At 45.3% G+C, this 288358-nt stretch overlaps 3 protein-coding genes across 7 annotated transcripts; 2 read left to right on the top strand and 1 right to left on the bottom strand.

Moving 5' to 3' along the window:
- Window positions 1–5154: 5154 nt before the first annotated feature.
- Window positions 5155–44966, top strand: LOC142022327 (DEP domain-containing mTOR-interacting protein-like). Of its 4 annotated transcripts, XM_075012067.1 has the most exons (10): window positions 5158–5681; window positions 16024–16188; window positions 19221–19399; window positions 28096–28219; window positions 32409–32587; window positions 34814–34999; window positions 37239–37379; window positions 39224–39294; window positions 42053–42157; window positions 44133–44966. In XM_075012067.1, exons 3-10 carry the CDS (start codon window positions 19363–19365, stop codon window positions 44256–44258), a joined length of 969 nt encoding a protein of 322 aa, XP_074868168.1. In that variant the 5' UTR covers window positions 5158–5681; window positions 16024–16188; window positions 19221–19362; the 3' UTR covers window positions 44259–44966. The 4 variants fall into 4 exon arrangements, with proteins under 4 accessions (XP_074868167.1, XP_074868166.1, XP_074868168.1 ...); XM_075012065.1 differs by lacking the exon at window positions 16024–16188 and having other exon boundaries at window positions 5157–5681; XM_075012068.1 differs by lacking the exon at window positions 16024–16188 and having other exon boundaries at window positions 5158–5655.
- A 6197-nt stretch (window positions 44967–51163) lies between these two features.
- Window positions 51164–178993, top strand: COL20A1 (collagen type XX alpha 1 chain). Of its 2 annotated transcripts, XM_075011846.1 has the most exons (40): window positions 51164–51277; window positions 59706–59793; window positions 68253–68363; window positions 75967–76110; window positions 77326–77478; window positions 78762–78959; window positions 81862–82017; window positions 83697–83816; window positions 86069–86233; window positions 89629–89793; window positions 91364–91536; window positions 92874–93003; window positions 95361–95503; window positions 99875–99998; window positions 101147–101286; window positions 102297–102426; window positions 109427–109569; window positions 112655–112787; window positions 120807–120949; window positions 122349–122478; window positions 123634–123690; window positions 125459–125497; window positions 133966–134104; window positions 137356–137498; window positions 137862–137971; window positions 144540–144698; window positions 147009–147086; window positions 148423–148509; window positions 152248–152301; window positions 153649–153744; window positions 154321–154374; window positions 155804–155857; window positions 157090–157143; window positions 158885–158956; window positions 160688–160723; window positions 163098–163164; window positions 164794–164982; window positions 169640–169717; window positions 171958–172113; window positions 173996–178993. In XM_075011846.1, the coding sequence occupies exons 2-40, from the start codon at window positions 59718–59720 to the stop codon at window positions 174007–174009; spliced, it is 4413 nt and encodes a 1470-aa protein (XP_074867947.1). In that variant the 5' UTR covers window positions 51164–51277; window positions 59706–59717; the 3' UTR covers window positions 174010–178993. The 2 variants fall into 2 exon arrangements, with proteins under 2 accessions (XP_074867947.1, XP_074867948.1); XM_075011847.1 differs by lacking the exon at window positions 173996–178993 and having other exon boundaries at window positions 169640–169722; window positions 171958–172107.
- Window positions 178994–187455: 8462 nt separating this feature from the next.
- On the bottom strand, window positions 187456–228119 carry CHRNA4 (cholinergic receptor nicotinic alpha 4 subunit). Its single transcript, XM_075011413.1, has 6 exons — window positions 228059–228119; window positions 226113–226264; window positions 218786–218830; window positions 218572–218681; window positions 201357–202737; window positions 187456–187598 (listed from the first exon to the last, which is right to left on the bottom strand). The coding sequence occupies exons 1-6, from the start codon at window positions 228117–228119 to the stop codon at window positions 187473–187475; spliced, it is 1875 nt and encodes a 624-aa protein (XP_074867514.1). The 3' UTR covers window positions 187456–187472.
- Window positions 228120–288358: the final 60239 nt, after the last annotated feature.

The raw sequence follows: 288358 nt of genomic DNA, 5'->3' as shown, positions 1-288358 counted from the left end.
AGTATTTTAATATTTAGTTTAGATGCACACGGCACTTTACACAAGACTAGTTAGAGAAGCAATAAACCTTTAAACGGGTTTTCTGGCAAGTGTTTTCTGCACCTTAAACTGTTACCATAACAGCAAAGCATTTTCTCTCTCTCTGTCTCCTTTGCTGCCTGAGAGCTTTTCCCTTAATATTTTCCACCTTTAATTTGTTTGTTTTGGAAGAAGTTCAAAATCAGATGGGTAAAATGTCACCACTACCCCAATGCTATGAATTCTGGAGGGAAGAACAATGCACTTAAGAAGAAAAGCAAATGGGACTTGAGGGCCATTCTACATTACCACAATAAAAGGGCATGGTTTCACTATGGGTCACAGCTTAGCGGCCTTGAAAATGGGAGTGAACTAGGTCAGGTTTGTAACGTGGTTACAGGGTGATGGGGATCATAACTTCAAACAAGAACATGGAGAGGAGAAGAGGAGTAGGTACCCTGGATTGATTCTCATTGTGACAGTTTGCACAGAGCCTTAGGCCATGCTTGTGAGTGACTGGATCAGAATCCTAAAGCAAAACTGTGGTTTCCACTGGCTGCAGCAGTGCAGGGGCCACTTTGGCTGAGGGGAGGATGGGGTGTCAATTAACTGTCAGTAATTGTTTGGCAAAATAAAAACAAAAGCCGCCATGTAGGGCCAATGATCTGGCACATGGTAATGGAGCCAGAGCAGGTGCTTGTCAAGTGGAAGTCACTGGAAAATGAGAGCTGGCCCTCTTGAAGAGCTTTTTATTTAGGCTGAACACAAGGGAGGGTGAATTCCTACTCTGCTCTCTGTGGCTTGGTTATAGAAGGGGAAAAATATTACTCACTGATCAGAGGTATGGTGTAGAAGGGCCATAGGTTGCCTTATGGAGGCTGCCTTGGTTCAGGGGTTATGTTGGGAAAAGAGAAGGTACCCTATATTGTATATAGTTCTGGGGACTCTCTGCTCTTGTGAGCACAGAGCAGCCCAGAGCCGGTTGGTGAATTGGGGTAGAAAAGCATGCAAATTAAAGCAGTTCTGCTTTATGCCAAGAGACCCACTGGGATTAGCCCAGAATAGGGAGGACCAAGAGTTGGAATATAGCCACCTTGTAGACTGTATGTACTGTGGCTGAGAGTACGGCACCACATGGGGGTACAGCCCAGAATTGCAGCCCAGGTTTTCATCCTGCTGGCCTTCACAATGAAGGCTGAGGTGGGAGGAGACATAAAGGGTGTCATGAATGTAGAACTCTTCACATAAATAAATTAAACCTGAGCCTGATCGCATTTACACTTGCTTAGCCTGGCCTGAATTTTTGCAGTGAAGAACTGAACTGAAGTTAGCCTTAAGGTCACAATCTATCTTGATCAGTAATGGGACAAAGCCGAAGCTAGCAAGAGTGGCTCCTTTGGTGGGATTTCCTCCCTTCATCCTGGTTTTCTTCTGCTAGGAATAGAGCATAATCATGCTCCAGCGATCTGGATCTCCCTGGCACGTGCGGGGTGGATCAGATGTTCTAGTCTCAGAACTATCATGCAGGTGGGATGGGCCTGAGCTGTAAACTTTGGTCAGGGTAAGGGGTGAGGTTGAGTTTAATGACCTCGTTCAGATAGATGTCTGTGTTCTCCATCAAAGAACACCACTCAATCATTCGTGTCACAGAGCTCGTGCTCTGGTGGGGATATTAGCTGTCCAGTTCCTGTATGGTGAACTGCTGCCTAAGCTGATCTAATTAAAGCTGGCATCTGGTTTATTACTGCCACAGCTTTATTAGGCATCTCATTGAAGCACAAAGTCTCCCTAGCTGATGTGGCTCACTCCCTGTCCTATCTTCCCTGGCCCCCCTGCATTTTCTCTTTCAAGATTAGTTTTTTCCCTCTCTACAACAGTTTCTTGTTTTTGTTTTCTCTTCCAGCCAATATTTTTCATTCTTGATTGAGAAGAAAGGAATATAATTGCATGTATGTTCAATGTCAACAACTTTAACGACTTCCTGGTAGTGCTGCTGCTGGCCTTTGCAGACTGAATAGCTTTGCTTCTGAGTCTGCCCCTACCTTGGGAAAAGATGTTGGTAATGATGAGAGAGGCCAGCAGTAAGTGAGGTGATATCCTGCCCTAGGAGTAAATGTATATAGGAGTAATGGGCAAAAGCAGATGGCTCAGCCTAAGCAAATATCAAAGCATGGACAGTGAGAGACCTATGAGTGCTTTCTCTTCTTGCCAATTAGATCCCAATCTTACACATGCTTAACTTATGTCTCGTGCACAAAATTAGGCATGAGTGTTAAATTGTTGCAAGATCAGTGCCTTAGTTACTCATTATTGAGATCTGCAAAACAGAGATCATGCTGCTTAGTGCTAGAGTGGGCAAAGTGCTAAAAATGCAAGTGCTGCCTGTTTGTATGAGGAAATACTTTATGAACATTGATTTTTGGATTTAAGGCACTTGAGTCCAGGCTAGTGTCTTCAATTTTAGGCTCCTGAGCTGCATTCAGATGTACTCAGTTCTACCTAAGGTAGGAGGAGGGTTGCATTTGCTAAAATCCATATAGGACCAAGTCAAAGGGGGACATACCTGGTTATCTCAAGGCTAACTTTACCTACCCCCAACCCTTAGACTACACTCCAAGCTCCCATATGGATTTACTAGCAGGCACTGAAATAGAAATGACTGCAGTCTATTAATTTTTTCCATCATTTTTACTTGTAATGGAATCAGTTCCACAGCCTGGTATCTTACATGTTGAATTATAACTCAAAAGCTCCATATCGATTTCAGAGATGTTTCAGAACCAGGTGAGGAACAGCAGTGGACTTTTGGATACAATGTGTACACTTCGATCTTCTATTACTATCTCTGTGTAACTATGTGCTGACACGTGGTTAGGTGATTTCTGGCTACACTCCTGTACACCTTCCAATAAAAATACAAATTACTGAATCGAAAATGAAACCACATGCCACGGCACAGGAGCTTACTCAGCGGTCTATGAAATGTCTGTTGCTCTATCACATCAGTGGTTCAGAGTTCAGGATGCTCACTTCTAGTCTGGCTGGCACTGGAGGTAAGACCAGATGTCCAGTGACCAGCTCAAAAGAGCATCTTGGGTTTAGCACCTGGGGGAACGGCATTGACAATTTTCAGGGGAAGTATCTCATTCAAAGAAGTGGAGAAGTTGGAGTAGAGGTTGCTTGCTGAACGTATTTGTTTCTCTGCTCGAGTCACACTCCATGTATGAAAAAAACCCTGCTATGGGAGGTGGCAGACGTACATTAGAGCCCAAGACCTCAGTGGACACCATTACAAAAATGCCTCCTCAGGCTGCCGCTGACTACAGCAGCGACCCAACATGCTGACTTCTAAGCTATACTCAAATTACCTCAGAAATCACTGAGACAATCTAAACAGCTCCATCTCTCCTGGATGAAGCGCTAGAGGGTTAGTGAAATCTTGGGCCTTTAATGGTGTACTTACATAGAAACATTCATGCCAAAGTGCTTCATAAATTGTACGTGCAGCACAGAAATGCAGCAGCCTTTTGTGCACTGCATGCCAATGAGGGAGCTAGGGGGAGGAAATGCTGGCCAACGACACAAGAATAAATCATGGGATCTTCCATGTCCCCAGAGTACAAACTGGACCTACTCCAGAGCAGACGGTTCTCATCCTCTTCATGAGAAAGAATTCAGACAAAAATGTGGGGACTGAGCATTTCAGAACATGTTCCTGCAGTGCTGCTTGGGCTTGGAGAACGTTTGGCTTGGCATAGTTGGAAACTGCTAGAGACCTTTACAAAACCTCTGTCAGGCCTGAGAGGGAAGGAGCCAAGCATGGACATGGAGTGCCCTCTGAGGGTTGTCTAGGTTGAAATCACAGGCAGACATTCCAACTTGAGGCTCACCTGAAGTAGTTGGAATCTAGCTAATTTGGTTTCCAGAATGATGTTTCAGCATGGTTAGCTCACGTTGACTTGCATGTGGCCATAGCTTCATTGGTTAAAGTGGCTTGGGAGGTTTTCTAGAACTGCACGTGCAGGATACAATGAGTGTCTTCTGCCTAGTCTTCTCTATGGAAAAAATGGGGCATGCTTACCTCTTGTTCACTCATGTGAGGTAAAATCTCAGGCCTAGGCTGTTCTAGGTTTAACAAGAGTGAACCAGTTGTGGTAAACCTAAGACCGCCCTGGGATTCTTCACCTCTATCTTGAAGTACTTCTTGCCTTCTCTTCACTAGCAATGGACTTTGTGTTAGTTACCAAGTATGAGCTACTGCAAGCTAAGAACACATTTTATTGTCTAAGGGCGTCCTTTCAGGCAGATCTTTCCCTGTCTTGTTTGTGTGGCTTGCCTGTGCGTGTTAGTACTCAGCTCTTGGCTCTGCCCCACTAAGCTTTTGGAAAGCAGCTTCAGAGTCAACTGAGTTCATCTCCTGCTGTGGGCAGAAACACAAAGGCTCTGTTGGCATCTGGAGTCAGAGTTTGTGTTCCTTTATAAGTCTCAGGCAGGGGCCTATTGTTGACAAGGTGCATATCTGGGCACAAAATAATCACTGCACAGTGCCAAGTCTCTGGAACCTTAGGACTTGTTCTGGCAGAGGAGGCTTGTTGTGTCAGTAGCCTGTATATGTATTCCATGGCACTTTCTCATCTGAATGCCCCTGGGGAATGCACATCCCTGTGGCTTTCAGGAACTTCTCTTGGAAGCCTGCAGGCAGAAAATGCTCTAGCAGTGGCGAGGATTCTCCCTGGGCACCAGCCCTTATGGGACAGAGAAGACCAGGTCAAAGCAGACCCCTATCTCTTGCAAGGGGGTTAGTTGATGTCAGCACTAACCCCAAACTGCTTAATCTAGTGAATTACCTTGGTGCAGGGCCCCACTCTGATTTTGCTCCATTTGTTGCAGCTTCTTAATGAGCAGTTTCCCTTTAATTTCAGGGTGAAAGGGAGACTCCACAACTTACTGGAAACCACACCTTCTTCCTTACCCTTAGAGTTATTTATTAAAGCAGCTGCAGGCCAAGGGCAGTGATGGGATTCTTGGAGCAGCCAGCTGCCCCCCCCTCCCCCCGCCGCCCCACACACACCAGGTAGAACACTGGTTGTTTTATCCCAAGGCATTTTGCAGGGAGAAAGGGAGGAACCCAAAGCAGGAATCAGATTGCAGCAGGCTCGTCCTCCAAATGACATGCTGGAGGAAAAAACCCTCAGGTACCCACCGCCTACCTGCTACAAAGGACTCAGTCTAACCTAGGGATGGGGAGTGGGGCAAGGAATAATCCTTTAAAAGCAGCCCCCTGAGTGCTCCTGAATTTCACGTCTCCCTAGTCTCCCAGAAAGGCTGCACACAGCCTCTACCAGGTGCCCTAGCTCTGCTAAGGAGGAGTGAAGCTGGGCAGTGCTGATCAGCTGACTCCGGCAGTCACATATGCAGTAAACAGAAAGGCAGGAAAGTGAATGGGAAGTCAGCTGCAGCTGTGAGAGCTCTCTCCAATGGTCCTCTGGAGCTGGGAGGCAGCTGTTCACACACACAGACACACACACACACTCACTCGCCACACACCGCTAAGCTCTGAAGCTTCCCTGAGCCAGGATGGAGAGTATTAGCAGCAGCCTGAAGAAGAAAGCAACTGAGAGACATCACCGGGCTGAGGTGATGATTGCGGGAGAGCAGCTGAGGTATGGGGAGCTCAGACTGGAGGGGTGCAGGAGGGGGGGCTCATGCTGTCACCTCTGCAACTCTGGCCTGATGTGGGTGTGTGAATGAGTGGCTGTACTTATTCATCAGGCAGTGAATTTAGTTTGGGAGCTGAGGGGGTCAGGGGGGACCAGGATAAAAGAAGCTAAAGTAAGAGGCTAAACGAGGTATTGGCATGTGGCTACAAACTGTCTAGCCTGCCCCCCCCCCAAGTTTTGGTGGGTTCAAAGCACTATTTCTGGACTGAGCTTTTCTTCTGTTTTAGGGTTTCGAGTGACCAGAATCTGTCTCTTTTAAGGTATTTCCTGACACCCCACCCTTTCCTCACTCATCTTTTGTAAAAATCAGTTTCTTTTCCGTAAACACCCCCTGGATTTTTAGCAGGAGCTGCTACTGTCCTCTGTCCTGAATTAAGGGAAAAACTTCTCCCATTAAATAAAATGATCTGTGCCTGCGACATGGGCACCTGAAGCAGAGTTCAGCTTCTTCTTCATTGTTTAGCCCTTGTTTTGCTCAGTTCTCCTTGAAGAGAAGGACCACCTCATCAACTTCAGTGTCTGAGTTGTGACATTGAGCTGCTAACACAAGGTCTTTTCTGGTCTTCTGTACGTGCTTCTAGCTGATCATTTGAGTTGCTGTGTCTCGGGTCAGGGCTGGGCCAGTTCTTGTGAAGCAGACTTTGAGAAAGGCATTATGGAAAGTTTTACTTGAAGTCCCATTTTCAACACCAATTTAAGTGGCTATGTGCTCAAGTCGCTCCTGAAAACAGGGCGTAGGTGTCACCCTGCAAACAGTAACTGGGCTGATGAGAGGCAGACTGAGACCTTCTACTTGTGGGCTGGCTACTGGTATTAGAGCGCTCAGACATAGCTGCAAAGTACAAAGTCCTTCAAGGTCACAGGCCAGGGTGACTCGGCCCCTTCCGTGTCTGTGTGGTCCCCAAAACCAGGGTAAGCTACTTGGTCGCTTTCCTCCTTATATCCAAGTGTCTCTTTTCTGACACCACATTCAGACACAAGCAGGGTTATTTATTTTTCTACCTTAAATGTATCTGATCGAACTTTTGAGGCTTTCCTTCCCTGCTTACAAAAACAGGGGATAATCGCTATACAGGCTCCTGTTTATTTTTTTGATGGAAAAATTCTCGTTCATCTCCCTCCTCCGTGAGCACAGGCTGTTCATTAAACACCATAATTTTTATTTGGGCAGAGAGTAGAGAACTTATCTTACAGCCATGTGAAATGTCCTGAACCCAAGTGCTAGCTAATTTTAGGATCTGTTAGTTGGTTCTCTAAGGAAGATGGGGCAGGCAGCATACCCAGTGGGCCCCCTGAGTGTCAGCCTCATCCTTGTTATTTAATTTGTTTTATGCTCAGAGTCTTAAAAGCCCAGTGTTGCATCAGGGCTGGTTGTGCCAGCAGGGTTCCCTCTAATTTTTTTCCATCCATGGGCAGAATAAATGTTATGTGCCCCAAGACATGCAGAGGTGCACCCCCTTTAGAAACACATGCTGCCCACTGTGGGCGCTTTGCTAATCAGCCGGGCAGCACCTGAATGCTCCTTGGTGGCTGCCCAAGCACTCAGCTTACAGGCAACACTGGTGCCAGGCACTAGGCTCTCAGTAACAAGAAGAAGACAACGCATGATCCAAAGAGTTTGCAGTCGAAGTGCAGGAAGAAAGGCAATGCGAGTCAGGCACTTTTCTTGGTTGTTGTACATCCCACACATCTCACCTTTCCTGGTAGATAGCTGCCACCATTCCTAGCCCCAAAAAGTTGCCAAGGACTCTTTATATCTGGAAGAATTGCTGATTGACTCTTCCTTCCCTCCCTAAGCCAAAGCTTGCTGCCTTTGCAATATGTTGAGTACAAGCTGTGAGTAACCAAGTCTTGGAAACTGAACCCAAGTTTGCTCACAGGGAAAGCAAAACAGCAGTTGGAGTTTTGACTTAATTTACATAATTTCAAATACTCAACACATGAAATGGGAAATTTAATGAATGGTCCACCCCCTCGGGAGTGCAGGATTGTTCTCTACAGCATATTTTCTAATACTTTGCCCAGCCTGGGTGTAAACCTTACAAGTAATGAGATGTATAAAATAAGCACCATGCCGTGTGCCACTTGAGGGTCAAAGGTTGGGCTCAAATATTCAGGCAGGGACTAACACTATCATGTTGGGCCTTAAACCTGCAATCATATCAGTGCCAGTAGGAAGGTGCACCTTCGTGGATCTGCTTGCAGAATGGGCATCTACTTCACCCTGGGAATTCAGTCTAGCGACATCTGGGTCCTCTGCAGGAATGTTGGTGATATGGGCCCATGGATTTACTGCAGCTTGTAACTAACCTCCCATAACCAGAACTCCGACTCTAATATATCAACGCTACATCTACATTAGGCTAAGTAAGTCGACTGCAGATATGCAGTTCTACCTATGGTAATTGCATAGCTAGAACCAGCGTATCTCACTTGGCTTATTTCGTTGTCCTTACTGAAGTAGTCGATGGGTGAGTTTCTCTCATTGACCTTCCTTACTTCTTGTGTCTTGCGAGGAGTATGGGGTTGACTGCAACCCGAGAGGGCAATTTCGCACATTCCTACCTGAGTATGGAATCAAATCCCAGAAGGTCAGCTCTGAGTGGGTTGATCTTCTGAGCTAGTGCAGACATAGCCTAAATGATCCATCATATTTTCCTAGCCTTAGAAGCAAGGAAGAGAACTTGGATCAAATGTGTGACAATTGGTGCCATGAGACAGCCCACCTTGTACTGCTCTTTGCCCAGCGAGCTCGCTCTCCATTGCTAGACTGAATGTGCTCAGGGAATGAGCCTTTAGAACTGAAAAGATGCCAAGAAGTCTAGAGCTTCGCTGGTGTGAGTGGGTCCCCTGGAGCTCTTCAGGATGTGTTCCCTGCAGCAGGAATGAATGCCTCCTGGACAGGACTTGTACATTGACTGGGTGTGTAGGAGGTGGGTGAGTGACTGGTCGCACTTTCTGTGAGGGGAAGATTGTGAGAGGGGACCTGGCCTGGAGACTGTTTGGAATGGAAGGTTTACCAAACAAAAGTTACCAGGTGCTGGTATAAGAACAAAAGGGAATGAGGCTGGTTGGCTGCTCTTCTGCCTGGTGCAAGGTGGCAGCAAAGAATGGGGGAGGACAGTGTGTTGGCATTCATGACTGGTGAGTGGAGTGGTGAGTGAAGTGTGGTGAGTGAAGAGGAGGGAGAGACTGCTGTGAATCGGCTGCCTACCTTCCCTTGTTCTCCTCATTCCCACCACCCTGCCAGTGGCTAGTCTGTAATTGTCCAGTGGAAACCAGAGGAGAGCAAAACCAAAGCACCCAATGCTGAGGTACAGGTTGAACCTCTCTCATCTGACACCCTCATTTCCTGACAAGTGCCGGACAAGAGAATTGGCTGGAGAACTGGAGGACAATATTTTCTAGCACATTACCAACACTTCCATGGCTTACTGGGTACCTAGAAGACATTTAGGGGTAAATTACAGCTAAAAAAATAGTGCAGAAGACTGACAGCTGGAAACAAACTTTATGGGACCACGGGAAACTTGGCCACATCCATGAGAAGTGGTTGTCTGGCTCACTAAAATCATGCCGGAGTATGGAGTTTGCTGGAGGAGAGAGTTGTGGATTAGAGAGGTTCAATCTGTGTGTGAATCTGACTTAGCATTTTGCACACTTGGCATGTGTGGCACACTCTCGTTACAAGAAATAACTTATCCTTCTAACACACTGTCAGACACATGACTAGAAATGGGGAAACTGAGGCAGGGAGCTGGCGTGACTTATCTGAGGGCATAACAGGGAACTGGACAGAACTTTATTGTGCTCTCACGCTGAATCCTACCTACTCCTCTTTAATAGGGGGACTTGCTACTGTAGTTCTAAGAATGATCTGGGTTCTGAGAAACTGAGGGTTTTTTGCCTGTGGACCTTGATCACTAAATAAGTTTCACCAGTTCTATTCTATTTTTATATCCTCTCCACCTCTAGTCCTTGCCCAAACTCTGGGTTTGGCTGTGCAAATCTTTGCTCTGCCTTCATGGTTGTTTGGATTCTGACACAAGCTCGTAATTGTTCAATTTGTATTGGCTCTAGAAATGAGCCTGTTTGGTTTCAAAACATCTTTCCCAGCGAGAAAAAGCTGCTGGAGAGATATGTCAACAAACATGACCAGGGCTCCTGCATTTCTCTGGACACCTAACCTCCCCTGTGCTGTGGACCAAGGCATAAAAAGAGAAGTGGCTCTTAGGCCTGCAGGAGGCAGTCAGGGTCTTGTGGTCCCTGGGTCCATGTAGTATCTTCCCATAGGAAGGAAGAGGCCAGAGAGCACCTGATCCATGTGGCTGGTGATCCTGCTGGATGATGAAAGAATTGGGCTTGTTTAGCTTGGAAAAAAGAAGATTGAGGGGGGACGTGATAGCGGTTTTCAGATATCTTAAAGGGTGTCATAAGGAGGAGGGAGAAAACTTGTTCTTCTTGGCCTCTGAGGAGAGAACAAGAGGCAATGGACTTAAGCTGCAGCAAGGGAAGTTTAGGTTGGACATTAGGAAAAAGTTCCGAACTGTCAGGGTGGTCAAGTACTGGAATAAGTTGCCAAGGGAGGTTGTGGAATCTCCCTCGCTGGAGATATTTAAGAACAGATTAGATAGATGTCTGTCAGGGATGGTGTAGATAATGGTCGGTCCTGACGTCGGGGCAGGGGACTGGACTCGATGGCCTCTCGAGGCCCCTTCCGGTCCTAGCGTTCTATGATTCTATGAAGCAGGAGTTAGTGCTGTTGGTGGTACTAGACTAGTTCCTTCTCTGGGCTGTTGCCTCTGTGCAGAGGGAATGGGTGAGGTACACCTATGCAGGGAGGGATGGCAGCACAGCTTGTGGGGAAGCCAGGATAACACTGCAGCAGAGTGTGTCTGTTTGGCTCGCCAGGTGGATGCCCTGTTTTTGAGAGGGATGGAGTTTTCACGTTCATGGATTCCCTTAAGCTCTGAAAGTTTTTAAAGCCTCATCCCCTGCCTCCCTTCCCCCTACCCTCATTGCCATAACTCATGATGGAAACTGAAAGGTTCATCTGGTAGTTTTCCCAGTCCTCATGTTGCCTTCTTCCATAGATCTTGGTATAGGAGGCCACAGCACAGTGCTTCGGTCTCTGCCAACCCCATTCTCAGTGCTTCCATCTTAACATCTCCACAAGCTTTACCCTCATTTTAGCCTTCACTTCACACTTTTTGTTTATGAGTAACATGGGCACAGCAGAGTTTTCTCTTATTTAAGCATAGGTCAAGTTCATTGTGTGCTGATCCTACCACCTAGCTGCTGCAGGGCTTGATGTTTTAAATGTTCACTGTGTGGTGTAATACTTCTGTGAATCAATGGACTCCTTTCATTTAAAATACCCGCACACACTGCAAACTTCAGAGTCCTTTAAGCCTTTGACATTTTGGTCATGGAATGGCCCAGGTGTTTACAACACAGGGGTGTGGGATAAACACACTGGTGTTTGTAGTACACAGTGGCTTAGTTGCAGAGATGTGGTCGGGTGCTTTTCCTCTTGCCGTCTCAGATAACCTTAGATTTTCCTCTTCCTATGTCTCCCTTTCCTTCCTCCTGACTCCCACCTGGACCTTCAAGAAGAATGGGTGAACTTGGTCTGTGCACAAACTTTCCTTTTTAAGTGGCTGCTGCGATTTTAATGCATTCCTGACACTTGGGAGTACTTAGTGATCCCCCTTTGAATAAGTGAAGTCCTTTCTCTGATTAGTAACTCAAGAGCGGGTTTTACAAAGCTGGCTTGGTTTTACATCCCTTGATGCTCTTCTCGTTGTTCCTTTGTTGATGTATATGGAAATTCCATTGATGTATCAGGCAGTGTATGTATATTGGAGACCAAAAATCTGCTTTCTGCATGCTCTTTAGAAGAAGACCATTAGCCATGTCTATTCTACCACTTTTGTCAGCAAAACTCATGTGGTTAAGAGTGTGACAAAAACATCTTCCTGACTAATGTAAGTTTTGCCAGCATTCGTGGTAGTGTGTGCAGTGCTGTGTCATGGGAGAAGCTTCTCTGGCTGAATAGCTGCCACCACTGTTTTCATTTTGGCATTTTTATTATGTTGGTTGGGAAAGCACTCTCCTGTGGGCATAGAGCAGCTATAGGAGTAATATTACAGCGGTGCGGCTGCATCAGTACAGCTGTACTGCTGTATGCTCACAAGTACAGAGGCACCTGTACTCATTACTAACTGTATGGAACAAATAGCTTGTCATCATCCTGTCACAGCTATTGTATGTTAAGTTCACAGCTTGCCTTAAGCCAAATTAACCTTCCAGTGTAGAGAAGCCCTTCGCTACTTAGAAGCTGTGGATATTTCTCATGGTCACATGAACCAGCTCAGTTCTGTGCCTGTTATACACTTGAGTTGAACAAAGCACTTGTGAACTAAAAAGATGTTTGTGGATTTCCTTTTTGGTAAACAAAGAGGGCATGAAGTGAGGAGTCACTTCCATGAAGAACGGAAAGCTGCACAGACTGGATAGCATTTTCAGAAGGGAATAAGGGTTTATTTGGGTGCCGAACTTGACACTTTAAACCAAGTGCTGGGCACTTGCAAAAGTAAGACTCATTTAAGTTGTCTATTTGGGCATGCGTGCATGGAGGCACCAAAAATTGCTAGTCTCTATTGATGATCTCAGCCCTTCGATCGGTGTGATGGATTCTCCCTAACTCTAAAGCCGCTTGGATGTGTTTTTCTAGAAGATACACTTATGGAGTTGTTTTTGCAGGAGTCACTGAATGGAATTCTTTGGCCTGTTTTATGCAGGAGGTAAGACCAGAAGATCAGGATGGTCTCTTCTGGACTTTACAAGCAGAGTAATGAGCTTTCCTGACTACAGAGAATTTATAGAATCATGGGAGACCTCAGGAGGTCATAGAGTCCAACCTCCTTCTGAAAGCAGGGTCAATTGTTACTAAATCATCCCAACCAAGGCTTTGTCAAGCTGGGACTTAAAGACCTCTAGAGAAGGAGATTTACCACCTCCCTAAGCAACCCATTCCAGAGTTGTGACTGGAAAGCAGACCTGATCTTGCCTGGATTTCTTTCAAAACTCAGCCCTTTGTCTCCTGTGCCTAAATTAAAAGTTGTGTGTGCTGTGGGAGTGTGGGGCCAGGTGGGGTGGGGGGAGAACTAGGTGTCACCTGAGCAGAGCTAATCTGGCTTGTCCATTTAGGTAACTCTCTCCCCTCAGGAATGTACGAGACTCCTGCAAATTGGAAGAACAGCAAAATTTTTTTGTTGATTCCTGTTTACAAGTATCATTCAGCTTTATGATTCAAAATTGCATCTCTAGAAGCCAGTTTACCTGGGATTGCCCCCATCCCCAAATTCTACTGAGCATTTGGGGGCATATGACTTGAAGGGCTGGAGTAGAAAAGAAAGCTCGCTTTGTAAAAGAATATTGTCCTTATTTTTTCCAGGCCACTCTTCTGCATTTCATTTATTTGGGAGTGTGAACTACAGCTAACTCTCATGAGGGACCCACTGTGGAGTTTTACCAAGCATTCCAAATTCCAATCTGGAGGTTACCAAATGCAAGAACCTCTTGGTGCAGCATGTAAAATATAGGGTTAAAGAGTAAAAGTGGAAGGAGAAAAACTATCATGTTCATAACATTTTTGGAGTTATTTAGGGAATCTGTACATACTTCAGTTTCATTAGAGTTGCACAGTAATTTATTCTGAATAAGTTGAGAAGTCTTAGCTGATTCCTGATGGACAGTCTCCCCAGAAATCACAGCGATAAAGGTTATAGTTGTTTAGTAGTTATCAGCAGTTTGAGTTGATGACCAGTGTCTTCAAATGCAAGTAGAACATCATATTTTTGAGGACTCTATCTGGAAACACACACAGGGGCCTGACTTTCACGTGTAGGGGTCTGGCTTTCTGCAAATGAGGACCTTTTGAGCTGGGCACTCAAATGCTGGGCTTTCTTCAAATTCCTAGTCAGTCTTGACAAATTTGAGCTTATATGGACGTGAAGAAATACTACACTATGCAAGTCTGCTCCATGCATTCTGTGAATAGAGCTCGTTACAATTTATGTTTCACAAACTTTATTTTCTTATGTTTATTTCAGTTGAAAACATTCACGGAGCATGTCCTTGTTCATTTCCATACATTCTATGAAAAACTAAAAACCTTCAAATCTTTTTTTAAAACAACAACACACCTGCAATTTCCCATGTGAATCTTAAGCAAAAGAATTGAGAAATCTTCAGATTAGAGAAAGTGTTTTCTGAGCCTCTCTCGCTCTGAGGGACACTAGCAGTAGAGTGTGGAGAAGCCAGAACTGCTGTTGCCTGTACTGGGTCTGCAGATGGAGGACTTCTCTCGAGGCCTCTGATCCTGCAATCTGCTCTACAGGTGTGGATGCTTGTGCCTGCCTGGAGTTTCCAAACTTATTGTATTATTGGAGTTATGTTCTGTCAGCGTGAAACCTTTGAGCACTAAATTTGTTAAAAGGGGTGAAAAAATTAAGAGCAAGGAAAGAAAACCAGACTCAGAGGAAAGCTGTATTCAAGTGTAGATACCACTCTTATCAGGAGAGGACAACTAAGAACTGTTGGAGCCATAAACCAATGACAGCGGGTTATCTCTTCTGTGTTTAAACAATTACCACAGCTTTATGAGTTCTCGTTTGTTAAACAAAACAAAAATGCCAATAAATAAACCGCAGAACACTTGAGGTCCCTTGTGCCCTCTAAAGAGGTGTAGATTTGCTTTGAACAAGGTCCCATAAAGCATGAATAATGGTGTCCTTCTAGTGACCTTGACAGAGAGAGAACCAACCCATCCAAAACAAATGCACAGGTGGTAATGGCCAAAGAAGGAAAGTATTTCATAACTGTTGATGCCTATGTTCTAGCAGCTAGTTTCTGTTTGTGTTATTCTGGGGCTTTTGATTGGTCTTTTTTTTTTTTCTTTCTTTTTGGCAGAACTCTTGTGATTTTTGGCATGTAGATAGAAAAAATCTGAATGTCATATTACACACCCATCCTCAGCACCCTTTATCTGTAACCATGATGACTGCACCTCAGTCTGAGTTTGTGAGATTTGTCTTTCTTAAAATAGTGTACTTATTCTTTATGTACATATGAAATGACTTGTTCAACGGTACGTTGGTATGCGCGCAGTGTTACCTCTATCCAAAAAAAGAGCAAAATATGTGCAACATCTCCTTTGAGACTAAGGAAAATAATAAAAAAGAGAACAAAAGTAATGTGTACATGAGAGCATGTTGTGTGTCTTCTGTTACACACTGCAGTAATTCTGAGAGCAGTATGGTGGACTTTTTAAAAATTTAAAGGTACAGCACACTGAAAATATAGGTCATCATGTTTCATAACTACAGAATACACCATAGTCTGATAATTATACATGGGAGATGAGTGTGAAACTCAACATTCAAACTCTGTGTTGAATTCTCACAAAGTTTGGCGTGTTCAGATCTTAGGTTTAAAAATTGTGACACTTAACTCTTCAATTGATCTAAATTTAACATTTATTATCTAAATTATTGTTCATGTGTTTTATTTATTGGAAACTGGAGGGATGATTTCAAACAATATTTGTATGCCACTTTTTGGAGACCTCTAAAACGTGAAAAATGAATACTGCAAAACCAGAAACAACTTCTGACTTGTATTTTTTTCAACAGGTTTCAGCTGGGGCTCATCCGTGTGTGCCTTTGGGTTGTACATGTTTTCATACCAAAGACAACATATTAGTGTTTTATAGAATTCTTCAGTGGCATGATAACAGTAGGGTATCCTTGGCTTAACTCTTATCTATAAGAAACAGTCCTAGCAAGTATTAGTCATCTTATTGTGTGCTAGGGAGATAGGATGTTGGGTGGTATCCGTTTGCATCATTATGGAGAGGGTGCGCTGAGCAAGGAGCCTTTAAAATTGGCATTCAGTGAAGCCCACCGCTGATAGCGTTTTGACAGGATGCTTCCCCTCCCCCACCAACCCTTCAAAACCTAAAATAAAAGGCAGTTCTCAAATTCGTGTGATGCTGACACCCCCTAGACATCTGTGGGTGGACTCAAACCTGGGACCTCAGTGTATGGGCCTCTACAATGTGAGCTAAAAGCCATGGGCCTGTTAGCTAAGTCTGTAGAACTGACTAAGGGCAGGTCTGCACTAGGGGAGAAAGGCAACCTAAGATATGCAACTCCAGCTAGAAGAATAGCATAGCTGGAGTTAACGTACCTTAGCCTGACTTTCTGTGCTATCCCCACAGCAAGAGGTTGATGGGAGAAACTCTCTGGTCGACTTCCCTTGCTACTCGTGACTGTGAGGAACGTGGTGATTGACAGGGATGCCTTCCGCATTCAATTTGGCACCTCCACACGAGATGCGCTAAATCAAATCCCAGAAGATTGCTCTCCACAGCCTTGGCGCTGCGGTAAGTGTGGACGTGCCCTCACTATTCTCTCCAGAAGTGGTCTCAGTGCCATGAGAAGGGACAGTATATCATACCCGGGAGGTGTGTGGGTTGCAGCTACATGGCAGATTATTCTCTTGAGAGGAAATTTGGGACTCCTTATGTTTGCTCTCTTGTCCCTGGGGCAGAATTTTCAAGTGACAACCGGGTAAAAAGCTGAACAAGGGCATAATGCTTTGGTCTTTTCTGGCAGGTCATTTGACAGCAGGGTATTTCACCCCATAAAATGCAGGCATGAACTCTACTTTACTCTGCCTACTCTTTGATTGGGAAATCCTTTGGGGTGCTAGACTGCTTTCTTTGACTCTTTGTGCTGTGCTAGTTAGCACTGTGCATGCTTGCAGGATTTTTTTTTTTTTTAAATCAGGATTTAGGGACCAAAACTCTGCTTATGCCCTCATGTACATGCCATGAAGTCTGCGAGTGTTTCTGTTATAAGGCTGAACAAACTGGTTTGGAAAAAGTACCGCCTCAAACTTTTTTTCCTGTTCCTCAAGCGGAATACATACCCTCATAGCATGGCAAGACTCCCTTCTTGCAATGCCTCCTTGTCTGCCCTTACTGATCCAGTGGTGGGTCTTAGACAGCAGTACGTCCCAACTGCTACTGAAGTCAAGGTGTGAGCCTTACACGGACTTGTTTTCACGTCGAATTTGGTGGCCTCTGGTCAGAGCTTCTGGGATTCAGACTGAGGCTCTATTGTGCAAGAGGATGAATTTAGGTGAGTTATTGGTTGCGGAATTGGAAATTCTCTAAAGTGCTAACCAGCGGCCATTGAACTCAATGTTGAGGGATCTTTAATGAAGTGGAGGAAGCTGGAGAGGCCAACAGGAAAGTCCAAAGGCAGAGAGTAGTAGCTAAAACAGGGGAGTGACTTTGAAAAGGTCTTGAGCCTCAGAGCTTCACTTCGCCAAAATTTTCTGGTTGTTTTTTTGAATCCGAACCCCAGTTATTGGTGAGCAACACATGCAGCTGCTGGAAACGGCACAGCTGCGGAACTAGACATTTTACTGTACCTTCCCTCGGATAACCATGGGCCAGATTACTGAGCACAGGGACCTAAAGGGCAGCACAACTTCTGTGCATTTGTACTGGTTACATTCACACATCCCACTCTGGGGCCAGCCCAGGGTCTGACACGCCAGATGGCTTTTTTCGCTGACTAGACACAAGTCCCTTAATGTGCCAACTGCCAAGAGGGTAGACAGATCTCCATTCTCATTCTTGATTGGTGTCTGACCTGCAGCAATCAATTATTAAGCTCTCCTTTGTGTGAGAATTCACAACCTGCAGACTTCTGAGGTTCTATAGTTCTCTTCCTTAATCCTTTGACATAAATTCTGTGTGGATCAGAAGGTTTCAGAGCATAATATGTGGTGTTGTGGGATTTTTTTACATGCTTCTTACAATTTGTTAGGCAAAGCATTGTTTTAGTATAGGAAATGATACATGGGACACCAAATGGAATTTAATTAAACTCCTGTTGTGGGCAAGGGAAAAAATCCACCTGGAGGCATTAAACAAATTAATGTTTTGTGATTAATGTCCTTGCAGAATATCCTGGCCTTGGGCAAGCACATCTTATAATGAATGTTTTGAAACTCTAAACATCTTGGCATGAAACAAATGATATGATCAAACTTCTCCTGTTTGGGTCAGATACCTGCCCTGTGCTTTTTCCAGTGTTAGCATTCTGGAAGCAGTAATGACTAAGTGAGAACATTTGCCAAGTGTGATATCTTTGATTATGTCCTTGCCACTTGGTCTTGGCTTGAATACAAGATCTGTTTGAGTTGTGACCCTGTAGAGCTGTGAAGGTTCTTGCAAAATTCAAAGCCTTTATCCTGAGAGTAGCCCTGACTCATGAAAATATTTCCACTGAAGTACAAACAGAGCATGATATTAAGGTTTTGCAAGAATGGGCTCCAGGAGTTGTATATGTCCCATTTGTATTTGTCCCTCTGCACCTGACTATCTAAACCAGATTACATTGGACAATGTCAGTTCTAAAAGGTATTATTTTCTTTTTATTTTTTTAGACCAGATTCTTTATTGATGGCTGTATCTCATGCAGAATATAACTTTATAGTATTGGTATCCCATGCATTCATTCCAGCCCGGATACACTGGTGATGGTGAAGGTGTGCTGTTAAGTTTCTTGAGTAGGGCTTCATAATGACATAAAGCCATACGCCTTGTATGAGTCCTTATCATGTACAAACAGTAAACCCAGGTGTGGCTTATTGACTTTTCCTCCCTGACCCAAAGTGACCTACTATTATGCTGAATAGTAGAGCTGACCTCTTGGACTTGATTTCGTGGTGATGATGGCAAGAGCTATTTACCGGCTTGGGTATGCATGAACGATAGTTTTCTTCTTGCTTTTCTTCACAAACCTCAGTCACCAGCTATGCATTTTCTAACTAATGCTAAAATACCTCCTGAATGCTGTTCAGGACTAACCCTAGGCTACATATTGGTAATGGTTAACAGTGCAGTAAGTATGGTTGGGGGTGAATAAACATTCTCTAAGTTTTGGAGAAGTTTTCATTGGTCACCAGAGAAATAACTAACTGCTGTATTTTAAGACGGGAAAAAGTGTCTGACAATGTTCCCTTACATTGCATACCTGTGAGCATGTTTGTTTACCGTGCAGTATTAGGGAAAGATCAGCTGATTTTAGGTACAATAAGAACTAGTTCAAGCCAAAACCAGGATGGATGGATTTTTGAGATTCACAATTTTCACTTTACTTTGCCCTGTGTTTTATGGTCAGGACTAGCTATTTCAGATGTCAGCCAACTCACAAGGTAGGTAGGTACCTTATGAAAATGAACACAGTCTCACAATTACAAGAGGTGGGGTTCAGCATCCAGACTCTTGCCTAAACTACTGTAATCCCCAAGCCTATGGTGTCACACCCATCGCTGGCATATGACCTCGGGTGTTTCTGAAATGATACCTAGGCACTTCATGGTGTTCTCTCACCCTAGGCTTCGCCTCCATGATGGAAAGCTCATTAAGGATAGGCGCCACCACCTTCGAACGTACCCCAACTGCTTTGTGGCAAAGGAGCTTACAGACTGGCTGATTGCACACAAGGAAGCCCCTGACCGAGAGACGGGTATCCGCCTAATGCAGAAGCTAATGGACCATTACATCATCCATCACGGTTTGTAAACTCTAGCTCCCCTTTAACGTGCCCAAGTGTGCAAATGTACAGTATCTAGATGAGGCAGTTCCCAGTCTGTTCCTACTTTATCAGACTCATCACCGAGGTTCCATTTCTCCAACCCTTTCTCATGCAAGCAGTTCTGCTGCAACCAACTGCAGAACTGGGCTCTGCTTCTTGGGTTGCACGACATGCCTTCTCCTGCACGGCAGCCCCTCCAGAAGGGAGGCTGTGGCTGTGCATGAATGAAATAACTCTCCGAGGCATGTCTCATGGGGAAAGGTGAAACAACACTGCACTGGGTATGGCTCAGTCACCCTGACCTGAAACATCACCGCACTGCTGTTCAGAAGTGAGCCATTTACTGTGGTGTAGATTTTTATGGAACTGAATCCTTACAACATGGTTGTATTGGGAAAACGTTCAAATGGCTGAAACTGTACAATAGAAGACATTTAAAAATGTGGCACAATTCATCTTTTCTGTACCTACCTAGTGTTCCTTGACTTTCCAGCTCCTGTTTAGGGCAGTGACAGTGGGAGTGCAGCCTGCAGGCTCTACATGGTGGTAGAATCATGGTCTACCAAGGGCCAAGGCAAACATGCAAGAAAGACTCCTTTGGAAATGAAAAACGTACAGTGCCCTTTTCAAGGCCTGTCTTTGGAGCCATTCCAGAGTAAAGACTCACTTGGCGCTGAGCTCCAAAGAGGTCCTGACCAATGGCTCCTACTATTTTTAAAAAAAACTTTCAACAGCTCTACTTTATTTTTATACAAACATTAGGCTGGATGGTCACGTTGTGAGCTACCTGGGAAAGGCATGATCAAGAGAACTGAATATTGGTCTGAGAGGAATTCCTGAGGTTTCATTCTGTCTCTGTTCCTTACTCTCTCTACACCTTCCTTGGTTATGTCTCTGCCTCCAAATCTTCATCTGAAAAAGAGGCATAATAATATTTTAATTCTTGAAGGAAGATGTTGAGATTGAGGCCCCAGTCGTGCAGGTGTAGAAGTGCTTGGAGCTGGGGAGGGGGTAATTTCTTAGGCTATGTTAGGCTGTGCATTTTTTCAACTTAATTTACATAATTTTTGTAATGCAGCTCCAAGCTGCCTCCAGGCTTAACTCCCCTCTTCAGCCCCAAGCTGGCCCCAGACTTAACACACACTCCTGTAGCCAGGCACCCTACATCCCACTCTGGTGACTCACTACAGCTGCGCTACTGGAGCCCTGACAGCTTCACTGAGCCCTGAGAGCTTCACCACACTGTGCCCAGCCTCAAGAGCAGCTCAGCCACCTTTCTAAAACGGCACCGCTGCAGGCCAGATTAAAAGGCTCCACAGGCCGGGTTCTGGCCCATGGGCCATGTGTTGGACACCCTGGTATATACTTACCGGAAGATTGACTTGATTGCAGTTGATCTTCCAGGGTTCAATTTAGGGGGCAGCCAGAAAAATCTATCTACACTACATTGACTCCAGCTCCTCAATTGTCATCGCTGCAGTTGCTTATCTTAAATTGACTTTTGGACAAAGTGTAGAGCTGTCCAAAGCATAGAAAATCTACCAAATCTGTTGGTCCTAAACCAAGCCCTAGTTAAGCACACCTTGGAACTGGGTGTGGGATATACCCCCACATTTTGCAGATATTTCCTGTTTTTTCATCGTGGGCCAAACCAAAACCTCCTAATTGAATCAGACCCAGGCTTTGGGGCATCTGAGGTCCTCATGTTTCACACTAGACCCATCTTTACATAGGAAAATAGTTCATTAGGTGAGCTTTTGTGGGACAGACCCACTTCTTCAGACCATAGCCAGACCAGAACAGACTCAATATTTAAATACTTAAATACTTTAAATATTGAGTCTGTTCTGGTCTGGCTATGGTCTGAAGAAGTGGGTCTGTCCCACGGAAGCTCACCTAATAAACTATTTTGCTAGTCTTTAAAGTGCTACTTGACTGCTTTTTGTTTTGATAGTGTATAAACTAGCACGGCTTCCTCTCTGTTACGATCTTCACATAGGCTCACGCTATTCTGTATGCGTTTATTTAAACTAGTAGTCCTCTCTCCTTCAATGCACGTGGAATGTAGGTTTTGCTGCCAGGTGTCATTGAAGTCTTTCTGCGTTGTGGGGTGGAACAGCTGTTTGTGATGTGTCCCATGCATGGGCTCAAGCCGTGTAACCATAGGGCACTTGAAGGAATGGAATCAGCCTGTGTGTTTGACCCTCTGAGAGAGCTCGAGTGATGGCCATGCTCTGTGATACGCTTAACAGAGACAAAATCTGCAACTGAGAGCCTACGGGCGGGGGAGGAGCAAGGGTGACTTATTCTGAATGAGCCTGAATGTTCAGCTTTTAGCTGCCTGCCTGGCAGAACACATCTCCGGCCTGTTTCCCTGGCAGGAGCTACACAAGGCCAGCTTGTGTGTGTCACGCAGAGCCTGATGCTGGCTGAAACCAAAGTAAACACAGACGCCTCAGGTGCCTTCTGCCTGCAGTCTGGGGCAGGGTGGGGCGCAGTGCACAAACTAGGTCTTGGGTTGTGGTGAGGGGAACTCCAGGAGTTAGTAGGGCTTTGTCTGGGGGGAAAGCAGAGGGTACTTGAGGCAACGGGTTATCTGATGCCTTCACTGAGCATTGGGCCTCTCTAGCCTGGTTACAGGCCACGAGGAGGGAAGGAATCTAAGAAGATGTTTTTTTTTTTTTTTAAAAAAGCTGCATCCAGTGTCCTCCAAAGAATTCAGTGTGTTCTCGTCTTGCTGGGGGGATGACAGCTAGTTTGGCTTGAGTGCACTTCCAGCCCCTCCTCATCACATCTTCACTTCACCCTCAGTCTTTTCTGAGAATTGTGGTGATGCTCTTCTGCTTGGCTGTGGCCACGCTATGGTAATGTGGCACTTCAGAATATGCTAATGAGGTGCTTCTATGAATATGCAACACCTCATTAGCATAATAATGACCATCTGGTTTTGGGACGAAGGGACTTTTGAAATCAGGGAGGGTTGTTTCAAAGGCCCCTGGCTACATGGGTGGCGTGTATTTCGAAACTGGCAGTTTCGAAGTGCATGCAGCTGCTGTTATGCTAATAAGGTGCTGCATATTCATAGTAGCACCTCATTAGCATATTAAGAAGTGCCACATTACCATGGGCCTTCTGAAAGGGGGGCGGGCGGCTACTGTGGCCACAGCCCTTGTGTTTGCTTGCCTCTCTCCATTCTTGTCAGAAGCACCAGGCTGCAAATTTCTCTATATAGGAGTTTGCTTGTGGCTTGTTTCTGGGCTGATTAGCAGCAGGAAGCACTGGATGGTATGCAGGTGCTTATTTGTGGGACTCAATTTGTTCCTGCTGCACACCCCTCCCAGAAATGAACATCCATTTTCTGAACAAAGGGACACCGCTGTCTCACAGACCTGCAGGATTTTAACCTCTAGTTTTGGGGAGAGGGTTGTAAAAGAACAGTACAAATATCCTGTTGCTTGAAAAAATTACAAAAGCCCATCTCCAAGTTGAGGGTTACTCTGGAACATTTTTCCACACACAGACCGTTTTCGATAAAATGCCAAAAAACCCAAAAATACACCCAATTGTTTTCCTCAAAATTTTACATATTCAGTTAAAAATAAAAAAAAAAACAAAAAACAACTTCTGCGGAAAGCAAACACTTTTTGCGGAGAAACTTGTTGCCCAAAACACCCAATCTTCCTTCCAACTGTGTCCGCAGGATAAGAGGCAGTTCTGTATGGCCCAGGTGTAGCTTGAGGTAGAACATTTTTGCTGTGGTTGGCACTGCAGTCTACTAGATGCAGGTGTAGGTAGAGCAGGTGCAGTGAATGTCTGTGGGGAAAAGGTCCCCATCCTGTGTTCTTGTCCACCATGGCCCCAGAAGTAGCTTCATGTTAGTGGTGTTGTGACTGTAAGGCCGTAGGGGCCCTTCAAGATGGAAGACCCTGTGGAAATGTAAGACTATTTACAGAAATGACAATTAAAAGGGAATATAAACGGCTGTTGCTTGTAACAACCAGGCACCTGGTGTGAAGTGGCAAGCCCATTGTTTAAGAAGCTGGACAGACCAATGACGAGATCAGGCCCCCCTATTAACTTTGTCTTTCAGAATTTATAAGAGGAGTTTCTCATCCTGTGGCAAGTGGAGTGAGTAGGCAGATTCAAATGAGGGAGAGGATAAAATGAGGACTGAAAATGTTGATTTTAGCGGCTAGATATTCCAGAAGAGTGTTTCCTTCATTGCCCTCGATATTAGTGGAAAAAGGAGATGGGATAATGTGTCATTGTTCTCAGCGGGTGCTGCTGAGCTCTAATGAAGAGTCGGCACACTTCACTGCCGTGCCTAAACAGGAGCTGAGTTCTCTTGTCAACCTGCTTCTAAACCCTTAAAAATCCAAGACATGGGGACCTTGGAGTTTGCATTTATGCGCTTCCTGTTGGCGCTGAGGAGGTGGAAGGCAGGTGCAGCTTTCACTGACTTCAGCCTCTCTTTTGTAGTGGAGTTTAGAAAAAATGCCCTTGACCACTGCAATGCAAACAGTTTGCCTGTTGTCCTCTGCTGCCTGGGGAGAGATTAATGCATTGCATGTTAAGCCGCCATGAATAAATATACCTTCTGGTGCTGGGCTTTATCACAACACCATCAAGTAGCAGCAATTAGTTCAGGGTTAACCATTAACATTAAATCTGATTATTTTCCATATTTCCAGCTTTTTTTCTATCACAGGTTGACCATATCAAAGAAACCCATTATACGATTAAAGCCTTTGGAACACTGGGCTGGGGTGAAACTTTTGGTCTTCAAAGACGTCATCCTCCCATATTTCCATTAAATCACCTGTTTAATGCATGTTGAATAGTGACAAAGAGATAGCTGTGCTAGTTTATACACTATCAAAAAAAAAGCAGTCCAGTAGCATTTCAAAGACTAACAAAATAATTTATTAGGTGATGAACTTTCATGGGACAGACCTACTTCTTCAGACCATAGCCATACCAGAACAGACTCAATATTTAAGGCACAGAGAACCAAAAATAGTAATCAAGGTTGACAAATCAGAAAAGTATTACCAAGGTGAGCAAACCAGAGAGCAGAGAAGGGTGGGGAGAGCCCAAGAATTAGATAAAGCCAAGTGTGCATGCGCATAAGAGCCCCTATAATGAGCTAGAAAATTCCCATCCCAGTTCAAACCACGTGTTGTTGTGTCGAATTTGAAAAAAAAGAGAGTTCAGCAGCCTCTCTTTCCAAACGGCTGTGGAAAATTCCTCTTCAGTAAAACGCAAACTTTCAGGTCATTGACAGAACGGCCCACTCCATTAAAGTGCTGGCTGACAGGTTTGTGAATCAGGAGTGTTTTTATGTCTCTTTTATGCCCGTTAATTCTTTGTCTTAGATTTGTCCTGATTCACAAACCTGTCAGCCAGCACTTTAATGGAGTGGGCCGTTCTGTCAATGACCTGAAAGTTTGCGTTTTACTGAAGAGGAATTTTCCACAGCCGTTTGGAAAGAGAGGCTGCTGAACTCTCTTTTATATTCAAATTCGACACATTAACACATGGTTTGAACCCAGATGAGAATTTTCCAGCTCATTATAGGGGCTCTTATGCACACTTGGCTTTACCTAATTCTTGACTCTCCCCACCCTTCTGCCCCTCTGTTCTCTGATTTGGTCACCTTGACAATAGTTTTTCTGATTTGTCAACCTTGATTACAATTTTGGTTCTCTGTGCCTTAATATTGAGTCTGTTTTGGTATGGCTGTGGTCTGAAGAAGTGGGTCTGTCCCATGGAAGGTCATCACCTAATAAACTATTTTGTTTGTCTTTTAAAGGGCTACTAGACTGCTTTTTTGTTTAATGCATGAGTCTATTCCTTATTTCCTGATTTCTTTTTCTTAAGGGACACTTTGCCCACTACCATGTGGAGAGAATGGCCAGAAATGGGGCTAATTAAAATTCAGCCCCCACTCTCATCTCTCCAAGTCCCAACAATTTCCAGTAGGGGAAAGGATAATACTGTGAAATGCATTGTCTGGGTTTTTGCTTAGTTGTGAGTTATGATCTAAACAAGTACTATAGCGTTCACTGGATGCAAGGTTGGAAACTGGACTTTGTCAATCAGGCCTGCAAGCTGCAAGTGTGTCTTCTTCCCATGGCCTCACACCTGTATGGTGCTGCATATTAATACCCGTCAATCCTCCTCTCTGTCCCATCAAACTGATCAGAATGGAAACCATTAACAATGCTACTAAAATAAAAAAAATAAAATTAAACCCCCTTAATTTCTAAGACAGCCGTGTGTTGGACAGACCTCCTCCAATTTGACCCATCTTGTGTTGTGGCATTTCAGTTTGTCACCAGGGAGTCAATTCAAAGAGCATGGGTTTTTTTTAACCCGCCACAATATTTAACACTAGAACCAGCCAGCCAAAGTCAAGTGTAGTTTTACAAAACATTCCTGAAGAAATGAACATTCTTTTAGTCCAGTCTTTCTCTGAAATGTTTTATATGAAACTTTGAAAGGCAACTTTGGATCTCTAATTAATTCTTCCTTCCTGCCGCACCAAAATTCGACAGGGAAAAAAAAATCTTCTTCCTCTGTGCAGTGGGTGGTCTGGATTTTTGTGTGCATGTGTGTATTTGTTGGGGGTTTTATTTACTAGGTTGTTTCATCCTACTAAAACAAAACTTTTTACAAGAGGAAAAATGTTTTTGAAACATACCCCCAAACAAACAAACAAAGAAAATCCCAAACTTTTGACCTGCTCTACCTATCACCTACTGCAAGCTCACTAGGGATCTCAAAGCATTTTCTCTAAATGGGTATTACCCTTATCTTCTACACAGGAAACTGAGGAAGAGAGGCCTTGTGATAAGTTCAAACAGTAAATCAGTGGAAGAGCTGAGCTCAGTTCTTCTGTGTCCTGGAACGGTTGTCTGGTTATGTGGCCACATTGTCTCCCCATTGTATCTTGCATAATGATCCATTACTATTTGCACATACATACAAACAGGTGCGTACAAATGCAGAACATGAGAATACCCAAGGTATGCATGCAAATGTAGAGCGACCATATCTCCCTGTCCCAAATACGTGACAGGGAGGCCTGGGAGGAGGGGTGGCTCCTCCAAGCCCCAGGGAGCCGGGAAGGAGGCAGCAGCCCCCAGTGCTCCTGGGAGCCCCAAGGAAGCAGCAAGGACAGGGCAGCTGCTGTGCTTCCCCCTCTTCCCTGAACCCCGAGGAAGCTGCAGGGATAGGGCAACCGTGGCACTTCCCTGCCATTTCCTGACCCTCAGCGGGAGGGATGGGACAGCCACGGCTGCCAGTGGAAAATAGGGGACAATTGGTCCCTTTTCTTAAGTAAGTCAGAACACCTTTTTGGCACTCCAAATACAGGACCCTCCCGCCAAAAACAGGACGGATGGTCACCCCGTGCAAATGAGCTGTGGTCCCTTAAATCGGGGGGCTGTCGTAGATTCATGCACCTAACTTTAAAGATCTGGTGTCAGACCTGATGGATCCCAAAATGGATCAGGAAGAGTGAATGTGAATGGATTGTGTGTAAAAGTCTCTTTTATGCTTGCATTTAGATAGCCAAACATCTGCAACAGAGGAAGAGCCATGTAAATATTCTGAGGGCAATTGAACAGGTTTTTGGCTGCTACATCTCTCCCCACCCCCACCCTATCCAAGCTTGCCTACCTGTGGCAGTGGCTTTTTAAGCCACCAAACTATGAGCAGGTTACATTTCTTTCTTTAAGCCCATAGGTGAACTACAACATTTAGACATAAAAAGGGGGGGAAAAAATGAAACAAAAAGAAAATCCTTCCGAATTCTATTTAGTTATCAAACGAGAATTCTAAATGGGGCTATCAAGATTCAGGACTGACTCCAGGTCTTTGAGCAAAGTTCTGTGCATGTGACTGAGTGCCACAAACATGGGTGTGCTGCTGTTGTTCATGGACCCCTGTGTGGTGTTTGAGTGCCTACCTGCCCTAGCGCATACAGGAATGGTTTCCTAACAGCTCTCTAGTAATCAGAAAATGGGAGGTCTGGAAACCAGGCCCCAGTGCATTGTCTGTACTTCTTCAATGACTAAAGCAACAAGAAGTCCTGTAGCACCTTATGGACTAACCGATATTTTGGAGCATAAGCTTTCATGGGCAAAGACCCGCTTCGTCAGGTGCATGAGTTGCGGGGGAGTGGGGGTGTTCAGGGGAGGATTTAAAGAGGGGGTCTCAGTAAAGGGGAGGGCTGGAGCTGACAAGGTCTATTCAGTCAGGGTGGATGTGGCCCATTATCAGCAGTTAATTGACAACTCCGCATTAACTGCCTGATAATGGGCCACATCCACCCTGACTGAATAGACCTTGTCAGCTCCGGCCCTCCCCTTTACTGAGACCCCCTCTTTAAATCCTCCCCTGAACGCCCCCCCCCCCCGCATCATGCATCTGATGAAGTGAGTCTGTGCCCATGAAAGCTTATGCTCCAGAATATGTCAGTTTATAAGGTGCCACAGGAATTTCTGATGTTTTTGAACATACAGACTAACTCGGCTACCCCTCTGGTTCTTCAATGACTGAAAACTGTCTCTGAGCTCAGGCAGGAACTCTGAGCTCAGCTCTAGCCTATGAGTTATGGGGTAGTACGTAAGCCTGCATTCCTGATGGTCTCTGCTTGATTTTCTTCTCAGTTTGTGATGAACACTCGGACTACAAGGACGCCAAGTTACTGTACCGTTTTCGCAAGGATGATGGGACCTTCCCTCTCAACAAGGATGTAAAGGTGTTCATGAGGGGGCAGAGCCTTTATGAGAAGTACGTGAGTTCTTCCTTGAAAGCTCTATCATGACAGCACACCACCTGCTGGCTGTCTTCCCTGCTCTGACTCCTTGCTGCCGTCCTCACTGCAGCAAAGCAGCAGGACTGTCTGGAATTCAAAGATGCCTGTGAACCAGAATGTAGGATCAGGACCCTTTGGGACATTCAGCTCCAGATCTCAACATCTTGACTTGGAGCCATTGCTAGTGAATACAGGATTCTAGTCTATGGCTAAAGTGCTGTCCTGGAATCTGGGAGGTCTGGGTTAGAAGTCCTGCTTTGCCACAGACTTCCTGCGTGAGCTTGGGGAAATCACTTAGACTCTTTGCATCATTCTCCTCTCCCCCCACCCCCCACGTACAAGGGGATAACAGCATTGCTCAGCCTCACAGGTGTGTTGTGAGGAAAAAATGCTTTAAAGATTGTGAGATGCTAAGGTACTAAGCTGATGGGTGGCCCAGATATGTACCTTAGATTCCATGCAAGGCTTCCTTTCCCAAGGGTGAAACATAGGAGAGAGATACATGCACACAGCTGGTGCTTTGGGTCTGACCAGGGAAATTAGCTGGAGACTCTGGATCTCTGCATGCAGAAAGCCTCTTAATAGGTCTGGATAGCAGAGTACAAGTAGCCCATCAGTGTTGCTGCTCTTTTGTGAGTGTGGGAAAGCAAAACAATGGGAAGGTGGGAATGACTAAAAGGGGACCGGTGTTTGTGGGTTGTTAGACCCAGGTGGCCCGGCCAATCCCCCAACAGGGGGACCACACAGGGTGTCTACGGCAAAGCTCGAAACCAAATCCAAATCTCCTGAGTCCCCATCACCTCTCTTCACCACTGCCCTCCCCCTGTTCTCCATTATTGGGGATTATTCAGTATGTTCCAGGGGTTTTGGTTCTGTGCTTGGACCTGGCATTCCAGAGACATGGAGCCTACTGCTCACTCACTCTGAGGTTCAGCAAACCACTTAATCGCTGTGTTCTTTATTTTTCTCCCATCTCTTAAATGGGTATGGAAAACACCTTCCTTGCAGGGATGTCTTATATGACTAATCGTTTTACAGCGCTTCACATCGCGTAAAAAGGTTCTATGCAGGCTAACTAGTCTGCCTGAAATGAAACGCTGCACGGACTTGGCTGTGGAACTGAGGTAGTAAGTTCCAGAAGATATACGCAACCTTCTCATGCTAGTTATTCACTTCTAAGCAAACGCTTGACTTACACCTGCAGGGGTCCTCTCTGTCCTTCCTGCTCTGGATTTGGATGCTGTTGCTGGCATTGCCTGTCAGGTGAAGCTTTCCTTGGTTTCTTGGTAGAGCCAACTTGGAGGGCACCTGCTGCCTGCCCCCCAGCATGCCTTTCGTACCCTGGAAACACCAGCTCCCCATACGTCTGACACCTCTCTCTGCCTCCCAGCACTTTTGGAGGGGATGTGACTCACTCCATCCCTGCTCCTTCCCCTCCCTCCCAAAGTGGGAATGCAGTGATCAGCAGATTCTGACTGTTGTGGTCCCCACTCTGACCCTCCTTCACCTATCATGTGGCCCACCCACTAATTGTGGTTGTCCATCCCTGGTCTATACTGAAGTGCTAGCATGGAGCAGCTGTTCTGCTGTAGCATTTTAAGTGTAGAGAAGCCCTAAGAAATGAAAAGAAGAGTGAGGGGTGATTTAATAGCAGCCTTCAACTTCCTGAAGGAGGGCTCTAAAGAGGATGGAGGGAGGCTGTTCTCAGTGGTGTCAGATAGCAGAACAAGGAGCAATGGTCTGAAGTTACCATTGAGGGGAGCTACCAGAGAGGGAGGTGTAGGTTGGATATTAGGAAAAACTATTTCACCGGGAGGGTGGTGAAGCACTGGAATGTGTTACCGAGAGATGATGAGGCCACATCTGGAGTACTGTGTCCAGTTCTGGGCCCCCATTTATAGGAAGGATGTGGATACACTGGAAAGGGTCCAGTGGAGGGCAACGAAAATAATTAGGGGGCTGGAGCATATGACTTATGAAGAAAGGTTGAGGGAACTGGGACTGTTTAGTCTGCAGAAGAGAAGACTGACGGGGGACTTGATCACAGCCTTCAACTTACTGAAGGGAGGCTGCAAAGAGGCTGTTCACAGTGGTCATGGATGGCAGAACACAGAACAATGGTCTCAAGTTGCGGTTGGGAAGGTCCAGGTTGAACATTAGGAAAAACTTATTCACTGGGAGGGTGGTGAAGCACTGGGATGCTCTACTCAGGGGAGTAGTGGAGTCTCCATCCCCGGAGGTGTTTAAGTCTGGCCTCGACAAAGGCCTGTCTGGGCTGATCTGATGGGTTTTGTCCTGCTTAGAGCAGGGGGCTGGACTTGATGGCTTTTTTAGGTCTCTTTCAGCTCTATTGTTCTATGATTCTAAAGTCCCAGCTTGACAAAGTCTGGGTGGGATGATTTAGTTGGGGTTGATCCTGCTTTAGGCAGGGGGCTGGACGCGATGACTTCCAGAGGTCCCTTCCAGCCCTAGGAGCCTATGATTCTATGAAATGCCTTCCAAAAGTATCTCGTTGTTTGCATGGATGGGGTTAGTGCACCCTCTTGTGGACCTGTCGGTTTCAAACTTCTGGAACGCAGGAAGCTGAAGGTTTAACTGCATTTATGATGTGTCCTCTCTAGATTTTCAGGCGGTCATCACAGGAACAGTGTGTTGCTTTTTGGCTCACATGCTCTTTCCTGTTTTGCATTGGCCTTGAATTTGCTATGCTGAAACCCTCCTCTTTTGCCTGGATTTGATTCAAGTCCATGTGAAAGGAGCATGTTTGCTTAGATTCACCTGAAACAAGCAAAATCACCTGCTGCTTTCTACCTTGGCTTTGGGTTCTGTTACAACTATGTACACAGTTCATTACAGCTAATCTTTCCAATATTAACTGATTGTGCATTAAACTATTGAGTGTCTCTCCTGTCTCCTCAGTTGTGTTTTGAACGAGACCTAGAATGTGGCTCTGGTCATGTGGGTTAAACATCTAATATTTAAAGATGCATTTTTTCACCATACCATTGTAAGGCAATGGGACTTTTGCTGTTTGGTAGGGAGTCCACCGGCTGTATGTATGAGAAAGCAACGGTAGTTTTAAATATAAAGGAGCAGTGTTAAACTGATTGAGTTAAAGCAGCACAGTAGGCTTAAACTGATTCCTGGAGTATATACATAAGCATTTGCATTGGCTTTACTTGCTTTAAAATTGCCCCTTAGTTAAAATCAGTGCTTCTTTCTTGTGGAAACAAAACACAACATTTAGTTGCTCACCCTAGTGTTCGGCCTATAAGGTTCCTTTTCTAAATATTGTCCATCTACATTTAGCAGTACCACCCTACTCAGTTCTCCTTTTACAGTGGTCAAAATACTTAGGTGATTATTTCCCCGCCCCCACTGTGCAGCCAAGGTATGCTTTGTTCTTTGGCCTTTCCTTATATGGCAGCACTTCCAGCCTTGTAAGCCATATCTCAGCGAGGAGTGAGTATTTATTTGTGGGGGAGCTGTAAGTAGAAACTTGCCAGACTCCTGTGTTTACCTCTCGTATCTTTGGGCTGGGCAAGACTCCTGTTCTTGAGGACTTCTCTTTTTCTTGCCCATTCTGCATACCCACCTGGTTTACAACCCAATCAAAGCCAATAAACATCCTAGACAGTCTTCATGGTTCTTAATGGCTTTGATCATGTTACTATGAGTCTGATCTTCTGGGTGCTCAATAGACAACATTCTGCTTGGGAGCAACGCCATTCCAGAAATGCCCTGGGCAAACGGGTCAAGGGGGAAAAGTCTGATACAGAGCATATTGTGATGTATCAACATGTGTTGGGTCCCCTCACAGGTTATTTTCTCTCTACTCATGACCGGTGGAACCACTCATGCTTCAGTTGGCATTAGCTCCCACCAAGCTGCTTGTGTAGGGCTAAAGAACAGATCCCTTTTCTCCATCCACTCCACTCCTTAATCAGGGTTCCTTCTATTTTTTTTTCCCATCCATCGTTAGAATAAATTTTGTTTATGTGCACCAAGGCATATGGGGATGTGCACCACCAGTAGAAACATGCTGGCTCTGGGTGCTTTGCTAATGAGCTGGGCAGCCCCTGAATCTCGCCTGGGCAGCTGCCCAAGCACTCAGCATGCAGGGAACGTGATCCATATCCCTTGGCATTCTCCTCTCTGTGCCAGGTTGATCAGCGTCGAAGACTCCATACTGAAGGCAAGAGAGGAGAATTCTGTGAAGTACCAGAGGACATTCCTTGGCTGTGAAATGATCAACTGGCTCATCCAGGAAGGGGAGACAGCAAACAGAAAAGAAGCTGTGGAGCTGGGCCGAGCGCTGCTGGAACATGGGATCATCCAACATGGTAAGCCAAAATTTCTGGGGATGGGTACGGAAGGTGAAGGATGAGACAAGGTGCCATTGCTGTGCTCAAAACCAACCTCCATTTATACCAAGGAACAAATGCAGGTTGTGGGCCAGCCGCCCTTTTCTCCTCAGACAGAGCAATGGGGCTGCCCAGTTCTATTTTGGGAAAGGGGATTTGGGCAATCTGGCGTCCCCCTGGAATGGTTGAGAACGAACGAGTTGATTTTTGGCCTTTCTGCAAAGTGCCACTCCCAAGGCCCAGAACTGGGGTTCACAGTTGTGTTGGGAGACACTCAGAGCCTGCTCGGGTACAGCTCTGTGTTTCTGACTCTCTCACACACACAGATCAGATCTGAGGTTCTTCGCTAACGTTATATGTGAGGAAATGAGGCAGTTGAAGTGGAGGGGCTCATTCAGGAAGTGTCCCATTTTTATGGCTGTATGTTTCACAGGGTGAGTTTACAGGAGGAGTTACTGCTAGGGTTACCATATTTGAACTTTCAAAAAATGGGACACCCCTGAAAGGGAGTATATCTGTATCAGTATCTACCAACTCCCATGTTAACATACTATAGAGACTATAACACCGTAATACAGCATGAGTTGGTAGATCATCATACAGATGACACCCTTGAGAGGGAGTGTCTCTTTTTTGAAAGTTCAAGTATGGTAACCCTAGTTACTGCATAGCAATCCAGGGTATAAATCTACAGCAGATCAGCTTGCACAGACCAGCACTAAATTTGCTTGCATAGAAAGGCTATAGCTCTATGAGAGTTCTATCTCCTTTCTTCCAGGCAAGGGGGTTAAACCAATGTTGCCTCTCATTTTTTTGCATCCATGGGTGGAATAAAATTTGTTACGTGCACCAAGGCATTTGTGGATGTGCACCACCAGTAGAAACTCATGCTGCTGGCTGTGAGCAGCTGTGGGTGCTCTGCCAACCCACTGGGCAGTACCTGAATCTCTCCTGGGCTGATGCCCCAGGGCTCAGCTTGCACTGGGGAACACTGGTGGCAACTCTTTCACTGCTGATCAGTGCAGCAAAAACTTCTAGCTGCTCTGGGGCATGGGTAGCACAAAACCACTTCTCTCCCATCTCCTCCGGCTCAAACCACCACCAAGAACAACAACAAAAAAGTCTGACTCCTGCCAATGAGCACAGGCCTTATTGGTAGCAAACTTAACATCAACAGATATTCGTGTACCGCAAATAAACCTACCTCTAGCATGTAATAACCCCAGCCTTACTGGACAGAGGGTTTTCACTGGGATGTTTTTTTACTTCACGTTATCAACATTACTTTGGTGTTCTCCTGCCATACAGGTTCAATCTCTCTAGTCCAGTGCTGTCTGGTCTGGCAACGTCCATGGTCCAGCATGATTTTAATTAGCTAGATGTCCACTTATGGGCATGGCCAAGTTTTCTGTGGTCCCATAAAGTTTGTTTACAGCCGCTGGTTCTGGCTCTCAGAGTTCTGTGGTAGTTTTAGCTCTAATTTACCCCAAATGTCTCCTAAGAGCCCAGCGAGCAGTGGGAGTGTTGGTAATGCTGCTAGACAATATTGACCTCCTGTGGTTTGGCAAGTTGTGTGTTTCTGCACTGGTCAGGTCTCAAGAGTGCTGGACTAGAGAGGGTCAGCCTGTACATGGCATTGTGGGAGATGTAGCTCTACACGCTGCTCAGTTTGATTGTTAGAGGAGCAGGGAGGATGACTCTTTACCCATGGCTGGCCTGGCTCTTCCCCGCCCTCACCGGACTCTTGTGAGACTGAGAAGAGGAATATGAATACACCCTGTCTTGAAAATCCTAAGTATTAAAAAAAAAAAAAAAAAAAAAAAAAAAAGAATCCTGAAGCATGGTCCCCAAAAGCCCAGGGCTTTAAAAATAATGATCGCTGGGCGCCTCCTATTTGCCTCTTGCTTTTTGAGTGTTAGGTTTGGTTTGCCTTTTACAGGGTTCTGTTTTCAATCTTTTCTCTGCACCCAGGCGGGTTACAATCAACTTTCTCCCATGAAAGCTGAGTCTCCCCTCATCACAGGATTCCAGGAGCTGGAGGTTTAAGAAAAGAACAGCCCCCTCTCCATTGCGACACTCGCTAGAACCAGCAAGGGTTCAGTGGGAACCCTGCCACAAGGGTGGTCCTCCCCGACTGCTGCTGATGGGTGAGGATGTAGCTCCCCTTGGCCATGACTGACTGACCCTTTCCTGATCTCTTCCCAGTCTCCAGCAAGCACCACTTCTTTGACAGTAACTTGCTCTACCAGTTCCGGATCAACTTCCGTCGCAGGCGACGGCTCACAGAGCTGCTCAATGAGAACTCGCCCCGGGCTTTGCCAGAGAGCCCTGACAGCCCCTTCTGCCTCCGCAAGCTGAACCCGGAGCAAGGCAACTCCAGCTTCCTCTCAGGTAATCAGGGAGGTGGGGAGGGAGGGGGTTCTGCTTCGGCTTCTTTATGCTGAGTTTGTGTAAGGGGCAGGGAGCACTGGTTCTGGTTCTGAATGCCGCTTGAAAGGAACTGGTGCCAGGCCATCCCCTGGGACAGTGTCAGCTGGCAGCTCCTTGCTCTGCTTCCCACATTCTCCCATCATACCCCAGGAAAACAGCTCAACCCCCTCGGTTTCTCCCTTCTCAGGGGGACAACTAAGGCCTCTCTGTGAGGTCAGGGTGACCACTTCACAATATACAAGCCGACCTGTGGCACCTTAAAGACTAACCAATTTATTTATTTGTTAATGAGCTTTCCTGGGTAAGACCCACTTCTTCAGATTCAACTTCAGATGCAGATTCAGGGTCTTACCCAGGAAAGCTCATTACCTCATAAATAAATGTCAGCCTTTAAGGTGCTACAGGACTGCTTGCTTTTGGTGAGTATATAGATTAACATGGGGACTTGTAACCACTTGACTCCCAGATCATCTAGCCCCTCTCCTGAGTAGCGCGGGCCCCTGAACATCTCCTGAAGAGGGCTGCAGATATTGCACACCTGACCCAGCAGTCCCCTATGCATGTCCCCTTGATTCACAGCTCCTGACAGGCAGCGTTCTCTCGAATTTTCTCCATTCATGTTTGGAATAAATTTTGTTGTGTGCACCAAGACATGAGCAGGGGTGCACCGCCATTGACACACATGCTGTGGGCTGCAGGCGCTCCACTAATCAGCTTGGTGGCACCTGAATCTCTCCTGGGTGGCCGCTTACAGGGAACACAGCTGACAGGTCTCCAGACTGTAGCATAGGCCAAGCCCCACGCTGCCTCCAGTTCAGCATCTCAATACAAAGAATTCTGGCTACTCGGGCTTGGAGTTGATGTAGCTCTGCTGAGATGCAGCAGCCATGTGAGAAGCAGGAAACAAGCAGAGCAACATGAGAAGCTGCAAAAAGGATCTTCGTTCTGGGGCTGAGACCTGGCTGGTACACAAGCTCCTGCTTCTACCTCTGCCTGCATCCTGCAGGGATGGGTTCTGGACCCTATGCTAGTTAAAAGTGAGCTCAAAGGAGACAAAACCATCGCTGATGCAGTTTGCAGATGACCCACCAAGTGGCAGAGCTCTAAACTATGATGAGGACAGATGAGGGATTCAGAGATATTTGGATCGCTTGTTAACCTGGGCAAAAGTAAACTGCATACGCTTTAATATGGCTAAAAAGATACATCTAGGACCAAAGAACCCAGGCTGAACTTGCAGGAGGGCGGAGTCTAGTCTGGGAAGCAAGGACCTTAAAAATTTGTAGGGTTCATGGTGGTGGATAATCAGCTGAACACAAGCCCCCAGTGTGATACTGGGTCCAAACCAGCTAATGCGCTCCTGGGGAATCTCAAGTACAAGTAGAGACACTCTTGGTCTTCACCTCAGATTGGCACTGGTGTGACCACTGCTGAAACATTGTGTCCTCTTCTGGTGCTCACATCTCAAGCAGACTGTTGATAAATTGTATTGTGCTCTGAACAGAGCTACCCAAATGAGTAAAGGACTGGAAAGCAGGCCCAGAGGGGTAAACTCATGGAGCTCAATCTGTTTCATTTGAAGTGAAGGTTAGGCGTGATGCTCACAGTCCATCAGTATCAACAAGGGAAACAAATATTTCACAATCTCCAATATAGCAGAGGGAGGACTGACAGATCCAATGTCTGGAAGCTGGTTCCAGACAAATTGGACTGCAAATGAGACGTATGTATATAATGGTGGGAGTAATTAACCATTGGAACAAATGATCCAGTATTGTGGTGGATTCCTCATCACTCATAATTTTAAAATGGATGTTGGATGTCTGAAATATCTGCCCGAGGGACTACCTGGGGAAAGTTCTCTGGCCTGTATTATCCACGTGGTCAGGCTATCAGGTCTTGGAATCTATGAGCCCTCACTCCCACAGCTGTTGCCAAGTAAAGACTGGGGAAAGGAGAATATCTGAAGGATCGGTATTTCCTAAATCATTCAAACCTCATGAATCTGCAAACGTGGGCTGGATATTTTGCAAGGACTGAGTTTCTTGGCTGACAGCATGTGGGAGTATGTGCATTGCGGGGGAAGGAGAACTGCTTACCTGACTGCCAAACCTCAGTCGAAAAAGCAAGCCACAGTCCAGCCAAACCAGTCTGCTCACCGCAGCAAAGATCTGGGACAAATTGTTTGTGTCTCTTTTAGTCCAGCCCAACAAGGAGATCAAAATAGTCTCGGCCGTTCGGAGGAGCAGTGTCACCTCTCTTGCCGGAAGTTCCAATTCTTATTTCATGGCTACACCCAGTCTGGGATTCCTGCCAGCAACTGAATGCAACCCCAAATCAGGTGAGCTCTCAGATTTCAGGGACACTCACCTAACTCTCAGAAGGGCTGAAGAGATTGCAGTGGACTTGAGAACAGGAATAAGGAGGCTAATTTCAACAGGCCTAAAAGGAAGGGACAGAAATACACGAAAGATGCTAGTAGATTTGACCTTGCATGAGGTAGCTTAGCTTTTGTTCTAATCCAGGGGACAGATGACAGTCTGATCCTGGCTTGGCAAAAGGATTGGCACCAGAAAAGCCTTAGCTGGGCCCCACCGTCATTAAGGTTGAAGCTGCTTACTGCTGTAAGTTACATTTTTATACATCACACCTCATTGCAGTGAAGCTATTTTTTCCCCCCTGAACTGTTGTATGCCTCCTCTTCTGGTTTTAAAAATAAATGCTAGTCTACCCTGCAGAGTTATTCTGGAATAGCTTATTCCGGAGTTATTTCAAAATATGCTATTCTGGAATGATGTGTCTACATTACAGGGAAGCTCCAAAATAAACAAACCTTTTTCCAAAATATTGTGTCCATGAACAGTGGCTATGTCTATGCTACAACATCTTTCAGAAAACCAGGCGCTTTTTCAGAAGATTAGGCGGAGCGTCCACACACAAAATGCACTCTTTCGATCTGAAATCGAAAGAATGTAACTCTTCTTCCGGAAGCCCTCTTCTGCCCCCAGATCAGGAAAAACACCTCGTTTCGAAAGCTTCTTTAGAGAAAAAGCCTATATAGGTGCTCCGCAACACTTTTTTCGAAAGAGCAGTCCTCACGGCACCAGATTTTTTGATCCTGGGCCCCTTTCTTTCCAAAGAGCGAAGGCTGTGTGGGTGCTCTCTATTGAAAGAGCAAAGCAATCTTTTGATCCACTTTTTTGTGTGTGGACGTGCTCTTTCAAAAGAAGATATTCCAGAAGAGCATCTTTCAAAAGTTTGCTGTAGTGTGGATGTGGCCAATAGAGCCTGTTTCGGATTAGAGCCCCTGGAAGCAGTCTGCACAGCAGCTTTATTTTGAAATAAACTATTCTGGAATAGCTTATTTCAAAACAGATAGTATCCCCTGTCTACACAGCCCCCATTCTGTTTTGGAATAGGCACTATTTCTCAAAGAATGACGCTTACCAAATTTAACATGGGCCATATGTTAGTTTGAAATTATTTTGAAATAGCGGTTATGTTGTATAGATGCTTACAAAGTTATTTCAAAATAATGGCCATTATTCTAAAATAACTTTGTGTATATACACCTTCTGAAAGGTGTGTTCCTGTTTGGCTTGTGAGCATTTTTACTTGTATGGCACTTTGGAGAAAAGTTCTTGGAAGCATGGTGTCTTCTTGAAGGAGTTCATTACATCTTCCAACGGCATGCCTAAATTTGTGGTGGTGTTTTGATCAGCCTGAGGAAAAGGGCCTTTTCATGCTGGGATCTGTATATACATGTGTGTATTAGGCCACACTGCAGCATGCTTCATTTGCACAACACATTTTTTGAAGAGGCAAAAAAGTTGTTTGAGGTTTATCAAAATATTTCAGGTTCTCTTTGGAAAGTAAAATATTAATTTCCATTTTCAAAAAATGAAAAAAAATTGTGTTTTAACCCCCCTTTTGTTGTAAGATGGAGGGGGACGTTTCCAGTGGAAACTTTCCCTGCCAGTTGTAATACTTGTATAGCAGAGACACAGATAAAGAATTTGTCTCAGACCTGCTCTATTCTGGCTGAGAGCTTTTGCTCAGAAAAGCTTTGGATGGTCTGTCCAACCTTTCTCCAGGCTGGCACTTCCCAGTCTGCCTTGTTATGCGTTATATTGTGTTTAACCTTTGCACACATGATTATAATCAGGTCTGACTCTTTGGCTCTAGTGCTCAAGAGACCTGTCACCAATGAGGAGCTCCTGTCCCCTGGGGCACCATATGTTAAGAAAACACTAACCGTAAGTGACCACTCAGAATGCTGTGCTATTCGCAGTAATGCTAAACCCTTCCTGGCTGTTCTGTTAGCTTTCGATGTGTTGTAGTTTTGTGTGTGTTTAAATTGTGACTGAATCTCACATCATCAGGACTTTTTTCTTTGTTCGACTCAGGTAAGGCTCATGAGCTGGTGCCTTGACATACTCCTGTTTTAAATGGGCATTGACTTTCTCCAGGTTTCTGTTGTTTGCTGAGGTTTTGTGTATGTATGTGGGGCTGGAGAAAGAAGAAAACTCCCTTGCATTTCATGTAGGCTTGTACAGCTGCAGCCTCACTCCACAAAGACATTCGTTTCCCTTGCCTGTCACAGGTTGATTTTTTTTTTCATCCCACTCAGTGCACACCTGGTTCCTCTGATTCACTTACAGAGAGCTGAAGGCATCTCTAAGTTTATTATGATACTCTCTGGTTTCAAAAGGGACTAGGAAATTATGCTGAACACGAGGACCATTCAAAGGTTAATCTCCTGGTTCAGACACCAGGATGGCTTAGGAAAATGTAGTTGTTGGGTTTCTTTTTTATTATTATTTGTATTACTTTGGAATCTAGAGGTTTTGGCAGATCAAGGTCCCATTGGGCTAGGCAACTGTGTGCACATATAGTGGGAGACAATCCCTGCCCTGAAGATGTCTGTTCTCTTTTCCCTGTAAATGATAATTTGCATACATCTCCCATGCTCCCTTCTTGGCTCCCTGCACAGGAATTGAATGGAACACCTCTCCAATCCATAAGCCAGATTCTTCCCTACAGCTCCAAGACACTGAGAGACATTTTATACAGGGGGAGTCTCCAGGTAGCCAGTTAAAATGTTTTATGGCTCACTTGCCCCACCAGGAAACAAGCAGGCTGTAGAAGGGCAGTGGATCTGGCCCAGGGTGATCTTGGCTCCAGGGCAGCAGACATACTTGCTGGGTCTTTGGGCAAGATGGGGGGCAGCTCCATGCTCCTGGAAAGGCAGAAGGGGCAGGGCTGAGCGCAACCTGTCCTCAGCACTGCCTGGAGCACACCACACTGCAGGCCCTCCCATGGCAGCCCTCAGAGATACACAAAGTGCAGCATTCCAGCAGCAATTTTAAGGGCCCAGGGCTCCTACCTCTGTCAGCATAACAATAGTGGTAGCTGTGAGCTGTTTTGAATCACCAGGCCCCAGGGCAGTTGCCCCTTCCTCCTCTCCCAGCCCCATCTGTGAGCCTGTTTGGCTGTAAAATTAGTGGATGCAAAAAAAAAAAAACCCCAAACCCATTAACTTCCTGTTTGCCCCCTTTTTGAGCGGTGTGTTTAAGGACACGCTGTCCATTCTCATCACCAGCCTTGCCCTGGCTTTCAACTCTGTCAAGTGCCACCTTTCAGCTGCTGCTTTGGTCCTTTTCCATGGCTCACATCTGCTTCTTAGCTCTGCGGCTGCTGCTGCTACTGTTTTAATGCTTTGTAAGGTTTGATGCCCGTTGAGAGTTCCTTTGTTTGAGTTGGCCAAATGCACAGAGCTTCAGCTTTCAGCATTGCAGCATGCCCCTCAGACAAGCTGGGATTGGGATGGCAAAAGTTGGGGAAAGAGGATGTTTTTGTTCAACATGTGATTTGCCCTTGCCAGCAAAAGTGCAAATCTAATACAAAGTGTAGGAGTGTCTCTTGGTATGTCCTTTGCATGTGACTTCGTTCAAATCTTGTACGGTCTGTGCATGATCCTTGATAGTGTGCAATACTAGTTAGAAAGTAACATTGGAGACATCTCAGTTAAACCTGGTGGTTTTGAGTCTCACTGGTTGCATGGCCCAGAAATATATTGTTGTCCCTGTGATGAGTGGTAGCAGATGTCAGGGATCCTAGCAGATTAGTTTCACAGAGCCTGGATATAGTCTTAGCACAACTTATTTACTTTGTACGGTACACCCCTGTGCTTGAGCAGAAGTAACAACAAATGGCATACAGGCTATAGTAAGCCACATGGAACTTGGAGGGAGGAACACAGATTGCAGAAAGAAAGAGTCTGGAGGAAACACGAGGAAGTTAGTCTGAGCGCACATGGTTGGAATGATACCTGCAGCATCCCTGTAAATAGTTCTTGTTACAAAGAGCCAGCATAGTTTTAGAACCTGGAGTGCACTCTAGCACACTGCACTCCAATCACTAGTGGAGAACTCTTTCAGACAGAAGAGAGAGAATGACTCTAGTCCAATGATTAAGGTACTCACCTGGGAGGTAGCAGATAGGGATTTAAATCCCTATGTGGAATCAGGCAGAGAAAATATTTAAATCCTCACCTACCCACCAGTGAGTTCCTTCACCACCAGGTTCATGAGTTCTTCTGTCTGTCTTTAGCTCAATAAAGTATTTATGCTCGGAGGAGCCACTTCCAGAGAAGAGACTGAGACCAACTCACCAGAGAACAACTTGTGGCCTGGGGCTTAGAATGTTCCCTTGGGACAGAGAATACTGAGTTCAAGATGTGCTGCAGAATGGGGATTCAAACCTGGGACCCCTACAACCCAGCCAAGTGCCCAAAACACTGAGATAAAGATTATAAAAGGAGATGTGTGCACACATGCTTCCAGGCTGGCTCACAATTTTACTGTAAAACATGAGGGAGATTCACTAGTTAGAATAATAGGCCAAGGCTAAATACTGACCACTTCAGCTCAGCTGAGCTCCTATGCGTGGTCACCTCCATGAAGACAAGAATGTTCTTGTGAAGTCCTTACAGTCCCTCTGTTCCACTTGTAGATTGTGGGGGATGCTGTGGGCTGGGGGTTTGTGGTCCGTGGAGGGAGACCCTGCCATATCCAGGCTGTGGACCCAGGAGGACCTGCTGCTGCAGCAGGCATGAAGGTACTGTGTCCGGCTCTTCCTGTTGTAACCTGCATTATCACTTGCATCCTGATCAAATGTGTTGGGCCAAATGGCTCCTTGGCATTAATCCACTGACTGCAGTGGCGGTGAATCCAGTAATTGGTCACGGGGGTGTTTCAAAGCTGTAGTAGTCCCTGTGGTGCTTGGGGTGAGGATTTCAAAGCATGTGCCACCTCACCACCCATAGGAACTTGGTGTTTTGAAGAGGCTAGTGCTTGACTCTTTTCAAGGGCTTATAAAGTCCCAGCAGAGGCTGTTGCTAGTCTGATCTAAACCTCGGAGTGGGAGAGAGCCAATGTGAAGGGAAACATTGCATAGTCCATTGCCTTGCGTTGCCTCCACAGACAGATGTCAACAAACACCTCTGTCACGTACTATGCTATGGGAGCTTGAAATGGAATGTGGGCACAGAGATCACCCGAGGAGTTTATTTCTGAGAAGAATTTTGAACACAATAGCAATTGTGCTGTGTTCAGGGGATGACACAGCTATGTGAGGTTAGCACGGTTCCTGGCCTTGATGGATCTGACTCTAGTTAATGTCATCACCTTCAGATTCATCAGCATTCTATTTGTAACGATTCCGCTCATACGGGGCTTGTTAATGGCTGAAACCCTGGCCCTTCAGTACTGCAGCACGGAGGTATACTTCACTACCTGGTAGCAGTAATAGGCTGCTAGCCTCCAGCAGACCAGATGCTAAGGGAGATATGCTATGCAGTCTGTCAGAGTGTCATGCAATTCGCTAGAAAACTATTTGTTCTTTCCCTCCTGTAATTGCAATTTCAGCATCTATCTTTGTCCTTGATCCGGATGAAAAGTCAAAAAATTGACACTGTCCATGGGATGGAAAGTTCAGAAAAAATTCTATGTGCAAATATTGCTGGGATGGTTTGGGTTTACATGGACCTACACCTACCTGAGTAGGTGCAATGTTTCATGAATTTTGTAGTTCAGATGCCTCAAGATGTCGTTCTTTCCAATGGACCAGCTCCCCAGCAGGACTACAAATCCCATGATGCAGCATGGCAGCTCAATTGGTGGTGGTTGGGAAATTGTGGTACATCATGGAGGTGTTGGTCCAACCTCAACCCCATCTCTTAGACATTATTTTTAGTAGTAGTATTTCTTTAGTGCAAGGAAAAGGCAATGTGCTGTTCTGAAACACTCACTTTTAAAGCTCCCAGGGTATTGTGTTCTGTCCGACTAAAAAAAAAAAAAAGTTGTGTATTTTCCTTGTATGCGAAAGCTGTAGTATGACTCTGCAGTGACAAATCATTTCCTCTGAGAACAGAGAGAAGAGTTTGCCTTCAGTCGTCATGCAGTCACTCTGCTGATTCTAGGTCATATGCAATGAACTGACCTTCTGAAAACCATTTGACATGAACAAACCGAAAGGAATTGGCTTTGTGCTGTGGTTGAAGATCTGTTTCTAGGGGTAAAAGAAAGAGGAGACTCACAGAACCCCCAGCATCTGAGGAGTATATGTTGTACAAATCTTGTTTATCTTTCAAGTGACTTGCTGGGATATTTGAAGTAATAAGATTCTTCAGAGACAGAAACAGTTAAATTTGCTCATATATGTCAGGCAGGATTGGAAGGGAACAGGTGCCGGTAAATTTGTACCATTTGCTCAAAAGCACATTTCCAGCGACCCTTTCCTTTAATCTCATCATTTAAAAAATAGCAAATATTAATATCACTGTCAACGTTTATATATGCACGGCCTACTCAGACAGGTAGCTTTGCATTTGCTATTTGCTCCCAATAGAAATCCCTTTGATTACCATTAAGAATCCAGTCACTATTAGTGCAATTTATAAAGTGTATAAAGTCTTTTTTGGTAAGAGATGTAAGAGATACCTGCATCATGAAGTCTAACTCTTCCGAGCAGGTGCAGCTGTAACTGAGGAGCAGTCACATCACTGTAAAACATTCCTCCCTCTCCTTTGCAGGTGTGTCAGTTTGTTTTCTCTGTGAATGGAATGTACGTCCTGCATTTGGACTATCCGACCATCAGCAACCTCATCATGACGGGACCACGAACGCTTGTTCTGGAGGTTATGGAAGCCATTGAATGAGTGAAGAATCCTCTCCCCATCACTGTCCCAAGCGGCAGGATATTTCAGCTACTAAAGGACACAGATTAGTTACATGATTCCGCTAAAATCAGGGGAAGGACCGTGCCTGATCTCTCGTTCTAAGAGACTAGGCCTGAAATGTAGCCTGGCATTTTCACACATCTTGAATAATTGGAATCTGATGAGGGCAGGTCTCTGGAGCTCTCACAGGACTGAAATAGTTGTGGCCCAGTGTCTAATCCTTAGAGATGCTGAGCATCTCCAAATCCTGTTAGAGTCAATACGGGTGCTCAGCCTCACTCAGAATTAGGTCCATAGTGTGCATAGTCCTTTCCTCTATCAGGACCTGAAGTCAAATTGCAAGTCAATGATTTGTGTTTGTTTGATTTCCTAGAACTACCAAGTGATGAGAAATTTACTGCCTGGCACAAAGTGTTATCTAAAATCACTGATCTGAAAGCTGTACATGTTCTAGATGATGCAGTAGCACATGATGCTGATGTCCACATCACAAAATAAAGGAAAGAGTGCCACAACTGAAGAGGCACCTTTTCCAGATGGACAATGACTTACTCAAGAAGCTTATTTTTGAAGCATTTAAGAGATTTCCAACATTGAATTTTTTTAAAAAAAAGTCTTTTTGACTACATTTTTCAAAATACTGTTGCTGAAAGTGTCTTTTTAAAATAAAGTCTGTCTAGATGCTGATTTGTCAGTGTTTTAATATTTAATTAGATAGTTTCTCTTCCATCACTTTCTTCAATGTGAAACACTCCACCTTCTGTGGTGTAATGTCTGGTAAAACTGGGCTTGTCCCAGACCTGATCTCTTTGACGTTAAAGGCAAAATTCTGGTTGAGTCCCATAGGAACAAGATTGTGCACTAGCTCACTTGCTATGAAGTACCAATGCAGACACATTTCAGTGATTTAATGAGTGCCAGAGGTCATATGGGGCTCCTGCAGTTGATGACTCCTGCATGAATATGCAGAAGATCCACAATGCTTGATATGTAGATTCCTTTAACCATTTCCAATCACTCGAGGTTACAGTGAGCTAAATTTTCATCAATCGGTGCTCTTGGAAAGGTACTAAAAAGTATCATTGATTAAACCTGTATTATCAGTAGGAGTTTGGCTGGTGATAGTGGGCTTTGTTCATGTGCTGATGATGTAGTTACAGAGCAGTTGCACCAAGGATGGTTGAAAAGAACCTATTCAAATAGCCATTTCGTTACAGACTTGTATGGCGCTTAGCACAACCGGGCCCTGATCTTTGACATCACTAAATGCTATCGTCATATAAATAATTTAAAAATGTAATAAACCAAAGAAATATTGACCGATGGCTATTGTGCCACGTGAGCGCAGGCTTGTTTTCCACCAGGTTCCAGAGATTTAAAATCCTGCAGGAGGCAGAGTTCGAAGGTGACTTCTGGTGGTCATCTTTTAGAGTGAAACTGGTGAAGCTGAGCAGGAGCATTCAACTATTAGGTTTGGTTTGGTTTTGCCTTGACTTGGCTGTTAAGGCCAAGGTGTAACAAGACTCCGCATTAGGGCTGGGAGCAAAATAGAATTTCCATCTGATGGCCTATTGCAATATGGTCCAATATTGCAATATTCCCTTTTCCTACTGAATTGGGATGGAGAGTCAAAATGGCTGTTTTTTGGCTCAGAATGAGAAGTTCTGGATAATGGCAATTGGGAGCTAGAGAAATGCTTTGATGTTAACTTCTACATGTGTCTGAGATGATGCAGTGCCTCATGGCCCCCTTATCCCTCCCATGGGGGGGTCTTTCTCCCTTACTACCTCTCCCACCATACATCATGGTTTCTCCCCAAGGCTGAGTTGCCATGGTCCTGATGGGCTTCATTCCTGTGGAAACTTTCTGATTGGATAGTCTCATTTTACAGTGGGAAAACTTCTAATTTTGGAATTTTGTCTTCAGGTGGAGGAGGGTGGATGGAGTTAATAGTAGGTAGGGGTTAGGATTTGCTTATAAGTAGAACCTTTAGAATGTTCTTAATGGCCCAATCACCTTAAAAATCACACTACTCATTGAACATTTTACAGAACATTACTTGACTTGAAGTATGTTAAGAGTGATTGCAGGAGATCTGATTCAGTGTTTATAATGATCAGGGTTGGCAACCCACAAAGATTGTCCTGGAATCTTCAGAAATTAAAGATGAACCTTCATTTAAAGATTGTGTCAGGTAGTTGGACTTCCAGAATACATCCAACCAAAAATGGCCACCTTAAGAGCCGTTCCTTCTGGTCTATCTATGCAATTTTCTTTATTTCTGTTTGCTTTGGGTACTTGAAACCATTTTGTATGTAACAAGTTGGGGTCTGGCCCAAAGCCTCTTGAAGCCAGTGAGGGGTCTTTTTCATTTATTTTGGTGGGCTCTGATTCAGATTCTTAGCTGTATGGCCTATCTTACAGCACCAACAAAAGAAGGTTAGAGCAGCTCAACTTCTCCTTTGCAGAAGCCATGTTGATTTATCTTTTCCAGAGGTGGCTGCATTACAGCATGTACAAATGTGGCTTACATTACTCTATATTTTGATGACAGTTTTAAAATTGCCTAATAACCTAATTGCCAGAAAATACCTACCAAATACATTTTTCTTTCTTTCTTAAGACTTCACGTTGTAAATAGAGTGTGGATCTCTATTTTGTGTGATCTTAACTACTTCTGTGCATTTGTGTTCTTTTGAGTAATGATATTCCTGGAAGGGTCTTCTGGAAGGACTGGAAACTTTGGTGTATGGACCTAAAAGCATGAATTTGAGCTAATGGATCACAAGTGAAATCCAGGCTCTGTTGGGACCAGTGGGAGTTTTGCTGTTGATTCTTATGGGGCAACACTTTCACTAGATCAACAGGAGTAACAAATTCAAACCTCTCTACGTATGCTAGCCATTAAAAGGGTCATGGCCACAGCGTTACCAATAAAAACAACAGGGAGTTCTGTGGCACCTTAAAGACTAACAGATTTATTTGGACATAAGCTTTCATGGATCAAAAACACTTAAATCAGATGCATGTGGAGATTCCACAGTGTGCTGAATATTGTGTGTGTGTGTGTGTGTGTAGTGAATTAAATACACAACATTATTAATCACCACAGGAAACTGGCTGTTAGTTGACTGTCCGATGTCTGACAATTTGTCCCTAAAGTTATAGGATTGCTTGAAATTAAGAGAAATTAGTTATGTGCTAAACCTTCTGCTTTCCTCTGTTCTGGGATAGTGTGTCCATCAGGGCCAGGACATTTTTAACAAATATGTATTAAAGCAAAATGCTCAAGAGTAGTCATCCTCTGCTTGTAAGTGGAGGCATATCAAGACGATCTCACAATCCATGATACGATACAGCTTTAATCTCCCTTAGTTACATAAATTTATTTATAATGTTTGTTTTCTTATACATCAGTCTCTCATTTCACTCTTAATTCTTCTCCTCTGCCATTACAGATTTAGTTGAGTTCAAACTGGTCTTTTCCAGCCTCTAAGTTCCTTTATCTTTTCTCATACTCTCCACATGATTACTCTGGAGTTTCTTACACACATGCTTTTCAATTTATGCTTACACTGCGAAATATTATCAGCTCCAACTCTTAAAATCCACAGCAGGCTTTTGACAGGACCAAATATGCCTTTGCTCCTAAAGGTGGTGAGTTAATTCATTTCCAGAATTGGCTGGGAAATAGCATTTCTGTCCTGGGGAGTCGGGGAAGGAATATTTCGTGGAATCTTTTCACCCTAGTAAGAGACAAAAAGGCAAAAGCTGAAATTTTTTCCATACATGAAATTCCATAATAGTTTATTTTGCAAACACAGAAAGATTCCTGCTGCATCTCCAATGTGACATATGCTTGGTTACCTGTTCAGACAACCAGAGAGTCCCAAAAGTCTTTTTTTATCGGTTAGATAAGCAGTCCAGTAACCTAGAGCACCATCTACCCAAATCATCCTGGGTTCCCATTAAATATGGGGCCTACATTGGAGCTGACCTTCTGAAAATCTGAGGCTGAATGTGGATGCTGTGAAAATCTGTCCCCGTCTGTCATAAATGGACACGATTGTAGAAATGACTGCTCTATTGATCTGCTGCTGCCCCTAGCATTGCCTGTGCTGTTGATGAAAGATAACTATTCATTCCGCTACTGTTGGTGCAGCTGTCATGGGGATTTGTTGTGATACTGTTCACCAAATCACTAGACTGTTGGACAGCAAGGTATTGTAGCAGAGGATACACAGAGGTCCTTGCAGGCACTAGAGAGAAACAGGGCAATCTCTCAATCCATGTATCAAGATGTTGGCAAATTCCCATTTCCAGCCTGGTGAAATAAGCCACGTGCAAAGAAAGTTGATCAGTATCCAGCAGATCTTAAAAGACAAACTAGTTTACTAGTTACTAAAGTACACGAGTTACAACACTAGTTACTACACCAGTGTAAACTGCAGTATGTTGGCTTGTTCTCAAGAAGTTGAATGCACAAGTCGTGTGTTAACTCTAGGATCTTCTCCAAATGGTAGAGTCCTCTCTAATAAGCGCAGAAATAGCCAGTAAGGATCCATACCATGCAGTGATCTGCAGGCAAGTGGAGGGGATATCAACTTTCATTTGGATCCAGAGCTGAGCAAAGAGGCTCAAACTCCATCATGAAACTTGGTTCTGGTTCAGGATTGCTTTTGGCCAGTGTTCAGGCGGGGGTGGGGCAGTGTTCCCTCTATTTTTTTCCATCCATGGGCAGAGTCTATTTTATGTGCATCGAACCACGCGGCAATGAGCACCAATAGTAGAAACACATGCTGGCCACTGGGTGGGGTTGTGGGCACTCTGCTAATCAGGTAGGTGGCACCTGACTCTCTCCTGGTTGGCTGCCCCAAGTGCTCAGCTTAGAGGGAACGCTGTGGTGGAGCACTGGGTTCCATGTCATGCACACATGTAGGTTTAGGATAAACCCTAGCAACTATAGGCAGCTGGTAAAGTTAATGGGAGTTCCAAGAAAAGGCAATTGCTTTGTTTCAAGGGAGAAGCGTGTGGATGACAGTGAAGAGCTATGAAACACACATTGTTGCCTTTTGATAGAGCTGAAGGTTTGTTTCACTTTCTGCAACAGTTGTGCTATACTAATTTTCTCAATATGAAATAAAACACTTTAAAGTAATTTTAATATTTCTGAAATGAAACTTTCCCTGGAATTCATTTTATCAGAAATGTTTGCCTTTTCATTCTGATTCAGGCAGAAAGGACATTTCCCATGCATTAGAAAACCTTTTTTCACCAGTTCTAAGCGTGACCCCCATAGGATACTGCCACTGTTAATCACTGGTGATCCATTTTAAAACCTGTTCTAAAATTATAACACTGTAAGGATATTACTGACATCTGATGTACTCTGGGCAGTGGGGCCCGACTCTGGACCTTTCAGTGACCCTTGGTAGTGCTTCTGGTGTGAGAAGAGGGTGCTTTCAGAATAATCTCCATTTGCAAACTTGACTCTATAGCTATATAGACTATATATACAAATTGAATCTCTGTCGTCCAGCACCCTGAGGACCTAAGTGGTGCCAGATGAGAGAAATTTGCTGAACCATGGGAGGTCAATGTTGTCTAGCAGCATTACCAACACTTGCACAGCTTACTGGGCTCTTAGAAGACATTTAGGGGTAAATTACAGCTAACTAACAGCACAGAACACTCAGAGCCGGGACTGGTGTCTGTGAACAAACTTTATGGGACTGTGGGAAACTTGGCCACACCCATGGTAAGTGGCTGTCCTGCAAACTAAAATCATGCCAGATTATGGACGTTGCTGGATGAGACAACGCTGGATTAGAGAGGTTCACCCTATATAAACTATGTGTAGACTGTATGGGTCAGATAGAAAAGCTGACAGCATCTTACTATCACAACTATTTTCACAGGATTTAGGCTCAGAACAGTGGAAACCTTGAGACTGCTGCTAATGGTGTGAAACTTCGTCGCCTCGGGGCCAAAATTACACTCAGAAGTTAATCGGACTTCAGCAGCGTCAAACTGTCTTCCCATAACTGAGATCCCAGTCTTGCAAAACTTGCAGGCGTGCTCATAGGCATGGGAAGCAGTGGTATGGGCACGGCGCTACAGCAACCTTAGATTTCCTTCTAGCTGCCCTGCACCCAGAAACCAGCCCCAACACTGGCTCCAGGAGTCCCAGCCTGTGGGGTTCTGCCAGTTTCCCCCCTGCCCCGAGGTCCTGCCACCCCCCATTCCCATAGGATCTGCACTGTCCCTCAGGATCCTGCTTCTGGATTGTGGCTTCACAGCCACCTCTAGCTGTGACTAGGCTGCCAGCTCTCCTGGACTGGATGGACCAGACACCATTTGCTGTCCAGTCCAGGAAAGATGGTGACCTCGGCATGACCTCAGCTTGGGATGGTGAGGGCTGCAAACAGGTGTAGTATGGGGAACAGCTCGGCACCCCCACTCCAAAATTAATTCCAGCACCACTGGCTGTGCTTAACTTTGCACAAGAACCTGGAGGATTAGGGCCTCTGAACCATTCAGATCAACACAATCAGATGTGATCACAGCCAGCTTGAGCCACCTCTAATTCTGAGTGAGTAAATTGCAAGGATATTCCACCTTTCCTTCTTTGCTGCACTCCCAAGAAATTCACAGATCTGCTCCTGGCTGCACAGTCTGTATCTGAGCCCTCTGAGTAGGATTAATAAAATCAAACATGGTTTGCAGAAAATAATCTATTTTATAACTCTCATTTGCTTGGCCACATGTAGCTTCTCAAATCAGAAGTGTCATTCTGTACTTGGTGGGTAAAGAGGGTGGAGAGAAAGCATTAGTGCATGCTCTCTCTCTCTCTCTCTCTCTCTCTCTCTCTCTCTGCCAGCTGTCAAGAAATCTTTCAAACTTTCTGAGGCGGGCAAAGCACTGGCTTCCTTTGTCAGAGATCAAGAATGTAGCCAGATTCTTCACAACGTCAGGGAAACTAAAATCAGAAAGCAAAGGTTTGTGACAGATCCTTGTGGTTTCAAAGCTGTTTTGATTTCTCTGTGCTAGGCTACAGCGGCTGTACTGTATTGTTGTGTGTGCTTTTTTTGCCTCTACTCTTTCCATTATTGTGACAGAATGAAGAACTTTTAGAGACCTGCAACCTTTTGTGAAACTCTCAGGTAGTGCATTAACTTAGCCAAAGCTCGATGGTTTTGTACAGTTCTCAATTACATAGTGACAGCAGGTTCTGAAGGCTTAGAACTTTGATATCTTTAAGGTGAAGTAACTTTAAGATTTGCATTAGCTTGTGAGAAGATGTAAATTGTCCCGTAACTGAGAGAATGTCTTTCTTAGAGTTGCTTGAGTCTTTGTAGGGAGTGAACAATTGTGGACATAAGAAAAGGAGCCCAGTTTTGGTCTTTAGTAACTTTTTTGTGGCATGCAAGCTGAGGGAATTTGTTATAAGGAGTGAGATAGTTAGAAAGGTTTGTTAGCTCACAGCTGAGAGTTTGATGATCCTTGTTGTCTGGATTGTTTTTTTCCTTAGCTGTTGTGGTATTAATTGACTTGCATCAAACAGATACTAAGTCAATCTATGGTTTAGGGAATTTCCAGGCTGTAAGGGAACCTCATATATTATTTCTCCCTAGAGGCTTTTCTCTCCTAGGCTACAGTTACACTACAGTGATCTGTCAACAGAAGTTACTGTCGGAAGAGATTTCCCAACAAAATTTCTGTCGACAGAGTGTGGCCACACACAAAAGCCAATTGGAATAGTGATCTGCTCTGTTGACAGAGTGGCCAGACTGCCTGGCTGCTCTCTCAACAAAACAGGCATCTAGAAGCACAGCAGACAGGGCTGCCCATTGTCCCGGATGCCCTGTCTGTCAAGAGAAGGCCACCCAGAGCATCCACACAGCTTTTTTGTCGACATTACCTGTTGACAAAAGGTGCTGTTCCTCATCTGGGAGAGGCAGAGGGTTGTCGGTGGAAGCGCCAACTTTGATTGACATACTGTCAACAAAACACATTTTTTGTGGGGACATTCCACCAGTTTCATCGACAAAACGGGACTTTGTTGGCAAAACTCATTAGAGTAACTGTAGACCGAATCTTTCTGCAGTTTCTAAGTCCCTGTAGAATGCCATTAGCAGCATCTTTAAATTCTTCTCCTCTGTCAGTTGAACATGATGAAATTAAATGTAAATGTAAATAGAGGGAGTGTGAGAAAATACTGGCTTAGTGGAGTCCTTACCCTTGGCTTGTGCTACACACCATAACATGCGGTTCCAACCATGTAGTCAGAGGGATGGCAAGTGAAGAAAAAAGTCCTGCAAAATCTTTTGATGTCAATGACTAAGCATTTTTCATCAAAAGAACACTTTCACCCGCCCCTCCCAACCCACTCCAAAAACAAAAAATCTTAACCCTCTCTTTCATGGGTGTCTGATTGTCGAAAATTTTCCAGTCTTGAGGCAAAATGTCTCAGAGGGGTCACTGTGTTAGTCTGTAACTTCAAAAGCAACAAGCAGGTACCCACAAAAGCTCATGACCTTCTAAATTTGTTAGTGTCTAAGATGCCACGGTCTTAAGATTATGCGTCAGTGTACTTCATGACCCCACAAAATAGTATCTCTTCCTGGGATCTGGAGCAGGTGACTGTCTCTGGAAGGTGTTTGGGAATCTTAGAACCAACTGAGTTTACCAACTCCAGGTGTGACAATCTCTGAAGAGAAATTCCACTCTGCTGGTGATGCTGGCTTCACTTGTCTTCTTCTCCCAGGCGTATCTTTGTGATTTTTCCAATGCAGCCTCTTCGGAAAGGAAACTTCTCTCTGAATTAGGTCATAGCAGTGCACCTTCAGCAGAGCTGCTTGAAAAGGAGGCCACTTTTGTAGAAAACCAAATTTTTTTGCGGGGAGGGCAAGTGGCAAAAATAATTTTTTTGAAAAAAATCTGTTGCAAACTTGGGAAATATGAACTGCTGCTACTCTTCAAATCCCTCCTCAAAATGTACTTGATGCTGATGAGAAATTGACAATGGCTAGGGGAGAAAGTTGCTAATCTACATGATGAATTTAATATGTTTAACGATCAGGAACCAGCCAATGTAAACTCATGCTCTTGTTGCTGGAGCCTTCTTGCTGCTAGCTTCAGCCTTTCCTGTTGTTTGTTCTTGTGTTGCATCTTGCTTGAATTTGTGAGAGGGTCATTTTCCTGAGCTGTTTGTGCAGTACACAGTACTCTGAGCCTAAATGGAGCCTTGACGTGCTACTCCTACATTACAACAATAATATTATTATTAGATTCATCTTGAAGGGTGGCACTTTCTGTTCCTCCACCCCAGGAAATCCTGGTGACTGCGAAACAGGTATTGTGTGCTCCACGTACAGTCCATGAATTCCTTCCCTGAGTAAGCAATGCAAAAAGGAAATCCACATGCTGGTGGCTGTGTGCTGTCAGAAGGGATGATGTCGTAGTGGTTCTGTCAGTATCTTTCACCTCACCTCTGCATGGCTGAATGATTATGCCATTTGCTGTGCAGCAGTTAACTCTTAGGCCCTGAAATCTCACTGACCTGCTGTTGTCAGGGAGGGATATTACTGCCTTGCTTTCAGCCGCATGTTCCAGCAGTGGCTCGCGAAGTTTACCCAGACATGCAATATTGGTGTCCTCAGTTTACAGATGGGGAAACTGAGGCACAGAGAAGCTGTATTCTATCCATGGTAACAACGCAGGTCTGTGGCAAAACCTAGATCTCCTTAGTCCTAGTTCAGTGCTCTATCACTAAGAAACAAGGATACAAGTGTACTTGTTATCTGGGTAATCTTCTGAGTCAACATTTAGGGTACCTCCACATTACCCAGTAAAGATTGATCTTCCCGGGTTTGATTTTGTGTGCCTAGTGGGGACACCCAAAATTGAACTATCGGGGTCAACAGTCAATACCTGTACTCCTCATTCTCAAGAGGAATAAGGGAGGCTGGCAAGATAAGTCAATCGTGATGCCTAGATTTTAGCTGTGCAATTGCCGTAGCTGAATTGTGAATCTACAATCGACTTTAAGGTCTAGTTTAGAGCTGGTCTTAGTAAATACTATAACTATATTCCTCTCTGCAGTGCAGCTCAAAAGGTACAAACTTCTGGGTCAGAATGTTGCAGTGGGCTTGATCCAAGACCCATCAGTGAAAATCGGATTTTTTCTATATTGAAAAGTGGCATATCACAGCCCAGGGTTATTTAATTAATTAGTAGACTTTGGATTTGGTTTAATCTTTGCTGAAGTGGAGAAACCCATGTACAATTCAATATTATTCCTCCAGGTGGCATTCTCTTTGCCTCTGATCTTCCTAGCAAAGCTGGCATTATAAATAAGGAGCACTTTAAAAAATTAGTATTCCTGATTTTAATTCAGGGCCTCTGGGGCAAATCCTGAATTGTTTGCTTTTCATCAGGCATTCATAAAAAAGGTGGACTTGGCATTGTTTTTTAATAAGAAGGTTGATTTTTACCTGAACACAATTTCAAAACGGAGATATTTTTCCCCGAAAAACATCCATATGAAATGGAAATGAGAAGCAAGATGCTGAAGCATTCAGATTTGCAAAGGCAATTTGCAATTGTTTCACACATCCTCAACCAATGAACACAGACAGAGCACTGCAGGGGTGAAAGTTAATTACCATATGTTGTGACAATCACGTCTTTCCACTGCAGCATTTTATAGCTCCTGGATAAACAGTATAAGAAATTCTGGCTGACCTAACATTTCTTCCCTTTTAACGAATGTGGAGCTGACAAAATTAGTGGGAAACAGAAATTTGCCAGAGGCCACATTGTAACTGTCCATCTTGTACTAAATCAAAGTTTTGCTCTACAGTGAATGGTAGGACTAGCATATACAAGCTGTCTAAGCCAAACGTAATGACTGAACTATGCAGCTGTAGAAGTGGCAGGTGTTGATAATTCACTGGACTAGGTACACAAGGCCAACGCTGGGCATGATGATCCACTACTTGAAGTGGTTTTGCTCTGGTATAAATCCACTGGCTTCAATGGAGTTGGGCCTGATTGACAACTCACTGAAGTTGAGGGGAGTGTTCCCATTAACTCCAGTAGGGAGGGGTTCCTTTATCCTGATTTACACCAGTGCGAGAGAGGAGAATCAGACTCTGGGCTCACAAGTAGGGCACTCAGTTGCACTGCTGTAGACATGTCTGATAGGGCCACACAGCGCCAGCTGGAATTTCTGCCTTGGTCTATAGTTGGAGCACTTTGTCCAGGAATACCTCAGGCTCTTGCCAATCTCTTCATGGTGTGTGATAGAGCAATGAACCAAAGTCTCTGTCTCATGACCATGGCAATGGAAGAGGGATTGGTCACTACCTGATGAGAGGGGTGGAAATGGACTAGGAAAATAAGCAATGAAAACCATCCAAATGTTTCCATGAGAAAAATCCCTGTTTTTGTCATGAAAATGAATTCCTCTTATGTTAGAGAAGGGCCTAAATTAGGAAGGCCAGATCCAGATTTTGAACCTTTGTGCGAATTCCAGGGCTGTCTGGCTCCAAGGTATTGGCATTACAAGGAGGGGACCAGTCAGAAAATTCACACCTGGATTCACGTTACACATCTGCTTTGGATCCGTGAGTGTGTGTTGACTCAGACTTTTGACTTCAGATGGGCCAGTCTTAGGGTTCAAACTCAAGAGAGTTCACCCAGCACATGAGACCATTATCAAAGTGAATTAAGGACTCACTCTTAAGCTTGTCAGGCCCAAAGCTGGCATCCTTCCATCTCTTCTAAATAAAACAAACAACACTCCCTCTCTCATATTTTCGCCAATTGTAGCTCCTCCTGTTCACTAGCCCAGTGTAAGGTAAAGCCTTGTGACTTCTCACACAGCTTTGGGAGACTAGGTCTGCGGCTCCTTTGTGTGTCAGTGTGTGTTCACCTCAGACCAGACCTCCCTCACACAAACCACCAGGAACAGGCTTTGTTCTGTAAAGAAACTAGAATGGGATTATAGTTCAGCCACCTCCTCTCTGTTTGCAGCCTTCCTGCTCCCAGCTCAGTCACTGCTGAGACCCTGCTGCGGGGCAGTGGATACATCCTGGCAGAAACCAGGTTCTTTCAACATGCCAGTTGGTACTTTGTCATTTGTAGTACCCAGATTTCCTTCAGTGGGAAATTGACTGACTGGTGTGGATGGCCAGTGTTCCGCTCTCCCTTGCTGTTTTGGCTGGTGATTAAAACAAAAGTGTTTTGTTTTTCATGAAACATTGAGAAGGAAAAAGGGAAAAAATATTTTTTACTTAGATATCTTGTGGGTTTTCAAAAACTGGAAGAAAAAAAAGTTTGTCTAAAGACCTGCAAAGTATTGAGGGAAATTGGAAATTTTGTCAAAAGGCTTTTGCATGTTGGTGGTTTTAATTTTCTTTGGCAAAACAAATTTCGGTACAAAGTTTACCAGCTTCTCCCGGCTAGCTCAGTGCTGAAGAAGGGCTGCCCGAGGTACTACACAGGGCCCTGCACCAGTTCCACAGGGTATGGCTACACTGCAGCTGGGAGCTGGCTCAAAGGCCAGCTCCAAAGGCTTAGTTCAGGCCTCACTTGGACCACAAATCTGGATTTATGCTGATCTAGTGGCCTGTGCTCCTGGAGGAACTGCAGTGGCTTTTCCAGCCTTTCTAGTAGCAGTGTCACTGGGGAAGCCCAAGGATCAATGTTTGTTTTTGTATAAGACCTACATAAAGGATCATCAGTTTAACTTTAGTAATTCTCAGGAACCAAACAGTAGGCTTAAAGTGTTTAAAAATGGTTAATTAAAGACGAGAGCTTAATATTATCCCCCCAGAGGCCTGTACCATTTTGAAGGCCCTGTCTTACAATGTGCCCTTAACTCTCGTTGAACAAAGAATTTTTATCCTTAGAGGTTTTTAAGTCCTGGCTTAACAAAGTCCTGGTTGGGATGATTTAATTAGGTTTGATTGTGGTGGACATAATGACCTCCTGAGGTCCCTTCCAGCCCTAGGATTCTATGACTCTAAGGGACCAAAAATGAACATAATCTGAGTGCAAAGGTGTGGCCTCACACACGGGTAGTTATGATCATCCTTGGATTGCACTTTTCCCTTCCTTTGTGTTGCCCAGAGAACCAGACAAGCCCATGATCTCGTGCTGTGTTCATCATTCAAACCTAACAAGAACTTTGGAGGGAAAAAGAGGAAATAAATTGCTTTGAAAACCCACCAAACACCTCCTAGGGGGTGGGAGGGATGAGAGAATGAGGTGAGAGAGATCAAAAGGACATCCTCGCTGGCACCAAGGCAGAAAGCAGCACATAAGGAGACCTTTGCTGCCAGGCATTGATAGTTCAGAAAGCTGAAGGAGCCTGGGAGAGGTTGCCTGGAGGTGAAGGAGACAGCGGGAGGCAGGCAAATGGCTCACGAAGTGAGTGCTGCAGTGACAGGATTGACACTGATAGCATCCCTGGGGAAGAGATGCTTTGCTCTGCCTCTGTAAGCCATCTTGTGAAGCAGAAGGCATTGCTAAGACAGGGTTCACTGCAGTGGATAGGGACTGGCTATATGCTAGTACAGGGATGGGCAATAATTTTTGGTGGGGGGCACTCCCTGATATTGGAAAGTGGCCAAGGGCTGCACTTTTCTATGGAGTGGGTAGAGAGTCTGGGTTGGGAGTTAGGTACAGAAGAGAGCTCAGGGTAGGAGAATGGGGTGCAGCAGAGGGTATGAGGTCTCAGAGGCAGTTTGGGTGAAATGCGATTTTACATCCCTAATTTGGGAAAAACTCCCATAGCGTTCAGCAGGACTTGTGACATGGGGCAGGGGATTGCAGTGCAGGGCTGGAGTGGGGTCTGGATGCAGGAGAGGATTCTGCCCTGAGGGAGGGCCATAAGAGGGGGGTACAGGATCTGGGAGGGAATTGTGAATTAGGGGAAGAGGATGTAGAGGGTTTGAGTGGTGACTTGGTGCAGGAGGGGCTGGGGTGTCAGAGGCAGGCTCTGGCCAGGAGGCACTTACCTAGGTGTCTCCTGGCCAGTAGCCTTGCAGGTTCTTCAAGCAGACTCTCTGCCTAGTGCAGCATCAGAGATCAGAGTGGCTGTCTGTTTCAAGTGCCTCTCTGCGCTGTGCAAGAGAGGGAAAAGCTTTACACACTGCCCCTGCCCCCAGCACAATCTCTCTGCTCCCATTGGTCAGTTCCTATTGTTTGCCCCCACCCCCATCACAGTCTCTGAGCTCCCATTGGCCAGGTTTCAGTGGTTGTCCCTGAACCACCCCCATTTAATCAGTTAACCAGTTAAACTTAATGTTTAACCAGTTAACCAATTAAATGCGATTTTATATCCCTAATTAGGGAAAAGCTCCCATAGAGTTCAGTGGGCTGTGCACAGGAGCTTGCAGTCCAGGTCTGTTCATCTGTCTTAATCATTAATGGCGTAGGACTGAAGTCATGGGTCCAAGCAGACCTGGGTGTGGATTTGAATTTTGCTGCTATGGAAGTTTGATCTTGCTCTGTACAAGATTCTCAAATCCATTCCTGGAGTTTTGCTGTGAGTTTGTTTGAATGCATGTTGAAACCAGACAACACCATCCACTTTGGGACAAAAAGGCCTTCTCTGTGCAGCCCTGCTCAGCAGACAAGTCAGAACAAAAACTCCTCAACTGCATTCTTGGTGTAACACCAGAGGAGCTCTGCCAAGAGTGAACTTGACTCTTGTCTCTGGACTGCTGCTGTGACAAGCTTGGTCAGGTGTGTGATTTATTCAGCTGCGTCCCATCTGCTCCTTCATGACATCAGCACAACAACCACACAGGCACACAATCTGTGCTTTGAAGAGTGTTCATTGAACAATGCTTCTCTTATGGGCATAAAGTGTGGACTTGTATCAATTCTTTCCCATGCCTTATATTGCATCTCAGAGACGGAGGGAGGTGCGGGGTTATTCTGATGTAGCTGCATTTTCACTTTTGCTGGGAAAAAATCGAATGCTTTTTATTTTAAAAACACCCCAGGCAATTCTGGAATTTGGGTGTAAATGGCAATTTGCAGATGATAATTAAACTGTGGCGGACTTGCGTGTGGCTTGCTTTTCCATACCTGGACTGACTGTGCAGTGACAAGAAGGGATAAAATACTGGTTACTTAAACCAAGCAGATATAGAAAAAAGTCTGCTCTGTTTAGCTGTGTTGAAACTAATGGTGGCTGGAGGCTAAATAGGCTCACATAGACAGCATCAGAGCAAACTACATTACATTGTTTATCAGTGAGCCCTTGAGTCTGAGAGGGCTCACCACTAAGTGGGAGAGGGGAGCAGGCACCCTTCTACCTATTTAGCAACAAGGGAACCGAATTAGTCCATGCAGTAAGTGCTGCTTTGTTTATGTGGTTAAACATAAAGTACCTTCTTCTCCATTTAGGGCCAGGGCATCATGCTGATTCACAGTTCCTTCTGGTTCACCTGCACGGCCTTGGCGAGTCACATCTTGGGATATGTGCATGGTCAAGGTAAGCAGGGGCACTCGGATTATGTTTAAAACAGGCATTGGATACGACAACTTAGGGAGTGGCTGTCATTTGAGCTAGACTCGCAGATCTCAGTGACTTAAGGCCCCATAGTCACCTTCATCACTTTTCTGGCTTTGTCTGTAGCCAGGTAACTTTTGAGCATTGTATCTGTGTGTGTTTAGTCTCGGATTCCATTCTGACCCCCTATACAGAGAGACACAAATGTTGGAATTTGGAACTGGGCTGAAATCCAATTCAGTGTATTCTTGTTTTGGATACATGGAAGCACTGACCCAGAATCCCAAAATGTAATCCCAGAGAGTCTTAGTTTGAATTGGAGGCCCCAGATCTGAAAGGCAGACTCGGGGGCGGGGAGGGCTGAAAGGGAATGCTCTTCCTTGGTCTGCACTGAAGGAGGTAACCCTGTCTTGATCCCCTGATGGACTCTGGCTTTGTTTTAGGAATGAGACTAACACTACTAGTAGCCAAAAATGCTGACTTCCTCCAAATTATGTTGGCAGTTTGCCAGGTTTTGTCATCAATGTGGAATCCTGTTATCTTAGGGCCAGCAAAATTGCTCCTTTTTCTAACATCCAGAACAGAGCATCTGATTAGCAGAGTTCTCACAGGTTTCCTGCAAAGGTCAGCGTAAAATAAAGGTAAGATGGTTTGCTTGATGGCATCTCACATCTCTCTAGTTCAATAAGTTCCCTATGTACACCCTTAACAAAGGATCCCACAGACAGACTTATTATGATTTTACCTCTTAGATCTTGCATCCTCTCTGGCTGTGCAATCACAGAGCCTCTTCCCTTCCAGGGATAAGCACTCACTGGCTAATAGTCTGCACTGTCTGAAGACACCCCAGTGCTAGATGGATTCAGGTGACATACTCAGGTGTCCCACATTAGAGCTGCCAAGATGCAGCCATTAATAAGGGATCTCTGCAACTCTACCTATTTTCAAAACTATTGGGTTGCTTAGGCCTGTGCTGTCAAAGAGCCACAAGAAAGGTTAGCAGAATTACTCTGATCACAACTGGGATAACTACACATGCAGCACATGTATTCCTTATACGGCTCGCCACGCTTTCTTAATTCTCTGAGATGACATTGCTGCGTTGGGTAGAGGATCGTGGAGGTAACTGGAGGAGGGTGGCTCATTGGGTTAGGGGAAGCTTTCAAACGCAGCTATGGTCAGAAAAGTGGCTTTAAAATGTTAGGGCTCCATGTCCTTTGCTGTTGGAAATAATCACTTTGGCTGGTCGTACTGCAAAGCCAACCCAGCTACAGGAGGGAGAGCTGGGGCTGATTCTGGTCTGTTGAATTGCTTGCAAAACTCCTGCGGCAGAGTGATTAATTGTGATGGAGGGATGCACGTGGAAAAGTTTCCAGTGAATTCTAGCAGCTGAAATGGGTTTGCAGGGCTGATGGTTACAAAAATCCTTGTTTACTTTGACTTGCAAAGTGCACCATTTGGAAGAAGAAAACAGAGTTGAAACCAAATTTCCTCCAAACAGTAGGTCAGGGCAAACTGAGCTTAAATGTACATCATAGAAAACAGGCCAGGATATCAAACACAGCAGGAGATTTAAGTTGAGGAGAGGGATAATAGCTGTACAGGGGATCAAATGGTAGCATGGGAGACAGACCTATCTAAAGTGTTAGAAGAGAAGTAATGGGTTAGCTCCACTGTCATCATCCTTGTTTGTCCCTGTTTTCCCTTACTGACTCTGTTAATATTTAGATGGTTCTCCTGGCCATAAGCAATAGAGATTTAGGGAGGCTGACATTCCAAGCAATGAGACTGATATACTGGGAACTCTTATCAATGAATGGATGTGTCTACACTAGCCAAAAACTTCGAAATGGCCATGCAAATGGCCATTTCGAAGTTTACTAATGAAGCGCTGAAATACATATGCAGCACCTCAGTAGCATGGGGGTGGCCGCGACACTTCAAAATTGACGCGGCTCGCTGCCACGCGGCTCGTCCAGATGGGGCTCCTTTTTGAAAGGACCCTGCCTACTTCGAAGTCCCCTTATTCCCATCTGCTCTTAGGAATAAGGGGACTTCGAAGTAGCTGGGGTCCTTTTGAAAAGAAGCCCCGTCTGGACGAGCTGCGTCAATTTCGAAGTGCCACGGCCACCCGCATGCTAATGAGGCGCTGAATGTGTATTTCAGCGCTTCAAAGTTTTTGGCTAGTGTAGACATAGCCAATATGAGACATAAACACAACTATTAGAAAGACTCTCTAAGATTATAGTGTCCTGCACTGATATTCGTTGCTGGTTTTCTTTGTGTTAGACCAATAGCAGGGCAGCATTAGCCAGATCACTCCTACCATGGGTCAGGTCACCTCTACCCGTTTCAAGTGAAAGTTCCATAACAGCTGGTGGAAAGAAGTTGTATGTAGGACAATGACACTGACTAGGTCAACACTGCAGCTGGGTCCCTTCCAGCTCATGTAGACAGATCTATGTCATAGGGCTCAAGTTAGCATGTGAAAAAGAGCAGCTTTGGACCAGTGATGTTGTGGCAACAAACACATGAAGTTTGTTGTTCCAGCAGCAAGGTGGGCACTAAGGGGTGGAGAGATGCCTCAGATTTGAACTGGGTTTCAGCTAGAATGACATCGGAGATAGAAACCAGAAGTGCCAGGGAAAGGCATTGGTGGCACTCATTTTCACAGGCAGAGTGATTCCCCATTGCTGGCATTTGCTTATCACAGGAGCATGGGGATGCGTAAATGCTGTGCCGCCAAATGAGAAGTGAAGGGAGTCTACTCCTAACTGCCGTACGCATGTGAATGTAGGTCAGGCTCTCGTGCTCAAGGGGTCGGACGGGCTTGTGATTGGGAGCTGCAGCTTAAGTCATGGTATCTGCAGCACCATTTTTAACAAGCTAGGACAAGTCCTATTAGCATGAGTCTGATCACCCGGGTGGGGAGACTCACACAATGTAAACATATTCACTATGGCCAACGTTACCCCACTGGGGGCCCTAAGCAGGAATACTCCCTCCCCAAGACTAATAGTTAATGGGGAACATTCTTGAGTGGCCCAAAGCAATTGCTTAAACTGCTTACACCTAGGGCCAGCTCTGACACCCGCACTGCTCTGTTACGATGTCACCTTCTAGGGATTTAGAGGGCAGTGGGGTTAGACCAGCAGATCTGAGTAGCTGAAGAGTCACTTGCCACCCTTGGGCCTGTCCTCCAGTCCCTGGTCCACAAGCCTGTTGGAGATGGCTGTGAACTGTGCTCTGTGACATGCAAGGAGCATGGAGGTCTCCTGTATCTCTCTTTAATCCCTTACCCCTTTCAGCGGGAGGCTCATGCTGGTTCTCTGTGTCCAGAACCTTCTGGGTAAATGGTTTGTTCTTGGGTTTCTTGCAAGGGGACAGCCTGTCTGGATTTGGAGGGACATAGATCCATGATCTTTACCCTTTAGACCTGAGATCCTCCATGTAGACCCTGACCATCACTCCAAGCCTACTGGAGAGCAAGGGGACAATATCAAAGTGTGCAGCCGCAGGCCAGGGCAGGCAGACAGTGGGGCTTTCAGGGAACTTCAACTCATTTACATTCAGAATATAACAGCTCTTTAGAGAGCCGTGTCCTTCTCATGGTCATCTATGGGTTTTCTGGCCTTTTTAGTGTTTGCGATCCTAGAAACAGGACTGGAGAGCACGTGTCTGGCAGAAGACAGTGCCCTGTTTCATCATGTTATGAATCTGTCATTGTTCCACTCTCACTCCCAGTTCCTTGGACTTGACTCTGGGTTTGGTCCTCCCAACACACTGCTCAGAAAAAAGGACAGGGTTGAAGGGTGAGGGGAGAGGAAGAAAGACTCATTTCCTCTGCTTTGTTTTGCCTGGGTGCCATGTGAATCCAAGCGTTGTTCTCCCGAAATAGCTGTCTGCTTGCCGAGATGTTTTCAGGAAGTGTCTGGACCAAAAGGTTAAGGTTCAGATGTTGGGCAGCAGCAGGCAGGCCCTCATGGATGAAGCCATTGCTAGCTCCTGCTTTGTGACCTGGGCATCACTCCATGCCTATTAGAGAGCAAGAGGACAATATCAAAGGGTGTAGCCACAGGCCAGGGCAGGCAGACAGGTGGGCACTCAGGATAGCGCCATGCAACAGGAGGCTTTTCCTAGCAAACAATTCTCTGCACAGAATCCCCTCTTTGTTTCTAAGTCTGCTATCATTGAACACAAAGTAAGGGAAGGCAAAGGGATTCCTAAATGGCTGTCTAAGGAACAGCCAAACGCCTCCTCCAGGCTGCATTTTGCTTCTTAAGAACGTTGTTCATTGTTCCCTATGAGGGCCTACAATTTTTAAGGGAGTCTCCTTAGCTGCATTTGTGAAATGCACAAAGGTATTGTGGCAAGGTCCCTGCATCTTGCCAGGGTCCTCCACCTCTGCTTTTCAGCTGGTCGGGTTTAGGCAGCACCCACCTCTATCTGTCTGGGCCAGATGGTCAGTCTCTTCCGCCTTAGCCATGGTCAGGGCTTTCGACTCACAAGGGGAGAGGAGCCCGGGCATTCGCCCCCACCCCTGCACTTCTGCAAACACTCCAGATCTGCTTATCTGTCTTGTCTCTCCTTATCTATCCCCCATTGCCTCCCTACCTCCTCTCTTACTCTCCCCACCTGTCCCTGACTGGGATGGCTTTTTAAAAATCCTGCCAGCATGTGCGGTGAGCTCAGGTGGCCCTAACTGATTAATTGCAGTCCCTCCCTGCTGCTACCATCAGGGGGCTTAACCAGCTCTTTCCCTTCTTTCCCTGGCTGGGGCTGTGTCCTGAGCTGCTTTTCCCCCTTCCTACTATGGTCTGCTGGCCTGGCCCTGTTACAGCATTTATATGGATTTGCAAAACAGTTAATGGCCAAAGCAACTGCTAGTTCCCTGCACAATTCCCTATTTGTGCATCCGCAGGCCCTTTTTCACATGTGCAAATGCTGCTTTTTAAACTGTGCACATATAGCTGCATTCGTAGGTTTTTGCATTCAGTTACGGCAATTGCCTGCGCAATGACAACTTGCCATGTGTGTTCTTAATAACCGGCTTGCAAGTGTGTTTTTGCATGTTCTTGAAAATGCTTTTGGAGGACAAATACTCTTATTGAATGTCGTGGGTGGAGCTGGTGAAACCTACTGAAAAAGTTACTTGTCTGTATCTGATAGTCAGATGGAAGGACCCTCTATCTGCCTGGTTTACACTCTACAGCCAATCTAGTAGTAGGGTGACTATCTCTCCCAAATTGGACAGGACGGTCTTGTATTTGGGACGCCAAAAAGGCTCCCCAACTTATTTTTGGAATGGGATGAATTGTCCTGTATTTGGGCTCTCCCCACGCTGGCCTCTGCTGGCAGAAGTCACTTCCCTGAGCCTAGTGAAGTGGGGGGAGCATGGGCAGCTGCCACACCCTGCCGCTCCCCCAGGGCTCCAGGGGAGAGCCGGCGGCTGCCTTCTCCTTCCCATCTCCCTGGGGCTTGATGGAGCTCGGAGGAGCCGCCCCTTCCCGCCGTATCTCCCTGTGCCTGTATTTGGAACAGGGGGATATGGTCATCCTATCAAGTAGAGGTACTTTGTAGCTCTGTTTCAGCTAAGCATCACCATCATTTACAAGCATTATAGGAGGTTAGGGATCTAGCTGGAAGAAAGGGGACCTCTTTGAACAGGAGATTCAAGGGCAGGTGGTACCCAGGAATGAGAACCTGCATCAGAGCCAACAGGCGACCTGCTGGGCTCTGCTGCCTGATTGCTGGGCTCCTAAAGCCAGCCGCAGCAAGCAGCATCGTGCGCAGAGCTGTGCTCCGGGAGCTGCTCGGCTCATGCACGCCGCCGCTTGGTGGGAGAAGCACTTGGCAGCGGTGGTGGCAGCTCTGGGATGGCAGCAGCAGTGGCGGCAGCTCTGGTGAGTCGCAGGCGTCAAGTTAGAGCTGGGAGGGCTGGGGGTGCCTGGCTGTGGAGGAGGGGAGGGGGATTGGGTATGAACAGGGCGCTGGGGGTGCCTGGCTGTGGAGGAGGGGAGGGGGATTGGGTATGAACAGGGCGCTGGGGGTTCCTGGCTGTAGGGGAGGGCATCGGATTAGAGTGGGGGAGGGAGTGGAGTGGGAACCAGGCTCACTCCTGGAGGGGTAGGAATCTAGTCTACGGTTACAGCAGCGGGGCTGGGAGCCAGGATCCCTGAGATCAAACCCGGCACCAAGAGGGGAGTGGGGTCTAGTGGTTAGAGTGGGGCCTAGCTCTGGAGGACAGGGAGTGGATTGGGTTATATATGTTGGATGTGAAGTGAAATTATAGTGAGTACTGAAGTGTGCCAGGAGGTGACAGGTTGCTGAGCACTGGTCTAGCAGCTACTCAAAGCCTTTGTCTGTGGCTGCACTCTTTCCTGTGCTGTCTTGTTCCTGGGTGGGTCCCTGCACTGGCCTCATCCCAGATAACCTGGTTCCAACCCTCCCCTTTGATTCCTAGCTTTTGACTTCAGTGGTGACCAGTAGCTCTGGCTGACCCTGGCCTGTGATGACTGAGTCCCTTTCTAACCACAAGGCACGACTCCTCCTCTGACCACTAGGCATGACTGCCCACACCCTGGTCCCAAGACTCTGGGCATGTGCTTCCGCCTGCTGTTCTCTTTTTTCTGCATTTGCGGATTGTTTGTTGCCTCCCTGCAGCAGCAGGAGGTTCAGGACTGGTACAAGCTGGAGCCTGCTGCTGCCTTTGGAGTTACAAACCCTGTCGGGGCTGTTATTTACCCTTGATCAGGCTTGTGATTTTTAACATCTGGCCTCAGAATTGCCCGGCAAACTCTCTGCAGAACTGAGGAACACAGAATCTTTGGGACTATTTTAGCCCTTGGCAGCTCACATCTGAATGGGGCATCATTGGCTACCTTTTGCCTTGTTCATGTTGTCCCGTCGAGGACTGTCTGATTTTGATATGTTTGAGGTATAATTTGCAACTCAGGGAGATGCACCCCTGGCAGCACTGTTCGAGTTAGCTGCTTCAAGTAGAAGCCTATCCGAGATGCTCGGTGTACCCATGCAGCGGTTAGCCCCACCCGCCTGTAGCCAGACAGAACCCCCCCTTTTGCTCTACTCCATCTTGCCTTCCCTAGGTGCTTCAGAGCATGAAGGGGTTAAAAGGAATAGCCCAGCCCTGGAATGCCCGAGAGCGCAGATGGGCTTATTTTAGCCAGCTAAGCTAAGAACAATGGGCTAATTAACAGCTGGGCCTTGGACTGCCCTTGGCTAATTACCATCAGTTGATTCACCAGGACACTTGGTCCCAGACAAGGAGGAAAAATCTCTGGCCCATTAAGAAACAAATGCCCCTAATTGTCTCTACCTCACAGGTGTGAACTATGTCCTTGAACTGCCTGTAAGAACCAGCATCAGACAGTTTAATTCAATTTAACCAAGGAAGAAGCCTACGTGACCCAATGGGTATAAAGAGGGGTCCGGCAGACCCCCTATTTGAGCTCCAGTCATCTTTCCTGCCAGACAGGAGTGTGGGGGGTCTCCCCGGGTCCCCAGGAACACCCGACTCCTGGAAAAAAGGGACAAAGGACTTCTTCCCAAGGGATTGAGAGGAAAACTGGCCAAGCCACATTGGTAACGCAGGGGTGAGGATAAGACCTGCTAGTTATTTACTTTTTATTTCTTTTGCGCGCATTTAACAAGTATAGATCTATGAATTAGAGTGTATGCTAGCTATTTGTAATCAAAGTATAAACCTTGTAACAATTGTAACCACAAGAGCTTAACTCGCTAGGTAAACAAATAAAGCAACATTGTAACAGTAAGAGATTAACTTGTTAGCTAAATAAACAAAATAATTGATTAAGTGGTAACCTGACTCCTCCTGTTACTGTGCAAACTAAACACAAAACAAAGAACCCAGCTGCTTTTCAGCGGCTCTCAGCCTGGTCACTAGTGAGCTCTGCCCTGGCAGTTGAAATCTCATATTAATACAAGGGCATAGTGGCGTCTCACCTGACCATCGGCTAACAGCCGCTGCAGTTAAGCTGTTTCTCGTGCATTCGTGTGATCAGAGCTAGCACGGGTACGTCTCCGCGAGCTGGGGCTGACACTCCTTGCTCAACGTGGAGCGGTTCTGCTATGGCGTTGCAGACCAGCAAGTATAAAAGTGCTTGGGACTTGGAACTGTTCTGGTCTTTGACAGTGTTGAATTGATTTTATGTTTTCCATTCATGGGTGGAATAATTTTGTTATGCGTAGAGAAGCACAAGCAGATGTGCACCATCCATTGAAACAGGCTGCCAGCAGTGGGGGGTGGTCATCAGCTGGGCAGCACCTAAATTTCCCCTGAAAATCATGGACTATACAGTCCGTGAGAATAGCAGGCAGGTGCTGGGTAGCTTTGCACTGTGTACTGCTTGACAGGTGTGCCTCTGGACTTAACGCAAGTGATGTTTCTGCTTGTCCTCCAGGGCCAAGCCGGTTGAAACTGACGGTCCTTTCGGAAGACAGGCTACAGATGAAATGGAGGGAAATGGAAGGGAACACCAGCGGGTACAAGGTTCAAGTGAAGCCCATGGCAGGTACATTTTGCTGGGATCTGGATAGGACTCTGCAAGGTAGCGGGAACAGCTGTGCCAGCTTGCTGCTCCTGTAGGGACTGGGGAATATGGGCTTGATTGTCAGAAAGCTCCATGTTATAGCTGCCATCCTGGGATACGGAGGGGGGCCACGGCTGCTTTCTGTGATGGTCTGAATAACCTTCACCTGTTACTGGTAATAGAACCTCCTTGCACCCTTCACAGTCTCCGCCTGGGGCCAGGGCTGGATTAGCTTTTCTGGAGGTTTGGGGCTCTAGTAGATTTTGTGGGGCTCCCTAGGCTCTGGAGTAGGGCCAAAAACGAAGGGACTACTTGGGATTGGGGTGGTTGTACAGGGTCTGGCAGGGGAGGGGGCTGGAGTGGTGGGTCTGGGTGGGAGGTAGGGTACAGCAGCAGGATGGGGTGGGGATATGGGGTCTGGGCAGGAAGTAGGGTGCAGGATTAGGTTGGGGTGGTGGTGATGGTGGTATGGGAGGGGGCAGGGAATTGGGGCACTTAACTGATGCAGCTCCCGGAGGGAAACAGATGGCTCTTTGTTGCCCTGCCCTTGTAGATGCTGCCCTCTCCCTGCCATTCTCATTGGCCATGATTCCTGGCCAATGGGAGTATTGGGGGTGGAGCCTGCAGGTGAGCCCCTCCAGTGGTGACACATGCGGTTCCAGACATAGGAGGAGGTGGGGAAAGGGCAGCACACAGACCCGCTTCCCTCCCACCCCCACCAGGCAGAGCTGCAGCACAGAGGGGTCTTTAGGATAGAGCCCCTCAAGCTTTCATAATCCAACCCGGCCCAAACTGCTGTGACAGCAGCATCTCTGCCTGGGATTTTCAAAGCCACCTAAAGGAGCTTGGCAACCAACTTCACTCAAAGCCCAGGAGCGTTAAGGTCCTAATTCCCTTAGGCATCCCTGGGAATGTTGTACTTTTCAGTGTACGGCTTCTTCAGTCTTTGAAGCTCTGTGGAACATCTTTTTTATGTTGTACTTCCAAGGCTGGGGGGAGGCACGTCTGACCTACTTTCTGTCCACATGTACAGCTTGTGCCTTTTGCCAGGGGATAGCTTAGAGCATTGTTTGCACAAAGCCCCTTGGCTCGTCCACGCGGTTGGATTTCCCTGGACCGTCGTGCGTGTCTAGATAGTCAGGTCAAAGTGGTGGGAGAGCAATTCTTTATCAGCCCCTATTTCCTGGTCCTGAGGTCCTGACTCAGCTTCTGCATGTCAGTACAGTCCCTGGGCGTCTTGCAAGATTTTGTGTCTTGTGCCAGAAGATCCCCCTAACCTCTTGAGATGACAGCATGAAGATTGCTCACATACTGATTTGGTCTTCCTCGCCCCTGAGAGGTGCCCCCTTGACACCATCTTGTACTCTGACAATGCCACGATGATGCCTCACTGTTCGTATCGTGATTTGCAGGGCTCCTCTCTTTGCAGCTCTGCAGGTTGTGCAGGAGTTAAATCCACTAAATAACAGTAAAATCGCAAAAAACAGAACAAATCAAAAACCTCCAAGACTACCCACTCTTCACATTCAGACTTTTGACTATCTCCTCCAGCAGGAAAAAAAAAAATCAGTCCAAGTCTTCTGCCTCTTTTGGTCAGGGACTGGAGAGCAGGGTGGATTTTGTAGAAGGCCCAGGCTCTAGAACTCAGTACCCCAGACTTCTCCCACGTACCCCTAAGGATACGCATACCACCAGTTGAGAAATAGGGTCCTAAGGTAACCTGAGGTCTTGAAACAAGCACCATTCGACCTTTCCAGATTCCTGTACCCACTGCAGGAGTCAGATTTGTTTTGCATACCACCAAGTTACACCTCACTTAAAAACTACTTGCTGACAAAAACATGCACACACATCACAGAAGACAACTACGGAAAATGTGCTGACTTTCCACTATCTTATTATCAAAGACATGAATTGGAACAGGAATATTGTGGAGTAAGGTGTCAACAGTCGCCAACCTAAGGTCTGCGAATTCAAGTATTTCTGAGCGGCTGCAGGTGGTCGCTTCCCCAGCATCTGCTTCCCCTGGCACCTGCTGCTTCCTGGTGCTCCAGAGAGGAGGGTGCCGTGAGCTGCCACTTCCCAGGGCACCAGGCAGCAGTGCCGACGGCTGCATCTTCCGCGGGGAAGAGCGCTGGCAGCCCCCACTCTCCCCGGGCTCTGGGCTCCAGGTGAGAGCAGCTGCTATAAAGTATTCACCAAATTCACCATTTGCGAGGGCTCACAACATGGAACCCTCACAAACGTTGAGACCCTACTGCACTTACATTTCAGTGTAATGCATATGAAGCAGTAGAAACAAGCCATTGTCTGAATGAACTTTTAGACTGTACTGACTTTACTGGTGTATTTTATGTAGCCTGTTGGAAATCTAGGCAAATATCTAGATGAGTTGATGTGCCCCCTGGAAGACCTCGCTGTACCCCAAAGGGTACGCGTACCCCTGGTTGAGAAACGCTGGTCTAGAAGCCCAAGCTGAGGAGCCAGTTCCAGAGCTGAGGACCCAACAGGGGCAAGATCCCTCGATCTACTGCTCTCTTATGCCCAGGGATGTTAGCTGAGCACTTCAGCTGAACTGCAGTGGTGTGGTACTGTCCCTGGCTGTGTCATGGAAGGCCCTCCTGGTAGCGATCAACAAGGAATGCATACATGGCCATCCCTCGTTGGGTGAGCTTTTACCAAACCTGCTTCTAGCTCTGCAAGCCCTTGTTTTCTCAGCTGGAGTCAAATATTTCTCATTTCCACCTCCCCAGTTACAAATGGGGCTGCAGTGTGCCCTGAAGCGTGTCCCAATACCAGGGAGCCAGGGAATTCCCTTCTTTCACTGCTCATTTCTACACACCTAAGGGCTTCCCTGCTGCTCAGACTTAAAGGCCAGTTTCTGGACTTGAAACAGGACCTCAGTTCAGAAGCTGAGGGGTGAGAAACCTGCCAGTCATAGAATCATAGAAGAGTAGGACTGGAAGGGACCTTGAGAGGCCATCAAGTCCAGCCCCCTGCCCTCATGGCAGGACCAAGCACTTTCTAGACCATCCCTGAAAGCCTTTTATCTAACCTCTTCTTAAATATCTCCAGTGATGGAGATTCTACCACCTTCCTTGGCAATTCGTTCCAGAGTTTGATCACCCTGACAGCTAGGAACTTTTTCCTAATGTCCAACCTGAACCTTCCCTGCTGCAATTTAAGTCCATTGCCTCTTGTTCTATCCTCAGAGGCAAGGAAGAACAAGTTCCCTCCCTCTGCCTTATGACACCCTTTTACATTCCTGAAAACTGCTATCATGTCCCCCCTCGGTCTTCTCTTTTCCAAACTAAACAAGCCCAATTCTTTCAGCCTTTCTTCATAGGTCATGTTCTCTAGACTTTTGATCATTCTCATTGCTCTCCTCTGGACCCTCTCCAATTTCTCCACATCCTTCCTGAACTGCGGTGCCCAGAACTGGACACAATACTCCAGCTGAGGCCTAACCAGCGCAGAGTAGAGCGGGAGAATGACTTCTCGTGTCTTGTTCACAGCACACCTGTTAATGCATCCTAGAATCATGTTTGGTTTTTTTGCAACAGCATCACACTGTTGACTCATATTTAGCTTGGGGTCCACTATAACCCCTAGATCCCTTTCTGCTGTACTCATTCCTAGGCAGTCCTTTCCCATTCTGTATGTGTGACACTGATTGTTCCTTCCTAAGTGGAGCACTTTGCATTTGTCCTTATTAAACTTCATCCTGTTTACCTCAGCCCATTTCTCCAGTTTATCCAGATCCTTTTGAATTATGACCCTATCCTCCAAAGAAGTTGCAACCCCTCCCAGCTTGGTATCATCTGCAAACTTAATAAGTGTACTTTCTATGTCAATATCTAAATCGTTAATGAAGATATTGAACAGAACCGGTCCCAAAACAGACCCCTGCAGAACCCCACTAGTTATACTTTTCCAGCAGGATTGAAAACCATTAATAACTACTCTCTGAGTACGGTTATCCAGCCAGTTGTTCACCCACCTTATAGTAGCCCCATCTAAGTTGTATTTGTGTAGTTTATTGATAAGTATATTATGTGAGACCATGTCAAATGCTTTACTGCAGTCTAGGTATAGCACATCCACCGCTTCTCCCTTATCCACAAGGCTCGTTATTCTATCAAAGAAAGCTGTTAGATTGGTTTGACATGATCTGTTTTTAACAAAACCATGCTGGCTGTTCCCTAGCACCTTGCCACCTTCCAAATGGTTGCAGATGATTTCTTTAATTACCTGCTCCATTATCTTTCCTGGCACAGAAGTTAAGCTGACTGGCCTGTAGTTTCCCGGGTTATTCTTGTTCCCCTTTTTATAAATGGGTACTATATTTGCCCTTTTCCAGTCTTCTGGAATCTCTCCCATCTCCCACGATTTTCCAGAAATGATTGCTAAAGGCTCAGATACCTCTTCTATCAGCTCCTTGAGGATTCATCAGGCCCTGGTGATTTGCAGACGTCTAATTTTTCTAAGTAAATTTTAATTTGTTCTTTTCTTATTTCAACTTCTAAACCTGCCCCCTTTTCATTAGCATTCTCTGTCAGGCATTCCTTCAGATTTCTCAGTGAAGACCGAAACAAAGAAATCATTAAACATCTCTGCCATTTCCAAATTCCCTGTTACTGTTTAACCCTCCTCACTGACCAATGGCCCTACCCTCTCCTTGGTCTTCCTCTTGTTACCAATGTATTTGTAAAAAGCCTTCTTGTTTTCCTTTATGCTTGTAGCTAGTTTGAGCTCATTGCATGGTTGACTGAGATGGCTGGACCTGTCAACTCAGTCTCAGATTGCTCCCTGGACTGCAGTTGGCTCTTTCTCTCACTGTCTCCTGTCCTCTTGGCTTTGTGACTACAAACTCCATACCCTCAGCCTCACCAGAGAGGTCTCGTGGCTGTTTAAGTGAGCACGGTGTTGTGTCAGAGCCAAGAAACTCCTTCTTCCCTTCCCCCAGGCTTATTTGAATTGCCACAGGAGAGCTTGTCAGGAGCTTCAGACCTTTCTTGTGTAGAGGTTAGGTCCTGCTGTGATCGTGGATGGAAGATCAGACCTTACTCCAGGGACACGCTTGGAGAGTGATAGACACACGCAGCACAGTCACACTATCCAGTCATCAGTCTTGCCGTTCGGACTTTCTGCCCAGAGGAAACATGTAACGTCCACTCCCTCAGCTCCTCTCTGCTCCTTTGAGGGCTTATTTACTTAGCCGTGTCTCCCTCTTGAATGCATTTAGCTGCAGCTTTGGCGAGTTAATTGGCTGATGCTGTCCGTCCTGTCCTGCTGCTTCTTGCCAAGGTGATTCAGTAGGTGCATACGCAGAAAAGGATGACAGCTGCCCCCTTGCAACGGGTCTGCCTGCCCAGCTGGAGGCGTCAGCTGCACTGGGGCTCCTCCCAGCTCCCCCCCCCCAACTCTTTTTGCCCCTTTTAAAAAATAAATTGGGATGCCTTCCTAGTGCCCGGAATACGGGGCTGTCCCAGTTCAAACGGGATGGATGGTCGCTCTAGGCTGTACTCCTCTTGTGGTTCCCACTAAGGTGTATTATGGAGATGGGACAGAGTTCTACAGCGTAGCAGACTGCATTGCTGCGAGTCATGACTTCCTGCAGCAAGAGGAAGAATGGCTGGGCCTGCGAACGAACCGCAGGGGAAATGCCACCTCAGATACAAAGCCCATAGCAACATCACTGCTCAGCTCCTGGCGGCTGTTCCTGTCTTAGGCGGACAGGCAGTGGTGACCTCAGCTGTCTGCCACCTGTGAAGCTCCTGTGTCTAACTGGCATTTCTATGTGCCATCCCCATACAGTGACCGGAACAGCGCTACTGCCAGACACATGACAGTAACAGAGCTGCTGTATGTGATCTGTCAGAGCCCTGCAGCTTCCCCTTTCTACTCAGCGTCTGTCTCTCCATTCCTCCCTCCCTGGACCCTGTGTCACGAGCTAGCACAGCACAGAGCCAGGGAGGTGTTCCTACTGGCTCCTTTCCGGTATGTTTGGTGGTTTTAAATTAAGCAGAATATGCCCAACCTCACCTCTACCAGTGGCATCTGTGTGTGGGTAGAAGCTAAGCATGTGGTGGAGGGGATTGTGAGGTCTGGTCAGAGGCTCCTGGGAAACCTGGGCTAGCCCTGCTGATAGGAGGCGCCACTTCCAGAGATGACCTGTCTGGTCAGAGCGGCTGACACAAGCAGAGAGAATAGTGGTTTGCTGAGATACCTGGAGTGAAGGTGACAGAGAGGAGGTTGTTGGGGTTCTACCAGTGGGCTCAGAAGATCTAGCTTCCATTTCTGCTGTGCCACAGGCCCTTTGTGTGATGTGGCCAACTCGCTTTGGCACAAACTTGCAAAAGTGGCACCTAGTTCTGAGTGTCCACCTTATAGAGTTCTGGAAATCAGTACCATCAGGTGCCAGGCAAAAAAACTCCATCAAAAGCCAAGGAGAGGAGTGGAACGCTCAAGGTGAGATGTTTCTTGTATCAGGAAAATGTTTCTGTGTTTTTCTTTCCCCCAAATATTTTCCCACCATCATGAATGGGAACAACAACTGAAATCTCAAACTTTCACAAGCCACAACAAAAACCAAACAAACTATCAGTGTGGATCAACTGATATGTTTTGCTTAGAGAATGCTGAAACATTTTGTTTCAGTTTTAACCTTCTTTTGATTTTATTGTGTTTGTGTTTTTTTGTGTGCGTGGTTTTTCTGCTAGAGTTCATTCAGATTTCAAAGTGAAAAGCCCTTTCAAACAGGCGCACTGGAATTTTTTTTGTTTAGAAATTATCAGACCTGGAAGTTCTAACAATCCTGAAACGCTCCCCCACTGCCATTCAGCTCTTGGCTCAAACCAGCCATGCCAGTAGCTCCTCCCCATGCCCCAGTCTGTCCCCTTCCCTAGCCATTCTGCAGCCCAGTCTGTGACCTTCAGCAGCCCTGTGTGCCCCATTCTCTGTCCCACCCTATTTCCACAGGCTGAGTGCTGTGATGAACATCTGCTTTTGGGGGGATAAACCAGAGAAATGACTCATTCCTGGGGGTATATTGGATGGGAAGTCAGCTAACTGAAAAATCCCTGACCTGCTCTGGTGCTCAGCACATTTGAAGAGATTGCCTAAAGTTTACAAAACCATATGCTCAGAATTAGATGTCAGGTTTGAACACTTGGGCCTAATCTCTCTGGACCCTATTCCACACTCCTGTCTATAAAATGGAGATCATAGCACCACTCAGTCTTGTGGGGGTATTGTGAGGACGATACGTATACACTGAAATGGAGAGATGCTCATAGATTACAGTAAAGAAGGGTGTGTAAGTACTTTCAACTGATAGATAGGTGCTGCATGGCCAACTTTGAGGGAGTCTAAAAGAGCTCAGCAGGTCAGCGTCCGGAATCTGAGACCCTCTGTCCCAGCTCTAAAGGCTACCATGTTTTCTTGGCTCATTGACATGTTACATATTTGCTACCCCTAGGCATATCATAGAACACTAGCACTGGAAGGGACCTCAAGAGGTCTTCATCAAGCCTGTTGTCAAAGGTATCTGTTTTGCCTTTCTCCCCCGACAAACCTTGTGCAGGTGACTCAGAACAGGAAGTCATGCTCAAAACCAAAACGCCCAAAGCAACGGTGGGGGGGCTGAGCCCCACGAAGGAATACACCCTGCACATCTACGTGCTTGATGGCACCCAGGAAGCCCTATTTGCCAAAAGGAAATTTGTGAGTAAGTACAGTGTGTGGTATGTACTGTCTCCATTGCTGTGGCGTCCATGCCTGCAAAAGGGGGTTTCCTCAGACGTAGCTCTCCAAGGCAGTGGTGGAAAATGGGCAGGCCGCTGGGTTCCTACGTGTGGCCCATGAGACATTTTATTGATCTCCGCTGATGTCCAATGTGCCTAGATTCTGATGGTTTTTGTCCACCTACTGTTTTCCCCATAGATGTTACAAAAGTGACCCGCAAGTAAAGTGAGGGCACGTGGGGTGTGGTGTGTGCTGGTGATGCACACCCTCGTGAGAGCCATGCACTCCCTCCCTCAGTCAAAGCCCTGCTACAGTTTTATCGGCATGCCCCACACATTCTAGGTAGGCAAACACGGTTAGCAAAGCTACTCTGTCCTGGGAGACCATCTTGGTTACCACAGCCTTGCAACCCCCCCAGAGATGAAGGAGGGCCACTCCTGCTGCCCACTCACCGGCCTTGGTTGTCCCTCCCTACTTTATGGATACGTCTATAAGTTGCAGTCAGGGTGTGACTGCAGGTTGCCAATGTACCTGTGTTAGCATTAATGGAGCGAGAAAGCTGCAGTCGTTTGTACTTCTGGGGCATTGGGTAGGTCTAGCCCATGCTGAAGCATCTGCTTCTGCAGTTCGCCACTCCCAGACCAGAGCTGACTCAGGTGTGTCTGCCCTGTGCTGGCAGCATCGACGTACCTTAAGGGGTGTCGATACACAATGTAGACGTGCAGGGCCACCAGAAAAGGGAGGGGGCCAAGGGACCCAGAGCTCCGGCCAATACAGCAGCAGCAGCTGGAGTTCCAGGCCATCTTGAACTGCTGTGGCAGTGCTGCTTTGTGAGGCTGTGAGGAATGGGTAGGGCCCCAGCGCCGCAGTCTGAGAAGGGCTAAGAGTTGACTGCTCTAGGCCCCACCCCTTCTGTCTTTGGCCACACCCCTTCTGCTCTTGGCCCTGCCCCTTCCAGGGGCATGGAGCTAGGCCCCTCTCCTGCCTTCCCCCAAGATCCATGGTGGCTGTTGGCCCCCCTGTTGACATAGCATTGCAAACTGTCATTTTGGCTTGTGTGTGGGCAGAGTGGTGGAGGAGGGGCACAGGAAAAGGTTGGGGGCAGCCATCTGTGGGACCAAGTGCAGTGACACCAGGTTTATGCCGCCTGACTCCATTTACCTCTCTGCTTTCTCCTGGGCTGCTGCTATTTCCCCAGTTCAGGAGCTGAAAAACATCTCGCAGGCTAGAAATACCCGAAGGCACATGACGACCTCTCCAGGAAAGAATATCCCCCCTTTGGGAAATACTGAGCACATCCCAGTGGCTAAGCCAACATCCCCAGCCCCTAGAGAAGTCTCAACACAGACAGGTAGGTGCAGGGTCAGTGCACAGGCCAACAGCTGCAGCAAGCCAATGGAAGGCAGGGAGCGAGTTGGGGGAAGGCAGAGGAATGGATTCTGAGCTGTCTGGGGCAAGGACCTTCTTACTGTTCTGTTTGTACAGCTCCAAGAGCAATGGAGCCTTGGTCTGTGGCTGGGGCTCTTACATAATACCACAATCCAAATACTAAAGGATAATTTGCTCATCAGAAGGGAATATTTCACAGCAGTCAGCCAAGAGGAGACCTTTCAGTTGTGGGTCAGGAGCAGAACTATTTTGTTTCAGGAAGAAGGTGTCTTTTGAAGATGGGGTTTACTTTCAAAAGAGTCACATCTACACTGCTTTCTCCTTTCAAAAGGAGAATATGCAAGTGAGGTGCCAGATATGTAAGTCTGCATCATATTTGCATTTTCAATTTCCCTCATTTGCATGCCTCTTTCAAAAGAAGAATGCAAGTGTAGATACAGACAATATGTGCTATTCCTCCTACAATGTGGTTTACAGATTTTGAAACAACTCACCTGCCATTTTGAATTTCGAAATAACGTGTCTCCAATGTAGATGACGGCAAAGTTATTTTGAAATAACAACAGTTCTGTCAAAATAACTTGGCCGCGTGGCCGTAGTCGAGGAGTCCGTGACCTACTCAGGTGACAGAATTTAAAATTTGGTTCCAAAAACCCAGGTCTCTATCGGTGTTCTCGCTAATCTCTTCCATCTATGTGTGGAATCAATTTTTTGCATTTGCACTGAGGTATGTGTGAATGTGCACCACCAGGAGAAACAAACAGCCTATGTCTGAGTGCTGTGCTAATCAAGTGGGCTAAAAATGATCATAGAAAGTAATTTTTTAATAAATTGCAAAGCTACGATCAATTATTGTTTTTAAATTAAATTTCTTCCATTAATGTTATTAACTGTGGTCCAAAAATCTTTTTTGTGGTTTCCTTTTTCATTTAATGCATTGTACATAGTGGCTAGAATTGGCTTTGATGGTGGTCTGCGTGTGGTTTGTGGGTCCACACTAGAGAAAAGATCGGGAACCAGTGTGTTAGGGCTTATAGCTCTTGAGCCAGCCATGGGGGGGTGAGTGGTGGGCTGACAGTGAGACAGGCTTGTGCCAGTCTGTCATTCCATCCAGTGGAACACTGTGGGGAGTAACACACACTTAGCTAGCATGTTCCAGTACATTCAGCTTATTTCCCTGACTGAGATGTGCGTGATGTGCTGGTGAGAATGGTCCTTTTCTCGTTGTGGTGCTGTGGAGTGCAGCCAAAGACAGACCTGACCGGAGACGACAGAAGGCAGCAGCATCCAAGGGCTCAAGTGAAACCCTCCAAAGGAAACCAAACTCAGAGTTCAGTGTGACAGAAACACCGACAACCCCGAAAATGACTCAGCGCAGCCCCACAAAATCTGTGCGAGGAGATCTAGGCAAAGAGAAAAACACAAAAGAAGCTTTAAAGAGAGGTGAGTCTTGTTGCTACCACAACTTCCACCCCTCCAGCATGCGCTCAGCTAAGTTTTTTGGCTTAAAAATATTCACCACCCAACCTAAAGTGGGACAATTGCCTGTGAACAACACAAGCAAAGGGAGAAGGGGCTTCCCCATAGATCCACGTATCTACATGACAGATCCAAGAAGAAGCCTTCCTCCCTTCCTACTCACCATCCATCCATGCATCCATACTACAGCTGGTTGACTACAAACCCTCTGGCTCATGCCCATTCATGAATCTGCTTGAGAATAAGGGTGTTTGTTTAGTTTCTACTATGTGTGGGATCATTGTTTGGAGAACTGCCAAGTATTGATGGAAATGCTCACAGCTCTGCAAAGTGAGGCATTCCTTAAGGCAAAAATTCCCCCTGGGAAGTGCATTCATTCACTGTTCTCCATTCATACTTCTCTCGTGTAGAAATTTCAAGCATTCATCAGGAAACAAAAACAACATGGTGAGGTTTAGCTTGCCTGTCATGCCCTGCAGATAATGAATAGTTAGTAAGTTGACTTGAAAAGCCCCACTGGCTGAAAGAGTTTTGTCCAAATTATTCAGATCTGTCTCCCCTCCTTAAAATGGAAGACCTAGAGGTTAGGGTACTAAACAATGACTTGGAGGTCCAGGCTTGAACTCTCTGCTTGTCCACTGACTTCCTGTGTGGTCTTGGGCAAGTTTAGTCTCTATAAAATCAGAATAATCCCCCCATGAGGTGGGCCAGTGCTAAAGACTGAGGCACTCAAACACCACAGAGATAGGGGCCATAAAAATATTGTAGCACTAGAGGAAAGCTCGTATGATTGCAGCCACATGGAAGAGACACAGAAATAACTAATACAGTTACAAATACCGGGGTTGTATGCAAAGACTTTTCAAAGGAGGGCAGGGAATGGCTAGTTTCACAAGAAGTAGCACCCATAATGCACAGCATGTCCAACAGCAAACTCTAACGTCCTTCAATCCTTTTGTAGTGTCTGCTGGGGACTCATGGGTTCTTACCTTGAGGTAAAATCCTAGTGAACACAGGGCTGCTTGTTTTCACAAGAGTCAGCAGGGCTGAGTTAAAGGCTCCTTGAAGCTTTGATCTGACCTGCTAACTTGTGTGAAAGTACAAAGTGTTGTCTTCATGAGAATTTCACCTTGTGTTGGTTAACTTGGTTAAGACCACAATTTGTCCTAATGGAAACACAGCCTAGGTGATGCTGGATGTTGCTTCCTCTGTCTTCTCAACAGGAATGACAATTGGGTGGCCAGGTCTGGGCACATATGGGGAGGAATCCGCTCAGGGGATCAAGCATGGAAATCAGCTTGCCCTGCGTGCCTGGTATTGGTCCCCAGAAAGCAGTGTAATCCATGACTGCTATGTGGTAATTCTGTGAGATGCAACCAGAATGTACTCTGCTGCCTGCAGCTTGTTCTCTCCTGCCTGGTACCCTCTGTGGTTCACTCACAAAATATAACTCCATCAGGGAAGGTGCAACTTACCAGTTCTATGCCTTATCTTATCTCCTGCTAGCTGTGGGCATGGGCTAGGGAGGGAGATGAACAGATATATGGTTCTAACAGTTTAGGAAGAGACTGGAAAGTATCTGAATAATTATAACCTGTATGAGATCTCCTGTGGGAGTGGAACTAAAGAATCACCTGAGATTCCATGAGATTTTAGTGTGATGTGAAGAGAAGAGCTGGATTAGAGCTGAGTATAATTGAGCTGACAGTTTGCAAAGAGTGGTGTTTAGCCAAAGCACGTTTCCTCAATGGTTTAAATTCTTTCCCCAGGAATGTACATTTTAACTCCTGTACACCTGTGTACTGATCTGACAAGCAAGCTTGTACTCAGCCAAGTGGCCAGGCAAAGGTCATGCCCTGTTGTTGATCCCTCCCTTTTGAAGCAAGGAAACTGGGTCCAACTCTGGCTTTGGCAAATTGTTTCCGCTGCAGAAAATGTACAGCAATGTACAGACAGCATGAACTTGATTGCTCAGACCCAGGCTGAGTCTGTAGCCCTGATAGGTAGCATAGGTGAAACCTCTCTGTTTCAGCACTCTCTTGTCTGGCAACATTCATAATCCAGCATGAATTTAGTTAGCTGGATGACTATTATCATGGGTATGTCCAGGTTTCCCACAGTCCCATGAGGTTTGTTTATATCCACCAGTCCTGGCTCTCAGTGTTCAGTGATGTTATTTAGCTGTAATTTACCTCTAAGTGTCTTCTAAGACCTCAGTGGGTAGTGGAAGTGTTGGTAATGCTGCTAGACAACACTGATTTCCTGTGTTCCAGCAAATTCTCTGGTTTAGCACCAGCCAGGTCACAAGGGTGGTGGGACTAGAGACCTTCAGCCTGTAATATGGCAGACTAATGCTCGAAAGTAGTCACTTCAGTTTGAGGGGAATCACAGGTTATTAGCTCATCCAAGAACAACATGGTATTTCCTGGCCCCTGGTTCTGTTGAAATAATGAAAGTTTCAGCTTTGGCATTTCAGACCTAATTCTTGCCTTTAATTCAAGGGAATGTGTTTTGACTCCTGATATGAGCGCTCTGTCACCTGAATGATTTCAATCACTTTAGAAACATAGAATCCTAGGGCTGGATGGGACTTCAGGCAGTCATTGAGACCAGCTGTCTGCCTAAAGCAGGATCAGCCCTAACTAAATCATCCCAGCTCGGGCTTCATCAAGCAAGGACTTAAAAATCTCTCAGGATGGAGATTCCACCATCTCTCTCAATAACACATTCCAGTGCTTCACCACCCTCTTGGTAAAATAGTTTTTCCTAATATCCAACCTACACTTCTCCTTCTGTAAATTCAGACCATTGCTCCTTGTTCTGCCATCTCTCAGTATGGAGAACAGCCTCTTTCTTTGTTACCTAGGTTCTCAGTTTCAATGTGACACCTCTGTAGTGACTGACATCGTCCTGCTGGTGGATGGGTCTTGGAGTATTGGACGCAACAACTTCAAGTTTATCAGGGAGTTCCTGAGCGCCTTGGTTTCACCTTTCAGTATTGATCGGGATAAGATAAGGATAGGTAAGAGATGTTGTCTTCCATGTCTCCTGTTACAGAATTGGCATAAAACCCAGCACAGCTCCTCTCTTGGGAATGGATCCTACACTTGGGTAGGAGGTGCTTGTTGAGCATTCTATGATCCAAAATGATCTGCTGATCTCGGCTCTGTTTTGCACAAAGCTGACCAAATGCAGTTTTAAGCCACAATGCAACAGGGATAATACACGTGGCTGTTCGAGTGCTAGGTGCGGTCCTTGGAAGGAGAAGGAGGACCTGATGTCCCACCTAGCTTAGTCTGGTTATGTGCCCCTCCATGCAGCTGTAGAGTTTGTTCTCTGCATCTGGATGTGGCTGCACGCTGGCTCTGAGGCTTGTTTATTGTCTGATGTGAAGCCCTGACCTCCAGTGGTCATAACAGACAACTACAGTATGTGCTGTGGCCACTTTCTGAGACACACTTGAGACGTTCCCTGCCTTGCTCAGCAGGGTCTTTGCCCTTGACTGGGCTCCAGGGCAGCCGACAGAGGTTGCTGGGCCTTGGCAAGGTGTGAAGGCCTGGCTCCGGGTCTGGGGCCTCAGGTAAAAGTTTTCCTCAGCCAGCCTTTCAGCACTGCCTGGCACCTGCCACCGAGGATTCTGGTAGTGATTTAGAGGACCTGGGGCTTCAGCTGATGCTGTTGCTGCTGTGGCAGTGGGAGCTCCAGGCCCTTTTAAAGCACTGGGCCTTGGGGCAGCTGCCCCCTTGTCCCTCCTGTGTCTGCAGGCCTGCTGTGCTCCTAAGCACCATGGCAAGACAGCGAATAAGTGGTAATAACAGGCAGGGGATAAGATGCTAAGCTCGTAACGGGGCTGGGGCAGCTCAGCTCCCAGTTTCACACCTGAAAAGGAAAAGCTTCAGAATAAGGCCACTGCTGGAAAGTTGGCCCAGGGTAACTAGTGGGGAAAATGAGAAGCATGTGTGAAGCGGGAGCTGAAAGGGAAAAGCTGACAGGAGCTGTGGGATGGAAGAGGAACCTGGTGGCTGCCCTAGTATTAACTTAGGAGTGTGGCTGTGTTTTCTTCCTGGGAAATAACCACAGTAGGATCTAGCTCTTACACGGCGTGTCAGCTCTCAGTGCACGTTGCAGTGGAGGTAAGTGCCATCAGCTCCCTTTGGGAGGGGAAGAACTAGTCATAGAGAGGTGACGTGCCCGCGAAAGGTCAGCAGTGGATCTGGAAGTAGATCTCAGATCTGCTGCCACCAGTGTGGTGCTCTATCAGATGGACCAGGGGTGAGCAACTTTTCCAAGGCGGAGTGCCGAAATTTCACCTTTTGACCTCTCTGTGGGGTCTGAGTGCCGGTGATGCTCTTTGAGGTCACTAATAGTCCTACTTCAAACAGCTTCATCCATAAATCAATTAAGAGGCAGAGCTTTATGTTCAGGTGGTGGCTGGTAGCATTAGCTGGTCTTTTTTTAGGCCGCAGTCGACATGGCTTTGAGCAACCTCCCAGCTGTGTGGGGGGAGGAGGGGCGGGGCAGAGCTCCTGCCTTACCTGCCGATGAAAATCAGCTTGTGTGCTGCTCCTAGCGCCCATGCCGGGGCCGGCGGACCCTGAGACAATGCTGCTTGTCTGCAGCAATCCTGGGGAAAAAAACCTCTTTCACCTTGCTGCTTTCACCCCTTGGTGGTGCTGTCTTGACTGCTCTGGCCTTTCCCAGGTTTGTCCCAGTACAGCAGTGATCCAAGGACTGAGTGGCACCTGAACACTTACGTCACGAGGGACGAGGTGCTGGAGGCAGTGAGGAACCTGCGTTATAAAGGCGGCAACACTTTCACAGGTAACACGAGCCATATCTTCTGCCCCTACGCCCTCGTCCCTCACTCTCTGTCCCTGGCTGGGCTGCATGTACCGCACCTGCCATGATCATTAGCCAATAGTTTAGCATCCTCATTGAAAGCAGGATTAGCAGGATTGCCTGGCAGGGTTCCCTTGAGTAGAACACTTGGGTGGCCACCCAGGAGAGATTTTAGGTGCTGCCTAGCTGATTAGCAGAGCACCCACATCCATCTGTAGTGGGCATCATGGGTTTCTACTGGAGGTGCATGTCCACGCATGCCTTGGTGCACATAACAAAATTTATTCTGCCTATGAATGGAAACAAAATAGAGGGAACGCTGCTGGCTGGATATGTCTGAATTGGATACAGGACTGGTGAAAGCAGCCTCATTTACAACAATGCAATGAGGTTGCTGTAATGGTGCAGAGATCTCTGGTCTCAGGAGTTGGTAATGGAGGGGAAGGAACCTTTGCACATGCTGTGGTAGCAGCAATGCACCAGCAAAAGGAAAAGCATGACAGTTACTCCTTTGGCCGCATCACTGCAGGAAATAATAACTGAATATGGATGTTCTGAGGATGGACTGACACCAGCAGCAGCCACTTAACTAGGAATATCTGGGAACCAGTGTCCCCTGTAAGCTGAGTGCTTGGGCAAGGACCCTGGATTGATTCTGCTGTCACCCAGCTGATTAGCAGAACATCCAAAGCTGCCCACAGCCGGCAGCATGTGTTTGTGTCGGTGGTGCGCATCCACCTGGGCCATGGTGCACATAACACAGTTTATTTTGCCCACGGATGGAAACAAATAGAGGGAACATTTCTGGGAACTATCAGAGAATCCAAAGCAGTGGAGGAGAGAGCAGCTCCCCACCCCCAACGTCTATATGTGGCCTCAGCCGTGCTTCCTTGGGAGACTGGAGCAGACATCTCTCTAGCACTCTCAGCTTCTGTGGGTGCAGAGAGATGAAGTCCAGAGATAACCAGGGAACCATGGGCTTGTTTACAGGATCTGTTTCCCTCTGGACCTAAAAAGCAGGATGAAGAATGAAATTTGCAAAGGGAAAACCATCCTTTTACTCTAAGAATTACAAGAATGATCCAGGGTGAAAACTGGAAAACCAGATCTACCAAAATTCATTGTGTGATTGAACCATTAAGTCACCAACTTGACCACTTGGCTTATGTTTTACCCCCTTTCCCCTACACTTTTTTTCTGTTTGTCTGACTTTTAAGCCTCAATTCAGTAGAGAACTGCAGCACCTGAAACCGTGGGAGTTCAGTGCATGGATAAGTCCTTTGGCTGAACTGAGACTGTAAACTGTATGATCTTCCAGGCAGGAACTTTGCCTCGATTTATGTTTGGAAAATACTTAGTTCATTGTTGGCTTTATTTAAGATATTAGTGTTTCATTATATTCATGATCAGGTAGGAGGTCCATAATTGACTTGGTGAAGTTTTACTTGTGGTTTGTTTATGGTGCTGACCAATGCCCACTCTATTTTTTCCATCTGTGTGCAGAATAAATTTTGTTATGTGCACCAAGGCATACATGTGCACCACCTGCAGATGCACACGTGGCCAGCTATGGGCGCTGTGAATGCTCTGCTAGTCAGCTGGATGTATCTGTCCCGAGCAGCAGCCCAAAAGCACTCAGATCACAAGGAACACCTGTGGCCTGATTTTGGTCACCTATCTTTACAGAATGTCAAGTTTCTTTTCCATACACAACTATATTGATGGCATGCACAAATGGAATGAGCAGGCATTCATATCTGGTACACACTTTTGCCTAGGCAGCTTTTAAAACATGGCTTTATAAAGGGACACTGCCAAGGTTTATTTGCCCACAGTTTGACTTTGTTCACTTGTTTGTAAAAACTCCACCATCCTTCAGAAGTGTGTGAGTTCTGCTTCAGAGTTCCTTTGAAACCAAGAGTCCAACCTTGCCTGTGAGTCAGAGAGCACATGTAGGTCTGCAATGAAGTGAAAAAACCTTTGGGGTGACATTGCCTGTTCTAACTCGCCAAAGGCTGATTTATAAAGCAAAGCACTGCACTTTGTATAAAAGACCTTTTTTTTACAACAGTCTCTTTCAGATTGCAATGCCACAGACCATTCACCCCATGTCTGTATCTCCTATTGTGAACTAGTATATCCAGTTTTAAGTAATGAGCTGAGAAAAGTGTTTGTACTTGCATCTCTGCAAGCTTGTTTTCAGGCCTCTAATACAAGTCTTCTGTGTTCCCAAGGGCTTGCTTTGTCCCATGTCCTAGAACAAAATCTGAAACCTGATGCTGGCGCCAGGTTGGATGCAATCAAGCTGGTGATTCTTTTGACTGATGGAAAATCACAGGATGATGCTACCATGTCTGCCCAGACCTTGAAAAATATGGGCATAGAAATATTTGCTATTGGTAAGATTGCAGCTACTGTACTAATTACACAAGCTGGGATTGGCCTAACTCTATTCCTTTTAGAACCAATGGTAAAACTCTACTGGACTTCAATGGAAACAGGTTTAGGCTAACACAGAGTGCTTTGGGAAATCTCACCCATAAAGTTTGCCATTTGTTTGGATAGCACTCCACCATGAGCAGATGGCTAATGAATACATCGTTCAGACATGACAGATAGACTCTTCCAGGAGTAGCCAATGGTGAGATGTTGTGTTTTCTGTTTTTAAAAAACTAGTGTAGTTTTAATTAAAAGTTTTCTCACCACCGACACATTAAAATCTCTGCCAGCCTCATATTTGTATAATGGGAGACCAATGATTACTAAGTTGTTTACTTCAGAGTGGAATTAAAGAAGCCTATTACATCTGGACATGAAATATTCTCATGTCCTGCAAAAATTTTTTGAGATCTCAAAAAATGTTCCTGCTCTGAGTTGGGACAAAATAGTCAATCTCCAATTTTCATGAATTTTGGTGTCAGGATGAGAGAAACTTCTCAAATTAGCTTCAAACTGGAAAATCAGACTTTTTCTTTCCAAGGATGTCAACATGAAATGTTTTGACAATTTCAAAACTTTTTTCCCAAAGGAATGTTTTGAGTCGAAAATTTGCTGAACTGGTCCTGTCCTGTGAAAAGTTTTGGTTTTGATGTGTTTGGCCCTTTCCAGAGAGGACCATTTGCTTAAATACTCAATTGTGGTGGGGTGGACTGGGCCCTGAAGTCCCCTTCTGGAGGTTTAAGGCCTTGCCACACATTGTCCCAGTAACCATAGAGGAGTCCTCCAAGTGAGACTAGAGTGTCAGCCAGAGGAAGCAGCCAATCAGAGGGCAGGAAGGCCCTATATGAAGGACAGCAGGACCAGAGCCAGCTCAGTATGGGGGGAGCCCTCCAGGAATAAAGACCTCAGAGAGCAACAGTACCTTGGAGAGCTCCATGTGGAGCACTGGTGAGACACTAAGGATCATCAATATGCTACTTGACTGTGATTGGGTCTGAGATAAGGGCAAGGATACATCAGGCCCATGGGGAGTGGCCCAAGGAATCAGCAGTCATAAAACAAACTTGGTAAGTAGCTGCTATCCATAGGATCCCTGGGGTGGTGCCTGCAGAGGAGGAAAAGATTGACCCCCACCATCTCCTCCCAACCTCCCATTAGTAACTAGAAGGATGTTGCCTGGATCTTGGCTTCAGGGGTGGGAGGAGGGAATTAGACATTAGTGACCCAGGCAGATGGCTGAATCTAGAAGGGCCTTGGGATGCTGCTCCAGGTGGAGAAACCATGGAGGCATCACCCAGCCCAGAGTGGGGAATGAACTGAGAACTTATGGGCTGAGGCAGAGCCCTGAGCTAGGGGCAAGGAGTTGTCTCCAGAAGGGAAGCCCTGGAGGCACCACTCTGAGTGAGGAAACCACCTGAGAGACTATAGAGAGGGCACTGAGATGGGTCCTGGGAAATGTGTATCCTGGAAGGGGTTTGTTGATTAACACCTGGAGTGACTCGGCTGGAGGGCTGAGTACCTGAAAGGCAGATGGACTGAGTGAGTGCAGGCGCATGCATGTGACCAGATGGGGATGGTCACAGGAGGTGAGTGCCACTCACATCCATCTATGGTATCTGACAATCTCTGCCTCCAGTTACATTCACTTGCTCAGTATTCTGTGTTTCTAATAGTTTTGTCTGCTCCTTGTCAGCTGGCTGCAATAAGGAGGCATAAAATGACTGAGAGAAGAAATGACTGTAATAACTGAATTTATCTAACAAAGGTTAATGCAAAAGGAATGAAATTAAACAATGAACTATTAGTCCTCCACCAAACTAGAAATGGTTTATTATGAGTACACTGTAGAGAATTCATTAAATAGAACTGAATATTTTGCAATTTATTTTACTTAACATATTAAATGATGACACTGAATGGAATAGTGTCTACAACTTTAAAACCTGTGAATTTGAATGTAGTGCCTGCTTTGCAACCTACACATTCCTTCCCCTTGTTTTGCTTAGAAATGTTTTCAGTGGGTGGATAGTTTGACTCCAAAGTTTGAGAGCTTGAGTTGTTGTCCCCAAAGAGGAAAGATTTAACCCACCTGCCCAAATAATTATTGCCACAATGCCTAGGAGCTGTAGTCACAGAGCAGGATCCCACTGTGCTTGGAGCTTTACAAATGCAGAACTAAAAAGCTGTCCTGGGTTAGACAAGGAAACACTACTTAGGCCAGGAATAATAGTGCAGGAAATCATTGAATTGGATCCCAGTTAGAGATAGGCCCAAGACATGATGGCCAAAGCTGGATCTTTCGCAGAGTGTGAGGATGCTTTAATCCAAGGTTTTGGTCTAGATCCATTTCTAGTCTCACCGAAAGATGTGTGTATTTGTTTAAAAACAGCCAGAAGTCCTGTGGCACCTTATAGACTAACAGATATTTTGGAACATAAGCTTTTGTGGGCAAAGACCTGCTTCAGCAGATGCACGACTCATCTGCTGAAGCGGCTCTTTGCCCACAAAGGCTTATGCTCCAAAATATCTGTTAGTCTATAAGGTGCCACAGGACTTCTTGTTGTTTTTGAAGATGCAGACTCACTCAGATCACCCCTCTGATACCTGTTAAGTACAAGAAAGCTACATCTGGCCATCCCTCTACATCTCCAATATGCAAGGGTAAGGCAAGACATTCTACAAGCATAAGATATGACACCTGACTCTCCTCTGTTCTGCACCTTGTGTTGTCATTTATATCTGAAAAGCAAGTGAGAGGAAGAACTCAAACACTACCCAGATTGGGACCTGGTTTACATATGGGCAAGTAACTACACACATTGCAGGGGAATTCTCAGCCCCTTTGCGCACAGATGGTATGCAGGGCTGATTGTGGAAAGAATAACAAAGATTTGCAATGGAGCTGTATGTTCTAGTGAACAGCAGATTTTCTGTGCAGGAAGCTGGCACCTCATAAATATCAAAGTGTTATTTATTCATTCATTGATTTCTATATATCTTCTGATCTTTAGTGAGATATTTTCAGCCCCAGGGATAGGTAGGCCTGCGGCAACAGGATAGACAGAAACCATTAGGATTTGCAAATTTTTCTTCTGGAACACTAAACACCCACTGACTCCACCTGGACATGCTCCATAAAGCCACATTGTGCCCAGAGCTACAGGCAACCCTCCAGGGCACTGCAGAATAGCCCCAACCCATGGAGAAGGCTAGGAGGCATTTCTGCCAAGAGGCTGCGGTTGTACTCAGCCCCTGTTGAGGGACATTAAATAGAGGCTGACCTTCTTCTGGCTCTGAGTCTTGTTCATTTCCTGAGAGTTTTCTCAGCTAACTGTCCTTTGCACTTGCTTTTTAGGGGTGAAAAATGCAGATGAGGCCGAGCTGAGACAGGTGGCATCAGAGCCCTTGGAGCTCACTGTGTATAACGTGCTGGATTTCCCCCTGCTCAGCTCACTGGTCAGCCAGCTCACCCAGGTCTTGTGCACTAGGATCAAAGAGAAGCACAAGAGTGAGAACACAGGTGAGTTAAAGCCTGCAATCCACATTAGTCCTACCAGATAGCATGGCTTCCCCGGCTCCCCCCTGCAGTGCCTGCCAAATGCAGCCACTGAGCTTCTCTTCCTCACCTGTCTATTTGACTCTCTTCTTAAGATCCTTCCATTGGCTCCACACCTGCTATCATGCCACATAGTGTCACCACCTTCAGAGCTTTGTCTAACTCTGCCCTTCCCCACATATCCTGTCTTTCAGCTGTCTCCAGGGCTCCTCACCTTGTCCACCTGTTTGTCCCACTCACACTCGGTCACCTTCTCCCACATATTCCCCATGCATGGGTACAGTCTCCTTTGGTTCATCTCCAAGGCCCCTACCCTCTCCGTGCTCAAGTCCCTCTCGAAGACACAGGCAGCCTACAGAGACATGGACTGATCTGTTTATAAGTGTATGTGGTTCCCCTTCTCCTATCCTTTCTCCCTTGATGGTGAGCAGCTGGGGGCAGAGGCTAATTTGTGAGGGTTGAACGTATGTAGTAGGTGTACATAAAAGAAGAAATCACTGAGGTAGAAGGAGGAGGGGAACTTATCCATCCAATTTATCTGTCTCAATGCATGGGGGAAAAAACACATGCATTCTCAACCTTGGTGTCTCCCATACTATCCCTATGTGGCTACATGATGCCTATTTGGTGTGTCATTGAGAAGTCCAAAACAAAGGATTCATCTGAGCTGTGTTTTAGCTGGGAAGAGATTTCAAAATTATTGAGCATGAGCCTTTTTCCACCTGTATTTCAATCCCTATGTTTCCAAGGGATAATCAAACATGATCATGATGCAAAGTAGCACTTTAAAGCCTCCAGATCTGAAGAAGTGGGTCTGTCTCATGAAAACTCATCACCTAATAAGTTAGTCTTTAAAGTGCTACTTGACTGCTCTTTTGTTTTGTGAAGATACAGACTAACATAGCTACCTGTCTGTGGATAATCACAATGGTTTATTTTTAACTAGAGAAGCTAGACCTAGATGGATCTATATATTGGTGTGATTTCCCGCCCCCCCACCTTCCAGTTTTTAATATTTCAGCTCATTTTTCCACAGCTTTTCCTGACATGCAGTGGGACAGTCCAATTTTCAAATGCACCTTTATTCAAGTGGGTTTGGAATTTTGCAAAATAATTGGACTCTTCCAGATTAGTCTGTATCTAGTTTGACTTAATTAGACCATTTTTTTTTTTCTTGGACATGTGATAGCCCAAAGAGTGGGCTGCTCTTTTTATGAAAAAAAGAGTCTTTCTGGATCATTATGACGGTGTCTTTGAATCTGGCAAATGCTGGGCCCCATCTGTTGAATTGATGGCATAGACTCATGTGCCAATGTGAAATATATTCCAGCCTCCGACAAAATACACAGTTTGTTCTCAGTGGGATTTATATATTTTTCCCCGTGTATCAGCTTTTAAATGTTTCTTTCACGATTAGCTGGAAAGGCTGTCCTGTAACAGGATTAGGATGTGTCATTTCTTTTTATGAAGTAGAAAGTGCAATTGGCATGTTAAGATAACATGAGAAGTAACACCATATTTTTTTAACTCATAGGCAGTCCTGTGAAAGCTGTCTCAGTCAACAATGACCTCCACCTGAGTCCCACCAACCTTATAATATCAGAAGTGACTTCCGGAAGCATGAAACTTGCTTGGAATCCTCCATTAACACAACCAAAAAAGTACAGGATTGTATATTACCCATCCAGGAGTGGAATCCCCAAAGAGGTCAGGCACCTGGTCTTTGCATGTGGGTGTAGATGCGAGCCAGGGCAGACTTGGAGTGTGTTTGAACAGACTTCTCAGAAACGCACAGAGTTCTTAGGTGTCCCTGGTGTGGGATGCCTAGTGTGTGTTGATTTGTAGTCTGTGTGTTCATCCTATCAGCACACTACATGGAAATGGCAAGAGCTTTATTTTACGGTCATGCTTATGTCAACTTGTCTTTTCTCTCCTTTGCACCACCCTTATCACCTCATGCGTAGGCTATTTTTGATTGTAACCTCTTCAGGGTCAGGACCTTTCCCTTCATTCTTCTATGACTTGGCCTACGCTAGGCTGGTAAGTCGATAGCAGATAATGCGATTCTAGCTACAACAATTACATCACTAGAATTGACTTATCTGCAATTGACTTACCTGGCCGTCCCAACTAAGGAAGGTGGATGGGAGAGTTTCTCCCATCGACCTCCCTTACTCCTTGGAATAGTGAGGAGTACAGGGGTTGATGGCTGACCCTTGATAGGCTGATTTCGTGCCTCTCCACCAGGTGTGGGAAATTGAATCCTGGATGGTTGACCCTGAGTGGATCAATGTTCTGGGTAATGTAGACGTGACCTCCGTAAAGTACCTTACATATGGTTGGAATCCAAGACATAAGGAGTCAGGAAACCCTGGCTGAAGTTTGTAGGATCTTGCTATCGGGAATTCTTCTTCCATTACAATTGTATAGCCCCACTGGCTCATGTGGGGTTGGGCAGCCTTTGGCCGAGTAAGTATATGCCTGCATCCATTTCCCTCAGGCTTTCATCTGGGCAGACAACCCTGGCTGGGGATTTTCTGCATGGCTGCCACAATCTTTGGCATGTTCCTACTTGTTACAGTGATTTGCAAAGTACTCCAGGAAAACACATTCGGAGTCTCTCAGCTGCTGCCCCGACTCTTGTCTACATTTGCTTAAATTCTCCTTTCCTGGCCTCTGTCATTGTTATAGTTTATTCTCCGCCCCCGGCCCCACTGCCCCAGGTACAAGAGAGTTGGTTGACCTAAGTAATAGAGCAAGTTCTTGTTGACAGCATGGGGGAGCGATATTACTAGCAGAGAGCATGAGACAGTTACCCATGGTGGATGCTGTGGCTCAGAAAAATCAGCTAAAGAGCTTTCTTTGTTGAAGGCCTCTAATTCCTTTATATGGGGAGGCGGGAAATCCCCAAGTGTCACACTAGGGCTGTCAGTTTCCATGTTCACGGCACAGCATGGTCGCTAGGTAGACTGGACTTGCTTGCTGCTTCTGCTACAGAACTGCTGATGCTGCCAACTTCTTACAGCATTTCTCTTTGTTTTCAGGTAGTTTTAGATGGATCTGCCTCCTCCACCCAGCTGGTCAATTTGACCTCGCACACAGAATACCTGGTTTCTGTGTTTCCTATTTATGAAAATACCGTTGGAGACGGGCTGCGAGGCATCACCTCGACAGGTAGGGCATGGGTAGAGGGCTCTAGCCCAGCCTTCACCATGTCTATCTCTGCTTTGTACAACTTCTTTCTTCTCATGCCTCAGTTTTCTCTGCGCTGGTCTTCTGGCCATTCCACCCAGCTCCCAAGTGGTGGTCCCATGTGTAGAGTATGTCTGAGTAAGCTCCAACATTTTAAAAGGAGAGCAGCAGTAGTGGGTACATGATGCTCTGATAAAAAAATCATTTGTGGGATTCATGATGCTTCAGGCAAAACCCCCTTTGACTCTAGTAAGCTTCTTGGCATGACTGAGAAGTAAATCAACTTGGAGAGTCCTGCGCTTGAGATGGACAAATCCCAAGTATTGTGACAGGCTGGGGACTGACTGCCTAAGAAGCAGCATAACGGAAAAGGATCTGGGAAATATAGCGGATAAGAAACTGGACATGAGTCAACAGTGTGCCCTTGTAGCAAAGAAGGCTAATGGCATATTGGGGTGCGTTAAGAGGAACATTTCCAGTAGATCTAGGGGAGTTATTTCCAGCTATTTGACACTGGTGAGGCCATATCTGGAGTACTGCATCCAGTTCTGGCCCCCCCCCCAGTAAAGAAAGGATGTGGAAGCAGTGGAAAGGGTTCTGCAGAGGGCAGCCAAAATGATGAGGGGGCTGGAGTACATGATCTACAAGGAGAAACTGAGGGATTTGGTCTGTCTTAGCTTGTGGAAGAAAAGAGTGAGGGACCATTTGATAACAGACTTCAACTTCTTGAAGGGTGACTCTAAAGAGGATGGAGAGAGGCCGCTCTTAGTAGTGGAGGAAGGCAGAACAAGGAGCAGTGGTCTAACAGTACAGTGGGAAAGGTATATGTTTCATATTAGGGAAAACAGTTTCACTAGGAGGGAGGATGGTGAAGCACTAAAGTGCATTATCGAGACAGGTGGTGGAATCTCCCTTCCTAGAAGTTTTTAAGTCCCAGTGTGACAAAGCCCTGACTGGGATGATTTCGTAGGTGTTGGTCCTGCTTTGGGCAGCCAGCTGAACTTGATGACCTCCTGAGCTCTCTTCCAGCCCTATGATTCTATGAGCTTCCGGAGATAATGTTTGACCATAAATAGAATGACTTTCCTTCAGGGGAAAACATTAGGGTGTTGTGTTCCACCCCCCCCACAGCTTGTGTAACCACTGCTGCTCTACTTCAAAAATGTTGGAGATCTTTGCTGTTCCCTGGGGGTGCAATAATTGAAAATGGGACACTTTTCCCCAGAACAGCCCATGAAGGGTCAAGAAGGAGCCAGTTTAAAAATAAACGTTGAAAGTCCATTCATTCCGTTAAACACGACAACTGTCTGGGGCTGGCTGGTGTGAGCCAGGGGAAAGAATTCTGTGTCAACTGCTGAAACTTGCAAAGACAGAGACCAGCCTCATGAGAGAGATGTTTTACAGGTACAGCTATTAAGAAGCAAACTGTGCCTTAAGGTTACACTACTGTGGCTTTATATACATTTCTAAAAAGGCTTTTGATCCTGTTGCTTTGGAGTTTTACTCTAAGTTCTAAAATATTGTTAATTTATAATGTGGTAGCATTTAAGTGATCCAGGCACAAAACAGGAACACTGTTCCCTGTAACCTGAGGGCTGGGTTGTCACCCAGGAGAGATTCAAATGCTGCCAGATTATTAGCAGAGTGTGCACAGCCAGCAGCATATGTATCTGCTGGTGGTGCACATCACACATACCTTGGTGCAATGTAACAAAACTTATTCTGTATGTGGATGGAAAAATTAGAGGGAATGTTGATCAGGACTTCATTTTTATAGGTGGTGTGTGTGTGCGCACACACACACACACACAAAGATCTTAAGTTGTGTAAGGGAAGAGAACAGGTTGATACAGATAATTAGGAGAACAGACGGAGATGAGACTATATTGTTTGGCATGGTAGGCAGTTGTCCCAGTTGCCTAACAACTGTCCATTTGTCCAAAGATACTTCAGTCCTGGTACCCACTCTGTGAATTTTCTTTTTATTGCTAATGTTTGCTAAACCATATCTGTCTTGAATGAAGGTTTGGAGTTAATAATAATAAAAAAAAAAAAAACCAAAAACACATGACAAGGCTTGATTCTGTCTGGGAGTGGTACATGTCTTTGTTTCACCTGTCAAAGACATTCTGTGCCCATAGGAACTGCCAATAAGACCTTCGGACTTATAGAAGCATCAGATACACATCACTGAAAATAGCTTTCCCCAGCTTTGCTCTGAGGGACATCTTTTATTTGATATTCTTGTATTGTTGTGTGGGGGGGAGGCTAAATAGAGAAATGATCAAAATGATCAACTTCCTTGTGACTCTTTCCATGGTTTTGCTTCATCTGAGTAGCTTTGGCACCACCACTTTCTCTGAGAGTGTCCGAAGTGAGTCACAACAGCCTGCGACTAAGCTGGCGCCCAGCAAGTGGAGCTACTCAGTACCTGGTGCTGTGTTCGGCAGGCGCCAGTGGACCGGAGGATGATACTAAAGAGGTATAGCTGGAGATGGCTACCACTGTTCCTTTTGCCACACTAGGTGTAGTCAGGGATATGGGTCCTGAATGTAAACCATAGGATTGTATGACACATACTTAAATGACTTTTTTTTGAATCTCACCTAAGCCGAAGTAGATCTAAGACAATACAGGCTTTGGGAAAGTTCAGATCTGGGTGCAGACTTCCTGGTTACCCTCTATTGCTGCAAAGGGCTGTATAATAAGCTTTGTTTTAAACATAGAATTCAAGAAAATTTGGACTTGGGTCCAAACTGTTGTGGAGTGAGTCCATATTTAGAAACAGCAATCCATGGCTCTTGGGGTAGGTCTACGTCAGACCTGAAAGTCAATCCTAGCTATGCAATTCCATCTGGAATCCACTTATCTAGGAACGACTTATCAGGCCACCCTCACTGAGGGAGGTTGATGGGTGAAATTCTCCTGTTGACCCGCCCTGCTCCTCATGATGATGAGCCATACAGGGGTCAACTGTTAAGCCCTGATAGTTTGATTTCATGCATTCCCCACTAGCTGCACAAAATTGAACCCCACAAGATCAACCCTGACCTGGCTGATCTCCTGGTAAGTGTAGCTGCACATGTGCCCTTATATAGCACTTTACATCAGTATATCTTTAACTGGCTTGCAAAGGAAGTCGCTATTATCTCAGTATTACAAATAGGGGGAACTGAGGCGCAGACAGGGAAAGTGACTTGTCCAAGATCAAGTTGCAAGCTAGTGGCAAACTGGGGAATTGAACCCTGGTTTGCTGAGGTCCAGTCCAGTGCCCTATTCACTTGCTCTACAAACATGAAAAAAAATGTTTTTTGGGTCTCAACATGGAAATTAGTCAGGTCAATTTTCATTTACTTACTTATGTATGACACGCTTCATAGAAACCTGGGATAATACTGTACAGTAGAAATAAGGAGAAAAGGAGCTTTCAGATTATCTAATCCAGTGCCCAAAGAGCGATCTCAAATATCTGTGTGGTGAGGAGGTTGGACCCTGATATGTAGTCAGAAAAGATCTGTGGCTTCCTTGCTCAGTGTTGGGAAGAACTGTGGTCTAGAGCAGTGTTTCTTAAACTGTGTTTTGTGGAACACTGGAGTTCTGTGACCAACTCACATGTGTGCCACGAGTGTTTGGAAAAATAATTCTAAGTATCTATTTTCTGTTGTTAAAACCAGATGCATTGTTACTACTTCATTGCTATGATCCCCAGTTAAATTACTTCTTTTTGGTTTTGCTTAGAGTTACCATAGTTGAACTTTCAAAAAAGAGGACACCCCCAAGAGGGAGGGTATCGGTATCAGTATCCACCAAGTCACATTGTATTAATGAGCTATAGTGTATATTGTACATTAATGCAAAGTGAGTTGGTAGATAATGATACCGATACAGTCTAGAAAAAGAGGACACCCCTGAGAAGGACTGTATGGGTATCATTATCTACCAACTCACTTTGTATTAATGTACAATATACGCTATAGCTCATTAATACAATGTGACTTGGTGGATACTGATACCGATACCCTCCCTTTCGGGGGTGTCCTCTTTTTCTGAAAGTTCAAATATGGTAACCCTATTTTTGCTGTATGTTACTATTTGGGTTGTTTTCATAGCTGTTCTGCATTAAAAATTATTTTGTGTTCTGTGGTCGCAAAGTTTAAAAAACACGGGTCTAGACAGTGACACTTGAGGCTTGGAGCCAGGCATTCCATGACTCTGCCATTTATTCCCTGAGTGGCCTTTGTCAAATTTCTTAGCTGCTCTGCCTTGGTCGCCCCACCTAGTAAGATGGGATAATAACACTTGCAAATGAGGGCTCCTGTGAAGATTCAGTTATTCGTGGTTGTACTGCACTTTGCTCAGAATTTCAGTGTAGAAATCTTGTCTTTAAGGTTTGATATTGGGGTGGGTGAATGAAGGTAACTTTAAAACAAAATTATCCATGGATAACTTAAAACACTAATGCTCTGGGCCACCCCCAAAAGAGTTAATTAACTCTGTGCCTGATGAATGCTGCTCACTCCATCAAATTCTATAGTCTTTCCTTTAAAAAAACTCCTACCATGTTTCTTAGATTACATGGCACTTACAGGGTTTTTGCATTAAGCAGCATTGCAAAACCATCTGCCCTGCTCATGAGTGCAGTTCTGTTCTGGAGGCAGTAGGTGGTGGCAAGCTTGCTGTAATGAACAAGTATAAAAATGGGAAGGTGAAGGAAAAATTTTTTTTTCCTTTTTTTTTTTTTTTTTTCTTCTGCAAGCTTAGCTCGTCAAGTCTGTCACAGGTAATGGACTCCTGCCTTCTTTGCACAGAGACAATTTTGTCTCTAATGTAAGAGCATTTTACATCACAAATGTAAAATGATGAAACTGTGTAAACTCTTATCTGAGGCTGTTTGTTGCATCCTATCTTCTGTCGTTTTGTTCCTCAGTGGTACCCCATTTATGCCTTGGCAGGCTAAGAACTTTGTCTCCTATAGAATCTTTAACTCTCTAACAATCGACTTGAGCTGAATAGCTGGATCCAGTGAGAATCCATCTGTCCCCCACGTCGGTGCACTGTGATGATTTTCTGTGAGGAATAGCCATTGCTTGAAAGAGACGGTGATCTGTCTTTTATGAATCCTTCCCCATGCTCAGAAGGGATCAGACTTGTGATGTGGGCCATTAAATTCTGTTTAGAGCTGGTTGAAAAATGTCTGTCTACTTTTTATTTTCCCAGTGGAAAATTTCTATTTTTTTTGTTTAAAATATTCATTGAAAATTTCAGTTTTTTCCCCCACTCATTATCAGTAAACAGTCTTTAGCTTTTTGAAGAAAACCTAAACCAATTAAATGAAAGCTAAAATAAATATTCATTTTCCATTAAGTATTTTTTAGGAGAAATAATCATTGCTTCCCCACTGTAGTTCTATCTTCCCCTAACTGAAGGAAGCTGGATTGGCAGTCAGTTCTGGTCAGCTGAATTATACGCCTTTCACCAAGAGCATGGTCTGGTGAGCAGGGGAAGATACTGAAGTGCAATAGGGCTCTGCAGCAACTGGATTTCTCATTTTACCAATACTTCTGAGATTCTAAAAATGTTTCCAGTCCCATTGGGACAAAAGTAAAAAAAAGTCTTGCTTTTCATGACCTCACAGCCTGAAAAGAATTCTGACTCATCTCAAGAATAGAGTCATCGTGTTAAAAGGAACCACAAGGGTCATCTAGTCCAGCCCCTGCCAAGATGCAGCCTAGCATAGAAAACCAATCATTTTGACTGGATTTTGACCCTTTTTTTCCCAACATTGTTTAACTAGTTTTACAGTAAAAAATGATGTTAAATTTCAAATGAAAAGTCACTTTGAAGCAAGAAATAGAAGCTTTCTTTGGTGGTTGTTCAGAAAAATATCAGAACACAATGCTTCAACTTTTTTTGATTTGGCTTCCGTTGGAAAATTTGTCGGAACCGCCCTTTTCTTGTGATCTGGTTTGGTTTTAACAAATCGGCACTTTGGGGGTGAAAGAAACACTGGGGTGAGAAATTCACAACCCACTCCAGAAACTGGTGTATGCTGGGCATGGGCAGGCCTGCTGATGTGGGGGTGGGGAGGCGGTGGGAGCAGTTGCATTTCAAAGGGGCCTGGATCTCCTGGCTGCAGGAGCAATGTCTGGAATTGCAGGCCCCTTGAAATGCCAGAGCACTGTGTCACTGCTCTGTGCACAGTAGAAGGCCAGGGCCGACTGCCCTAGCCCTGACATTGCCGCCTTTGGCCCCACCCCAACTGGGGGTGGAGGACCAGGCCCCCCTCCCACCTAGCTCCCTTGCCATGGTGGCTGTCTGTCCCACTGAGCATGTGAAGTCTATTGGGTTGGGCAGTTGAGAAGCACTTACCACAGCAGTGTAGCTCCATGAGTAGGGAGGAGTGTTGCAAATACCCTAAGGTGGTGACTCCTGGCTGGAGCTGGGGGTACAGTTCTGAACTGGAGAAGAAATACTTGCATCAGCTTTCATTGAGCTACCATGCTAGAAATAGCAGCATAGCCACAGTAGTGTGAGCAGCAGCAAGCAATGGTGCGAGTTAGCCCGCCTGAGTACAAACCCACCCAAGCATGGAGCACTAGCCTGTCTGGCAGCGCATGCTGCTGTGGTTACGTTATATTCCTACTGAACTTTGCTCAGTGACAGCCAGCACAGATTTCTTAAGAAGGGAATCACACACTCCCTCATGAAGTACGCAAAGAGACAGACAAGGCCTCAGCCTCCTGTCTCTGCAGTCCTGCTTTGCTCTGGGTTTGTTAGTGTTGCGTGGGAGTTGACGGCGGCAAACCCTTAATACGGAATAACTCTCTGAGCATCACTCTTTATTCCTTGGTAGGTGAAAGTGGAAGAGCCTGAGGTGTTGCTGGCCGGGCTGTCTCCCAGCACAGAGTATTCCATAGCAGTGTATGCAATGTATGGGGAAGATGCAAGTGATCCAGCCAACATCCATGAAACCACCTGTAAGTTTTGCTTCCCACTCTTACTCCATTGGTACCCAGGCAGGGAGCATATGTGGTTGGATGAATAGTGCAGGAATAGCAGGACACTCATTAACTAAGAGGTGTCAGATGCTTTTCACATAGTCTTGCTGTACCCTGGCTAATAGTCAATGTAGATGACTCCCTGAGAGTACCTCAAGTTTCTGAGGAGCTTTCTCATGAACATGTCTAATGTGGGGTAGACTGCCTGGACAGAACTGGTCACGTTCACAGCCAACTGTCTGAATCACCCTGAAATTCAGAATGCAGAGCTAGAGCCAGAGCTAGAATGCAGGGCCAGAGCCAGAGTGCTCCAAATTTGAGGGTATTCAGAACTGAAGTTGTATATCTGCATTTATGTGATTCTCTCCTGGGCTCTCGTACCACACCCACTGCCCTGGCACCTGACTTTCTATGCCGGGGGGCTGACCCATCTCAGAATGGGACCAGCAAGAAGTTTAGGATCAGAATGTAGATTGGAAATTCTGAAAGTCTGAGCTCTTTGCATCTTGGGAAGCAGGTGATCTGATTTAACCCTTTTGTTACCCATAAACTAGACCTCTCCCAGGGCATTGGGTGGAACCATGAAGTAAACTGTTCCAATCCACTGTGGGAAAAGTCCAGTAGAGGTTGCACCTCCCTTGTCTAGCATGCTTGGGATCTGACAGGTCCGCAACAAGAGAATTTGCCAGACAAGGGGAAGTGCAGGACTTCTGCGCCCTGACACCCCTATGCTGGGGGCTGTTGCAGATCCAGCCTCCCTCACCCAGGAGTCCAGCCCAAGCTCAGGCTTTCAGGGACTGCCCTGGTTGCCAGGAGGCTCCAACTCCAACCTCTGCCTCTGCTGCAGGGAAGAGGGGAACTCTGGCTCCTGGCTCCCATCCTGCCTTGGGGCAGGTGGGGGCTCTGCTCCCAGCCCCACTGGGGCTTCTTCAGTGGCCTGAGTGTTCTCTTGTTCTGGAAGACTCCCGGTCCTGCTGGACTATGGATGTTGCCAGATGAGAGAATACTGGATTTGAGAGATGCAACTTGTAGTTACTATAGAATTAGCAAAGCTAAAGGCAACCAATGTCTTTACAATTATAGGTTTAAAAATCATCACCACGTCCTCTTGCTAATTGTTGTTGCAGTGGCTCTGAGCCCCCCCAGACACCTGAGTTTCTCTGAGATCAGCCATGGCTCTGTCCAGGTCAGCTGGGAAGCAGCTTCGCATGCCGTGAGAGCTCACCGGGTGACCTATGTATCCAGCAGACGGAGGAATGCCGGGGAGGCAAGTTCTCGCTTAGGGGACACAGTGATGTGCTGAATCCAGGACAGCGGTGATGAGGGGCAAAGGGAATTTTAATTGCAATGACATGGCTGTGGGGTTACACCAATGTACATCCTGAGTGACTGAGAATGGAATGCAGCCTGTACGACTTGATTTAGTGGTTGGTATAGACCTGTGCAGGCAGGGGTGTAAGCCCTGCATTGCCAGAAGACACAGGACAGCACAATAGTTAGGGATTTAGCCCAGTGTGAACTTACATGCAAGTGCTTCCACAGGCCCTTCTGAATAATCTGAACCCTTCAGATGGAGTCACACATACATGTAGCTCGAATTAAGCCCTTCCCATCTCTCCTTTTGCATCAAAGGCACCATTGCAGTGTGCTGTCGAGCTCTGCTCCCTCCTGATGCAAGCTCATCACATCACTGCAATGTTTTAGCAATGATGGGGTCTGGGATGGGGTGGTCTAAGCTCTGATGCCCTAGAGGAGTCTGGGGGCCTTGCCACGCCCCATCCCAGTGGGAGGAGCAGAAACAAGGTCCTCCCAGCAGGATAGAGTGGCTGGTTCTGCGGCAGCCAATCAGGACCTAGCTGGCCAGTATAAAAGAAGCTGCTGGGCTAAGGCCGCCCTGGCAGTTCCTCACATGAGATTGACCCAGGAAGGTCTATGTATAATCTGGGAGACCGACAGCGCTGGGGACAGCTCTGAGTGTGAGCTGAACCTTGATCTGTGCAAGACCCAGGCCCTGTGGATGAAGACTGGCCAACGCCTAATATAGGAACTGACAGCACCCTGGGCAGGACTAGTCAGATCCCACCCTCAGAACCTTAAAGACAACCAGACAAGACCTTACGTGGTACCCTTGGCCGCAGAGGGGCACTCACTAGTGGGTGAGCTCCAATACAGGGTCAAAATGGATGGGATTTTTGGACAAATATATTGAATTCTGAGTCCCCCTTTGCCCTTGTTGCACGCAACAGTCCTAACCCTGGTGTTTCTGGTTCACTGCAGGTTGAAGTTCCCAGCAATGCATCATCCACTGTGCTGAGACCCCTGTCTTCTCTCACCCAGTACTTCATCAGCGTTAGCTCCATTTATGACGAAGGCGACTCCTTCCCGGTTACAGGCAATGTCACCACGTGTAAGTAGGGGAGAGGCAGAGGATGAGGGTCAATAGGTGTTTGGTCCAATATCTGTTATAAACACAGGAGCCTCGCTGTTGATCAGACGAAGCTAAAACATGGACCCAGAAGCCAAGGTTTGGAGATATTCACACTTAGGGTTTTCCAGTTCAAAATCATCTTAGAACGCGGAGTAAATTGAGGATGAGTTCTGTGTGGTTTCTACCTGAAGATGTAAATCCCTCCTCTGTATCTCTTTCCTGTCAGAACAGGTATTTTCACGCCTCCCCTCAAATGAGTCTAAAGTTCAGTCCAGTGTGGCCAAAAATCTCCCTGGCATGGGACTGGGTTCTCACTGGCATTCAAACCCCTCATTGAATAGATTGCTTGAGTAGGATCCTTCTAAACAGGGATTGTTACTGCCAGTCACTCTCATGATATCTAAAAACATTTTGTTTGGAGATCTGTTGAATCACAAGACTTCTCTGTGTTTAGGCGGCTAACATTCAGCCTTATTGAATTCAATAAGGCAACAGATGAGCCAAACTGGACACTAGTAAAACGACGTCCAGCAAGGCTGCTTGATGCAGCTAACTCTAGTATTTTATACCCTTCCACAAACAAAGCCCAGTGTCAGAGGCAATTACTTAGAGAATCGTAAATCACTTCTCCAAGAGAAACCATTATCAGCAAAGAGAAACAGGTACCGGGGAGCTGGAGCCTTAACTCCAAACACTTCATTAACGCATTCCATAGAGCTCATCCTTCCTGCTATTCCCAAACAGGTCAAGGAAAATACAGGCTCTTGTGTGCGTGCAGAAGTAAGGGATGTGAAATGGCTTCTTATACAAGATGGTTTCCACAGATCTTTACCTCGAAATGAACTTTTTGTAGTCAGTGGATGTTACATCCATTTGAGGAAATGTCACTTAAATGGGGGCATTTGTCCTCAGTAATGTCTGTTGGTCAAATCCACTTTTATTTCTAGATTCAGTGATGTGGAGACGAGGGGTCATTTTGACCAGCTCTTCTGGTCTGCCACATAGCAGAGGACACAGCAATTCCTGCACTGAGCCCACTGGCTTGGATTTGACCTAGAACAGCTCATTGAAATAGACTCACGAAGTTAAATCTGCTTGAATAAGAGATGTTTCCATGCCCTAGTGATTCCAAAAAGCCAGGGGAGAGAAACTCATTTTGGGTCAAGCAAATACGTTTTGTTCATTTCCATTTTCCATTTTTAACACTCTTTAACAGAAAGGAAGGAAATACTCAAAGCAAAAAGCTGTGGTGAGCTGAAGAATGGAAACATTTAGCAAATACTGAAACACACAGGTCATCTTTTTCAGACTATTTTGTTTGCAAGGAGAAGGGTTGACCTGAACAAACTAGTGAAAGAGACGAATTTGCCTGTTTTGATATCCCCCAGTCCGCATCTTTTGCTGGGGGGTGGGGGTGGGGGAAAGATTTCGACAAAAAAGCCTCCCTGGTCGATTTGAATCCCCTCGAATTTGGTGAAGTTGCTGTGGGGTTTACTACCATATAGCTGGGAACAGACAAAGGCCCTGGCCTGGGACTACCTGTATGGGGGCAGCTGGAGGTGGAATTTTCAGCTGGGATAGACATATGCATGCTAGTTTTGATTGAGGCTGCTTACTAAAAATAGATGTGTGGCCCTAAGAGGAGCAAGTGCCCTAGTAAATAAGTAGGTCCTAGGCAGGCTTGCACTCAGGACGGGTAGCCCATTCCTCTTTGTGTAGCCATGGATACATGCCTGTTTTTAGCATTGGCTATGTACAGGTTCATCTCCATCCATACGCAAAACATGCAGCTGCATCAGGCCCCATGAAATTTGGGGACCCAACTGCTCCAAATTTCATGTTTATGTAGCCAGGTGACATCCTTTTCCCTGCTTGTCCTCCCTTCTACAGGCTCAGTGCCAGGGCTCTGGCAGCTCCCAGCCATCCCCCCCCCCTAGTGCTCCAGAGACCCCCAACCCCATCCCCAGCCACCTCTCAGGGCTAAGTGCCCAGCCTCGCTCACCAAATGGCATTCACAGGGCCAGAGGACTCATGGAGCTGGGGGTAGGTATGCAGAGGGCAGCTAGAAACAGGTGCCACTTTCCCCATCAGGTCACCACTTTTTTGGCTACGTCTACACGAGCCCCAAACTTTGAAATGGCCACGCAAATGGCCATTTTGAAGTTTACTAATGAAGCGCTGAAATGCATATGTAGCGCTTTATTAGCATGCGGGCAGCCGCGGCACTTCAAAATTGATGTGCCTCGCCGCCGCGCTGCTCGTCCAGACGGGGCTCCTTTTCGAAAGGACCCTGCCTTCTTCGAAGTCCCCTTATTCCCATGAGCTGATGGGAATAAGGGGACTTCGAAGTAGGCAGGGTCCTTTCGAAAAGGAGCCCCGCGGGGACGAGACGCGCAGCGGCGAGGCACATCAATTTTGAAGTGCCGCGGCTGCCCGCATGCTAATGAAGCGCTGCATATGCATTTCAGCGCTTCATTAGTAAACTTCAAAATGGCCATTTGCGTGGCCATTTCGAAGTTTGGGGCTTGTGTAGACACGGCCCTCTTGGGCAGGCTCCATGGCCACCTGCTGCTCCCTTCCAGCCCTGCTCCTGCATTGCAGTAAAAGGAGTCCAGTCTGAGAGAGCTGCAACCCCTTTCCCACAGCTTCCATCCCCCTCAGCCCATGTGGAGAAGCTGCTTGGCAGGAGGGGATAGAAGTGCCCATGCTGGGCTGAATAGGGCACCAGCACTGGTAGAGATGGCACTGGCTTGGTGAGGGTGAGCACAGAGGTATTTTTACCCACACTAGATATGACCCCTCCAGCGCTGACGTGCACCTCTATCACCCAGGGCAGGAGCAGAAAGGATGGCAGCTGAACAGGGGAACCGAAGGCAGAGAGGTGGAGAGAGACGCTGGCTGGCAACAGCTCTTAAACACGACCAGAGAAGGACAGAGTGTGTGTCTTCATCCTTCTAGCCTGAGGATTATGGAACCAGCAGAAACAATGAATTTTCCATTAGTACTTGGTGCTGTTCCATGATGGGCAAGCCTTGGACATCTCCTGTTTGCACTAGCAGGCTGGGTGTTCTTCATGGTGCATCCTTCTCCCACCTTAGTTAGACTGAGCCGGGAGGTGAAAACACTGCAAAGTAACTTTCACCAAAGTTCTCATCCGTTTCCATACACCTCCCACTTCTGGCCACTGGTGACCCTGCTGGGCCTCGCCAGCATTTCAGGAACCATGCACAGCTCTGTGCAGTGGGCAGGCAATGCTCCGCTGTCTCCTGAGCTCTGCTAAGTGTAGTCCAGGGAGGATAAATTGATGGGATGGAGCCTTTTACTTTGTCACTGGAGAGCTTTTTAAAAGCTCCAAAACAATTAGGCACAGGCTCCTCGCAACTCTTTCCCCTTCCCTGGTCAGTGGGAGGTGGGGCCTGGGTCACCCCTAGTTTGTACCAGTGAGAGCTGCGTTAAGTTCCATAGAGGGCTGCACCTAATTTATACAGCGGAATTCCGCAAATAAAGCAGATAAATACAGTCGTCCCTTTTCTGCAGGGGAAATAACACCGTAAATAAGAAATAACCCTGTTGTACAAAGGGTGGAGCTTGTCTCTTTCAATCCCCACCTCTTCCATCTGCAACGATCTCTTTTCATGTTATCCCTTTGCCTTTCAAGTGTTTTCTATCTCCTTTAATCGACTGATTGCTGTTGTCCTCTTGTTTTTCCCTTTTTCTGGTAATTTTTCTCCTCTGCCCTGTTTCTTCCCTCTCCCTTTCCTTCCATCCTATCCCTCTAACTGCTGCCATCCCTCTGGGGTCTCTCCCTCCATCATTTTCCTGGATCCTTCCATATAAATTAATTTCATCACTCCCTCAATCATTGGCCCTCTTCCTCCAGCACTTTCTACCTGTTTCTGAACCCTGTTTCTGGACTACTATTCCTTTCCTCAGGCGCATGCATCTCTTCACTGTTTCCCAGTCAGCACCATCAGACAGCAAACTGAAAAAGGCAATAGAGAATATTTTAAAAGGAAAGTTGAATGCAGAATAAGTCTCACAATGTTAGGGGGAAAATGACACAGAAGCCTGATTTTAATTCTTGTTATACAGGAGTTAATGGGTCACTGCTAGGTCTGGGCAAGTAATTTGCAAGATTTAAGGTATTCAGCTAATTCTTCCTTCTTTCATCCACAAACAGACTGTGACATTCTGATATTCATTCAGGATCTGTAATTGTTCCTTGATTTCACAGTAACTAGGTGCTGCTCGGTAGCTTCAAGATATTTGGAACCTGTGTGGGTGCTTAAGTCATGTGGCATCTGTTCTGATTCCTGATTGGATGTGTTGTATAACTTACAGTACAACTTTTGCGTTGAATATTCAAGTGTAAAATCTGTATGTATAGGTGGTTGCGTCCTCCCACACTGACCCTTCTTGTGGGATCAGGGCCTAATATGCATGCTGTTGGTTCGTTAAGCAATTCAGGGAGGCCCCCTTGGCTCAGCAAGGGGTGAGTTTTGTGGCTTCTGTGATGGGAGAGGGATCATAAAAGGACAACACAGCCTGGTACTGTGAGATTTCCCACCCTTAGGACCTCCAGCGTGGGCTGAAGCTCTGCTGAGTTCTGGAGCCAGGATAGGAGTCCAGGATTCAGGGCTGTTTCCTGTGTGTTGGTTCCAGCGTGCAGCAGCTGTGCCCGTTTCCCAGGCTGTTGCAGGCTCTGTCTTGTGCAAATTGGAAGCTGGGAATGATTTTTTTCCCCAGTATCACCAATGTGCCTGCAGATTGTCAGGTTTTTATTTTATTTTATTTTGTTGGTTTATGTTTTGTTTTGTTTTTGGCCTTCTTCTAAGTGAAGGGTGGGGTTTCTGGGGAAACAGAGGGCTAGGACCCTCCCGCTCCTGGATGACAGAGTTAGGACCTATGGGAGAATAACTTAGTTATTGTCAATCTGGGCAGATGCCCAGGGCAGGATTATGCTAATTTAGGCTCCAGATTCAAAGAGATGCCCATGGGATGCTCACTGTGTTATCTGCTTATGAGATGGGGTATCATGTCTAACTCCTGCCAGGGATAAATGCAAAACAGGACATAGGATGCTAGCCCAGAGGGCCATGCCAACCCACTCATGTCCTTTATGGTATGGATCTCTCTTGCTTTGACCTCTGAAAAGGGGGAGGTTGATAGTGGTTAGGCCCACGTGCCCAGGGAACCTGCTGTGTGATGACTGGATACCCTCAAGGTGGGAGCACCCACAAATTGGCAAAGGATCAGGGGGCTGTCTAGGCACTGAACTGAGCTGCTCTCCACCAAGAACCTTGGATATAATTTGGCTAATAAACATGCAGCTTGGATGAAACCCACTCCACATGTCCTTGCTACCTCTCCTGCAGCAAGGACACAAAATGCAATTCAAAACTGGTTGGGTGTCATGCCTTCAGGCTTGAATGATGTATGTACTACACTGGGGGTCAGAAAGGCACATGAGCCGATTTTAATCATCATGTGTGGTGGGAGCTCAGCCATGCCCCTCCTTCCCTCTGCAGCCAGGAGTTTGCTCAAAGCCAGGCCTCCTCTGGATTAACAAAAGACCAGCTAATGCCACCAAAAACCACCTCCATGGTAAAGCTCTGCCTCTTTATTTATTAATGAAGCTATTGTAAGGAGGACTATTTAAGAAGTATCACCAGGGCTATGTCTACATGTGCATGCTACATCGAAATAGGCTATTTCGATGAATAACGTCTACACGTCCTCCAGGGCTGGCAATGTTGATGTTCAACTTCGACGTTGGGCAGCACCACATCGAAATAGGCGCTGCGAGGGAACATCTACACACCAAAGTAGCACACATCGAAATAAGGGTGCCAGGAACAGCTGCAGACAGGGTCACAGGGCGGACTCAACAGCAAGCCGCTCCCTTAAAGGGCCCCTCCCAGACACAGTTGCACTAAACAACACAAGATCCACAGAGCCGACAACTGGTTGCAGACCCTGTGCATGCAGCATGGATCCCCAGCTGCCACAGCAGCAGCCAGAAGCCCTGGGCTAAGGGCTGCTGCACACGATGACCATAGAGCCCCGCTGGGGCTGGAGAGAGAGCGTCTCTCAACCCCTCAGCTGATGGCCGCCATGGCGGACCCCGCTATTTCGATGTTGCGGGACGCAGATCGTCTACACGTGCCCTACCTCGACGTTCAACTTCGAAGTAGGGCACTATTCCCATCCCCTCATGGGGTTAGCGACTTCGACGTCTCGCCACCTAAGGTCGATTTCAACTTTGAAATAGTGCCCAACACGTGTAGCCGTGACGGGCGCTATTTTGAAGTTGGCGCCGCTACTTTGAAGTAGCGTGCACGTGTAGACGCTGCTCAGCACTTGGACTGTGCATGGAGGCCAGAAGGTCAAATTCTGGTGCTCTGCCTTGGAAAGGATGCTGAGCCTGTGCTAGACTATTCACAGAGAGTGAACCAATGGGGGTGGAGGAAGGGGTAAAAGCCATCAGGGTAAAACTCAAACATTGGCAGGGTTTTTGTCTGTACCAGCTATATTACATGTATGACAAAGTGGGTCTGCATGGTACCCTTGTTTATACCATGCCTGGCCCAACGTACAGCTGGGAATCAAGTGAACTCTTTGGACTGCTAAAGTTTAAACCAATTGCCTCCACCATTATAAAAGTAAGGAAGATGTCCGAAAAGATTCTCTTGACTCTCCAGGACTTTAGCCCATGGCAGTGTAGAATCCTCTTTGTCCTTGAAAGCTGTTCCCACATCTTCCCACTTCCAGCACCAGCACTGCACGTTTTCCCACAAATTCAATAATCCTCTGTAATCAACGTTTAAAAGTGTTGCCCTGGGTGATGAGCTGTTGCTGTCCAGGGGCTGAAGAAGTGGAAGGCAGGCTGGTGAGAGACAGCTGCTGGTGGGTACTTTGCTCCCTGACCATCTGCTTTGTACCACCGGCTCCTGACGCTCGTTTCCTTTGTGTCTTTCAGTAAAGGTTCCACCCCCAAGTGACCTGAAGGTGACCGAGCTCTCAGGAAACAACGTCCGGTTGCAATGGGAAGCAGCTACTGCCTCTGATGTCCTTGTTTATCAGATTAAATGGAATGCAGTTGGTGAGGAGAGCTCCCAGGAGGTACAGTATTATAGGCCTCACGTTTCCAAGGTTTGTGCTGACCCTGCGTGCAGATGCCTTCAGCTTACCATTCTCCCTGGGGTCACACTCTGCCACAAGGGTTAAGCCTTGGGCTCCAACTTTCCTCATTTTAAACCTGCTCAGTGAGGGCAGGTCTGTGTGATGGCAAATTAAGGTGTGCAATTCCAGCTTCGTTAATTACCTTACTTTGGGCTTCCGCACCGTCTCCCCCAAAGGAGGTCAATGGGAGCATTCTCTCCCGCTGACTTCCCTTACGCTGAACGAGGGGAAGGAACAGCAGCGCCGACATTGGTGCCTGGTAAGTTTTGTTTTAGCATGTCCCCACCAGGCACGATAAATCAGAATCTGGGAGATCAACCACAGCATGCGCCTTTTCAAAACAGACTAGGGTTGAGAAGTCAGCTGGAAAGTATCTTTGGAAAAGTGTTTAAATTAGCATAAGTAAGGCAAGGTTAAGACACAGTCCATACTGGCTGAAGCCAAGGCTCCCCTGTGTCACGCCGCTACAGGGACCATATTCATTTCCTTCCTCTGTTGCTTTGTCTTGTAGTCCCAGATATGAGACAAGTATCTGTGAGCCTCTTATCACAACCTTCTGTCACCTCTGCCATTGTCCATCTTCTCCAAAGCCATGCTGAGTTCATGGGTCCAGCCTGCTGGGAGCCTGCCATTGACAGGTATCAGTTGTTAGGTCCCTGGAGTTCCCATTGTCTCTGTAGGGTCTTCCACTGGCATAGTGTAGTTCCAGCCAGTCCTTAATGACTCATTCATTTCCTCTCAGAAGCTACGTGACCTGTTCCTGCTTAGCTCCAGGTGCAGCATTTTAACCTTTCTACATCCACTGCCCAGCAATACCAGGGTGATAGGTACAGAGCTATGACAGTACATCGTAAAAATATCAGACATTTCCCACTTCCAGCACAGACAATGTTGTCTGCTTACAGGCTGCTGGGCATGTACAGACGCCACATCCATGCTTTTTTTCCTAGAAAAAATGGTGCTGGAACTCCCTGAAGCCCCAACCCCCCACTCCCACCCCCAAACTGCCCCTCCCACCTCCAGGCAGCTTAACCTCCCCCAGCAGCTCCAAACAGCCCCTGCTACTCCCAGGCAGCTTACCCCTCCCCACAGCCCTAACCACCCCCTCTCCTGCCCCTAGGCTCAACCTCTCACTGTCCCAAACTGCTCCACCCACAACCCAGGTTTCAGTGACTTACCTTACCCAGGCCAGGAGCTTGGTACGCTGCTGCCCCACCACCTCCCGCTGCTCCTTCACCAGGCCCTCTGCTGTTCACTGCAGCTGCATGGCTTCCCCCAGTTCTCTGGATCCCTCCATGTACAGCACGGCAGGGGCAGCTCCCAGCATCCTGCTGTGCTGGAGGGACTCAATTTAATTGGTCCTCTTTCAGCACAGCAGGCAGGAAGCTGTAAGAGTATGACAGCGGTAGGAGCTGCACATGGCGCATGCATCTCGGAGCTACCCAGCCACCTTCTAAAATGGCGGCGCCAGAAAAAAAAAACATGCTGAAACACCATTTCAGCAGGAAAAAAACCCTGCACCATGTGTCTTGCCAATAGCTACGTGGATGCTAATGTGTGGTCTGTAAAATGTAGTCCTGAGCGAGGAAGTAACCAAGGACACCTTCAAGCTAATTGGAGCTGCATGAATGGAGTAGCCTAAGAATTGGCATTTAACTATTCAACACGGGTGAGGCCACAGCTGGAATATTGTGTCCAGTTCTGGGCCCCCCATTACAAAAAGGATGTGGATGCATGGGAGAGAGTCCGGCAGTGGGCAAGAAAATGATTAGGGGGCAGAAGCACATGACTTACGAGAAGAGGCTGAGCGATTTAGGCTTGTTTAGTCTGCAGAAGAGTGAAAGTGGATTTGATAGGAGCCTTCAACTACCTGAAGGCGGGGCTCTGAAGAGGGTGGCGAGAGGCTGTTCTCGGTGGTGACAGATGGCAGAACAATGAACATTGGTCTGAAGTTGCTGTGTGAGAGGTGTAGGTTGGATGTAAGGAAAAACTATTTCACTAGGAGGGTGGTGAAGCCCTGGAATGCGTTACCTAGAGAGATGGTGGAATCTCTACCTCTAGAGGTTTTTAAGTCCTGGCTTGACAAAGCCCTGGCTGGGATGATTTAGTTAGGGATGATGCTGCTTTGAGCAAGGGGTTGAATTCGGTGTCCTCCTGAGGTCTCTCCCAATCCTATGAGTCTGATTCTGATTACAGTTAATAGAATGTCCAGACTGCTCAGGCATCTGCAGAGCACTAGCAAGAACCAAATTTTGTTCCATTTCCTTAACACTTATGAAAGCCATGAGGGTAGGATTTGGCCCCAAAGTCCTCTGCCAGCGTGTTGTTACCCTCTAGCTCCCCTGACCGACCACCCACCCACACACAGCGAAAATGATGGGCCAGATCCTCAGCTGGTGTAAATTACCACAACTTCATTGATGTAATTCCATGGAAGTCAGTGTGCATTACTTCGGGGTCTGTGTGTGACATCCATAAACAAAACTACTTCCTTTTCTCTCCTCGCCACAGGCTTGCCTCAGGAGATCTGGAACTCCTATGGGACCATGTTCATTTAAAGTAAACACAGGAGCTGGAGGGGAGATGGGGCAGAGTTTGACCTCTAATTCCTCATGCATGGCCATACAGCATGTCCCAAAGCATGCTGCAGGTGACAGAAGCAGTATCACAGAGCTGGTAACTGGGGTCAGGGGACAGTCAGGAGAGCTTCTACCCAGCCCTTCCTTCTGTTTACTGGTCAGGAACTTAACCGTGGCTGGGCTGTTGCAAGAGCTTCAGAAATCAGAGGCCTGTTAATAGTCACCCTGGTGGGTCCATCATTTATTTATAACTCCACAAACACGGGGCATCCTTTTGCGTAAAGCATTCTGATTATTCTGTCTGAGTTGGCTGGTCTTTTGTAGGAAGAGAGACTGGTTAGAGAAGAGTGCCTCAAAGGACTTGATACTTTAAGATCCCATATGCAGCCAGGTAGTTAAAACTGTGTGGGAACTCCACTTATATTCACCTCTCCTCCACACTACAGCTGTCTGTTGCTGGGAACCTGGCTGTTGCCAACTTGCCAGGATTGAAAAGGAACACAGAATACCAGATATCGATGTGGGCATATTACAAGGATGGAGCTCGAAGTGACACGGTCTCTGTTCTGCACAGAACCAGTAAGTGAGCAAGGTGCAACCTCTAGAACTTCAGGGAAGGAAAGTCTCAAAACTAGTCACAGATTAATAACCCGGGGATGATCCACAGGATACCCCAGGCCTGAATGTCTAAAAGTGACCTGAGAGACAAAGTGGAAGAGGTACTATCTTTTATTGGACCAAATAAGTGACTGACTTTTGGCAACCTATCCCAGACATCTTATAGGGTCTGAAGTACCTGCCCTCTGAAAACCAGTCCCCTATTAAGGAGTTTCAGATGGGTTAGTCAGCTTGTATCTCTACAGGTTGAACCACTCTCATCTGGCATCCTTGAGACCTGACCAGTGCCAGAGGAGAGAATATGCTGGACCACCAAAGGTCAATATTGTTTAGCACCATTACCAACATGTCCACTGCTTACTGGGCTCTTAGGAGACACTTAGGGGTAAATTAGAATTAAATAACAACACAGAAAACTGTGAGCCAGGACTAGTGGTTGTAAACAAATATTATGGGATCATGGGGAAAGTTGGCTACACCCATAAGTCATCGTCCAGCTAATGAAAATCATGCCAGATCATGGATGTTGCCAGATGAGAGATTCAACCTGTAGTTGCCCTGGGGAATTCAGGTCCCAATTTGTGTGTTTTTGGAAGACTTTGCGGGGGAGGGAGGTGAATGTGAAAGGTGAATAATATCCATTACAGCCACCTGCTCCTCTCTCGCCCTGTGCAACTGTGAAATGCCACCTTAGTCCTGCCTGGAGTGGTTTTGCTTTGGCATTTTAGGGGTGGGGGGAAACCTGACTCCCTTAAAATCAATAACATAACTCCTTTTGCCTTCAGGGGAGGCAAGATTGCACCCTAGAACTTCTTTTGGTGGGCTGGTTTCCTTTGCATCTTTGGTGCCTCGTGGTGGACTGCTGGAAGGCTGAGATGATCCACTTTTTAAGGAGGATTTTGAGCACTGAAAAATGCCTTACAACAACACATAAATCACCTATGTTATTAGATACAGCTGTAGATGAACCCACCAAGTGACTGTTCCTTGGCGATGAGGGCTGCGTCTTCTAAAAGCCTGGTGGAAAATTCATCATAACTAGCACACCTGTCTTAACATGGTCTTCCCTACACATTCATAAGCAGGCCCTTTAGATGGGGTGTGCTCTGTACCACGAGGCATTGTATGTTCCAGGAATGTACCACGACGTAAAAGCTGATATTTTGTTCTTAGCGTCTGGTGAAATGTATTGAACAGGTCCCTAGTGCTGCAGACAGTTTGCTGGATGGTTGATGAATTATACATTTGCAGTCTGCTCAAGAAAGCAGGCTGGTGTTATAAGCCTTGACATGTGGTTTGCTTTTCTCCCAGTAAGAGGGTACAGAATATATTGGAGTGGATTGTACTGACTTTCTGTAGGCTGCTTAATTCACTGTCTAGATATTGCCTAATGAATGTTACTTGCTTATAACATGCTGTCTATTAAGGAAAGCAAGGAATCCTTTGGGGACTGACTTGGTGAGTCACACTCCTTAGCAAGTGTACTTACAAAAAGGAGAGTGAGCCTTGACGTCAGACTCTGCCCTGAGGGAAAGTCTGGATCTGGCTTGGTACAGACAGATCAAGGTTAAAAAGTGACACCCCAAAAGGTCCTCTTAATTAACACCCCCCTGTCCAATGGCAATAAATGGAATGTGAGTCCTTCAGTATCTGTGATCTGCTCCTTCTCCTCTTAGTTCCCAACAGTCTTTGCAGAAGCAAATCATTGTGGCTGGTTTTGCATTTTCTGAATTGCTGAAGCTCAGCGTAAATGGGTGTCTTGGGAGCCAAAACTCTGCTTTTATTAATAATGAATAATAAGAATATACCCTGGCTTAAAGCTACCTCCAGCAAGCCTCAAAGTGCTGGGCAACAGCAATCAATGCAGCATTTACTGCATCGTGCTATCCTACAGGGCAGGGGGATAACTGCAGCAATTTGGAGGAGTCTGTAAACAAACTGGTATGTTTTGAAGGTGTGAATTCCACAGTGTCCAGGATGCAGCTGCATATTGGGTGGAGGGTTGTGTCCAGTCAGCTCTAACACTCACAAACTGTACAGGGGCTGTGTCACACAACCAGAGACACTCTCCTACACATCACTCACACACTGCACAGACACATTCATGCACATCTCTGCATACTTCACACACAACACACCCATTGGTTAGACGCTGCTGAGGTACACACTGCTTACACACACTCAAGCACTGCTAATATACACCTGCTTCTGCACACGTTTCTCACACACACACACACACACACACACACACACACACACACACACACACACTAAGCAGTAAGTCTGACCCAAGCCATGTCACACGACCCACTGCAGATGGCACTTATTAGTGTCCTGGTTGGCCAACTCAGAAGACAAAAAGAGGGAAGTGACCCTACAGTGTGTATTTTTCATTCTTGCTAGAGCTGAAATAGGTCTGAGAGATGCTAGTGGGACAGTGAAGGGGAAAAAAAATGGTGCTTGGTCCTGCAAAGAGGGCACAGGACTGGACTCGATGACCTCCCAAGGTCCTTTCCAGTTCTATGAGATGTGTATCTCCATATATTATAAGGAGGTGACAGCCCCCCCGCCTTCTCCCCAGGAGAATACAGCCTCCTTGAAGGCTAAGAGAAAAAATGACTGTACTTGTTTTGCAGTGTGGAATTATACATCTCCCTGTGGGCTGAGATGAGGACAGTGAGTCCATTTTAATCAGGACCAGTTCTCTGCTCAACCTGCACACAAAACTCAGTGCAGGGAGATTGCATTCAGTGGGGTTTTATCTTCAAAAACTCTTGGAGATTGGGAGAGGTCCCAGGTGATTGGAGAGAGGCAAGTATAGTGCCATCTTTAAAAAGAGAAAGGGCAACAATCTATGGAACTAGAGACCAGTCATCCTTATGTCAGTCCCCAGAAAAAAATCATGGAGGGGATCCTGAAGGAATCCATTTTGAACATGTGGAAGAGGGTTAAGTGATTAGGATATTAAGAAAAACTTTCACATCTTCTTGGTGGTCACATGATAATGAGTAGGATGTCTTCATGTCACCCTCCTATATGTGAGCCCGTTGATAGCTGGTAAGCCCAATTCTGGAGCTGCAGAGCCGATCACAGAAGAAGCAAGTGTTGGTAGCTGTTGGAGGGGTGTGGGGCGGTTTTTGACACTCTTTTCTTCTCCACCTCTCCTTGTCTGCACTGTAGTGGGACCTCTCAAATTGTGCCATCCCCTCGCGTATTACAGTCTTCCACTGGGGATGGTTTTGGGCAAGGTTCTCCCAAGTGTAAACACCAATGCTGCACTTTTTTCATGTGTGCCTTCAGCATGTCCTTTATATCACTTCCCCTGGCCCCCAATGCTCCTCTGTCCTCCTTCCAATTTGAAAAAGAGAATCTGTTTTGGGAGGTGCTGATCAGACATCCGAACTGCATGACCAGTCCAATGATGATGTTGATGAATGATGGCTTCAGTGCTGGTCATGTTCGACTCTTCCACGATGCTAGTGTTCGTGTACCTATCATCTCAAGAGATATTTAAAATTCTCTTGAGGTGGTGTTGATGATATTATTCAAGTGCCTTCAAATGATGCTTGTATGTTGTCCAGGTTTCACATGCATACAGTAGCATTAGAACAACCACTTCACGGTGCACAAGGAACCTTGTCTAGGGATAGATGTCCTGGTTCTCGAAGATCCTTTGTTTCAGGCAGGTGAAAGCAGAGCTTTCACAGCTCAGACGATGCTGGATTTCCGCATCAATGTTGACTTTAGTGAAAAGATGACTTCCAAGGTATTGGAAGTGCTGTACATCTTCCAGCAGTTCTCCATTGACTTCAATGGAAGGTGCATGAGATTGTCCCATCAGTGAGGGTTGGTGGAGCACCCTGGTCTTTTTGATTTTCAGTGTGAGGCTGAGATTCTCATGCTTTAACAAAGGCACTTATAATGGTCTGAAGGGCTGTGGGAGAAACAGCAGCAACCATATTGCCGTTCGCACACTGGAGCTCCATGGTTGAGGTTGTGGAGGTCTTGCTTTTAGCTTTCAGTCTCCTAAGATTGTCTATAGAATGAATGGGAAGCTTCCCAACCTTCAATCCATCTGGAAACTTGCCAACAATTAGGTGAAGGGTCATAGCGATGAAGATACAGAACGTTGATGGGGCAATGACGCAGCTTTGCTTGACTTCCATTTTGATCTCAAAGGGGTCACTTTGGGTTCCGTTGTTGCTCAATATGGTGCTAGTAATGTTGTAGTGAAGCAGACTTAAGATACTAATGAATTTTTTGGGGCAGCTGATCTTTGAGAGGGTGGACCAAAGGGCGCTATGATTGACTGAGTCAAATGCTTTGGTCAGGTTGGTGAAATTCATGTATAAGGCTTGGTTTTGTTCATGACATTTTTCTTGCACTTGCCGGGTGGTGGAGATCATGTCCGCTGTTCCTTGGAATGATCAGAAGCCACACAGGGATTCTGGGAAGGTGGTGAAGCAGTGGAATGTGTTATGTAGAGAGGTTGTGGAATCTCCATCCCTGGAGGATAAGTCCGAGCTTGACAAAGTCCTGACTGGGATGGTTGATCGTGCTTTAGGCAGGGGGCTGGACTTGAGGACCTCCTGAGGTCCTGTCCAGCTCTAGCATTCTAAGATATTACAGTACATCCTTTTCTCACAAACAACGGGTCCTGTCTTCAGACACATCTTCAAAAAAATCCATTGCCCTGCAGTGCATCGTGCGTTCCTGTGTGTAAATAGAGGATTCCATATGTCACCACTTAATTCCTGCAAAGGACCAGATGCTCAATGAGTTAGGCATGCAGTTGTATAGCCAGAACACATGACTAATTTGCACATGCAGTTACCTAGTTTGCACATACATCCAGAATGCTACTTACACAGTGGGAATGGATTTTGCATGCACAACTGGATGCCTAACCTATTTAAAAATTTGCCTCTCAATTTAAAAGGGAAACAGGCCAGTGAGGAAAAGTGAAGAAAGAGGAAGATGTGGTTTCAAAAAGTGAGTGCTGGTACTGGGAGCCTCACGAAAGCTTGTTGTCCCAATAGCTTGAAAAAGGCTAAGTCTGTAAGTGTCCTGATAGAGAAGAGAGCGTTGTGGACAGTGTTTCCTCTAAGATGAGTGCTTGGGCGGCGACCTAGAAGTGATTCAGATGCTGTCCAGCTGGTTACCTGAGTGCTCACAGCTGCCAGCATGAATGTCTAATAGTGGTGCACATTCACTCATGCCTTGATGCATGTAACAAAATTTATTCCACACAAGGATGGAAAAAATAGATGGCACACTGGTATATGAGAGATTCACACTCTATTTTGAGGCCAAGTTAAAAGCAGCCTCCTTGAGAAAATGATTCAGCTTAATTGTATGATTCCTCTCCACTTTGACCTTCTTAAAACCAAGGACTGCCAGATGAAATACCAACAATGCGTCAAAACTCTTCCAAGTCCTCCTCCAACTGAAAAGTTCATGTTGTATCCTAATCAGCAGGTGTATGCCTGCTGCAGTAAGAGAGAGCCAGGGTGTGCATCAGGGTATATATGTGGGATGAAAAGTGAGTCATGTTCTCTTTGACATTTTTTTCTCATCCCTCCATATCGGAAGAGGCTAAGCCGTTACATTTTTTTATTAAAAAAAATTGTCCCACATCTTCAAAGAAATACAGCAGCCTAAGGGCAGCTGCTGAAATGAGGCTATTACCCAAGAAGCCTGAGGCTATGCAGGAAACATGATGAACACAACCTCATCTCTCTGTCTCTCTCTTCTCCCTGGGAAAATATGGCTTCCTTGAAGGCTGGGAGAAAATTGACTGTCTTTGTATACTTGTTTTATAACGGGGAACTATACAGTTCCCAAGGGACTGAGGTGAGCTCAGGGAGTTAATTTTAATCAGGACCACCTCCCTGCTCAACCTGCATACAAAACTCAGTGCAAGTAGATTGCATTCAGTGGATATTATAGGCCCTGTCTCTCCAAGAAATGCCAATTTGGAAGTTTTCAGCCAATTTACTCTATCTTGAGTGCTTGAGTTCACTTAAAATAGTGAAAGGGAAGCAGTGAATTGGTGGTACATCGTATCTGAATGAAATGGTTGACACAGGCAGCAAATGTGTGAGAGGTGCTGGGAGCAGTCTTGCCTAATGGTCAGGTGGGAGGCTGGCCTAGTGGCTGGTGTGGAGGTGACCAGGCCTAGTGGCAAGAGCCCAAGTCAGGAGACAAGTTACCAAGGGAGTGAGATAGGGCCAAGAGTCAGGAATAAGGGGCCAGGCCCAGAGAATCAGCCAGAGCAGGGACTGGCACTGGAACTGCGAGCCAGTGGAAAGAAGACAGATTCAAGGAGATAGGCGCAGAAGGACCAGAAACTCAGCCACAGGCATGGACTGCTATTAAGTCCCCAGGAACCTGGCACTGTTACAAGATTTAAGGATGTACCATCTGAAGTCTTCAGCCAGTCAGGAGGCCTGGTTCCTCACCTAAACTCACCTGAAGGCAGTGAGCTGGGTCTGGGTTTAGCTGTATGTCCTGGACATGGGGAACATCCCAGAGCATGGGGCAGTGCAGGAATGCTCAGTGATGGTGCTACTAGAAGGGCATTCCCTCCCTCAGTGGCCTTATGTACACTGAGTGTTTTCAGGAAGTCTCCTGCTGTCAGTGATGGTGCTTTATCAAGGGTGGAAGTGCTTGTGCAGGCAAGACACTATCATTTTTTGTATCATCTAATCCCACTCTGAGCAGGCCTTGATCTTGTGATGGGGAGTCTGACAGGAACAGGTGTTAGCTGGGCTCTGCTGACACTCACTTTCAACCCTAACTGTTTCTAAACACAGCTTCTTTGTTTGGGAACCTGACCTGGGCCCAGGTAGACAGCTCCCCTCCTTTACGCCACAGCAAAGACTTCCACCTCTCCCTGTCTGCCTCACCTTGGGTGGCTGCACAGCAGTACCCTTAAGGCTCAGTCAATAGCCTTTGGTTTGGTTTCAATACAACACATTTTTTGACCTAGGAAAAGGGAGGGAGAATCAATGTGAATGCAAAGTGAGTAACAAAGCTTCATTCAAAGCACATTCTGAGGTGATCTCAGATGTGGCTGTGTGGGCAAGTGAGTGTTACAGGTAAAGCTTGAGAAGAGAGTGTAAGTATCCTAGACTCAGCCATGTCTTCATTTTTCCTTTGGTTTCATCTCCCACATCTTTGTCTCTGTTTACCTTGCCTCCCTCTTTTCTCCTTAGACTTCCCCTTCCTAGTACCAGCCTCTTCCCCTCTTGGTTTTCAAGCCCAGACCAAACTTTGGGCAAGAGACCCTTTGGTAACAAGCTCCTTTGTTGGGTGCTCCATTATTTTTCTTTCAAGCAATATGACATGTTTGAACCATACACCAAGGGGATTATCTTCTTCTTTGTTGGCTTCCTTGACCATTGTCTTGGGGTGTTTCTACGCTGCACTAAAAGACCTGCAGCACCAATTCTACTGAGTTAGACTCACAGGCCTTGGGCTTTGGGACTACAAATTGCAGCATGTACAATAGGGGTTGGGCAGGAGCCTGGGCTCTCAAACCCTTAGCACTTGTAGGAGTCTCATTCAGCTCAGGGTATGCAATAGGAATCGCGTCCAAACTTTGTATGAGACTGCTTCAGAAGTCTGTGGGTGGCACAAAGAGAATGAGCCAAGCAGTGCCAGGCTCTGCACGGTTGCTAATATTTTTCTAGGTCTCTCTCTTATCTCCCAAGTTTTCCTTCAGCTCCCAGGCCCCTCTCCCCTTAATGTTGAGTCCTCCCTTTACAGCCATGGAAAATCCCCTCTTATTCATGACCTTGTTCTCTTTCCTTCCCTGGGCAGGAGGTGATGCCTCCTCTGTCTCTGTTTGGAGCTGTCACCATTATGCTGGCAGAGCAATGAAGCACTTTACTAATGTGCCAGCCAGGGAGTGTTTTTTGCCTAGTTTGTATCCATCACTATGCCTTTCATCTAGTTCATCTCTGTTTCCTGCTGCAGCCTCCAAGAGCATGCCCATCAACCTTGCTATAGACTCGGAGACCCACAATAGCCTGCAGGTCCACTGGAGACCCCCTGGCAGCCACATACAATATTACAGAGTAACCTATGCTCCTGAATCTGATGCCAGCACTCAGCAAACTGTAAGTCCTCAGCTGCTGTTGGGCATGCCACTTGCCAGCATTTGACTAGAGACACAGGCACAGCACCATCTTCGATGTGTTTGTCTTGAGGTTACCCCAGGCGTAAATTTGGTTAACAGAGTACAGGAGCAACTCCCTCTGATTCCTGGGAGCTCTTCCTTTGAGTGGCAGCACATTAAAGACAGGAAGTAGATGGTCTGTTGCCACATCAGACCAAAGCCTTGTAGACTCTTCTGTGAATTTCTGGATAAAACATCAGAATTCATTGCAGCTCAAGCCCCCTCTGACTGTAGCCACCTCTTTTGCCTGTTCCTGCTCCACAAAGCAGAGTGCTGAATTTCCCACGGGTGGAGGATTAAGGACAAATTCCCTATTCTGCGCTAAAGTGATTAAGCTTTAGCCTTTAGCTCTCAAAGTCTCTGTTTAGACTGAGTCAGACTGCAGTAACATAAAAAGGTTTGAAATCCATCTAGATGGACAAGATCCCCATGTTTGTATTGAACTGCCCAGCACTTATATATTGCCTTATCCATTGACTTTCTTCCTCCAGTCTATAGCTTCAATAGAAAAACAAAGCAAGAAACCATGAGTCTGTGTATCCATTTAATTTAAGCCTATTGGTCTCAGGCCAATGTTGCCCACCCAATTCAGATATCCATTAGGAAGATACTAACAGTGGACCTTGTCCAGAATAAATAACTTATAGTAGACATTAGATGCCTAACTCCCTCCTGTATCTAAGAAAATTTCCCCTGATGAGCTGAAAGGCAGTCCCACTGTTTAGCAGGAATCTAAGGCCTACAGAGGGCCATGTGTGCCAGAAAAGAGATGGGAAAACAGTCAATCTTTTTGTTTCAATGGCAATTCCAAAGCATTTTTTTAAATAAGTATTTTCAGGTTGAACTAAAAATCATTTTTCAACATTCTCTGGCATTTAAACAAACCTTTTGGATTAAACAAAATGATTTGTCACGACAAAATCATTTCATTTTGATTTAATTTCTTTTTAATTGTTCTAAATGTCTAAAAAAATAAAATGAAAGGAAATGTTGCGAATGAATGCAATTTTGAATCGAAAAATTGGAAATGTTTGATTTAGAAAACGTTGAAGGGAAACTTTTTTTTTTTTTTGCGACATCCCCTCCCCACAATGAAGAGAGACAGTTTGAAGCAACCAATGAGAACCTGAGAGAAGTTTCAATACTGTTGAATCTGTTGTTTTCAGAGAAAAAAATTTGGGGTTACAAGCTTTTTCCCACCTCTAGGAGGGAGGAGGAATGTGGTCACAGGCTCTAAGCTGCTTTGCTGTGGGCCTGTATTTTCCACTTCTGTCAGCATGTGACTACAAGCTGAAAGGAGAATCCTTCTGGAACAGAAATCTTTCTCATCTCTGCTCTAGATAACGGTTTCTGGTAGAAGCAATGGAGTGACCCTGCAGTCGCTGCTTCCCAATACAGCATACAAGGTGGTGGTTTCTGCTGTCTATGACACAGGAGAGAGTGACTCTGTATCCGCTACTGGCAAAACTGGTAGGCAAATCAATAGGCACTTGCCTTTTATGTATTGCCTTTTATCCAGAGATCTCCACTATACAAAAGTGCGATGCTGTCATTACTCTGGTTTGGCTGGGGTTTAGGAGGAGAAATAAGGAAAAGCAATGTTAAAAGTTAAAGGCTCAGAGAGTGATTTGGCTAAGTGAAACTCAATGGAGATACTCTTCAGATTTACTTGCTTGTGTAGGAGAAGCAGTATATGTAGAAGGCCAGACTTTCAGAAGTGTTGGTCAACCTTTTGCTGTTCTAGTTTGCAAATGCAGTTTAAGTGTAGATATAAATGTGAGTAACACAAATAACAATATGTATCTAGCTTCCTGTCTGTTTGCAAATCAGGCAGTTAGAGGTGCAAGTTCTCCATTATGCATGATTCTCCATGATACATTCTGCAGGCACAAAAAGGAGGATGCAACATCTTCAGGGCACAGCTTGTGCCCTGCACAGGAAACCAAGTGTTCAGCCCTTTTGCAAATTCCAGCACGAAAAGAAACATCCAGGCTACGTCTACACTTACCAAAAACTTTGAAATGGCCATGCTAATGGCCAGATCAAAAAATACTGAGGCACTGAAATGCATATTCAGTGCCTCATTGGCATGTCACTGGCCATGGCACTTCGAAATTGCAGCGTTTCGCTCTCGCGCAGCTCGTCTACATAGGGGTCCTTTTTGAAAGGACCCCACCAACATCAAAATCCCAAAGGAATTAGGGGATTTTGATGTTGGTGGGGTCCTTTCAAAACCACCCCCGTGTAGACGAGCCATGCAGGAGTGAAATGTGGCAATTTTGAAGTGCTGCAGCCAGCGGCATGCTAATGAGGCGCTGAATGTGCATTTCAGTGCCTCATTAGCATTCTTTGATCTGGCTACTAGCATGGCCATTTCGAAGTTTTTGGTAAGTGCAGACACAGCTCCAGCCTCTTTAGAAGGAAGTGAGATTGGAAGTAGTAGGTCCCCATCTGGAACACTGGGACCAAGACATGGCTCCAACAATGTGCCCTTCCCATTCCATCTTCCCAAGCTCTTGCTTTGCAGTCAGAAGGGAGCACAGGAAGGGCCCAGTAGCCATGCACAATAGTAAGCCAAACATCACAATCCTGGAATCGAAACTCACAAATTCATTTTTCTTCCAGCCTCTGCTTTGGCTGAACAGCCCTCAGCACAAGGATTTGCTCCCTTCAAAACAGATGGTAAGTCATGTGTGATAAAGCTGAAATTCACAAGCATCCTTGTACAGTGGCAACTTGAGCACTAGCACTTCATGGAGGATGGGGTGCAAGTCATTTGTCGTGCTATGGAAGGTGCTGCTGGGGGCATGAATCTTTCCAGCATGAGTCTAAAGTAAACCCAGCAGGTGTAGAAGTAACCCAGACTTGCTGGGTGTGGAATGCTGTCCAGCTCTTGTGGCATCTAAACCATTGATGCGTCTACCACCGCCTGACCTAAGAAGTTTGTGGCTTGTAGCTTGTACACTCACTGCACTAGGGGGTTAAGTCAGTTGCAGATACACAATTCTAGCTGTGGCAGTTGCATAGCTAGAATCAACTTATCCGCAATGGAATTCACCTGGCTGTCCACATAGAGAGAGGTAAGAGGTCAGTGGGAGAGTTTCTCCCATCGCCCTCCCTTATGCCTCATGACAGCGAGAAGTACAGCACCCCACTGCCAGCCCCAGACAGTTGGGTTTCACGTGCCTCTATGAGGAGCACAAAATCGAATTGCGGGAGTTCGACCCTAACTAGATTGATCTTCACAGAAGTGGAGACATACCCTATGCTTCAGAGGTCCTAGGTAAGACCCTGCCCATTGGTGACCAGGGTCTGTCACTGTTACAAAGGGGTGCTCATCCAAGATATTCACTGGGAAAAAGCTGAAGCTCAGGATGCAGTGCCTCAGCTAGGAGAAGTATGTGCAGTATCTGCTGGCTGGTTTGGTGTTTTTGAGATCTGGTTTCTCTGAAATGCTTTTTGTTCTAAATAAATTACACAATGCTTTAAGGAAGCTGTTTGGTCACAGAGTGACGTGGTCATTGCCCAGGGAGAATAGAGTTGCAGGATCTGACTGGCTGAAGTGATCGCAAGTTCTACAATGTAATAACAAAGCAGTAAAAATGAAAGAATCCACTACAGCCCAGATTTTCATACTTACCTGGACGTGCATACCCTGTATGTGCAATTAACACAATTTACATATGCACCCAAGAAGATTGCCTATGCACATTTTGTATGTAAATACATGGAAAGCTTTTGGTGCATGTGGTTGCTTACATTAGCTTTTGAGAATTTTGGTCTTACCACTTAAAAATAAAGTTGAGACACAGTTTTGCAAAGGTAAAACCTTGGTTACATGTTTTAAAAAAAAAAAAAAAAAAAAAAAAAAAAAGGGTGTGCAGTTATAGTCCTTTAATTTGCAATGGGCACAGCTGACTCTAAATATATAAAAAAAAATCCATCATCATTGCATTTAAGACCACAGTGGGCCAGCAGTAGTAGAAGATTGAATCAAAACAAAGTTATGATGAAGGGGCTTGCTGATGAAGGACAATCATTTCAAAGGCTTAAGTGATGAGTGAGCCAAGCAAAACCTTGCACACTCCCATGTTTGTACATATAAATTGGCCAAGTGCATATGCAGCTTCTTGTTGTAGACTCAAGTTTGCATAGAGAGAGATTCTGCCATCAGTGTGGCTTCAAACCTTTGAAAACATGGCTCAAATGTGTGCCATTGGATTGCTTGCAAGTGTGATGATTATTGCTACCATGAGGCTGGGCCCTGGCCTCAAGGAATTAACTGTATTGTTCTATATGTGCCAAGGTATCTACACTGAATCACTCACCAGGTCCCTGGGTGTTCTCCATTCTGCTGCAGACCCACAGCTAACCCGGCTCTATTCCTGTAACAAGCTGCCCGTTTGGCTTCTATGGTGTCTCATAATTTTTCCTCTTCTTTGTCCTGCAGCTTGTCCCACCATGCGCTCCACTGAAGGCTCTGTGCAAGGTACCTTACTAGTTCTCAGTCACAGGTGGGCTCTGTCGTGAATATAGAAACACTGATCATCATGAATCTTCACTCCCCATTACTCTTATGAAACTTCCCTGGCCCACAGTAACAGAGAGGTTGCCAAGTTGCCGTGTTAGTTTGTATTCTAACAAAGCAAACAAGCAGTCCAGTAGCACTCTGGCCCACGTTAAAGTCATCTTCACAACCTTCCCCACACCTGGAATGCTGCTCCCAAGTCTGATGCAGATACCTGGGAGAGCTCAATGCATGTCTCATCTCAACACCTTCCTTGCCTTTCCCTGCCACATTCAGCAGCAAAAATACATTTCCATGTTGTACGGAGTCTCACTTCATCCATCCAGCCTAATCTAGGCCAGGTGTCACCAGGGAAGGGCAGCAGCCTGCTTTCTTCAGGTCACACGGTCCATTCTGGTGGAAGTCCTGACTCTCTTTCGTTTAGCCAGGCTTTTATAAGACCATATTCCTGTTCCATACTTTTAAAAGTAGCATCCTTTAACAATTCCTCTGCAAAACCCTCCCTTTGTTATCCAATCATCATATCTTATTATCCTTCTCTTGTCTTTGCCTACGGTGCCTCCTTCCTTTCCTGCACACAGCATGTGCCTTTTCACTAGGAGGAATTTGCTATAGTTAAATTTATGAACCCCAACACCTATCAGTGTCAAACTGCATTTAGGAACAGCTCACGGTTAAACCTGGGAATGGTAAAACCCCTAAGGCAATTAGGCATCCAGCTTCCATTGCATTGCAAGGGGATTTGTGTGCCTAATGCACTTGGGCTCCTTCAGTACCCCTGGTCTAGAGGTTTATCCCTTTCCCTCCTCCCGAGGTAATTCTGTGGCTTGTAAAAGTTGTAGACATTCTTAGGGCTGCTGTTGGGGCTCAAATGGCATATATTTAACTAGAGGAACTCTACTTCCCATTTACATGCTTTATCTAATGTACGACCCATTATATATAGCTTGCCATCTAGGAAGTGACTTGTTCTACCTGTATGGTAGCTTCAGCCACTGTTTTTCCAGACAGGTCCAGAAGACTCAGGTTCACTCCCTGGCCATGCCACTGGCTTCTTTGGTGAGTTGCTTTAGGTACATCTTCACTAGAGCTGGGAGATGCGATTCCCAGGATGTATAAATGCACCCTGTGGTCAAACTGACGCCTAAAAAATACCAGAGTGCCTGCAGCTGCAGAGGCCAGCATCCAGGCTAGCTGCCTAAATGTGTACCCAGGGATCAGGCAGGATTGTACTGGGGGGAGTCATCCATGTTGCAGATATGCTGCTGTTTTTAAGCATCAACTTGAGTAGAGCTAGTGTGGGTATGTCCACGTCAGCTGGAAACCACACCTCCCAGCTGAAATGTGGCCATACTCTTAGTCTCTCTGTGCTTGAGTTTCCCATCCATAAATTGGGGGTAATGATAGCATGGCTTCTCTGCCTCACTGGGGCATTGTGAGGATACATATGTTACAGGCGGGGAGGTGCTCACATCCTATGGCAAAGGGGGCCAGATGAGTGTCTAAGATCCACAGACTGACCCACTTGACTTCTCTTTCCATGTCCTGTGAGACTATTCAGTCCATATATGTCCAGACCAAATTAATCCAGCCATGAAAGCCAAATCAGCATCTCTTTGCCTTTATTTCTTAGGTAATGTCAGCACGAGCACTTTAGTAGGTAAAATTGTTGTCGTTCAAGGAGATGAAAAGCCACACATGCCAAACAGCAAAAGTTCCCCTGCTAAAAGCACCATTGTTAACAGCACTATGGTGGTGGGAGATGCTTCTTTCCTCCCCCCATAACTACTTCTACTTTCTGGGGTTGGTTTAATTCTACCAGTGGGAGAGCTCTCTCCTGACGGCATAGAGCAGCTGCACAGAAGACCTGACAGTGGCACAGCTGTGCCACTCCAAATCTGTAGTGTAAACCTAGGCTGAGTTACTGTCTTTCATGAGACAGGTAATCCATCAGCAGGAATAGCCCGGTGCTGTATCGGTCTCGTCGGTGGATTAATAATATGGTTGTAACCAGGCCTGCTGATTGTGGAGAGGTAAAGGGGGGCAGTTGTTTCAAAGGGGCCCAGAGCTCTGGCCACTACCACTGCTACTTTGCCAGCAGCAGCCGCTGGAGCTCTGCGCCCCTTTCAAGTGCAGCAGCAGTGTTACTGCATGCAGCTGTTAAGGAGAGTGCCATGGTCCAGGCTGAGCAGGGGGCTGAATGCCCTAAGCTCCACCCCCTCCCCACTTAGCTATGACCCTTCCAGAGCACTGAGTCGAGCCCTTCTCCCACCTTGCCCCAGGCCAATGGCAGCTCTTGGGCCCCCGGTTCAAACGGTAGCTTAAATCATGCTTTTAAACGTTGTTTATATTTGGTATACATTTTAATTGAGGTGGTAATACATCAGTCCCAGGGTCTTCAGATCACAGAGAAATAGGTCTGAAACAAGTCAGATCAATCTGATGAACACTCTGAATGCTGTATAGTGCTAATGTGAATTATAACATCCCAAATGCAAAATGCCCGTCGGAACCGAGAGCCAATCAATGGTAAGTGGCAGTGAGCTGAGAGTCCAGACTGAAAGGGAAATGATGTGATGAACGTGTCCCCTTTGTCTTTTTAAAATCAACTTATTTCCCCTCACCCTCCCAGCCAGCTGTAAATTCTGATAATCTTAAAACCCCAACTGCAAGGTCTGTTTGTATTAAAATCTGAAATGAGAAAGTGACTCAGAGCTCTAATGATCAGCTGGGAAAGAGATGAAGATGGAGAGGAGATGTCAAAGATGTTAGAGGAAAAATCTCTGTAGACCTCATAAGGCAGGTCACCTCTGGGCAGTACTTGGAAAATGAAGAGAGAAATGGAAAAACTTTACCGACTTTCATGGCTCTCACACATAAGAGGCTACATTTTGCAGCAGAAAATAATTCTCTCTCTCTCTTTTTCCCCTCCGTAGGCAATTAAAGCCACTTCTTTTATGATAATATTTTACATCAAGTTGAAGAGGGAAAACTCATTAGAACTTGTGGTTTTTTCAGAACAATTTTTTTAGTTTTTTTTTCATTTCATAGATTAAAAACAAAAAAAAAATTACACTCTTATTAGGCATTACCGCAGTAGCTGAAGCCTTCTTGAACAGTAACTAGTTCATTCTTGGAAAAATTAACCCAGATATATTTTTAAGGTCCATAGGTGACTGACTGTATTTATCTATAATTTAAAAATTAAGGGTGGTAAAGGACAGAAACAGAGAGCTGCTGGATATTACACTGTTCACATAGGCTATGGTTACACTAGCGAGTTTTGCTGACAGAACCCCGCTTTTGTCAACAAAACCCATGGAGCACGTACACACAAAATGTGTTTTGTCAACAGCTTGTCGACAAAACTGAGCACTTCTGCCAGCAGCATTCTGCCTCTCAGCCATGAGGCATAATACTACTATTGACAGATTCTATTGACAAAAAAAATCTGGATGGATGCTGGGGTGGGGGCCTTCTCTCAAAAGCCAGGGCATCTAGAACAATGGGCATCCTTGTCTGCTGTGCTTCTGAGTGCCTGTTTTGTCGAGAGAGCAGCTGGGCACTCCGGCTGAATTGTTGATATAACAGAGCGCTCTTTTGATCTCCTTTTCACCTGGGTCTACGTGGAGACGTCCTGCCGGCTGCTTTATGCTAATGAGCAGGCTAATGAGGCTAATGCTAATGCTAATGAGCCTGGTGCGAAGGTTGCGGATCTCTCGAGGCATCTAGACAGACTTATGGGCAGTGCTGGGGAGGAGCCGGTCGTCGTGGTACATGTTGGTACCAATGACATAGGGAAGGGTAGAAGAGATGTTCTGGAGGCCAAATTTAGGTTACTAGGAAGGAGACTGAAATCCAGAACATCTTTGGTGGCATTCTCTGAAATGCTTCCAGTTCCACGCGCAGGGCCAGATAGACAGGCAGAACTTCAGAGTCTCAATGCGTGGATGAGACGATGGTGTAGGGAAGAGGGGTTTAGATTTATTAGGAACTGGGGACACTTTTGGGGTAGGGGGAGCCTATACAGGAAGGATGGGCTCCACCTAAATCAAGGTGGATCCAGACTGCTGGCATTAAACATTAAAAAGGACATAGAGCAGTTTTTAAACTAAGAGGTGGGGGAAAGCCGATTGGTGCGGGGGAGCACCTGGATCGGACGGAGACTTCTCTTACACGAGGCTCCATAGACAGGGATTCCCTAGAAGTTAGTCAGATAGGGAACGTGGGAAATAATATATGGGCAAGATCAGATGTGAAACAATCGTGCATAAAAAAATCCACCACGTCTGTGAAAGGCGGACATATAAATAGTGGTAGTTTTCTAACATGCTTTTACACTAATGCTAGGAGTCTGTCTAATAAGATGGGTGAACTGGAGTACCTCATATCAAAGGAGGAAGTTGACATAATAGGCATCTCAGAAACATGGTGGAATGAGGACAATCAGTGGGACACTATCATACCGGGATATAAATTATATCGGAAAGACAGAACAGGTCGTGCGGGTGGCGGAGTGGTACTATATGTGAAGGATAATATAGAATCAAATGAAGTAAAAATCCTAAAGGAATCAAAATGTTCCATAGAATCATTATGGATAACAATTCATTCCTCTAATATGAATATGGCATTAGGAATATATTACCGACCACCTAACCAGGACAGTGATAGTGATGCTGAAATGATGAGGGAGATTAGAGAGGCTATCAAAATAAAAAACACAGTAATAATAGGAGATTTCAATTATCCCCATATTGATTGGGTGCATGTCACCTCAGGACGGGATTCAGAGATTAAATTTCTTGATGCCTTAAATGACTGCTTCTTGGAGCAGCTAGTACAGGAACCCACAAGGGGAGAGTCGATTCTCGATCTAGTCTTGACTGGAACGCAGGATCTGGTCCAAGAGGTAACTGTTACTGGACCGCTTGGAAATAGTGACCACAATATAATAACTTTTAATATTCCTGTGTTGGGAAGAACACCGCAGCGGTCAAACACTCTGGCATTTAATTTCAAAAAGGGGAATTACACTAAAATGAGGAAGCTAGTTAAACAGAAACTAAAAGGTAGAGTAATTAAACTAAAATCCCTGGAAGCTGCATGGAAACTGTTTAAAGACACCATACTAGAGGCCCAACTTAAATGTATACCCCAAATAAAAAAACACAGTAAGAGACCTAACAAAGAACCACCATGGCTAAACAGCCATGTTAAAAAGGCAGTGAGAGAGAAAAGGGCAGCTTTTAAAAAGTGGAAGTCAAATCCTAGTGAGGAAAATAGAAAGGAACATAAACACTCCCAAATTAACTGTCATAATGTAGTAAGAAAAGCCAAAAAAGAGTTTGAGGAACAGCTAGCCAAAAATTCAAAAAACAATAGTAAAATGTTTTTTAAATACATTAGAAGCAGGAAGCCTGCTAAAAAAGCAGTGGGGCCCTTGGATGATAAAGATATAAAAGGAGCGATCAAGGAAGACAGTGCCATTGCGGAGCGATTAAATGATTTCTTTGCTTCAGTCTTCACGGCTGAAGATGTTACAGAGGTTCCTAAATCTGAGCCAGCCTTTTTAGGCGACAAATCTGAGGAACTCACTCAGATTGAAGTGACATTAGAGGAGGTTTTGGAATTAATTGATAAGCTGAATAGTAACAAGTCTCCAGGACCAGATGGCATTCACCCAAGGGTTCTGAAAGAACTCAAATGTGAAATTGCGGAGTTATTAACAGTGGTTTGTAACCTATCCTTTAAATCCACTTTGGTACCAAATGACTGGAAGACGGCCAATATAACACCAATATTTAAAAAAGGCTCTAGAGGAGATCCTGGCAATTATAGACCGATAAGTTTAACATCAGTACCAGGCAAATTAGTAGAAACACTAGTAAAGAGTAAAATTGCAAGGCACATAGAAGAGCACAAATTGTTGGGCAAAAGTCAGCATGGTTTCTGCAGAGGGAAGTCGTGTCTGTCTAATCTATTAGAATTCTTTGAAGGGGTTAATAAACATGCGGACAAGGGGCACCCAGTGGACATAATATACCTAGACTTCCAGAAAGCCTTTGACACGGTCCCACACCAAAGGCTTTTATGTAAATTAGGTGGTCATGGGATAGGAGGAAAGGTCCTTTCATGGATCGGGAATTGGTTAAAAGACAGAAAACAAAGGGTGGGAATAAATGGTAAATTTTCACAATGGAGGGGGGTAACTAGTGGTGTTCCCCAGGGCTCAGTCCTGGGACCGATCCTGTTCAACTTGTTCATCAATGATCTGGAAAATGAGGTAAGCAGTGAGGTGGCAAAGTTTGCAGATGACACCAAGTTGTTCAGGACAGTCAAAACCAAAAGGGATTGTGAAGAACTACAAAAAGATCTCAGCAAACTGAGTGATTGGGCAGCAAAATGGCAAATGAAATTTAATGTGGGTAAGTGTAAGGTAATGCATGTTGGAAAAAATAACCCAAATTACACGTACTACATGATGGGGTCAAATTTAGCTACGACAGATCAGGAAAGGGATCTTGGAGTTATAGTGGATAGTTCTCTGAAGACATCCACGCAGTGTGCAGCGGCAGTTAGTAAGGCAAATAGGATGTTAGGAATTATTAAAAAAGGGATCGATAATAAGACAAAAGATATCATACTTCCCCTATATAAAACTATGGTACGCCCACATCTCGAGTACTGCGTGCAGATGTGGTCTCCTCACCTCAAAAAAGATATATTGGCATTAGAAAAGGTTCAGAAAAGGGCGACTAAGATGATTAGGGGCTTGGAAAGGGTCCCATATGGGGAGAGGCTAGAGAGACTGGGACTTTTCAGTTTGGAAAAGAGGCGATTGAGGGGCGATATGATAGAGGTATATAAAATCATGAATGGTGTGGAGAAAGTGAATATAGAAAAATTATTTACCTTTTCCCATAATACAAGAACTAGGGGACACCAAATGAAATTGATGGGTAGTGGGTTCAAAACTAATAAAAGGAAATTTTTCTTCACACAGCGCACAGTCAACCTGTGGAACTCCTTGCCCGAGGCGGCTGTGAAGGCCAGGACTCTATTAGGGTTTAAAAAAGAGCTTGATAAATTTTTGCAGGTCAGGTCCATAAATGGCTATTAGCCAGGGATAAAGTATGGTGCCCTAGCCTTCATAACAAGGGCAGGAGATGGATGGCAGGAGATAAATCACTTGTCTTCTGTTCTCCTTCTCTGGGGCGCCTGGCATTGGCCACCGTCGGCAGATGGGATGCTGGGCTTGATGGACCTTTGGTCTGACCCAGTATGGCCATTCTTATGTTCTTATGTTCTTATATACCTGCAGTTGCACGAGATCTCTACTGGCAGGGAGTGCTGTCAGCAATAAACAGGCCATGTAGATATGTGTCTGGCGCCAAAAATCCCTTCTTTCACCAGCCCCTTATGCCTGAATTTCTTCAGGCATAAGGGGCTCGTGAGAGAGGGGGTTTTTGTCAGTAGAGGCATGTCTACACGGCCTGTTTTACTGCTGGCAGTACCCTCTGCTGGCAGTGAGACCTTGCACAGCTATGCAAATGAGCTGCAGGAATATGCTAATAAGCAGTCATTAGCAATTGCAAGACTGCTCATTAGCATGAAACTGCCAGCAGGACATCTCCTTGTTGACCCAGCCTTAGTGTGTGGCCACACTCTCTCGTCAGAAGCTTTGTTGGGAAATCTCTTCTGACAGTGACTTCTGTTGACAGAGCGCAGTAGTGTAACCATAGCCAATGTGAATAAATCTGTTACTTTTTTCTCAGCTGTAAGAAAAACTTCTAAAACACCCTCAAGTCAGCCACAAATGTTTCCTGTCACTTTTAAAAACTCAGAACCACGTCCTCAGATCTGGAGAATGAAGAAGCAGGTCTGTCCCATGAAAGCTCATCACCTAATGAATCATATTGGTAGTCTTTAAGGTGCTACAGGACTGCTTCTTTCCTTTTTTTTGGTTTTGTGAAGGTTCAGACTCGCACAACACAACCTCTCTGACCCTTTGAAACAGAGTTTCGAATGTGCTCAGCCTATTTTTCCAAATGGGAAGAATTTGCAGCCCTTTCCACAGGAAGGGAGGGAGGTGTGCTCTGGGCATGATCCTGAAAAATTTGTGTTCCTCTTTTACTTGTATCTGGGAAATGTATCTGTGAATATTTCTCTGAGCCCAAAGGAGGCACTTTGATGAGAACCACAGAAGGGTCAATTCAGAACATTGGCACAATATGGAGAGAGTTTTGATCAGGATAAAGTTTTGGTCAAGTTGGTTATTTCTTATACCAAATAGCCTTCTTCCTTATTAGAATGCACTGTCCATGGAGGAAATAAAGAGCAATCATTATTTAGGCAGATCCCTTACAAAACATTTTTCCCTACTGTCTCAAAGCATTTCTTTCTCTGCCCTTCTCTGTCTGCTCCAGGATTTGATATGATGGAGGCTTTTGGACTGGTGGAAAAAGAATATGCCTCCATTAAAGGAATAGCTATGGAGCCGTATGTGTTCAGTGGAACCCGTACTTACACGCTTTTCAGAGATATTCAGCTAACCCGGAGAACAAGGTAGTTGGGGAAGCTAGCTGACAACTGCATTGATTACAACAAGACTTTATTCTCTGTTGCATAAACATTGGCACTGGTCTGCACAATGAAGAATATTGACTCATGGGGAAGGGTGTAGATATTGGCTTAGTGAATGCTAAACTGGTAATTTCCTAGTGAAAATACTATAAAAGCTAATGCTGAAATGGGAAAGAATGCAAAGGGTTTCCCCCCGCCTTCCTTTGGGAGACGTGTTGTGTGCTCATCCATAAATTAACCTCTCAAAAATTTTCTCAAGATGGATCGTGTGATGGGACATGTCATATAGGAACATTATTGAATCCACTGGGATGATTGGGGCATTGAGCTTTCGTAAGGACAAGCTCAGATTTTAGGTGCCTATAGTGCTCTTCCCTGGTTTAGCGGTATACCTTCAATATCACAGCTGTGCAGAATTAAGTGCTGAAAAACAGCACATGATGACCTGTGAAACTCAGGGTTCCAGGGAAGCTAACTCAGGTCACTCACTAAGGGTGCACTGCGAGAAATAGGACAGCCAATCTCTAAAGCTCGTGGTTATTTTAATATTTATAGTCACCAAGCCAGCACCAAATAGCTTCTGTAGTATCTTATTGGTCAAGCAGAAGTCTAAGCCATAAGTTCCCTTAAAGTACCCAGCTTCCACCCAGACACCCCAATCAAACAAAGTGCTACCAATCCCAAAGGATGAGACACATTTCCTTCCAAGGCAATGAATATTTCAGACTTTATCCCAGATACCCTCCCGTAGACAGTTTTTATTAACTAAACTATAATTCATTAAAAAGAAAAAAAAGAGTATTGGTTGAAAGATCAGTATACATTCAGACAGTTCAATTTCTAGGTGCAGTTATATTATCGAGGAGGTGATTGTGTCATTGCAAAAGGTTCTTTTAGTATTTAGCTCATGGTTATAGTAAAATACATATCCAGCGTGATTCCAGCCAATGACGGGTACCACAGTCCTTGTATGAAACCCCCAGCAGATCTGAGTTCTGAAGTCAATGTCCATTAAAAGGGCACCAAGGTATTATTGGATTTCATTCCTTATGGCTTGCAGCTTTCCCCTGGTGCATCTAAGCAGCTCTGAGACCAACAGGATCAGGACCCAAGGGCCTTTGTACATTTACAGCAGCCTCTTGGCCAGGGAGAACACAATAGTCTGTTGAGGTAGCCTCATGGTAATTAAGGATCAGGTAATTAACATAAGGTAATTCATCCATTAAGCAATTTATCACAAACTTTAAAGAGACATTTTGACCACCTTGTCTCATCCAAGATTCAACTAAATGTTAATGTTACCTTTTGACTTTCTAATCAACACTTACAGGGGTAGTAAGGAGCTGTCTGTTTTTATGGTTAGTATCTATATGACGTAAAAATAAACATCCCTGCCATCTGATTCTTTCAATTCATGCATCTGACAAAGTGAGCTGCAGCCCAGGAAGGCTTATGCCCTAATAGAATCTTTAAGGTTCCACAGGGCTCCTTATTGTTTTTGTGGAAACAGACTAACATGGCTGTCCTTCTGAAACATATAACTATCATTGCCTCTAATTGCTATCAATTCAGGTTTGCACTGCAAAGCTCTAGCCTAACACACATTGAATGGCCTTAATTATTTTCTATATACTCTTCTCTCATACCTCTACCGGATGACTCTGGGTCATTTGGCCTGGGATCGTTTAAGCCTTCTAGGCCACGTGTCCTACTTGGCACAAATTCTGGTACAGCTCTGTAATGGTGGCTGCCGCAGTGGTATGTACAGCCACATTTTAATCAGATAATGCCACATGAGCATAGAATTCTGTTGAATTGTCCTCTATTGTCCTCTGTCAGTGATACATTTAATTTTTTCCATGACCACTTAAGATCAAACTTGGAGGCACAGTCTTGGCAGGAAACATGACTGTAACAGGACCTCTTAAACCTCTTTCACCCTTTCCCCTAATGTTCCCGATTTGCAATCCAACAATGACTGTTCTAAAATACAAGCTTGTGGCTGCTCTGGGCAGCTTCATGTTGATTGACAAGAAGGATTACCCAGTGACTTTGGAATATGACTTTACCATTGGGCTCCTTCTCAAAGCCCTAGCCATCTTCATGGGTCAACTTTCTTTCTGGCTGTGCCAGTAACCCAAGTACTATTACAAAGTATAGATTAGGGCAGATTTGACTCTTTCTAGTCAGTTGTATTTTATTTTGAAGTCTAATTACTATAGCAATGGGATCATTTTAATCTTATTTAAGGAAGCAAAGCTTCTTACATTAAACAGGGTGGGGGAATTCATAAGGCTCTAAGTATTTAGAAAAGCATAGACAAATCCGTTTGCTCAACCAGCAGGACTATAAGACACACAGAAATGCCCTTCCAAGGATATTCTATAATTTAAATCCAACAAACCTTGATTTTATGTTTGAATTGGTCCTGAGAAGCTAGCTGAAGAATTGTGTATTTATTCATGTGAATGTGGCCCATGCAGATCACAAATGTGTAACAGACAGAACTAATTTTGCTTTCTTCATTCAGTTTTGATCTATGTCTATTGAGTGATGTTTGCATGCAACCAGTGTTTTGTAATGACTTTGGAAGTGAAGAGAAAATCATCCCTTATCAGAAATGCATGGCTGGGCTTGTTACCTGTCCTCCCACGGGTTTCATTCCTGAGTCCCACATTTGACATTTGAGTGGATGATGTGATCTTTAGTATGGCTCATGCACCTCTCTTTGCAAGGGATTTCTAAAGTCTTCCCTTAGTTTTCTACCTATCCATCACAGCCATCATCCTTCCTGAGAAGGTGTGGAGGAGTCTTTCAGAGCTCATCAAAGTAGCTCCATGAGTTATCAGAAGTGTCTCTTTTGAACGATGCAAGGCTCAGTCACTGGTTTTTTTTTTAGCATTCCCTGTCCCAACACAAGGAGTGACAGAGTGACCATGGTGACAATACCTGGACCACCCTTTTGATGCAGTGACAAGGCCACGGGGATGTCCTATGCACGCAAAACTGCAGGTGTCTTTAGAACCCAAGAATAATGTACAAGATACAAACCAAATTCTCTACTGGGGTAACTCATTCAGCTTCAGCTGGCTCTGTATATGGTCTCATTCATGCTGTCTCAACAGCACTGCTCTGGAGCTCAGCACTCTTCTTGTTTCCAGGAAGGTAGAAATTCATCCTCTGGCATTTGTTATCGTTAGTTATGGAGATGACTTCTGCTTGTCTCATTACAGTGAACTGCTTCCCTCTGGGATCCCATCTGTGCACACCATCAGCTTTCTCCTCCGACTCCTCCCAGAGGTGCCCAAAGAGCCCTTTGCTGTGTGGCAGCTAACAGATGAGGACTTCCAGCCACTCCTCGGGGTTATACTTGACTGTAAGGTTTCATGTAGCGTATATTAAATCCAGGTATTTGGAAGGGTAACAGAACCAACTTGTATATGCAGTTGGACAGTTTTAGTGTTGAAACTTGGCAATGTCTAGCATGAATATTACAGAAGCTATCAACATTACACGTGCAAATAGTTTTTGTATATTTTTAAACCCTCTAAAATACTAACTTTGTTTATTTTGTTTCACAATATATTATTTATTTTGACCAATAGTTCTTTTTGTGTTTTTAAAACTTGACAAGTAGTATCTATTTCAAAATGTGTAAGCTTATATATCAAGCATGCTGTAGGTAAAAACAAATTCTATTTTAATTCTAAGGCCTTATTTCTCCTATTTTCCCCTATAGCCAATAAGAAATCCTTGACCTATTTCAATCATGACTACAAAGTGGATTTACAGCAAGTCACCTTTGACCAAAAGGAAGTAAAGAAGATATTCTATGGGAGCTTTCATAAGGTCCTTATCAAGGGAGGGAGTAACTTACATTATTAACTCACAAGGGCAGGCTGAGGGGAAAATGCAGTATGTATGTATTATTTGTATTCAAAACTGGTTATATGAATGTTCTTCCAAAAGGCATCAGCAAATTGGCCAACCTGATTATGTTGATTTTGCAATTGTAGAGAATTTTGGGTCATCCCATATGAAATTATATATATATATATATATATTCCAAGTATTGGATAGTTCTTAAAATACATAACATAGTTCACTATGTTTAAAGCATATTTGAGTATATAAAATGCATCCACACATTACAATCTTGGCCAACTGTCATATTTAAAATGTACTATTGGGTGAAAACATTCAATACTACAGTAGTGAAATGTATGTAATGTGTTAAATTACGTGTCCATCTTAAATACGACATTTTTGCTAGATTTGTACAGAATAACTCTTATTTATGTTTCCATATAAATGCTTTTGCAAAGACATGCCCGTCCTGGCTTGTGCCTACACTAGCAAGTTCTTTTGGAAAAGCAGGCCCTTTTTCAAAAGACTACATGGAGCAGCTACACACAAAATGTGCTCTTTCGATCCGCAATCGAAAGAACGCCGCTCTCCTTCCAGAAGCCCTCTTCCACTCCCAAATCAGGAAGAGTGCCTTCTTTTGAAAGCTTCTTCCAAAAAAGAGCACGTGTAGACACTCCAGGGGGCCTTTTTTTCAGAACAGCAGTACTTATGGCACCAGATTTTTCAATCCCTGGCTCGCTCTTTCAAAAGAGCTGGGGCTGTGTGGACACACTCTTTCGAAAGAGCAGATTGCTCTTTCGATCTGCTTTTTTTTTGTGAGCGGATGCACTTTTCAAAAGAAGTTTTTTTTTTTTGGAAGAGATCTTCTGGAACAACTTACTTTGAAAGATAGCTGTACTGTAGATGCAGCCCCTGTGGAAAAATGCCTTTTTCTCCATAAGGGGTGCACTGTGTCAGAGCTAATGTAGCAAATTGTTTAGTTCACTTTCCTTGATTTTAATATTGCCCTGACATGTCTCTCTCAACTGACCTGTTCATTGGAGCATATATATGTCCAATTATGATGCAGTGGGGTAGTGCATGGGGTGCACAGAACTTCATTAATGTAATTATTTTAAGCTCAAAGTTGGGGGTACCTGGCAAATTTGCCAGAGGCTGTTAGAAATCAGGCTGGGTTTTGCCTTTAAATTTTGGAACAACAACGTCAACAAAGCAGTGGAAAATCCTTGCTTTTTATGAAGCACCCTTCATCCATGCAACATAAGACACTGTGGCCACGTCTACACGTGCACGCTACTTCGAAGTAGCGGCGCCAACTTCAAAATAGCGCCCGTCACGGCTACACATGTTGGGCGCTATTTCGAAGTTGAAATCGACGTTAGGCGGCGAGACGTCGAAGTCGCTAACCCCATGAGGGGATGGGAATAGCGCCCTACTTCGAAGTTGAACGTCGAAGTAGGGCACGTGTAGACGATCCGCGTCCCGCAACATCGAAATAGCGGGGTCCGCCATGGCAGCCATCAGCTGAGGGGTTGAGGCACGCTCTCTCTCCAGCCCTTGCGGGGCTCTATGGTCATCGTGTGCAGCAGCCCTTAGCCCAGGGCTTCTGGCTGCTGCTGCGGCAGCTGGGGATCCATGCTGCATGCACAGGGTCTGCAGCCAGTTGTCGGCTCTGTGGATCTTGTGTTGTTTAGTGCAACTGTGTCTGGGAGGGGCCCTTTCAGGGAGCGGCTTGCTGTTGAGTCCGCCCTGTGACCCTGTCTGCAGCTGTTCCTGGCACCCTTATTTCGATGTGTGCTACTTTGGCGTGTAGACGTTCCCTTGCAGCACCTATTTCGATGTGGTGCTACCCAACGTTGAAGTTGAATGTCGATGTTGCCAGCCCTGGAGGACATGTAGATGTTATTCATCGAAATAGCCTATTTCGATGTCGCTACATTGAAATAAGCTATTTCGATGTAGCGTGCATGTGTAGACGTAGCCAGTGACAGAGAAGATCAGCCCCAAACTGAATAGAAAGGGAGGGCTGTAACAGGATTTCAAGAAGCGAAGTACCTCAGTGTTCCGGAGGCCAGAGAGAGGGATGGCTCGAGAGATGAGTCAGCACAAGCAAAAGAATGATCCTCATCTGCGGAGGGGGAGGGTAGAGGAGGTGCACAGGAGGGCAGAGATCAGGACTGGGATGATTCCACACAGAGTCAGAGAATCATAGAACACTAGAAGTGGAAGGGACCTCGAGAGGCTATCAAGTTCAGCCCCCTGACCTCACTGCAGGGCCAAGCACCACCCAGACGATCCCTGATAGATGTCTATCGAACCAGCTCTCAGATATCCCCAGTGATGGAGATTCCACAACCTCCTTAGGCCATTTATTCCAGGGTTTAAACCACACTGACAGTTAGGAAGTTTCTCCTAATGTCTAGCCTAAACCTTCCTTGCTGCCATTTAAGCCCATCGCTCCTTGTATTCGCAGAGGCCAAGGACAACAATTTTTCTTCCTCCTCCTTGTAATACTCTTTTGGGTACTTGAAAACTGCTGTCATGTCCCCTCTCAGTCTTCTCTTTTCTAAACTAAACAAGCCCAGTTCTTTCAGTCTTCCCTCATCGCTTATGTTCTCTAGACTGTGAATCATTCTTGTTGCTCTTCTCTGGACCTTGCCCAGTTTCTCCATGTCTTGAAACGTGGAGGCCAGTCTGAAAAAGCTGGAGGACAATAATGGACTGGATTTGGAGACTGGGGGAAACAAGGAGGGAAGGTGGCAGCGTGCTGGGGCACTGCAGTTTCTGCCCTTGTAAAGAAGGAATGTTCTTTTTTCCTATTGCCTTCTCCACTGCCTGTATCCAGCAGCACCGGAGGAGACTGCCTCATCCAGATTAGGTAGTTTTCTTTTGGAATGCCTCTTGCAAGAGGTCAGAAGAGCGTCACCCTTCCCTAGTGATTTTACCTTGCCATAAGCCAAGTCTTTGACACTCTCATTTAAAGCACAGGGCATTCGAGAGGGAGTAAAACAAAGAGGCTGTATATAACAGCTTGAGCCCTGCCTGGCAAGAGCTCAGTGAGGCATGTACAGTGCAGATCATCCTGGCCAAGAGGCAATGTCACTTCCACAAAGAACGTATCACCTTCGAACTCCTGTCCCTTTCTCATCTGCTCCTTGCTCTGGGCAGTTTGTCAGGATCTCTGCTGCTGCCCTGCTGGTGGCTGCCATCCAGCCTGGCTCCTTGCAGGGCTGTACTTTTCAGATGTCTTTCACATGCTATCTTCAAGGCCCGTCCTTTGCTGTACAGAGAGGCTGTGGGGTGGGCGGGGGAGGAGGAGGAGGATCAACAGTATTATTCTGTAACACATTTTTCCCAAAGTCACTCACCAATATAGCTGCTCCATGGAGACACCGACTAAGTTTCTGCTTTACCACCCACCTTCCAAAACTGGAAAATCTCCTTGGAAGATGTCTCCTCACTGTCCTACCTCAGCTCATCTTATTACCCCATAGGCTTCTTGCTCTGCCCTTGCCTCCAGCTTGTTGCCAGGCTTTGGAATATTAATAATCTTGGCTGGAAATGTCCACATAATCCACCTTGATCTGCTGTATTTTAGAGAGAGGCTTTCTGCCCGTTAGTTCCCTCCTCACTTGTTTTTTTTTTCTGTATTGTATATGAGCTATTGTCATATTAAAGACAATTCGTCACAGCTTTCATTGTTCAGACTCAGATGCAGCTACAAATGCACAGTTGTTTTCTTTTTCTTTTTTTTTTTAATTTTATTTTACAAAGAAGCTGCACAAGAGGAAAGACAGTGGGGATGGACTGAAAACCAAAACTCAAATTCAAACATCCTCGATCTATTACTATTATCATTTCTGGCTCCAGACCTCACAGATGGGTCTTCTCCCCCTCATGAAATCAACCAAAACTGCAGATCTATATTATATGTATGTCTATATTATATACTTAGCTGGCCATCATCGCTGTTTTAGCTGAGTACCTCACCAGCCTGAAAATATTTATTTTCACATTACTCTGGTGAGATAGGGCTGTGCCACTATCCCCATTTTACATATGAGAAACTAAGACACAGAAAGTGTCAGTGAGTTGCCTGAAGTTACACAGGCCATCGGTGCCAGAGTAGGAAATTGATTCCTAGGCTTGACCATTCTGCCTCCCTGAACAGTGGCACAGGTCCCCCTCTAGACGGAGATTTTTCATTTCAGTATGGATTCATTTCTAAGTGACACAGGCAGTACATTTTGAACCTTTACTGACCTCCTCAGGTGGCAAAAGCTGCTTCTCCTTTAACCATGTGTCGTCTTGCCCCTTCATCAGAATCTGAACAGCAGGTATAACCACTCAAAAGTGCCATGTCTGTAGTGCACAGTATTTATCATGGGGAAGACAGACTTCAGTTTCACCAAAAGCTATAGTGAAGTAAACTCTCTTAAAATGCCTTTCATGGTCCTTTAAAAGCAGTGACAAGCTGCGTGGATTTCATGTCCCATCCATCGATCAGTACACTCTCTACTGTTACCTTAAATGTGCAGTGTACATTTTCACCTCTGTTTTCTGTAGTTTTGTGTTAAGTGAGACGAAAACACATTATTTTTCCCCCATCTCTACCAAACATCATCTTTGCATTTGCTGTTAGTAACCACTTTTCAGACAGAATAATAACTGTGAGACTGAGAGCAGCACTACAGGATTATAAAAGAAAGGCCCTGCATTTTCATCTGTGGGGAAAAAGAGATCTTTGTGATAAAGTACAAGTCCATTTTCAGAGATCTTTTGTAACATAAGTGGGGACTGCTAATGGGATTTTTTTTCTCACTAATTAACCACTACAAATCTTGTAAATAACAGTAGAGCTGATTGGAAAGGTCCATACATCCTTTGTTGATTTATTTGAAATTCAAAAAACTAGAAAAAGTTTAACTTGCTTAACTGAAAATCAGGGAATCTATTCTTTGTGAAAATTTCGTCAAAATTGTCCCAACTTTTTTTTCAATATAGAAATTAGATTCCTCCACCCAGTTAGGGCATTACAACTAGGCTCGAGCAGACAATAGACTTTTTGGTTTGGGAATCAATTTGAAAACTTTGACAGGGGCATGAATGTAGTTTGATTCCAGCTTCAAATGACTTTTTTTTTGTTTGATTTGATTCAAACAAAACAATTTGGGGGCTTTTAATTTTGCTCCAGGTAATTTTGGGATCTTTTCTCAAATTTTTTATCATTACAAATAAGCTGTCTCTCAATATAAAACATCATTTGGTTTCAAAATGTGAAAGCAAGAAAATTCTACTTATCCTGTTTTATTTTTCTCCAGATGAAACTATTTTCTGAATTTGACCCAAATTCACAAATAGTTTTTGTGCCTTGAAAAATGTGTTTTTGGAAAACTTACTATTGGCTGATTCCACCCCCCCGCCCCGCCCGCCTCACTCTACTTGACAACTGTCTCAGTAGACAATCCAGGAACTAAGCTTATGAAGGTTGGTCTACTTCGTATCATAACCCAGGGCTGACAATCCACTCTGAGGATGCAGGCGAAGTCTGATAAATTACATCTTGAGTTACTCGAACTGTTAACCAGAACTTAGGTATGTCTTTCCATGTTTGACTGCAGAGGAACTGAGCTCCAGACCTCTGCATTTTCCTGGTTCCCTTTTCTCCAGTACAAGACTTGGCCAAGGGGTCTTGAGGAAGTCATATGTCCTGTGCTCCAAAGCCTTCTGTGCATAAAGTTGGCTGTTTGTTGTTCTTTTGATGGAAACTTTGTTCTGAAGCCCATATCACCTCTTGCTGTCTTTACGAATGCTGATATGGTCCGATGGTTTCAGTACAGAAGGATGCTCATGGCTGGCTGGGGTAGAGGGTTGGGAATATGAGGAAGACCTCTCCCCTTGCACAGGTCCTAGGCTCTGTGAAATGATATTCCAGTATTGGGGTGTTTGGGAGTTGTCTGTCCCTAGGGAAACTGGCTGGTTGTTCATAGGCAGTTGACTTAATCTGAGACCTAATACTCCATGTGGAGCATAGGTCATCTGCAAGTGTCCTCCATTTCTTTCTGTCTCAAGACAAAACTTCTAGCCCAGTTGCTGTCCTTCAGTCTAAGTTGATCTCTACATTGTCCAAGGTTTTTCTCTTTTATGTTTTCCTTGCGGGTTCCATTGCAGAGCTTGATGGACTATGCTGGATGATAGTTTTCTGGGAGTGTGGCCTAGCCATCCCCACTTTCTTCTCTTCATTTATCTTCTCCTGTTCACAGGCAAGGGAGCTGAAAATAGGAGATCCTGAGTGCAGATTTCAGTGCAGGTTGGACTAGTCCTCAATCATTCAAAACTTTGATCCAATGGTTTTGGTGTCCCTAGGGACCAGAATTTACTGTCCATGGAGACGTTCACTCTCTAGAGTTTTCACCCACTGTCATTTGGGATCATCACATGCATAAAAATGCTTGTGATTTTAGAAAAGGGTATGAACTCTGCCAAATTACATGTTGCACTTCCATCCAACGGGTGATGTCCAAAGCATCTGTTTGCAATTGTTATCCAGGTACACGTAGCTGTCAGCCATTTGAAGATCAAACTGTACTTGGACTGTAAGAAAATAGCAGAGAAACCAATCAATACCATGGGAAGCATCTCCACTGCTGGCTTCATCACACTAGGAAAACTGACAAGAAGCAAAGGACCTAGGAGTGGGTCAGCTGCAGTAAGTCTGGGGTTTATTAGTTTAATGAAGAGTCTTGTGCCTATATTCAGGGTTGGATGGGATATAAATCAGAGGAGAATTACAGTACTATTCTTGCCCCATTGTTGTTCTTCACCATATCCCTATGAAGTAAAGAAATGGGATATCAGTGTCTGAATATCGACCACCATTTTTAATGCAATATTTTGCACCCTCTCCTCCTGTATTTGGGAGTTTGGGATGACATGTAGCAAAGCATGAGTATGCCATGTAGTTGACTTCTGCTCACACCCTGGTCTACAGGTGTTGCACATTACGTCGCACTTTAATATTAGTAGTCTTGGAACCTATATAATCATAGATCCTGCTGTAATTGGCTGGAAAAGGCAAGAGGGATCCCGTGGAGTGGCAGTGAAGTGATCACAAGGACAACATGCTCAGATGGGTTTCATTTCACAATCACCATAAATTACAACTCACAAGAGCCCTCTCAACACCAGACTCGGCTGCAAACAAAAGCCCACTTTTGCCCCATAGAGACAGGAAAGAAAAAATAAACACCTAGGCTTGGTGCCAGGCCCTGAAGATCAAGGGACATAGACCTGTTGTCCTATGAGAAAAGTAAGTGCCAGAGCCAAAAATCACCATGAATCTGATTCTTCATGGCCTTGTACCCCATGGTTCTGATGCTGAAAAGATACTTAGGCACCTGGATTCCATTGATTTCATGGGAATGCTTTGCACTGGTTTGGATAATTTACACAAGGCAGAGGGCAAGAGTGAATTAGGCACATGCTCCGTAGCACTGGGACTGGCAGATCTAGGGGGCTGTAAAAAAAGAACAGATGTGCTGATTCTAGTGCTCCACACCTGAAGGCAGCAGCACACAAGCAATCTGTGCCATGTTTGTTCCCTGCAGCTTCAGCTAACACAGGGAAGAAGTGGCCTCATGCAATGTACTGTGAGAAAATGACATCCAAGGAATGAGCTGTATGATATAGGAACCAATCCTCAACAAAGCAGGATTCAAGCAGCTCTTATTTTATTAGCCAAAGAAATACTGCAGCGATTTAGGCTGGCAGCAGCCCTGTCAGATCTCGCCCTGGGAGGAAAATATGCTCTCTCCCGCTCCAATTTTTCCTTTTAGCTTTTTAGCTAGTTGGATCTAGGCACTGAAGAGCTACTAATGAATGGCCCAAACCGGCTCTACTCCCCTCATGCTTCAAGCCTAATGAAGCTTCATGTCTTCTGCAGCTCTGCTGCCCTGAAGAAGGGAGAGTGCCTTATTATTGGTTATCATCAAACCCTATCTAAGACATCTCCAAGTGCCATGTGTTTCCTGGGGCTTGTTTGATATCCATATGCTGTGCACCCCCTCCCGTGGCTTGCACTGCTCATTTATCATCAGATGCATGGAGGGTGGGAGGTTTGACTCAGTGAAAATGGCATTTTTTTAAATAAAATGTGGGTTTTAAATATCTCTTTCCCCCCCCCCTTCCTTTTCTTCATATGGTCTCTATGCTGCATTTGCCATTTTGCTAATTGGAATGGAGAGCTCTGGCGGTCTATGGAGAGGCTGAGAGGAAGGGTCGAATTATTTGAAAGGAGACGATGGAGTATCTGCTGCTTTTGTTTTTCTACCACTTTCTTTGAGTGGCAGCAGAGCGAAGGTTTCTTTTTACAGTTTGGTTTATGTTGATGCCAATTACCTGCAGCCTTGGGAGCGGTTGTTGCTGAAACAGGAGTAAATCAGAAATGGAGGTTTTCTTAAGTCTGGGTCAGCTTGTAGAGTTCACTTGGCAGGGCTCTGGCCTCAGGGGCCTGAGACTTGCAATGCAGTCCAATGGCCGGGCTGCCCCTTCTAAATTTGGTCTCCGTTGCCTTGTGTGTGCACAATTGTTTCTGAATCAATGTGTCTGCATGAGGGGCGGGGGTGGTTTCTCACATAAGGTTATTTTTACTGCAGCTAGAAGTGGCCAAGAACTTATATGACTACCTGCAGGCCACCTTGTGTCTTGCAGTAGGATGAGCTATTATTCTCATTGACATCTCAACAAGACATAGCACGAGCTATTGCTGGGAACGTATAATAACTTGGGCATTAGCTTGCGTAATTGCTATTCTTTGGAACACCTGGCAGCTCTATATTTAAAAAAAAATCTGTCCAGTCCTTTCCTTTTTCTACACCTAAATTCTCCTTCAGTGGGCTCTCTTCTCCAGCAGCCGGCAGAATAGTTATGCATGGCAATGTAAATGGCTGGTTGCCCAGTCCACTTACCAATCACATGTGTAACCCTTCTCACGACTGGTCTAATTCTGCTTGCTTTGCAGTTCCAGCTGCAGTCTTTACAGATTGTATGCAGTGGGTCCTGGGCAGAGGAGGACAGATGTTGTGATCTCCCTGCACTGGTAAGAATGAAAGTCCCGAATTGTGATGAAATGGTGGGGTGGGGGTCACAAGGAAATGACATGTCAAATAGAATTTTGATAGGCTCAGGAGGTGAACTTTTATTTTTTTCCTTGACAAACTGATAAAACAAGCTAATGCGAAGTGGGTCTGCATTGATTCCAAGTGAAATTAATAGCAAAATGAAGCTGATAAGAAGGCTTCTCAAGCACAGCTCCACCAGGACATGTCATTACTGACTTGAATCAGACCTACTAAGCCGGTGGTGATAGATACACAGGTCTGCTACTGGCCTTCAGTTCTGAATTATAGCTACAGCCGGTTGGAAATTTTCTGATGAAATAAAGCTTCATTGGAAAATGCCAATTTATCAAACCTAAAATGAAAGGTGGTGATAGTTTTGGGGAGCAGATGGTCCATGAATCTGAATGCCCACGACCCCCCAGGCTGGAATAGCCTTCATGGGGCCCCCAGCAAGGGCTGTGTGAAATTGACATTCAGCTGACAAGGATGTCAGTTTCAGGCAGCAGCTGCCAGCATTCTGCTCAGTGTATTTGGTTTTGGAAGTGCCACGTGTGGAGTTTCTGAAACATTCTTTCCTTGTAATTTCAGTTTGTGTGAACTTTTGATATTTAGAATTCTCCTGTGAACTGTAAATCTCATATTTATCCACTGTATTTATTTATGTTTCACTCCTGGATTTCTACTGCACCCCAAAAAACCCCTCATTCCTCCTGAGCTGAAAGACAGTTTGCTGTGTAGACAAATAGTTAGAAAGGAGCAGATGGATTTTCTGCAGAATAAATTTATTTTACATTTCAGTGACAATAAAATGCAGGGGTTATTGAAAAATTCCTATTTATGTATTTATTTGCTGGAAAATTGGGTCTTTTGATTAACCGTAATTTTTAACACAAGCAATATCCTATCTGCAAAAAATTTTGATTTGCACTGAAAAGAAAAAAAATAAAAGAATCCTCAAAGTCCAAAAGCCTTTTGTTTTTCATCTTAAAACTGAAATACTTCAGACAAAACCCAAAATATTTGAATTTAAATATCGTGTCTCAGCTGGATTTTATCTCCCATGATGCATCATGGCTCTTGGACTCCCCTGATGCACTGCTTCATATCACCAACAGCGGAGATCGTGGTGCATCATGGAAAATGTAATCCAGCTAAGTACAAAAGTGATAAAGTAAAATTTTCAGCAATGCCTAAGTTTCAAGTTCAAAATGTGCTTTGGAGGCTAAGTGCCCTTAACTTTCAATAGGATTTAGGCGACTGAGTCATAAAAATAGGAATTGATTTTGAAAGTTTCTTTTCCTTCCTTCCTTCCAGAGAAATGAAGAGACCTGCCCTACTTTGACTTCTTCTTGCACCTGCACTTCAGGTATCCCAGGCCTGCCAGGTCCTCCAGGGCCCCCTGTAAGTTTGCTTTTTCGCATTTGTTCTTAGAAATGTTTGTGTTGTCTAGCACCAACATGGCATCTTATAACCATATGCAAAGGACAAGGTTCCTACCATGAACTCATAATCTCAGCAAACACTGGACAGAGGGAGAGAAGGGAAGTGACATAAAAATCCAGGAGCATGGGCAATGAAGGATGTTGCATGGCCTGTGCCTCCATGTTTATCACCTCTTATGAGATCATGTAATTGATTAGAAGCGGTAGCAGCTGTTCTCTGCTAAACTTGGACCCAGTGACTTTACCTTGCAGAGCTGGGTTTCATTTCCCTTGGTCCTGAACGGCACTAAGATTTTCATCCTGAACACTGAAATTCCCAATATTTGGGGGAGGCCTAAGATCTCTTAATAGCAGAAGTGCATTGAAGCCAAAAACATGTTAATACAGATAACAAATGCCAGCCAAGCAAAAGGTGCCTGGAGCTGGCATTGTGGTCCAAGCCCATCTCTGCAATAGGTATTTGTATTTTTATAATGCTGAATAATATAACAACAGCTGAAGTGTGTGGCTCCTACTCCAGCCATCTTGGCCTGGGTGGATGCCTTTACTCTGATTTTCCTCTCCAACTGCCAAAGCAAAATAAGTGATCTTGCAAGGCAACAGCGGGGATAGAGACAGTATTACAGTACAAATCCTCTTATGAGAGAAGGGCCAGCTTCCCTTTTCATCTGTACGGGTCTGTTGGACGGGAAGCTCTGAAACCCTGTATGAGGACTGGAAATGCAAACGGCTTGGTGGTGCAACCTTTGCTCCAGCCTTACGCAGAGCTGGATTCAATAAAGATTGAGCAGAGAGAAGAGGGAGCGTTGGATGGATGTGTCTGAAAGAGCCTCTATCCAGTCTGTGCAGTGCACAAGCCCACACAAGGAGGTGTGTGTATTGATGCAGGCTGTCAGGAACAACCAGAATGTCTGTCTGTTCTTCAGCCACTGCTGAAAAATTGTATAATTATCACACCTTCTGTGTTTCACAATACACATTACACTGAGAAAGGGGAACATTTCCAACCAGGGCTGTACCCATTCTGCCTGTGTGTGTGTAACCCACACACCTAAGTGTGGTTCAGTGTAGTGGTGCCGAGACCACTTCACGGAAGAAGAATGAGTCTCCTCTGTAGCCTTAGCTGAGAGCCAGCTGGCCTTCAGCTCACACTGTAGAGGCGCCTACACGAAGCTCTGGATTACAAAAGCAGGCAGGTGGCCCAGGGGAGGAGAAAGCTTTGCTTCCAAGCAGTAGAGAGACACTGATTGGAAACCACTGGGTTGGAGAACAGGAGTACAGGAAGTCTGGCTCCTGTGGGCAGCCCTGGAGCAGGTTTGGACAATCAGACAGGTGGCCTGTAATATGGAACCCTGTAGGAGGCTGGTAGGTCCATGAAGGAGACCCTGAGTAGGGGGAAGAGGCAATTGTGACGAGCTAATTTTATGTGGAAGAGATAAAGCCACAGGCCTGAGAAAAGGGCCTCACCCTGACTGGGTGTAGAGTCACGTCTTCTTGGGCCAAGGGAACAGGCAGCAGCCAATGCAGCTGTATCACACCAATAGGTAGGACTGGCACTATTAAATGTTAGGATTCATGTGCAAGCTCAATTTCATAATTCACAAGGAACAACAATTTGTTGCATAGTAAGTAGCAGTCAGCATGGCCAACAGCTGCGCTGGGCCCCTGGGCAAGGCCAGGGAGGCCCTGATCTGTGCCCCTGGAAGAGGCGGGGCCTTTGGCAGAAGGGGTAGGGCTGGGATCAACCCTTGGGTGGAAGCAGTGGGGCCTTGGATGGAAGGGGCAGGGCTGGGAGCCAGCTCTCAGTATTGCCGGGACCACTGCACCTCCCCCAGCCCAGCCCTCAGTGTTGGCTGGGGCTTGTCACATGGCGCTCTGACAGTGATTTAAGAGACCTGGGGCTCCAGCCACCACTGCTAGCTCCAGGCCCTTTTGTACTGCTGCCTTTGCCCTCCCCCTCCACAGGCCTGCCAGAGGTTAATGCAATGGAAGAGTTAATTACACAGCACATTGCTACCTGCATCGTTAGCTCGTGCGGCCTTTAAATGTCTCTTCAGTGCACTATAGGAGAGTGAGGGGTTTTCTTTCAGCATGACTAGGAATACAGTTATGACACACACTTCATGCAGCATGAAACCCTGATCGGTTTGCTACAGGGCCAAGGCACTTCCTAACACATCTACAGTTATTGCATTGCGAGCCACACTGTCTCCTGCATATTCACTCTTCCTTCATGAGCTCTCTTTGAGCTGGGAGAGACCCTTTTGTGGTGGTCCATAAACAATCTCTAGCAAAGCTCCTAGCCAGACATACTTAATCCAACCCCATTGCTATTTAGGTTCAAGAACAGAAACCCTCAGATTAAAGCGTCAATAGTTCATACAGCACCTGGCCATGGGAGAAGATTAGATTCCTCTCAGATCCAGTGGTTATGCAGATGCAGAGATAAACCTGGTCTCCCTGGCTACAATTCCCTTCCCTGCTGTGAGCTTGTTCATGTGGAGATTACGTAAAGTAGCCTATGCCGGTACAAACACGAGCTGCTGTTCTAGCCACATGTTGCTGCGAGTGGCTGGTGCAGAGATTAATCAGCATGGCTCCGCGAGAAGCACTTTGAGAAATGAGTGTGTAATCTCAGTGCCCCGACAAAATGCTTCCTCTGCATTTCCGCAGTCCCAATGAATACCTTTCCTTTTACGGAACATGCTAAAGTATGGAGGGCCCGATTCTGATCTCTTACTCCGGAGGGGAGCTTGCCATAAGGGATGTAACTATAAGCTCCTTGTTACAGTTCACCCCACCCAAAGTACATGTGTGGCAGCCTGGGATCTTACCAGGGCTGTATGAGGGTCAGGCCATGACGTGCATGTGCAGCAAGCATGAGAGGAGCTTTTTGCTTCCACTCACAGGTGCAGGGAGAGCATTTGTGATGGCCACGCCCATGTGGGCTGAGCTGAGTGTAAGCTCGGGATGGGCTCAACTGGGATTCCTAGTGAAATTGAAGCCCTAATTCAGCTCTTCCTCCAGAGCCTGTCTTCACCTTCTGTGGCGGGGGCGGGGGGCACCTCTCCCCTGAACCCTTTGCTTTGTGCCAACATCGCCCTGTGCAGAGCCACCTGGGCTGCTATGGAATGGAGTACAAAAGTTGCTGCCACCCTAGATTCTCAACTGAAGCACAAAACCACAAGTCAGTCCCCACTGACGCCAATGTCTTCATCACCCATTTGTTACTGTTACAAAAATAAACAACTTCAGCCTCTTTCTTAGGCTGCACCTCCTGCCTGGAAGAAATAAGCATCTACGAAGCCGCCTCACTGTCCTCCCTTGAGATCTCTCCTTAGAAGTCTGCTGTGACGGAGGGTCCAGCAGCTGGTGTGCAGTGACCACTGCTTTTCACACTGACTAGTGTCTCACTGTCACTGTGGCTTCCTGCTCTGTTTGCTATGATTTAGTAGGATTGATCCTGCTTTGCGCAGGGGGCTGGACTCGATGACCTCCTGGGGTCCCTTCCAGCCCTTGTTTTCTATGATATAGCCCACTCTCAAGCTCTGCAGGGCAGAGAGCATCTTCTTATGTGTGTGGACAGTAACTAGCACTGTGGAGTGGTCCATTCCGCAGGTTCCTAAATACTATTCCAGTACAACTGCTGCTTAATGTTCATGATAAGAGAGTCTTGTGCGTTGTCCCTCTTTGGCAGGGCGGTCCTGGGAGAAGAGGCCCACAAGGGGAGCAAGGGGCGCCAGGACCGAAGGTGAGTAATAACAACACTCTAGTTTTCTTTCAGGCAGCTATAAACCGTATGTAGACCAGAGGAGAGCAGGTACAACACCATTAACTTCAGTGGGCTTCCTTACATCCACGTAGCCCACATTTGAAGTAATCCCTGCGTTAAAGATTGAGCCTTCTTCGGGCAGGAATCCATAGATTTTTAAAAACCCAACAATAAAAATGTGTGCACTCAGACTGAAGATTATATGATTATTTAAGCACCCCGCCCCTCGGGTGCTCAGGGCTGTATAATATCGACAATCCCTGCTTCAGAATTCTCCAGGCACCTAATTGTGTTGATCACATGTGTCTGAAAAGCTTCTTTCTACGAAAGTAGCCCACCTCCATCAGAAAACATTCATCCCAGTTGTGAGCCACTTTTGTTCTCCCTGTTGTGTGTGGCTGACCTGACTCCATGTTTACGGGACATGTGAAATACAGTGGGAGCCACAGACATTGGGTGTATCAGTGCTGCAAATGAGCAGAGACAAGCACAGAACAAAATGCTGGAGCTGAATGTCCTGGAATTTGCGTATCTGGGGGAGGCATCGAAATCTGTATCCAGAGCGTTTATAACAGGGGTGGTCAACCCGCAGCTCTTGAGCCATATGTGGCTCTTCGTTCAATGAAATGTGGCTCCTGCTCAAGCATTGGGTTAGTGCCTGGTGGTGGAGTGGGAGGTGCCTGGCTCTGGGGGCGGGGTGGGGTATTAAGCCGTGTATTATCTATCTATAGTGTAGATAGATAGATAGATAGATAGATTAAAATAAATACATAATACATGGCTCTTTGCACTCTATCCACAGCTCTTTTCGTTCTTAGTCTCTAACTGGTCAGCCACTCCTGGTTTACAAATTAGAGTCATTCATTGCTATATGTTGCCCATGAAAGCATGACTGAGAGAACCCAGTAAAGGAGCAAGGGGGAAAGCCCACTGCTTGCCTTTTCCAGTGTAACCACACAGAAGCCAACATCACTGATAGAGCTGGTCAGAAACAGGCATTGTAAAAGGGACAGCTGCCAGCTGAGACATTGCAGAACTTTTCCCCCATTTTTTGACCAGCTGCAATTAGTGGAGTAATTTTCTGTAGGGCAGGGCTGCTCCTGCTTCCCGGAAAACCAGTGGGAGTTTTGCTGTTGACTTCTCTGGAAGCCAGATGAAACCCTGGGACTGCAAAGACAAGGGTCTGTATGACAGAGAATACTGGACACTTCCAGCCCTTGTGTCATCCTTTTGCAGCCAGCAGCACGTCGTACGGTGCAGTCAATGCATGTGGAAGTTGCTAGTGTTTTGTCCCACATTTGATTTCTTTTCTTTGGCTGGCTGTAGGGTGAGCCAGGTCCTCCTGGCCAAGTTGGACCAGAAGGTCCCGGTGGACAACAAGGATCACCAGGCTCCCAAGGAATCACGGTGCAGGGTCCAGTGGTATGTGATTTCTCCTGTTGCTTTTATCCCAACTCTTGCTCTGCATGAAGGATGCATCTGGGAGAGGGGGAAGGGTTTGGTTTTGTTTGTTACAGGGATGTGGAGCTAGAATCACCAGAGTCCTATCTATACCAGTGCTTAATTGCTATTTCTTCTAGCAGCACTGTTGCTATGGTAGGGATGGCTAATTTTTCTAACATTAACAAGACCCTAAATTGAGTCCCTTTGGTTTAAAACTGGCCACTGGGGGACAGCTGATCCTTTCAAGAGCCCAAAAAAGTATTACAATTTTAGTAGTCCATTCGTCAGGGTTAGAGAAGCAGTGGGTGTGCGCGTCTACTGCACACATGGGCATATACACACCTACTCCCCCTGCACTAAAACACCAGGCATAGCGTGAAGGGGTGTAAGGCTCCCCAAGGACACAAACCATTTCAAGAAGTGCGGGGTGGTACTGGGGTTGTGGCCCTGCTGAACTGACTATTAGCGATGAGCAACCCTGGTCAGACATACTGCTGCCCAGCGTAAGGGATGATGCAGACTATACGCAACTCTGTTGTTACATTTTCATTCCAGGGGCCCCCAGGAATTAAAGGGGAGAAAGGAGACACTGGAATCCCAGGCCTGCAGGTAATATAGTCAGTAACACTCCTTTGGCTCAAAGAGCTCCCGATTCTCCTGCTGAACATTTGAAATCCTGGGAGTTTGCTGCCTTTGTTTCCACCCCCCTCCCTGCCACTTGGAAACCACATCTCCTCCACACAGGAAATCAACAGTAGCACTGTGCACTGCTGTTGTGCTCTTGCATCTGAGCCTGCACAGAAGCTTGGCAAACATGGATCCATTCAGCCTCCCACCACGCTGCAATACGTTATTGGGGCCATTTCCCCAGAAGAGTAAACTGACTGATGGACAAACAGAAGAGCAATGACAGGCATCAGGAGAAGCCAACAGCCTGACACCCCCCTGCCCCCTCTTTTCTGCCACTTCCTGTGCAACAAACAGTCCTGTTGGGTCTGTGAAACTTTTTTACGACTTCCTGTTATGGAAGGTGCTAGGGTATATCTACACAGCAAAGCTATTTCAAAACAAGCTATTCCAGAAGAGAGAGTCTGAAATAGCTTATTTTGAAAGAACACATCTACACAAAAAATGCATTTCGTAATAGCCCTCAGCGATTTCAAAATAGAGGGACTGCACATATAGGCTACGTCAAAACTACAGAGATCTTTTGAAAGAAGCCCTTCTGGAAGATCTCTTCCAAAAAAAACCTCTTTTGAAAGATTGTGTCCACACAGCCCCCACTCTTTCACAAGAACAGGCCAGGGATCAAAAAAATCACATGCCATGAGGACTGCTCTTTTGAAAGAAGAGCCTTGCAGAGCATTTACACACATCTTCTTCCAAAAGAAGCTTATGAAAGGCGGCGCTCCTCCTGAAATGGGAGTGGAAGGGCACTTTCAAAAGGAGCGCCGCGTTCTTTCAATTTGCTTTCGGAAGAACAATTTTTATGTGCAGACGCTCCGTGGGCTCTTTCGAAAGAGCCCCCTTCTTTCAAAAACTCTTTCAAAAGAACTCGCTAGCGTAAACACAGCCACTGAGCCTATTGTGAAATATAGCTATTGGCTTATTCCTCTGTTCCCTGTCTACACAGCCCAAATTTCAAAATACCTTTTTCAAAATAGGCACTTTTCCTCGTACAATGAGGTTTACCTATTTTGAAATAAGCCAACCGTTATTTCGAAATACTTTTGAAATAGGTGATGCGTTGCATAGGTGCTGGCAAAGTTATTTCAAAATAACTTTGCTGTGTAGACATACCCATAGAGAAGAGGAATCTGACCTTATGATGGTGAATGAAGAATGCCATCCAGTTTCAAATACTTGAAGATAGAACAGGTTGAAAATGGAATTTCATTGACCACTTAGCGCTTTATTCTCTTTTTAGTTCAGCTCTGCTTGGTTGCCCTCTTTGGAGGTTGCCTCTGTTTCCACCATTAAAAAGCAGGAAGTGGGATGTCATTTATGGATGCCAAACTCATCAGTGGTTGTTTTCCAGGGTGTTCCTGGTGCCCAGGGAGCTCCAGGCAGAGATGGGATTCAGGGAGCAAAGGTAAAAAAACAGACCCAGAGTCGCAAACCTGGGCACGTAACCCTCCATAGGTAGCCTGAGTTGCAGAGATACTGAGCACCCACAGGCCCTGAGGTGGATGGGGGAAACTGAAGTTGTACAGCATCTCTGAAAACTGGCCAACTTTTAGGTGTGCAAGTTCAGACTTAGGTGCCTTACCCTACTCACTTGGGGTGTCAAAAGTTTAGCCAGACTGTAGCTGCTCCCCTTGCTTTAAAAAGTGCATGGCAAAGTGTCTGGGTGGTGGAAAGAGGAAATGACTGGGACTGTAAATTAGTCTCTTTCGGTACCTTACTTAGCCCAGAGCTTTCGCATCCTATTCTTCTCACAGCTTCCTGGAGCAAGCATGAATGTTCTGCTGTCCAGAGGCCACATTTGTGCTATTTACTACTCTCCCCTCTGCAGATGATATTGCTAGCACTGGGCAAGCCTGTGGTAGCAGGGCTGGTGAATTGTTGATCCAGACTTCTCAAATTTGGCTGCAAAAGCTGTCAGCTAGATTTATGTGGCTGAGCAGCGACTAGAGTTCTGGTGTGTTTGGCAGATGTTATGTTCCATTTATAAGAACATAAAAACAGCCATACTGGGTCAGTCCAAAGGTCCCTCTTGCCCAGTGTCCTGTCTTCTGACAGTGGACAGTGCCAGATGCCCAAGAGGGAGGGAACAGAACGGGTAATCATAAAAGTGATCCCTCTCCTGTCATCCATTTCCAGCCTCTGACAAACAGAGACTAGGGATCCCATTCTGACCCATTCTGGCTAATATCCATTGATGGACCTAACCTCCATGCGTTTATCTAGTTTTCTTTAAAACCCTGTTAAAGTTCTGGTCTTCACAACATCCTCAAGCAAGGAGTTCCACAGGTTGATGGAGCGCTGTGTGAAGAAAATCTTGTTTTTGTGTGTTTTAAACCTGCTGCCTATTAATTTAATTTGGTGGGCCCTAGTTTGTATGTTATGGGAACAAGTAAATAATTTTTCCTTATTCGCTTTCTCCACATCTGTCCTCTATTACATCGCCCCTTAGCCTTCTCCTTCCCAAGCTGAAAAGTTCTGTTATTTAATCTCTCATCATATAGCCTCCTTTCCAAATCCCTAACCATTTTTGTTGCCCTTTATAAGCTGTGGGTAAAGGAGGAAGGATCACATCACTTCACCCGCAACTCTCACTGATGTGGTTTGGAGCCTCTTGTTAATACACTGTTGGGTTTGCAGGGGGTGAGAGGACTGGAAGGCACAGCAGGGCCTCCAGGGCCACCAGGACCCAGGGTAAGAGCTTGCACTAAATGTCAGTCTAAAGCTTGTTATCAATAATAACTCACTTCCTTCTGACTTGGTAAATTTTCCATAGATCCCATGTAACTGCTCCTGGCACAGATTGTCACAGGATCTAGCATACTGTGGACCTTAAACTTATTCACCAACCATCTAAGACAGAACCTGAGACTTTCGGCCCCTACTGCTTCAGCTGAAGGAGTAGCTCCATTAGCTTCGGCGTAGTAGACTTATCTAGTGAGCAACCACTGGAGTAGGGATGTATAGCCATGATTGGTGGGTGGGCCACATGAGCGGCCCTTCTTCACTTCAGTGGGCTATAGCAGCCCACGTCCCGCTGGGGTTTCCTTAGGGGCCTCAGGGCCCTCCCACACCTCTTGCACATTGGGAAATCATGCTGTCCCTGCTTCTCCCCCATGCCCTCTGAGAGCTGGAACAGCTGCAAACATCTGGTCACAGCATTCCAGCTTTGGGAGGGAGGGTCAGGAGCAGGGATGGAGCATGAATCAGGTGATTCGTGGCTCCTCTGAAAATGCTGGGAGGGAGGGAGGGGGAGGTGTGGGAAGTGCAGGGATCCAGTGTCCCAGTGCATGAGAGGTGCAGGCATCCAGTGTCCCACCACTGCACTTGAGGGACGTGGGCTTTGCCTGAGGGTTAAGTGGTCCAGGTGGCTACATCTGTCTTAGTTGGTGAATGGGTTTAAGGCCCACAGGAGGCTAGACTGAAATCACTAGCTGCAGATGGACATGATCTCCTCACTCAGCTCTCCTTGTGCCAGTGGGACCCGAGCTGCTCCCCAGGACAAATATGTCGCTCCTGTTTCACCCAGGACAGCCTGTAGATTAGCTACATTTTTACATGTTTCCAGTCACATTAGTGTCATGGGTCTCTCCACACCAGTGAAGTACCATCTCCCCCCTCTCGTACAGAAGGAGGAGAGGAATGCAGAGGCTTATTGACCCACCCCTGAACTACAGGCAGCACATGGCTGACACGGGACCTGAACCCAGTTTCACGAGGCCCAGCAAGCACCAACAAACCAGTTTCTGAATAGCAAAGGTGCCACCTGTGCCGTTGGAATTACAACAAAACCTCCATCTCATTTCCCCCAGCCCACTAAATAGCTGTCAGTTACTAGTGAATAGAATCCAGTGGGGGGGAAAAATACAAATCCATAGCATATAACTGGCCCTTTCTCTGAATAGTTCTGGCACCTGCAGAAATACACCAGGGAAGCAAACTCAGGTGTCTAGAGCATGCAGATTGTTTGTTTCTTTTTCTTTAAATAATTCTTCATCGTTGATGCAGTTACACATTGGAGGGAAGCACAGCTCTAAGAAAGAGGCGAGAACTCTCTTAAGAAAAAGGGATGTGCTCTGGGCTAAGACTAAAATAATCTGAATAGAGAATGAAAGAACCAAGAACCAAAGGGTAAAAAAAATCAGATTTCAAGTCCTGGGCACAATTCACATCTGCTCCCCCTGACCATAACTGAGACTGTAACAGGGAATGATGTGAACATGACTCATACTTGATATACTCTTAACATTGTATTTGTGCTTGGATGATGTGTTGGCATGAACCTGAAGGGCACAATGCCTTTAACTGAGCCCTCTAAACACATTCTGCTGGTGCCCTTGGAGTCATAGGGAGATGTCAGCCTCAAGTAAGGGAAGAAAACATGCAACTGACTGAGCTTTTTCTACAGCTGCATCTCATAATTTAATCTCTGCAGGGTTTCCCAGGAATAACAGGTTCCCGAGGCAGCAATGGAGAACGAGGACCTCCTGGTGATGTTGGACCCACTGTAAGTTGTTGGAGAGTTTTATGTCATGGTATTCCAGCAGTGCCTGATGAGGGCATAGAATCTGATGGAGCCCTAAATAGAAAAGAAAGGCAGCTGTCAAGTTCATCTGCATTCACAATGTGTGTTGCTCTGAGGCCTTTAGTTCAGATCCATCTCTTCTGGTGGAAGGGACTTCGGCTATTCTTCAAAGACCTGGATGGCAAATATCTTGGAGCAGACTCAGAGTTAGCTGTTCATGTGCCTGGCAAGATTGTGCCTGGCAAGATTCTAAGCTCAATAAAATCCACTGATCAGAAATTTCTCCATACAAGAGTCTGAGCTGGAAAAAAGAAAAGTGCTAGAGATGAGCCTGAACCAAACCCACAGAACCAAGCTTTTGCGGTAAGCCTCAGCTCACATTTGAACTTTGTAGTTTTCCTGTTAGCTCAGATGAAGAACTCTCTGCATGTAAGAGGAACTTACCTTGGCAAATCTGTAGCATTTTGATGGTTCTGAGAGTCTTTTTTCTATTGCTCCTTATTTGTGTAATCCTTGGGAATTTGTAACCCATTTGGTCTTCAGTGGTTGTGAATGGAGTGGCAATCAAACTAGGGGGATCACATGTTATGGAAGAGACCAAACTCATTGATCCTGAGGTGATATCTTCTCTTGGCCTGTTGCTCTGCTGCAATTGGCAGAGGTGGACCATGTGACTCCTTACAACAGCACATTCCAGATAATAAAGTGGTTTTGGAAGGGGAATCTCTCCTCCAATTGATGCATAGAGAATTTACACTGATGTGGAAGGGAATCGGTGTAAATCATCTGAGCGTCACTGGGGAAAAGATAGATGTCTGAGCTTAGGGTTGGAATTCCATCCTTTAACTCCTCCCTGTTGCGCCTAGATACTGCAGATGATTTCCTATGACAGACAGCTGCCTAGCATAAATGCTGCACTATCTAGGCACGATAAGATGTTTTAGGAACAGGGTATTTAGCTTCAATGGTGGTAGCTACTCTGTCAAATTTCCATTGTAACTCTTTAATTACAGCCCCTGTGTTTACTGGTTCACACGCCCATGGCCAAACAATATGGCATTAGCCATGCATTTTGCATAATTCTGTGATATACGACCCTAAGATATCCACAAATAGGGCTGTGCATATACAGGTCAGCTTCTTCTGTGCAACCCCATGCACACTCATTGGGTTCTGTGCATGCAAATAGCTGAGACTATAGGTTTGGAAGGAGCATCTGAAAATGTGGTCCTTAATTTGGAGTTAGCCTGTGAACATACCTCTGGCTGTTCTCTTGAGAATAACACTGGTCGAATAATACAGGCTGAACCTCTCTGATCCAGAACTCTCTTATCTGGCAACTACCATGATTTTAGTTAGCCAGATGATGTCGCATCATGGGTGTGGCCAAGTTTCCTGTGGTCCCATAAAGTTTGTTTACAGTCACCAGTCCTGGCTCTCAGTGTTCTGTGCTGTTATTTAGCTGTAATTTACACCTAAATGTCTTCTAAGTGCCTAAGAAGCAGTGGAAGTGGTGGCAATGTTCTAGACATTATTGACCTCCTGTGGTCCGGCAAATTCTCTCGTATGCACCAGTCAGGTCCCGGGCGTGCCAAACTAGAGAGGTTCAATCTGTACAATAATCCTGGCTTTTATTAAATTGGCCCTTTACGTTCCATTTTTTACCTTCTCCCAGGTTAAAATGTGTTTATTTTTGCTCTGTTTTCCCAACAGGGTCTGCCTGGTCCAAAGGGAGAAAGGGGAGAGAAAGTGAGTTCTCCTTGGATTTCTTTATATTGTGCTGAACATTTACTGAGTGCAGCATTAAAAAGGCCATGTACACTATGCAAAAGTGGCATGATTAAGCTATTTCTTTGCTATACCACCTCATTTACCTATAGCTTCTTGGCTTTCCATTCCCCTGAATGATTGTTCCATGGGAATCTGACATGACATTGTAACATACAACAAGAAGGCCTGTGGCACCTTGTAGACTAACAGATATTTTCTATAAGGTGCCACAGGACTTCTTGTTGTTTTTGAAGATACAAACTAACTCGGCTACCCCTCTCATATTTGTGACATAGAGTGTCAGTAATGGGGGAGGGAGAGAAAAGAAGCTTACCAACAGCTTGACTCCCCTGATAAAAATGTTTTGCATAATAGTATAGCCCCTCCAAGCTTTTGGGGGCACTGATCGTCCCTTTATTTTAATGAGATTTAGGCACCTTTGAAGATCATTCAATCAGATTTAAGCTCCGAAATGACTTTGCTGATTTTTCACCCAGGATTTGTTGTTTGGCCTGTTCTGTGCTGCTGGGTAGCACTTGGAACCTGAGAATCCACCTTATTCTTGTACTAGCGCACAGTCAGTAAATTACGCGTGATAACTCGCAAAATTCAAGCCTCGCCTATAGGCAATTCAAATGGAGAATGTGCCATAATGTTTTGTCTTATGCCGGAACTTGATTGAAAGCCCACTGACATCAATGAAATTCATTGTCTTCTATGGACTTTTGCTGACATCATTAGAAACCCATTACCTGGACCTCTTCCCTACTGGGTTCCCTTTGCAGATGTCTTCAGGTACAGCCACATTGCAAAGAAAAACATACCCCACCAAGTCTCAGAGCCCAGGTCAGGTGATTCAGGATTGTGCTGCAGTGGAGACAGTCCTGCTCAGACAAGAGCAAGGGCTTTGAGACCCTCCCTCTCCTCACTGGTTTCCAAGTGTGGGTTTCAACCTGAGGAGGACTGTCTTTGTTGTTATTGTCAGCCCCACAACCCCAGTCCTGCGAGCCCACGTCACTAGACCCCGGCTCTGAGATTTGGCATCATGGGATGTTCTTTCCAGTAGAGTTGTACCCTTCGCTGAGGCAAGGTACAAGATTTTTCTACTTGAAGCTGGTCCCTGATTGTTCATTTTGTCACCTCCCCTTTAAACCAGCTCTTCTTTTTGACAGGTCCAGCCATGGGGGAGGGAGGAACAAAGGAGACAGTTGCCACAAGACCTGTCATTTCAAAAGGGCCCAGAACTCCAGTTGCCACTGCACCAAAGTAGCAGTGGTGGTGGCTGGAACTCAGGCCCCTTTGGAACACCATGGCAGTGCCGTGCCACTATTCCATGCACAGATCTGAGGGAGCACTGTGGGGGCCCAGGGATGACTATCCCTTCTGCCCTTGTCCCTGCTTTTTCTGGGGGCTGGGAGCTGGGCTCCTCTCCCACCTTTTCCCCAGGCCCACAGTGGCTGTCAGCTCCACTGGTTTTAGTGATTTTTCTTTTGTGTTGTGATTGTTGTTTTTTCCTTGGCCTTGCGGCCAATTTGTTTAATTCTTTGCAAGATGACACATTGATCACAACAGTACCAGCCACAGCTGGAAGTTTTATCAAGAGGCCTCAAACAAGTATTCCCTGTAAGCTGAGCACTTAAGTGGCTACCCAGGAGAGATTCAAATGCCTCCCAGCTGATTAGCAGAGTGCCCACAGCTGGCAGGAGCCAGCAGCATCTGTTTCTACTGGTGGTGCACATCCCATGTGCCTTTGTGTACATAAAATTTATTCTGCACACAGATGGAAAAATTCGAGGGAACATTACCTGGAAGGGTTCCATTTTCCTATGGTTATGATTTTTCATAGTATCAATGTTTATTTCCAAGTTATTTTTATCCTACTGTGTAAAAACTAAAAAAAAAACAAAAAAAAACCCTCAGAAAGTAATTGTTTATTCATGCACTATGGCTGTAGGAGTCAAAATTCATTCATAAAAGATTCAGAAACAGAGACATGAAATTGCAAGATTTAATCCTTACTTTTAAATTATACTGAATACTGATTTATATTCTAGATATGCTGTTATCAGCCTTTACACTATATAATTATATATGCCAATATACTCTTTAATTGTGGTTCATTTCATTTGTTAATGAGTTTATAATAACCAATCTGCAGATTCAGGTAAAAGCAAAATAGTGGTATTTACCAGTTAAGTTTTTATTGCTAGAAAGCCTTTTGATGACTAAATCGAGACATCTCATAGTGATGAATATCTCAGTAGTTCAAGCTTTTGGTAAGAATATGCCATCAGAAAACTTAATTCTACCCACTTCATTTTAAAGTATTTAATTCTTTTCAATTTTACTTCAGGGAGAACCACAATCTTTGGCCACAATTTACCAGCTGGTTAGTCAGGCTTGTGAGCAGATGATTCAGAGTAAGTATCACGTGTCTCTTTGAGCAGTAGCGCTTCTAAGACACTTGAAGTTTCACCGCATAATAAAGAATTGATTCAAAATCCATTGACAGGAATTTACTTCACTGGGCTTTGGACCAGATACAGAGTCTGATCCTGTGTGGTGCTGAGCATTAAAGTGAGGCCTCTCTCAAGCAGGCCTCAAAACTGAGCATTTACCCCTTAACCCTAAGTTGCAGTAACACAAAGACATGTGATGTATAATTTTGCAGTCCTGCTTGGCATCTTGTCCTGAGTTTTTCTTGTAAGTGTAGGAAAAGGCTTGGATTGAAATTTGTTTTCTGTAAGGAAAAATTACTGCTGCGATCCATTAATTGGTCCTTCAGTTTCTACAGCAGAGAAGAACATGAGACTTGATTTTTGAGTGGGTGCACAGCTGGGTACGTGGAACTTGGGAAGCTCAGAACAGATGATGCAGCCTGGACCAAGTGCACTGACCATTGAATGCACCAAGGAAAAGTGTGTTTGTTTCCCCTAGGCTGAAGAGCAACAAAATTGCTTGGGTTCCACCAGTGCACAGGGAGGTCTAGTGAGTGCTTTGCCAAAAGTCAGATAGCAAGACCATGACTCAGCAGAGTCTTCTTCAGTTCGTGACTTCTGCAGTTTAGACTGACAACTTCATGGTACCTGGTGATTTTTATTTATACTTTTCTTTTTTTTAATATATGGGACAAAATCCAAGTATGCAGAGTGAAATCAGACCACATCATTCACCCTGACATGAGTTCTGCAAAACAAACCCAGAACTAGAGAAGACTCTGTGACAACAAAAGTTTTTTGTAGGTTAATTCACGACTATGGAAAATAGGTATGAGCCAAAACTAGAGCTATTTTCACTTATCTACCATAAACTTGGGGGTCGGGGAACAGACAGAACAGAAGTGGTTCTCAAACACTCTACTTGTAGTTTTGGAAACTCAACAATGTTTCCAGCTAGCACTTTCTTCAAACCCAAACCACCCTTTCTCTGGTCTGACGATAGGTACATTGCACTTTAAGACTGACTTTAGTATTGCCTTCTCTCTGCTATGCACTTTATGTGACTTAAATGTATAACCTTGTAGCATCAGAACTGTATATGTGAAACTAAAAATGGACCAAAATGAGAACCTTGTTTCTAAGGGCTTTCAGATTTCAAGGGCTTGGTGATTTGTTTCAGCCTTAGTCCTCGGAACTAAATGGAGTGACAATTTCCGATCCAGGACCAGAAGAGGCTTTTGTGGGGTGGGGGAAGAGGAATGTCTTGTACAGATGGAGCCAATGTTTTGTGAGATAGGGTGGCACTGTTGCATGTCCACACACATGCTGGCCCTGACTTGGCTCTAAACCTAATCGTCTACTTTATAGCTCTACATTTGACAGACTCCAACTATATTTGTTCAATTGGAAGAACTTACAGAGCCTTTCCTGAGCCTGGTAGAAGGTTAGGGATTGGCCTAACAGTGGGCAAAAGGCTCTTGGACCCTTATTATTTTATCTGCCAATGTTAAATTCATGCCAGCTGAGGTCCTGACCTAAGGCCTTTTGTTCACCTCAGCATCTTCTCCAGAGTACAGATGAGGCAGTTCATTTTCTGATTTGCCTTCTCAGCTCATGTGCTGAAATTTGACTCATTCATCCATGAACATACAAGGAAGCCAGTTCCCATGTGGGATGACACTTTGAAGCCGGGAGTACCTGGACCACCAGGTCTCCCAGGTACTGCTGGTGCTAGAGGAGAAGGAGGAGAAGATGGCATTCCAGGACTGCCAGGCAAAGATGGATATCCTGGGGAAAGAGGTACTGACTGAAATGTTAAGCAGGGCTTTACTGTGACAGCCTTTGTATTCTCAGACATAATGACTGATGAAGGGTGGCTTCTGCACCTAAAAGAACCTCTTGTTCCAGATATATAGGAAATGAGCCCCGAGAACCGAGTGTTGGTCCTTTTCAATATATCCTGCATGGTATGCAGTGGTGTCCAAAAATGATGTAAGGGATCACCACAGCCAAAACCCCCAGCCAGAAGCTGCCCTGCCCCCAGATTACTTACGGAAGCTGCCATGGAGTATGTCTGCAGCCATGCCACACAAGCCACAGCTGCCCTGGAGCACTGCATGAGCCGCCCCAGAACACAGCTGCAGCTGCCCCATGTGAGCCAAACTCTTGCCCCACTATGTGGCAGGATGTGTGTGCAGAGTGGCCAGAGGGGTGCCCCATGTACGTGGCTCTCCTGAGCTGCACTTTGCCACGCTGCACTGCCCCATTCATCACATGTGGCGAAGAGGGTGAGTATTGGACACCTTGGGTATAGCGATGAGCACCACCCACAAAGACCCCTTTAGGATCCATATGTCAGAGAAGTGGGGAGCTGACTAGATCAGAAGGGTTTGTTCAGCTCTTATCTCTAACATTGAGCAGGATAGGCTGCCCCTCTACCTTCTCATCCAGTTTTCAGGACTGACTCTACACTTATGGTTCTAAGACCCTTTGAACCAGACTCACCCCAGTAATATTACAAAGCAGTGGAATATCGGCCCAGTGTTACCCTGGCTGTCTCGGTGTGCCTGAATATCTGTACCTCATTCCCTGCCACTTCTGAGCCAAAAATCTCACACTGGTATCATGTCTACTTGGCAGTTAGACCCCCTCCCCCAACACCCATTCTCTAACTGGATTTCCTAAGTAGCTGTGAGCCACTCATTACTTGTCACCCTCCCCTCCTCAGCCTTATCAGGGACTCTCTTCTCCACATGGCTTCCCGTTGCTCCTTTCGCATGGAACACACTTCCTACGCTGATCTGCAAGGTCATTTCACTCATTCATGTCCCATCTCTGTCAGGCCTAGGAAATCAGGAATTTAGTGATGACTACAAGGGAAAAAAAGATGGAACTCTCTGGATACGTCTTAAGAACAAAGCCAGAGCATCTGCCATGGCAGGTGTCATTGAGCAGCTAGACAAATACATAAAGGGGGGTAACTAAAAAAAGCCCTCCCTCTGTCAAACAGTACACTGGGAGACACGTGGGACAGGCAGTGTCATGTATTCCTGTACCAGATATAGGTTAGGACTTTGCTTGCATGCTGTAGGTGTGTTCATTGCCAGATCCTTTAATGCTTTTCCAGGTAAGGGGGAGGTTAGCTTAAATAAGGCGTTTACACACATTGCCGTCAAGTGGCTGACGAGTATAACACAATTACCTTTCCATCCCAAGCTATAAGGTGAGCCAGGCCTGAGGGAGGCAGTGGAGACTTGAAGCAAAGTTTGATGGGGCAGGAAGTATTCCAGGATATGGCCGTACATCTTTCTCCCATTCATTGTAGTGTTACTGGTCTCAGATTGCAAGCTCTTTGGGGCAGGGGCCTTGTGTGTTTGTGCACATAGTGGAGTTTGGTCCTGATGGGTGCCTCTAGACATTCATGCACCATAACAGTTCAACAAAAACACCTACCCAGACAGCATCACGCACCATCCAAGGTGGGCTGTCATTCTATCTGACACCAATGGACCTCCTAAAACTGCCTCTTGGGCCAGCACAAAAGGACTCCCCGGGGCCAAACCTGAAAGTCTGACTTGGTCAGAACTCCCCTTGAAGTCAGTGGAAGGACCAAGTAAAGGTGCTAATGTTGGAATGAGAGCACCATGCAAAGCTTCTTATCTCCCCCCTCAGCAAACAAAACAATTTGCTGGCTGCTTTTGATGCAGAACAAGAGCTTCGGAGAGAATATTTTCTTATTTCTGTCCTCTTGGCTTCAACTTTAAAGCTGCTGCACTTGCAAGGTGAAAGTGTTGTTGGAACTGGTGTTTAATTACAGGAAAAATCTTGACTGCAGCATCATTCTGGCAGCCACCATGGTTTTAACAAAGTGCTTAGATTGTGGAAAAAGTTTTATGCGGAAGTGCGATATTGTTATATATCAGGGTATCCACACTGGAGAGGGATCCTGTAAGTGTTTAGATGGCAGAAACAGTTTCATGCAGAGATCAGTCCTCATTTACCATCAGGGAATCCACATAGGAGTGAAACCCCATAAATACTAAGAATGTGGGAAGACTTTCAGACAGAGATTCAACCTTGTTCATCAGGCGATTCACACAGGAGAGAGACCCCATGAGTGCTAAGTCTCTGGAAGGAGTTTCATACAGAGGTCAGACCTCATTCAATATCAGGCAATCCATGCAAGAGACAGAAACTGTGTATTAAAGGTTGTTAGAAGAACCTTCTGGCTACAGCTCCAAAAAAGGCACCAGGAGCATTATTAACTATGAGACTGGTGGGAGAGGAAGTAAAGGAAATGGCTGCACACATGTGCAAAGAGCCTTTTCTTCCCTTTGAGAGATGCTGCTTCATTCTGCATTTCAGTCAAAGGCTGAGGTTTAATTGGCATTTTTCACACGGCCGCTCACACAGCTACCTGACCCTGTCAAGAGCATTCAAGGAAGAGAGGGCACCATTGTTTTCTGTTCCGTCTAGCCCCCCTTCTTTTAGTAGTGCCTTACTTTTCTGTAGCAAAGTCAGCTTGAAATGTGTGTTGCGGAAGTCTCCCCTTAAAAGGGCTTTTCAGGAGAGCCATTTTGCTTCTGGAGAAGCACTTCTCCCCCTCCACTCTCTTGTGGTGCTGGATTCCAGTGAGAACAAGATGGACACCAGCATGAGTAGGATCCACCAACTGTGTTGACCAACTATTTTCACCCGAGGGATGGTTTTGAAAAGTAAAATGGTTTTAAAAAGTAAAATCTCTCTCTTTCGATGGCTACAAGGGAAAAAAAGATGGAACTCTCTGGATGTGGGTTAGGAACAGATTTAGGACAAGCAGCTATTTTAGCTAGTGCCACAAAGGACCCCTCAGTGCACTGAGATTTCTCCTGCAGTCTGAGTCTTAGGCCTGTCTGGTGATTTCTGCTGCTCCTTCTCACAATCATTTATGCCCACAAAAAGGTCCCACCTCAGAAGCAGGTCTCACATATTGACCCAAGTTTTTGAGGGGAGGGCAAAGCCAACTGTTAATGTTAAGAAATAAGTAGGTATTTTTGTAAAAAAGTTTCCGGCAAAACTTATACAATATTGATTGAAACTGTTCTGGCTTCAGGGGCTGCTTAACCATTCTGAAAAGCAGGCCCCTAGCTTGAGCCCATTCAGGTTTTGCCTGAAAACAAAGCTTAACAAAATAACAATTAAATGGAGAGATGTAGCAACCTGCAACTATTTCCGAAAAGTGAGTGAGGATCTGGATCCCCTAGATGAAGAAGAGGCAGAACTTAATGTCAAAACTGCTTAAAAGTTCTTGGCCAAAACTTCTGTTGAAAAAAGTCATTTCCTCAAGAGAAAAGTCTTGTGGAGGCATGAGACACAAGGGTGGAGAGATGAGACACAAGGGTGGAGAGGTACTGTCTTGTACCGGACCAACTTCTGTTGGAGAGAGGCACGTGCTTTTGAGCTACACAGAGCTCTTCAGGTTCCAGTGTGACAGGAAGATGAGGCTAACTCCTTGGCCTACCCAGGGGGTCAGGCTATTAACCTGGAACATGGAAGACCCTGATTATAGCCAACACAGGGATTTGAACCTGAGTCTAAGGCCTCGTCTATACTTACCTGCACTGTTGATTTAATTCAGCTATTGCAAACAGCACAGTTGAAGTGGCATAATTACCTTGGTATTTTGCATGTGTTAAGATCCCTGGGGCTCCTCTCCTGAGACACTGGCTGCTACTCTTGTTTTAGTGGAGTACTGGCATTGAAGGGAGTGAACTCAGATCAATTTATTGTGTCTACAGTAGACATGATAAATCAATGGCCAGGGGATCAATCACTACTGTGTTGATCCACCATGTAGTGGAGACAAGGTCCAACGCATTCCAGGGCCAGTGTCTTAAACACCAGGCAGCTGATACTGTAGTGAAGCTGGTGAGACCTTCTTAGGGTCTGATTTTCATTCCTCATCAGAATGAAAACAGGTTCCCCAACCTCAAAACATTTCACGCTGTGGAAGCGCTGTTTCCCAACCAGCCCTCCCTGGGCAGCTAGGCCTTATTCATTAGGAGCTGCAGTTCGATGCTGGCCCCTGGCGGTGGGAAGAGGTGAGGTGAGGCGGAAGAGCTGGGTGAGTTCGGGAAGACTGGTTCCGAAACACAGGAGGCTGCAGGTTCAGCAGAACAATGAAGATGTGCGAGAAAGTCATTCCTCCAGCACCACTAAAATGACATTCAGCTGTGAGGGTTTAACTGTATGTGGGCACTGCCTGGTACTCAAGGACTGGGTGTAGATAACATTAAAAGATTACTTGATTTGAATTACAGCTTGATAAATAGCCACAAACTTACATTCAGTGTATAGTGGCATGATCCCATTTTGGGCACTATGCCCAGAGTTACCCAAGGATACGTATGCAAGGCAGCACAGGAGGGGTCAAAAGAGCTGTGGAGCTCTGGTAAGTGATGCCTCTCTCCTCAAACAGGAGGACCTGGACAAAAGGGTGAAAAAGGAATGGCTGGAACCACTGAGGAAGGAGTCCAGGGACCCAGAGGACAAGCAGGTACAGTGAGTACAATCCTTTAATTTCAGTTGTAGCGTTGACCCTTCATCCGTGCTCCCAAAGGAAACAGCTTGAGCACAGCATGCAATAACCACGTATCAAATTCAAAGCGGCGCTCAGACAAACAAGGGACAGCTTAGCCTAAGCCTTCCTCCGGAGGGTTTTTGGCATCTTCATCTGAATTATCTGCTGCTGACCACTGTCCAAGACCAGAAATTATATGGCCCATGGGTCTGCTCCAGTAAGGCAGTTCCTCTGTTCCTAAGACTCCCTGGGATGTATTTCCCAAAGATCCTCCCTTTGGTAAACATCTGCCAGCAGAGATGTGCGAAGTATAAACCAGCTGAAGATGTGGCTCAAAGTGGAAAGCCCTTTGAAAATTGGCCTCGCTTTGTGGGAACCTAAAATCTTAGTTTTCCCAGCTCTACAAGCCAGATCTGCTTTAGCTGAACCCAGGGGGACTATTGCTGACTTCAGTGAGAACAGGGTCCAGCAGGGGAGCAGCAGAGAGAGTCATTTTCTCCATGTATTTAAGATTTTCTTACTGTTGACATGATCAAACAACCACCATGGGCTCAGCACCCTTTGGTGTCCAGTGCCTCCCTTGATATTTCCTTCCATCTTTCCCTGTCCAGTGGCTTAGTTTCTGTACACGAGCTCCACACCAATCTACTATATCATCTATCTATTCTCTGTGGGGTCTGCCTCTATTTGAACCGTCCATTATGCCAAATACCAGGGTCTTGATTTTTCATGTGTCATTCATTCATTCTGAAGATATGCCCAAATAGCTGTAACTCATGTTGTATAACCTTCTACAGTAGGTTCTCCTTTGGCTGTATCTTCCTTTGTAATTCCTCCTTGGTGACCTTCTGCATCCATCCTATTCCCAGGATCTTTCTATAACAACTCCTCTTGAATGCCAATATCCTTCTCCTTGGATCTTTTGTTATCACCCATGTCTCACATCCGTACAACACGCGGCTGTTCACATGGGAATACTGAAAACCAATGACTCCCACCAGGATCCTGGGCTTAGCGATTGGTAATTTTCCACATGGGAGACCTTGGTGAGAGTCTCTACTCCTGATCCCGGCTCACCAGGGGCAGAAAGTGTTTCCTGAGGATGAAGATATGTCATCATACTCCTCAGCAATTCTTCCTCCTGATGTTTAAGACAACCAGTGGGGCATGGCACACTGGTGTGCTGCAAAGCAGTGCTTAGTGTGCCTCACAGCCGCCCGCTACCGTGGGCACGTGCCCCACTGCTTGGTGGGAGAAGCACATGGCAGCAGTGGTGACTGAGGTGGAGACAGTGGTGGCTCTGGTAACTCGCTGGCATCAAGTTAGAGTGCTGGGGGATTGGGGTGCCTTGATCTTGGCAGGGGGGAGGGAATCGAGTTATGTATACTGAGTGTGCTGTGAAGTTGTAACTAGTGCTGAAGTGTGCCACGGAATGATAAAGGTTGCTGAGCACTGATCTAGTTGGTTAAAGTGGAGGGAGGCTGGGAGCCAGGACTCTTGGGCTTTATTCCCCCATTGGGAAGGCAGGGGGAGTGTAGTCTAGTGCTTAGAGCTGGGGGGGCGCTGGGAGTGCTGGGGTTCTATTCCCTGTCCCCCAGGGGTGGGAGTCTAGTGGTTAAAGTGGAGGGAGGCTGGGAACCAGAACTCTGGGGTTCAAACCCAGCTCCGCAAGAGGAGTGGGGTCTACTGGTCTACACTAGTGGCTAGAGCCCAGAGTCCTAGCTGGCATTGCTTGGTGGGAGAAACACATAGCAGTGGCTCTGCTGAGTCACAGGCATTGAGTTGGAGCCAGGGAGAATGCAGCTGCCTGGCCCGAGGGGAGGGGATTGAGTTACATATTAGGTGTGCTGTGAAGTTATAGTGAGTGCTGAAGTGTGCCACAAGGTGAAAAAGGTTGCTGAGCACTGGTTTAAGAGATGGCACTGATGAAAGCATACAAGAGTTCTATGTAGCCTTCTTCAGTCAGAATGAGGCTGGCCACATCAAAGCTTTGAGGGCACTGGTGAACAGCAGGAAAGGGCTAAATTGTGGGAAATGGGGATGAGGTCCATAGGTCTTCATCGGGGTGAAAGGGGACTCTCCAAACTCCTGTGCCTTCAAAAAAGAGAGGGAAAGTCCCGAGGCAGCAGTTAGTAGCTGGGTGCTATTAGAGAATAGATGTTGCACAGGATCTACAGAGTTATATTGTACCCTTTGAGATGCCATTCATTTTTCAGGTCCTCTGGGAGAACAAGTCATAGGAAACCCAGGTCTGAAAGGTTCCCCTGGAAGCTCTGGTCCTCCAGGTTTACCTGGTGCCAGGGGCCATCCTGGGGCACCTGGCTACCCAGGTGGTTGTGATATCTCTGGGTGCTACAGGGCAAGCACAAGAGGTAAGTCCTGATTCTTTATATGAAAATGTTGATTTTTGAAGCTGTCCCATTGATATATTGGGCTATCTGACTAATTTGTACTAGAACTGTACTCTTACATAACTTATTTGTCCATGCTTCAAGGATAGTAAATAGTGTTCTTCAGGATAGACTAAGTTCTTAACACAAAACAAGTTTTTCTGACTGGCTGCTGAATATTCAATGTCTGTAGGTTTAACCTGTCACAAAGGCCGAACTCTACTCATCTGTCCATCTCTGATACATTTTCCAACTTTCTCACAACAAAAACATTATGGCTACATTTGCATGGCCATTTCGAAGTTTTTGGCTAATGTAGACATAGCCTATGTAACAGACTAAAGCCAGTTTTGGAGGCTGTGGGATGGGTGAGATAAGCTACTCCTGCTGGATTAGAGCCACATGAATATAACCTCTGCTCTGCACCTCATGAAGGACAAGGATTCTTCCTGAAAAAGACTTATGCATGGTTTCCACAAGCTACCATAGAACACTGGAACTGGAAGAGACCTCAAGAGGTGATCAAGTCCAGTCCCCTGCCCTCCTGGTAGGGCCAAGAACCATCTATATCATCCCTGCTAGATATTTATGCAACCTGTTCTTAAATATCTCCAATGATGGAAATTCTACAACCACCTTAGGCAATTTATTCCAGTAATTAACCATCCAGACAGAGAAAAATTTCCTAATGTCCAATCTAAACCCTTCTTGCTGCAATTAAGTCCATTGCTTTGTGTCCTATTTTCAGAGGCAGAGGAGAATAATTTTATCCCTCCTCTTTGTAGCTCCCTTTTAGGTACTTGAAAGCTGCTATCATGTCCCCTCTCAGCCTTCTATTTTCCAAACTGAACAAACCAAGTTCTTGTAATCTTCTCTCACAGGTCATATTTTTCTAGATCTTTAATTTTAGCTGTTCTTCTCTGGACCCTTTCCGATTTCTCCATATCTTTCCTAAAATGTGGGGCCTAGACCTAGACACAGTACTCCAGTTGAGGCCTACTCAGTACAGAGCAGAGCAGAATTACTTCTCATGTCTTCCTCACAACACTCCTATTAATGCTTTGTGTGACCTTGCCCCTCTAGAGTCATAATTCTGTCACAGATGAAGAACTCCTGGTCACTTGGCAGAGCAATAATGCCCTTTAAGGAATGTCATTACATGGCACTTGTATCCAGTTCAAGAGGGATACATTTGACCTGGACCCATATAAAATATTAAATAGTCAAGCAGCAGTTTAATCTGTTGTGCTTTAATGTCTCCAAACTGAATATAAGAACTTCTTCTGCAATAAGGTATTCATTCTCACGTGATTTACCATTTATAGTCTGTAATATTCAACTTCCCACTCAAAATAAGTCATTTAATTGCAAAGCAGTCATGTCCATAAAGTGACCTACCGTGCAATCGCAAACTGGTTCAAGACTTCTACCGAAGGGTAGTTTCACCCTCCCTGTAAAATGAAGCTATGTTTCTTTAGTTACCTGTATTTGTTTTTCCATCTTTTTTTCAATTTATAGGGACCACATCTGAAAAAGGCAACATAGATTTTAGACATGCTTCTGCTGTATAAAAATGGTCCCTTTTTCCACCTATATTTCTCCTAATACTGAGTTACCCAATTGAGTTGTTGGCATATCTTGCCAATTAATTTGGGATACTTTCATGGTACCAATGACAGGACACACAGATGCCTTGATATACGTCCCCATCTCAGATTCTCAACTACATTGTCCTATAAAGTAGAAAATCTAGTTGGTGACAGAATATCTGTAAGGAGGGAGGACTAGTTATGCACCCTGAGTTTTTAGTCTTGTATCTATTCTTCCGTTTGTTAGCATCTCCTGTTTTTGTCTCCAAATACAGATTTCATCCCATGATGGTTGAGGGAATGGCTACTGTGGACTGGTCTCTGTCCTTTGGGAACTTCTGTCTAGCCAGAGCATAACTACAGCTTGAATACCAAATGCAAACTTTCTTCCCTGGTGACACTGGAATTTTGTACAGACACATAAAACTCTAAGCATAAAACACTTCTTGTAAAACTAGGCTGTATGCAAATCATACTGAGGCATCTTCTCTTATATACCTATGTTATTGTCTGAACCATTTAGTACTGGACAGTTGGGCTGCGTCTACACGTGCACGCTACTTTGAAGTAGCGGCGCCAACTTCGAAATAGCGCCCGTCACGGCTACACATGTTGGGTGCTATTTCGAAGTTGAAATCGACGTTAGGTGGCGAGACATCGAAGTCGCTAACCCCATGAGGGGATGGGAATAGTGCCCTACTTCGAAGTTGAACGTCGAAGTAGGGCACTTGTAGACGATCTGCGTCCTACAACATCGAAATAGCGGGATCCGCCATGGCAGCCATCAGCTGAGGGGTTGAGAGACGCTCTCTCTCCAGCCCCTGCGGGCCTCTATGGTCATCGTGTGCAGCAGCCCTTAGCCCAGGGCTTCTGGCTGCTGCTGCGGCAGCTGGGGATCCATGCTACATGCACAGGGTCTGCAACCAGTTGTCGGCTCTGTGGATCTTGTGTTGTTTAGTGCAACTGTGTCTGGGAGGGGCCCTTTAGGGGAGCGGCTTGCTGTTGAGTCCGCCCTGTGACCCTGTCTGCAGCTGTTCCTAGCACCCTTATTTCGATGTGTGCTACTTTGGCGTGTAGACGTTCCCTCGCAGTGCCTATTTCGATGTGGTGCTGCCCAATGTCGAAGTTGAACGTCGACGTTGCCAGCCCTGGAGGACGTGTAGATGTCACTACATCGAAATAAGCTATTTCAATGTAGCGTGCACGTGTAGACGTAGCCTTGGTGTTTGTGAACTGATATCAAGTGTCCCACAACAAGGTACAGAAAAACAATCTGAGGTTCAAGCTGTTAAAATTGCAGAACAGCTGAGCCACAAGTAGTGTTAATGGCATAGGATATCTTCAACCATAGTCTGGAGAAAGGTCTTTATTTTTTCAGCCACTATTTTGGATCACCTGTACCTGAGCAAAACTGTACAAGGTGCTCAAAGATGCAAATCCCTTCAGTGGGAGTCCTGCCATGTTATAAAGCAGCTGATAATGGAATATAATCTGCCTTTGGAACAACAGTGAAGTCTTCCTCCCAGTTTCATGACAATTAGATTAGCTTCCACTGTTCCTCAGAAAAGGGGATTCCCTAAAGGGCCCAGTCCAGTTTTATACTCCTCAGTCTCAGTAGCAGAAAATAGCAGTTGTGTTTTGACAATGGTTAATGAGAACCTCTGTGGCCTTTTCCATATCTGCCTTCTATGAGCATAGGAACAGTTTTGCCCTGTATCACGAAGAATGCTGCATAACCATAGGCCTTACTTTTACTTGTATGATACCAGAGGTACTTGCTACTCTAGGACGGTCTACAGGTTGAACCTCCTGATCCAGCACCTTTGGGACCAAACCAGCCTCAAAACAAGGAACTTGCTGGACAAGGCAAGTCAATGCTAGCCCAGGGCTCCACTGCCCCAGCCCCATAAATCAGTAACACTCCTGGCCTGAGCTACTAGTTTATCCCTGTGAGTGCTCCTACAGGGTCACCCCGATGATGAACCAGGGGTGTTACCAGACTGGGGAAGTCTGGATTACAGAGGTTCAACTTGTAATTTTATAAGCCATAAATAGTCATTCATACCAAATTATACTGATGCTGTCAGTGCAACAACCAGTGTAATTGTTACTTTACATTGTACCAGCTTGTATTGGTCCCAGACCAGAGCTACATTGCAACTGCCTTCAACTGATTACTCCTGAACCTGGGTTAGCAACACAAAGAAGAGCAAATTCTGTGAATAAAATACCACTGGTGTTTGCAAATCTGGACTGACACTTCATGCATCACTTGAACAAAGAAGCAAAGATACAAAGAAAGAAAGACAAACAAGTTACCAATCATTTAATTCACATGCCTGTTTCCTCTAATTGACACAGAAGATAACTAATCACAGAGGGGTAGTGTGTTAGGCTGTTACTTCACAAACAAGCAGTCCTGTGGCACCTTGGAGACTAAATATACTAGTCATGAGCTTTCATAGGTAAAACCCACTTCCTCAGATAAATAGAGTAGAAAACTAGAATTCAGGATTTATATAGTGGTAGAGAAAGGGTGAGGAGAAGGGAAAATGGGTATTACCTGTCACTAGTAGGACCAGTTAATGAAGCAAATCAAGTAGGATGCGTCCTATTCCTTCAAATATCAATGGTAGGGAAATTGCCCTTACAATGCATAAGATAGTTCAGACCTCTGTTCATGCCCAGATAAAATGTGTCAAATCTGCAAATGACTTTTGCTTCAGATGTCTCCCTCTAATCTTGTGGTAAAATTCTTTTGCAGAAGGGCTACTTTTGAATCCATTATTGAATGTTACCTTATAGCTTTGTGTATTCCAGTTCCTGAGGTCAGATAAATGGCTACTGATGGTCAGTTACATGCAAAGTCACCCATTTAAAGTTGCACTACTGGTAGCTGTGCACAGCTAACCCACTTCAAATCTGTAATAATCTAACATTTAGGAGCCACATTGCTATGTCGCTTTGAAAGACCCAAGATAGATACAAAAGTTCTCCCTACAAAAATGTGGTTCTAAAGAACATTCCTTACCCTTACAGAATATAATTTTTATAATATAAAATTTTTATAATATAATTATAATATAATATAATTACAGAATGTAATTTTAACCTAGTACATCTTTTTGACCTATTACATAGAATTTTCCAGAGAGTCAGAACTCAGGACAGTACACAAATTATAGAAAGAGGATTGATACATTCTGTAATCACTGCTATTGGATTAATTAATAATTTTCTAGACATTTTCTCTAGAGTGAGTATTTGCAGTATAAGGAACATTCCTTATTGTAAGCATAGGGAAGTCTGGAAGCTTACTGTAACTGTGGAGGTAACATTTTCTATTTACTTAAGGCAAAACTGGCAAGCTTTTAAAGGTGACCTCTAACAATGATCCTTACATCACAAAGTGTCATTGGGCATAACCTCCAGGCAGATGTAAAGGGAGGGAACAGACAGCTACAAACAAATTCACTGTACATTTTATATTTAAAACAAATGTACTTAAGGGGATGGACATCTCAGAGACAAGTTGTTGAACTTTGCATGTTTTGATTGGTAAGGTCAAAGAGCTATTCTGCATTTCCCCATTCCTTAAGGTGGAAATACTTCTCAAGTGTGTAGAATTTACATGATGTATATATTGTATGTTAAAGCTCTTACGATCAGGGGAATATAGACTAAATTTTCTGGGGGATGTATGTGGTGGACAGGTAAAGCAGTAAGATTTTTGCACATGCAAAAAAATTCTGAAACATGCCCATTAGAACATTCATATGCTGGGGCCAGCCACTGAAGGTGCAAAGTGTGCACCTGTACAGATAAAGGCCCTGAACTAATGGCAGCCTATTTTTCATTTGCAGTTTTGGAAGTGCAAATGATTTGAGGCACAGTCTTTTTCACCCACCATTTTGAGGATGTAATTAATGGTACATAACTTGAAGAAATACAGGGACTTTTTAAAGCAAAGAATAGGAAAGATGGGGAATGGGGTCCCACTGCTTTGTTGCCTAGGGTGGGTGGGTTCTGGGCATGACATATTCATGGTCACAGGAGAGGAGAGTAAGACGGGTAAGCAATAGGCAGTGGCAGTGCCTGTTGGTTATGTCCAAGGTACTACTCAAATAGCTGTTAGTAGCATTAACTAATTACAGAATGGACTCACACAGAGATGTAATTACTGTGCCTGGGATGTTCATCAGCAAATGAATTTCAGGCATTCTTAGGTGATGGCTGCTGAACAAATCATGCACTTAACCTTCCATTTGACAGCAGTGGCTACAGACTTGGGGAAGGAGAGAGGAGCTAAATTAGTGGTTATTTCTCCAAAATGCTGTGGTTTTATTCATGTAAGCCATTCACTGAAAATACTAACCCTGCTTCTAGCATCACAAAAGAAATCCGCAGAGAAGAAAATGGTCATCTACAGTCTGCGCTAGTAACCCAGGTCAAGTTCCCTTTAAGGATAACAAGGAGAGGATTTTGGTTCTCAGTTTGTACGGTGCCCAATACAACAGGAAGCTGGTCTATGTCTGGGGCTCCAGGGTCCTACAATACTATAAATAAAAACCAGTGGGTCTCATAATTAAGAGACCGATTGTATGTGCATGATCCCCCTATGCCACAAGCAGTCATAGTGAAGTCAGGGGCTATTGAACACTACGTACAACAGATTGTGAAATTGTTTTCCTGTCCCATGGTAACTTTTGGTGCTCTGAAGTGGGACAAAACTGAGACCTTTCAAGATTGAGAAAGCCTCTCCCCAAAATAGCCAAATATGCTGGGGAAGATGACACTCACCCCAGGCTTTGGAAAGCCCAACTTCAGATCCCTAGTCAGTATCAGTAAGGTATTATCCATCGCGAACAGAGCAGGGTCGGAAATAGCTTTTTTACTATAACAGCTATTCTGGAGTGAAGATCTCTCTCCCCCTCTAGTTATGACTAAATATTCCATCCTGAACTGGAGAATGTTTTTGATGAAACCATCACAAACAGATTCTTTCCTGAAGAAAGAGTTTTCCAGTGAAAACACATTTAATCAAAATATTCTTGACCAGCTACAAGTGTGTCACTATTCAGTTCTAAGTTATAAGATATGTGAACTGGCCAATTACTATTTAAACACCACTTCATTATGACTGACCAGTATTGTTATACACACTGTCTCTGTACATGTACTATTTTCCTATGCAAGTTTATTTGGTATGTTTTCCATGGAAGGTAGTTACACAACTAAACTGTAAGTCAAGAGAGAATAAAAGTCACAGGCAAAGACGACCAAAGTATTCTGGTAAGATTAAAAAAAAATTGATGATCTAGCTGAAATTGTTCCAGATGGCTGGAGCTGCAGAGAGAAGGCTCTCAAACTAACTCTGGTAAAGGAATATGGGGAGACAGGCGTTCAAAGAAGCTGTGATGTAGACAAGAGTTAAAAACAAACCCATTCACAATTTTGCTTAGTTACTTTTAATTGTTAATGAAGATAATGATGCCACTCATTCATGAATGCAACCAATCATTCCCACAATGGGCATTCCTTTAGTACACTTTGGACATTTTTGGCCTATTTTATCATTTAAAGGTGAGCAGCAGCTTAAAATAATCCCATGTTTCACAAGGGCAATGTTGCAAACTTCTGCATCAAGCTTTTCAAGTGGGGACCTCATCCTGAAAAGCTTTAATCACAACTAATCCTTTCTCCAGCAAGCAGGTCCACTGAAAGATCAAACGATGAATTTGACAGGCTATTTTATGGTATAGCTCAACACCTAGGTTTCACCATGGAAGAGTGTGGTGATTGCTGATCTTGTCTGCAGAATGTCCCCAAGACACCCTTTTTAAGCAATCTTGTCCTTGCTGATGGGAAAGTTTCTTACCACTTCAGAGATGACAGAGAAAGAAAGAAAATGACTTTTGCTACCTTGCTGGGTCCTCATTGTCTTCCCATGCACAAAGCCTTTTTTGCCCTCAACCCCATCTTTCTAGCTACATATTTGCAAGGTGTGGGGAACTCCCAACCTGTGGCCTAGATCCATCTCATAGCTTGTCTGTATCTGGCCCCAGAAGCTCAGGTTTCTTCTCCCCAGCCTCTGGCTTCTTTTGGGGTATAGGGTATACAGCCCTAAGGCAAGCTGCACCTGGACTCAGTCCATGGGCTCTGTCTGATGTGGGTGGGAAGCAACTCCATGTGCCACCACTGCTTCCCCTCTTACTTCTCCAGCTGGGTGAATGGGAGAACTGAGAAGCACTGCTGGGATAGGCTTTTCCTGCTCCACTCTGATTGGCCAGAACTGCGGCCAGTCAGAGCAGTGAGGGGCAATGTCTGGGAATAGCAGGGTACATGAGTGTGCCCCCAGGGAGCTGTACCAGGTAAGCACCCCTCCATCACCCAGACCCTGCACCTGCAGTCTGCACCTGCACCTCCAACCTGCCTAGACTCCCCACACCCAGCCCACTCCTCCACTCTCCCTCCCACCCATCTCCACACCTCAAGCTTGCTTTCTGCAGCCCCCTCCCACACTGAACCCCTCAGTGGTAGCCCCAACCCACTGCCTTGTGGGGGAAGGAGTTTGCTTGTGTGCAGTTTTTTTATTCTTACTTGGGTGCCCCCCCAACTGATTGCTGTAGGTCAGTGGCGCCTCCCAGCCCAAAGAAGTTCTCCACCCATGGTATATGCCAAGCATACTGTTTCCCTGTGATCAGCTGTTTGAGGCTACATCCTTACACACTCTCTCCCTGAAGCACATGGGGCATTTGTGTTGTAATTATGTTTTGAGGCTTAGTTTAATTCAGCACATTGCAGGGGGCACTGGTTGGAACTGAGGTGCTTTTTAAAGACATTTAATCAGCTTAATTTCTTATTGCTTCCTGCCCCCCATTGGCTGGGAAGGCCATCTCTGCTCTGCTGACCAACTCCACCTCTAACCACCGCTATGAAATAGAGCCCCCTGCTATTCCATGCTGTTAGTGTCTCTTGCCACTTGCTCCCTTTAATAAATAAATACTTTTCTTCTCTAGCACATCAATCAGTGTGACTGGGACAGCATAAAAAGGGCACAGTGGCAGTTGCCACAACCCCATTTAATGGTGCAAAAATAGCCCATTTTCACTCCACCCTGAATGTTCACAACAAAAAACCCTGGTGTGTATGAGGCAAGAAGTGGCAGGGGGAGGAATTTCAGTTGGAGCAGTGGGAACTAAATGAACACAGAGCACACACCTGCTGGAAGAAAGGTATTGCAAGCAGTCAGTCCTAATAAAATGGCTGTCTAAGGTCTATGCTGGCTCTCTCCATTTTATAAGGCCAGCAAATCAGCATATTGAAGGGGGAAAAGTAGTTCCTATAATTGGGCCTAACACCAGGAAAGAAGAGTGGAGCCAGTTTGGGCTCCCAGAAGAGTTCCTTCCCTTCCAGCTCAGTGGGCAGCTACTCCACCCCACTGCTATTGGTACTACAGCAACCCTCAAGTTAATAGCTCAGGGAGTCTTAGCCCACCTTGCCTCAGGTGGGTGAGGGCAACAGTTTGAAGCCTCCTATTGCTTCAGGTGGGTGCTGGGGAAATTAGCTCAGGGCAACAGCAAGCCAACAGTCTCAATGAGCCCAGCCCTAGCTCAGGGTGGGCAGCAAACACACAGTCTCAGGTGGCTCACATCCTAGCTCATACTCAATTCCAGAGGTGCCCAAGCCCTGGTGCAGGGCGAGGCAACAATACAAACAGCCCAGGCCCTAGCTCAGGGCAGTAGGCAGACAGTTCCCAGATAGCCCCTCAACAGTCCTCTTACCCTCTGGGCCACCCCCAGTCCCCCTTTGCACATACCCAGTATCCTGCCAACTTCTTAGGGCTCAAAGGATTCCAGGTGTTACTGGCCCACTCCCAGCCTGTGCAGCTTATCAGTTCTGCTGCCTCAGGGTACAGGCTGAGACTGATACTCAGGCCAGTGCTCAGGGTCCAGCTAGTTGTCTTTGTCAGGCAGGTTCTGCTAAGGGATGCAGACAGCCCAAGCCAGGTCTTAACATCATTTGACCAGTCTACAGCCTCCAAGCAGGGAGCACAGACCCATCCCCTAGCTCCTCCAAAGGCTCAGCCTAGACTGACAGCTCAGGCTGGGCTATTATAGTCCTGGCCCCGCCTCCTGACTTCTGGTCAGGTGATGGGGAGTGGCCAGGCTCAGTATAAAAGAGCTTCTGGAGGGGCTCCTCCCCCTTCTGGGTAGTGGGATGACTACTCTACGCCACCACAGAGAGTCAGAAAGAGCTAAATAGTTACAGAGGAGGGTATGATAGACAGGCTTTTTCTCAGGGAAGTCCTCACTATCATGTCATATTGCATATCTACTACTTACCTGTAGCATGTGTCAGTCTAGACAGCACACTCTCAGTCTAATTCCAAGATGGCTTATCAAATGCCCTGCAGAGAAAGATTATGGGAAAGGAAATTGATGGCAGCTAGATTTATTGGACCACCAAACAATGAAATGCTTCTGTTAGGGGGCTGCCTCAGCACTGCAACAGTAGGGGAATGGATTAGGTGGTCTGATAAATGTGCTTGAGTTCCAAGAGGAAGTGTTATAGAATCTCTCTTAGCTTATACACCATGGGTCACATTTGGCCCTGGTTTTACCCCACTGCAGTTACATCAGGATTAATTCTAGCTCCCTATAGTAGTCTGGTGTAATAGTCAGCTGCTGCTAGTTATGAAGCACCCCAGGGTTGTAAAGCTGATCCAAGAAAATTTGTGCAAGAGGGTCAGGGTAGGAGGGATTATATAGTAAACAATGCCAGATGGTATGGAAAATAAAGTTGTAATTTAGGAGGTCACAAGCAGACTAGAGTTCCAAGACCTGAGTTGTTCTCAGTGTTGCGTAAGTTAGGAGTCCACCAGAGTCAATGCAGCTGCACAAATTTAAAATGAGCAAGAGGAGATGCCTCAGCTATCTGTTTCACTGATCACAAACATCTTAGGAGTGGTAGTGACCTGCTTGATTTTACAGGGTGATACAGGCTGGACCTCTCTAATCCAGACCTCTCTCATCTGGCAATATGCATAATCTGGCACCATTTTAGTTATCTGGACAACCACTTGTCATGGATGTGGCCAAGTTTCCCATGGTCCCATAAAGTTTGTTACAACCACCAGTCCTGGTTCTCAGTGGTCTGTGTTGTTCTTTAGCTGTAATTTGCCCCTAAATGTCTTCTAAGAGGCCAGTAAGCAGTGGAACTGTTGGTAATGTGCAAAATAATACTGATCTTCCATGGTTTGGCAAATTCTCCTGTTCAGCACCAGTCAGGTCCTGAAGGTGCCAGACTAGGCAGATTCAACTTGTAGCTCAAAATGCTGAGACCAGTTTTGGAGACAGAGGCATTACTGTGTGTGTATGTGACACATCACTGTTGCTTTTGAGTGTAATAGGTTTAGCCACATCCTACACCCGTCATGTCCAATACACTTCCTGTTTGCCACAGTGTGGAAAATGGAGCAACTTCCAACTGATCTGCACACATGCCCAACCACTTGGTGGGACAAGTGTGTGGTGGCAGAGGTGGGAGTTCCTCCTGCAGCTCTGTGCCATGGGCTTCTGCGGCCCCAGCGGCTGTGTCGTGCATGCTGCGTAGCTCTAGCCATGGCTTGCTCACACGTATGACGCCAACTCCATCTGCCTCTTGGAAAACAAGTCTCTGATGAGCAATCTCTGGAGAGGGGAGTGCCTGGCTTCAAGGGTGGCAGTGCCTGCCCGGGTGGGGCAGCTCCTGGCTTGGTGAGGTGGGGGGCTTATTGAGGGAGACGGGCAGTGGCGATTTTGAAATTTCTTTTGGACACCACTACTCTACGAGCTGGCCATTTTGCTTTGAGAAAGATTCAAAGTGGGGTGTAGTGCTACCACTAAGTTGTTATCCTGGATTCCTGTATATTTTTTCTTATATTCATCTGCCCAGCCAACATGAATCATTTCCAAGCAGGGACCATTAAAAATATTAACAGGCTGGCTGGGTTCATCTCCTGAGTTTTTCGTATGTTAAAGATCTCACTTTGTATTTCATCTCATCCATTACTAGACAGAGTGGGTAGAATAACTCATTAGTCTATAGTTATATTCTGGCTGATGTCCCAGCTGTATTCCAGTCAAACTCTTTAGGAAAGTTCTGAATGTCTCTGGTTACTACTGGTGGATAAAGCATGCCAACTCTAGCTGTAAGATGAGGTTCCCAGGCTGCTCAGTGGTCGGAGTAAAATCCTCCCAGCTACTTGGACACATCAGGATGAGTCAATGGTTTTTTTTGGTTTTTTTTTTAAATGTAAGCTGTTCTGGGGAAGGATGTGCAGACTCAGGATTTTCCGCTTTCTTTACATGAAAATCTTTGATACAAAGTATTCTGTATTTTCAATAAATAGCCTGAAGCAGCTAATGTCAATTACAAAGCTGAGAGCTGGGCTGGAGAAAGGCATCTGAATGAAACATCTCCTCCGTGGGCACTCTGTGCAGCTTGATGGAATTATGCTTTTCTGAGTCCCAGCAAAGGTGTGACCACAACCCTAAGGAATTAGGCTTTGAGGATTGTGGTTGTAAGAAGTGGAGTTGTTGTTTTTGTGTTTGGTTTTTTTTATTCACATTTGTATTTTATTCAAAATTGTATTGTGAACAAAAACAGCAAAAAATACCAGACTGCTTAGAATTTTGTATCATGACCTCGGACAACATGGAGAAGATCTACTGAGACTGAAGGACAACAACTGGGGTACTCCTGGGGTCAGCTAGAGATTTTGTCCTGGGATAGAGTGAAGGGAAGGGGACTTGTAGATGACCTATGCTCCACCTGGAGTGCACGCTTCAAAGGCATGCAAATTTAGCCCCAAAAATATAAGCAACATGTTCAAGACAAGCTTAAACTGCTTCATTTTCCACTTTTTTTTTAAATCACTTTCTTGATCCCTAAGTGCTGTTTTCTAAGGGGGTACTCAGATGTTGTGGTGGCGCTGGCTGAAGTGTTGATGTGACTCAAAGTGTTTGTTTTATTTTGCAGTGCAGGACATCTCTGTGAATGAGGTTAATTGCAGTTTCGTGTTCCTGCCAGTCACTCTGAATTCAATTTTCTGTAATAGCCTAATGATCCCTGTGAGACACCAGGATTTCAGCTGTATGCACTGGGCTGAGCCACTTGATCAGCCACTTTGGAAGTACACTTAACCAGATGACAGGAGAGGTAAGAGTCTGGGAATTTCCACACAAGGAGCAAGTCTTGTGCCATGCCTCACCTACCTTGCAAGTTGATATATAAAGGACAAGACCATAGGGATGTTGTGAGCATATAGAGCCTAACCCACAACTAGCAAAGTAACAGCCTTTCACCTTAATCATAGGGGCCTGGGTCTCATGCAGACATAGCCCACCACTGTGCTTAGGAGACTATTCCATGTTATTCCACCCTTTCCTGATAATCAGCTTAAATAAATCTTCATTACTTCCCCATATAAATAATAATGTGGTAAATTCAGAAATTCCAGTGACTTCAGATCAAGGGCAAATTAGAGATTTATGACATCAGGATCTAGTCATCTACTGCATACTTTAGTGAGTTGGTCTATTTGATCAAGAATTCATCTGAAGTGGTAAGACTGGGGACCACCAGATTTGGTATTCATCTCCCTCTTATCATAACAAAACCACATAAGGGGTTGGTTGTGCAGGCAAACCGGCTGTTCCTGGAATGGGATTGCTTCTCATAAAACCAAACAGAAAAGAGACAATCACCAAAGGCCTCCAAACTGACATAACTGAGTGAGTGCTTCTAGATAAACCTTACAGAAAAAACATAAAATGGAAAAATTTGAAGCCGTGCTCTGTTTTGGCACAGCTAAGTCAATGCTGAAGGGTCAAAAACTAGAAAAAAATGTTACTGGAAACCAGATTGACTGTAGCCCTTTTTTGTCAAAAACATACCAAATAATGAGTTTTATAGGGATGAAGAAAAAATATATTTGATGGAATTCTCATTTTAAAATGTCCTAAAAATTAAATGGAAAAAATTTAATGATCCCTTTTTTAAGAAATCCAAAATAAAAATAACGCTATATTTGAAAATCTATCCATCTTCAGAAGATGATGTTGCTGCAAATGACATTCATAAACAGTGGAGGTTGAGCCTTATCAAACCCTGGTGTTTGTGCCAAATGCAACTAAATGCCCACTTCCTCCCTCCTCGATTGCTGCCATTCAAATAAATGCTGCATTTAAGTGCCAATAACCTGCTAGGGCTTGAAACTGCTGACATTGCCTCCAAGCACTATGAAGATATATGTTTAAACTACCTTCAGTTTGAAACTTTGCAGCCATCCTGGTGACACCCTGAACCAACCAATTTGCCGTTGTATCTGATTTTTCTCAAGTCCTGGAAGTTGTTGAAGCAAAGTGCATGTAGAAAGAGAACCTTAACACACAGCGGAAACAGCTGCCTTCCTGTAAAACAAAGGGCTTCAATAACATTGGCTCTGTTTGTAAACCTGGGCAGCTCAGAAGGCTTTAGAGGTGTCTAATGTTTATGGGTACCCAGCGTCTCAACTGGGACATCCAGAATCACTCTTGAGAATTTATCAGAGAGGTAGCCATGTTAGTCTGTAGCTTCGAGAACAACAAGAAATCTTGTAGCACCTTGTAGACTAACATATTTTGGAGCAAAAGCTTTCGTGGGCAAAGACCCGCTTCATCAGATGCATCTGATGAAGCGGGTCTTTGCCCACGAAAGCTTATGCTCCAAAACATCTGTTAGTCTATAAGGTGCCACAAGACGACTTGTTGTTCTCTAGAGAATTTAGTCCATCATGCCAACTGGCCACTAAGTCTGAGTGCACCCCCTTCTCCTATTTAATCTTAAAAGCCTTACTGTACAACTGCCAAGCATTCCACACTTTGAGGATAAACAGAGTCCAGCTGACAGGCCTTCTGCAGTAGCCGATGTCTGTGATCAAGCAGATGTCCATTAAGGAAAGCAAACCAAGCCAAAGGCTAATGCGGATGGATCAAAACATACTTCGAGCCAATTCCTGAGGTCTTTGCTCAGGTTTTATGCAGTCTGTACTCTAGCCAAACTCTTTTTCCTGCTGTTTTGTATGAGTAAGGACTTCAACATTTGACCACTTTGATAGGGCTGCTAGGGCATTGGAAAGGATAACTGTCTCAAAAGGCTAAGAAGGGGCTGGGTGGCTACAAACTAATGATGTGACCCCTTTGTGGTCTGGCCATCTGTGCATGTGGCTGGACCAACCTCCCTCCTCCCCCCTAGATGCATAGGCTCTTGCACAGGGATCCAAATTTGAAACTTTATTTATTAAATAGCTCTTACAGGGACACACAGTCCTGAATCATTCCATCTTGATGTTGTGGCCCTTCTACATGGACACCCCTCAAGATTAATGGACCTAATCTGTTAGAGGCAGGTCTGAAAATAATGCCTCTTGTAGTACCACTTTAGTGACCATAGTTGCTTTCATACATTGCAGCATATATGTCAACGAATGCCACCACACGGTGTATACAGTTTAATAACAATTTCCTCCTTAAAAATAGATACAGAAGATGAGGATGGCTTGGCAAATGATGTAACCTTGGACGGTGCCCCCAGAGCGCTTTGAACAAGTCATGCGCAGATACACAGTAAATTATTCATAGAGACTGTCTCCATCACTCTCCTCTTGCATTCTTCCAGGTGGACTAAAATCCATAGAGGGGATGTGCTCAGTTCTTTCCATAGCTATTCTTAGATCATTCCTGCCAGCCATGGGGGAAGGAAGAGACCAACTGTTCCCAGTAAGCAGACTATGATGAACATCCACAGGAAGATTCTGTCAATGACCATTGCCACATACTTCCAGTCTTCCTTCACCTGGGAACACAGAAGGGCAAGGAGCGTTACTAGGGCTCTTATGGGGGAAAGGCCAATATCTCCTTTTTTACCTAGCCAGAGAGGGGGTCTGCTTTACATTCACACAGCATATGCAATGGCAGGAATTAATTATATTAAATACAAAAATAGATTAGATAGGTCTAATTTGCAATGGGATTACAACAACTGTGCACGATCTGCATATGCACAAAGCTAATTGGGCTTCTTTGCACATACAGTAACCCATTTTCCATTAACCACAACTGTAGGCTCAAACTATGAAGAGGTTCAAACTGGGGGGAAGGGTTTATTTCTCCAACACCACCACTGCAACATCTTCACTTAGGTGTTAACAAACCCTAACACATTCCAAGCAGGGATCTGCTTCTTTTGCTCCTCGTAAGTGGACATGAGCCAGCAAGTAAAGGTTCATGCCTGTTCCCTTTCATCCCATGCTGCTGTAGAAGACTTTACCCTGCATAGAATCATAGAATTCTAGGACTGGAAGGGACCTTGAGAGGTCATTGAGTCCAGCCCCCTGCCCTCATGGCAGGAACAGGTACTGTCTTGACCATCCCTAACAGACATTTATCTAACCTGTTCTTAAATATCTTCAGAGATGGAGATTCCCCAATCTCCCTAGGCAATTTATTCCAGTGTTTGACCACCCTGACAGTTAGGAACTTTTTCCTGATGTCCAACCTAAACCTCCTGCAGTTTAAGCCCAGTGCTGCTTGTTCTACACTCAGAGGCCAAGAAGAACAAGTTTTCTCCCTCCTCCTTATGACACACTTTTAAATACCTGAAAACTGCTATCATGTCCCCTCTTAATCTTGTTTTTCCAAACTAAACAAGCCCAGTTCTTTCAGCCTTTCTTCATAGGTCATGTTCTCTAGACCTTTGATCATTCTTGCTGCTCTTTTCGGGACCCTTTCCAATTTCTCCATATCTTTCTTGAAATGCGGAGCCCAGAACTGGACACAATACTGCAACTGAGGCCTAACCAGAGCAGAATAGAGTGGAAGAATGACTTCATGTGTCTTGTTCACAACACACCTGTTAATGCATCCCAGAATCATGTTTGCTTTTTTTGGAACAGCATCACCGTCTCTCTGGGGAGGCCAAATAGCTTTGATACAGCAAAGGAGTTAATGTTCCTTGATAGATTTTTCTTTGATAGATGTTTCTCGAACTAAAGTGCCACACACTTGTCTACTTTACTGCAGCCATAGTTTTGTCCCTGCCAAAAGGTATCTGAGCAGACCATAAAGTCTGCATCTATATAGTGGTGCCCAGTAACATTTCCTATAATGCTGGGCTTGCAGGGGTTGATATTCTCACCACTTCACCGGACTATGAGCTAAAACTTGGCACTTCGGCTTGTTTGCTGTCAATTTACTAGACCAGCCCTGAGCAACCTAGGCTAGCATGTGGGCTGCCTGAGTGGCCCTCCTACATATCAGTGGGCTACAAGAGTGTCATAACAAAGACTGTCTCCCACAGTAGGGTACTTCTGCTAATGGCGCACACATACCGATTAAACCACAGCACTCCTTTGATAGGCTGCAAAGGGAGCACACGGCTCGCACGGTAAATGTTGTGTGCAATCAGCACACACTTCACTTCACGTGCCCTTGCTTTATGGGCCTGTTGCCTTAGCAATAGCGGTAGGGAAAAAAAAAAGATGCAGACAGAAACCAGAGGCACTTAGCAACCCCGCACATGGGCAAAGGTAAACAAAATCTCTCTCGAGCCACACACAGAACCCCAGTAGGCTGCATGTTGCCCACTGCTGTACTAAACCCTAGCGCTGTTGACAGATTCAACAGGTAAATAACGGTATGTCTACATTTACTGAGAGGTTGACCCATTCAGGGCTGATCTTCTGAAGTTTGATTTTGCACGTCTGGTAAAGATGCACAAAATCAATCTCTCTAGGGTCCACACTCAACCCCCTGTATGCCTCTCATGAGGGGTAAGGGAGCTTGACAGGAGCACACTCCCGTCAACCTCGCTGAGTGAGGGCAGACCTTACAATCAACTGCAGATATGTCGATTCTAGCTACACAGTTGCTGTATGTAGGTGGAATCAACTGTAAGGGCCAGTGTAGACTGGACTTCAACATTGTGATGCTTCTCATCCATCGATCTCAATGCACTCTGCAGAAGTGGGTAAGTATAGCCATGTCCCTGTCATGGATACAGAAACTGAGACCTACTGAAGTTAAGTGAGCTGTTGGAAGGAATGCAGCAAGTTATTGGCAAAGCTGGGAAAACAATCCAAGCATCGTCCCAGTGTTCACCCTTGTCCACAGTCCAGTATTTTTGATACCACAACATTATTTAAAAATGGGAACAGAGCTAAGGCAGGGATGGATGCTTTGGAAAATTCCTCCTTTAGATTATCAGTGCTTTATCCAGCTAGTCAAGCCCTCATGAAATGCAGGAAATGTAACAGATCTTGTCCTGATGCCGTGACGAGGACATGAGCTTTTGCTTTGGTCAGTCCCCATGTTTATTGTTTCCTGCAATTAAACTATGGTGAAAACAGCTAAAGTTTTAACCCAGTGTTAACCAGTATCAATCCTATTTCCAAGAAAACTGTTTTAAACTAGTAACAGAGAAATAGCTGTGTTAGTCGATATTCTATCAAAACAAAAGAGCAGTCCAGTAGCACTTTAAAGGCTAACAAAATAATTTATTGGGTGGTGAGCTTTCATGGGAAAGACCCACTTCTTCAGACCATAGCCATACCAGAACAGAGTCCGATGGCGGACACCAGGTACCAGACTCTGTTCTGGTATGGCTATGGTCTGAAGAAGTGGGTCTTTCCCATGAAAGCTCACCACCCAATAAATTATTTTGTTAGCCTTTAAAGTGCTACTGGACTGCTTTTTTGTTTTGTTTTAAAATAAATACTTTTGTGAGCTGCTGTGAACAGTGATTGATTAGTAGAATTTAAACAAAAAGTAATTGGTGGTAGGAGACCCTAAGCCAGGTTGCTCAATGTTAAGAGATTCTTAGATTTGCTGGAAATGCATTTAAACAGGTTGGAGGTGAAGGAAGCTATTCCAGTATCAATGAATCAGTCATGTCAGCTGAGTAAGGATTGTATTTTCACAGTTTTAGTGGCATCATAAATATTATCCTATTTTCTAACTCACTGGTTCTCAAACATTTGTACTGATGATCCCTTTCACATAGCAAGCCTCTGAGTGTGGACTCCCACCCCCCCCTTACACAACATCACTTTTGTATGGCTTTAACACCATTATCAATGCTGGATGCAAAGCAGAGTTTGGCACAGAGGCTGACAGCACATGATCCTCACCATGTGGTCCTGGCATGCAGCTTAAGAATCCCCGATCTAATGCAATGTTATGATTTGGCATACAGTCAGACAAAACAGCCACCATGAAGGCAATGGAGTCACTCTGTTAAAACAAGTCTCTCCTCTTTTCTTTTTCCATTAGTCATGGGTTCACAACTGAATTTTAGCTCGTGATAAATCCTGATGTTTGCAGAGGAATCATGAGCTGTTATGGACTGAAGGAGAGCTTGAGTTCAGTGTACATTTTTCATAGGGCTGGTAGATTTCTGCATTTTCAATGTTACCCACAGTTAGCTCTTGTTTTGGCTCACACGTACTTTGCAAACTAATCATGATTCTTCAGATGTATTTGTAAATAATACATGTTCAGTGAATGGCTTATGCAAACAAATTTCAGTCTATGGTGCACTTGTAAACTGTTCACATCTTTGCTTATTTGTTATTCATATGACTTATTTTTGTTGTTCATGTCATGCACTATTATTTCTGCTCCATGAATGGGCAACCAGCTCTTGACATAGGAAACTAACAAATGAGTGACGAATAGCAAATAACAAGTCTCTTACATTGTTCTCTTTACTAATATTCATGAAGCTTCAGGAATTGAGAAACAATTTTACAAATAGTGCAGCAGTCACTTGAATATGTCTAAATAATGGTTAAATGGTCACCCCATTATTGACGACAGCCAGAACTTTATTCACAAACATATTTGAGTCAGTTTGCATCCTCTTTGCCCAGTTCCGATATTTGGTAACATCAGTTAGTACAATTCTGCAATGAGATCATGGCATGGCATGCTCCAACCCAAGTCATGTAAAAGGACCCCATCACTTCCTTGTGATGTATGGCAAGTGGCCCTTTTTCAAACTAGCCAAAATGCAGATTGCAATTTGAGTGAGAGGCTCACCATTGAGTGAGCCGTTCACTACAACAACACTCACAACATTAACTTGTAGTGCCACTGTCTACACCTTAAAAGGTGTAAAAAAAAAAAAACTGTGCATGGAATCTGATGTATATTTGTCTGACTATATACATCAATTCCCCAGGAGTCCTGTTACATTGATATCAAGGAGTCTATGAATCAACTCCACTGGGCAATTAAAATCAGAGGCTAGCACTCTGCTGAAATCAGTTCAAAGGGGAGAAGACAAGCTATCTACACTTCAGGAGGCTGAATACTCTGGTCCCAATGCATACACTAGGGGGGCTGGTTTTAACCTCAGCCCAGATGAATGAGCTCCTGAGTGGAGGCAGATTAACGACTCTAACATCAAGAAGAGATGACTACTGGCTGGAGAGGAGGGCTTCTAAAGCTATGTAACTCTCCTCCAACCGCATGTGCCCAAGGCACCCACCAGACATCCACCAGACAAGTACCAAATACACAGGAGAGGTTGTGGGTAGTCTGTTTAAAATGACATGTGATGCTTAAGGGAGCAGAATGCAGAAGTAATGGGGTGAAGCAGCAACAGCTGAGTCTGGTGCAAATTGTTGCTCAGAGGAAGAGATGCAATTAAAGACACCCCTTGTACTTGTCAGTGGGTGAGTGGGTGTCAGTACACCAGTAGTTATCTACCCCAGCCCTGGCATTGTACTCACAGGGGAACTCACAGACTTGCCAGGTCCCTGAGCAAGGTAGGAGGGGCTCTGTGCTCCCAGAAAAGGTGGAGCATTGGGTGGAAGGGGCAGGGTTGGGTCACTCTGCCATGGCTTCCCTCCCCCGAGAGTCCTCAGAGCTGCCTAGAGTGCACCATTCAGCACACCAGCAGCAATGTAAAGGGTCCCAAGGCTCGAGTGGCAGCAGCGACCAGCAGTCCTGGGCCCTTTTCAATCACTAGAGTCTGGGGCAGTTGTACCCTTTACCCTCTATTGGCAGGTCTGCATACCTGCATTAAACAGTCCCATCTGGGGCTCACTCCTGCCAAATATGGAGCTCTCTGGCCCTGATTCAGCCACACCCTCAAGCATGGGAGCTGTCTCATTCATGTCAATGGCAGTAGTCATACGAGTTCAGTCAAACAGCTGCTTAAATGCTCCATTGGACTGGAGCCAAGCTGCTCAGCACCTTGCATGACTGAGTGCTTACTAACAGTCTGATTGCTATGTAATGATGAGAATCACTTTCCAATACAGAACTCGGTGAGTAATTCTTGCTACTGCCATTATCGGAATCCAGGGTAAAATTCCCACTGAGTGTGGGATAAGGATGAGAATTCACAGAGGATAATGCAGACTGTGAATTTCATTCCTTCCCTTCTGTTCTTCGGTCATCCATGAGCCAATCACGAGAGTCTCTGATTTATTCATCATTTGCTGAGTGCCAGTGTTGGATTCTGAATTGGATTGTGAGTTTCACGGTTTGATGCTCAAGCTTCTGTATTGTTCAGGAGCACTAGACAAGTTTGGGAAATTGTTTTGGTTACACAATTTGACAGCTTGGGTATGGAGCCAACAAAGCACCAATTTTGAGCTTCTGTCCAATGCAAAATTGCATATTCACTTTCAGCAAATATTCCAGCACGCAAGATATAAAGGAGTCTGATGTGCTTGTGCTAGTAAAGCTTTAGTTTAGGTGCTTGATTTGTTCTGAGCAAGAAAACACAAGGGGGTTGTCAGCAATCTAACTGAAATTTGCTTCTAAATGAAAATTGTATTATCAGTACATATTCAGCTCTGCTCAAAAATGGGTTTGCATCAAGTGTCAGTCAATTGACATTCAGCACCACGGACAGAGCAAAGAAAAGAGCAACTGGAAAGGCTCAGAGGAGATGAGAAGAGAATAACAATAAGTGGAAATTAGATGTTTTTGACCGTGCTGTAGTCTTTCCTTCTGACTGAAACTCCCTTCCAGCCTGCCATCTCTATAGCAATTCCCGTGCAGTGCAATCTGCAGAGACATCACCAGTAACTTGCCTACAGATGTCAATTCTTGGCATACAAGTCTTGGTCTGCATTTTACATAGATTTCAGAGCCTCACTCAAGGTTGTTTGAAGGAAAGGATAAGGAGCTATAGGACAGCCAAGTCTCTTTAACTAAGACTCCTGCAAGGTAAGAGGTAGTTTACAGGGTCATAGGTCTATCTAGCCAAGCCCTAGGCCAGCTCCATGCAGCCCCTGGCATATAGGATTATGGTATGGATGTCCATTAGGGCACAAGTTACAACTGTTCCAAGAGTTTTTATCATACACTGTAAGAAATAAAGCTGGCAGGAAATTCGACAACCCGCTTCCTCGCCAAATAATTATTATAATTTTATTTATACATGATTAAAACCACACATCCCTAGACATCATTAATCTAGACATTAGTTCCCATTAGTGACTTCTAAGCAAATATTACAGAGCATATTGAGAAATCAAATATCCAAATGAGACGTGTGCGTATTTGTGCAGGAACTCTGATTCTAAGCATCAGGATGGCCCAGTTAGGATGAAGGAACACACAAGATATCATGGGACCAACAAGTCACTCACTCAGAATAGCTCAGATATAGTGTATCAAGTCCTTACAATAAAGAGCTGTGAAAAAGCTGTAGGGCAAGAACTACTGGAGAATTTAATTCTATGTGATGAATACATTTGAGAAAAAGAAAGCTTTCTGCAAACAATGTAGATCAGATTCAGCTTGGTCATAAGCATATGGGTGTCCCTACTGACCTCTTTGGGAACATTCATGGTTAGAGTTCAATTAGTTTGCTGGACTAGGGCCTTTATGAACAGAAGATGCAAAATGGGTTGAATACATTTTTTATTACAAATTATTAACATGTTTCCAACTGAACATTCACCTTCCTAGTCTTTATGTTCTTTAAAAAAATCAGGTACGTTATTTGTGTTGGGGAAAAGATTCAGAATATTGAAATGAATGGGACCATTAGCTTTATAACATTGTATAAAGCAACTTATTTCCAAAATATTAGAATCTTCTGCCAATGGAATGTTTTGATGGTTTAAACACAGAGATCCTTTGTCCTACCATTTTTATTTTACTATAATAGAGGATGTTTTTCCTCTCACAATACAATGCTAATTTCCAAGAAACCTTGAACATCTGTTCCTGAAACAAGCATCCTAAATAATAGACATAGAGCAAGTAATGCAGGCTACCAGCAGTGTATCATTCTGGGATACTAATTACTGGCAAAAACCTTCATTTGTTCAGAGGAAATAGTGTTTTTCGTTGAGCATAAATAGGTAGGATTGTGTTAACATGAGTGACTGTGTTCTGTTAATGCAAGGTGGTAATGAAAAGGCAACCTGGTTATTCTAGCTCAGTTTGACATACCACTTGTCTTGCTCATCACAAGCTGTAAGATATATCTGTGATGGCATTTCTATCATATGGTGGAGGTATTCAATTTTCAGTCATTTCCCTAAGCGTGACAATGTGCATGGATTTACATGCAGACGTTTTTGTAACAGACTGATCCTTCCTGCTTTCCCATTTTCTTTTTGATTCAAGTTCTTCATTAAATGAGCTATTTTCTTCTAATGTAGAAATATGTCCCTTGTGGCAATTATACTAAAAAAAAATCACGGACACTTCAAAAACTCTTTTTCCATTGCAATGGTGGGTAGGTCTCTAAGCAAAGCAGCAAAATTGTAATGTCTCTGATGCTGAAGTTTCATAACACAAGAACATAGAGTGGGGTGTCACCAAATGAAATTAATAGGCAGCAGATTTAAAACAAACAAAATGAAGTATTTCTTCACACAACACACAGTCAACCAGTGGATGCCTTACCAGGAAATGTTGTGAAAGTCAAGGCGACAACAGGGTTCAAAAAAAGAATTAGATACCTTCATGGAGGATAGATCCATCAATACTTATTAGCCAGAATGGGCAGGGATGGTGTCCCTTCCCGTCTGTTTATCAGAAGCTGGGAATGAATGAGTAGGGATGGCTCACTTGATGATTACCAGTTCTGTTCTTTCACTCTGGGGCACTTGGGACTGGCCACTGTCAGAAGATGGGATACTGGGCTAGATGGACATTGGTCTGACCCAGGGTGGCCATTCTTATGTAGATAGCTGATGTGGTTAGGTCTTGTGATGGTGTCACTCCTGTAGATGTGTGGACGGAACTGGCAATGTGATTTATTGCAAGTATTGGCTCCTGGGTTAGTGTTTGTGTTGTTGGATGTGAAGTTGGCGGTGAGTATTTGTTGCAGGTTGAGGGGCTGTTTGTAAGAGAGGACCTAACCACATCAGCCATACCACCACATGCTTGTTGACCTACACATATACTAGTGTGATCAATGCCATCAGATACCAGCAATGCCCCTCTGCCATGTACTCTGGACAAACCAGACTGTCTATACTCTAAAGAATAAATAGACACAAATCAGACATCAAGAGTGGTATCATGTACAAGCAAGTGGGGGAGCACTGAATCTCCCCGAACACAGTTACTGACTTGCACCTTCCTGTTCTTAAGGGGGAAAAATAAACAATCCAAACCAAATCAAACCAAAAAAATGCCCCCTTCAAAAATATACTGCAATGCAAAACTGCTGAGCTGGAATTCATTTGCAAATTTGATATGATCAGAATGGGTTTGAATAGAGACATGGAATGACCCTTTCATTATAATAAGTAAACTCCCCTTCAGGTGCTCTCACCTTCTTATCACTGTTAGAGGTGAGCCACATCCACCTTGACTCAATTAGCACTGATGTTATACTTCCATCTCTGTATCCCTTTCATTCGTGTGAAGCATCTGAGGAAGCAAGCTGTATCTCACAAAAGCTCATGCTCTAATAAACTTGTTAGTCTATAAGGTTATTGGTTTTGCTGAAAGAGGTTAACATGGTTACTTCCCTGAAACTTGTCATCTATGTAAGTCACTGTTCAGCACTGTACATGATACAACTATACACACAATCATTACCCCCAGGAGCTTACAAACTAAAATGCTTACTGGTGATAAATGTACAAAGGTACCACATGCCGCACTGAATATCATCATTTAGACACCGACAACAGAAGTGTAGCCTTAAGTGCATGGTTGCTGCAGCTGATCAGCTCCAGTGGCTTGTTCTACCACTGGGTAAAGTTTCTGGTTCTACTTACAGCAAGTGATTTTTTTCATGAGAGCTTAATGCTTTCCATTAAACGTTACCATAACTAACTATCACGTTCCCTTGCCATCAGCTTGGTGAGGGAGCTACAATACATGCAAGAGGTCACTACACATAGGCTGTCTCTACACTAGCCCAAAACTTCGAAATGGCCATGCAAATGGCCATTTCAAAGTTTTCTAATGAAGCACTGAAATACATATTCAACGCCTCATTAGAATGCCGGCAGCTGTGGCACTTCAAAATTGACATGGCTTGTCCAGACGGGGCTCCTTTTCGAAAGGACCCCACCAGCTTCAAAATCCCCTTATTCCTAACAGCAGATAAGAATAAGGGGCTTTCGAAGTTGCCGGGGTCCTTTCAAAAAGGAGCCCCGTCTGGACGAGCCGCGGCAATTTCAAAGTGCCATGGCTGCCGGCATTCTAATGAGGCGCTGAATATGTATTTCAGTGCTTCATTAGTAAACTTTGAAATGGCCATTTGCATGGCTGTTTCGAAGTTTTGGGTAGTGTAGACACAGCCATAGTGGCTTGATACCACCAGAGGTTGTGCAGGCTCTGGGTTAGCATCTCACATCAGACCTGGCCTGTACTCCCCATATTAGTCCAGTTCCAGTCTCACCTGGGGCAGTAATTGGTTGTCTTCTCTGCTAAATTGTTGCAATTCTATGCTGTGGATTAGGGAATTTTGGGATAAACAACATTTCTTTTTCACCACTGGCTTAAACAAGGATTGGTACCCACATCTCTCGCAATGAAAGAGCAGGGTTTGAGTCCCCACTTCCTTGTTCCTTCAGCATAGCCATTTCCAGCATGCAAATATCATATACCATCAATGCTGTTCTTGACAACTGCTTCGCATTAACTGGACACTGATGTAGATAATTACCCCAGGTTCAGAACTGTGGAGAATCAGATCAGCTCCTAACATCACAGTATTACCTGTCATATCAAAGAACCCTGTGCTGCTGAGTTTTTGCAGATTATGCACAGTCAATAGTTACTAGAAAATAGAGGGTGATGTTTCCCCTTGTAAGAGAGGCCTACCTGTGAAGTAAAATTTGGTCAAATTCCCAAAACATGAGCAGCAGAGATTCCCTTTTAGTTCTCTCTTTTCAGCTACGTCTACACTAACAAGTTTTTTTTGAAAAAGCTGGGGCTCTTAAGAAAAATCTCATGGAGCGTCTACACACCATTCATTCTTTCTAGATATATGTTGGGGAAACTAATACAGTGGGGTACAGACTATCCAGTAAGTTCTTGAATTGTATTGGAGACAATTTTTTATTCCAAAAGGTTGAAAAAGCTACCGGGGGGAAGCTGTTTTAGATTTGATTTTAACAAATAGGGAGGAATTGGTAGAGAACTTGAAGGTGGAAGGCAGCTTGGGTGAAAGTGATCTCGAAATCATAGAGTTCACAATCCTAAAGAAGGGTAGAACAGAAAACAGCAAAACAGAGAGAATGGATTTCAGGAGGGCAGATTTTGGTAAACTCAGAGAGCTGGTAGGTAAGGTCCCATGGGAAGCAAAACTGAGGGGAAAAACAGCTGAGGAGAGTGGGCCGTTTTTCAAAGGGACATTATTAAGGGCCCAAAAGCAAGCTATCCCGCTGTGTAGGAAAGATAGAAAATATGGAAAAAGACCACCTTGGCTTAACCAGGAGATCTTGCATGATCTCAAAATAAAAAAGGAATTGTATAAAAAATGGAAACAAGGAAAAATTACAAAGGATGAATATAGGCAAACAACACAAGAATGCAGGAGAAAGATTAGAAAGGCTAAGGCACAAAATGAGCTCAAACTAGCTACAGGCATAAAGGGAAACAAGAAGGCTTTTTGTAAATATATTAGAAACAAGAGGAAGACCAGGGACAGGGTAGGGCCATTGCTAGTGAGGAGGGAGAAGCAGTAACAGGGAACTTGGAAATGGCAGAGATGCTTAATGACTTCTTTGTTTCGGTCTTCACTGAGAAGACTGACGAAAGAGTACCCAACATAGTGAATGCTAGTGGGAAAGGGGTAGGGTTAGAAGTTTAAATAAAAAAAGAACAAGTTAAAAATCACTTAGGAAAATTAGATGTCTGCAAGTCACCAGGGCCTGATGAAATGCACCCTAGAATACTCAAGGAGCTGATAGAGGAGGTATCTGAGCCTTTATCTATCATCCTTGGAAAATCATGGGAGACAGGAGAGATTCCAGAAGACTGGAAAAGGGCAAAGATAGTGCCCATCTATAAAAAGGGAAATACAAATAACCCAGGAAACTACAGGCCAGTCAGCTTAACTTCAGTGCCAGGAAAGATAATGGAGCAGGTAATTAAAGAAATCATCTGCAAGCACTTGGAAGGTGGTAAGGTAATAGGAAACAGACAGCATGGATTTGTAAAGAATAAATCTTGTTGAACTAATCTGATAGCTTTCTTTGATAGGATAACAAGCCTTGTGGATAGGGGAGAAGCGGTAGATGTGGTCTACTTAGACTTCAGTAAAGCATTTGATACGGTCTCTCATGATATTCTTATCAAAAAACTAGGCAAATACAATTTAGATGAGGCTACTATAAGGTGGGTGCATAACTGGCTGGATAACCGTACCCGGAGAATAGTTCTTAATGGTTCTCAATCCTGCTGGAAAAGTATAAAGAGTGGGGTTCCACAGGGGTCTGTGTTAGGACCAGATCTGTTCAATGTCTTCATCAATGATTTAGATATTGGCATAGAAAGAACACTTATTAAGTTTGCAGATGATACCAAGTTGGGAGGGGTTGCGACTACTTTGGAGGATAGGGTCATAATTCAAAATGATCTGGATAAATTGGAGAAATGATCTGAGGTAAATAGGATGAAGTTTAATAAGGACAAATGCAAAGTGCTCCACTTAGGAAGGAACAATCAGTTTCACACATACAGAATGGGGAGAGACTGTCTAGGAACCACTACAGCAGAAAGGGATCTAGGGATTATAGTGGACCCCAAGCTAAATATGAGTCAACAGTGTGATGCTGTTGCAAAAAAACCAAACATGATTCTGGGATGCATTAACAGTTGTGCTGTGAACAAGACACGAGGAGTCATTTTTCCACTCTATTCTGCGCTGGTTAGCCCTCAGCTGGAGTAGTGTGTCCAGTTCTGGGCACTGCAGTTCAAAAAAGATGTGGAGAAACTAGAGAGGGTCCAGTGAAGAGCAACAAGAATGATTAAAGGTCTAGAGAATGTGACCTATGAAAAAAGGTTGAAAGAATTGGGCTTGTTTAGTTTGGAAAAGAGAAGACTGAGGGGTGACATGATAGCGGTTTTCAGGTATCTAAAAGGGAGTCATAAGGAGGACAGAGAAAACTTGTTCTTCTTGGCCTCTGAGGATAGAACAAGAGGCAATGGGCTTAAACTGCAGCAAGGGAGGTTTAGGTTGGACATTAGGAAAAAGTTCCTAACTGTCAGGGCGGTCAAACAGTGAAGCTCTGACTTTGAGCAGCAGTATGCTAAGGTTAGAGCCAATGGTTCTTTTAAGAAGACCCAGTGTGGAGGAACACACACGGCACCCGTAAGCAAAGCCAGTCAGTTGAAAACTACATGGTGGCTGCTAAGATTAGAAGTATGATGACAGAGACAAGGGTGGGGGACAGGGAGGAGAGGACAAAGGGGGCAATTGCCCTGAGGCCAGGCTTTTCCAAGGGGTACAGTGGGCTCCTTTGAAGCACCACAGCAGCACTGCTCTGCTGGTCTGCACAGCTCCAAGGGAAGGAGGGGAAAGCCCAGCAGCCAGGCTTGCTGATGGGGGGAGGGAGGGCGAAAGGGCCAGTTGCCCCAAGGCCAAGTGTTTCAAAAGGAGCCCGGACTAATGATGCTGCTGTAGAGCTGCTCTGGCTGCATGCAGCTCTCAGGGAGTCAGTGGGCCACAGCCACAGTTCAGGTGGTGCTAAGAGCTGACTGCCCTAGGTCCCACCCCTTCCATCCTTGTCCCTGCCCCTTCCAGGGGTGCAGAGCCCAGCTGGCTCCAGAACCCACAGTAGCTGTCAGCCCCACTGGATAGAGGTGGTTCCTGACAATAAGCTACCATCTCCTCCTTTATGGCTAGATAATGAAATAAGCATCAGCTACACAGCAGCACTGCTAACCTGACCCTTGCTAGACACCGTGAGCCTCCAATGTTCGTTTGCTGGATCCCAGCCAAGGATATAACTAAAGCGGTTGAGCTGTTTCAGCATCTGATTTTTTTCCCATACAAATGGGGACACTAAAAAGGGGTGGGATTGTTTGACCAGCTTTTCAGCTAGTTTTAGAAGCATCCACTACACCACTGGTTGGCAATCACAAGGGGCAAGAGGTAGCCAGTTGTACTTACTGAGAAATCTGCATCTTCTGCTCTCAAATGGTCTGCAATGTAATGGACCCCCTCCACAGCCAACTTCAAGGCAGGGGACATCAGCAAAACATGTTGCTCTTTGGTGGTGTGAGTTTTGGTTCCTTGCTCCGAAGAGCGGGTGGCCTCATTCTTTTTACACTTGCATTGACACTGGGAGGCTTTGCTTTGGGGCTGCTTTTCATTGAGGTGGCAGCGCTGAGAAGCTGGAGAACCCGTGGTCTGGCCATTGGTTTGGGAGGCCTCCTCTTGCAGGTAGCAGTACTGAATACTCCTGGATCTGCAGCGGATGCTCCCATCCTCTCCTTTGTTTGGGCTGTACATCTGCTGAACGCTTAGTGATCTGACCTTGGAGATGGATGTGGACTGAGTGTCACCCAGTGGATGGCACGGGGGCTGAAGGGAGGTGCAGCTCGCCTGTCCAGGCTCTGTGTGTAGCACAGAATACTGGAGAGATGGGGACTTTCCTACAGACTGGGCCTTGCCTTGCTCCCCTAGATGCGCACAGAAGGAAGAGGTGGGGGATGTCTCTTTGCTCTGAGGGCTGTTTGAAGAGGAGGTAGTCAACTTCGGCTCCACTTCACTCTCAGACCAAAACTGCGGAGAGGAGGCCATTTTGTGCATGGACTCGATGAGCTTCTTGCAATTGTCCTTCACCACTGAGGGTCGTTGCATGAAGAGGAGACGCGGGACAACATCAAGAAAGATCCGCCTCACCCAGTCGGGCATGGTGTGGGTGCGGGGGGAGCGGTGGTGCACGTTGAGCACGAAGACGGTGATGATGATGGACAGGGTGACAAATATCATGGTGAAAAGCAGATACTCTCCAATCAGGGGGATGACCAAGGAGGTAGAAGGGATGATTTCCGTAATGAGCAGCAGGAACACTGTCAATGAGAGTAGCACTGAGATACAAAGAGTAATCTTCTCACCACACTCCGAAGGCAGGTAGAAGACTAAGACAGTTAGGAAGGAGATTAGGAGGCATGGAATGATCAGATTAATTGTGTAGAATAAGGGCAGCCTCCGGATAATGAAGAAGTAGGTGATATCAGGGTAGATCTCTGCGCAGCACTCATATTTTTTAATGTTGTAATTGCCTACGGCATTGATGATGACCCATTCACCACTCTCCCAGTAGTCCAGTTGGTCCACGTGGCTGTGCATGCTCACCAAGTCTATCTTGGCTTTGTCATAAGTCCAGGAGCCAAACTTCATGGTGCAGTTTTGCTGGTCAAAGGGGAAGAAGGTGACGTCAATGCTACAGGAGCTTTTGTAGATAGCAGGGGGCATCCACTTGATTCTTCCATCATAAAAAAGGTGGGCTTTGGTCAGGTGGGTGACTGCAAAATCCCCATCTGCACTAAGGGGTAAATAAGATAAAGAGGGAATTAGAAACCAATCCCTTTAAAATCAGTTCACAAACATTGCAAAATGGCTCACACTTTCAGAATTTCTGGGTTGTCCCAACTCCTGTCAAATGTGCAATGGGATAGTTAGTGAGTTCTAAGGTCTTTTTTTTTCCCAGTTGGCATATACAAGAGCTAGGGAGGTGCATGAAAATTGGGCATGGGTCAGCTAGCAAGTGGGTTTTGAAACTGTTTGCATATATGAATGTTTGATTTGCAGGTACTAGCAAAGGCATTCAAATAGCAGGCTCACCTCATGCAAATCAAGCTCTTAAGTTCAGAACTGACCAGGGCTTTTACTTTACATCTCACCAAGGAAAGAATCCTTCCAGATGCCAAGTGCCCCCCCTGCACCACTGTGGTATTGGTTCAAACCTAACACAGGGAACTGTATCCACTGTTTAGTCAGTAACAACACTTCCACTCTACCTAGATTTTCTTTGCATTCTTATGTCTAACTACTAGGGTGGCCAGATTTTCAGAAGGCTTAGGCTGGACACATGGAACCCCACCAGCAGCCCCAGTCATGGGAATCCCGGCCAGGGATGGAGAGACCCAGGCCACTCCACAGCTGGGACCCCAGCAGCCCTGCAGGACTTTTTGTGTAAATGCAGGTTGTGGGACTGCCGATTGAAATGTGGGACTGTCCCACAGATTGTGGGATGTCCATCAACCCTACTAACTACTGACCTGGCATGAGTTTGTAAGTAGCTTATAAATCCTACAATGATGGCAGCATGATGCCGTCAGCATAGCATGGCTACACACTATGCAGACTGGAACGAAATGTGATGGCTGATATATGGAAATCTAGGGAGAATATCCAAACACTAATAATAACAGAAATCAAACTCTTGATTCCCCAGTCACTGAGTTCTACATATAGTCTACAACTTCCCTTGCTCAGCTAACATTCACATCTGTAGGTTTCAACTTTGTGCAGTAGCAATAAGAACAATTATTCAGTACACTATTGTTACATGGTAATAACTAGATTTTTTCAGGCCTTCAATTTCCTTATGCAGCAAGCCTGAAAGCAAGCAATAAATGTATCTTGGCAACAATGGGGAATTCAAAATTACTAGGAAATGAAGTCCACACATGTAAGTTGCTTTAAAATATAAATGTTTTTCATGACAAGGTAACTGGGGAAATGTTCCCATTCAGATGTGGCATAATTTGCAATATTGTTATATTTCTGGTTTCGTATGTTTTGTTCAGCCCTGAAATTCTTTGGTGCATAGTTGACCCTACAAAACATCTGTCTACTGGAGATGGGTCACAGCTGAACAATTCAGAACTGGCTCCAGATCCAAAATGCCACCACATTGGTGGTTGCTTAGACCTGAGAAGTTGGTCTGCAACCATCTCTAGTAACAACACACCAAAGTTTGTGGTGAACTAATCAAAGCTGTTTTAATCGTAGAGTCATACCCTGTGTCTACATGAGCCCCTTCCTTTCAAAACGGGCATGTTAATGAGCGGGTTCAAAAGATGCTAAGGAGGTGCTGCAATGAATATGCAGCGTCTCGTTAGCATAATGGCGGCCACAGCAATTTGAAAGTGCAGCTTTTGGAATCGCGTGCCACCCATGGAGATGGAACCTTCTGAAAGGACCCCCCAGTTTTCGAAATCCTCTTCTTCCTAACACCAGATAGGAAAAAGAGCTTTCAAAAACTGGGGGGGTGTCCTTTCAGAAGGTCCCGTCTCCAGGGGCAGCACACGATTCAAAAAGCCGCACTTTCGAATCGCCGCGGCCGCCATTCTGCTAATGAGGTGCTGCATATTCATTGCAGCACCTCATTAGCATCTTTCAAACCCACTCATTAACATGCCTCTTTCGAAAGAAAGGGGCTCGTGTAGACCCAGCCATAGAGAAGTTGGGCTGGATGTGACCATAAGAGATCATTTAGTCCACCCCCCTGAGCTGAGGCAGGAATATTTAGACCATTCCTGCCAGGTGTTTGTCCAACCTGTTTTGAAAAATTTCCAATGACCGGGCTTCTACAGTCTACTACTTCACTATTCTTAGTATTAAACCGTTTTCCTAATATCTAACTAAATCGCTCTTTCTGCAGGCTAAGCTAATTACTTCTCAGCCTACAGTTAGTGGATATGGACAACAATTGCTCACTGTCTTCTTTACACGTTTGAAGACTATTATTTTCAGGTTCCCTGTAAGCCATATCTTCTTTTGACAAAACAGACACTATTCTTTCTACCTTTCCTCATAGCTCATGTTTTCTAACCTCTTATTATTTGTGTTGCTCTGCTCTGGACACTCTCCCTAATGTATCTATCTCTATCATACCTAAGCTGACTGCCCAATTTTATGTTCTATGCCCATCTCAAACACAGAGTTTATGGTGGAGTGGAGACACTTAAAATCTGGGTGTGTCTATGCATCACAATACCACTCATTGGTGGTGCGTGTCAGCAGACTTAGATTCTGGTTGGCGGGCTATAAAATTGCCATGTAGGGCTGCATCTACACTAGCAGGTTCCTTCAAAATATTTTTTGAAGGAAGGGGCTATTTTAAAATACCCAGTGGAGCATCTACACAAAAGTGTTCTTTCAAAATCAAATCGAAAGAAAGCGGCATTCCTTTTGAAAGCGCACTTCCACTCCCGTTTCCGGAAGAGTGCCTTCTTTCGAAAGCTTCTTTTGAAAGAAACCGTGTAGACCCTTTGCAGACCCATTTTTTGAAAGCGCAGTCCTCATGGTGCTTGATTTTTTTGATCCCTGGCCTGTTCTTTTGAAGAGCTGGGGCTGTGTGGATGCTCTTTTGAAAGAGCTGGTCACTCTTTTGATCCACTTTTTTGTATGTGGATGCACTCTTTTGAAAGAAGACCTTTCTGAAGAGATCTTCTGGAAGGACTTCTTTTAAAAGGTTGCTGTAGTGTAGACGTTGCCTAGATGTTTAGGCTAGAGCCCAGATTCTGGGACAATCTTCCCTGACGAGTGGGGTCTCAAAGTCCCAGCCCTCAGGCCATCCCCATCCAGAGCATTTGTGCAAGCCAGCCTTGGTGTACTGGCAGGCTAGGACTCCCAGGCCAGATGCCACAACTGCTGTGCCTGGGGATGGCCTGCAGGCCAGCAGTTTGAGACCCCTGCCTTACAGGGTCTCAGACTCCACCCCAAGCCCAAACATCTACATTGCAGTTTATAATCCCACAGCCTGAAGCCCCATGAGGCTGAGGCAGCAGCCCTGGTCCAGCTGCAGGTGATTTATTACAGTATAATTATACTCCTGGGGACTCCATTCTCCCTCTGCATAATCAGAGTTAATCTTTCTTTTCTTCCACCTTTGTTCTGTCTTACTTATTTAAACTGTCAGGTCTTTAGGCAGCAACTCTTATTAAAAGTTTGCACAAGGTTGAGCACAATGAGGTCGGTAGGTTTCAGTTTAACAAGTAATAAGGATAATATTTTATCTGGGAAGGCCATTTTCCAAAAAAGAGAACTATCCAATAAATAGAGCCAAACACAAAAGCTGCTAACTTCTGTATTAAAGCCCTTGGAACAATGTACATCCATCATAGCCAATGCCTCGTGCACATGACAATGGTTTTATAGAGGTTATCATTTCCCCAACCTTTTCTTTTATACTGCGGCTGATTGCAAAGCACTGCAGATTGGCACTGTGGCATGGGTTGTCACTGTGCATCTCAATGGTGTGATGCCTGTGGAGTTTAGTTTGACAGACCTGTTTCCCCGGATGGGAAGGAATGGGCTTACCGCAATGAGGGCTATGCCATTTCTTAAATTGTCCTTGCATTTCTCATTCACCATCTCTGTGTCTCAACCATGATTCCAGCCCTACCTCCGGCAGTCGGAAGCGAGCCCTGAAGAATATCCCCTGGACCACTTCTCATTCTCCGCTGAAGACAAACAAAAGAACTCTAATTTCCTGCGCACTAGCCTATTGTGCCCCAGCTGTCACATCGCATCTGAGCCCTGAAGCAACAGAGCAGGACTGTGGGATCCCTGTCCTTTATCAACACCAGCTGTGGACATGTTGGCTGCAGAAAAAGCGGTCCCTACCTACGCCAGGTTTAATAACGTATTTTAAGTTTTTAGCAGATTTCTCCTCCTAGCTCGTTTTGTTTATTAGCAATGCTGCTTGCCACTTGCTTTGCATCACATGACGTTTCTTCCTATTGTAACACTGATGGACCCAGGTTGTCAGCAGAAGAGATTGATCCTGCAACCACTGGGGCAAAAGCCCTGTGCTCTACCAGATGAGCTAAAGATCAGCTGGCTCTCAGCCAAGGCTGTAGAGCAGAGACTTCACTCTCCATCGTATGCAGTCTCAGTGCCTCTGGGGTTACACTATGTATCCAGCCATAAGAAGATCACAAAGCCTGATCTGCATCCAGGGCCCATACACAGGAATTTCTGGGGCAAGGGGATGCTTTTTTGGTAAATGTGGACTGCAATTTTTTTAAATATAAAGGAGTTCAAAATAGTTGTGCAATGAGTGTGCATTAGACAGAGGAATGAAAAATGAGTACAGACAGACATTGGTTAAATGATTTTTTTTATAACATACTGAAAACATACTGAAAATGTATACAGTAGTAAGGGTTTTATAGAAATCATTTTCTGGGATCTTGCTGTAATGTCATAAGCGAAAAACAACATTCCAGTCTTTGTCTTCAGAATTTTTCAAGTAAAACTATATGTAGGCCAGCAATAATTAAATAGATTTGAGGTACCAGCAAATGTTTTTCCTTTTCCCCCTTCATGACATAAGTTCACAGCAGTACCTAAGGCCAGGTTTTCACTAGACCTGAAAGTTGGTCCTAAATACACACAACAATTCAGGTTAGTTGCACAAATCTGTGCATGTTTTGCCTCTGTGAAATTCTGTCTCCCTTCTGGGCCTCTGTTTGTTCAAATTTATGCAGGCCTTTGAGCCTGCAAATAAGAACACTTGCAAAATAACAAGGTCAATTTTAGAGAGTGCTTTGTCCAATATATCCCCTCACATTTCATTGAATAACAATACTGCTAAAAGCAATCCTTCTCCAAACCCTCCCCTGCCACCCTCCCAATCAAACAGAATGAGTTAAGGATCTCAGAGTAATGCAGGGCATTAAGTGCCTGCTATGCTAATTGGTGCTAGTAATGAGCACATTCCTTTTTGATGTGCCCACAGACTGGAGAGAGTGAAAGCCTAAATGCACCATTCATATTTGTCAAGTCATTGATTTAATAAAGGAATTGACTGTTGTTGTTCCATTAATGTTGCTTGCAGACAAACAGCTGCAAGGGTAGGACAATATTCCGATGCATCTCCAAACACAAGTTCCAAATGCTTCATGCTCCATTGTAATCCCCTATCCATCTCCTCATTTATCCCCTATGTCTATTATAATCCTTGACAATCCTTACGTCAAGCCAGTTCCTAGCGGTTCAAGCTCTGACCCCAAATTTCCCCGATGACACCATAGGGAAGACTCTTCGCCTCACCTATCATCCCTCACACACACATAAGCCCATCATTAACGCAAACATATATGGCTGTTTCACTGAAGATACGTCTTGCCTCATGATGGAGTTCCACTATGCCACCTCAAAGCAATTAATTAGCCGCAAAGGCAGAGTCACCAAAGGAAAATGTATCAGAGAGGTAGCCGAGTTAGCCTGTATCCTCAAAAACAACAAGAGGTCCTGTGCCACATTGTAGACTAACATATATTTTGGAGCATAAACTTTCGTGGCAAAGACCTGCTTTGTGAGATCTTATTTTTATATACCCAGTGGCTCAGTCTATTGGCTGGCCTGAAATAATCTCTTGGCAATTTAACTATCAAGCGGCACAACCTAAATGTGAGGTGGGAAAATATGGTTCCTATACTGCCAACAGGGAAACAGAGGCCCTGAAAGGTTCTTAACACTCTGATGCTGAGTAACATGAATCCACAGGTGATCCATTGGACATGAGTGGAAATACTCATGATGTGAGGCACAGTCTCATCTTGAGTAATGGTGGCAGAATTCTGTGGGTCACCAAGGAAGTGTGTGGCCAGGCCCACAGACAGGGAGACAAATGCCCAATGTTTCAAAGGGGCCCAGAACTCCAGCCACCACCACAGCTACTTTGGCAGTGGCGGCAGCTCTGTGTGGCTGTGAAGAAGAAGGAGGGGACCCCAGCACTGCACTCTGGGTGGCACTAAGGGCTGACTGCCCTTGACCCCATGCTTGCCCTGGGGCTCCCGTTGATTGTCAGCCATGCTGTCTGCGACACAGCCGGAATAGAACTCTGATCTGGCTTTGGATGGAAAAATAAGGTTTAACTAAATATTTTTTTTCCAAAAAGTGTCTGGGTTCCACAAAATATTTTGACTTTTGTTAAAAATACAAACAGATGGCCAAATGGTTTTTTTGGCCAAGTCGCTAAAATGACCAGTATTAAGCCAAAAACTGTTTGGGTCTCATTTGAAATTGTTCAGGGTTATTTTCTTTTAATGTAAAATATTTTCAATTCCATTCTATCTTTGGTTCGATGCCTTCCAAAGATCTATAAAATCAGGTATAACTCCTATTGCATTTTAGTCGCTAATGATTGAATAATGCAATGACGTGAACCCTGTTCTTTGCCTGGGCATTTTTGTTCCAGTTTGCTGCCTAGAACAAATCTATTTGCCTGATTTTACCTTCCAGTAAAACCAGACTGACCAATGAAACATTCACCATGTGTGACACTTCAATACGCACTACTATTGTTTTTATCCTTTAAACTTTGATAAGAAACCAGAATCTCATCAGCATTTAATGAGATCTCTGAGGCATGAGTAAATCATTCATTAATGGAACAGTACATTTATAATTGGGCTTATATCACTGCAAAAATGTGTATATTTTGAGCACATGAGTTGCTAGGGCTTTTGGCGTTAACTGAGCAAAAATATATGCTAAAGACGCTTCCTTTATAGACAATTCCTGACTTTTTCTACACAGTCAGAAAAAGCTTTTGGAGTACTAACTGCTAAGGACTGGTAAGATCTTCTGTTTGGAAGAGTTATTAAGCATACACACCTGTTTTCCTTTATGCTCAACCTAAACTTCCCTTGCTGCAAATTAAGCCTATTGTTTCTGATTCCATCCTTAGAGGTGAAGGAGAACCATTTTTCTCCCTCCTAGTAACAACTTTTTATGTCCTTGAAAATTGTTATATCATCTCCTCTCAGTCTTTTCTTCTCCTGACTAAAGAAACCAAATTATTTCAGTCTTCCCTTATAGGTCATGTTTTTTTAGAGCCTCAATCATTTTTGTTGCTCTTCTCTGGACCTTCTCCAATTTGCCAACCTCTTTCCTGAAATATGGGGCCCAGAATAGGACACAATACACCAGCTGAGGCCTAATCAGTACAGAGTGGAAGAATTACTTCTCATATCTTTCTTACAACACTTCTGCTAATCCATCCCAGAATGTTTGCTTCTTTTGTGATGGTGTTATATTGTTAACTCACATTCAGGTTGTGATCCTTTTCTGCGGTACTCCTTTCTAGACAGTCATTTGGCATTTTGTGTGAGTGCAACTGATTTTTCCTTCCCACGCGGAGTCCTTGGTATTTGTCCTTGCATTTCACCCTATTTACTTATATTTCTCCAGTTTGTCCAGACCATTCTGACTTTTAACCCTATCTTCCAGAGCATGTCCAACCCCTCTCATCTTGGTATTGTCCAGACTTTGTAAATGTACACTCTATGCCATTATCATTCTAAACTGTTGACGACACATAACTATGTATGTATTTGCATGTCTAATTTGTGTGAAGATTTTGCCTTTTTTATTTTTTGTTCTACCTGTCATCTCACTTTCAGCATTTGGGGACCAGTAAATAATGAATTGGTTCCATCTTTTATCTGTGTTTTTAACAGACTGGTAGACATAGTTTATGTCACTGGAGATATTCTTCAGCTGCCAATGATATTAGCACCCTATTGCCCCAGAACTCAGAGGCTACAGTTACACGACAGTGATCTGTTGACAGAAGTCACTGTCAGAAGAGATTTCCTGAAAAAACTTCTGTTGACACAGTGCGGCCACACACAAAAGCCAATTGGAAGAGCACTTTGCTCTGTCAACAGAGTGGCTGGACTATCTGTCCGCTCTCTCGACAAAACAGGCACCCGGAAGCACAGCAGATGGGGTGCCCATTGTTCTGGACACCCTGTCTGTCAAAAGAAGGTCCCCCAGGTCATCTGCACAGCTTTTTTATTGATAAAATCTGTCTACAACAGCATTATGCCTCATGGCTGAGAGGCAGAATGCTGCTGGTGAAAGTGCTGAGTTTTGTCGACAAACTGTCAACAAAACGCATTTTGGGTGTGGATGTTCCACCAGTTTTGGCAACAAAATCTGAGCTTTGTCAGCAAAACTCGCTGGTGTTACCATAGCCACACTGTTAAGATAACTTCAGTTCTAAATGCCCTTCAGATCAGTCAGGACCTCTGCCACATAATTGCATCAATTAAAAAAATAAAACACTCCAGCTTTCAAAAGACACTATCAACTTTTTCTTGGTTTCTAACTAAGCCATCTGCCAGATCATCTTATAACCTTGTACAGATGTCCTTTGTGTCTATATTTGAACTGAGTGAATTGTTCAAAATATTTCCTGCTAATGTTCAGTTTAGTAAACATTTGAACTCCTGTGATCATGCCTCGTGTGTTCCTGTCACTATTTTACCAAGTGTTTTACTTGACAGGAATTTTTATAGAAACAACTTATTTTATTAGTAACATTAAGAAAGGGAATTTTGAATATCTCATTGCAAATATTCATACCAGAACCCTCCCTTCCAAGTGTTACACTCCTTCAGTCAGATAAAAGAAATGCTATCACATATATCTAGTTACAACCATCCAGGAAGAATTTAAAATATTCTCAGTGAACCGCTTAATCTGTAGATTCAAGGGCATGGTCCTGCATAGATTTGACAGAGCTATATAAGGCTATTACTTCCAAATTTTCCACTCATTCACTGATGATAGCATCTTGCAGGCCTTACACACAGGTCCAAGAGCTACAAAGGGTGGCAAAGCAGTGGAAAATCTGAGCCCTGGAATTATTCTCTGAAATCATTTGACAAACAATTGGAAAAGCAAATAAATTCAGGGGAACTGCAAAGTGCTTGTGGGCAATTAACATGTCTAAGAAATTATTCATTACAAACGATTTGCTCATCTTTATTGAGTCTGGGGTAAGCTACCTTCACACCCATTAAAACCTCAATTATGGAACATCTGGCCTTCTTGGGAAAGAAAATAAAGGCAATGGGGGGTTGTCTTGTCACTATTAAATTATATTCCAGTTTTACATATGCTTCGTGAGATCCAGTAATAACAATTTACAGAGTCTCAGAGCTTATTTTATTAAGCCTGAAAAATCCCCAGTGTTTTAATTTCTCCCAAGACATTGGTTTGGTTTTAGATTCCTTCTGAATGTTCACAACTCCACATACTCTGTAGGCCAAACTGGCCAAATTTACTGATTTAAATTTGGGCCCCCAGAGCACATAAATGGAAGCTTTTTGACAACAATGAGCTCAGATGACAGAATCACTGACAACAAGGGATATGATTTCCTTGAAGATTCGAATCTCAGCACAATTTCAATTCCATCATTTCTCTCTATTCCCACAAGTTAAAAAAGAAAACAAGGCTTTTGTGGAGCATCCTAGCCTGAAGCCTTTCCCCCAGCATCTCATCCAAAAGAAAATCAAAAGTCTTTGTAAGCATGTTGGAGCCTTCCAAAATGTTTCACATTAAAATAGTTAAACATTGAAGTGAGATCATTGGGCCTTATTTTCAGTACTGCTAAACTCCCTTTACATCATGCTGGGAGTACAAAGAGGCCTTATAGTAGCCATAAAATGCTTACAGCTATTTTAAGATCCCTTTACAGCAATGTTTCTTAAACTGTGTTCTGCTGAACACTGGTATTCTGTGAACAACTCGCAGACGTGCCGTGAGCATTTGTCAAAACACACTGATGCAATATATTTTCTGTTATTAAAACTAGATAGGATGTTACTTCTTCATTGCTATGATACTGGATTGGAGATACACACACATCTCAAAGAATTGGAAGGGACCTCAAGAGGTCATCTAGTCTAGTCCCCTGCCTTCTTGGCAGGACCAAGCACCATCCCTGCCACCGATTTGCCCACTTTGTTTTGTTGTTTGCTGTATATGTCGCTGTTTGTTTGGGGATTTTTTTGGTCTGACAATTTTTTTTTTTTTTAATTTTCAAAACTGTTCCACATAAAAATATTGTTTGGTGTTCCATTGTCTAAAAAGTTTAAGAAACATTGCCTTACACTGCCAGAAAGACACAAAGCCTGGGAGAAGATGCCTGTAATTATCCTCCAGGCCAGTTTACTGTACTGCAAATGCCATCTTGAAGCTTCTCAGCTGAAGTACCTTAAGAAAATCCCAATGCAGCCAGACAGTTGGGCTGCGTCTACGCTAGCCAGCTACTTCGAAGTAGCTGGCACAACAACGTCAAAATAGTACTTGTCGTGTCTACACGCACTGTGCGCTATTTCGGTGTTGAAATCGACATTAGGCGGTGAGACATCAAAATCGCTATTCCTATCCAAAGATGGGAATAGCGCCCTACTTTGACATTCAACATCGAAGTAGGGCATGTGTAGATGATCCACGTCCCATTACATCGAAATAGCGGGGTCCTCCATGGTGGCCATCAGCTGAGGGGTGAGAGACGCTCTGTCCAGCCCCTGCAGGGCTCTATGGTTACTGCTCAGGGCTTCTGGGGGCGTCTGCTGCTGCTGCTGCTGCAGCAGCAGCTGGGGATCCATGCTGCGTGCAAGGGGTCTGCAACCAGTTGTCGGCTCTGTGGATCTCGTCCTGTGCAGGCCGAGTGTGTCTGGGAGGGGCCCTTTAAGGGAGCGGCTTGGGGCTTTGCTGGCCCTTATTTCGACGGGGAGCGCTTGTGTGTGTGTGGACACTCCGCATTTCGTTCCAGGACAGCTCCTTTCGACATTCTCTGTCGCTACTTCGACATTGAACGTCGATGGCACCAGCCCTGGAGGATGTGTAGATGACACGAGTCGAAGTAGCCTATTTCGATGTTCTTAGTCAAAATAGGCTACTTCGACATAGTGCACTAGTGTAGACGTAGCCTTGGTGTGCAGAGATCACTGCTCTTACAACATGTCGGACAAGGTACATCTACATAACAGCATTATTCTGTAATAAGCAATTCCAGAAAAAAGATTCCAGAATAGCTTATTTCAAAATAATGTTGCAACACGCTAAATGCATTTTGAAATAGAACTTAAATATTTTGAAAGAGAGTGTCTACACACGACAGAGCCTATTTTGAAACAGAGCCATGGGACACACTATGGCTTATTTCAAAATCGGCTCTATTCAATGTCCACGCTGCCACTATTTTGAAATAAGTGCTATTCCTTGTGCAATGAGGTTTACCTATTTTGAAATAAGCCAACTGGTATTTCAAAATTATTTCAAAATAGCATTGGGTATATGCTAGGAAAATTATTTCAAAACAACGGCTATTATTTTGCAATAACTTTGCCGTGTCGATATACCCATGGACTACATTTACAGTAGCCCCTTCCTTTTGGAAGGGGCATGGTAATGACAGAGTTGGGAAGATGCTAATGAAGCACTTCCATAAATATGCAGTGCCTCATTAGCATAACGGTGGCCGCACGCAATTCAAAAGCGCTGCTTTCGAATCGAGGACCACTCGTGTGCTTCCGAAGTCTGTGGGGGGTCTTTTAGAAAGGCCCCCGTCTACACAGGCAGTGCGCGATTCGAAAGCAGCACTTTTCAATCACTTGTGGTGGCCATTAGGCTAATGAGGCACTACACACTCATGGCAGAGCCTCATTAGCAGCTTCCCAACTCGCTCATTATCACACCCCTTCTGAAAGGAGGGGGATGCTGTAGATGTAGCCACGGTGTCTTTGTGCTTTCCTTGCTCGTGTGTTGTATCCTTGTGTAGTTTCTTGCCTTACACTTAGATTGTAAATTCTTTGGGGCAGAGTCTGTCTCTTTGTGTCTGTACAGTGCCTTCCACCATGTGATGCTAGTGCATAACTAGTGTTATTGCAATTCCAATGATTAACTGAGTCTTACTAATAATAAATTGCTCCTTGGCGTAAAGGAGAGGCAGGCTTATTATTTTTCATTCCATTGCTTATGCAGTCACTCTGTCTAAACCCATTCCTTTGACAACTGGGTTTGCTATTTTTTTCAGAGTCTACCTGAAAAAGATTTGAATGTGGCTATTGCCTTTCTCTATGTCTTGGTGGCATGTAGGGACTTCAATATGTATGGAGAGATTCCAGGAGCTTGTTTGTACCTTTCCTCGGCTCCACTAAACCACTAGTCATGTATTAGTGTTTATCTTACAGGGCAGAAGGTCTGAGTGCCTGTGAATTAATAATTGTGTAGGCCTAAGTTTCAGCAATGCTGGGCACAAACCACCTCCAGTGATTTCAGCCACAGCTGCGAGACTCAGCACTGTTCAGGATCAGGCCCTGGAAACAAGCAAATGGAAAATATAATTGTTTGTGAATTGTTTTGGCAGCTGGGTAGTGATGCTTTATGCCTCATTTGAACTGTCCTCCTTTAGTTTAAGGCTATGACTAACGGCTCTCTGACTTTCATTCTAGCCTGCATCTCTCCTCTTCACAGTGTGTACTGCAGAACACATGATAATCTTATGCTAGGAAGGAAGGTCCGGTAACTAGGATTAGAACCAAAGTCCCCCCGACCCTAGCCTTTGTCTCATTCCACCATAGCCAGTGTTCCCTGTAAGCTGAGTGCTTGGGTAGCCACCCAGGAGAGATTCAGCTGCCACCCAGCTGATTAGCAGAGTGCCTACAGAGGTCGTCGTGTTTCTATTGTTGGTGCACATTCACATGTGCCTTGGTGCATGTAACAAAATTTATTTGCCCATGGATGATAAAAAAAGAGGGAAAACGGTCAACAGCACATAATTTTTCACACATACCTGTCACCAAATATAAGGAAATACCTATAGCACAAATTGGTAGCATTCAGACAGACTTGTAACGAGACTAAGGTTAGTGAGTTTAATGAGACTTAGGCTGGTCCTGCTTGAAGCAGGGGGCTGGACCCGATGACCTCCTGAGGTCCCTTCCAGCCCTAGAATTCTATGATTCTGTGACTAGTGGGTTGGTTTACCTATATTCACACCTCAACATTTTGCCCTGAAAGAGGACAGTCTGAAGCTTTTCAAACAATTTTTTGGACATTTTCAAAGTCAACTCGTTCAAGGGGCCTATCCAGACACCCCGCAACCAACCCACTCCTGCAGCCAAAGTGGTTCTGTCCTGCCAAGCGAGACCTTGCCAGGGACGTGGGGTTGGTTCTCAGCTGGACAGCTTCCCTGGAAGTCCCAGTGAAACTGTGCTCAGGAGACAACTGGGGGAGGAGTGATGCACTAATGTAATAATCTTACCCCCATTCTGATGGGGGCATATTGGAGGTGTAGATTCTTTGCCCCACTCACTCAGTGGTGATGTGCTTAGCACATCCTGGCTAGACCTTAAAATATCCCTCAAAACAAAAGTTTCCTTAGTACACACTATAAAACTACATACCTCCTATATGTATTTTTAATGCAACCCTTTCTTGGAGAATGTACCAAACTGGAACCATGCAACTGCTAATTAAAAATGAAGACAGTTCCATTATCAATACCCAGCCACAAAGAGTTGCCTATTTAAAAAGCCACTTTTTGTCTGACGTTCCAAGAGTACTTTGCACACATTCGCTATGCAGTCAGAGATGTCAAGCGAGGCCACGTGCACTCCAACAACCTGAGTTTGAATACTGCAAGTATAGATGTGAAGAGACCTTGTTTTAAGACCTCTGCCAAGTACAAGCAACTTTGTTACAATGAAAGTAGGGGAGACAAAAAAAGGAAGAGCCCAGGGAGAAGCAGTCCCCTTTAAATCATCTTGAGAAGAGTCTGTGCTTCATATAAAGTACTTTTGGAGCCCATAATGCAGCTGCTTCTATTGTGCTTTCATCAATACTAATGTAGAGATGGGTTAAAAAATTAGATGTGTGATTATATGCCTAATCTGCATACCTAATCAATGCTATTATCCCAAAGGGACTGCTCCACCAGCAAAGAGCTGGACACAGCACTGCAGGGTTCATCCTACCTCCTTCCACCACCATGAGCTCCTGCTTCAAATTTAGGGTTCATGCTGAGGAGTTAAGGCCTGGTGCTCCTGCTGGTATATAATTAGCAGCAGCCTTTACACTCTGTGTTATGTCAAGGGCTGTTTGTTTGTTTATTTTTTTCTGGCAAGTTGCAGCATGAGGGAACAAAAGATTCTACATGATACTTGTACCACTGTTCCCTCCTGCGCCAGATGTGCCAAGCATCCATTATGGTGCATTTGAAGATCTAGCCCATTGATGATTCATTATTCATATCCCAACTGTTTGATTGTTGTCCCCTCCCCAAGTCCCATGGCATTGTTTCTGCCCCTTGACTGGACAACTGAAACTTTTAGAAGACAAGAATGAAGAAGAGTGATTATTCAACCAGGGATGGCACACTTCCCTGTGGGAATTTTTGGACAAATAATAATTTAGGCCGAAACCTGTGGTGCTTTTAGAAATCACAGAGAATGGCACTGGCAGCAGGCAACCATCTCAATCAGCACCAAAAATGCATAACAGGATCTCAAAATTCAGGTCAAAACACTGTTAGACTGACCAACATTCCTTTGCAATCAAGAATGTGCAAAAGTCATATTCTGATGTTCCCATCAGCCATGCAGCTTACTTTTGAACTGTGCTGATCTCTCATCTCTCAGCTAAAAAATGACCTCACAACTCCTCCTTTGGAATCTGACCCTAGAAAGCTTGATACAGAGATTGCATAGGGCTCATTCAGAACCAAATTTGGCCAATATTGTCCAATGGTATTAAGTAAGCAACCACCTTCTCCCACCGTATGTGCCCATATGACACCCAAACTTCACACACAGATCCAGATGTAACCACACTTGAGATAGCTTGGACTAATCCCAGAACCTGAGTAATGAACCCTAAACAGCTACCCAGCCCAAGAAGCTACAGGTAAGTTTGCAAACTATTTCTCAGAAACACTCCTCCTTTTCTCCTATCACTTTCTGCAGAGAACCACTTTGTTCTATGTTAGAGGACATTGCACTGCTGCCCGGGAAGAAGGGGTTGTGAAGTGAAATACAGACCACAGCCCATTAGCAGTGAGAACCAGAAAACGTCAGGGTTCATTTTCAGCCTATGTTGGACAGAGGATACTCATGATATTCCTCCAGTATATTATCCCCATTTTAACGTCATCCGCAGACATTCATTGTTATAACCAGTGGCAGTAGTGGATGGTTGTTAGAATGAGACTTAATCGGGGTGGAAGCTCAAGGTCCAACAGCTTCATTATCACAGAAATACACTTTAAAACAAAAACAAAGCCCTTCCCGCAACAAAGCAGTCCGAGGCACATAAAGTTCTTCCTGGAGGGAGAGGACGGGAGAGAAAGAACAAGCCAAAAGTGACAGGTGTTAGTCATGTTGCTCAGTGTAAGACTTACAGATGTGACAGCAGTGATGGTGACATTAAAACCTGTATAGGCAAAAATAGTACCAAATGGAATAAGGAGAGAAAATTTACAACTGTCTCCCCAGTGTCATGAGCAGAACAGGCTTTTAAAGGAATTCAGTTCCCTTCCAGCTACGGCACTGAAACTCACTTGTTGTAGAGAACAATATCTGGCCTCCAGATGAGTTCTGAAGGGATTCGGATGGATGTAACATTCTCATATTCCAGAGGATCCCAGCGCAGCTTGTAGTCATACCATTCCTGGAGGGGTGGGGAAACAGATCAATGACCAAGAACTGGGAAGAGTTAGTATTAGAATATGTATGGAAAGTCAATACAAGAAAGCATCTTTGGGGCTCACCCACCTGCTTCACCCACATGTTCGTGGTCATCATTTGATTCTTCTCATCCTGCAAAGGAAAAGCCACAAGCTCAGAAACCAGAGGCATATTTACGGCAGACCATTTTGCTAAGCAGAAACAACCTCAGCAATAAATGTATTTTTCAGCTAAAAAAGCAGATGTTCCAGAGGTTTAGTATAGGAGAAAATGCATCTGTCCGATACCACGAAACAGCTGAGGCTAAAGTAAGGCAGTCTCGGCAGAAGACCAACTTGGATTTGTCAGATAGGTTTTCCTAGAAACGTGTACTAAAGAGACTTTTGTTTTGAGGAATATTTTAAGGTCTAGCTAAGATATACTAAGCACAGCGCCATTGGGCGGCTGGGGCAAAGAATCTACAGCGCCAACATACCCCCACCACAATGGGGGCAAGATTATTACATTAGCACATCACTCCTCCCCCTATTTGCCTCCTGAGCACAGTTTCACTGGGACTTCCAGTGCCAGCACAACCACTGTGCCCCTGGCAACGTCTCACTTGGCAGGGCAGAACCACTCTGGCTGCAGAAATGGGTTGGGTGTGGGGTGTCTGGACAGCCCCCTTGCGCTAGTTAACTTTGAACATGCCCAAAGAATTGTTTGTGGATTGTTCTGGCAGCTTGGTAGTGATGCTTTATGCCTGGTCTGAACTTGTCCTTTAGTTTAAGGGTGTAACTGACAGCTCTCTGACTCACGCTCTAGCCTGCATCTCTCCTCTTCAAAATGTGTTCTGCAGAACACACGATAATCTTATGCTAGGAAGGAAGGTCTAGTACCCAGGATTAGAACCAAAGTCCCCCTGACCCTAGCCTTTGTCTCATTCCACCTCGGCCAGTGTTTCCTGAAAGCTAAGTGCTTGGGCAGCCACCTGTGAGAAATTCAGCTGCCACCTAGCTGATTAGCAGAAGGTCCACAGCGGTTGTCATCTATTTTTATTGTTGGTGCACATCCACACATGCCTTGGTTCACATTACAAAATTTATTCACCCATGGATGGAAAAAATTAGAGGGAAAACTGTCCACAGCATATAATTTTTCACACATACCTGTCGCCAAATATAAGGAAATCCCTCTAGCACAAATTGGTAGCATACAGACAGACTTGTAATGAGACTGATGGGTTGGTTTCCCTGTATTCACACTTCAACATGTTGCCCTGAAAGTGGATAGTTTAAAGCCTTTCTACTAGTTATTTGTTCACTTTCAGACGCTAAGCTTCTCTCGAGCTGAGAAGCAAGTATCTCGCTGCTGCAATGATGGCACACACAAGCATTGTCATTTAACTTACAGTGCTCTTTAGAAAATACTTCATATTTTCCTGACACGTGCTTTTCTCTCTCATTTATAAAAAAAATGAATTTTAAACGGATAAAAAGTTCCAATTAAATTAGCAGCTCTTGGAGACTGATGTGTTCTTCATAGCCACAAGAAAGACAATGCCAGTGAAATCTTCCCCAAATAGCCAGATCTGACCTGTAGGGACCATCTTTCTGATAGATTGTAGATCAGCCTCCAGGCTCATTCAGTCATTGGCTTGTCTTACGAGACTGACAATCAAGGTGTCATCTGGGGCCAACTTGGGCTGGATTTGAAATGGTCAACTGGAAATTAAAGGCTTTATATCCTCCAATTCATTCCTCCAAAATCTGTTTCAGGATGCAACAGAGTGTCTTTCATTTTTAAAATATTTTTGTTTTTTTAATGTAGAGTGAACTAAGGCTCAAGTTCTCAAAATTACATAAGCAAAAACCTGTGTATTTTTGTGTATCTGATTTAAGGGTTTGGGGCAGGTGCCATATGAGGAAAGATTAAAAAAGACTGGGACTTTTCAGCTTAGAAAAGAGAAGACTTAAAGTGGGATATGACAACAGTCTATAAAATCATGACTGGTGTTGAGAAACTAAATGAGGAAAAGTTATTAACTTGTTTCCGTAACACGAGAACTAGGTGTCACCAAATGAAATTAAAAGGCAACAGGTTTAAAATGAAAAGAAGGAAGTATTTCTTCATACAACGTACACTCAACCTGTAGAACTTGTGAAGACCAGAAGACCAGAACTTTAACAAGGTTAAAAAAAGAGCTAGATAACTTCATGGAGGATAGGCCCATCCATGGTTATGAGCCAGGATGGATAGGACTGGTATCCCTAGCCTCTGTTTTGTCAGGAGCTGGGAATGGGTGATGGGATGGCTCACCTGGGCTATGTCTACACTAGCCCAAAACTTCAAAATGGCCATGCAAATGGCCATTTTGAAGTTTACTAATGAAGCGCTGAAATACATATTCCGTGGCTCATTAGAATGCTGGCAGCCACGGCACTTTGAAATTGATGTGGCTCATCCAGACGGGGCTCCTTTTCGAAAGGACCCCGGCAACTTCGAAATCCCCTTTGAAATCTGCTGTTAGTAAAAAAAATACTCTAAACCAAAATTAAACACTTTATTCAAACCAAAACATTTTTTTCAACTTGCCAACTTGCCAAAGAAATATAAACTTTTCATTTTTGGTATTACCTGAAATGTATTATTATTATTATTATTATTATTATTTCAGAACTACCAAAGAATTTTTTTAAAAAAATCCATTATTCACTGAGGGCTTGTCTACACTTACCCCCAACTTTGAAGGGGGCATGTTAATCAGGGCGACGGGAGATTAGTAATGAAGTGCTGCAGTAAATATGCAGCACTTCATTAGTTCTCCTCCTCGGCAACTTTGAAGCATCAAACTTCGAAGCATGTGTGTAGCCATGGGCACTTCAAAGTGTGCGCACTACTTCAAAGTCCCGTCACCCTGATTAACATGCCCCCTTCGAAGTTGGGGGCAGGTGTAGACAAGCCCTCAGCTCTATTTAACATCCTAAATCCCACTGAAATGGACTGAACGCTTCTACATCACTTTGGCTAGGTCTACACTAGCCAAAAACTTTGAAATGGCCATGCAAATGGCCATTTCAAAGTTTACCAATGAACCTCTGAAATACATGTTCAGCACCTCATTAGCATGCGGGCAGCCGCGGCACTTTGAAATTGACGTGGCTCGCCGCCGCACAGCTCGTCCAGACGGGGCTCCTTTTTGAAAGGACCCCGGCTACTTTGAAGTCCCCTTCTACATCACTTTGGCTACGTCTATACTAGCCCAAAACTTAAATAAGGGGACTTCGAAGTAGCCAGGGTCCTTTCAAAAATAATAATAATTTGCATGGCCATTTTGAAGTTTTTGGCTAGTGTAGACACGGCCCTTAGGTGAGATTTCAAAAGTGCCTGGGAGAAGTTAATGCATGTTAGGTGCTTAACTGTTACTTGTGCCTTTTGAGAATCTCCACCTTAGGCACTTTTGAAAATGTTTCCTTCTATAGCCATGACTGATACTCATTTACAGTAAACACATATGTAAATGTCTGGCTGGATGTATATGCAATCCTTTTCCTGTGCATTTACTACATCTGCACACAAAACACAGTAAGCACATGGATATGGCCAGCTGCAAGTGCAGTTAGTCCTTTATCTGCACATTTACCGCGTCAATGTGGAATCGAACAATGTTTATGGCCATGTTATATGTGCAGTTCTGAAAACTTGGGCATCTGCACGATTTACATTTCTACAAAATCTCTTCACTTGTAACACTATGAACATGCTTTTGTGACCAAAAATAGGTGTGTCACTCTGCCAACACACAATCTGACGATAGCTCCAATGATCTATACAGCTCTTTGGGTGCTTTCGGGAGATCGGCTTTTCCCTGTACTAAATGTGAATGGAGAGCTAAATTACAAAGCCTAAATATGCATAAATAAATGAAATCCAATGCAAGGCAGGCAAATTGCTCAGCTATTACTAATACAAATTAATCGAACTGTTTAATGTTTGCTGGTTTGCTTGCATGCTAATCACAGCTTCTGTGTAAATAACCAAAGAAAAGTGCTCTGGAGTCAATTCACTTCTCACAGCTTAAGGTGCAGCAGGGAAACGAAGGACTTTTTTGTTTGGTTGGTCTCACTGGCCTGGCTTCTAAAAACTCAAACGTCAGTGCCTTCTTGAGCAAAGTAAGCTCACTGTTAACCTCATGCTCACTCAAGTTCATAATCAATTCTGAATGTTAAAAGCCAGGAAATTCAGAGCTAGACTATGCCTCCTCCTTAATACCCCTCCCCCTGTCCCCACACTCTCCCTAAGCATTGCACCTGCGCATGAAACATCAAACACTGATCGGAGATGTCCTGAATCACATAGTGGTGGAGGTTTGGAGCTGAGAACAATCCTGTTCTATTGCAGAAGAATGCCCTACGCAAGTCACAAGTTCCTTTTGGCGCAAATGCCCCTCCAGTTTCCCTGTGCTGCAAAACACACAGAAGGTGCTAAGCTAAGTAAAAACAACTAGGTTCTTTTTTTTGTTCTGTTGCTTCCTCCATATTTGGAGGCAAATCCAATGGTACAGAATCATAGAGTACAAGCACTGGAAGGCACCTTGACAGGTCTTCAAGTCCAGTCCACTGTTCCCTCTATTTTTTCCATTCATGGGCAGAATAAATTTTGTTATGTGCACCAATGCATGAGGAGATGTGAACCATCAGTAGAAATAGATGCTGCCAGCTGTGTGTGGCTGCAGGCACTCTGCTACTCAGCTGGGTGACACCTAAATCTCTCCTGGGTGGCTCAGCTTACAGGGAACACTGGTCCAGTCCCCTGAACTCAAGGCAGGATCAAGCACCTTGTAGACCATCCTTGATAGATCTTTATATAACCTGCTCTTAAAAATCGCCGGTGATGGAGATTCCACAATCTCCCTAGGCGATTTATTCCATTGTTTAACCACCCTGAGTTAGGAAATACAAGAAGTTAGGAAGTCGATGGCAAGTGGCGGGGACTGTCCCAGGTACAAAGGCTGGTGCATGAATGTGAATGCCCTGTGGAGCCAAGGTGTGGATCTTAGGGATGAGCCAGAATCTGCCTATTGCTACTGTGATATTTTTGTTTAATTTTCTGACATTGAGATACAGATAATAGAGGAGATGGCAGCTCCCCTGAAAAAGGAAGGCTGCACTTTTAACACTGTGTCTGACAATCACGTGAAGGTTTCTCAGGAAATGCTGCTGCAGTGAGGAGGGGGATTATTAAACAGACCATCAGCTGGACTGGGAACATGATTCCAGGGAAAGAGTTATACGGGAACAGACAGGACCTTATTGAAGGAGATGGGGAATAATTAACTAGATATCAGCTATTGAGTATCGGAGGGGTAGCCATGTTAGTCTGGATCTGTAACAGCAACAAAGGGTCCTGTGGCACCTTATAGACTAACAGAAAAGTTTTGAGCATGAGCTTTCGTGAGCACAGACTCACTTAATCAGACGCTGGTCTTTACAGACATACCTGTGGACTGTAGTTTTAATCACCAGAACATGACTTTTACAGAGTATTTTCTTCCTAGCCCAGACAGGAAAAGCACTTCAAAGCACAGGTATTGATCTCATTGTCCATGACTGGGCAGTTGTATAATAGAAAGTATTTTTTTATGCATCCTCAATTCATGATGGACCATCTGCAGTCTTATCAATTATTCAGAGGAAATGTGTGCAACCTAAGTACCAAAAGCTTATACATAACAAGATCTGTAACCCCTGATGTACATATGCTAACCATTTCCCAAATACCTGTATTAGATGGTATTCTGCACCCATATTTTCATGCCATATATAACATGGTTATAAATGCAATATATTGGGGAACCATGTGCCTCTCTCACCCATCTACAATCCTTTCTCCAGCACTCTGACCACTAATCTAATCTACCTGGGACTACTTCTAACATCCCAAGCCCAAATGCAGCTTCAAAGAACAAACATTTTAAAACTACCAGGCAGAAAAGCCATTTTCTAATTTCCCCCCAAAGGTAGAATTTACTTGCTCAAAATTACAATGACAATACAGACAATATCCAACTAGGGACAAGTTTTAAGATCTGATGTATGTGTCTTGAAGGCTAGAAATAGGGACTTTCCTCGCACTGGAAAAGGGAGCTTCTATTCTTCCTAATAGAACTCAGCACACTCTGTTAGCACTGGAAGAACCAGAGTGGTCACAGTAATATTATGGGTAGAAAAACTATTACTTTGTTTCAAGAGGTCTGTAAATTGTAATAGCTGTAATAGTTATTTGATTCACATATGGACGAACCTTGGATCCAGGAAGCCTAGCTTCTCAGAGGGAGGAATATGAAAATTGCCCCCCTTGCTTTCTCTCTAATCCATTTTTTTAAAAGTATTTCTTTTACATAGGTGGCATAAAGAGAACATGAAGCTACAGTACCTTTTAAAGGGTTAATAAGCAGTCATCTGCAATGACCTGTACAATTCATTTATAGCTTACTGTTTGCATATAACAAATTCACACCAATAAGTCTTGCGTACTACACTACAGGATCCTATATATCTTTCTTCTCTTTCAGTTACATACATAAGAACAAAACACACCTACAGGTTTCTTTGTAAGAAATAACACAGACAGCTTCCAAAAATTTAATGCCAACTGTTCAAAATGTGTGCCCTTGCACACACACTGATGTGCAAAAATGAAATATGCAAATTCCACGTGCAAATTGGTTCTTAAATGTTGCTGTGTGAGGGTGTGTGATCATGCACCCGTTTTCTTCTTTGAAAACTGAGCACTAAGTGCCATAAAACCACATAATTTTAACACCATGCCAATGCATATGGCTGACTCATAAGAAAATCTATTTTGTATATCATCTGTATTTTGCATTTGTGTAGATTTCCTGCAAGCAAACATGGAGGAACATTGGCTTACTCTGAGGCATAGAAGCTGAGAGAAAAAGGCTTTCCGTTTGAAGAAAGGACTTCAGAGTTCTTGGACAAGATAAGCAATAGAGGTGTAAATTATTATTTTTTGAGGATTATGTATTATGAATACCGAATAAATCAAAACTTAAACACACTACTTGTTTCTTACTCAGCCAAAACCATTCCTTCAAAACTCCTCTTGAACTTAATGGCTCTCAAGAATTTATATCATGACCAGTTCCTTGGTTTCAGAAAGGGCATCAAATTATTTTTAATATAATAGATAAATAACACAAGTTATTTACCAGACCCCCAGACTGTGCATACCTTGATGAGCCATTATTCCCATGAACTGTCCATAACTTTTCTTCAGTGTCAATGAGATATTTGTATTCTGATCCTGAAATAAGACCTCAATGGCCATGCATGCACTGGTTTGCCTCTGGAATCCCTCCTCCACATCACCCCTAGTATTTCCCTGGCTCATAGGTACAGTCAGTTTCACTTACAACATCAATGAGCTGAGCAATGGACAATCCGAAATGGACGAGGACCACGTCTGAAGTGTTGGCTACTGGTCGGGACCACTTGTTATAGCCAGAGAAGAGTTTCTTCAGGAGTCTCTCCTCTGCATGGGCTCGGGTTTCTACATGGCCGCACACTACAGGGAAAAGGGAAGACATGAAGAACCCAGAAAAGACATTTGTTGGCGATGGGGGTCTTCCTCTTTCTCTCTCTCTAAATATGCCCCAGCCCTTTGGTCTCTTGGCAGACAGACTGTGATGCAGTCTTGGTTACATGTGCTGCACCTAGAAGAGTAGACAGGCTGAGGGGAAAGAGCATAGGTGGGCAGGACATGGCAGTGACAGACCAGTGGGTGTGGCCTGCACCTTTCAGCATGTACCCTGGCCTAGTTAGTTCACAATCTGGTGTAGAACAGCACCCAGGACTGTTTTGAGGGGAAGCAGGGGATGATTGTTAAAACCAATTTGGAATACAGGGCATGGACCAGTTTCTTATTATATTGTTCCTGCAACTTTGGATCTGGAGGAGCCCCATTCGAACAGCTGGGAGAGTATTTGTAGCATGCAGAGGGAGAGGCATGAAAAGGCTAATTGCTGTGGACAGGGCAAGAAGGAAAAAACAAGAAGTCCGGTGGCACTATAAAGACTGACAGTTTCATTATGGGATCAGCTTTCCTGAGTTACAATTCAGATGCATTTCACAAAGTGAGTTGCAATTCACAAAAGTTTATGCAATAATAAAATTCTTAGTCTTTAACAGTGTTTCTTAAACTATGTTCCAGGGAGCACTGGTCTTTCCTGAGCAACATGCAGCTGTGCCAGAGCAGCCAAACACACTGATGGTCTATATTTTCTGTTATTAACACCAGATACAATCTAACTTCTTCATTGCTATGTTACCTGAGTAAATTACTTCATCTCGGTTTTGCTGTATATGTTGCCTTTGGATTTTTGGTTTTGGCTTTTTGATTTCTTTTTCCTAACAACAAAGTTTTGAAGACAATGGTCTAGGTGTGCTGCATAAAAATATTGTTTGGTGTTGCAAGGTCTTAAAAAGTTTAAAAAACACTGGTCTTTAAGGTGTCACCAGACACCTTTTTGGGTTTTTTGGTGAAACAAACAGGCTATTTCTGAAATCTGTCACAGGCCAAGGAGTGGTTTTCAGGGGGAAATAGCACAAGGACATCAGATCAGGGAGAAAGTCCCTAGTTATGGAGATTAAACACATCACCAACTGTCAACCCCTGAGCAAAGGAAGAATTTCCTGCTCCAGTAAGTAGGGTCACTCTGGGCTCCATCTGGGCAGCTGGAAAGACAAAGGCCAGGCTGGAATGAGCTCAAGGCCCTCTGGCTGGAAGTTGGAGGCTGCCGAGAAGGGCTTTGGCCCCGCCCGGGTCACTCGGGAGTGAGGGCTGGTTTTTAAAAATTAAAGCCGAGCGTGGCCGAGGCAGCTGCCAGAAAATGCCTCTGCTCAGGGTTGGATGGGCACAAAGGCCAGGGAGGCGGTGCGAGGAACTGGGGGGCATTGGGGCGCCGCTACCACCCATCCCCGTGCGCCGGAGCTGCAGCGGGGGTGGGGGGGCACGTTCACACACTCCACGGGTGTGGGGGGGACCCACCAACAATGAGGGAAAGCAGGAATCATTGTGTGTTTAAATCCCCTGCGGGGTTTAACCCTTTGGCGCCCAAGAATAAGAAAGGAAACAGAAAATAAAGACAGTCCCCTGCAAAGTGGGGGTGGGGGGGTCTGATGGAAAGGAGCAGTTGGGGGGAAGTGGGGGACAGGGGAATTCCTTGCTGAAATGGGCGACAACCTCCAGCCGGGGCCAGAATGCGGAGGGGTGAAACTGACCGAGGTGGCAGGAACCAGGAGGGCGCGGGGAGGACGTGAAAGTGACCAAGCTCTCGCGGGCAGCGGCTCCGAAACTTACCAGGGAGCAGGTTGGCGCAGAGGAAGAGGAGGAGGTTTTCTCTCGACACTAGGAAGCCCATCGCGGAGCAGCGCTCGGTGTCTAGGCTCCCACGTCTCCCCTGGCAGCAACTTTTCCCCTCTGAGTCTCTGGATCTTCCCGCTTCATCCCCTCCAACTCTTCTGTCCCTCACCGGTCTCTTGGCCGGGGGTGGGGGGGTCTATTTGCCCCCTTTCCCTGGGGCAGCGCCTCGCTCCTGCCGGGGCAGCGTTTCTCTTACCCAGGACACAAAGCCACGCGCTCACTTGCGGGTGCCGCTGCAAGCCCTGGTTTAAACACACGCCCTCTCCGCTTTCCTCCTCCCGCTGGCTCTAGAGGACAGGAGCTGTGTTGCCTGCTTGGGTTGTTTGCTGCCTGGTTTTCATAGCAGGGCGGCTGCAGGTTTCCCCTCTTTGGTTTTTCTTTGCTCAGATTGGTCGCGGCTGATGGTCCATGGAAACCAGGGAAAGCCTTTGGCAAAAGAGAAGGAGTTAGTACAAGTAGGTCTGCGTATTAAATCCGCTTGGGCCTGCCCACCCCCGGCCTAAAGAAAGGGGGAGGAGAGAATCCGTGGACTTCCACAAACAGGCGGCGACTTTCGGGATGAGGCTGAAGCTCAAAGCCCTGGGCTCCAGGCTGCGAAGAAATCTGATTCAACGGCAGTCTTTGGTGCCTGACCCTTTTTACAGATCTGAATGGAAAAGGCCCAGATGGCCAGTTAATTCTTATTTATTGCCCCATAAAATTCTCTCCTCAACAACAGTGCTTTATATTATATTTACGTTGAAAGCAAGAGGGAAAGAAAAGTGTTAGGGGACATTTATGGCCTGGATTTGTATTCCTCACACTATTTATTATTATTATTATTTTCAGGAGACCCATTAAAGTATCAGGGCCCTGTTGTGCCTGATGCTCTACAAACATTTCCTTTAAAAAGACACTCCCTAACCCAGATAACTTCCTAATCAAACAGGGAGTAAGGGACTCTCTTGAATACAACTTTGTGCAGCAAACAGTCCCACTGATGGTCAGTGGTCCTGTTTGTAAAGTCGTGGGTTATTTGCTCTGAATAAAGGAGTTCCAACCTGGCCCTAAATCAGCTCCCTTCTTCTACTGATTTCAGTGGGGTACATCACAATACAGAACTGTTTCATCTTATAGCGTGTGCCTCCTGTGATGTTCTCATGATTACTTCCACAAATATAGGAAATGGATTTTATTTGCAGGTATAGATTATTACTGCCACACAAAGTTAATCAAAGTCTGTTCTAATAATAAATCTGTATTTTATGTGCTCAGGTTCCTTTTTCCCAGAACGTCTTGGGTGCCTTTTAACAAAATGCGTAACAAAATTAATACCCAGGACTTTACAGCACTGGGGGATGTAAATAACAGAAGGTAGATTTAATGCAACCTGAGACATTAACTCTATTATAAAAGCATGAGTCAAATCAAGGTGAAGTGCCAAACTTCTCTGCTGTTCTGTTTTATACTAGACCCATCACTGTGGCATCTAAAAATGATATGCTTCTTCTGGGGTCTAAATCCACAGGCATCCTCTGGCAAAATAATACATGCGAAGAAAGAAGTGAGAGAAAATTACAGAGTAGAATGTTAACACTGCATTGTACATTACTTATTAGTGCCTGTTCAGGGTTGGGTTAATCTTCAAAGAATCTGGCCCAAGAGTCTCATGATTGTCCCTTACTACGAAGCATTAAGTACCAGTCTTCCCCGTTGGTAGCAATGGAAATGACGAGTGAGAGCACCCTACAGGATCAGGCCCTGACAGAGCCAAGAACGCTCTGTGACATGTGCTCTCAGCTAGCTGGTGCCCCTCTCAGGGGAAATGCGGTCATTTGTCTGTGAAGCAGCAGTAACTTTCCCATGCTTCTGCTGGGACTAAGCTCACCAAGTTGCCCTCAGAAGACAAAGTCAATGAGTGTCTATAATACTGATGCCTGTAGGTACTCAGGACTCCATTGCTTCCCTGTAAATTCCTCCAGACAGACACACACAGTCCTTAGCCTATTTGAAGAAATTAAAAACTCCTTTATTTTACACTGAAATCCCTTCATATTTTCCCCTAGAGTCTGGCTGTCAAACTCAGTCAGGTAAAAGTTTATTTTCTAGCTAGTACCTATCCAGCCATCAGCCCTATGTTATCAGAGCAGTTTAGACACATTGATTTTATCCCCACAACACCTTTGTGAGATGGGGAGTGGAAGCACAAAGAAATGTCGGTAATTTGTCCAGTATCATGTAGACATCTGTTGCAGAGGCAGGCACTGACCTTAGATCTCCTGAGTTCCAACTCTGTACATGAACGAGGAGACCAGCCATCCTTGTATCATGTCAGTCTGTTGAATCTGAAGATGTCTATGAAGGCTGCACTTCCATTTCCTTGCCATGTGTAGCTTTAAATTGAAACCCTTGTTGCATCTGGGTGTGTGAGGTTAACGTACACAGGTAAACATTGAAGTCGTTGATTTCAACAAGTTTATAGTTTCAACAGAAGGATACTACATACTAAAGATCTCTCCAAATTCCCATCTGGGAAAAAGCAAGGACATTAAAGGTATAGGCCATGGTTTTCAAAAGAGGCCAGATTTTCAGAAGTTGTGTACTTACCACTGTCTGAAAATCAGGTCATTTAGGCTGGTGGTATTAATACAAATATTTATTATGTATTTATTTGTATTGCTGTAGTGCAGGGGAGTCTTAGGGTAGGTCTTTGCTATTTGGAAGATCCACCCAGTGTGAGGGTCAATCTTCTGCGGTTTGATTTTTCATGCCTAGTAGAGACAGGCAAAATTGAATTATCTGGGGACAGCAGTCACCCACTGTACTCCTCAATAGCACATGCCATGCTGGTTAGCAATGGAGCAGGCTCTCAGGTACAGCCTTTGGGCTAACCGTATAAATAATTTTGATTAAAAATGGATTTCCTTCTTGCAGGAATTACTCGCAGCTCATCATTCCCTATAGATGAATGGTTTATCCCCCTTCCTTCCCTTTCTCCTCCCTCTGAAGCCTTGTTTTTATACAATATAGGGCAGGGAGTTAATGTTCCCTTTAATTTTTTCCATCCATGTGCAGAGTAATTTTTTATGTGCGGATGTGCAGCACCAGTATAAATGCATGCTGCTGGCTGCAGGCACTGTTAATCACTTGGGTGGCATTTGAATCTTTCCTTGATGGCCACCCAAGCACTCAACTTACAGGGAACACTGGAGGGAGTATATTACCTTGTTCGATCTCACTGCCCATTCCTTTCTGCATCATTGGGCCATAAAGAAATTCCTTAAATTCCTCTATGTGTTTGGAAGATTGTGTTTTCCACTGGTACGTGTACAAGAAACTCAGAATGCCTGGGACAAACTATACATCTTTAAAGTAATGACTGTAAGTGAATGGCGACTGAAGAATGGTAAAGGTCCAACCAAGAGACAGATTCTCATCTAATCCAATGGTGTGAGACTTATGTTATTACTATCTTTGTAAATAGTTTAGATCATTTTATAGATTACCTGGGCATTATGAATGTATGTCCAGGTGGACTAACACCTTCTTGAATATAATTGGAACAGCTTTTTCCTCAGGATTTTTAATAGCCTCAGACTTGAGCTGTTGAGCTGGATGGCACTAGTATGATATACAAGCAGCCAAACCTGTCTCCTGTTGATTTACTGAAATGTATTGAATTGCAAGGATGGATTTAATCTTCAGGACTCGTTCATTTCAAATATGGAACATGCCTGCTTTTTTGCACAGGTAGATCCTGCTATAAGAACATGGGATTTGCCATGCTTCATGAGACCATTGATCTGCTCTAAATTAGTCTGGTACCCTGCCCCCTGCTCTATAGCGGCCAAATAATAGCACATAACACATTGTGCAATATTGTGGGGGTGTTGGAGAGGTCATATTTCCTGACCCTTATAGAGGATCATTTTACACTCCACAGCATGAGATCTGATTTACTCACATCACTTGGCTCTCAGAAAAGTATCTATGGTGGGGAGATGAGATCTTAGCAAGTGCAGGTATTTTGTCTACCTCAATGTCTCCAGAAGATTGAAGACCATTCATATTTGGCCTTCTGGCATTGACTCTGAAGCTAAGGCATGTGGGTAATTACCTAGTGCAACTGGATTCCTTGCTGTGAGTGATTTCTCATTCATCTTAAATGTCTCCAGTCCTTTCTGTCCTTCTCCTTGCATGGTCAGGGTCTCATCTTGCCCTGTTTTCCCTATACAGGCCTGCCGACAGAGGGGAAGAAAGGAGGAAGTTGCCATGGGGCCTGCCTTTTCAAAGGGGCCTGGAGCTCCAGCTGCCACTGCTTCTACTTTGGCAGCAGTAGTAGCTAGAGCCCTGGGACCCTTCGAAATGCCATGTGCTCAAGGGAGTGTTCCACCTCTTCTGCCCTAGGCCCCACCCCTTCCACCCTTGGCTCTGCCCCTTCCAGGGCACGGAGCCTATTCTCCCTCCCACCTTGCTCACCTGCCCTCCCATTCTTTACTCCACCCAAAATTTCAATTGTCAATATAATTTTCTTCTCGTGTCAGTAAACAGCAGTATCCCCCTTCCTGAACTATTCATCTTGTAAATCCATATTACACCTTCAAACAGAGCTGGTTGGAAAAGGTCAGTTACTTCTCATAGGCAATTGTAAAACTGGTGTTTTCTTGAAATTCCGCAAACAATAGCAGGTTGCGATCAGACTTCAGAAACCAAAAGGGGATCAGTTTGTCTGAAATGCATTTTGATTTTAAAAGCTGCCCGTCTGGACAAATGTTCAGTTTTCAGAAACTAAAAATCTTCCCAAAACGTATTGAAAATGAAACTGCAGAATGAAAAGTTCCTCTGAATTTTTTTTTTCTTCACAGAAAATGAATAAAATCCACTCTAACGTTCTGAATTTGGGTTTCTGGGTTTTCATTGAAATGCTAGAAAATAGCAATCAGAACAGCAAATTATGAATTCATTCATTTGGATCAAAAATGCCATTATTATTTAAAAAATAAAGTTTTGAGGATTATTTTTGACCAGGACTATATTCACATCTTTGGCCCTTAATTGTCATCTATGCAGTCAATATATATCTATCTGGAGCACAAAAGTTAACTCTTCAGCATAGCAGAGTAAGGAATAACAGTGCAAGGGGTAGAAGTTGAGGCTAGAGAAATTAGAGCTGGAAATAAGGTTTTTAACATTTTTAAGGGTGAAAGTGATTATACGTTGGAACAATTTACTGAGGGTTGTGGTAGATCAGCAGTGCTGAAATGGTTTTTAGAGTTGTGGGGCTGCACTGCTCCCGGCTTGCCCCCATCCGCACTATCACCACCTTCTAGAGCTAGGGGTGGTTGGTGGGACCCTGCATGTGGGGCCTGGTGATGGAGTGCCTAGGCAGGGCCTCGGGGCCAACTGGAGAGTAGGGCCCCCAGCCAAGTTGGACCAGGAGCTGGCAGCGGAGCCACCAGCAGCGGCAGCTGAGCAATGGGGACCCCAGGTGGCAGGGATGCAAGGCTGGCAGTGGGGATCTCAGGCCCCGGATCTGCTGAGGCTGGAATGCTGCAGTACCCCCCTCCTCATTTCCCGCAACTCTGTGTTGGATTCTTCATCACTGACCATTTTCAGTCTAAAGAGGATGTGTGTTTTTCTAAAAGATTATGCTCTCACTGTTGCTTTGGAGCAGTTCTATGGTCTGTATGAAACAGGAGGTCAGAAGAGAGGATCACAGGGTCCTTCCTGCCCTTGCAATCTGTGGATCTCTACCTTCCACCTCTGCTGAACACTTTCTCCCTTTGGCACCTGCCCTGTCTCTGGTGCTCTCTCCTGACTTTGTGCCATGCTCAGGGTCCTTCCTCATGCCTGAATGTTGTTATGGTTGGCTAGATGAGGCTCCCTCAGTCTTCTTCAGAAAGCCCCTTCAGCCCACCCTGTCTGTGCTGAAGATGAAGTCGCCTTATATGGACCACTTGTAACTCCATTTCTGCCCGGTCGTTGCCCTGCAGTGGAAGTTCTCCTTTGGCCCAACATTTTTCTGGGAAAGGCTCATGTGAGAACTCCACAAAGAACACTTGAAACAACAATACTGTGGCGCTAGTTACTTGGGGCTGGGGAACCTACAGGCCTGGAAGGCAGAAGACACCACAAAATGGAAGAGCTGCCATTCTGCTTCAGAAAGCTGGCGGGGGGATTCATTCCATCCACGCTGCTAGCTACACCCAATTTTTCTAAAGGCAGGTCCCCCTATCCCACAGCCCCCTGTGCTTAGAACTCTGAACACTCCTGCTCTGGTTTCTTCCTCTAATCCTGTCTCAAAACCTCCTTTTTCAAGGCAGATTTGGAACTATGGGGTGAGTTTTCAAAGCTAACAATGGCAAAGGCTCCCATGGAAGTTCAGAGGAGTCTGACACATACCTCCCCCCCGCCCCTGCCCCCAATCTCCTGTAGTAACAAAACACAAGCACACAGCAGTGTTCCTCGTAAGCTGATCACTAGGGCAGCCACTCAGGAGAGAGTCAGGTGCTGCCCAGCTGATTAATGGAGAGCCCACAGCCACTCACAGTGGCCAGCACATGTTTCTATTGGTGGTGCACATCCGCATGTGTTGGTGCACAACAACATTTATTCTGCCCCGGATAGAAAAAAGTAGAGGGAACATTGGCACATAGGCCACTCACTATCCCCTCCCAGGTCTGCATAACCCGATTGTCTTTCCTTTCGTGATCCCTGTCTCTTCCCACTCTCATCTCAGCCTGCATTGTGAGCTCTCCAGGACAAGACTTCCACCTGTAGCTGTTTCGTCAAGCATGGTGCAGCTTTGTGGTGTTACATAAGGAATGCTATTTCCTCACCGCTTGCCCTCCCCCCATGCAAAGTCTATTTCCTCACCGCTTGCCCTCCCCCTATGCAAAGTCTATTTACTTGAGCTTCATGCAAGGGGCAAGCACAACCAGCACCTCATAGGGAAGCAGGAAAAACATTCCCCCTGCATTCTGCGCAAGCCTTTTCCCCTACAAAGCTGATTGTCTGTCTTTCTTTTCCTCCTTGCATTCTTTCCTGACAATGATGATTTATTTTCTCTGGGAGATGATAGCTTTGTTACCAGCAGAAGATTCTGAGTTCAGGGGTGCATCTACACTAGCCGGCTACTTCGAAGTAGCCAGCACAACACTGAAATAGCACGCGTTGCGTCTACACGTGCCGTGTGTTGTTTTGATGTTGAAATTGAAGTTAGGCGGCAAGACATTGAAATCGCTATTCCCATCTGAAGATGGGAATAGCGCCCTACTTCGACGTTCAGTGTCGAAGTAGGGTGTTTGTAGACAATCGGCATCGCGCTACATCAAAATAGCGGGGTCCTCCATAGCAGCCATCAGCTGAGGGGTTGAGAGACGCTCTGTCCAGCCCCTGCAGGGCTCTATGGTCACCATGTGCAGCAGTCCTTAGCCCAGGGCTTCTGGCGGCTGCTGCTGCTGCTGCTGCAGCTGAGGGTCCATGCTGCGTGCACAGGGTCTGCAACCAGTTGTCGGCTCTGTGGATCTCGTGCTGTGCAGGCTGAGTGTGTCTGGGAGAGGCCCTTTAAGGGAGTGGCTTGGGGCTTTGCTGGCCCCTTATTTCGACAGGGAGTGCTTGTGTGTGTGGATGCTCTGCACTTCCTTCCAGGGCGGCTCCTTTCAACATTCCCTGTCACTACTTCAACGTTGATGGCACCAGCCCTGGAGAACATGTAGACGATACGCATCGAAGTAGCCTATTTCAATGTTCTTGCTTCAAAATAGGCTACTTCAACATAGTGTGCTAGTGTAGATGTAGCCCCGGTGAGGAAAAACTGCAGGAAACAAAATCAGTCCTTAAAGGAAGGAAACCCTCCTTCACTGTATAATGCCGACGGACCCACGTCATTGGCAAGAGAAAATGAACCTGCAACCTTTGGGGTTAAAGCTACATGAGCTAAAGGCCACCTTGCACTCAGTTACGGCTGTAAAGCAGGGACTTCACTCTCCCTGGTATGTGGTCTCAGTGCTTCTGGGGTTACAACCTCAAATGTGCTGAGTCGCAAGAGGAGCGGCCTGCAGAACAGTTTCTATACAGATGGCCACTGCACCTCATATGGGGTGAATCAAAAGAATTCTGTTGCCTTCACTAGAGTGCCACTGCTTTATACCCCCTAAGGCTTGGTCTAGACTAGGCGGGTAAGTTGATTGCGGATACACATTTCTACCTATGGTGACTGTGTAGCTAGAATCGACTTATCTGCAATCAACTTTACCAGCCATCTTCACAGGGGGAGGTGGTGGGAGAGTTTCTCCCATCAACCTCCCTTAGTCCTTGCAATATCAAGGCATACGGGAGTCGACTGCTGACACCACATAGTTCAATTGCACGCATCCCTACCAGGCATGCAAAATCAAACTCTGAACACATTGATTGTCTGCATACTTTCTATGTACCCAAAGAAGCCACCCCAACATTTCTCTCAGTTTGGCTATGAGGCCTGAGTGGATCCTGAAGGAAATTGCCAAGAGAATCAAACATAGCTCCAGGGTAACAAGCTTCTGGCAAGAATTGGCCTTTATGTAAAAATAAAAATAGCCCAGGATAAAGGCTCTGCTTTATCTCTATGCTCCAAAGCAACTAGGAATTTGTCCCTAGTGGAAGGGGAACCACCAGTGTGAAGCCCACAGCTTAAATGCCTTTGTTGTCACACAGCCTTTGCCCAGAACTAATGCTATTGCCTTAAAAACAAGTGCCCAGCCCCGGAACAAGTGTTCCCTGTAAGCTAAGTGCTTGGGCAGCCACCTGGGAGACAGTCAAGTGCTACTCAGCTGATTAGCAGAGCGCCCACAGTGCCCACATCTGGCAGCGTGTGTTTCTACTGTGGTGCACATCTGCACGTGCCTTGGTGCACGTAACAAAATTTATTCTTCCCACAGATGGAAAAAATTACAGGGAACTCTGCCCATAACTGAGAACAGCCACAGAGCCAGGTGCCATTAGCCTGTGGAAATACCCAAGGGAGGGGATCTCGGAGGAGCAGAAGACCCCTGGGAGGATTCCTTCATGGAGCATCCCCCACATCATTCTGCAAGGGCTGGGGGGGAAGCAAGGCTGCCCCAGCTCCCACAGAATGAGCTTGAGTTCAGCCCCAAGCCCTGGGAATCCCAGGAGGTGGGCATCCTAATGCTCCATGACCATGAAACGCCAATGGAATCACACCACCATTGCCTCCTATGGCTGTTTGTCTGAAAACAAGGCCGTTTCCCTGCTATAAAGATCATGGAGCATTTTCATGGCAAACCCAGGCATGCACATGTGGAAGAAATGGATCATAGGAATCCTTCCAGCTCTTTCCCCAGCTGACCCCAACTGACCCACCCTGAGGCTGAAGACTTCCCATGCAGCAGAACCCAAAAGAGAGTTGGTCCCTGGGTTTCTAGGAAGGGAGCAGATATACCTGGCACCCAAGGAGAACTGACCCCCATGGCAGGGGTGAGCAGATTATAGTGTGCCCTAAAAAACTATTAATAATTAGGGAAGGAAGATCTGATCTTGAGCAAATATCTCCTTCCCATGTGGCCTTGCAGCCAGAACCTGTTGCAGTCTGATTCACTGGCTTAGAACTGCGGTTTTTCAACCTTCAGTCCTTGAACACCTGGGTTTACAAGCCATGGCCAAGTTTTCTGCGGGGTCTGCACCTCCATTCAAATGTTCTACAGGGGCTGCAAATGAAACAAGTTTGAGAACTATGTGACATGATTAAGCCAATCAGAGTCTATAATATCCAGTAATGTCTTTTCAAATGTCAGAGGCGTAGCCACGTTAGTCTGTATTCGCAGAAACAGTGAGAAGTCCTATGGCACCTTATAGACTAACAGATTGTTTGGAGCGTAAGCTTTCATGGGCAAAGACCCACTTTGTCACTACATGCATCTGACAAAGTGGGTTTTTGCCCACAAAAGCTTATGCTCCTATAAATTGGTTAGTCTATCAGGTGCCACAGGACTTCTCATTCTTTTTAAATAATATTCTTTCCGAATAAGGAGGTTTCTGTGTAGCTGGAATTTTATCCATTCCATTTTTATACCTTATTATACACTGAAACGTTTTCATTACAATGATCAGTGTCTAAGGACAAAGACAGTAACACAGCTGTAAAACAATAGATTTCAGTGTCTGCTTTGAGAAATCAAGTTTTCATTGGTGAATAATAGTCAGTTACCCAGCAATTTGACTGCCTGGCACCAGTTCCATCGGATATAATTTATAGGATGCCACTGTACATGCACTGAAGCTTTTTATATAGCTCATCATATTCTCATCATGCTCATAGAGCTCCCTCATATTATTTCCCTTTAATGATTGCTGTAATTATGCCCATCTCAGTCTTGGCTTCCAGAAGAAGCCACCAGTGCCCTTTGAGATCACAAAGGCTGTGAACTGAATTCCTTCCAAAGCTGTGTTCCAGCATCATACCAGTTACAGAAGATGCAGAGAAAGCTTCCTGCTGATGCAGCAGCAGAGTCAAGATAAGATCTGATTTTCACTGCCCCTTTCCTGCTTGTTAAAGTACAATCAAAATATTTTGTACCCTGCTTCCTTTTTAGGGGCAAGCACAAGGGAGGATGTTTGCAGCTATGGGCTTGTCAACACTACAGGGAAGATCAACTCGTTCAGGGTCGATCGTCCAGAGTTTAGTTTTGTGCATCTGGTGGAGACCTGCAAAACGGAACTATCTGGGGTCAACAGTCCACCTCCGTACTCCTTGCTATCCCAAGGACTAAGAGAGGTCAACAGGAGACACTCTCCCATCAATCTCCCTCTGTGTTGACAGCCACGTAAGTCAATTGCAGATTAATCGATTCTAGCTGCGCAATTGCTGTAGCCAGAATTGCTTATCTGCAATCGACTTACTTGCCTAGTATAGACTAAGCCTAAGAGACTGGGGTAGTGAGACAGCACTGAGTTATCAAGATAGAAAAAGATTGACACCTGTTGCTACAAGAAAGGAACTGGCTAATACATAGGAGAACAAAAGGATTGACCTGGGCCTTAAACTATAAAGGGGTTAATCTCTCTACTCCTGTTTGTACAAGTCAGACTAAATTATTTGCTCTCTCTTGCTTTCTTATCAGGACAGTTTGTATCACAACAAATGTGTTATCGAACACAATGCTTTTAGTGCTTGTGAAGCTGGAAGCCTCATAGTGAAGGTTCTAAGCCATGACCAGTGCAAATGGGTGTTGTCACCAGTGTTCCCTGTTAGCTAAGCACTTGGGTGACCAAGATTCAGGCGGCACCCAGCTGAGTAGCAGTGCACCCCCAGTTGACAGCATGTGTTTCTGCTGGTGGTGCACATCCACACATGCCTCAGTGCACATAACAAAATTTATTCTGCAAGTGGACAGAAAAAATAAGAGGGAACCTTGGTTGCTACCCACTTCTTCCAGGCAGCTCTGTCAATGCGTCATAATCCTGACCTACAGCATCACCCCCAGGGCCAGTCCTGGGAGCATGTGAATGATTATGAAATGTGTGACAGATGTGTACAGAGAATAAAAATACAGCCCACATTAGAGCAAGATCACTAACTCTCCCTTCTGTCTGCGAGCTGATTAGATTCCAAGCTAAGAGTGGGGGGCACTAGTGTATTTGCCTATTGTGCTGCCTTGAAATCCTGTAAAAATACTACAGGTGCTCAGCGTCTCGCAGAAGCAGGCCCTGTAATAAAGCTCTGAGATTGGCACATTGTATTTATAGCTCTCCAGAAGTCAAGTGTCACTGGGAAGGGGAAGGGGCAGATTGCCTGCCTGTGCTGCAGCCCCTTCTTGCTATCTTAGCATGGCCCCATTTACACATCATGACACACACCATCTTTAAGGCTCTGAGAAGCTTAATACGACAAATGAGACAAACTTCAAAATCTTATTTGTAAATGCCAGATATTATTATAAAAGCAGGCGGGGAGAGAACAAGGGAGGCAGCTTTAGCTTCCCTTGGGATGGAAGCTGACAGTTTTTAAATTAGAGAACAAAAGCATGGCTTGCTGGTAAGTTTGTTCTCCAAAGATAGCTTTGGTTTCATTGCATGACTTTGTAGCTCTAAATTAGGCTTGTGTCCTTCCCAACCAAAGGGCAAACGCTGCCTAATTTATCCACTGATGAAATCCAGAGCTGATTGATTGACGTGGTCCATCTTCTTTACTCCCTGGTAATCAGCATTTAGCCAGAGGTTCTGTCTACACTACAAATACAACCTTGTCAGGGAGCCTGGCTGCAAACTGTAATGTTGGCAATTCCTGAATGATCCTGCATAACTAACAAGACTAGCACGGCTTTCTCTGTAACTAGCCTGCATAACTAAGTTCAGGCCAAAGTCTTTAGGACATTTACGAAGCAATATTATTTGTATTTCAGTAAGCCCAAAGGGCAAAACCACCATCATGCTGGGTGCTATTAGGATGACAACACAGCAAGGCCGACAAATCAGCCTGGGGGTAGGGTTCTGTGGAAGATAAAAAAGTAAAGAACGTAGCATGACCGGCCAAAACCTGTAACGTTGGACATCTGCTCATGCTAGGTTCTGTACTTTCTGAAACATTGTGCTGTTGCTGAAATTGGCCAAGAAGGTGAAACTGCACCGTTCCACAGAGACTTGTCCATTTCAATGCAATGCCACTGGAAACCAGGCCTAGCAGGGTACAACCGGTGGGTGGAGCCCAAGGCGGCTCACAGAGAGCAGGACCCGGCCGGTGGGTAGTGGGTTCTGAAATCAATTGAAGCAGGTGGCTCTGAAGGTGTGGGATCCATGGCAACCACCTTCCTCACTTTGCCTGAACGCTGAGCAAAGCCCTGGAGAGTCTGAGGCCGGCAACACCTCAGCAGCCTGAGTTCCCAGAATTCCCAGCTCCTGGGTCTATTTGGCAGCAACTATTCCAATGGTCGTTTTCACTCCAAATCAGAACAAAACCAAATTTCCCAATCTTCTATGGAATGCCCTTAGAGTCCTCTGCCCAGCTCCACTATTTTACACATGGTGGCTATGTCCACACCACAGCCACCTGGTGACAGAAGATATCGTCCGACAAAACTTCTGTTGACAGATTGCACCCACACATGAAAGCGTATCGCTCTCTCGAGCTGGTCTGTTGACAGAGAGCAGTTGGACTGCCTGGCCGCTCGCTTGACAGCACGGCCGACCAGAAGCACAGCAGACAGGGCTGCCAGGTAACCTGGAAATCCATCTATTGACAGGGGGTCCCCCAGAATGTCCACATGACTTTTTTGTTGATAGATTCTGTCAAGAAATGCCTTCTGCCTCATGGGGGAGAGGGAGAAGTCTGTTGACAAAAGTGCCACATTGTGTAGAGTTACTGTCAACAGAACACGTTTTTAGTTGGACGCTCTGCGAGTTTTGTCTGTTTCTTTAGTGTAGACATAGTTCTTTAGTGTAGACATAGCTAGTGAGTGGAAGTCACTGATCAGATGATTTCAGTCTGAACAGACAAAAGCTGGGAGGAGGAAGAGCTGCGCTAGGAGGACAAGCGGCCTGCCCCAAGGGTGGCTATCAGGTCCATGACCAAGTCAGGAGTAGAATCCTGACTCCCACATCAAACACCCTAACCACTAGACTTCACTACCTCCCATACACATGGCTAAGGTGTGCTTTATGTGACAATGTGGCACCTTATAACCAGATTAAGGGACTAATGTGATGGAAACCAAACTGTTGAGGTGGTTTTGCTGCCTTGTCAAACCTGGTCAGCAGCTGTTCCAGGCAATTTCATCAGGACTGCACAAAAGTTTTGGGGGCTGTAATGGAGCACATGACCAGCCCCCCTTCTTGGGGCCTGCTTGCCCTCTCAAATAAAACTTGGAAGCCATCATCACAATGTAACAACCATGTCCTTTGTTTCCTTGCTTTTTCCCCACCCCCTGTTGTTGAACTGTGTACAAACTTTACAGGGGTTTTTCCCCACTCCTAGGTAAAGTCAGTAACCAGATAGGAGGCTCCTGACTTCTCCCTGGCTGTCTCTTCCTCCCTTCTGGCACCACATACCAGCCTTTGTTGGCTCAGACCAGCAGGTGTTGCCAATCTTCAGGCAGGCATCAGGCTTTCAATGGTCTGGATTCGCGCTGAGGGGGATGTGCTCTTGCACCAGCACCCTGGCAAAGGCAAAATCTGCATGTTCAGAAAAACTACAAGACCACGTGCCAGAGCATGGGAATTTGGTGACCAAGCCCCGACCCATAGTGATAATTCCTGCTCATGGGTTTGGACCAACCTCTCTGTTCCAAGCATGGGCATCGAGTGTGGGCACGGCTGGGGAAGGCAGGTCCTAGCCCTGCCCCTTCCACAAGATTTCCCCATGGCACCAAGCCCAGCCCCCCACCCCCTGACCATCCTGAGACCCCTTAGTGTCTCCCATCTCAACAGTGGCATGGCCCCCATCCTTCCCAGACAGCCACAGCTTGAGTCCTCGAAGGGTACATCTACACAGCCCGTGGCAGCATTCATCAGTTGCATCTGAGAAAGTGGGTCTTTACCCACAAAAGCTGATGCCCAAATAAGTCTGTTAGTCTTTGAAGTGCCACTCCTTGTTACATCTACCTCTGGGAGTCATTTCCAAAGTGCAGATTTCTATTTGTGAGCAAGCCACTGCAGATTCAGAGGCTTAATCCAAATAAACCCCTGAGCCTGAGTTTCCCAAAGTTTTTCTGCAGTTCTCAAGACATAAATGTGGGTTGAAAGTGGCAGGAAAACCAGTTCTACCGCCTGGAGATGGCTGACAGGTCTTGTTTCCAATGATTAGGAAATGCCAAATAAAGAGATTTTCTCCCAGGAATGTAGAATGATGATCCCCAGCTGCTGCTGGAGGTTTAGAAAGTTTCACCTGTGGGAATAAGAAAAATATGTGATAATTCATCTGAACTGTCTCAAGCCAGGAAAACAAAAAACAACAACAACAAAACCAAAAAAACCATAGTTCAACTTCTGAGTGAGAGTTTGGCTCAGGTTATACTGTATCTGAATTGCTATGCTTATGGCTAATAATGGACATAAAAAACAGAAAGTGCCTTTTTTCTGTAAAATTGACAAGTTTGTATAGGGAAGGCAGACATTCTTCTTAATATCTGAATCCAAAGGGAAACCAAAGTTTTCCTACAGACTCCTGTGACTTTCACTCATCAAGACCAACCAGCTGGCTGCCCTGGTTTTATAACTAGGAGATGCTATGAGCTGTGTTTTCCAAGACCTAATGCAGAAATTTCAAGATCACCGTCTTATTTGATTGCGATGTACCATTGATCATTTTCCTTCACACTCCTCACTCCAGATTTTCAAGCAGTGGAAAAGAAACTTTATTGACAGAGGTATCAGAGAGGTAGCCGTATTAGTCTGTATCTTCAAAAACCTCAAGTCCTGTGGCACCATATTTTGGAGCATAAGCTTTTGTGGGCAAAGACCCACTTCATCAGATGCATGACTTGTGTGGGGAGGAGGTTTCAGAGGAGGATTGAAAGGGGTGGGGGTCTCAGTAAAGAGTAGGGCCAGAGCTGACAAGGTCTATTCAGTCAGATAATTCAGATTCTGATTCTAATCTGACAATGGGCCATGTCCCCCCGACTGATCTGACTTTTTTTCTCCTCTCTTGATGTACACTAGCAATAATGGGCCATTTCCACCCTGATTGAATAGACCTTGTCAGCTCTGGCCCTCCCCTTTACTGAGACCCACCCCACCTTTAAATCCTCCTCTGAACGCCCCCCTTCCTGCAACTGACGAAGCAGGTCTTTGTCCACAAAAGTTTATGCTCCAAAATATCTGTTAGTCTATAAGGTACCACAGGACTTCTTACTGACAGAAGAGAAAACTGGCAGCTGGTTCCCCTTTGTGTATTTGCCTGTATCCATAGTTTGCATTATTGACACCTTTGATCTTAAATCATCTTCTTGTTGATTTAGACATATGCTTTTGTTATTTCAGTGCCCCGTGGGAAGAACCATCTCCCATCTGTTCCTCCCACAGCATTCTGAGTCTCTAGGTCTGTGATTGCTTAAAGGGGAGAATTTCAAAGGTTACAAATGAATTAAGTGCCTCATTCTCATTGGCTTGTGAAACTACTCTCTGTGCTTTGAAAATATCCCCCTGAAAACCACTACCTTCCTCACGCCTCCCGACGAAAAATTCTCCATGTTTTTAATACATAGGCCCATACTCACGACCAGATTCAGGTACATCTATGTGCACAGTTCTCAGCGAGGTTTCTCACAGAGGAAGGTGTGAGTCAGTGCATCAGAACCTGACTCCTAAATTGTCCCATTCTATTGTCATTAGTTCAAACTCAAAGTCAGCGTGTGTGTGTGTGTGTGTTTGTGTGTGTGTGCACAAGCATAATAAAGGGAGAGGCAGTGGCTCAGGTAATTCTTTGCCCGATGATTCTGCACTGTTTAAACACAGGGGACAGGCACTGCAATAGTGGTGCAGGTTAGTGTGGTGTTTATTAAGTCCCTGACACAGGCTGGGACAGCAAGCTGGGATCCAGTGTCCCTAAGGCTAGTGCAGAAATGAATGAGGCCTAGAGCTGATCAGGGAGTAGAAATAACTTGTAGATACATCAATATTTTTCCACTTTGATGAAATTTTTCTGTCGTTAGTACAAGGCAGGGTTCCAAATGCCCCATGTTAGACCTTGCACTGCTGAAAGAAAAAGGCTTTGACTGATTGATATCAAAGTGTTCCACAAGCTGATGATGTCTCTCAAGGCAACTTCTCTGAACCGCAGGATGCTCCCACCTTCCCCTGCTAATTTTAGCTTCAAACACCCAAGGCCTTATGTGCTTGGACCACGGTCCTCATAGGAGAGTGTGATTTTCCTTGTACAGTCAGATACAGCTGCCTCTTTAATCAAGAAGAAAGGTCACCTCCAAGCCATGCTGGAATGCTTTGGGGATCACCAAGATCAGACAGGGTTCTGTCACTCCCTGCCTTGTAACCTTGGGATGCCTTTATGCTGTGGACCCCTCACACCAGCAGCCAGCCCACAAACACAAGGTTTCAGCCTGGCGTCCACCAGCTAACTCACTCCTCCTTGCCAGGTGACATTAGCCACCCTTCCAGGCTCAAGTGTCCTCAAATCCTTCTTCCCTGAGTTCAACCACTTCGACTTTTCCCTTCTGGTGCTTCACCCCTGAAGGTGTGAAATGAGCCCTCCCAGTCTTAGCTCCCTTTGGCCCTCACAGGCTGCACAGTTTGTCCAACAAGAGCCCTGCTTGGGCTAAAATCCAACCAAAGGCTTATTTAAGAGTACAGACTCAAAGATAAAGCAGTAGGAAAGAGCAAACACACAAGTTACACAGTAAATTAGCATAAAGACACCAGCTTGGACGTTATGCTTCCATATGAGATAAAAATCCTTTTTCTCAGGCAAGTCACCGCTTGGCTTTGAAGAGCTTACCAAGGTACCCCCTACCTACAGGTGATGCCATATGACACAAACAGCTTTCCTCCTAAGGATACCCCTTAGCTTCTGGAAGGAAAAATAGAGACACAAGCCTGGTTTTAAAAGTCACCTTCTTTCCAGCCCCCACTCCTCAGTTCATGGAGACTCATGGGGATTCAGAGTATGGGTAGTCCACCCTGAGTGGAGAACTGGTATTTCTTAATAGCTTTTCATTAATGCTCGAGTCACCCAATGTCCCAGTTTTATACCGACCGTGCCAATATCTGGGCTTTTCCTTAACATAGGCACCTATTACTGCCTACCTCCATTCTGATTTTTCACACACATTTCACATATAGTTACCCTAACTCATACCAGTGGCCTGTCATGAATGACTGCGGGAGAGAGGTTAATCTTCTAAGGTAGACTGAATCCCTGGCGAGCCAATGGTAATGAAGTAATTCTGTTTAAACTGAGAACTAGTGCAGTTCCCGGGACTTTTGTCTCTGGGGACCCAGGGAGAAAGACCCAGACAGGGAGATGGTTCCTGGGCAATTGTAATAAAGATCAAAAATACCCTTACTGTCACAGAATCAACCACGGAGGTGTAAGTACAAGGGAAATGTATAGTTAGACGCATCCAGGCCCCTTTGGTTATTTTAACTTTGGATGCACTCTGGCTTGTTACCTTGTTTTGTTTTGGCTGCTTTTTTTTCCCTCTTTTGTGTTGTTTGATTTGAGATTTTCCCCCTGTAACTTTTAAGCTGAATCCCAGGGAAATACTTTCTCTGCGTGCAACCCATGATTTCTTTTTCTCTTGTCTTGTGAATAAATCACCGTTTGTTTGTTTGTTTTAGCAATTGCCTGTGAATGGCTTGTCTGTGAAAAGGTCTGTGTGCCTCTGTGTTCCGCCAGAACCTAGCAATCAAATTGCAGATCTTTTTCTAAGCTCTCTCTCCCGAGTGAGAGATAAGAGCTTGGGGAGCCCCACAGGGAGACATCTGAGCGTGTCTTCGTGGGGAAGCAGTGGGGGCAGGGGTGGGAGGGGACAGTTCTTTTCTCACTCAGTGGCAGCCTATCTGGTTCATCACTGCATTGCACTGAGCTGAACAGTGGCCATGTCTTGAACCCAGTTATAGGTAAACATCTGGCTTGGGAGGTGCCCAGGCTTGTCTGATAGATCACTGGCTTGCTGTGAGGTGGAGCTGAAGTTTCAGCCCACTTCTCTATATGCACGAATAGATAGATACATTCACAACCACAACCTGCATACACACTTCACAAAACAAAAAAGCAATCAAGTAGCACTTTAAAGACTAACAGAATAATTTATGAGGTGAGCTTTCATGCTTTCATGAAAGCTCACCTCATAAATTATTTTGTTAGTCTTTAAAGTGCTACTTGACTGCTTTTTTGTTTTGATAGTATATAGACTAGTGTGGCTCCTTCTCTGTTACTATTCAACACACCTCTCAATGATTATCAAGTTTAGAACAAAACAAGCTCCCACAGAAGACCTTGCTTGACATTTTTATAGTACAGTAACACTGTGTACGAGTAGTAACAAAGAGGAAGCCATGCTAGTCTATACACTATCAAAACAAAAAGCAGTCGAGCAGCACTTTAAAGACTAGCAAAATGGTTTATTAGGTGAGCTTTCGTGGGACAGACCCACTTCTTCAGACCATAGCCAGACCAGAACAGACTCAATATTAAAAAATTGTGTACGAGTGGCTGATTTAACTGCTTAATCTTGGGGCTTAAAACCCCCTGTCCCTCATTTTCAGCATCTGCCCCCAGTTTTCACACACCACAAGCAACGTCAGAGCATTCTGCTGAGCTGGGGAGGTGTCAAGACCAGGTCTCCCACCAGAGTGTCCTGAGTGGGCTGCCTGTGTTGCAAACAGTCATATCATTTTCTGCTCTATGATTCAAACATGGGGAAAAAATTTTCTGTAAGGACAAGTTTTCTCAAGGGAAAAGTGTCATTCTGAAGCTTCCTAAGACAGAACATTTCCAGTTGGAAACAAGCCTTAGGCTAGACATTGGAACTAAACAGCCCCGCACCTTGAGAGAGATGAAATCCAAACCCAGACTGGGACCCAAATGTTGGCTCCAGCTTTACAGAGGGCTGGACATATCCCCAAGATGTTCAGTGGGTTTGAACCTGTTTTTAATTGCAAATGATGAAAAGTCAACAAACACTTTCAAATGACTAATAGCCACATCCCCTTTACTCACACTAGGTATCACTTCTGAGAGTAGTAGCTTTACCAACCTCACCTCTACTGTAGACAATGTTAGGAAGAACTCTTCTCTTGGTAAAGCTATCATCTCTCAGTGAGGTGGATCAACTACACCAGGCATCATGCAACCAGAGAGAAAAGAAAATGTGACTCCCTGAGTTGTCCTCACAAAGAACTACAAGCAGACAAGTGAGCTGTACAAAAGAACCATTGTTAGAAGCAGGGCTTAGGAGATCCTTAATTATTTCTCCCGGAAGCCCAGTGGAAGCAGTTCAGCACACTCCAACGGGAGCTGATTAATGTATGCATTGCAGCACTCTGTACAGTTTATGCTAAGAAAGATCAATAATCCCTGCTGCTTGTTTGGAAACTGCTCACAACTGAGAATTTGGAAGTCCAAAAAATCTTCTTGGTCAAGGTTGTATTACTGGAGGAAATTAATAAATAAATCGGCCAGCTATATAACACTTCGAATGCCAAACTGTGCCAAGGGAGGGATAGCAAGCTCAGGCAGCCGCACAGTTATAGAAATGATGAGACAATCAAACCAATGTGTGAGCTGATTAACAGAGTTGCCTGAAAGCTGAAAAATACATGTAATTGGTTATAATTCTGCGCAGGATAAAAAGGCAACAATAAAAGTCACAACAGAGCCTAGCAACACTCAGGGCTGCACTTTCAGGTCCCACAGTCAGTGGCATATTCAATAGTTGTCTGAAGATATTGAGATCACAGGGCACAGTTAAAGTTAGGCAGTAGGGCCCCTCATTGTACAAAGGCTTATGTATGTGCTTAACTTTACACACTGTGGATAATGTCACTGACTTTAGTGGAGCTACTTAATGGCCAAATCCCAGTTCCCTTGAAAATCAATAGCAAAACTCCCATTGGTTCAATGGACCAGCAGTGCATTAAGCAAAGCAAGTAAATGTCTCCCCAGGATCTTGGGTGAGGGATGGACTGCAGCATGCACTTACCTGCTTTGCTGAATCAGTGTGTCTACAATATCTGGGCACACCTGTGTGTACACACAACCATACTATTATACATAGCAATGAATATATCTATGAGTTGGGTAATGGTTCAGCTAACAATCCAACATCCACACACACAACTTTTTGCCTTGTCAAACTAGTACAAGGATGCAAACCTTAACCAAGCACAAATTTCATACCTGCAGCAGTGAAGGTTGTCTGCACATTTGAATCCAACTTGTGCTGCATGGCATAGAGAGAATGCTTGGCTCATGCTTCTGAACCTCTTTATTTATTCATTTACATAAATTGTCATGAGGCTTCACACTGCAAGGGGAGTTGATGTCCCTTTGAAATAAAGGAATCCAGTTCTAACATTCTAGTATTCTATGAATACCTGGCAAGAGAAGTAGCAGAGGGCTGTTTCCTTTTTCAGAGTTAACCCTTTCAACCCTTATGACTTTAAGCCCCTGCATCTGTGCTATCTGTACACTGCCTGTTCCATATTTTCTGTAACACACACTCTGCTCAGCATGAAGGACAACAAACAAACAAGCCAGAAGGAATCAAGCATGGAGTGTACCAAGAGCACATCACCATTTGCAGGAGGGAGTTCACGAGTTGAACCAGGGTCCAGTGGTCACGGGTACCTCCTAAGAAAAAAAATAACAGTCCCACCTCTATGGGCTGGACTTGTTTGTGCCATTTCAGCAACTGGAGCAGCTAATTCTGCTGGAAATGTCACCAACTCGGTCCACAACCGTGACCTTGAGGGAGAGCCTTCTTATCCAGAGCTGGCCAGGACTCTTGGGAATATATAAAAAGGCTGTGACCTTCTTGACATACTCCACTTCTCTTGGGAATACAAGCTGATCAATGTACCCTGCATTTCTGAGAAAAGGAGGGCAGTTGATAATTGAGGGGCACAGGGGAAGCATCTTAATTTGATGCTTTTGATGTCCAGAGCTTCCATTCCTTTCTCCCAATATCTGCTTAATTGCGTCTGTCTATTTGTCATTTGATTGTGTAGCAATAACCTTCCTTCCTGGTCATTTACAAAGCACCTGGCACACCGCAAATAAACAGTCATGAATCACAACAATGTATGGCCATATCAGGGTTAACAGCAAGCGAAAGGCAGCCAAAGCTGACACACATCCGCACCTGTCTCCCATACAACTCTTCACGCCACAAAAGACACTTGGTTTAGCTTTCCATCCTGTAACAAATCACACCTATCTGTACCACAGCCCACACCTAGTGCACCGGTCAGCTCTTCATAGATTCTCAGGCCATGGCAGTCATCTAGTCTCACCAGCTGAATAACACAGGCCATAGAACTTCCCAAAAAAAATAATTCCCAGGGCTGATCTTTCAGAAAAACATCCAATTTTGATGTAAAAATGGTCAGAGATGGAGGATCCATTGCAACCTTGGGTAAATCATTCCCATGGTTCATTACACCTGCTTGTAAAAGTTCACACTTTTTTCCAGGCTGAACTAGTCCAGCTTCTAGCCCTCGGGTCACGTTATTCCTTTCCATGTTGGATTGAAGAGCCCATTATGAAATATTTGTTCCTTCTCTTGACAGGCTGGCTGACCTGGGGGGCGGGGGCAAAGGGGAGAGTTGCACTGTGGCCCGGGATTTCCAAGGGGCCAGGTGCTCCGGCCACCACCACCACCAAAGTAACATCAGTGGCAGCTGGAGCTTTGGGCCCTTTGGAAGTTCTGCGGCAGTGCCACTCCATGCAGCTCTGAAAGGAGTGGGGGACCCAGCACTGCAGTCTGGGCAGCATTAAGAGCTGACTATTTGAAGCCCACTTCTTCTGCCCATGGCTCTGCCCCTTCCCTGCCTCCCACCTTGCCCCAGGGCCTGCAGTGGCTCTCTGCCCTGTCGTGTATTGATACTTACTGAGTGAACTCAAGTCACCCTTTCACCTGTTCTCCGTTAAGCTGTGTAGCCTAACTTCAACTTCACCCAAGGAAGCCACCCTGAAGCAAATGGCTGATTTTACTGGACACAGCCATACTGGCCTCATTTCAGAAGCGCGGCCTAATTCTTTGCAAAACAGCCTCTTGCCTGTGTGTGGGAGAGACACAACTGATCTCTGCCACATCCCGCAGACCTTTCCGGCCAGGGCCAGGAAGGTGCAAGGAACTGATGTTTAGTCACCTTTTTTTTGGTTGAGATGATTAAATGTTTAGAAATGAATGAAGTGTTAATTTAAGGCAGTGCAGAGAGCCAGTGGCCTGAGGCAGCCTGGTGGCAAGAGAGGGAAATAGTGGTGCTGCATGGCACACCTGTCAGAAAAATGCCTGTTATTTCACCTGTTTGCCATGCACAGAACATTCTGCCAGGACATGAGGGGCCAAGGTCTGAATCTGTCACATTTTGTGAAAAATTTCAAAAGGTTTTTGTTTTTGTCCCCATGTGGAACAAGAAACAGTTTTAAATCTCAACCATTGTCACAGGATTTGCTCCCAGCACTAGACGGACAACAAGAAGTCCTGTGGCACCTTAGAGACTAACAGATATTTTGGGGTATAAGCTTTCATGGGCAAAGGTCCACTTCGTCAGATTACTTTTTTACCTGCCTATCCACCGTAGGGATCACTGAATTGAAAACATGCCACACTAGGAAAAAAGCAATCATCACACTATTATTCAGGGTCAACTTGGAGCCCAAAATCAGACTGGAAAACATACAAACCATTCTTTAATTTATATATTTTGCTGTCCAGATTTTTGCCTGGCATGTGCTTTTCCTATCAGATGGAGAAAAATCAAGTCAACCTTTTGAAAAACATTACTAATTTTTTTTATTTGTAATTCCTGAATTTCATTGAGATATGAAGCTGTGATGCCTTTAATCTTTAAATATCCATGAACGCTGGTTGCACAAAGTTGTAGATGCTATTTTTCATTCAACACTTCAGTGGCTTCTGATGAATGTGTGTACACCCCCCACCCATGGTGCCTCTAAGCCGGAGGGGTTTTTTAAATTCTTTCGCTTGTTGTGCATAACGTAGGATTAAATCATTTCACATTGAATTGTTTTTTATAGAAAAACATAACTTGTTTGGTTAAAGATTTTAAAGTGTCGGTTGAACCTCTCTAATCCAGAACTCTCTCATCCAGCAAACTCCATAATCCAGCATGATTTTAGCTAGCTGGAGACCACATATCATGGGTGTGTCCAAGTTTCCCATGGTCCCATAAAGTTTGTTTACAGCCACCAGTCCTGGCTCTCAGTGTTCTGTGCTGTTATTTAGTTGTAATTTACCCCTCAATGTCTTTCAAGACCCCAGTAAGCAGTGGAAGTATTCATAATGTGCTAGAAAACATTGACCTCCCACCATTGGGCAAATTCTCTTGTCCAGCACTGATCAGGTCCTGAGGGTTCTGGATGAGAGAAGTTCAACATGTATTGTCAACACTACTCCTTTAAATAGCATGACTCAACCCCTCAAAATCATAGCATTTATTTTAAAAGAAATCAGTCTTTGAGGTTCATTTTATTCATCTCCTGAACCTTCAGGATACATTTTCTTCATTGTTTCAAGCTTTTCTCTTCAACCTTGAGAGCTAGGTGCTTAGCTACAAATTAAACAAACCTTTCCACATACTCACTTGGTTCGAGCAGCTGGGACTTTAACACTAGCACCACATATTGCACCGCTCATGATAAAATCATAAAAGAGTTGGCAGTACTTGGGTTCCCCTCTCTCTTTCAAAGTGAGTGCAAGACCCCCTGCTAATGCTGGCTGAATAAAAATGAGTCATGAATAAGCAGAATGTGTTTGCTCTGCCATTATCCACAAGGTTGGATTTGTTATTCGTGAGTAACCGGAAGGTCACAGTCTCATATGTTAAAATATTTGCAAATCCCCCAAAAGTGCCACATTCCAGGCGGGATTGCTATATTTAGAAGAATATTATTTGCTAGACTTGGTCACAATTTTTTTCAGATTTCAGCAAGAACAGGAAGAAAGCACAAAACTTTTGCTTTCTTTCAACCAGTTATTCTTGACAAGCATCGGGACAAAGCAAATAATTGTCCATTAATCTTTCCTTTAAAAGAGTTGTTCTGTGAGCCTCTGTGTCAAAACACACGCCATTATTTGTGGCATAAAAACATGAAAAGAATGTAAACATGACTTAAGTGGACTCAACTTTTTATTTAATTGAGTATTCACTGAAAACCTTCTTTGGAGGCAGGCAGGTAGCTGCTAGGCTCTGTTACAACCTGTGACTCACAAGTGCATACCACGCCACTGCTGTAGTTTATTAAAAATCAAATCAGGTCCCATGCAGAAATGATGTTATTCTAAAATCCCAGTCATTGAACCAAGATGTAAATTGCTGAGATGCATGAAATGATGTTCCCTGAGGCAAGCAATCAGCTCTGGAGGTGGAGGAGGGGAGAGTTCATTTGGTGAAACAGAGACTGTGTGAGCAAGTGACAATGAATATGTCCATCAGGAGCCCAACCACGGCTCAACTGAAAGACAATCAAAAAAGCATTGCTAGGAAACATGGAAATCTGTCCTGGAGCCATAGCAACAACTAGTGATGAGCAAATCCCAAAACTCCGAGTGTTCAGTTCAGGCAACATAAGCACCTTGACATTTCCGTGCTAACCCAACCATTGTTAGCCTAAGATTCTAGTTAGCAACTGGGTAAAGCAAGGGACCGTAAGACAGACAGACACACTGTGAATATCTATAGTTAGTGTGTCTCATCCATTTTAGATCCAAAGGCTTCCAAGTTTATGCTCGCATACATGGTGGTATGAGTGCTGAGTGGAGGTTTTTCCTTCTTGTGCATCATCCAGGCACTGCAGTCTTAAACATTTGTGCAACACCAATGTTATCCTGAGGCCTTGTAGATTTTCAGAGACCAATCCTGCCAATTTAACAAGTTGTCTAAGGTCCCATCTACATGCAGCAGTAACACCATTTAAACTAAAACCAGCTGACTTAGCAATTTAATGAAACTGGTGCAAACCCAGGCTGCAGAAACACATGCAGCAGTTTAAAACAGATTATATTGCTTTGGCTTGTGCTTGGAAATTTACTCACACACTACAAATCAACATAAACCAGATTTAAACTGCTATGAGTTTAACAGAGAGTGATTAACAGTGAATTGGTTTTAGAAACATGCCTGAAGTTAAACTGGTGTGCAAGCTTGTGTGTAGATAAGCTTAAATAGATTTTCATTTTTCTTAAATCAATGTTAAGTGTTTCCACACAAGAAAATGACATTGATTTTACTAATTTGGTTTGGAAAGCCAGTAGTTCCATTGGTGCCATTTCTGTGTATGGACCAGCCCTAAACTGAACTGATTTAACATTAAATCACATGATGACACCTTTTGTTAAACCTCGGTATCTTTGAATGTAGACAAGTCTGGTTTTGGGTGGATAATGGGATAAGCTAAAGGAGCCTAACACAGATGTAACTAAGGGCATGGTGTGGCTTAGAAAGGTTCTTAGTGGAGATGGTGTATGAGGAATTAAACACCCCTGCGTCACTGTTCGGTTCCAAAGTGAGATAATGGGATTGGCAGGTAGTATAAATAAACCACATTCCATTTTTAAACTGAGCACACTGCATCTGGAATCAGAAAACAATAATAAACTGCAGCCCCATAGGGCCATTTACATGAAGAGAATTTTCACAGAATTTTCACGGCATTATAATGCCCCAAGCTGAGAAACCAGTTCAACGCAACCTACTCTTCAAATCCTGTCTTGATTTGGGGCAGGGCAGGGTTTTACTGGCATGAAAGCAGGGGCTGTTTTTATCACTCCACTAAAACTCATTTTTTCAGCATTGCATCTGTAAACAGAGAGATCCTTATTTTCAGGAGACATTCTCAAAGCACCAGCTGGAACAATATGTGATGTGGAAGGGCAGGGTTTTACTGGCATGAAAGCAGGGCTGTTTTTATCACTCCACTAAAACTGAGCTGCAATCGAGGCTGTTTAAATGTGGCTAGGAATCAGCAAACATACTTCTTTTGAATGGCTCCAGCATTGCAGTCCAGCTCCAGGGCTTATTTCCAACTAGTAGTTAAAATGGTGCTTCATTATTTAGCATAGGTGACTTGACCCAGTGCAAAGAGACCTAGACACTATGAAGGCTGGGCCTGGTTCTCAAGAAACTGTGATTTTCTCTGATGGAAGCCAATGGGAAAAAAACAAAGAACCTCACATACATCTAGAGACAATATCCACAGGGCAAACTTTCTTTGCATTCAACGGAAATCAGTACATTTAATCTTTTGATGCCTACTGGAGTATGAGAAGACAAAAGCTCACTCGAGACCATGGCTCTCAGGGTAGCACACAGCTACCAGGAAAGTGCAGTGCGTTGAAGGTGCTAGGATACTTTTCTCCATATGCAATAAATACACTTTCTGAACAAACACTGCCCCATATCCTGAGGAGTTGTTGACTTGGTAAAACACAACTTGCCATTCATAGACAGAGCCCTACCAAATTCACAGTCCATTTTGGCCAATTTCATGCCCATAGGACTTGAAAATTGACAAAGTTCATGTTTTCAACTGTTTAAATCCGAAAGTTTGTGGTGTTGTAACCAGGGGGTCCTGACCCAAAAAGAGAAGAGGTGCAGTCACAAAGCTGTTGTAGGGGTGTCACAGGATGCCACCTTGAGTTCTGTGCTGCCTTCAGCTCTGAAGACAGCTCTGAAGACAGCACAGTCCTGTCCTTCTCCTGCCGGGTTGGAATTAGGAAGCAGTCCCCTTGGTCAACGCACTCCGAGGAATAAGGAGACCTCAGATTTCTCGGGGAAGGGCTTATTTCACTATCTGTGATTTGTTTTATATGGCTGTGAGGTTGGTGGGGCCCTATTCACAGAATGAAGAACAGACACTTTCCTTTTCCAAAAGCAAGGTAGCTCATTTTCCACTTTCAGAAGAAAAACAAAGACTGAGATTCTCCCTCAGGAACAACAAAGAAACCCTACGAAGTCTATAGTACTTCAGAAACAAGCATGCAGCCTGGGAAAACAAGTGGGTCAAGTGAAAGATTACCTCATCCACCTTGTCTCTGGAGTATACGCCCAGTAAATCTGATGTCACCCAGTTCCAACCTCCAGCTAAGAAATGCAAAGCATCTTCTCTGTCTCTCGTTAGAGGAGGAAGCTCAATAATGGATTAGTAATTCGGCAGCACTCTCTTTTTTGTGCTCTCTCTCTCTCTCTCTCCATTTTAAAAGTGTAACCCCAGTTTTCTCCACCCCTCCCCCAACCATTACAGTGGTGCTGGCCCATGCATTAGCAATCTTTGCTGCCAGCAGAAGGAACAATCCAAGCTGTGAGGCTGTTACATGAAGAAAAACGTCCTCGATTTGTCAGGCATGGAATGTTTTAACAAATTTGCCATTTAACAGCAATTAGAGGAACCACTTGCACATCTGTACAGTTCATGTCTGGGTCTCCTGCCATCATGGGCTGCGAATAAAAGCCCAGAGACCCCTAGAGTGTTGAACACAGAAGCAACTAGAAAGCAAGCAGAAGGATGTTCTGGTGCAGCACAACCATTTTCCTTGCAATTATTATCCCTTGGCTTGCAAGGACCAATTAATGTGCAACATATTAGCATGTCTTAAAAGAATCATATACCCCAACAGCACATTCCCCACTGTGTAGGCAAGCCCTCAGACTCACCACAAAGCCACAAGATTTAGGCTCCTCAGTCACTCAGGCACTCCTGAAAAATTTACCTTTCGTCTACTTCTAAAATAGCCAAAGCCATGCGGCTGCCCCTACGGCTCTGTATTCACAGAATCATAGGTCTGGAAGGGACCTCAGGACATCATCTAGTCCAGCCCCCTGCTTCAAGCAGGATCAACCCCCACTAAGTCATCCCAGCCAGGACTTTGTCCAGCCGGGGCTTAAAAACCTGAAGGGATGGAGAGTCCACCACCTGTCTAGGCAATGCATTCCAATGCTTCACCACCCGCCTGGTGAAGAAGTTTTTCCTAATATCTAACCTACACCTCTCCCTCTTCAACTTCTGACCATTACTCCTTGTTCTGCCCTCAGATACCACTGAGAACAATTTCTCACCCTCCTCTTTAGAGCTCCCCTTCAGGAAGTTGAAAGCTGCTATTAAATCACCTCTAAGTCTTCTCTTCTATAAACTAAACAAGCCCAAATCCCTCAGCCTATCCTCATAGGTCTTGTGCTCCAGACCCTTAATCATTTTTGTTGCCCTTTGCTGAACCTGCTCTAGCAAATCCACATCCTTTTTATACTTGGGGGCCCAAAACTGGACACAATATTCCAGATGTGGCCTCACCAGTGCCAAATAAAGAGGAATAACTACTTCCCTAGATCTGCTCGAAATGCTCCTCCTAATGCACCCCAGTATGCCGTTAGCTTTCTTGGCTACAAGGGCACACTGTTTACTCATATCCAGCCTTTCATCCACCATAACCCCTAGGTTCCTTTCCATCGTACTGCTGCTGCGCCAGTCGGTCCCCAGCCTGTAACAATGTTTGGGATTCTTCCGCCCCAGGTGCAGGATTCTACACTTCTCCTTATTGAACCGCATCAGATTTCTTTTGGCCCAGTCCTCCAATTTATCCAGGTCCCTCTGGATTCTCTCTCTGCCCTCCAACTTATCTACCTCCCCCCTAGTTTTGTGTCATATGCAAACTTGCTGAGGGTGCAACCCAGTCCCTCATCCAGGTCATTAATAAAGATGTTGAATAACACCAGCCCCAGAACCAAGACTTGCAGCCCTCCGCTTGAAAGAGACCACCATCCAGATATTGAGCCATTGACCAATACCCGTTGGGCCCAACCGTCAAGCCAGCTTTCTATCCATCTTATAGTCCAAGGATCCAATCCATATTTCCTTAATTTATGGACAAGAATGTTGTGGGAGACCGTATCAAAAGCCTTGCTGAAGTCAAGGTATATCACATCCACTGACTTCCTCATGTCCACAGAGCTTGTTACATCATCATAGAAGCTGATCAGACTGGAGAGGCAGGACTTGCCCCTGGTGAATCCATGTTGGCTACTTTTGATCACTTTCCCCTCTTCCAAGTGCTTCAAAATGGATTCCTTGAGGATTCCCTCCATTATTTTCCCAGGGATTGAGGTAAGGCTGACGGGTATATAGTTCCCTGGATTGCCCTTCTTTCCTTTTTTAAAGATGGGCACTACATTTGCCTTCTTCCAGTCATCCAGTATCTCCCCCGATTTCCAAGAGTCTTCAAGGATAATGGCCAAAGGTTCAGCAATGACCTCTGCCAATTCCCTCAGTATCCTGGGGTGCATTAAATCCAGACCCATGGACTTGTGCACATCTAGTTTTTCTAGATAGCTCAGAACTTGTTCCTTCCCCACAGATGGCTGCCCTCCACCTTCCCATACTGCATCATCTAGGACCATCATTGGGAAGTTGACTTTGTCTGTGAAGACTGAGGCAAAAAAAGCATTGAGTACTTCAGCTTTTCCTGCATCATCTGTCACTAGGTTACCTCCTTCATCCAGTAATGGCCCCACACCTGCTCTGATAACCTGTTTATTGTTCACATGCCTGTAGAAACCCTTCTTGTTACTCTTCACATCCCTTGCCAGCTGCAGTTCCAATTGTGCTTTCGCTTTCCTGATTACTGCCCGCCATTCTCCAGCCATATGTTTATACTCCTCCTTAGTCAACTGTCCTCGTTTCCATTTCTTGTATGCATCCTTTTTGAATTTAAGCTGACTAAGGATTTCCCTGTTATGCCAAGCTGGTTGCATTTCTTACTATGCAGCGGGATTGTTTGTTCCTGTGCCTTCAGTAAGGCTTCTTTAAAATACTTCCAGTTCTCTTCAACTCTTTTCCCCTTCATCTTCGTTTCCCAAGGGATCCTGCTCATCTGGTCTCTTAGGGAGTCAAAGTCTGCTCTTCTGAAATCAAGGGTCTGTATGTTACTGCTCACCCTTCTTGCTTTCGTCCAGATCCTGAAATCTACAATCTCATGGTCACTGCAGCCCAGGTTCCCCCCCACTTCTATTACTTATATTACTATAGCACTGTGTGGCTTGGCCATGCTAAACACTCTACGGACACCTTCCAATAAATAGTTCCCATCTCATTTTACTGTCTAGCTAGACAAAAGGTGTAAGGGGAAAGAAAAGTACAGAAGGAAACAACTTGACAGGGATACACAACAAAACAGTGATAGAGAAGAGAACTGAACACAGGTTCGCTGACTCTTGATTCAGGGTGCTGGCCACTAGCCCACACTATCTGTCAAATACAAAGAGATTCCTCCACACACTAACAATCACCATCAGGCTATTTTTCTTGCTATTCAACCTAATCTTTCTTTTTCTTCATTTTATCCCCTTAATTCCAGTTATTCACCACCACATAACACCCAGCCAATTCCTCTCCCTTTTTGGTACACTTTGAACCTTTCTAGTCCAGTGCCCTTGGGAGCTGATGTACCGAAAAGGAGAATTTGGCAGACCATGGGAGGTCAATATTGTTTAGCTGCATCACCAACACTTCCACAGCTTATTGGGCTATTAGAAGACATTTTGGAGTAAATTAGAGCTAAATAATGCACAGAGCTCTGAGAGTTAGGACTAAAGGATATGATCAAATGTTATGGGACCATGGCAAACTTGGCCACACCCATGATAAGTGGTTGCCTGGCTAACTAAAATCATGCCAGATTATGGATGTTGCTGGAAGAGAGAATGCTGGACTAGAAATGTTCAAACTGTACTTGCAACTTCAAATAGTAGATAGTCAGTAGATTTAAAGTATATGAAGCTGCTCACATCCACAAGCTATTGACTCAAATCTACCTTGACTGACAGTTGGGTGAGTCATCTTGCTAAATGGACAGCACATTCCAAGCAGATACAAATCCACAGTGATTTAAACAACATTGCAATCACCTGAAAAAGTGGGTCTTACCCATGAAAGCTCCTGACCTAATAAATGTGTTAGTCTTAAAGCGCTACTGAACTGCTTGCTATTTCTGAAGCTACAGACTAACACGGCTATGGCTCTACCAGAAGCCTCGTCAACATTAGGTCAATTTTGCTGGTACAGTTATACTGTTATTGTTATGTTGGCAAAACCCTTTAGCGTGGACAAAGTTGTAAATGCTTATTCTAGGTTCCCTCACCTGTACAAGGTTATGCTGAAGGAGGCAGCAACCCTTCTGAGGCAGAGAGTAGAAATCTGACCTTTTGACCTCTATGGATGCTCCAAGTGCCAGTGATACTTTTTATAGTCGCTAATAGTCCTACTTACAACAGCTTCATTAATAAATAAAGATGCAGAGCTTTACCATGTAGTGCGATCCTTGGCCTTGCTTTGCCTTGGTGAGCTGTACTGTCCCTTCGTCCCTAAAGCCCCACACTGTTCGATCACCCCTCCCAGGCCCACTGCAGAGATGGGTCTGCCCCCTTCAGATGGGCTGCCCCTCCCCCTAGGGTAGGCAAGCCTTCCTCCATCCCTCCCAGACGAGCTGGCTGTAATCCCTCCCCTGTGAGCAGTGGGCCACAGGGCTGAGGCAGTGGATGGAACAGATCGGCTGCCCCCCCCCGCATCAGGCAAATAACCAGCCTCTGGACCTTAGCCACTGTGCCAGGTTTGCATCCCCCAATGCCCTGCCAGACTGAGCCTGGAGGGGCTCTGCCAGGCTGGCCCCACTCTGGGCCACACCCATCGTCTGCAGCAGGGACGTTGTGCTGGATCTCCAGAAGCAGCAACTCCACATTTGGTCCTGCCAGCACTGCTGGGCCCGGCCCCAGCTGTGCCCCCACCTCCTGCCCAAATCATCCCGCCACTCCAGCAGCACATTCACCCTGGCCTGGCCCAGCCCAACCACCAACACCGAGCTGGGTGTCCTGGGCCCTTCTGCCCGCTGGCTGCTCATGGGGCAAACCAACTCCCACCCCTGCCACAGCCCTGGGCTGCAGGAGGAGCCCCATGGCTGGGACTCCAGCTCCAGACCTGCCCTGCAGCAGAGGCTCTGGCCTTCACCCATGCTGTCTGCGTGGCAGAAGGGGGAGCGGGGATGAGCTCCTGCCTCACATGCCAGAGTAAATCAGCTCACGTGCCACAAGTGTCATGCCTGCCGGGGTTGCCGACCCCAGTGCCAGACTGTATTTAAGCCAATTCACTTGTGTATTAGCATAGACCAAAATGAGTGTAAACGTAAGCAGTCCCAGAGGGGTAGCTATGTTAGTCTGTAGCTTCCCCAAAAAAAGACTGACCAGCCCTGTGACACTTCAAAGACTAACAGTTTTGTTTATTAGGTAATGAGCTCTTGTGGGTGAGACCCACTTCTTCATATCCCATGAAGTGTCTGAGAGCCTTCGTGGAGAGAAAATGTTGGGTAGGAAAGAGCTGGTTAATGGTGCAGAGAAAAGCAGAAGACAATCCGGTGGCTGGAACCTAACACACTCAGATTCAAAATAAGGCCCAACTATTGCTCAAACATCTGGAAGATCCTGAGAGAGACCTAGTGGAGAGGGAGGGCCCAGGCTCCCACGCTACCCACCAATTTCATGGGAGATGGGAAACCAGACCCCTTTTTCCTCCACTGGGGAGGAAGAAAGGGGAGAGACATGATATGCCATGATATACCCTTCATAGGAGCCAGAGGGAGTTGCAGATGTTTTCTTTGAGGGGACTTTGGACTGTCCTTTGTGTTACATGCTGTGAATCTGGAACTCAGTTAGTGAACCAGTCAGAGACCCAAGGCCTCTGATTCCCCTCATTCAGTCTGGTTTATCTCATGCCTCCCTTTATCCCCACTGGAGCTGCAATGTGATCCTGGATTCACACAATCCTGGATCTTCTTCACCAGACTGGCGAGGAGCTAGGCCCAGGAACAGCTAACATAGGGCAATACATGTTCTGTTAGAGGAAAACTGGGACCCCCTGCAGGCTTTGTTGCAGGAGAACCTGTTGAAATCTCAGAACCAGGAACAGGCTGACAGCAATAGGCCAGAATGTGGAAATTTAAGCCCAGTGAGAGGGTTTGTCATTGCTTGAAGTCAAATCTGCCGGCAAAGTGGCCAGGATTGTTGAAGGTTATAAACAGGACAAGGGCAGCTGATGACGAAATCCAGCATCTAGGAAAGGGAAGAGAAGTGAGACAAAGCCTGTGCTACATGGACCAACTGAAGACTTTAAAAGATCATGAGGGCTGCCGCCTCCTCCTCCTGCCTCTCTCACCAGAAGCTGAGCTCAGGCTGCCACCACCCCTTAGTCCGTGACACTGATTGAAAAGAAACAGAAAATACAATTAATTGAAGAACTGCTCTTAGTGGTTGTAGCAGGGTCAGACCATTCCAATGGAGACGACCACAACAACTTTGAAACCACCACCTTCCTTCCACTGCACCCACAAAATCCCATTTTGGGTCAGGACCTGCATGGTTAGAAAACCCTGAAATTTCACGTCGACACCTGAAGTTGTGAAATTGACCAATTTGTACAACCTCTAGCCCTGGATTCGCCCAGAACACAGGTGAATTTGGTAGGGCCTCATCTGTGGCCGAGTCAGTGGAAGTTGTAGAAAATAGTCTGCCAAAAATTTTTGGTCCTGTTGGACTTCAGGGACATTGGGGAACCTCTAGTGCAGCCTTTCTCCACCTGGGGCTCCCAACCCAAAAGGCCGTTGCAAGATGAGTGTAGGGGGGTTGTGAGTAGGGTCACTAGCTGGCCAGATTTTCCCTGACACGGACACCTTCTTTGGTCCTCAGATCTTCCTCTGGGCAGATTTTGGAAATATATAAATATGCCTGCTTTTTCCATGGCTTTTTAAGCTGGATGGCTGGAGAGTAGCAGCCACAGTTTGGGCACCCATTTCAAATGGCAGCCCCACTGCCAGCAGCAGCACAGCAGGAAGGGTGGCATGGTACCATATTGTCACTCTGCCATCTGTACTGCTGCTGGTAGTAGCCCTGCCTTTGGATCTAGGCAGCAGCAGAGCAGTGGCTGCTGGCAGGTCACCCAGCTCAGATGTTCCACCACTAACCACAGCACAGAAGGAAGGCTGGAATGATGTGCTTTTGCCTCCCTTCCATCTGTGCTGCTGCTGGTGGTAGGGCTGCTTTTGAGCCATAGAAGTGGCTAGCTATCCTGGCGCCTAGCTCAGAAGGCATCACAGCCACCAGCAGCAGTGCAGAAGGAAAGGTGGCAATTACACGTCAGGTCTCCCTTCCTTCTGCACTGCATCTGTCTCTAGTGAGGTGCGCAGCTCAGGTGGCAGCACTGCTGACTGTAGCAGCACAGAAGGCAGTGTGGTGTGACATGGTATTGCCACCCTTCCTTTCATGCCACTGCTAGTGACATCTCCACCTTCCAAGTTGGGCAGCCAGAGAAAGCAGGAGCCCAGCTCTGAAGTCAGTGCTACCACCACCAGTGCAGAAGGAAGTGTAGCAAGCTCTGGGATTGTCACCCTTCCTTCTGTACGGCTGCTGGCCATGGCAATGTTTGCCAGGATGGGTGGCTGAGAGCAGCTGCCACCCATGCCACCCAGCTCTGAAAACCAGGAAAAGTCATGGGCATGGTTTTTTATTTTCAAAGTCCACTTGGATGGAGATCAGAGGACTGAAAAAGAGGTCATAGCCAGGAAAACCCAAGTGGATGGTGACCCTACAAGCAACCCTCCTGCACTCATCTTGCTACCAGCCTTGGGGTAGGACTCCAGTGTGAGAAACGCTGCAGTAGCAGATTCCTCTACAACCCCGAGGTCCAACATAGCAAGTTGTTTTTTGGCAGACCCTTTCCCACAACTTCCAGGGGAGTGGTTGTAGATTCTCAGAGAAGTTTTCCATATTTCAGATACCTGCCTGGATCAGATAACCAAAAGGTGGTCATGGCCAGGAAAACCCGGATACGTAATGTGACACTTAGACATCCACATCCCTGGCGTTACGTGACCGGATACTTTTTTGTATATACTTATGTATAAATAAACCTGTTACCTGGCTACAGAAGCAATGTGTGTCCCTGTCACCTGTACCAGCCAAAATTTATACAACCTTCTCTTCCCTCTGTAGTCTTCACTGACTGTTGTATGTTAATTTCCTGGAACAGCAGAAATGAAACTTAGCCTCCAATAAATATCAAATCAATGCAAAATTCTTCATCTCAGGACCACAGCCAACCTCCAATGGACCAACATCAGGAGCCAAATAAAAAGTCATGAAACTGCCTGAAAAATGAGATTAAGAGAAACGAATGATGTATTCATTTATTTAGGGTCTGTTTATGCGCCTTTGCTTTCTGAGCCTTGAGGACATGCTTAGGTCAGGTTTTCAGCTTTTTCTCTGCAAACCTGAGGACTTTAAATACTTTTTCCTTGAAAGTGGTGGAGGCATCTACACTCAAAAGCCTATGTTGAAAGAGCTCTATTAGCTTAATCCCCTAGTTTACATACAGCCCACTTGCACATGAGTTCTTCTGTTGGTGTAACACCACCACCTCCCAGACAAAGCCCTCAGATGTCTAGCTGGGGCAGTCATGCCTCGTAGTCAGAGTAGGGGCAGTCAGAGACCAGGATTCAGAGCCATGAGTCAGGGGTCCAAGGGCAAGCCAAAGGGCAGGTCTTAGACTTTAAAGGCAGAAGGGACCATCATGATCCTTTGGTCTGACTGAATGTTGCAGGCCATGGTGTTATCTGCACAGAATTTCTTCATCCCTTCCACACTTCAGGGGCACACACACTTTTACTCAGTCCCTAGGGCTCAAGGCATGCACCTGTTAAATTCCCACCCTCACCCAATTCCTAGGACTCAGGGCGTAATTCCCTGCGGGTATGCAGGATCTGTGCCACTGAAAGAGCCTGACACAGTAATATTTTTGTTGCCTATTTATTGACAGTTACCAAGAAATCAGAATACATGTTAAGCACTCAAGTCTCACGCTCACCAGTCCTGAGAAAGGCCAGCAGACTTCCCCTCTTGGCCAGACAAAGGCAATTTCTCTGGATGCTGGTTGCTGCACCTCAGGGTCTGGCAGCTCTGGTCTTGTGGGTGAGTCCTCACTATTTTTTTCCCCATCTTTTTTTTCCTCACTCTTTTCCTTCTTTTCTCCTTCTGTCTTACTTTCTTGGACTCTAGTTTAAGTAGTGAAACTTGAGTCCTGCTTGAGTCTTGACCAATTATTTTAGTATAATTTTACTAACCAATCATAACTTACTGTAACAAAATTACCTATCCAATCATACCCTACCTTCTTCATTTGATTGGCACCTAGCAAAGTTAATTATACAGCAGACAGAAGCAATCACAAACCAGACAGAAATCATATAGAGAACAGTAGGAAAGTGAGCACAATCATAGAAAGGTGATTCCCCAACCTCAGCTATTGATAAATAGTTTCTTGCCAGACAAAATGCTGTTAACTAAGTTTTCTTTACCCATCTTGAGATCTGCTTTCTTCATCTGCTGATGGTGGGTGGCATTAGGATGTGGTCTCCTAACAGCCAGGGTTTTACACTACTGTAATGAAATGTAGACCAATGTGAGTATGTGGCCCAAGTTCACGTCTTCTGCTTTTTGATTCTGGCTGCAGAGGAACTTCAGGCCATTCGGTATGGTTTCAGACTAGAGAAAACGTATTTATTATATTGTCGCAACAGAACCTCACCCATCCACCCGTCTTAGACCCACCATCACTGGCTGGCTGCTGAAGTCCTCAAATCCTGATTCAAAGTTGTCAGGTTATGGAGAATCCATCACTTATGCTACTTGAACCCAGCCAGTGACCCTGGCCCCATGCTGCAGAGGAAGGAACCTTCCCTCGCACCCTGCAGCCCACCCCCCAGGGCTGTGCAAATCTGCCCCATGGAAAAATTCCTTCCCACCCCCACACACGGGCTTATGAGTATTTCGGCAAGACCCACCAACCAAATACCTGGAACACTCCGTAGTAAGTTCAAGCCCACCAATGGGGGTAGGGAGGCAGGGGGCAGTTGCCCTGGGGCCTGGCTACTTAAAGGGCCCAGTGCTCCCAGATGCTATTACGATGGCGGCATGAAGCAGCCTGAACCCCAGGCCCTTTAAATCACCACGAGAGCACTGGGCAGCAAGGTCTGGGCAGCTCTAAGGGTGTGTGTGGGGTGGGGGGGGCTGGTGTGGCATTGCAGGAGGGATAGCTGCCCAGCCCTTCCACCTGAGGCCCCACCCCTTCCGGAACATGTTGCCGGGACCCCACCACCACCACCTTGCCCAGGGGCTCTGCAGGCTGTCAGGCCCCCCGAGTAATGCCGAGCCCTTCTGCGACATGATTAGATTGTGAGAGGAACCTGCAAAACACTGTTTCAACTACTGTTCTATGTTTGCACCAAACCTTGTGCCAAGTGGAGCACGGGAGATGCCCGCTGAAAGCCGGTGATTCGCTGGTTCTGTTTTTACAGCTCATACGCCGGTGTCATTTTTTATATTTGAAGTTCTAAGCATTGGCTCTGTACCTGTATTTGGAATGTTTCTTTCTGGGAGATCACGACAGGAGAGCTGGCAATCAAGCCAGGCAACAGGGAGGGTGGTGAGTAAAGGGAGCAAAAGGGCCTGGAGCTCTGGCCGCCACCACTCTTGCAAGACACTGGGGCAGGGTGGGGGGAAGAGGGGAAGGCTGAGCTCCTGCCGCCTGCCAGTGGAAATCAGCTCACTTACCGTACTGCTGGCATGCGTGCTGGGGGGTTGCCGATCCCTCTTGTACTATCTCCCTGGTTCTGCTCCAGGGCTTTCCTGGCATAGCTATGATGGTAAACACTCCCATGCCATCCCTCACTGTTAAGTGTTGACCGGCCAGAATCCAATCAATCCTGCATCTTGGGCATGACAAGCCATGCAAGGGATAGCAAAGTAGTGTATGAGGAAGAGACAGATTCCTTGAGTATGGGGCTGCAGGCTGTTTCACAAAGGGGCTGCAGGCTGTTTGGGGATCAAGCCAGTGTATGTTATGTCTACGCCAGCAGCGCTTTACCAGCATGGGTATTAGAGACTGGCAAGGTCACTCCTTGTAAAGATGCATGTGGCCAGGTCCCTCGTGGCTGGGTGGCCTAGTGGCTAGATCACAGAGTAGATGGGCAAAACAGGGAAGTGCTGGCCCCCTGTGCTTCTGGTCCAGGAACCTTGAACAACTCCCTAGGTAGACCTTCAGTTTGGTGTGTGGCCCCACTAGTTCAGATTCTCATTGGTTGGGGTCCTTGGTGGGTCCCCCCTTTTCCCGTAGGGGTAGTCTGCTCTCAGGGGTAGGGTAGGGGCTCACTTACACCCCTGGCTTCTGAGCAGAGGTGCCATGGTACCTGTTCCAGGACCCTCCTCCTGACTCCCTAGTCAGCCCCACACTGAGCCAGGTTCCTGCACTGGTGGCAGGTAAAGCAGGGCAGGACTAGCTGGGCCCAGGGACTTACCATAAGACCTGAGACCCCCACTCCCTCCATCCTTCACTCCCTCACAATGCACTGATCCGCAAAGCTGCATTTTGAACCAGAATGACAAAACCAGCTCCACCCTGGCAGATCTCTGTTGTGTAAAGATAGCCTCAGGCTCTGCTACTGCAAAGCTGGGGCTGGCAGTGAGTGTGGAGAATCAGGCCCGGTTACCATTCACAGATGGAAGCAGAATAAGAATGAGCAGGAGTCTTGGGTCTGTGCCTTGAAGCTTTAGCTCCCTCCAGCTGGTAAGCCATATTGAAGAGAGATAATAAAACTCTTGACTGCAATTAGCACTTAATTTTTCCCCCTCTAATATAATCAGTACATCAGCAGGCCCCTCACTTTCCAACACACAACTCGCTGGACTTGTTTGGGTGCTTAGATGTGGGGAGTGTGAAAGCCAGGACTGTGATGGGCTTTGGGGGAATCCTGGGAATTGATCTGGTAGGCTTTACTGCAGTCAGTACAGAGAGATGTTTGGCTTTGCTGAGAATGAAGATATAGGCCCTGGGCAGTGTTCCCTGTAAGGTGGGAACTTGGGTGGCCACTCAGGACAGATTCAGGTGCCACCCAGCTGATTAACAGAGTGCCCATAGTGGGCATCATGTGTTTATGGGTGGTGCACATCCACACATGCTCTGCCGCACATAAAATTAATTTTACCCCTTGATGGAAAAAATTCGAGGGAACACTGCACCTGGGTGGCAACAGTACATAGCTGTACATGGGAGTCTTGTGCTTCAAGGCCCACCAGAATGCAGTCAGGGAACAGAAGCAACAATGTGCCAGGACGGCTGAGCAGTGCAACCTAGTTTATAAATGCCTAATTGATCCTAAGTGCAAAGAGTTGGGAATGGGGACCCCACTGTGCTGGAAGCTGCACATGCTCCTAGAGAGAAACAGCTCCAACTTCAAAAAGTTCACATTCTAAATGAGAGAGACAGACACAGGATGCGAGGGGAACAAGAAGCCCAAAGAGCTGGATGAACTTGCCCAAGATCTCACAGGAGGTTAGTGGCAGAGAGGAGAACATGGTCTCCTAACTCCCAAGCAACTGTCCTATCCATCAGACCATGTCAGTTCCAGTGAGCATTGAATGTGCTTGGTGAGCTATTCTCTACAGATCTGTAACGTGAAAAATTGTCTGCTCAGCTTGTATCAGGAATAAATTGTGGTAAGTGAGTGGGTATTTATAGCCAGACATGAACCCCTCATTTGGCCTTTTCTTCTTCTCCCCCCCACTGGGAGAGACAGAGAGAGAAATAAGCAGGGGAGACAGGCGGCCTTTGATGTCCTGGGAACGCAGGTGTGCTGTCTCTCCCAGCCTCTCTACTATACACAAAAACCAGACAGTGAATGGGCTGGCTAATGGCCGCCCTTCTGGCTGATCTCGGTAATTGACACGCCTTGATCACTTCCCCAGGAAGAACGGGGAACCCCACCCATCACCTCCAAAGGTGCCCAATTGTCCACAATTCACAGGTGTGAATTGAGCCTTGCATCTTCCCTGGGAAACCTGGGGTTCAAAACATATTCCTCCCAATTGGCCACTTGAGACCAGGAAGAAGCGTACGTGACAAAAGGGGTATAAAGGGGCTTGGCAGACCACCCCCCCTTTGAGTTTCAATCACCTACACCTGCTGGTCAGGTCTGGAATTAACTTCCGAGACTGGGGACGCCTGGTTCGTATCTGCTTCTTCCCGAGGGATTGAGAGAAAGATTCTGGGTCACACCGGATCTAGGAGGCAGGGGTAAGAATTACACCTGTATTATACTTCTTTCCTATAGGAATTGAGGGAAAGACTCTGGTTCCACCAGGTCTAAGAGGCAGGGGTGAAAATCACACCTGCAATGTGCCTTTCTTGTGTACACATTACTTGTATTAGTTTAAGCTAGCTAGTTTGTCTAAAACTTTTCTTAAGTTAAATTGTGTTGTTTCCCCTTTTAAAACTGCGAGTACTAACTTGTACTTTAATCATTTGTCTTAGTTACTTTGTTTCCATCTTTGTATAAATAAAAAAGTAACTGTTAAAGCCTCTCTAAGTGTAATTTTCCTCTTGCTGCTGTACCCTAGCTAAACACAAACCAAAGAACCCAGCCTGCCCTGGCTGCTTAGCGTAGCTGCTGGTGTGGCATCACCCCTCTTTGCCCCACCAGACCTTTAGCTGGCACCTGGGCACCGGCTCACAGTATTGCACAAGTAGAAAGAGGCCAATTGGTCTAATAAATTATCTGTTGGCATTTATTCACTTAGCTTCTCAGGAAAGTGATTTCTTTTTGTCCTAGATGAGTAAAAAAGGACTATAAATAGCACAACGCTCAAATTCAAATCCAGCAAAATGTTGGAGTTTAAAAATAAATATATCAGGACATCCAAAAATAAGCCCACAAACCACAATTCATCTTGGAGAGTACCTGTGACTGGTCCCCGGAAGAATGATGAATATCCCGGTAGGCTTTGACGGATTGTTTTTGAGTATTTCCAATTACCTCTAAGTAGACTTACAAAGCTCCCTTGTGCACCCTTCACTAATTCAGACTTTCTGGTTGTCTTCCCACCCCCCTTCCCCTAAGACTAGTTTTCCACATTTCACTCGCACATGACTTCCTGTACCAACAAGAGAGAATGAGCCTGGAAAATAGACAAAGTATATTAAAACCAGGGGGGAAAATGTGTCAGCATCTTGTTTTTCTCATAATTCACAAAGAGCCCAACACCCAGGTAAATGTGCAGCCTCAGTGGCGGAGTATCTCCACAGCCAGGTTGATTGAAACAAATCTCCCAACTCTGCATGGGACTTTGGTTATGTCTACTCCAGGCAAAGTAAGTAGACGGTAGATATGGCAATTGCGTAGCTAGAAGAGACGTATCTGCACTCAGCTTGCTTAGCTGTCCCTATTGAAGAAGGTCAAGGAGAATTTCTCCTGTCAGCCTCCCTTACCCCTTGCTTCTGGGGAGGAGTACAGGGGTTGACTACAACCCCAAGAGGTCAATTTCACCAGATGCGCAAAATCAAACCCCCTGATGATCAGCCCTAAGTGGGCTGATCTTCCTGGATAGTGTAGACATAACCTTCATCGGCCTGCAGCCTGATACGAGGTCACAATGTGGTGATCTGCTTGGTAGATGGTCTTCACCAAGAGCACATGGCATCTGTGCTCTGACATCTGCACTGGTTGTGTCTGATTCCCAAGTGGACTTTACGGCATTGATTCTTCACCTAGAGAGCCCGGATCTGTTTAGGTTTGACTTTGTTAAAAATCTCACTCTGCCTCAGGCATGGCCAGCAGGGAAGTCAGAGCCGCATCCCTCTGACTGTAAGAGAGAGAGCACTGCCAGTGAAGTATTCTCTGCAAGAGGCCCTCAACTTTGAAACCTATTTCCCTGGTCTGTTGGCTGAAGCCTAGGATCCATGCTTTTGGGGTAGGAGTGAATGGGGGAGAACAAAGAGCCTTAAAGTCATGTGTAGGTCTCAGAAATTAACAGAAGATCTTTACTGAGCTGAATGCCTGGTTTCTGCCCATCCATGGCACATTGCTGCAGAATGGTGGTGTGCACCATGTCAGTGGATGCACACACACGCCCCATCAACCCCCAGTTTTGGTCCCTTGTGTAACCAAGCTATGCTGGTTTTACTGCCAGCTATGCAGGAATGCAGCCCACGGCCAGGCCCTTCTGAGCTGTACAGACATGCCATTGCACTGGTGTCTGTGTGTGCACATAAGTGTACGTATCATATTTTAATATACAGTTCAGAAAATCTTCACCATTAAGCTATTCCAAACTGGGAAAGTCCTCTGGTATGCAGCCTGGATGTCTCTGCCAATTGTACTACTTTGAACTTCAGCAAGCGCAATGAGTACAAAGATGAAACTATCAATGGAGTTCAGTGGTGTAATATATCCACTGCAACTAAAGACACCGGCCTAATGAGGGGGCTATCTTGCTCAGCAGAGCTTTTGTGAATTTGTGTTTTTACCTCCAAGAAGTCGACAATTTGGTGGGGCATGAAATAGAAACAAAAGGACCTATACGTGTCCCTGACGCACCTTTTTCCCACATCTTCATTATAATCTGACTCAAAATCATGGAATACTAGAACCCGAAGGGACTTCAAGAGGTCATCAAGTCCAGTACCTTGCTGTCCCAGCAGGATCAAGTACCTAGATATCATCCCTGTTAGATCTTTATCCAACCTGTTCTTAAATATCTCCAATGATGGACACTCTACAGCCACCCGAGGTGATTTATTCCAGTGTTTAACCACCCTGATAGTCAGGAATTCTTTCGTAATGTCCAACCTAAATCTCCCTTGCTGTAAATTAAGCCCATTGATTCTTGTCCTAAATGAGAGAGAAAAATGATTAAATTGGCATTTCAGACACATCCATGAGAGATCTGCACTTGTGGCTGATTTTGTGATGTGAAGAGAAGAGTTCTAATTATTTTTGCCTTTCTAAAGCAGCTGATTAGTTTTGAAATAAAGAGAATTGATCAAACTTGTTTACAATCCAGACTTAAAAAACAGCCAAATGGAGAGACATGGAGGTGGACTAGAGGAGATGCAAACTCAGTTACTTCACCCACATCCTGTCTTAGGTTCTTAAATCATACAGTGCAATAGCTCTGTGGCTCCCATTAAAACCAACAGAGTTTAAGCATCTAGAACCATGCAGATTTTTAGTATATTTTAACCTGTTATGCAAAAAATGCAACAAATCCTTGCACTTTGAATGCACCTACACAGATGGACATGGGCAATTTTTCACACAGAATTTCATAATATACAAGTCAAACTTCCTTCCCCCAAACAGCTCTTAGGATGTAGAAGATAAATAGAGAGGCATGCCAAAAGTTGATTTGCAAAGAGAGCTGAGCATCTCAGCTAATTAAACTCTCAGCAAGGTGAACTGCTGAAAGTTTAATGAGCAGACTTCTGGGCATCTCTCCGAATGTGGCTGCTGCAAGGAGTTTAATATAAAATCACTTTGAACAGAATCTAATTTTTTGATATATGGGAATCCTATGGGATGACCAGTCTTCCACCTTTTATTAAGACAAACATGTCAGCAAAAGCAGCGAGCATTAAGGTTGCTACTGGGGGCTCAGGATGAAAGGGAGAATTCTGAGTGGGCCTGATTTTTCTTTGTTAAAAATACGTACCAGATACCAATTTAAACCCGGGAGCTGGTTTTATGGGTCATGCACAAATGTCCAGCCCAGCAATCTAACTTCTCAACTAGTTTCAAATTCCAATGCCAGTTGAACAGAGAACTTGTCTCTTGTAGGGATAAGAATGGACTGGCCCATTGGTAATGGCCCGGAATAAAACAAACCCAGGTGACTAAAAGAAGCACACATGGCTTTTTGCATGGGTAACGTTGACTTTCTCTGGAGTGTGTTAGAGGGAATCAGACTTGAAGAACTTAACTTAAAAGTTGTGAATCCATGAATGGGCATGCCAAAAGTTGATTTGCAAAAAAGAAGCTCAGCAGGATAAAATTTTCAGCATTGATCCTAATTTTGTGCAAGCACAGGCATTTTTGTATTAATTTTTGATGGAATAAATGGGTCCAAATAGCCGAAGTATGAACACAGCTGTCATTCTATAATACTAAACAGTTCTAACAGTACAGTTTAATATAATTAAGCCTGTTTAATACCATGGCAAACGCACCATTAAAAATCCCTTCAAATTTTTTATTAATGACTCCAAAAAAGGAGAAACTGTTAAAGCATTTGAAATATAAAGTATCCAATAAGGCTTTCCTATTAACGATCTCTTTCATTGGAGAGATTCTACGCAAGAGCCACGCCCCTGCCTGACAGTCACGGAGATGGAATTAAATATGGTAATAAACTGTCCTCTCGAGAACAAGAGAAGATGTTAGTTGAGACGAATTGAAGCTTTTGGAAAAATCCGTTCCCTTTCCCTGGAAAACAAAAGACGACAAGCACATACAAAAGGGGAGAGAAAAGCATAAAATGCAGCTTCCATCTCCAATGTTGATTCACTTGCAGAATCAGTGCTGAGGAACACTGGCACAGCACATGGTCTTATCAGCCACGGAGACCTGGCACACATACCCACATGGGGCTGTTGAAGGCATTGCTTTTAGCTACCTCTTTGGTCACAGGCCATGTGGGGAGACTTGAGGGGACACAGCTCCCAAATGCCCTGGCAGGGGGAGCAAGAGGCCAGCTGGCAGGAGGACTAGTCGGGGAGGGGTTTGGTGTCCAGAGCTGGGGTCATCCCCACGCACACTCTGACCAGAACAGCAGTGGAGGAAGCAGTGCAACATGGCTCCAGCTCACGCCATTCCTCCACCTGCATTGTTCGTTGGAGGGGTGGGACTGCCCTCACACTCACTGGTGGGAAGTGGAGCAATGCAGCTGGAGGAACAGACTGAGCTGAAGCTACACAGCTCCACCTGCCCTGCCACCACCAGTGAGAGCGGTGGGGCATCTCCCCACTGCCAGCACCAATCACCGCAGCCCTGCTAGTCTCCCAGGCTACATTGCTTGGGGAGAGGATGGGGAAAGAGGCAGGGTTGGGGCAGGGCCTGGGGTGGAGGAGAGGGGTTGTTCTGTCCCTTCCACAGGTCACATGCCCTGTGGCTCCCCCCACCCCCACACCATCTTTCTTCTCCAGTTGCCCCTGAGCTCACAGCAGGGTGGGTTTTTTTTGTTTTTGTGGGGGTTTTTTTTGGTAAAATATGCAGCCCTGCCCAGCTAAACCAGACTCTTCTTGCACAGAAGGCAAAAGAAGGAATAAGGTAGGGAAGGCAAAGGATACATGGTGACAATGGCAGGTGACAGCAGGAAAGAGTGGCTCCCATCCTCGATGGTGTTCAGGATTTAGCCAGACCTGGTGGAGGCAGGATTCTCTCCTTGGCCTGCAGAAGTCAGGACAGCTCTTGAGATCTGGATATCAAAGGGCCATCTGGTGTCACAGGCAAAGGTGGAAGTGGCAGCAAAGCTCACTTTTTCTGCTCTGCCTGAATCCCAGCCAGGAGTTGTTCTCAGCTCCATTATCCCTGTAATACCTGTCCTTATAAGGCTTCCGGAAGGGAATGATAGGTGGAATAGCCCATCCCTCCATCCATATTTTATTCACAGTTAGGCCTGATTTCCAACACACGGATCATATCTCATTGATTTCAAGACCCATATGTCTCTTGTTTACCAAATATGATTTTTACACAGTCCATGTATCAGGAGGCCTGATTAAATAGTTTAATGACCCACATGCTGTGGTAATAAACTAACAGAAGGAAGTTTTCCTTCACACAGCACATAAGCCTGTGCAACTCCTTGCTAGAGGATGTTGTGAAGACCAAGACTTTAACAGAGTTCAAAAAGAGCTAGGTAAATTCATGAAGGTTAGGTCCATCAAAGACTATTAGCCAGGATAGGTAGGAATGGTGTTCCTAGCCTCTGTGTGTCAGAGGCTGGAAATGGATATCAGGAAAGGGATTGCTTTGGTGATGACCTGTTCTGTTCACTCCCTCTGGGGAATCTGGCATTGTCCTATCAGAAGACAGGATACTGAGCTGGATGGACCCTTGGCCTGACCCACTATGGCCATTCTTATGACTCTGAAGCAGAGTCAATGTAATTTGCCTGAGATCTTACATCGTTTCTTTGTGCCTCAGTTCCGCCTTTGTGAAATGGGTATACTACTGCCTCCCTGGCTGAGATGTGAGCACAGATTCACAAATGTTTGCAAGGCACTCAGATGCTGTGGTGTGGGGCCAGCCAAGTACATGGACAGAAATGTACCTGCGACTGTTTGTGTCTACAAAATTGGGAACTACATGCCCTTGGCTCACACCACTCTGGTGAACCTTCTCCAGTGTATTTATAATAGCTGGGCATTCATATACTCAATACACATGAGCTTGGCTACTTCCTCACGTGCACTCTGTATGCATGTGCAAAAATGAGCACACACATCCAGAGACCTGCATGATTCTGAGGGCTGGAGCAGGGCAGTGCACCACAGCCTGGGTGGCACCAAGGGTTGATTACCTTTGGCCCTGGCCTTCCTACTCAAGACCCAGCCCCTTCCCGGGTGCACACACATTGCCCCCGGGCCCACAGTGGTTGTCAGCCCCACTGGTGAGCCCTGTACATTGCACAATCACAGGGCCAAGCTCTGAAGGGCTCGTATGGTAGAGCAGGGTGTGAATTTAGTCAAGACAAAATTAAAAGACCTTTTCTTAAGCATTCATTTGCTAACCAGTAACCTTAATCCTTCCCAGAGTTGGGGGGTGGGCGGAGTTATAAATATTATTATGCTAAAATCTCAAAACAGACAGCTATTGTAATGAGGTAGAATGAAAATCTTAGAGTCAATTGAAGAATGTACAGTAGTTTGGAGAGTGGGACTAATCAAAGGCATTAAACATGACAACTATTAAGACTTTCCAGTTAGATTCTTCATTTGCTGTGCAATGAACCTGCCCTTTTGAAGACTAAGTCTTTCTTTCAGAATGAAATACTGATTTAAAGTGGGGGATAGACCCCCCCTCCCCAGTCCAGACTAAGGATTCTAAATAAAAGGTATTTTTTTTGAGCAGAGAAGTGCACCAATAGCTCCTAGGAACATCTTCGGCTTCCGTTGATTTCTTGCCCTGGGGCACTCAATTGCAAAAGTGTAGGCCTAGATTTCCAAATTGTCAGAGTACTGTAGGCACAATGGTGCAGGTGATGGTGCAGGGATACCTAAAGAAGCTGGCTACAGACCTTTGTAAATCAGGTCCTTTGTACCTGTCTTTGTTCTGAACTGGCTGCAAGCACAGACGTTCACACATTCACTCGGCTACCTGCTGGATTGGCAGTGAGTTCAGGTATATTTGAAACTGATAAGATTTAGGTTTAGGTTCTGGTGGGTGGAAAAAAAGATACAGTTCTGTGTGTTGTGTGAAGCACAGACTATGCCTTGCTTCTTCATCAGAGGCCTGAGCTCACACAAGAGGAGAGAAGGCACTGACTGAGGATCCAAGCCTGCCTTATCTTTGCCTTGTGTCACAGGGTGAAGGCATGGAATGGAAAACAGCTGATTCTAGATGGGATAGATATGAGGTCATGAAGCCACGTGGAAGGTCTCCTTGCCCCATGAAGCCCTGGGACAAGAGAAGTCCTAGTTCAAAACATCTCCTGTTTCCCTTCCAGGGTCTGAAGTTGGGTCCAGCTCAATGCTCCTTCTAATCTTTTCCATCCATGCACACACATGGGAAAATAGAGACAGCGAATGTGCATCATCAGTAGAAACAAAATCTCGCTGTGGGTGCACTAACCAATCAGTTGGGCAGCCTCTGAATTTCTTCTGATCAGCAGCACAAGCGCACAGCTTACAGTAAATACTTGTCCAGACCCTGGAAGGTATTTAGGCACCTAACACTACTTTCAGTAGAAGTTAAGCACCTAAATACCTTTGAAGATCTGGTGTCCGAGATCCCAAGAGAGATCTGAGGTTGGGCATGGAAGAGGGCTGGGGTGGCGGGGAAGAAGTAAGGGGAATGAAATTTGAGCAGAGGTTTTTGGAAGGAAGAAAGTGGGGGCAGAGACTTCCTGTGGGCAGGAGATATGTAGGGGTAGGAGCAGATAAGAAAGGCAGTTGGACAGAAAAATCGAGGTGATTAGAGAACTGACTTGTTAGCCTCACACTCATATGAATGGACTAAAGAAGCAAAACAGGCATCTCTTTGACAAAGGAACCACCCTGTATTCTATTATGCTTTGCCAGCATAGACCTACTAAGCTCTTCTGGGTCAGTGTTCACAAGTGTACACCATAGGCTGAAGGGACCCAAATTCTCTTTCTATTGCTCCTTCACATTAGAGGCTCGCAAAGGCATATCCCCTAGGATGCAACCAGTTTCTCAGCTGAGGACAAGCAGTTTCTGCCTTCATTGGTGTATCGGCATCACAGAATCAAATGATATTTTACCACAATCTCTTACTTCCAGCTACCACCATTATACCCCCCTCAGTATCAGAGACTGCTGGGAAAGCTCATCAGTAAGACATCCTTTACTTTCTTTCCATCTCTTTCCATCCCTTTCTTTATAATTTAGCAAAAAGTGTGATGCTCCCAGAAACAAACAAGTAGTACTTGCCACATTTTGAACAACTGTGTGGTCCTTTGGAGGTACCGATAAACATTCTTAATGAACAAGGATAAGAAACCACAAACCAGAGCTTGGCACATGGTAAACACAGAATGGGAGGGACATGGAATATGTTCACTTAAAAAATCCCCATGCAATTTCTTCTTGGGGAGAAGCAGCAAGGACAGAATGACATGTGGCAGGCGCAGGTCAGGTGACTTGAAGCGCCTCTGGAAGATGGTCAGATCCTACAGTGTTAAAGGCCGTGTAAGCATTTGAACAGAACAAGTCATTTCTGTTTATGTAACTTACATGATTGCTGAGCCAGTGCTTCCTTGTTATGGTGGTGACAGGGCTGGGGGGAGCGATTTATAGTTTATGCAGAATGTAAACAGAAAAATAGCTCAAAGAGGATTATTTCCTCAAAAGCCCAATTTGTGAATAAATGGAAACCACATCAGCACAATATTTTCTCCAGGATAGCACATGAAAGCTAGTAAAAAAAAAAAAAAAAGGTTAAATAAACCTACCTGAGATCAGTCAGAAAAATTATGCTTCCGTTTCCCAAAGTCCTCTAGCAGGCTGTAGGAAATCTCAAATACAGCTCTAAAACATCAGACTGTTAGTAGTAAAACCTGCAGTGCCGACTAGCAAAAGGAAAATTCAAAGGGTGCAGGATGGGAAAGAAGGAAATTATGGAACCACAATTCCAAAATCCAATGAAAAGAGCAAGCTGCACTCAGCAGCCTCCAGCATGGATTCATGTGGGGCAGGTAACTGTACACCCAGACAGATATTTGTACATGTACTACCTTGATTTCTGCTGGGGATTTTAAATTTGGCTTCATTCATTCTACCGCTGGTCCATAATGCCAACAAAGAGACACACCATAGCTAACAGTGTAATCCTTTATCCAATGGCTGAAGTTCACCTTTAGCCAACTGGCTGTGATCTCAACCAGGCCAGGCTCTGAGGCTTAGGAGTTACTTTGTGGGAGGAAGAGAATGCAGGATAAATTATGAATTCCCTCAGAATCAGGGGCCAAAACTTTAAACAAGCTCAGCCTTCTGTCCCAGGGGCAGTTGGTGCAATTGCCTGAACCATCATCCAATTTACATCCGTGGTCATAGTAATTGCTTTGTAGGGGCAAAAGGGAGGCTGCATTTTTCTGCTTGGAAGCTGTTGTGCATGGCATTTAGTCAAACAAGGCAGTTTTTCACACTATAGATACACCCTAGGTGTACTGACAATTCACTGCCTAACACTTTGTGCTAAAGGTTTCCTCATTGTAATAATTCAATAGTTACGTTAGGATATGCGCCAGCTGGGGCATTGTATCATCTTCTACTTTTCTGAATTCCTCGAAGTGAACCAGAAAATGACACTCAGGTTCTCTTTGCCCTTAGCCACATTGATTAAAACTTCACTTGCCTCAATCTTCTGGATTCTCGTTCTAGGGTGTGGCCACCAGTTTGACATGTAGTCGAATACTTAGCCTGTGCTTTAAATATCTGGCTGTTGGAAGGAACAGTACCTTGCTAGCAAGATGATTCTCTATCTGGATCTAGAAAAACCTACATCTTGCTGTTTTATTTTGAGATAACAAACGAGACCAGTTGTAGTTTAGGTGTAGACAATAGGGCTGATGGGATTACAGGTCAACCCCAGCACCATTTATCTCAATGCAACTCCACATTTCAGAGATGTGAATTAACTTGGATTCAGATCTGGGCTACACAGGTGTTGGTTTATCAGAACAAAATCTACTCCCCACCCCCAAATGCTGTCTCTCCTTCTCTGAACAGATTTTTGGTGAGTTGCAAAGCACCTTCCCAATGGAAGAGAAACCAGTAATGTGGAGATTTTCTTAGGCTGTGTCTACGCTAGCCTGGAAGATCAAACACCTCAGGGTCAAACTTCCAGTGTGTTAATTTTGCGTGTCTGGTAGGGAACATGTGAAATCAACCCATCAGGAGTCGGCAGTCGACCCCCGTACCCCTCTCGTCTCACAAGTAGTAAGGGAGATCGATGGAAGACACTTCAGTGAGGATGGCCAGGTAAGTCGATTGCAGGTACATCAATTCTAGCCACACAATTGCCATAGCTAGAATTGCATATCCACAATCAACTTTCTTTCCCTAGTGTAGACATGGCCTCTGTGTAGCTTGTTTTAGATGCACATATTGTAGCCAGACAGAATCTCCCGACTACAGACCAGCTTTTGCCTCCCCTCTAAGGTGCCTCAGAGCACACAGGGCACTGAACAGCAGTTAAACAGCACAGTCTTTGACACCTTCCTAAAGAGGCCCAGATGTGCTGGCTCATCATGACCCTGAGAAACAGAAAACACAGATAGAGGGCTAGCAGGGTAACCGTTAACGAAGGGCCTCAGAGAACTGCCCTTGGCTGGCATTAATGGAGTGATGCACCCACACAGCCATCCCAGAAGAGAAATCTCCGTCCTTGCAAGAGAATGTCCTGTACTCCCAAATTCTTTATCTCCTGTCTTACACGTACAAATTAAGTAAGAATTGCCCTTGTAAAAACTGGCGTCACATAAGACAGACCAGTACGATCTGGCACGATAGATAAGAAAGAGAATACGTGACCCAGGAGGTATAAAGATGGGCCCAGCAGCACACTGACTCTGAGTGCATTCCCACCAACTACCTGCTGGTCGGGTCAGGTGATTGCCTCCCAAGGTCCACAACTGGGGATGCCCAACCTCGTATTTGTCTTTCCTCAGAACTGAGTGACTGATCCTGGCTTGGCTACACTGGTATCGAGAGACACAAGGAGGGTAAGATGTACCCACATTAAGGTCTTCTTTTGGTGTACACAGTTAGAGCTCTATAGATAGATGTCGTTGTATTGGATTGTAATGTAACCTGTTAACACCTGTACTCTGCTAGCATATAAGAAGTAGACAATAGCCTTTTGTAACCGCATGCTTATAACTGTAGCTTAATAAACTTGTAACTAGTTAAGATCTAAGCCTGACTGCTGTTACTCTTTGTCACTGCAACACAGCCTGCACAATCAAAAGAACTTTAACCGTTTGGTTACCACAGCCTGGCCATAGGTGAGAGTGCTACGAGCCCAGTGCTCTAGCAGTTAAAGACTTGGATGGTAACAAGGGCATAGCTGGTACCTCACCACACATTACCCGGCTACCGGCTAACACATATACACCAGTTTACTCCCAGAAGTGCTGACAAACATCTTTTCCAGTAACTTCAGCCCTAATGCCAGGGTCCCAGGGTGCAACGCTACTCCAGGAGTTGACCAGTCGGGGAGATTGTCTCCCACTTTCGCAGCACCTTTCCCCACTCTCCCAAAGCTAATGACAACACAGAATTTTGTCAAAGACTGACCAGCGCTGCTTTGCTAAGAACTCACAGGACTGTGTGTAATAGCACCACCTGGTGCACCTGCTGCAACAATACTTCTGCTCTCTGATTGCAACCTGGGAGGGATACTACGTCGTAACAGAGCGGAGCTCCCAGGCCCAAATCTGCTCTCAGGCTTCTTCTACAAATGCAAACTCCTGTTGGAGGTGGCATGGTAACGAGGCAATTCAAAGCAGGCTAATGAGGCACTTAAATGCATATTCAATGCCTCATTAGCATAATGGCAACCATGCCAGTTTCAAAGTGCAGACTGCAGATTGACAATGCAGATGGGGAAGCTTCGAAATAAGCACCCCACTTCAACATTCCCTTACTCCCACAGAACTAGAGCAGAGTAAGGGAATGTCGAGGTTGGGCGCTTATTTCAAAGATTTCCCCCACCTACACTGTCAACCTGCAATTCGAAATTTGCACTTGGAAATTTGCATGACTGCCATTATGCTAATGAGGCACTGAATGTGCATGTTAGTGCCTCATTAACCTGCTTCAAATTGCCTCATTACCATGCCACCTCCCACAGATGGCAGCATGTGTAGAAGCAGCCCCAGTGACATAAGTGTCTCCTGGTAACTTTGCTAAAAGTTCCTCATTATGACTGTATAAAAATTGCTCAGTATAACGGAAGAGAACTTGGCCTTCACTGTCATTGGACCAAGTAAGCCTTGTGCATATCCATCTTCATTTTTAGAAAGCCCTAAAACTGAGATTTCTGCTTGCTAGTAATTGGAAGGCAGCAACTGATGCTGCGTTATTTACACACTGAGCAATCAGCACATGCCCAGAAATAGCTCAGGGGGGATTTTCTCAGATACTAAAGGTAGAAGAAACCACTATAATAATTTAGTTTGACCTCCTGTCTAACACAGACCAGAGAAATTCATTCACAGCATTCAGAATACCCAGCAGCATTCTCATCCAGAAGCTCTCCACTTGTGTGTGCCCAAAATAGTGAACTCTCTTTATACTCTTGCATTTGGATTTTCTGCTACCAATCTGGCAGATTCTAGCATGACAGCTCTAGATAGGGTTTTGGCGTAGAGTCCTCCAGAATTAAAATCTGGAGTCTCTACAGCTTGAACTAGGCAGCCAGGTTCCAGCTGGGAACTGTAACTCACTCACATCTCCTATTGATCAGCACAGAGAGGAACCAGTTCCAAAAGTTGCATCTATACAGGTGTCAGATTTAAAGGTGTGGGTACAATTGTTCAACCATGTGTATGCTGAACAGAGGCCTGTCTGAAAACTGATCCCACCATCTGACTTTCTCATTATTTATTTTGCATTCTGTTGATGCCTACAAGCAAACTGAAATCCCAGCCTCTGTGTGAGGCACTGCACGAATGTACAGTAAACTGTTTAGATTCCTGGATTCTAAAGCCAGAATTGTGATCATCTAGTTTTACCTTCTGCAGAACATGGACTACCATGGGACTTTCCTGAATTAATCCTGGTTGAAGGAGAGCAGATCTTTCAGAAAAGAAATCCAATATGGGCTTGAAATTGGTCAGTGATGGAGAATACACACTGACCACGATAAATTGCTCAGGTAATTAATTGCAGTCACAGTTTAAAATGTGTCATATTTCCAGTCTGAATTTGTCTAGCTTCAGTTGATCACTGGATCTTGTTAAAACTTTGTCAGCTACAGTGAAGAGCTGTGAGTTATTATTAGCCCCACCTTTCAGATGAAGTAACTGAAACACAGAGCAATTAATGACCTGCTCACAGCCACAAAGGGAATCAGTGGCAGAGGCAGCATAAGACTTCAGAGGTTCCTGAAATCCAGTCACTTTTAACCAAGGCTTGGCAGAGAGTTCAGTCTAATATCTCATTTAAATAAATGGATTTCAGTTAAAATTGTATTTGCAAGAAAGAAAAAAAGACTATTCTTATTGAACCCTTTCCCAAAGATCTGTGCTAAATCAATTTAACTGAAAGGTGTGGTGGATTCTTCATGGCTGCGCAATGTTTATCTGAAAACCTAGGAAGGCTCACTCGTTGGGTGTCATTTGACAACCAGCATCCCAGATGCAGGTATGGGGCAAAGATAACCCCCGTCTTGTGCTTTGCTCCTTTTCTCCCAAACAAAAGTCTCCACAAATTACATAGATAAAACCATGTCATGTGTGCTGTCCCTCTGTGCTACAGTAGATTTTGGAATATCCCCATGGAAATAAGGATAGCTAAGTACAAAGGTTTCGTCCATCAGTGGTTTTTTTATTGTGAGACCTTCAGCGCCATCGCTGCGGCAGACTGGGCATTAGTGTCTAGTTATTTGCTGTCAACCAGGAAGTAATAAAATTGGCGGTAAAACCAGAAATAGAAAGGTTCTGGAATGCACCATCGGGGCCCCCTCCTCCAAGGAGATCAGCAAATTGGGTGCGGAAGTCTTTGAAAAACGTGGACCCAATTGCTGGTACAAAACACCTGGAAATTTGACCCTGAATTTCAGTCACTAACCAATATGAGGTTCAGGGGGATCAGCTGATCTTGTTGGAAGGAGACATTCAGTACAGTCTGGAAACACCAGGGGTTAGTGCAGAGATAAATGACACTTCCCACACAAACAATACAGATAAACAAACCTATCCCCATCCAGGTTTGGCTGGAAGGGACCAATATGTCCCTGCTCTAATTCCACCAGCAATATTGCATTGCCTCATGATTTTGTGCATCAGCACCCCAATAAATGTTTATTAAACCCAGCTTCTTCTGAGGACTAAGAGCTGTACAATACGGAGATGACCAGCACGCTCTGAATGGGCTACACCCATCATCCAACAGATGGGATCTGCCCTCTCAGGATTTTAAAGCCATGGAGGATCTTGTGGTCCACAGCTGGCTGAAGGAGTTGGGTCATGGACTGAAGGTGTTCAGGTGTGACAGCAATGCAGGTCCTATAAACATATTGTGTTTGTCTCCACTGCAGGTGGGAGTTGAGAGTCTCAGCTCAGGTAGACCTACTGAGGCAGGGTCTGAGCAAGGGCAGCACGGGGAGGGGCATAGGTGGGTTGAGCTAGTGCACTAAGTATAGCAGTGTAGCCACTTAGAATTGTAGACTCCAAGGGTTGGAAGGCACCTCTGGAGGTCAAGTCCAGCCCCCTGCCTAAAGCAGGATTGACCCCAACTAAACCATACCAGCCAGGACTTTGTCAAGCCAGCACTTGAAAACCTCTAGGGATGGAGATTCCATCACCTCTCTTGGTAACGCATTCCAGTGCTTCACCACCCTCCTGGTGAAATAGTTTTTCTTAATATTCAACCTACACCTCTCCCTCTGTAACCTCAGACCATTGCTCCTTGTTCTGCCATCTGTCACCACTGAGAACAGTTTCTTTCCATCCTCTTTAGCGACCCCCTTCAGGAAGTTGAAGGCTGCTATCAAATCACCCCTCATTCTTCTCTTCTGCAAACTAAATAAGCCCACATCCCTCAGGCTGACCTTGTAGGTCATGTAACAGTGACCTATGACTACATAGCCAGGTTCCTTCTGAGTGGGCTTGTATTCTGGCAGCTAGCCTGAGCTGCTTCCTGTGTGGCCACAATTAGGGCTGGTGTTTTAGCTAGTGCTTGTATGTCTGTCTAAGTTGGGAATCACACCACCCAGCTGCACCATGGACAACCAGGAGAGATAAAAGGGAGAGCTAAGGGTTGGGGGAATGTATGGTGCATTATCGGCCCAGCAGAGGGCTGGCTACCATTGGCCCCCCCATCTTCCACCTTGGGCATGCCCCTTCTAGGAGCTCAGACCCCAACCCCGATCCACCAGCCCCCCGCAGCGCTCCTCCAGGGGGCCATGGAGGCTGTCAGCTCCCCTGGCTGCAAGGCCCATATTCTTAGAAAGGTTGCAAATATTATTAGGGACAATGTACAGTGGGAGACGGGTGTTTGTGGTTTCCTTTCTCTGCTGCTGGCTGATTTAGTATTATTAATATTATTGTATGTTAGAGCTGAGGTTTCTCTCTTGGCAGTCAGCTCACATATTCAGCAAGCCACCTATTGCTCTATAAATCTATTTAATACAATAATGACCTGTACTTCCATTCAATCAGGGAACTATTCATCCACACTCAGCAGAAAGCACATGAAAGGATTTCTACGTTGCCCTGTGCTATGTCTTAAAACCTCACTGGACGCACAGCCTAGTGAGCAGCCTGGCAGGGGAGATGTAGGTCTGATGTCCTTTTGATCATCTGTGCCTAGAGACAGAAGAAGCTAAAGGCTTTTGAGAAACAACTTACTCCTTCCTAAGGGGAGGAATTCCTTATTCTCTGCAGCAGCCGGTCACCTGTCTGTGTGTGCCAATACTGCAAGGCTCCAAGCAGCTCCTTAGCCTCTGTTCATAATTTAAAATCCCACATTAGTCCCTACCATTCAGGAAAGCTGCTCACCAGGGTTCATTTAGCACTGTTAGCAGAAGTTGGGACCAGCCTCTGTGGTTAATCACTGGTAACACAGAGTAACTCCTACCAACCTGAAGAGGTGGGTCTTACCCATGGAAGCTCATTACTTAATTAATTAATAATTAATTAATAAATAGTTTTTAAGATGCTATAGGACTGTTTATATTTTTATCACCTAGAGATTTCCCTAAATGTTCACGAGCCTTTTTGAGAGCAAGAAGGATTCCTCAGGAGGAATAAAGAGCGGGGATGGTTGAAAAGGAGGAAAAAGCCTAGAATGTGTCATGTTCTTGCAGGGGATCAGCATACACAAGACTTGGAGAGCAGGGGAAGCTGACTGAGCAGATGTTTTTATTTCTGGTGTGACAAACTGGGATTTAACAATTCACTGTTTTGCTAGAGCACATTCAAACACAGGCATGAGTGGGAACTCAGGCCTTACCTCCACTTAGCTCGATTGGGAAGCTGCCCATTATTGCTGCTATGCCAGGAATAGTCAGTGGCAGGGGAGTTACGGTTGTGTCACCCAATGTGGCACAGAGGAGACCCAAACAGGGCAGTGACAGCAAAGGCTTGTGGAGAACCCACCCTAACACTCCTGATACTCACACACAACTGCACCCACAGTGAGAGGGAAATTTGCCCAACCATTCAATGTACATAAGCCACTCAAGTCCATCTAGGCCTGAGTGGGGCTGTAAAATTCTTCAAAGGCAGAGGACAATAGGTTTCTATTCCCCTGAAGAACACAAAAGGAAGAAAGTCAGAGAAGTTGACTCCTACCAGCTAGAAGAAGAGGAAGCTCTGGCAGCTACCTCCAAAATGGCTTCCTGAGGGCTGAAATACCTCAGGGCTGCCAAATTTAAAGGGCTAAGAGTGGCATGCTGGGAAAAGAAAGCTTATATAAGCAGGCAGTCTTGCACTAGTGTAGTATCATAGGGCAGGTGTTCATGCAGGGGTGGGGGAGAGGTTTTTTGCAAAAAGCCTGTTTGTGGTGTGTTCCAGGGTATTGCTACATTATAGGCTAAACACAAGTTTCTTTAGGCTCTTAGGGCTAGGTACACTTTGCTTTTCCTAAACTCTAATTTTACTAGCTATCAGGTTCATAGACATTCAACCTGCTCTTTCCAAGCTGCTTTCTTTTGGTTATGAGATTGGAGGGCGAATGGGGGAGAAGAGAATTAAGGAAAGCAAAGATGAAGGGAGACAAAAAAATCTGTAACCCAAAATGAGGTGGACGGCTGAGAACAGAAAGGGAGGAGGTAGAAAAAGAGACATATGTTCTGTATGTTGGCCCTCTGCTTGTGCTAACCTGGCTTAAGACAAGCTTATTTTATCCTCTCTTGACAAACACTCATCACGTTCGGTTTAGCCTCTATCTGTGTACCAAAAACAAACTTCAGAGACCATCTGATCTGACATCCTTTGTCAGATTAGACATCCTAGACATCCAGTGACACCCTAGAATAGACTTTTGTCCTCTAATTCCTGCTTCAAATCCCCTAATGTGGGTGAGAACTGGCACACTTCTTTGAAATACTTCAGCAAACAGAACAGTTTGAAAAACCTCAAAATCCACAAGCTTCAGCTACACATTGAACCTCTCTGGTCTAGCAACCTCTGTGGGCCAGCAGGATTTCAGTTAGCCTGGGTGTGGCCACTTTTCCAGCAGGTTGTTCACAGCCACCAGTCCTGGCTCTCAGTGTTCTGTGCTGTTGTTTCGCTGTAATTTACCCTTAAATGTCTTCTCAGAGCCCAGTAAGCAGCGGAAGTGTTGGTAATGCTGCTAGACAACATTAACCTCCCGTAGTTCCACAAATTCTTTGGTTTGGCACTGGTCAGGTCCTAAGGGCGCAGGATTAGAGAGGTTTAACCTGTAGCTTCGTTTCCAAGCTCAGGTTCATAACAATAGTGCTGAACTCCTGGCCCAACAACAGGGAGGCAAAACCAGTAATTGTCAGGTGCCTGGGCAATTTTATAAAGGCCTAGAAGGACCCTTTACATTTCTGGGGTGGGCTGCAGGACTCCTAGGTGCATGTAGTGCGGTACTAGCAGTGGTGAAAGCATCTGGGTGGGCATGTGGAAGCCCTGGCCATGCCAGGAGAGTGCACCCAGCTGTGCAGCTGACAGTTTGCTGGGCACCAGCCAGCACAGGTGCATACCTCTCAAACGACAGGTGTGGGCATGGCTCGTGCAGGCATAGGGGCCCACTGACTGGCCTGCCCTGCAAGCTGGAATTGCTGTTGGCTGGCCTGCTGAACTCATCTGTCCAGTCACAGGATTACTCCAGACCCATCTTCATAACTGGTTCAGGTGTATTTCTTCAGATATGGGTCCCTTGAGCAGTGCCAAAGATTAATAGCTTATCTGGGTGTCTTCTCTGCCCCAAGGAGGAGCGGATGGTACTTTATCAGTCTGCACCCATTTTCACCTTCCTGTTTGGAAGATCAGGAACCCAAACTGGCCTTATTTTTTGATGGTTAATATTCCACTGAATGGGGCTCATTGACTGCCACTTTTCTTTGGTTGGTTAGCTACAGCAGTGAAACAATCCAGGCATAATTAGCAGTACCTTTGTGCCGAATCCAATTTCAGCCCAATTACATTTGTATTCCAGTCGTGAAAATGCTTTGCTTTGCTGATTTGTTTCTCCAAACACTGCTGCTGCCAAGGCTGGTAGTGACACAGACTGCTAACTCGACGGCCTATCAGCAAGAAAGTCACATTTCCAAATATGTTCTACTTTCTGTATGCCCAGTTCCCACAGCTCTTTGGTCACAGGCTTGTCCTGTTACCAAGGTTTGTTCCCTTGGGGCATCTGTACAATGTTTAGGAAAAGGAATGGAATTTATGCTGGATTATTTGTGCTTCTGTCACCAAAACCAACAGCCCAAAACAGATAACCTGGTCTGGTGCCAATGCTTATCTGTAGGCATACATGGTAATAATACAGATAGAGATATTTCTGACATATTACAGCACTTGGGAATACAAGTAGGCTTCTGCTCCTGAAGCAAATGTTCTGTACTTGTCCTTTAGGGAGCTGAGGGGTAGAGATCTGATGTGATTTTACTATAAATCACTGATGTCTCAGGTTACAGCATAGAATTTCAGCTCCATCAGGAAATATCTGCAGGTGTTACAATCAAATCCAGACAGCCTTGCCAGCTTTCCTTTAGCAGTGTTTTCAACTCCCTGTTTCATGGCAGATGAAAGTACAACACAGTT

Source organism: Carettochelys insculpta, chromosome 17, assembly GCF_033958435.1.
Source record: "Carettochelys insculpta isolate YL-2023 chromosome 17, ASM3395843v1, whole genome shotgun sequence".
In the NCBI taxonomy this organism is placed as follows: domain Eukaryota; kingdom Metazoa; phylum Chordata; order Testudines; family Carettochelyidae; genus Carettochelys; species Carettochelys insculpta.
The sequence above is the reverse complement of the archived record's forward strand: the minus strand, read 5'-3'. Positions and strand labels throughout refer to the sequence as shown.

Coding starts and splice junctions, on each gene's coding strand:
- LOC142022327 (XM_075012065.1), top strand. CDS start 5,596: ATGGAGAGTATTAGCAGCAGCCTGAAGAAGAAAGCAACTGAGAGACAT. Junction 5,682..19,220: donor ATTGCGGGAGAGCAGCTGAG/GTATGGGGAGCT, acceptor CTCTCACCCTAG/GCTTCGCCTCCATGATGGAA. Junction 32,588..34,813: donor ACATGGGATCATCCAACATG/GTAAGCCAAAAT, acceptor ATCTCTTCCCAG/TCTCCAGCAAGCACCACTTC.
- COL20A1 (XM_075011846.1), top strand. CDS start 59,718: ATGCTGATTCACAGTTCCTTCTGGTTCACCTGCACGGCCTTGGCGAGT. Junction 76,111..77,325: donor TGCCAAAAGGAAATTTGTGA/GTAAGTACAGTG, acceptor CTATTTCCCCAG/TTCAGGAGCTGAAAAACATC. Junction 160,724..163,097: donor AGGGAGAAAGGGGAGAGAAA/GTGAGTTCTCCT, acceptor ATTTTACTTCAG/GGAGAACCACAATCTTTGGC.
- CHRNA4 (XM_075011413.1), bottom strand. CDS start 228,119: ATGGGCTTCCTAGTGTCGAGAGAAAACCTCCTCCTCTTCCTCTGCGCC. Junction 218,831..226,112: donor TTGCTCAGCTCATTGATGTT/GTAAGTGAAACT, acceptor TTTCCTTTGCAG/GATGAGAAGAATCAAATGAT. Junction 202,738..218,571: donor GATATTGTTCTCTACAACAA/GTGAGTTTCAGT, acceptor TTTACCCCTTAG/TGCAGATGGGGATTTTGCAG.